The following is a 288,358-nucleotide window of genomic DNA, read 5'->3' as shown; positions in this document are numbered from 1 at the left end:
TTCCCTAGCTTTCCATCCTCTCTGCGTACATCTAATCTGTCCAGCTTGCAGACAGATGAGACACCGTTTGGTATACACTGTGATCACGGGGCCCGGGCTGAGGCGCTTTCTGCTGGGAACCAGCCGCTGCCTCCAATAGCCAAACTGTGATAAGTGCTATCCGCTCCCACTGCCCCTGGCCAGCAGATTTTTATAGCAGATGTTGTTTCTTCCTACAGTGAAAAGGAGAAAAAAAAGTATTCTTTTAGGACAGAGGTCTTAAACAGTTTTAGATGCTTTTAGTGTTCACTTCAACTAAAAAGCAAGAACCCTGCAGGCAGTTGGTAGGAAGTGTTCAAGAGCTGGTAATGCTGGCATGATTCATACTGGTGTCAGCTCGTTTAAATTAAATTCCACGGGGATTTATCCAGCAAAGGCTCTGAACAAGTTTTAGACAGCATCCTCCACCCCCACACCTCTCACTTCACAGCATCTTAAATTAATACAGTGCAGAAAGGCCAGGACTGTACTATGACAAAGGGTTGGCCAAGAGAGGAGCTTTCGGGGCTCTCAAACGGAGGGAAGGGTCCCTGTTTCCCACCATGAGCACAGGGATTCAACAGCCATACCCAGGGGAAAGAGAAAAGCAGTTTTCCTGCTGAAGTAACACAAGTCATCATTGTCAATGGGGGTTACTGTGTCTTGAGGTGGAGTTGGGGTCCCACATGGGGACTCAGCCCTGGGGGGTTACATGACTTACCATAGCTGAGCTCAAAGGGTGTCCCTTTCCTTTGGCAGGGCTGCAGCCAGCAGCAGCGTTTCCCTCATCTCAGAAGGCTATGGCTGGCCCCACCAGCACTGCACAAGTGGATCACTCCTGGGGCTCTTGCAAACCAGCAGTATATTGCGTTTCCAGGCTGGCCAAAGCCTCGGAGCAGGGTCAAGGCTCCCTTGCTAGCCTCCCAGGGCCCCTCCTGCTGCTTTTTCCCCATGGCACAGGCTGTTACGATGGGCTGATGGATTTTCCCACCATTTGAGTACATTTTCCTCCTGATTTACCCTACTTGGACAGGAGGATAATCCACACCACCAAAGAGCCAGGCCAGTTCCTTGTCTCAAAGGTCCTCCAACCTGCATGGATCAGCCAGGGCTCAGTTCCCTTGATGTCCTTCCTCTGCACAGAGAAGGTAGATGGATTTCCAAGAGGAACAAATAGCCCTTCTTCTCCTTATAATGCCTCCCACCAGGACCATGCAATGGAGCTATCAGCACAGGTGATCTGCAGATGTCAAGCTCATTAAAATCATAAGAGTTTGACTAATTTGCACCAGCTGGGCATCAGGCCCTTGGTTTTCACTCCAGTTTTGATTAGCCACCACTGACCTAGAGGCTGGTTAACAGAGTAAGGACCCCAGGCTGAGCCCACCGGCACCCACGGCAGTTGTCTCTATAACTATTTTCCTTTGTAAAAAAATTTCTCAGAACTCTTCTCACACTGGTGGAAAAATCATATATTGGCTGAGAAATAAACTGAAAAGGATCCGAGTCTCATCCTCTCTGCTGCATTTTAATGTCATCCCAAAGGAAGCGGTGCTGCCTTGGCCACTTGCAGCAAAGGAAAGAAAACTCACCGAGTTTATTGGCTACTTTTATTGGTTTGTCTGTGCCACGTTTCGCAGGCAGCTGTGCCAAGAAAACACCGCGGCTTTCCAGAGACGAGGCCTCAGAGAGGCAGAAGTAAGCCCAGGAGAAGAGTGAAAAGCTGGAAAGAGGAACCTTGTAAATTTGGTACCAGCAAGGATGGAGGGGTGCCAAAGCTGACCGAAATCTGCCATGAAACGAATCAGATCTCAGCCTTCCCTTCCCTGCGCAGAAGTCACGACGCCCACAGCTGGGAGAGCGGCCAGTGTTATTTTTGGGCGAGATTTATGCAAGTTCCAAGCAGAGTCTCAGCGAAAAGGAAGCGAGGGGGAGAGATGGAGGTTTCTTTTTAACAGAGATGTTGGGAGGACATAGGAGTCATGAGCAAAGAGTTAGAGCACCTACTCTGGGGTTGAATACCTCTGGGTTGGACAGACCAGGGACAGACCACTGCAGCCCAAACACGGCTGTCCCCCAATAGCTCCTGAGCTGCAGTGACAAATCTGAGGAACAGCTAAACCAGGCTCCACACCAGACATGTCCTCAGGTCCTGCCCCTGCCCTGGGTCCCATTGGATGCGCTGGGTGCAGGATTGCAAGGCCACGGTCCTAAATTGCAAATACAATTTAGCTGAGCAGAGGAAGAGGCAGGATTGCTTTGGCCGCTTCCTAAAAGGCTAATCTCCATGGCCCCGCTGTGGGATGGGGGAGAGCAAGGGACACAGGGAAGCACAGGACCTTTAACTCCATTTTCATTTGGGAGGGAGGTGTTGATGTTTTAAATGCCATGAATGATAGATAATTGGCAGTGTCTTGGCTTCATGAAGTCACTGAAAAGCAAAAAAAAAACCCTGTTTCGACGCCTGTGGTAACAATCCAGTATTGGGTTATAAGTGACTCAGGCAAGGACTGTGCGATGGCAGGGCACGCTCGGAGCCAGGAAGCGTGCCTGCGGGCCAGCACGCTCAACAGGGTGTTTCGCAAGGATCAGCTGGACACCGTCCTACCCTCGCGCTGCCGGTGAAGTCATTGTGGCTTTGTGCCCCCCTCCTTGTCCCACTCCCGAGAGGATGGGGTAGAGCAGCTGTAGCTTAGCGCGTCAGGCAGAAAGTCATCATCTTGCCTGTTGCCTCTCTGGGGCCCCGATATCACAGGCACTTGGAGGAGAGGTTTGCTCGCCCGGGCTGAGCTCTTCACCTCTTGCCTTGTGCCAAGTACACACAGAGTTGAGCAGGGGAGCCAAGCTGAGAGCAGTTCCTTGCTGGAGGATTTTGCTTGTGGATGAACGTGTGCAAGCGGGTCCTTCTGGCTGCTGATCACCCCCGTGTAGGAAAACCAGAGGTACCACAGCTCTGGAACGCACTGTGAGGGTGGAATGTCTTACGATAAGAAGGAAGCACTTTTTACTACCTGGTTGTTCCCCGCGCTTTACATCACCTCTTAAAAAGATGAGTGGACCAGCTCCTGTTCCCTGGAAATCATTACTGGAGTCCATGTGGGTATGCATACCTCTGCATCTATGTGGCCCTGCACTTCTAAACTGCCTCACGCAGACACTCAGGTACTCTGAAACCATCCCGTGGAAAGAGACCAACAGTTTTGGAGGCAGGCTCTGTCCACTGATCCTAACACCTGGACCAGCAGGATGGCAGCCCAGCATGGTGTAGGTTCACTGACATCAATAAGCTGGGGCTGCTGTTGACCCTGTTGTTGCAGCGCTGGACCCAAAGGCCCTGTGTAGCCCATGCACCCCATCCATCATCAGCTTGGGCCCACCCACACAACACCACGGCTAGAAGATCCCAAGGAAATGCAGTCCCTACATGGGGAGGTGCTGGGCACCGCAGGAGTCTGGTGGTCCCTTCTGGGAGCAGGACATGCAGGGTCACAGCAAAAGCCCCAAGAACTTCAGACCCTGGGGATTATGGAGGGATCTGTATGTTGTTTTGCCAATATACCCTAATTTTCTCTTTCTCTGGCTAACTCTAATCTCAGGCACACTCAGATAAACCTCAAGACATTACACTGAAAGAAACAGCCATCTCAAAGCACATGTGTGGCCTTATCTTCTCCATGCATTCATTTGAATAAATCTGTTCCAATGGTACTTTACATAAACACGTTGAAGGACAAACTGGCTCACCTCTAGGGAGTTTGTGTTATCAATGAAGTCTATAGGAGGCTTTTAACTGACTCACAAGGGCACCAGCGTTGCCCTTAGGAAAAGGCACTGAAAGTTGAAACCCCAGGATGCTATTCCACTCGCACTCTACCAAACCATCCCTCCTCCTGTGCTCAGTTTTCCTATTCATAAAACTCGAGTAATTAATACTGAGTAACTGCTGAGGGATTTTACAAGTCTCGCTGAAAGATCTGTTATTTACTGAGATGGGGAAGTTTAACTTGGAGAACATCACGTGAAAGCCATTGTGAGTGCAAAGCTTTAAGAACATTTTTATCAAACTGAAACGAAATGGTTTGTGGCAATAAGGAAGTTATCTTCAGGAAAAACCACCAAATTGAAGTTATTCCTAAGTATTAGCCGGAGCAGATATATTGTTGTTTTAGTACAGAGATGTGTATGAACAAAGACCAAAACTCAACCACGTATCCATATATCAGTAAGAACGAATATCTTTGCTAGGGAACTCATGATGGAATTTTGGAAAGAAAAGCATTTTGAGGAAAACCATCCCAAAAATGTACTTCTAAGGTTTTTTTTCTTCATCCAAAATAAGGTTCTGATTTTTACCAACAACAATAATGTTAAAAAAGATCTGGATTAACTCGAAAGCTATTTCACTTTCACTCCATTTCTTTTGCCCCTCCACAGGGAAATCCTCAGTGCACAGTTTCCAAATGTTAATGAACAACAGTCCTTTCTCTGTACCTTTTAGGGCCTGATTCACCATGATCATCCATAAATATTACTTTAAAAACTTTCCTGGGGAACTCCCGGGGGCTGTGAGAGCAGCCGATGTCAGGAAATGTCAGATATTTCTCCCTCTCCTCCCTGAGATGCTGGTAGCGTGGTTGGAAAAGAACAGATGCGTTAAATGCTCGGAGATTTACAGCACCCCCCCCCCCCCCCCACGGGAACCATAAAACGACAATTTGTTCAATTTCAAAAGCAGACCTCTGCCCGTTGCAGGACCTTTCATCACTGTTTATAAAGCTGGGCTTAAAAAGCCCAGGATCTTTTATGATAAAATGGACACAAAGTTCATTTTTCAGCCATTGCAATGCCTAAAAGATGGAGATGTGTGCAGCCAGAGGCGGGAAGGAGGCAGCCACTTGCCAGCCGGATCCTGCCCTGGGCTTGCTCCTGTCTCTCTTTGGCATGGAGGTATCCCATAGTGGGAGGTTTAAGGTAACGGGGCCAGGAGGGGTTGGAAACCCTGGTTTAGCAGACTGAATGCCATACAAGGTCTGCTCCCAGATTCTCTGTGTGAACCTCAGGTGACCACCGATGGACCTTGTACCTGTTCCCAACCTCCAGTGGGCACTGGGAGGATAAAAATATACTCATGACCGAGAAACGGTTTGGTGTCACGACATGACAGCATCAGTCCAGTCTATCAAAACCTGGCCTTGACGATGGTGTTTGCACAAACACCAGAAGACCAAAATCACCGTCTTGCCTCTTGTTCTTGACCTAGTTCCCCCATCACCTCTGCATCTGAGATCAGCCTTCAGGTAGCCAGGATGCAACGCCTCTTTCAAGAGCCTGACACATCACCAGCCACAGAGCAGAAGGAGATTTTGGCATTTGACTCAGATGGTTTCTTCACCTCCACAAAGTGTTTAGTTTTGGCCTCAGACTCAAGGTGGCCCCAAACTGAAGCACTGGATCACCCCACCTCCCTACCACAGACCTGTGATCTCCGCAGTGTTGATTTGGCTCCAAACGCTGGGCTGGGTCCTCCTCTGCTGTCCCAGCCCTGGAAACCAAGTGAGGAGTGAAGCAACATTACCCACGTAATGGTTGAATAAGAGCAGAGTTCTGCATTTATTGCTTAAGTAGTCTGAAGTGATTGTAATGCAGCCAGATTTATTTCTTATATACAGTGGTGGACTTATTAAACTTCCAAAGGAGCTCTTTAAGCTGTCATTTGGGGTTTAATTGCTGAATATAACTACCTGCTTCTAAAAGGCTGCCGTGAAACAGCCCTCCTTCCATGCACTGACTTCTGCTCAGAAGAAGATCCCCCAAAGCACAAAGGGTTAAAGCTTTGGCCTGCCTAGTCCAGTCCACCCCTCCTCCCCCAGTTTGCAAATAGTAGAAAGGAAAGGATTAGAGAGGAGAGATTTATGGACTAGCCCATCACAGAGCCTCAGTTCGCACTTTGATGATGGGGGAACAGCCCCGCTCTAACAAAGGGGTTGTAAAGCATGCCCACCAGTAAACTATCTATTGGGGGGAGCCAAATCCCTCCTTGGATTATTAAGGGCTCTGTGAGTCCTTGGAAGGAAAGGCTGCACCTTTTTTATTGCTGCATTATTAATAAAGAGCTGGTGAAATACTTACTGCTGCTCCGTAAATCTTCCAAGGGCAGGAGTAGGTTGCACAGACATTTGGGCTGGAAGGAAATGGAGGGGCCATGGGGCTTGACCTACATCCCCCGTCCCGACCGTGGCGAGTGTCTCTGGAGCGGGGATGCGGCAGGAGCCCAGCTCTGCTCCCAGCGTGCTGCGGTGCGCACATGCCTGCGGGGAGAGGAGGTCCATGCCCTGAAGTCCTCCGAGATGTCCTCTGGCTGCTCCATCCCCAAGGTGCTGCAGCAGAAGCCGTGCAGGGAGAGGTCTCCAGCCTCGAGTCACAGCTGGGCTGGGTGGGATGGCCCCACGTCGCTGTTCCCACCAGCCCAGGGGTCTTTGAATCTGTCCCAAGGGCTGGGGAGCAACAGGGGCTGTGGGGACGGATTCTGGAGGTGCGAAACTGCCTTGCCAAGGTCCCACAAGAAAACAATACTGTAATTCATAGCTATAACTTTCATCTAATTCCGCGCAACTCTTCTTTGAACACCTTCAGATGTAGTAACTCCTTAGGCTTGCTATAGCTCACCCAACAAGGAAGGACTGAATGACCTTTTAAAACATCTTTTCACTCTTTTTTTTTTTTTTTTTTAGCAGGGGAGGAAGGAATTAATGGAAAAACAAAAGTACTACATTTAAAGTGAGAGATGACAAAAAAAAAGTCTGCTGGCCCTACCCAGCCAACAAACAGCTGGTGGTGAACACGAGCTCAAACCAAACTATCATCCATCAGATTTGGATTTGCAGGGGAGGCTGAGAGGAGGGAATAGCTCACACTTTTGCACAGATACTTTGCTCACATCATGAGACTGTTCCAGACCAGAGACCCAGGACCTGTGTCCCATGCAATGAAATGCATTCGCTTTCCCACGTATTATGTCCTATTCTGAAACAGCCATGAAAACCCTGCTCGCTCGAAGGCAACCACAGCAGCGGAGAGAGGACATCACCCATCCCCTTGCTCTGTCCAGGGCTCAGCTTCCCCCACGTTAGCACCTGTTTGGAACAAGCATCCCCCAAAAAGCCCAGAGTGCTGAGACCCGGAGGAGCTGGCTGCGCTTTAGAAAAAGCGAAAATAAACAAACCCTCATGACTACCAACAAAATCCAACCTACGACAACAAAAAAAAGGTTTCCTTCCTAATTTCAGCTTCTGGTCATAAAATTTTACTTTCATGTAACAGCATGAAATCTGCACAACCGGAGCAGGGGTTTTTAATAAAAGGCAGAGTTGATGTAATATCCAAGCCAAGGTGTTTTTATAAGCCAGAAGAAGAGAGACAGAAACACAGAAGGAAAATAATTTTCTTGAATTCCTTCCAGAAAGGAATTTTATTTAGATTTCCTTTAACCATGCTGAAATTCTCCTTCCTCTTGCTGCATGGGTTTTCCCCCTTTAAAGCTGTCCCCCTTAACTTGTGCATTAATGCTAGCAAACCCAAGTCACTCATTTCTTTTTGCATCTCAGCCTGAATGCATTTAAAATGTTTGTACGCTGAGGAACAGAGCAATTTTCAGCATGCATTGGGCTCCACCTTGCACCAAAGCCTGAACCACTGTAGACCCCGGCCTTGGAGGAAGGTGCCAAGTGTCTTGCAGCCAGGGTAATGCTCCTCTTCCAACACCCGCAAGGATGGAGGGAAAGCGCTTCCCCGTGTCCCAAACTGTGAGGTTTGAGAAGAGAATAATGTCTGCTAAAGGGCCAGAAACAGCTCTCAGCTCAGTGAAAAATGACTTCCAAACGCCCCCTGCTCTGGGGATTTTATAAGGGAAGATGGATCTTTCTATCTGTTTTCCTTTCTTCTTCATTTTTCAACTCTTGACCTACACTGTGAACAGAAACCTCCCGGGTGTGAGCCTTCGGCAGAGGAAATGCTTCCTCCAGTTCATTTGTCTTTGGTGGTCTGTGCAGCTGAAGAGATGCATGTGGCCGAACCGATGCTGTTCCCAAGCCTGCCCACCCTGCCTCCTCTGCTCCAGGTGCCGAAGGGTTGGTTGTGCAGCTCCATTAGCAGGCATAGTACCAGCCATCCCTCACCTGGCCCTTTCCAACTAGGAAAACAAGAATCAGAGCAGCCTTGGCCCCACTTTTGGGCAGACACGCAGCCCAAGACAAAGAGAGGCTGATCTATTTAAACAAATAAGAGGTTTTGGTATTTACCTGGGCATGAAGGACCAGATCTTAGAGCTGGGAAGGGTATTTTTGGGCACTGCCTCCCAGACACTGTGGATCCAGGGAGAGCTGCTCTGGTTAACTCATGCAGCCACCCTGGTTCAAACATCCCTTCTCTCAGGTCAGAGCATGACACAAGTCACAAATTTCGGACACAGATTTCAAATGCCTTAAAACCCGTGATTCCCAACTCAAGGTTCAAGGGCAACATATTGCCACAAGATGTTCTTGCTTCCAGCATCACTCGTGGTCATTGAAAACCACCACGGCAATACGCTCAACAGGGAAAGGATGGTGTCGTTTCCAGCACCCTGTTTGGGAGATAATCCAAGCTGGATGATTGGGAACCAGTGCCTAAAGGTTTCTGGATGAAGAAATTTCTGCTTAGCACATTATATATCATTAGGGTGGAAGTAACTAAAATGGGAGGATCTGTATAATTCAGACCTATGGGAGGTTCTTTGTTGCATCTTAGACAGCCCCAAACACACATTGCCCTGGATGTTGTTCACCTCCATGTACAGAGAAAGGTGGGAGCAGGAGGGAAGGGGAAGAAGGAGTGAAAAGGGGTGTGCCCAGGTCCCCTCCCCAACCTTTCCCCTCTCTTGGTTTGAAGGTGGGGCCCTTATTTTTTTACTGTTTTTCAGAGTGTCTCAAGCATGAGCACGGATGGGGACTTCTCCCTGGTGTCCGGCAGAGCCATTCTGTGCAGGCAGCCCAGGTGTTTCTCATGGCAAACGGGCAGCGATTGATCTCCAGGAAAGCGATTTATCAGCAGCTGGTAGCCTGTGGAGCTGAAACCGCAGCTGCACTTGTTCCTGGGCCATGCTGCAGACCTAATGGCATAAACAGCAGGGAGCACAGATGTGAGCAACACAGCCACTGACAGCAAGACAGACAATACCTTGGGACAGGGCTGATGTGCCTTTGGGTGTCTGGTACACATACAGCATGACTTCCAAGCTGAATGTGGAGAGGAGGATGCTGGGGGCAGCAGTTCCCATCCTCACCCCAAATTACCTTCATGGGAAGATGGAGGTGAGGCTGGACCACATCCTTCAAGTCTGGCACTTGGGCCAGCAGCTCTTGTCCCTCCTCAACTGGAAGATACGCAGAAATGTCCTTGCAAGGTTTTCTCCTTTATGACAGTTGCTGAGAGGTTGCATGAGATGGGGGCTTAGCTAAGCCCACAACATGGGCTTTCCACAGCCAAGGAAAAGGAGGCTTCAGATGCAGATTTAGGGAGGGAGAGAGGCAGAATCTGAAGACCCTGTTAGATTTCAGTGCCATGGCTTCTATCTTGGACTTTGCTGTATATTTAAGAAGCAGGAGATTTTAGTCCCAAGTTTACAAGCTGGGCCTGTCTCCTTAGAAAAATAAAATTCAAGAAAAGAATTTTTATAGGACAATTTGTTGCTCTCCATGAAGGCTTGAGAAAGCCAAACGGCACGGCCTGCAGGGCTGCAGCTCTGGTGTGGAAATGGATACACAAGTGTCCTGCCTGCCCTCTCCCTCTTTCAGCAAGAAGTTTCCCTTTGGTTTACAGCAGCCCATGCTCCAGGGGAAAAAACAACAACTGCCGCTGTTATTCTTTATGAAGGCAGCAAGAGGGCTGAATAAAAGAGGCTGCATCCAAAGCACAATATGAGATGAAAAAGACGTCCAAGCTCCATGGCGCTAGATAAAACAAAGCACACACAAAAAGAATCAAATGCTGAAATATGTATTTCTTGTGGGTATGAATAGAACTGTCTATGTTTGCCTTGGAGACAGGGGGAAGGAGGCCAAACGGTTTAATCTCAGCAGGTATTGCTTTTCAGTACAGAGACATCGAGCAATTTAAAGACCTCCTGCCAGGCCATTTCAGCAGTCGCATAGCCCTGCTCTCTCCGAGCTGCTTGGTGCTGGCTCGTGGAAAGGTCACCTCCACTCTGCAGCCCACGGACAGGTAGATGCTTGCACACCTCTTGCCCTAGCACAGATGTTAGCAATAAGAAAAGCCCAACAAGTTCAAGGTAGCAAATCAGCCATCTCCCTGAGCTTTATCCAGCCTCTGCCCCTCTCTCCTCAGCCTGGCTCCCATCACTGGGCCATGCCAGACCATCTGGTGTGTCCTCACTTCTCTGAACCTGGGGACTTTGAACCCGAGGGCAGGCAAGCGGGATATGTTCTGGTGGGCTGTAAAGCACCGGAGCTGGAGAGCGAATAGCCGTCATCACTGGAACACACTGATCTGTCAAGGTGTCCCGTAAGGACATGCAGGAACCAAGATCCACAGATTTATGTCTTCATGAAGCCACAAAACAAACACAAAAAGAGCTGGGTTTTCACTCATGATAAAAGTTGATGTGGACATGATAAAAAAGATTAAATCCTCCCATTAAAAAAAAAAAAAAATCACTTCTTTTCAAAAGTATTTCCAGGTTTGGAAATCGAGTGATGCTACTGCCATCCTGTTTTCTTCCTCTGAACGACCTCGCCCACTGCCGTGCCAGGGCTGTGCATGAGCCCGTTTCCCTTCCAGTCTCTGATCTTGCCCCAGTACTTGCCACGCACACAGGCCTGTGCCAGAGCATCCGGCACCAGCAGGTGCTCGAGCAGTTTGCAGGCAGGTGCATGCCATGCCAGCACGGCCACGAAATCATGTGGTGCTCTCGTCTGCTGAAAAGGCAGGAGGGACCCATCTGGCATGGTGCGATGAGCGGGTCCGGAGGAGCAGGGCCAGGTCCCAGAGGCGATGAGTGAGCGCAGCCAATCGTTCAAAGAGGTGAAGGCAGAAGGTCTCCAGGTGTGAGGGTCAGGGAGCAGGTGCCCTGCAAATGTTTTCCACATATTTACCTGGAAACCGTGATGAGCTCATCTGAGAAGAGCCCCGCAGATACCAAGCATACCCAGCCGCTCGCCGGCAGGTTCGGCACATCAGTAATTCTGATATGCTGCGCCCTCGCAGAAAATGCATGGTTGGATCAGTTCACCATCATTTGTATCTGCTTCCCTCACCCCAGACTGCGTTACCATCTCCCCTGTCTCTGAGCAGCCCATCCACGTGCAGAAATTTGGTGCCTGACAGTGATGGAGAGCAGAAGCATTTGATGAATGATGTTAAGCACGGGAGGAGGTGGGAGATATTTCGTAGCTAATCTGTTCCTCCTGAGCGAGGCTAGACCTGCTCCAGTGTCTCCCCTCTGGTGGTTTGGGCCAACCTGTTACCCAGCCTTGTTGCTGTTCATCTCTGTTGAGAAGCCAGGTGGTCTGAGGAGCACCCCGATCCTTCCCGGGCATGTTGCCTCCAGTACCACCCACCGGTTCCCTCATGCTCTGAGGCTGAAAATACGGTTTTAATAATGTGTCCATAAATCATCCTGTCCATAGCAGCTGACACAAGCAGTGGTGCTGGGAACAGGCCCAAACTTCCCAGGTGCAGAAAAGCCTACACAGTCAACCCCAGTGCTGGTGCTGCAAATGGTGGCCCCCATCAGCCCATGGCATGAAGGTGGCCACCAACGAGACCCAAGGGCAGCAGTCACCACCAAGTGAAACCCACCCTCCAGGGAAGCAAGGGTGGAATTCAGGGCCCTGTAAAGAGGTATCTGGTGCCATGTGAGATACTCTGGGGTTTCAGGGCAAACCATGGGGCTGCCAGGACCTACAGGACACCTGAGCCTGCTGGAAGAGCAGCTGGAGGCCAGCTGGGGTCCTGAAGGGCACCTAAATGGCACCAGGCTCCTACCTGCAGGTGCCCAAGATCTTGACATAGGACCTGGGTCTTGGCTGTGGCATCAGCTATTAATACCACACAGCGATCACCCTGCAGTGAATCCACCTGTGCATCCTCAGCCATCAGCAGAGCTGTTCTCACAGGTGTCCGGGAAGGGTCAGCGCTGTTATAATCCCTCTTCTGCAGCTGAGGAACTGGCATACCTAGAGATGCAGTAACCTGGCCATCTTCCTGGGGGTCTGGGCTGTCTGCGCTCTGCACCTTGGACACATCTCTCTGTTCACAAGACCACGGGGACCACCCTGCTTTCTCAGCCCTGCTCACCTCAGCAGCAGCGAGAGCCATAGCAGAGATGCTGGTTAGCAGAGATGGCACGTGGTACCTGTGGTGGCAGCAGAAATCACTTAAGGCTGCCTAAAAAGAAATGTCATGTCAAAACGACTGCATCAACGTGCATTTTTTACAGCCCTCCCTAGATTTTTGTCACGGATTTCCCCAATGGAGTCACGCTGGCCTCTGACAGATACAGGATATGTCTCATGACAGATTGGTTGTTTTAAAGGTATCCTGTTCTCCAGCTCTAATAATTTGGGAAGCTCATTTGCAGCCTTGAAAGCTGTTAGCCAGCAATTCTCTAGGTCTGCACAGAGTTTGCAGCCTGTCGGGCTCCCCTGTCCCTGAGCATCCATCACTCTCACACTTCACTCCTGCACCGACACTGAAATAACAAGCGAGATCCTGCACTGACGCAAAGCAACTACCCCCAGCTGTACATCAGGATGGTTCCCCAGCAAATAAACTGGCTGGGATGACTTTTTTCCTGATCTCACGATGGATGATTCCAGATTTTGAGCATGGGTTGGGTTCAGAGCAAGGGCTGCTATGAAGAGCAACACCCCATTGCTGCTCCCCAGACTTTCCCATTCACCCTGTTCTTTCCATCACTTCCTTGCACCCAGCAGCGACGAGATTTTCTAGCAAGAAAAGTAAAAAAAAAAAAAAAAAAAAAATTGCAGAAAAGACATATACCTGTGCCACAGCTTTGGAGCACGTACAGACATTTGAAGGGAAGAAAACATTCCCAGATTGAAGGCTTTGACTTTTCCGAGCCTGTTTCTTTGTCTCTGGCATTGAGAGGAGTGACGGGAAAAGCAGCTGGCCAGGCGCGGGGTCTTCGCAGCGGGACTTCGCCCGATATCAAGGCAACAAGAGGGGTTTTCACCTGATGCTGGAAACAATGCCATCCATAGAAGCCCGCATTGTTACCTTGACATTTGGAAGCAATTACCTGCATGTTATGTAAAACTTTTATTAAACGACTGGAGAAATTCGGTAATGTGTTAATCATTGGTTGAATGACATCTGCTTAATACCAGAGATTTTTGAACTGCAGGAGAAGGGTTCAGCAGTTCAGAATGATTACCAAAACATATTGCTCCTTTTTTCGTTCTCCTACGTGTTAATTTTTCAGATTTATTATCTTAGGCTCCTGCGTCTAGTATTTTCACTACATGTCAACATCTGTTATATCTCTGCATTTCGCAGCTCTTTAGTCTTTGCCCCATGAAGCCTTAGGCACTCGGATGAGAGACGCAGCCAGCACTAACCCAGGGCTTATGCAATTTTCCAAACTAATCCAAAGGACAATTACCAGGGAAATTTGGCTCACGGAGGCATTTCTGGCATCAAAAAAGGGATCGGTAGATGGACTCAAATGCAAAGAAACCAGGCAGGTTTAGAGACAAACTTGGCTGTCAGGACAAGACTTGGAAAGTCTGGGGTGCTGCAAGTCTGATGCTCTTTGAGAAACATGGGGTGGGTGGAAATGTGTCATGGAAAGACGCTCGCTTTGTTCCCTCTCCTTTTATTTGCTCATGCAGACCAGGAGTCACCCCGTTCATTTGGCAAGCCATAAAATCCTCTGGGGATGCTCATCCTTTTGAAATGCAGAGTAAGGGAAGAAGGGATGTTCTGCACGAGCCATTGTGGCCAAGGGGCTCTGCTAGCGCGTGTGGTGCAGACACGTCCCCGGAGATCTGGGACCTGGGCACTGCCCATAATAAACTCAGCCTGTTAGGGCTAGGATTCATCCTGCTTTCTCTTTTTTTTGGGAAGGGGGAAGGGTGAGGCTTACAAACACAGTGCCAACATTTCTCTGCTGGTAAAATCTTTGCCCTCGCCTCCCACTCCTGCCTCCCCTGGGACTGCTTTTGCTGTCAGACACATGAGAAAGTCCCTGTCGAAGCAGAGGTCTGTGGCGATGGGGCAGGCAGGAGCCCCGCTGCCCACCACCTTGCAAAGGCAGCCCTTACCCCGTGGGAAACCAGCCGCCAGCTCCTCCATGGGGCATCTCCAGCAGGGGCAAGCTGGGGTCCTGTTAGCTCCTGCGGACAACGCGCTGAGCGGCCTCAGCCTGGGGCCGGAGGGAAGAAACATCCTCGGAGTGCTGGGATTCCTCCCGGCTCCACAGGGGGACATTCCCGCACTCTCCCAGTGACAGAGGCTCCCGTATGGGTACTCCCTTTGCTGAGTAAAAGTAGTGGCCCCAAGCGGCAGCGCATTAATGGCCCTACATCCCGGGAACCAGCACCCGGTATAGCCGGATGCGTCCACAAACAGACAGCTGCCTGACAGCCAGCAAAACCTCTCCTAAAGCCATTAGGAGAAATACAGAGCGTCTCGCCAGGCTTGTATTGGGCTTAAATTATGCACTGGCCCTTCACGACAAATTTCATCCTGTATGTATTAAATATCTGGACAGGTTAGCCCAGAGCAGCTCAGCGCAGGACAGCCGAGCACGGGCGGTCGCTGCAGGACGGGTTTGGGGGCGGTGGGAAGCAAAGCGCAGCCGCCCCTCTCGGGGGGCAGAGCCGTGATAGAGAAAGTTCACCCTAACATGACTTAATAGACAATCTTTTTGCAGGTAATTTCCATGCACTGCTCTGGATCATGTTCCAGAAGAAACTCACATTATATATGAGCCAAACGCTTTCTACTCCCAACCGTCAAGCCACGTTTCTAATTTATGCTTTTTTTATTATTTTGTTCCCTCACCCGTGATCTGGCCCCCCTCCCCAATAAAAATTACAGCTTCCATTTATCATTTTTTCTGAGGGTTGCTATAAATTCTGCTGTGCCTCGTCTCTCCTGCTTAATGTAATGCAAACTTTCCGTCCGCCTCCCTTTGTAGGTTGTGTTATTTCTGTAACCTTACACATCTCCTTTCCGCATCCTCTTTTGGGGGGGGAGGCAAAAATAAAAAATAAAATAACCCCCAAATCTTTAAAGGCCATCTCCAAAACCACAGAATGGCTGGTATTACATGCAAATAAAACTTGTGGTTTTTAATGGGGGAACTTCCAGCTTTTTTTTTTTTTTTTTTTTTTTTTTTTAATAAAATGCTTTCAGTAATTAGCAACAGCTTGGAAAGGCAGGCAGTGACACTTGCTGCCCTCTGAGCCCGCAGGGCCAGGGGGTCACTTCAGGAGGGCTCCTGCCCATTTTGCTCATGAGCCGTTTTGCAGATTTAACTTGCAGAGGGTTTGCATCGGATTTTGGGAAGCACATGGAGAAATCAGTATCCGATGCTCTGCTTCCCATCGCTGCAGTGCCATGAGCCTGAGAACACTTACTCCTTCTAAACTCCCGCCTCGAGTAATTAAAAGAAATCATAAAAATGTGGGAATGGCGGTATTTCCCCCAGGCTTGCGGTCCGGTATCCGTCCTCTGACAGTGGCCAGCGCGCTTCAGAGGGAAGCGGAGACGACCCCCTGCCTGGGGCTGTTCTGGGATGAGCTTCTCCACGGGGAGCTTCTGCCTCCCTTCGAGCAGAGCCTGGCTCCAGTTTATGCTGAGAGCTGGCCAGGAGCCCTTCCCGCTCTCCGAAAACTGCTGATGGAAACAAAAGATTTTTCCTGCTTGTTGAGATTTCTTGCATTTTGTCAAAAAATCCTCCTTCTTCTGCATCTTGGAGCACAACTTTTCAAAAGTCTTTCCATGAACAGAAGAAAAAGGTCAAATATAGAGCAGTCAGTACCCGGCACGGGAGTTTTCAGGCCTGGTTTTGAGGAGGAAAACAAGGAATTTTTGCAGAAGTTCATGGCAAGCTTCTTCCAGGCCTGGGCACAAGGAAAGAAGAAGATTAACACTGACATGAAAATGTAACCAATGGACAAGACTTTTTGGGAGACTTTACTTTAGTCTTCCTTTTTAAATCCAGCACTTAAAGATGCTGCTCTTTACTTAAACATGATTTTAAAGCGCTAAGCTCTGGCAGTAGTTCTCCTACTGCACAAATGTGTGACCTTGGATGACACCAATCTGCCAAAAAAGAAGGAAAAAAAAGGTGTTGCTGATATTTATTTGTTTTATGTTCCGATTCCTCATTCATCATCAGGTAAATTTGCTCTTGGCAGCACCAGCAACTTCCTCAAACGCAGCCAAGGTGACCACTAAAATTAGCATCAAATCCCAATAACGCTTTACATCATGTACACGTTATTTTTCACTGGACATAAATTGTGAGGTGTTTCGCTTTTGTTTTGAATCCCCAGGGGACCAGGTCATTGCTCCGGGCATTGGTCCATGCCGGGGACAGAACCGGCCGATGCAACTGACTCCAAATGTGGAAGTTAAATTTTTTGTTTCACTGGAGAAATTTTCTCAGTCCTTGCCAAGATGAATTACTAAAACGTCTGAAGAAACAGCACTGACTGAGACCTCAGACAGTAAAACACAATTTTCATCCTCTCTCATAAATTTTTTGCTTAATGAAAAGTCCTCAAGGAGCACATTTCTCTGTCAGAGCCAAGAAAAATAAACGTGTGCGTGGTTAAACAGCGCCGATAGCCGTGAACGCTAATGACCCTGCCTGTGTCCTGGTGTTATTAAACATCTGCATCTACATCGCTCCTGGAGACCTCCCCGCCTCCGTCAGCCCCAGGTAGGAGAGCAGAGGGATGCTCTGGCAAAGGGAGTTACTTTTTGCATCATGCTCGTGCCATGCTGGGAGCGTTCAGTCCCCGCTTCCAGACTGCTTTAATAGAGAGCTAGGCAGAAAACGCAGACTTTTCCTCAGCGGAATATAATGTTGTTTGGCTGAGGTTATTGTGAAAGCCCCGCAGTGAGAAGAATGGCGCAGACTGAGGTGGCCATGAGTGCCAGGCGGTCCTGGATGGATGGCCATGTCCCTTCTCATCCCCAGGCAAGATTTTGAGCTAGAGAAGTGAAGCAAGGCAGGTAGTGCTACTGGGAGGTGTAATTAAATGCTCGTAAAGTTGTAGCATTGTCTGGGGATGCTCACAGTTCACCAGGCCAGTGTCCTAGTAGCCATCTCTCAGTTTGGAGAGACTGAGGGTGAGGGCAGGTAATGGGGCACCCCATAGTGCTCGAGCCCAAAGAAGGCGGGTCATGACTTGCTCCATGACTGTGCAGGCTGCAATACACCACAGACCTCGTCCACCTCATCCTCCTTGTCCTCCAAGGAAGCTGCAGGCATGAGTGGGGAAAAAACCCATCAGCAATGGGAAGATGGAAATTCCCCACAGGGGTGGCCAGCAGGGATAACACCTGAGACTGACACTCCCCAACATCTCCAGGCATCACCCAGAACGATGTATGATCCCCATCCTTCCTGAGTCATGGTGGGACCTGCTGGGCAAGACCAGAAACCTTGGGGTGTCGTGCCCAGGGAAATGAAGTCCAAGATGGGGCAGGATCACTACCTACAAACACTGATGAGCAGGAAAGAGCTGGTTAAACTTGTGTTGGCATGAGAAGAGAGGAGGAAAACACTGCCCATGAATATGCTTAGGATGGAAAACAGAAGAGCATTTCTAATCATCTACAGAGAGGCCTCCTGAGAGAGCTGGAAAGAGCAGAAACCTTAATGGAATTTAAAATGTGCCTTGATTGATTTGTGAAGAGGATCATGGCAAAGGTCTGATGTGAGGAGCCACCCAGCCACACCGCCTGTGCTGCCCCATACCTCTTGTGTGCCAGCTGGCAGCCCTCCTCCTCTCCGCACCCACCACCAGCACCCCATGGGCAGGACAGGCTCTTCTCAGCTCTTACCACATCAGGTTCAGACCAGCCAAATGTGTCCCGGTGGCTTCCTGGATGCTTCTTCACCTGTGAACCTGTCCCTGGCCACCTCTCCTTGTCCTGCCACCCTGAAACCAGCCTGGCAGGAGCAGCCCCGGGTGCCCGTTGCAGTCTCAGGGATTGCTGAAGGTCCTTACCTGCATGAGGGCTGGTGGGACCCAATACCCTGAGGACAGAGGTGGGGAGACAGGAGCCATGTCCTCATTGCTGGTGGAGCTGGATGTTGGCATCTGAAGAAGACATCTCCCACCTGTCCAGAGCACTTGACCTCCATGTGGGCTGAGCCTCGTCTCCACTAGTATCACCGTGTGGCATTTCAGTGCTTTGCTGATGATGTCCCTGTCCGTGAAGACTACCTTCCCTCTCCCTGAAAAGCAAAGGAGGGAGGATAGGGGACAGTAGCACCAAAGTGTCAGAAGCAACTGGAGGGGCTGTGTCGGTGGCCAGGAACGCCCATGGTGCCAGCCTTGCCCGTGGTGCCAGCCTGCTCTGCAATGCCCTGCCTGCACCCCAGGACAGCCCCACACAGAAGCGTTCCTGAATGAGAAACAGCCCTGAGCACCCAGAGCAGCCCCCAAACGTGAGAGCCCATCACCGGGGCTGGGGGTCCCCAGTGGGTGCCTTTAGCTGGGCAGAAACACCGGTGCCGGCTGCAGCGGGGTCAGGATTGCACCCAGCAGCGAGAGGAAGAAATAAAAACTTAAGTGTGATGCTAAGGATCCTTATTTTTTCCAAAAGAATGAAAGCCCAGACAGCAGGTGAGGGTGCTGCCAGCCGGGGCGTGTGGGCAGGGGTCTGCCATGCACATGGCCCTGCCCGTTAAACTGGCGATTTCATGGTGCTAAAGGGGGCAGGGGGCCGGGGGGGGGCCCGGGCTGCGCTAGAGGGCACTGTCGCCTGCGGATCATGATAGGGGGGACATGGAAGATTTTTAAAGATGCGTGATAGCCCTCCTCTGCATCGCTGCCCTTTGCTGGAGTGAGCAACTGGGCCGCTGTTTTAAAAAAAAAAAAAAAAAATATATTCCATCTGCTAAGTCTGCAGAGAGATGCTGCGTGAGAACTGCTGGGTACAACATTCAAACCTTTGCTCTCTGAATATTGCAATACGTTTTTTCACGTGTTTCAACCCAGAGACACTCGGCCTTGTGCCAGGTCTGAATGTAGCCAGGGAATTTCCTGGGTGGGAGATGGTCAGACCTTTGGAGGGTGCAGCAGACCTGTGTGTCTTCCTCTGGATTTCTCCTTCACAGGTGGGATTTTGTTTGGGATTTTGCATCAGAGCGACAAGCAGCAGCCCTAGGAGGGGAGGAAGGCAGCACAGGGGCTGCTTGCAGAAAAGCAGCGGAGCGTGTGCTCACAGGCAAAAATACGCTTGTTAAAGAAATTAAATGAGCAAAAAAAGGAAGCCTTGCCCCTGCAATGCATCTTTCCCTGGGGCAGGGTGCGGAGGCTGCTTCAGCAAGTGCCGTGGTGCGGAGGGAGCAGCCGGGACCGGACGGGAGCAGCTCCAATTTCCACGGATGAAGCTGCGGGGGATGCGGAGGCAGAACACAAATTCCCCAGCTGGAGTTTGGCCAGGACCCCAGGGCTCGCACTCCCGGCTCCGGCTGCAAGTGCCACAAGACTCCTAACCACGAGGTGGTCAGGATTTGGGTTTTACATCATACCTATTTGTAAAGGAAAAGATTAAAGGCCTTGCGGACTCTTACGAAATCCCTGGTAGCAGCAGTTCTGGTGAGTGGAGTCAAATCAATTCCAGACTGAGACCTTCCATTCGTGGCAACCATTTAGGGAAAAAAAGGGAGAATATTTCATTTGCCACCCTGAAACAGTGATTTCTGAGTTCCCAGTGGTGTTGGTGAGAGCTGGAGAGGGGTCTGCAGGCTAAGACACATTTCTGAGTGGCCTCGCTCATGGCTTTCACACCTATCCACAGTAGTGGACATAAAGGCCAAAGGGACAGAAAAAATCCTGTTTTGCATCACGTAGACATCCTGCCTCACCTGAGCTGCACCTCCGGAGCGTGGGGCCACCGGGAATAGCTATAGCTCTGGCTGGTCCGGATCCGAGGTCGCCCCGGAGAGCTGGCAGTGCGGGCGAGGACCTGCTCCCACGTGAACACAGTGGCAGAGCATCCACTGGGAGACCACTGCTGTCTGGAGACTGCACATCCTCACAGCTGAAGCCAAACCCAAACTTCCCAGTGTTTGTCCTGATTAAATGACCTGGCGGGAAATAAACTTCCCAGCCACCTTGAGATGCCTTCAGAAAATGCTTTATTCAAGGGGAGATGATTTTAACAGGAAGGGCTGAGGAGCACAGGCAGAAGAAGGTGCGAGCTCTCCTTGGAAGCCATGTGCTCCTGTTGCTGGTTTGAGACCCAGCAAAATCGGGAGAAATAGCTTTATGAGGAGGGGACAAGCAAAGGCATTAACTCCTCATGCCCCTGGCAGCCTGGGGCACCTCTCCATCCCCAGCGAGCAGATATTATCTACTAGAGATTTATTTCCAGTCTTCTTTTCAAGACATGATGTCAGGATTATAATAACCTGACTAAGGCAAGCCCTGGATGGAATTACTATTGTGTTTATCAATTTCCTTTTTCTTTTCTTTTCTTGTCTTGATTAATCATGGAACTGCGCGATGGAAAAGTCCTGTTAGACCAACCTGCCTCCTGGCCAAGGCAGGACTGATCCCTACATCCACTGTCTTCTGTTTCATCCAGTCTATTTTTAAAAAGTCCCTAGTGACAAGACTTCTTGAATCACAGCAGCGAGAAATGGAAAAGACCTATTAGATCATGCAGTCTGTCTCCTGGCCAGTGCAGGCTGTTCCCTGCAGCCCAGTTTTTAGTGGTTTAGCTTCCACCTTTCTTTCCCTCGGGAGATTATCCTGCTGGCTAACAGATCTCACACTCAGGTTTGCTTGATGTCATGTGGAAAGCAAAAATGTCCGGCACCGGCTTCAGCTGACTGAAAGCACTTTAAGTCTGGTCTGCGGGATGGGAACAGGGTGAGCGATGGGGCACGGCCCTGCTCGGACCCCTGCGATGCTCCCCCGGGCAGGGGTACACGGGACCCGCGCTGCCCACGCTGCTGCCGCAGGCGCTGCTGCACCACGAGTCCGGACATTGCTCATCTCGGCTGCTGGGAAAGGACCTATCCTGCTCCAAACCCCTCGTGTTTCCCTGTGCTGATGCCGTGCCAGCTCTGGGGCTTATGAACAAGATGGACAGACCAACCTCGGACAGGCTAATTAATTAGCTCTGCATCATCACTGTTAATAATTGGTTTTTAGGCAGAAATGGCACACATCTGCCTGCAAGTATCCCCACAGCCTGCCTGCAGCACATGAGTGCTTGCTGCCTCCTGCACACCCGCACGGTGTGCAAAACCCCATGCAAAATCCCCCAACCTGCTGTGCTTCCCCCAGCACGATCCCTCGGCACCGTGGAGGGAGCTCGGATGGGTTCTCGGGGCTCATATGGGTGCTGGGGGCTCCCATGGGTGCTGGGTGCCCGTGACCTGCCAGGGAGCAGCACAGCCAATGTGCCCAAGCCACGAGGTGCCCTTGATCCCTTGCGGCGCATGGTTTTCAGCTCTACCCCAGCCTTATCTGCCTCAAGTAATCAAAAATAATTGGTTGCTCCCCAGTGGACTGATCTAATAGCAGTACGAATAAAGTTATTTTGAACAGTTGTTCATGAGTTCATCTCCTGGAAAGCCTCAGCCCCAGCTGTTGCTGTGCTTTTGATTAAAAAAAAAAATAATATATTAAACTCAAACTGGGGATTATCAGGGCTAAGCACGTCTCAGCCCTCCCTCCTCCCCGTGTCAGGTGCCCGGCCGGGCTATAAACCGCTCTTTGTGTGCGGCTCCCTCGCCCTTTTCTCTCTGAATTGGCACCAGCGCCATGCGATTTGGCAGCTCTCCGCGGCGCGCCGAAAGCGGGATGCTGGCAGCGCCGGCGCGGCTCACGGGTGCCCGGGGCCTGGCTGGCAGGCAGCGGCGGCAGCAGGTTTAGCATGCAAATCGTCACCAAGGCCTCCGGCCAACTCCATTTGTTAATGGTCAAGCAATGGGGAGCTGTTTCGGGAGAAGCAAATTGAATTAGGCACGAGCGGGGAAAGGGAGGGTGGGAGTGGGGATGGGGAGAAACCGTGCGGGTCTCTGACCGCCCTCCAGTTCGGTGAAGTGCAGAGGTTGGGGTGGTGAGGAGGGTGCTTGGGGACAGCGTGGTGGTGGGGAACCTGCAGCACGTATGAGCACAAGCTTGGCCCCGTGCAAGCCTGGGGCGGTGGTGGGGGTGTCCTCTGCGGCACAGCCGAGCCTCCAACGCTGCACCCATCCACCTGCCTGCAGGCAGCTTGTGGAGAAGCCAGGCAGCAGGATTTTCCCTGCAACCACTGACCCACAGCCCATCCCTCCAAAGCAGTAACAACCACTTGTGCTCCGGGGACAGGCTCTGAGCCGAAAGCTGACCACGGGGCAGGGATGTGCAGGCCGCACGGGGCGCTTGGAGACCCTCGCATGACATATTCCTGGGGTCTGCGGGCAAGCACGGAGCCCAGCTCCTCCTCTCACCCAGCTCCACCATATGGTTTGCTGCTCCGTGGCTGCTTGCCACCACAGACGGTGAATCAGCTTTGTCGCTCCAGCAGCACAACCTTTGCAGGCTCGAGGCTTTGTTTTTAAAGCATCCTGGTCTCTGCCCTAATCCCTCGGAGAAGGCGGGAGAGCACAGGACGGAAACGTCCACCTTTTTCCCCTCCGCAGCGGCGGCTGTGGGGCCCCGCCGCTGGGACGAGCCCATAGCCAAGCATGCGGCGAGAGCCAGGGCTCAGGCTCTGAAAAGTCAGCGCCGGAGCAGTTTGTCTCGCTCCTCTGCCTGCCAGAGCAGAGAGGAGTTCAGCTCCCACCTCCTGCTCCAGGGTTTGGCCAGGACAACCTGTGCTCTGGCAGCAGCGGGTTTAGGATGGGTGGGAGACGGTGCCATGAACCCTCCTAACATCCCTCTGCCCAGGACAGCTGGCAGGGTGGGGGGACAGCGGTGCTGCAGCCTCCCCCCTGCCATCGACATCTGGGTGCACTGAGTCTGGTCCCAGCCTCTCTCTCCAGCACCAGAATCCAGCTGGACACACGTCCCAGCAGCTGGACAGACACCGATGCCGGCACAGTGGGGATGCACAGGCCGGGAAAGGTGGCGGGTCACCCCCTTCCCACATCAGTGTGGACTTTGCTGGGCTGAAGCTGCCTGTGAAACCCCACGCTGAGACCCCTCTGGAAGGGATGGATTCGCAGCTTGGACATTTTGAGAAATTCTTGCTGAGGCAGAACAATTAGAGAGGCAGTATGGACTGGACATTCGGAGATGTTCTTGCTGAGACAGGATAATTAGAGAGAGGATACGGACCATAAAGAAGAGTTTCACACTTAACTTTCCTTGTCCAGTCAATTAGGTAATAACAGAGTTATTCCACACCTCCGCCTAAGGAGGTCCCTCCTCCTTCTGAATAAAGATAATTTTAAAAGCAGACTGATGAACTCACACCAATAATTGTCCTAAGGTTGGGAAAACTTGGGAGCAATGTGGTGAAGAAGGGACAATCAGATCAAAAGGCAGAAAAAAATGCTCGATAGTACCAAACCCTGAATACGCTTGAGGCTGAACATGCATATTATCTTAAAGCTAAGCTATACGGTTGCCCATAAGGAGGTATGCAGTTGGACTAATAGTCATCACTATACCTATTGAATTAAGATATTAATTCACAGTGTCTGAGTCTCCTCTAATTCTCCTCCCTGCTTTGAAAAGAAAGACACTGTACCCAAAGCAGTGCAGGTTTCTAGAAGCAAATTTCACACAGCATCCCCACTCTCCTGGCTTTCTCGCCATGGCTCTTATTTTCCTTTTCAGCATCAGCATCTAAACATCTGGGTCGTGGTGGAGCTTAGAGCTGGAAGCGACACAATATAGTGAGAAAGGATGTTTTTGTGCTATTTCCAACCTTCCCAGAACAGAGAACTTCAGAAACCCCTTTACAAAGGCTGCTTTCTTCCTCTACGCTACTTTGAAAAGATGGGTGAAATCCTCAGTTATCTGCCTATACCAGGGTTGTACAAGACAGAGACGATCAAAAGGAGGGGGAAGGGGACGACGAAAAACACGGCCAAGTGGTTTTTTGTTTTTTTGTTTGTTTGTTTTAGCTTCTTTTGGTTAAAACTGCAGTTTTGGAGCAACTCCAGCCTCCTCTGTACTTGGGGAGGATGGGAGATCTGAATGATTTACTGAAGATCCCCACTGACATTTTAATTCTGTTTTTTCCCCCATATCAATTTCCCCAAATTTCAGTTTCTTGCTGAAATGTTGAATCAGAGAAAAGTTTGGGGGTGTTTAAAGAAGCTTCACTCTTCAGTGCACCCCGGGCTCAGCTCGCCAGCAATGCTGGTTGGAAAAACCGGTCCCTCCAAGCATCCCTTCCCACCAGCCTAAAGCTCTTGGTGGGCTCGGTGGGTGCCAAGGCTGGGTCAGGAACGGGAGCAAGGAGTTGTCCTGATTTCCACCCTCCATCCAGAAAGGCTTGTGACAGAGATTAAGGGTCATGACTACGGTTTCCTCAAACTCCGCACCCAAGGGTGAGGGTGATGCTTAGCTCAGTCCCACTTCTCCCACCCATTTGGGTGCTCCCGTGGGTGTTGCACCTGCGGGACAGACCCAACACTGACACCGAAAATGATGTGGGTCCTGCTGCTCTCCTCTTGTCCCCTCCTGGGATGAGAGGTTATTCTGGCTCCATATGAGCTCAGTTTTGAGCTTGTTCAGGAGGGGGCTGCCAGATGGAGCAGGGCTGCCAAGCCCGATGCAATGCGGTTGTTTCGGGAGGTGGAGTCTGTCTGCAGAGCGCTGGCCTGCGAGATGCATTGGCTGGTGCTCAACTATGTCCCTGTGATCTTGACCGAAGGAAGCCCGATGTTTTACCCCCTTCCACAGATCCTCACGGCTAATCCCCAGCTGCCTGAGGGCAGACCTCCATTTTCCAGCTAGCCTCCAATTTAGGAACTGGATCCTCTTTGCCTCCCCCCAGCCCGCTAGCAAACACTTGTGCAAAGCAGCTTGTGCCCAAAGGCAAAGCCCCTGACCTGCTCTCTTCCCCCATTTTTGCTCCCGCGTTGCACACAGGAGCCAGTGTAGAGCTGATCAGCAAAGTCCTGCTCTGCCTTCCTCCTCCCAGCGCTCATCCATCCTCATGGGGCTCCGGCTCGCTCCCTCGGTCCTTGGAGGCTGAGCTCCGCGTGCCCCCGCAGCCTTGGGAGAGCTCCCAGCTGCAGCCCCTATGCTCCTTCTCCCACCTCTGTCTCTCTTTTGGGGTAAAATCTCCTGTCAGGAATGCTTGGAAATGCCAAGTTTTATTGCCATACAAAGCTGCATCCCACAGCTGCTTAAAGCATCATCCGAACAGCATGAGCAGTGCTAAGGAAATACAGACCACACGGATAAAGCCACCCTGGCTGAGCTTCGTACTGTTCAGAGCATCCTCACAGTGGTACCCCTGCATGTAGAGCTGGCCAAGCATCTCCATTGCACCCCAGCCCCTGCCATAGCTGCGCAACAGTCCCTGAGGGCGCAGGAGCCCCGGCACATCCCTGGAGCGGCACAGCACAGCGGCTCGGTGAACCCGCGCGGGGCTGTTTTGACCCACTTTCACAGAAGACAGCACTGCACACATCTCCCTGCCCTGGGCAGAGTGGCCGCGCGGTCTCTGCCCGCAGCAACACCGGGTACCAAACCCGGCAGGGCATGGAGAAGGGGAGCGCACCCCAGCCCACCCCGCGGCTGCCTCCGCAAACAGCGCTGCCATCTCCCAGGTACTGGAAAATTGGGCGACGTCACTTTTGCAGCACAGCCCCTTTTGCAGGCAGCCTGAGAGTCAGAAGAACATATTTTATCATATACATAATCACAAAGAAAAAACCCCTCGTCTTCTAGATTCCCAGACAGTACACTCAGCATCCTCATGCTACTGATGTAATCCTGGAGAAAGGTCCCCTGGGCCCAGCCTCGCTAAGCCGAAGCTGCACCGAGCCCTCGGCTTCAGGCCCTCGCCTGCGCACGGAGGTGGGCCTCTCTCCCTGCAGCCCTTCGGTGCTGCACTGCTGGGGTACCCCGGGCATGTTTTATGGACCTGTTTATACACTTGCTGAGTGTCTAAGTTCACTCTGCACCCACGGGGAACATTAATAGCTCAGTAAAGCTCTTTGCTAATACTATTCTTGCTGTCCTTTATGTTCAGCTGCAGTAAAAATTAGCCAGAAATAAAACTGACATAATAATAAACAGGAATAAAACCAACACAGCAGATTCCTTAGGTAACTCTGCATAAGCAGGTACCCACCTTCAACCCTGAAGACTTTACCATTAACTAAAAGCAACTGCAAGGCAAACCCTGAGCTGAAGTACAACAAGTGAAACGCAAGATAAGTCGGTGGCCTTATGCCAGGGTGCATATTTGACCCAAATTGCTTAAACTACAGCTGGTTGAGTGATTCACTGTGTCCAGCTCCATCAATGAGCCTGGCCTGGCTCTCTGTTTGTGACTTGTCTCCGGAGAGACGGAGGGTTTCTTTGTTTTGTTTGTATGAACGCCTTGGTTATTCAGGGAACCATGACACACGCTGTGGGAACATTGGCTGGCTGCTGCTGGAGAAGATGCACATGGTGGATCCATATTTGGACCTGGCTTCTCGGCTCCCCTGGGACCCCTCCTGTTCTTGTTTGACCTTAGGAGCATCACTCGTGTCTTGGTTTGACCCATAACTCTGTCCTACTCCCTGGCACAAGAAGGGCTATGACCAAGAGAGGTCTATGTGATGCATGGGCTGTGTAGATGGAGGAGTATGTAAGGACTTGGCTGGATCCCAAGCATCCCTCTAGCCCAATGTCTGGTCTTTGATGGATGGATATCACTGGAATACCAGGAGGGAACAGACATGGTCAGAGACACCCGAAGCTGGAGAACACCTCTGTGTGTTTAACAGCCCTTGGTGCTTGCTCTCCCTTCAACTCCTTGTGACCACCTTGAAGGAGGTGGGTGGCACACAGTGGGGCCCCTGGTCTACCCATGGGCAGGTGGACTAGGGGCACAGAAGGGGCTCTGCACCCGAAAACATGCACCCTAAGGCAGGTTAGCCCCATAGGGACTCAGGCAAAGGAGAAGTGCTGGGAATCTTCCCCCACACCATGTCCCCCCACTGCACGGTGCCTCCTTCGACCCTGCCCGGTCATGCCATCTTTAAGCCACTTGAGTTGGAGAGGGGAATATTAAATAAACAGAGCCAGGCCCTCAGCTGCCCAGCTGCGATGTTCCCTCTGCACTAAAGAGAAACATGCCCCAAATACTTAAAATACAAAAATATCGACCTGGGATCATTTTTTTTTCTTTTTGAGCCAATTTGTGGGAAAAAAAATATGCCTGACTTTAGGAGCAGTTGGAGGAAGGAGATGAAAACAATTAGATACCATCTGAGCAGCCGTTTCGTGCCCTTCCAGGCTGAAATTGGCTCCTTTCTCCCAATGAACTTTCCATAACATGGAGTACTGCCTTCAAGGGTTTTAGAAATACCAAACACAAATATATTCAGAGCTGCTGGAGGTTCCCTGTGTCAGTAACGCCATCCCCGGGCTGTGGGATTCTTGCCCCCCACACCACAAAATGTCCTTAGTGACAGATTTACACCAGGACCATCTGCAGTCCCTCCTGGGGGTAAGGCGCAGACCGAGGCATCCTTGCTCCTTCTCCTTCCAAGCATGTTTTCCAACAGAAAAACACCTTTTTCCTCAAAATGGGAATTTCCTCAGGAAGCAGCCAACGTCAGTGAAACTCTTCCTTTCTGCTTTGCCATTCAAACCACCTAAAAACGCACGTTTAATTTTCGTGGCCAGTAAAAACAGAAGCCAACCCAGCATCCCTGCTGCAACGTTGGCCACGGTGGGAAAGCTTCATCCACCCCACAGACTCCTGCGCCTGCTGCTGCAGAGCCGCCCCGATGGCTTTGAAGCCATTTGGGCTTTGCCGTGACTGTGGACATCAGGGTTAAGTCCTAACAGGTGGGGATGGAGGGGAGACCCAAGACGCTCACCCCATCCAAGCGTGGCCAGAGCAAGCTTTTAGGACTCATAGGTGGGGCTTATGGCTGAGGGTGGAGCAGAGAAGCTGATGGGGAGGTGGGCATGGTGGTGAGCCTCAGCATCCAGCCCATCCGACCCCATGGGAGGACCAGCCCGACTCCAACTCCACCTAATTTTTTGGGGACACACACACACACACACACAAACCCTCCACCACTTTCGAGATGGGCTCGGCCTTGCCCCTGGCAGAGCATAGCCGCCTTCCAGCCGCTGGGGCAGCAGATGGCAAATTGACATGAAAAAATGCTGAAAATGAAAATGCAGCAAAATGCTACACAGTTGCCTGTCCCTTTCGATTCAGTTTTTGGTCAACTAAATTGTTATTGAATAAGGCAAGCTGCGTCAAAAATGTACTTTAATGAAGTGCAGCAGGGGCTCTGGCATTATTTCCCAAGCTCCACTAAGATTTTAATCCCCTGGCTCTCTGAGCCACTGCGCGACATATGCTTTAAAGAGGATATTTTTTGCTCCCTGGTATTTCACGCATGTTATATTTTAAAGACTGCTGCCAGGTTAGTTTAGGCCCAAAACGTTGGTGTCACTCGGGGGATGGAGGAGGGGGGAGGTACTTCACCAAAGTGATTAAAAATAACCCCAGAGAAACCTCGGAGGAGGGCGACCCGCCACCGCCGCGTGGCACACAGCCTGAGTCCCCTCATGTCCCCATCAGCAAGTCTGGAGGTGTCAAAAAAAATTTGGGAGGGGTATGTAAATGTCAGGGAGGCGATGGGCATCGTCCACAACCAGCCTCACCCTCCAGCCCAGCGCTGATCTGGCCACTGAGGATAATCCCAGGGGACTCCTCAGGCACCAAGAACGGACTTTGCTAATTAGTCCTGGCTTATCTCAAGCAAACTTTCTGCTCTGTTTGGTTAAGATCGGCCTGGAGTGACTAATATCTGCAGCAGCGAGGAAAAGCCCTCCTGGCATCTCTCTTCTTGCCTGGGAGAGCCTCGCTCAGGGAGATATTAAAGGCTTTTGTTTCCAGGAGCTGTCAAACCCCTCACCTTTCACAAGCACTAAAACGGCCAAGGGAAAAAATATATGCGAGTGGAATAATAATTTTTAACTCATAAATTTGAGCTCGTAAATCAAGGATTGATGGAGCAGTGGTTGTAATGTCTCGTGAGTTAACATTCGAGGTTTTTTTCACCTGAGGAAAAGGAAAAAAATACCCAAGTCTCTGCCCTTCCACTCCAGAGATTGCTATAAATCACCTTAATGTTACACTCTTGCTCTTAAATAGACCAAAAGCATGAGCGTGGGGAACAGATAGCAAAACTGGGTAATTTTAAAAGTACAGTACAGGGAAGAAAGCTTTTTTTAAAAAAAAAAAAAACCAAAACCAACAGACCCAAACCATTCCCTCTCTGCTCTTAAAAGCAGAGGGCAAATCCTGCACTCCAAGAAACACACCCCTGGGGACTGAAGCCAAGTCTTGGTCCTGGTCCTGCCATGGTGCTGAGCTCAGCGAGGGCACGGGGACACCTTGGCCACCGCTGGCAAACTGCGGAATGGCCCTGTCTGTCTCCATGGGTTTGAATTTCAAATTGAGGAAAACAAGAGAAAATAGAGGTGCAAGGAGAGAGGTGTCACCCATGTGTGTAAGGGAGGGATGGAAAGGGATGGGTGTGGTATTCGGGTTGAATGGAGAATCCGGCCACCCGAGGTCCCCATCTGTCCTCTGCTGAGCTGGGGACATCACCGCAACATGTGCCGTGATGGCAGACGGAGCCACCCATGTGCATCGCAGCTGCCCACCATGAGCCACGCTCTACTGTCACCGCGAAAGGGAGAGCAGCACTGAACAGTGCATACCCAAACTGGGGGCACCCTACCCAAACTGGGGGACCCCACGGACCCCAACTGGAGATGTAGCAGCTGCACAAGATGGGAGGCAACAGAAGAGGAGCCCACAACCAGCCACCCCGCAGAGGGGACATCTGCAGAGCCGGGGCCATCACCCACCTGCTAATGAAGTCCCACCACCCTAGCTCCTCTCCTGGGAGGGCTATGGGGGGAAGTAGGGAACATGATGGGAAAAGACGGAGTGGGAAAAAAGTGTACAGTCGGGCACTGGGCTGTGTCCACATGCAGATTCTGGCTCTCCCAAAGTTAAAAATGTCATGTCCGTCCCCCCCCCCCCCCCCCCCAGATTTCCTATGATTTTATCTGTTTTGGAGAAGAAGGATAAAGCTCAGCAGATCTGAACCTAGTGTCCCAAATGCTGAAGGTGCTTTGACCCTCACCCAGAGGTCCTCCCACCTCCATCACTGCTGTGCCCAGTCCAGCCAAGAGCAGATCCCCACTGCTCCCACCTAGGGCTCTGCAGGGGCTGCAGCCACCGGCTCGCAGGACTCCAACCCCCAAGGCCCAAAGGGTTGCTGCCACCCACCACCCCCAGGTCCATCCCCAAACCAGCAGTGAGGAGCAAGGAGCTGGCATGGAAGATGCCAAATGGACCAGATGTCGGGTCGTGGAAGCTGCGGCCGCGTGGCCAGCAGAGTGTCGGGAGGAGGAGGAGGAAGGCATTGGCATGCGGAGCACAAGTGCGTGCGTGGCACTCTCCTCTGCCTAATCCAGTGGGTTCAAAGCAGCCGGGTGGTGCCGGGCGCAGCTGCGGCGTCTGAGCTCCAACAGGTGATGGCTCAGCTGTCCCCCTCCCCAAGGGGCTGTTAACTCTGGAGGGGGGCTGGCGCGGAGACCAGCAGGTCCCCAGTGCTGCAGCCGGCTCCATCCTGCCCTCAGGAAACTGCCCACACCTCCTTCGACGGCTATGCGCAGCTTCGTATGGCTCCCTCCCCTCTGCCCAGCGGGCCAGCACATCACACTGGGAGGGGGCACGACTGCTGGGAGGCATTAATTGTGCAAAATCCTCCTAAAAAGTGGTCTGACTTGCTGGGAAAGGCAGGACCGACCTGTTCTGCATGGTGCTGGTGGCATGCTCCAGCACTGAGACCCTGCACGCAGCACGTGGGTTGTTTGCCCTGTGCTGGCACCCGGTCCCCTGTCAGCACATGGTCCCCCTCCAGCACCCAGTCCTCTGCCGATGCAGCCGGGGACAGGATGGAGGAGCAGGGAGGGCAGCCGGGGGACGCGGGTGGGGGGCAGCCCTTCCCACTCCCAGCCCTGGGCGAATTCCCGTGGTAAGGGCTATGCTATGGGAAGCATTGAACAGCCCCTTGCTGGGAAATATTTTATCACATCACTTTTGAAAACCTGTTTGCAAACAGCATCCTTCAGTGCAACCGCCCTGGTCCCAGTGCATCCAGCAGCAGGACCAGGAGAGGCCTTTTGCGAAAATCCAGCCAAGCCTCTGTGCATCCAGTAAAGCTGGAGGGATTTTTATTTCTGTTCCCGACTGTCTGGTTCCTCTCTGGAGTCTGCACCAGCAGAAGAGACCACCTGCCACCAGCCGAGTCAAAACGCAGTGACGAGCAGGGGAGCATGCCAGAAACACTTGCGCCTGCCCAGGGCATCCTGGCCAAAATCCGCGTCTATAGCGGCCGGCGGTCACCGCCGGGCTCGGGCGGGGACAGTGGCACAGGCAGAGAGGGTCTGTATCTGTACTTGACCTCACAAGAACTGCAGCATCCCACAGTGAACCCATTCTCACGGCGAAGGGATGCCCACATTTCCCTCATTTGTAGAAGAAAATAACAAAGCATGACCTGAAATATTTGCCCACCAGCTGCAGCTAGGCACGACTGGTCAGATAAACAGCTCGCTCACCTCCTGCACCCAAGAAATATCGATTAAAATACTAAAAAGTACCCCAAGCCATCGATTTCCCGTGGGCGGCCAGGCAGGTGCGGGGCGCAGGTCCGTGCACCCCCCTGGCCCCACAGAGCCACCGGCATTGCCAACAACCCGCTCGAGCCCTCATTAAGTCACTCGAGCCGCCATCGTCTGAGCAGCACCATTATTCACGCAGGCTCCAGACCCCGTTCCCCACTGTTAATTTCTACTTATCTGCATATTTTATTGAAAATTAAAATCCTTTTGCATTTTTCCCAGGGCTCGGTCGTGAACAATCTTTTCTCGCAGCCCTACTTGACTCCAATTAGTTGGGATAACAAAGCTGCTGCTGTTGGAGGATTATTGACAAATGCTCGAGGAAAAAAAATGGCAAGAGAATAGTCTATTAAAATGACAGCTTTTTAAGCCTGGAAACAAAACCGCCTGGCAATTAATAGGGCTGAGGAGGCATGGAAAATACCAATTCTTAGTTTTTTGATGGCATTTCAATTGATTAGCCCGCTCGAGCCATTACTTTGTGTCTTGCTTCTCGTTAACTGATGGGTCACCATCAGCCTCCCTCGCTGAATGCAACGCCACTGCATCCATGACCCCTCGGGGACCGCAGGGACATCGGCACCAGCCATGGCTCCGCGACAGGAGCTTGGGGAAGCCAGGAGCATGGCAATACACCCCTTACAGGAGAGGCAGCCCCTGCCCTGCCTGCCCGTGGGGACGCTGCCCGTTTCCCAGGCCTTGTGCTTGTGCTGAGCTGCCCGTAGATACAGTTCCCATGGGCGCCCGTCGGCGCCAGCACAGAGCTCCTGCCTCTAAAAACCTGCTCGATGCAGCTGCAACTATGGCACAAAAGGACTGAGAAGCATTGAGAGCAGCACAACTCATTCACTGATAACTCGTTAATGGCGTTTCATATTTTTTCCCTGGCATTTTTTTTTTTTTTAAATAAAAGAATAGGAGGGTAAAAATGAAGCATACTTGATAAAGGGCAGTAAGTGTTATCCCTAAAAAAAAAAATAAAATAGAAACCTCACAGAGCTTTTTTTCTTTCATAGGTGCCTCGGACAGCTGGCTCTTTAAATATTAATCAGGGGCTCATTGATATGCAAATATGGTAAGAGGGAATAATGCTCCCGCAGCTGCGCAGCCCCCAGCAGCCCCGGCCGAGTGTTGGCCTCCTCTCCACCATGAATGGAAATATCTGAGGACACAGGTGCAGGGAGCCGACCGCGAGCAAGATCCTGCTTAATAAGGTAATTTGTGAGCGATGCTCTATAGAGATGAACTGGAGCAATCTTTTACCACTTGACAGTATCTGACCACTAAACAAGGTGTTAATCTTATAATTGTGGTGTTGACTGTTCCCTAGCACAGCGTTCCTGGCCTTTTGCCCTGACACTTGGCCAGTTAAAATCAACTTAACTGACAGGTCGGATGCGCGCCAACCGATCGGCAATAAATTATTTATTGTTCTATTTCCAGAATAACAAGTAAACAGGAAAGATGGGGCATCCCACAGAGAGAAAACCAGTTTGGATACACATCGTTGGACCAAGTCGTGTTGCTCTGCGTGGGCACCCCTGTCCCTTGTCCCCCGACCCCCGCGGGGCTGTGCCGAGCGGCCGCACTCCCCGGCTCTCACCTCTTTATGCTGGGAAGGTGACCACATCCCATCTTGCAGAAGCAAAGCCATCTCTACTGATGGGTCTGGTGGTGGCATCTGTGTCCAGGGACCTGCAGGTGGGGTTTCGGGGTGGTTACCCCCTGTTCCTCATGCAGCTCCTGATACCCACTCTCCTCTTTGGTGAACTGGGGGCAAAGAAGAGAGATGAGAGGCAACGTCAGAGCCTGCTGTGGACATCACCATTGGGCATCTGCCGGCTCCCTCTGCTAGACCGAGTGATGACTGGGGAGGTCAACCAGGTTGGGGGCGGCGAACATGAGCTCCCCAGCCCGGGGACCTCGGCTCATCACCATGTCCTCGCTCCCAGGCCAGCTGTGCTGCTGTGGGCCCACAGTGGGGACCTTCAGCTGCTGCAGGAATCAACTGGGAAAGTGGGTCAGAGCCATCAGCAGCATTTCACATAACCAGAGCCACTGGAGTTGGACACACATAAGCACCTGTAGGGCTCAATTCACACATTTTGCTCTCTCTGGTCATTTGCTGTTAGCATAGATGGGTCTACAGACCAGGGAAAGACAGTGAGGGAGAGCCTTGGTGAGGGCACCAAGAAAGGTGCCCTCCATCACCACCCAACATAACCCAGTGTGCTGCATTTCTGACTTAAATGCTCATACCCCCTTGCCATCCTTCTTGGGAAGGGACACCTGTGTTCATTCCTCCCGCTGACGGGCAGGACCAGCTCGATGGAGGCGCATTGGGGCTGCTCCGTCCCACATGGGACACAACAGATGCATCCTGCCCTTCTATAACAGCAAGAGGAAACAAGCTCCGAGGCTGTGGATACAACACCCGCTGTCGCAGAGTATTTTTAAGATTTGCCTCCTCTGGTTGCTGTCCTCCTTTTCCCTGCCAAGCTTCCTTGCCCGCACTCCTGGTGATGAATGACCTCATCCGGGTACCACCGGTACCAGGCGCACGCAGCTGCGAGGCTTTTTTCCTGGGCGGGCGCTGCAGATGGCTGCTCCGCCGCTGAGCCCACAGCTGCACGCTCCCCGCTTGCCCCTCTGCAGCCGGTGCACACCCGCCCCACAAAGGGACAGAAAATGCAATTAATGAGAGAAAAGGAGCAAGCGGGAAGGGATGCTGGGATGTCTCAAGGAGCCGACCCTGCCACCCACGGCTCGCCCTGTGACCAGCACGTCTGGCTTCACCGCAGCTGACTCTGGCTTCGGCAAGTCTCTGGCCAGGCGAGTGCTCGGATCGGCAGAGGGGTCTCAGGGCAAGGTTTTTCCATGTGGTGTGGTTATTCCCAAAGGAGCTGAAGGCCTTCGTGGAGACAGGGAGAAGCACAACTTCTCATCCTTGTCTTCTGACTCAACCTCCAACTTTCCTGGTGTTGGTTCTTGGCCTCGAGGTCCCGCTCAAGGGGCAAAGCTCGGCTCCTGCTGCGCTCCTTTGCAGGCAGGGCTGGATGTGGCTGCTACAACCTTTGTACGTATGTGGGTGCTGCAACCATTGTAGGTACAGGCAGCATCTCCCCTCCGTTTGGGGACAGACAAGATCATCTCAGAGACTGAAGTCATATAAATTCAATCACCTTTGAATTTGTTTAAAGTTTTGCAAAACCTTCTTAGCTCGTATAAAGTTACTTTATTCCAGGAGATAAGAACAATTCTGCCCAGCCTTATAGATTGGCCCGTTTGTTTCCAGAGCTTATTTATCTCCCTTAGAATCTCAGCACTTGCATTATTATTAATTATTAATAATTAATGATTAATGATTAACAATAAATTACTACTAATAATTATTGTCATTTTATATACAAGGGATTTGCCTCTTTCAACACTTTATTGGGAGCAAAACAGGATCTGTAACCTGGAGATCCCACTTTCCCACTTAGACCCCACTTTCCATCACTTCACGGCAGCAGTTGGCTCTTGAATTTGGCCCAGGAGACAAAGACTAATTTGCCAATTAAATGTACCAGCCCTGGGGCAGCACCCAGGGTTGCTCATGCCGCACTGGTAGGGTTAACACACCCGGCACAAGAACCGTCTTGCCTTACATCGGCTGCCAGAGCTCACCCCGCAGATACAACTCTGATCCCTCCTATTTCTCGACACTTTCTTAAAAGCATAAAACCTTTATCCAAGTTGACAAGCAGCAGGGCTATGCCATGGTCCTCATCTGAAATAAACCCAAAAGGGCCGAACCCCACGAACCCAGAGCTGCTCTGGGAGGATGGAGTTTGCACTGCAGGAGGAGGATGCGGCTGTGCCGACACCAACCGCTCCTCCGGCCGTGCTGGGACCGTGTGCCGGCATTGCAGACAGCTGCCACAGAGGTATCTTTTTACCCTGGATCTTGTTAATGAACAAAAGCTTAGGAGAGTGTGGGCGGCTGGGCTAGACGGAGAATAAACAGGGGATTAGCGGCGCGTAGCCCCCGAGTGAGGATCAGGCTCTTTTTTCCCCTGCACTTGAAACCCAATTCCTCGCCGTGGCAGTGGCCGGTCCTGCAGCAGCCGGGAGCATTTTTTCCCCTCCCAGCGCCGCAGCCATCCATCACTAGCTGGGCAAAATCAGCTTTTGCAAGAGCTTTTATGCCGGCTGGGCAGCTAACCCTTGGACTTCTATTTTTTGTTCTAATTTTTTGTGAATGTGGAAAACAAGAGGCCAGGCGATGCTTTAGCTGTGGCACATCTCTGCCCCAGCCTGCCTGCATCGAGCGGGGAGCAAACACCTCTCTGGCCAAGCTGGGATAAACTCTCCAACGTTCCTCAAACAAACCCACACAAGGCAATCTGCCTGCAGCCATGGCATGGCCTGGTGGTATATGACCTGCGAAAAGGGAAAAAAAACAAAGGGAAAACCAAATTCCCCATCTCACCCACCCACGCACGTACACAGGGAGCTGCAAGGCGAGGGCACAGAGCAATAAACAGCTCATTCCCGGCCCAGCCGGCACGGGCTGAGAGGCGCTGCCAGCCTGGCGGTGATGTACATTGTGCGTGCACTTTATATGCACGCCATAAAAATAATGCTTTATGAAGGATATATAAGCATCCAGGCCAGGCAGGGCCAGGGAGGGGCAGGCAGCTGGGAACTTGGCTGGAAGCAGCGCAGGCAGCGGGACCTGGCCAGGCGAACTGGCACAGCATGATCCAGCAAAGGGGATGCTGGTGGCTGCTGTCCCTGTGGCATGACGTCCTCGTGCCACCTCTGAAGTAACCCCAGGCCCAGAGCGCCTGCAGGATGGCTCAGTTTTTGCTTTTTTTGCTTGTAAATCTCTCCCTTTTAAGCAGGAAAGGGAGCGAGTGTGCAGGCAGAGCAGCCCTTCCCAGGGAGCTGCTCCGTCTCAAAATGGATGTTTGCTCTGGATGGGAGCAGTGAGCAGCCAATGCTTCTTGTGGAGTGGAAATGACTTAAAAATCCACTCAAAAGCATCATGCTTCCCCTTCAGAAATAGCTCCAAACAGAAATTGCTTGGAACAATTTTTCCCCTTGTAAAACCAAACATTTCATCTTAATACAAGGGGGTAAAAAAGCACGATAATTCATTTGACCTTTCCTCCCTGGAAAACGATCTGGTGAATGCCCCATTCTGCAGAAACACATAGGCAAAACCAGAGTGACCCATCCTGCTGCTCATCCCCCGGCTCGCCTGCAGGGTTTCTGGAGCTGCTGCATCCCCGGAGCAGCCCACGAGCGCTGGGCAGGCTGGGTGGGATGCTCAGGTCGCTCCTTCCCAAGGAGCCATCCCCCGGCGTGTACTCCCTATTTTTGGCCCCAAATGAGTAAGGCTTTGCACTAGACTAACACTTAATAAATGTTTGCATGAATTAGCAGAATGTGACATTGTGCAGCCCAATTCCTGACCGCAAGCTGCCAGCCCAGGCCGGGGCCGGCACTGCAGATGTGTGTTCCTGGAAAATGGAAGGCCATATGGCAAATATTGGAAAAAAACCTCTAATATGTACACCCCTAAATGCTTTTTCAGCTGATCAGATTTTACTTGGTTAATCAAAGTTTGTGTGATAAGCAGCAGAGCCCTGGTGCTCCAAAATACCCAGGTGCCGATGTTTGGTCCCATCCCTCTCTCCTCCCCTGATCGAATCTCTCCTTACCCCAAACACATGCACCGGCGCGGGTAAGGGTGCTCTGAGCCGAGGCTGCACCAAGTAACCAACCAAGCTCCCCTGGCCTCTTTTGCAGGGACAAAATGATGCTCCTCAAAGTAAGGATCCAAAAATTGCCCATTCAGCCCTAATCGCAGTGTGCCTCCGTGTTTGTCGGCCGAATGCTAGGATTTCCTCCTCTGTAAAGCTGCAAAAATATCCAGTCCAGGTCACTCCATGCTCTATAATGAGCAATTATTCCTTTCTAAAGTAAAATGAAATAAGAACCATTCCCATAATCACCTACTGGATTTTATCAGCATGTTTGGGTTACGCTTTTGCCCCTTTGGCTAATGCCTAATTGATTCTTTAATCTCTACAACTTTTTTATTGACTGATACAAGAGCTATTTAGCCCATCAGCGGCAGGAAAGCAGCCTGCAAACCCTCCGAGACCCACGACACGGTGCTAGGATGACCTCATCTGAAGCCAATGCTTTATTTGATAATCTATCACTTATTTATTATTCTAACTAACCGCTTGCAGGTGGTGTGATTTTAGTATAATTGTCCCAGCAAAAGGCACGCACAGGGAAAAGCTCAGCAATGTGCAATCTTATCCAGAGCTGCTACCGCGGAGGAAGCAGGCTCCCAGCCTGTGCTGGAGGAAACGGGGGAAAACCTGGCGTTTCGGTGACATGAAGGGCATGGCAAAATCCCGCCAACTGCAGAAAACTGAAGGCAGGGGCTCGTCCTGACTGCTGGCTTGCTGGGGGAAGAAGGAGGCAGAGCAGGATAGCAAATCCCGATGCCATCGGGGGGGACACACGTGGTGCCCAGCATCATGGCTGGGGCACAACTCACAGAGGAACGATTCAGTGCTGCAGCTCAGCTCCCTCCTCCTCACCTGCCTGCGTGCAAACCCTGAGCAAACTGAGGATTTTAGGCAGTGAAAGGGTACCAGGATGTGGACATCCCCTGCAAAGCCTTGCACCAGGCTGGCATGGTCCTTGTCCCGCAGTGGGTCAGCAGCCTGGGGGATTGCCTACCAGAGCAGCACGGACAGCACATGGACTCCAGAAGGTTCAGGCTGGCACATCCAATGTAAAATCCTGCATAAATAAAGAACACAGGTTTAGGGTTTATTTCTGGACGTCTCTGTATTGTTTTTTTCCTAACACAGGCCTGGGGCGGGTTCTCGGCCCTTTGCCATCCCACCTGCAGCAATGGGGCGAGGTGGGATGGATGCCCCAGGGAGGTGCCTTCAGCTCAGCGCCGGGAGCCTGAAGCCACACCATGCCACAGAGCTGCCGCTCCTGCCCAAAGGACAGAGCCGACAAGGACGGCTCCACCACTGCCGAGGCGGCTACCAGGAACCATCGCTGGGAGCAGAGGAGGTGCCCTTCCGCATTATCTGCCCCCTCATCGTCTGCCCGAGCTCCTTCAACCAAGCCAACAGCCTCAGCAAAAGAGGAAAATGGCATTTTGAGTGGCAAGACCCTGTTGCGGTTTCAGCTTTAACCCTGGCTGGGGAAAAAAAAAAAAAGCAGGGGTTTGGGAGAATCATTTTTTTCATTAAAATAAAAATCGATCCATAATGAAAATAGACTTCTAACGGGAAAAGTTTAGTGCAAATGGAAGCTTTTAAAGATTCTTTTGACTGACAATAACCTGAAGACCCTCCAGGAACTCCAGCCCAGAATAATCAGATTAAATGAAAACTAATATACGATCCTGAAATTCATCCCATGCTGGTCTAAACTTATAGCAGCTGGGTAATTTAGCCTACAGGTTTCTGCCTCATGCCCAGCAGTTCACACTGAATTGTTTAGCCAAACTTAATCTACTGGGAAGGAAAACAGCTCTTTCCTTTAATATGTGTTAAAGTAAAGCCAGCTTCTAAAAGCAGCTGGGAGCAGGGAAGGTATACAAATACATGTATTTTCTACAGGAATTCCCAGACTGAAGGTTGGCTACTTTAAAACAAATAACTACAATTTATAAATGATCCAGGAATAAGGAAACCTCTGGGCTGGTGCATTGTAGCTGCTAGTACAGATAATACCAGGACCATCTCGTGAGCCCTGCACAAAGCCCTCGCACAGGCACAAGCACACGTTCTCCGGCAGCTCCTCACCACTGACCCCACTGCAGGGGTCACGGTCCCAAAACACGAATCAAATACATGCTTTTACCCAGAGAAAGGCTTGAAAATATGACCTGGGTGGAACTCAGAAAAATCAAATGGAAGGAATGACTTTTCCCCCAAATCTTAGCATTTTTATACCAACCCTAGAGGGTTTTTTTAAAGGAGGGCTCTCAGTTCGAGGGGGTTTGGTGAGGGGCAGATGTCCTCCCAGGGCCTAGTGACCAGTGTGATGATGATGGAGCTGGGAACCTCTCTGTGTTCCTGCAGCAGAAATAAACCCCGATGGGAAAACAGAACTTCCAAATATAAATTCATCATTAAAGATTTTCCAGCTGAATCTTAAATTCCTGTGGGAGAGTAAACATGGTGCACACTGACACACAGCACAGGTTTCCATCTTATGGCCAGAAGACAGCTCTCCTGGAGGGCTTGGAGACAGGTAGATGATCTATAAAACCTTGAAAGCCCTTGCAACTTTATATTTAATGAGGTTTGAGCCAAAGCCTCACAAGGTAATAAAGCAACCGAAAAAGTCAGCCCCTCTGGGGACCCCTGGATGGTCCGATCCAGCCTCCCATACCACCTTCCCCTTGACACGGGTATCGGCCCTTCCAGCCACAGGGTCTTCCCTGTGTACGAGAGATGAGCTAAAACCCATCTGCCCGTACATATTCACTTTGTGTTTCCCAGCAGCAACAACAGGAATAGACATTTATATGTGGTATAAAAAAAAAAAAGCCCAGGGAGGCTTCCTTTCTTCCGGGGAAGAGCAGCCCAGATGAGCATGGCCAAGGCTGCAGGATCCAACCCTGCCGTAGCCAGCGGCCAACGTGCAGAAACACAAACCCAGCTGTGCTTGCTAGGGGGTCTCATGCTTTCAAAAGGCTGTAATCTTGGCAAAAAGGAAAAAAAGTCGGTCCAATCCAGCAGCCCGGACCTCCGGCGGGCTGGAATCACTGGGCTGGTACCTGCCGCAGTGCTGGTCACCCCCATGACTCGCCTTGGGGAGCCCCGGCTTTGGATGCGTGGCAGAGCGGGTGCTCCTGGAGGCCCAGCAGCGAGTCAGAGGGCTGCAGAACTAAAAAAAGCCTGCGATGACATCAGGAAAAGCAAGGAAACTTCTACAGCAACACAAAACAAAGCTGAACAGGATGACCTGCCCCAGGGGATCGTCCTTGGGAACTCACAGTAGCTCCTGGCTGCATTGGGATGTGGTGTTTGGATGCATAGAAAGTTGAACCTGTTGTGTTTGGTCATCCACGAAGAGGAACTCAGCTGCGAGCAGGGCAGGACCCAGGGCACAAGGGGCAGCGCCAGCAGGTGCAGTGTGGTCCCCCGTCCAGCACATCCCCACCACGTGCAGGGACAGGGGCTTGGCCTTCAGCGCAAGTTAAACATGAGCATCCTCGAGCCTGTGATTCCTCTCCCCAGGAGGATACGTAGGGTCCCCTCCAGCCTTCCCTCCCTACACACAGTGTGGCAGCAGGGACCCTCCTAAACCCACATCACCCATGGAGGAAGCTCTGGGTACACGAGTCATCCTCCCCAACCCTCCCGAAGATGTTCGCACACCTCCCGGAGGCCCCATGGCTCACGTCCATCTTCAGACAAACAGCCCCAGTGCTGGGCCAAGCCAGCCAGCAGGGAGTGGGGGGCACCTTTCCAAGCGGGAGGGTTCGAGGGTTCCTGCAGCGGGCCATCGCCGAGCGAGTACTGAATACAGCGGCACACTCGGGTTTCAGCGGGGAGGAAGGCAGCATGCCCCAAGCCCTGGCCGTCCCCAGCAAACATGTGCAGAACGCATTTGGAGGGGCCGCATGATGCCACTGTACTCCGTGCAAACACCAAAGCATCCTCCGGTGGGGCTCCCCGCAGCCCCTCTCCCCGCTGGCATCACCTATTCCCCGCAGGGGCCCTGCCCAGGAGTGGGGGAGGAAAGGTGTCAATTAATTTGTGGGCACACAGGGGCCTCTCCCAGCTATTTTGCCCCGCCCCCCCCCCCCCCCATGATTTTGTGGGTGATGCACTCGAGGTGCCGTGGAGCACCCAGTGCTGCAGCAGAGCCACCGACGGCCATGCAGACGGACAGGGGAGCACAGCTTTTGGAAGATGCATCCATAATACCCCAAAGGTCAATAACTTTCATCTAGGAAAAGAAAATAAAAAATAAAGCTGCTTATTTTTGATCCGACAGTGTCACCCGAGATGCCCCCGGCCGCGATGGAAGCCTGAGTTGCCCAGGGCTGACGTGGGGCAAGCAGCCTGGCCATGTCCTCCCCTTCTCGGCACCAGTGGCTCTGGGACCTATTTGGACCCCAAGAAGAAACTGTAGGAGGGAGTGGGATTAGATCAGGCTCCAGATCAGGGGATGAGCTGGGAAAATACAGCCAAGATAAGAGAGTTGTCACGGGGGGGTTCAGCTGATCGTTGTTTTGACTGATGGACCCTGTGACTGAGAGCCGGTGGAATTCATGTCGGGACCCTAATCCTCTCTGCCAGGTGCTTGGTGGGTGTCCGCATCCCCTTTTCAAAGACATCTGAGGAAGAGGAGCTTGGCAGGAGCAGACCTCAGACAGAGTTATCTTTCAAATGGATTTATGGTGCGCTGACTTGGGAACGCCACAAAATTTTAGTTCCAGTGCGTAGCTCAGGGGAAAAAAAAAATCTCTCCAAGAAAACCTCTAGTCAACAGATAACACAATATGGTTCAGATTTCCTCGCCCCCTCTAAATAATTGTTTCTTTTCTTTTTCAAAATTTTGTCCCAGGGAAACGTTTCTAATTTAATCCCCTGCATGCACCTTCCTCACTGCCTTTGAATGTGTATTATCTTCCAGCCAGTCCTCCGGAGTGGACCAAGAATTTTTGATTTAAAAAAAAAAAGAGAAAAGAAAAAAAAGCTTAACAAGCACAATGCACAGCAAACAGGAATGGAAATGCTGGTCTGGGTTCCATTATCCCTGACCCAGAGGTTGGAAACCAAAAGAAATTAATTAAATTGGGGAGGGGGGAGGCCAGCACCATTTGCTGCCGGTGACCAGCCTGCAAGGGATGCCTGGGGGATGTCTGTCACCCGTCACCATGCAGGGGGGCACCCTCACCCTTGTGCTGTTACCAAAGCTGCTGGCTCCCCGGCACCCACGGAGACGGACAGGGCTGCCCGCCCGCACCAGCTTGTTCGCATTAGAGCTGAAGGATGGATGGGGACAGGGAGCAGACAGTGCAGCTGGGGGGCAGAGTCGCTTTTAACAGCAACTTAAAATCCCCCAGCTTTGTGTGGAGGATCCTGAGGCAGGGACTCCCAGCAGAGGGATGGGTGCAGCCATGGAGGTGGGATCCGAAATGGGCTTTTTGCTGCGGTGAGCCCTGTCCTGGGAGTGGGGTTGGCCCTGAGCAGGCAGGGACAGCGCTGGTGGCAGGGGACAGCGGGAAGTGGGCTCTGTGGTGGGGTAAGCTCAGCGCGACCATGGCTGTCCCGAGCGCTGGGAAGGTGAAAAGCGCCTTTTCATGGGATGCTCTGTAATCCCATCAAGCCAGAGAGCACACGCATGGCGTGTGCTGCTCTTGGCCAACTCACCTGCTGAAAAAATCCTGAGTGCTGCGGACTGCCCAAGGTGGGATGGGGCCATGGGATGGGGTACAGCCTTGCTCTGTGCATCCAATTCCAGGGCTCAATTTCAGCCATGGGAGAAGAAAATAAAAAAATAAATAAAATCCTTCAAATAATGTCTGGCAAAGAGGTAAGTGCAGGCAGCACCCAAGCTCGCATGGATGGAGATGCTCAGCATGAAGCTGTGCCGTTATCTCCCACGCCCATTGAGACATGAACCCCCACCCGTGAACTATGCCGGGTCTTGACAGACACAACCTGGCCTCCATCCTCCCCATCCAGCCCTCCTCGGCGGGTTGGCCAAGCCAGGAAGGACGATAATGGGAGTGAGATGTGGGATCACGGTGTTTGCCCTTGTCCCTCCATGCAGTAATCGGAACAAAATGTTCTTCCATTGTTTGCAGAAGAGCATTGGTTTCCAACTATGGCAAATATTTAGGAAAACACAATTGAGTCATAAATGTTATTTACAATTTGGAGTGCCCTATATGTTGCTCCAAGCCCTGCAATTAAACTATTTGTCTCGGTTTGAACACAACCGGGTAACATATAGGACTTTCCCAGTCCCCAGCCAAGAGCATTAACGTTTTGCAGAAGCACGGCAGCTCCGAGTGATGGGCTCTGCACCTCTGCTGCCGTCACGACTTTCCCGGGTGCCAAGTGCCAGCCATTGCTCCCTGCCTGCTGGCTCAGCCCTGGCAAAAGTGGGCACCTCCAGGGACCCCGCAGAGCCTCCACGGCCAGTCCCGCAGGACCTCAGACCTTCCCAGCTCCCGGGCAGGAGGCCACCGGAGGGTCCTCTTGCTCCTTCCAGCCATCCTGAGCTGGATCTGCCAGGGATGGAGCAGCTGGGCAGGAAAAGCAATCACAAACCCAGAGGGAGCCCCGTGCAAACACGCCCTCAAATGCACCAGAGAAGGGAAGGGAGAGCTCTGCTCTTGCAGCCCCAGCAGCCCGGGCTCACCGGGATGGTTATCAGACGCTCGGACATGACACCAGGCACTCCCTCAAACGCAAACAAATGCCGCAACACCCAGGACTCACCTTATTTATCGCCCATCACCTTGGCCCCGTGGGAGCTGGAGTGTCCCTGGGGAGCCAGATCAGGGCAGGCACTGGGGGACTGCACCCAGGGCTGGGCAGCCCTCCCAGGGCTGCTGCTGTTTTCCCTTTTTAACACTTTTAGAAAAAACAAAAAATGAGTGAAGCTCCCTCTGGTTATGCAAGAGCTGTTTGCTTTAATCCCCTTCCAGAAATAAACTCTCAGTGGTGCCCATTCGGTACATGCAGTCAAAAATGGGGAAGAAATGTGTGAAATGGCATTTCTGTGCCCACATCCACAGCCCATACTGCCCCGTGCCAGTGCTGGTGCCAGTTACCTGCTGGTTTGCTTTTACCAGTTTGGACCCATTTTTCTTTCAGAACCACATTCGGCTGCTTTTGGCCCATCTCACACGGGAGGGGACGGGCTCAGCCAGACAAGCCCTGGGGACAGGGGCAGAGACGTGGCCACCGCCTCTGCCTCCCACGGTGCCCATCGGTCCCCGCCAGGTTGGTGGCCCCCAGGGAGGGCAGCTCTGCCCTGAGCAATGAGCCGCTTCAGAGCCTGGCACACAGCAATGCTTTTCCCCTGGCATGTGGCTTGGGCTGATTTTGCTCTGGAAGGGTGAAAGCCTTATTGTAAGCTTTCCAGCCACTGGAATTCCTCCCCAGGGGGCCAAGGTGAACGTCACTGCAAAAACCCAGGGGGAAAAGCCTGGCAAGCCCCTTTCTGTGCTTCTCCCTGCCCTCTCCTGCTTGGGTGTGTGGCCGTGCAGCCGGTGGCGCTGGACCGTGCCTGATGCTCAGCTCCTCCTGAACACCGGCCGGTCAGACACCTCTGGCACCAAACTCCGCCAGCTCCCCAAACAGGCGGATTTCAGCCCTGGGGCTGCCGACAAAAAGCACCAGTTATAAAAATCCCAGGTTAAGCAAACAGGAAAGCGCAGCCCCGCGCGTCTGCGCTGCCAGGCCAGGGCCCGTTAAAACAAGAGCTGTTTAAACGTGGTGGGGCTGGCGGCAGACTTGTTGACTCCGGCCGCCTTTCCAACCCGGCTGCTGCTGCCTGGGCGACCCATGAGCATCGGCAGCGATGGGACATGGGATGGGGCAGCCACACAGGGCTGCGCTTGTCCTCGGGGCTGAGTCACAGAGCCCACACGGCAGCTCCAGCAAGGAGCTATTTTGGGTTTCTCAGTAAACCTGCGGCTTTCTGCAGGCAAGGCTGATACAACGGGGTTTTATGCGTTACACAGGTTGCTTTGATCTTTTTTTTTCCCTGCAAGAAGAAATGTGTGCAGCAGAATGTGCTAACAAGCAATCGATTATCATAAACTACCCCAGCCAGTTGCTGGCTGTTCCAGACGCCGTCCGCATTCTTGCTCTCACTTCCCTCCCATCACTGTGACTTGGGCTAACCAAGCAAAACCCATGTGGTGGGACAGGGGAAATTCAGGCTGAGGTCCCAGGGTGTTTTCCCCACCTGGGGGCATTGCCCAGCCCTGGCTTGCTGTGCTGCCCCGGGGACGAACTGCGGGACAGCCGGACCATGCCTGGCAGGCAGGACATGTAGCTCAGCCCAGGCATTAACCTGCGGTGAGAAGGTGGTGACCGGGCCCTTCCCAGGGCGACAGCGAGGGCAGTGTGGGGACAGCTATGTTGGGAATAAAGCAGCTTTGATGGCTCAGTGCTGGCGGCGCACATGGGGATGGGATGGGATGGGATGGGATGGGATGGGATGGGATGGGATGGGATGGGATGCGATGGGATGGAGGAGCGGTGCCCTGTGCTGGGCCAGCATCACCTCTGCTTGAGCTGGCTGCAGAGCAGGACCTGGCTGCTCTGCCTGATGACGGACCCCAGGGAACCCGTGAGCTGCAAGGGGCACTGGCAGAGGCAGGAGACAGCCCCGAAATCTCCCCTTGCGCCTCTGCAGCCATCACACAAGGCAATGGGTTGGGGAAAGCAACACCAACATCTACCCAAAACTAATCGCAGTATTTGTTCACCTTTTTCCCAAATTCTAGAGTTGACGATTTCCGAACGGAGCAGCCTGGCAAAAGAAATCAGTTATCAGGCAAGGCCGTGGCAAGAAGGATGAACAGAAAGAAACAAAAAGATGTGAAAAACGAGACCATGACAGCAGGTGGACAGGTTGGCCGGGAACCTTCTGTAAAATATGTGTAAACAAGGATATGGATAAAAAATACAGAGAGAGGCAAGACATGTAGTTTGTAAGGGAGCTGACTGCTCTCCCTCTTCCCCAGCCGGTCCCTCTTGACCTCGCTTGTCCTCCTCCATCAGTCCCGCACGGGGTACGGCCAATTCCTGTCTTCATAAAACTTCTTCAGGCCCTGGAGGTTGACGGGGGGGAAGTAAGGGCCAATCCTCTTCCGAATCCACCACCTCCCCTCGCTGGCGTGCTTTCCCCCGGGTTGGCTGAATTTGTACTTGAAGTGTTCCCCTCTGATCCACCTGCAGAGAAACAAAGCACAGCCTGCTCAGGAGGGGCTGGCACCGCTGCCGGGCAGAGGTGGAAAGGCGTAGGACCCTATTTACGGTCCCCTGGGAGTGGACTTTTTGAGCCTGTCCATAGCTGGATGGAGAAATCAGCTCGAGGGTGCTCAACCTGGCTGGCTCCCACATCCTGCTGCTCCATCCATCCCTGGGATGCCTACGGCTGGAGGCAGCAATGCAGCCGTCCCTGCTGGAGCGAGGCATCGGGGAGCTCCCAGGCTCCTCTTGATGCAATTTCGGAACAATGCACAAAGCAGAGGAGCTTTAACACCGCCCCTCCGCCATGCACTCCCCACCAACACCGCATGCTCCACACACCTCTCTACAACCAAGTTTGAAAGAATAATAATAAAAGCAGGAATTTTTTTTTTCTTTTCTGAGAGCAACTATGGAATATTTCTGTCTCGGACATTTTTAGGTACAGAGCCCGACTCCCGCCCCAGCTCCCCCAGCATCCCTCTGCCCCAGCCAGCGGCTGCTCCTTCTGCTCCGTAGCTTATTAGTGGGGCTACGAGCGCATCTGTTTTCTGGCCGTCCTGGGAGTTGACAGAAAAGGAGATTTTAAAACAGTGCAGAAAGAAGCATTCATCAGTCTCGCGAAACACATTCGGAGGCTAACCATGCCGCTCAGTTCAGGAGGTTTGGTCCCACTTGATGTAGGGCATGCTGACAAGAGAAGGAGTAACACCCCGGTCCTCCAGCGTTGTGGTCCCTGTTTGCAGAGTGCATCGCCGCATTTGCTGGATAAGTTCATAAAATAACCCACAATATAAAAATGTCAAAGTCATGTCAATGCTCATTTAAACCTGCTTTGCTTCACTACTAAAATACAAACCCTGCTACTGAGCAGGGCACCATGCTCCCGCAGCTGCTCGCTCCCGGGGCTGCACCTCGGGCAGCCATAAAGTTCCTTCCTACTGCTAAAATAATTAGGGACGACTCCTATATATTTGCCATTAGCGCTCACCTTCATAACACCGGCACTCTGACGGGAAGCAGGGGAGATTGCAGACGACGGATAAAACTGTACCCAATTAAAAGGTCTGCTGCAATCACATCTTGGTATCTCTATTTAAATCTTGCTGGGTAACCAGATGAGCAATATAGAAACAATTCTCCTAACAAAACACATTAATGTGGATCTGTTCATCACGCCCATCACTTGCTGCTGACTTGCAGCAACCAACAGTATCATCTGTTTTCTGATTGTCTCCTGGCTGGAATGAAAATAGGACAAATATCTCCATGTTTCCCCCTCTGCTGAGGATGAAGGGGGAATCCAAGGAAACCCAGACTAAAGCATTTGGAGCTGCACTGGGACAGCTCTAATTTAAACTACTGGTAAGGGCTGGGTGCAAAGGGAAGCGTGGGGACGGAGGTGTCACCCGATGCCGCACCATCCCGTGGCAGAGCCTCCTGGGCCGCCCCAGCACCCCACCTCGCTGCCCACTGACGGGGGGCTGCAGGGCAGCAGGATACCAGCCCTTGAATACGGGACGATAAATGGGCAGAGGAGAGGGCAACGCGACAGCCCTGGCCGGGGGCTTGGGGTACACAAACCTGCATCTCATCACCATAAATGCTGCCCTGCAGCTGCTGGCTTCATTACAGTCAGGGCCATTTCTACACCCTCTCTCCCCCCCCTTTTCTGAGGCTGGTAAAAGTCAAACGGGGGCTGAAGTGTTACTCCCACAGTGTTTACTTCACAGGAGCACAAAATTTCCTGTTAATAATTAGAGCATTACTGAACAACAACACTCCCGCGGGTCCAGGTAGCCTGCAGGCTCCTGTCCGGGATGGTTAGAGATTTCCAAGCTGTGCTGCTTGATTGCTTTCTTGAATTCAAAAAACATATCCACCTCACAAAAAAGCTTCAGTGGCTGATTTTATGTCAGTCCTCTCCTGCTTGAAGCCTCCCTCCGCCTGCCACACCGGGGCTTTTGGGGGTTTTTCTTCACTAAGCGACTGCAGAGCACCTACCAAGCTGGCCCTGTCTCCACGTACACCCACGATATGGGTATAACGGGGTGCCTCACACTGAAGGAGCTATCTGCAAACCCCATCTGGCAAACTTCCCATTTTCTAGCGAGGGATGCAGAGTGCAGAGAGCAGTTGACTTATCTGAGCTCCCAGGGCAGACCTAGGAGGCCTCAGGAGATGCCAGGTCTCTGCTCAGACACAGAAGTGCCACCTTCCCAACCTTAAGGACTGTCCTATAACCCCTCTGGAATGGAAATTTCCTTGTCCCTTTCAAATGGGCTTGCCTGCCCAGATTAAATAATATCTATCATCTGATTTGCTATGATTTTTCCCATATGTTGTCTGTCTATTAAAATGTTTGCTATCAAAGGGATCGGCATGTAAAACTAGAACCGTGTGAGCATTAAAGTGACCACATGCAATTGAAGATGCATTTTTGTGGCATAAAGTTTGCCTTTCTATCTGACTATGTTTCAGGCTCTTCTGTTCAGAGCCTAAATCAATCTGAAGCGTCCTCCCAAGCCCCCCGACCTCTAAATTCAGCCACCCTCTTGTCCCAGCCACGGTCACTCTGCTTCCCCCAGCCTGCTCCACCTGAGCCGTGAGCTGGAGTGTTGGGATGCACGGTCCACATCAGGATGGCAAGATCCATGGAGGAGGAACTTGCACAGCTCTGTGGGCTGTGGAGTTTGTAAACTCCATGGAGCTGAGCTCTTCCAGGAGCTGAACCACTCACCCAGTGATGAGCTATAAAGCTCTGGCACACCACAGCCCACGGCTCTTCGCTGTCCTGCACCGCCAGTGCTTCTCTGGGATTGAAGACTTGAAGGTTTCCATTCTGGTCAATGGAGGTACCAAAGAGCCTTTACACAGCTGCAGCAGCCAACATGTGCTGCAGGATGGAGAAACTGCAGCAGGAATACCTCTGAGCATCAAAATACTACGGCAGCATCCAGACCCTGCGCTATCTGTCCTCTCTATCCTTCCCGGGGTTAGGGGCTGTGGGAGGAACACGGAAAACCCGGAACGCGTGGGAATCTTTCCTTGCAAGGCTCATGGATGTAAAAGCTGCGGAGTTTAATACTCACCAGAGCCCCTCATTTCAGGGCTCATAGAGTTTACAAGCTACCCCAGTATTTATAATCTACCTGGGTGCCTCAGTCCTGAAGTTACAGGATTTGAAAACTCCTCCAGCGCTGCCTTGCTGGACCTGCTCCCTCCTCTTGGGATTCGGGGAGCGAACGCGCTCCTGCACTAACAGGGCTGAAGCATTAACACCCTGGAGTCCATCACTTCAGGGCTCACAGAGTTTACAAGCATCACTTGGAGCCCTGGACAACTTGCAACTCAGGCGAGATGCGTGCATGCACAGTTGCCCGCAGACCAAGAAACCAGTACAGGCTACAGATCACCTTATCAGCAATTGCTTGTGTTTTGTGCAGCTTTGGGCTGGTGGAAGGGATCTACAGGTCTCTGAGCGCCCTCTGATGCAGGAGACTTCTGGCATGCGTGAACCTCACTCACTGCTCTGGAGAAATGGGAACATCTTCTGGAAGGTCATGAAGAAGCTATCTGACTTTATCTACATTAAAAGGAGTCTAATGCCACAGGTAGTCATACTCGGAGAAGGATGAGCAAGACCTATGTTTCAGGGGAGACAGAAAGGTCAGGAAGGACAATCCCGGCTGCAAGCAGTTTCCCAGGATTTACTGAGTGAACGCAAACTGGCAGCTCCTCCTGGCTCCCCGGGAAGCACTGGGCACCAGCTACCGCAGCCGGGCGGGGAAACGGCTCGGGAGAAGCATCAGGCTGAAACAGCTGAGTGCAGGTTCGGTCCCTTAGGAGACACATGAGGGCAAAATAATCACTTAGAATCATAGAATTGTTTAGATTGGAAAAGGCCTTTAAGATCATCAAGTCCAACCGTTAACCTAGCACTGCCAAGTCCACCACTAAACCATGTCCCTAAGCACCACATCTACCCGTCTTTTAAACACCTCCAGGGCTGGGGACTCAGCCACTTCCCTGGGCAGCCTGTTCCAGTGCCTGACTACCCTTTCAGTGAAGAAATTTTTCCTACTATCCAATCTAAACCTCCCGTGGCACAACTTGAGAGGCAAGAAACACGATACGGTCAGATAAAGCAAGTCAGACATTTCTGCTCCAGGAGATGGAAAACCCTCTCTGCTGTAACAACAGCAGCGATGGAGGACGAGGGACAGAAGGGCCCCTTTGGCAGCTTCTCCCAAGTCCAACGGCGGTGCCTGGGAGGAGGAGCAAAATAGCTGCGTAGCAGAGCGACAGGGGCTGATCCCGGTGCAGATGGCTGGAAGAGGGAGGACCACCAAGCCGCCCAGAAGGACCTGCCGCCCTGCATGGGGTGCTGGGACCTGCCTGCCACGACCCTTCTGGGCAAGCACCCGCTCTCCATCACCACCCGGATCGGGCAAAGCTACAGCCTTGGGGAGGGCAGAAAGGCTAAAAATAATAAGCATTAGTTTTTAAATCAATATATTCATCCCGCCAGATGCCCAGTAGCAGCTGCGCTGTAGCACTTTTAAGATTCGATCATATATCAGCCTATTATGACATCTTCCAACTGTACGTGTTAAAAATTAGCAGCAATACTGGAGTTGTTGGGATGGAGGGCTAAATCTCCCAGACAGCTGTAATTAGTTCCAGAGGGTGCAGCTGTCTCCCTGCAACAGCTGAGGGGTTCGAGGGAAAAAACCAGAGCCGGTGGTTTCTGTTAGAATTAATGGCCTGACAGGACAAGGCGGGGTGGGAGAGGGAAGAAAGAAACCAAAACACGGGGCGTCTTTTCGATTTGGGGCGCGCTTTTTTTTTGGTGTTTTTTTTTTTTTTTTTTATCTCAAGGTTCCCCACTTCATTGTAAATCAGGGAGCAAGTGGCAGTGGAAAGTACAAATTCATTACAGTAACAGAGCCTCCATCATCGGCGTTCTTGCTTATTCTAGCCCCGTTAGCAGGAGGGATCATAAATTCATCTTGGCCCAAGTTTGCAGAATAAGGGCAGTTTTATGGGTTGTTTTTCAGCACCGCTGACTTCTCTTTCTCCAAGGCTCCTGGAAGGTCTGGCCCTGCAGAGCCGGAGCATCCTCAAAACTCTCTTGTGAGATGGGAAAGTGGGTTTATTCCCCCATGGACAGGTTAGAAAAGGAGGCTCAGATGCTGCATCTATACCAAGGGCAGAGCAAACCTTGGGGGAATGAAACCTGTCTCTCCCTGGGGCTCACAGCACTGGCTGGGATTACTTTTGGCAGGGACAGACCCAGCGTGTGGGTTTCAGTTCAATGTTTCGCAGATGTGATGGGGATGCAGCCGATGCTCCCGATGGAGCCAAGGCAGGAGCTGCCCTTGCCAAGGGAGATGCCTCCCATGGCCATGGGACACGTGGCGCAGTCCAGCCACAATGAAGCTGCCCCACAGCTGCATCTGCCACCGCTACGAGAGGTGGCTGGAAACCACATTTCTCACCCTGGGGGAAATCCTGATGCTTTGAGATGAGCTCTGCCCTCCCTGACAATGCTGAAAGACTGAAGTTGTTTTTACCAAAAGAAAATCCCTTAAACTTTCACTCAGGACAGTTGAATCATTTCACTCTGATAACATCAGACATTATAATTTTGAAGATTTTCTTTTAAAGTATAGTACATAGGGAAAGAAGAAACGAACTGCAATAAAACATTTCACCATGGCGAAACCCAGTGAGAAAGTCAAAAGAACATGTTCATGCTTTTTCACCTCTGAAGATCCTGTCACTTCCCAGGACAGTTTCATTGCTGGCAAAGCCATTTTTCCATGGGAAAACCATATAAAATATTTTACTTCTCCATGCAGAAGACACCAGCACTCGTGGGAGAGGCTTTGGGGACTCTGCAGATTTACATCGCTCCCTTATGCTGTCACGTTGTGTGCACCACACAGATACTTGGAGGGAGACTTGTCCCTGCAGGGAAATGCCTTGGGGTGAGAGAAGGCACTTGGGATTCAGCGAAACCAAGTTCAAACCCTGAAAGACTCACATCCCCATGAAGCATCCCATGCCCATGAGCACCACTCCTGCCTCCTCTATAAAGACTTCTGGGGAGGACCTTGCAGAAAAGAAATGTCATTTCCACCTACATCCCAGTGGTGCCCATATTATCCAATAACCCCACAATCCCTGCTTGCTCTCAGCACCGCTCTCAATAGCTACAGAATTACCTTTACCCCTCTTGGGGCTGTCCAAGGGAGCAGCCCCCAAAGTGGCTTCTACACTGTGCAAATACAACAAAGCCCTTCCCATGGCTTGGGCTGTACATCTCCGCAGGTCCCATGGGAAAGCACCTACACCTTCTGCCACGGTCCATGGTGACTTACACGGCCGGAAAATCCAGTCCAACACGCCCCCAGGTATAAAGCCCAGTAGCTGTGACACAAATGGGAAATAAATGGGCAAGCAAATTAAAAAAAAATACCAAATGCTATATTCTTCTTGTGTTCCTGCAGCCAGGTAGCATCAAATGGGAAGCGCTGCCTCCATAAATAACACCACCGCTACAAATCCAGGTCTTCAGCTACATGTTGGGGCTTTTTCAACAAAGTGCTACTATAATTGGAATAAAAGTCCTTAAGTGAACATGATTTAATATCAGAGACACCGAACACTTCAGTCAAAAAAAAAACCTGATTTTTTTTCCTCATTCTGTAGGCAAAATCTGATTTTTGTTTTCTTTCATTGTTGCAGTCTGTTTCCATGACGGTGTGTTAAACACTTATTAATTTCTCAGCCAAAGCCCTACCGTTCAGATTTATGATGGCTGGTGTTTTATGAACTATCCGCTGCACAATAATATTTTGTAAATCCACATTCCACAAACATCACTGTGCTTGAAGTAAAGCTTCACACTCAGCTAGGCTGGGCGCTCAACAATACCCTCATTTTTAATCAGTCACCTGTTTCTCATTTTAAGTTTATCACACTTGAAAAAATACTATAATTTCTAGAGTTGTAAAGAAACCTACAAACTTTGGTCTCAGAAATTTCATTTCGAAGGCATTAACTCATTTTGAAAGTCCCTTGGCTATTTAAGGTGTAGAGTTTCCATTAACAGAATAAACTCCATGGAGTATGGAGCGTAATGTTCTTAAGGAAAACAGTCCCTTCCCCTAATTATTTAGTCTAGCAGGGAATGAAAATAATTAAGTCTCAAAATTCCCTTTAGAGTGGAGGCGGAGGGGAATATGGTAGGAAAATTAGCTTTTTTTCCACCCGGCTACCGAAGGGAGCTGGGCCGTGCTGGGCACAATCCTTAGCTGGAAGGTGGGAGCGAAGGTGTGTTAAAGGCTTGCAGCAGCCACAGGCGGGCTCTGGCTCATGGGTGAGGGCGCAGGGATGCCCTTCGGAAACCGTCGGAGCTACAGCCACCCTGAATTATTTTTTTCTTTCCAGGTGTTACCACTAAGGCTCAAATTTAAGGCTTTTGTTCACAACTAAAATGAAATTATAACAAAAAGGCAATTGCTGGCTGTAAGTGGCTGGCAGTGCTGAGGATGCCCACATCCAGCGCTCAGTTAAAGACTGCTAAGGGGTCTAAATTTAAAAAAGTAGGTATCCTGCTAACTGCCTCTTCTTACACTTCTTGCACCCAGATCGGAGAGCACAGATCAATCACCCAGGTTCTGGCCATGGTTCTCCCATGGGAACGCACCTGGGGCCGTGCCGTGGGTGCCGAGGGCTCGCCAGCCCTGCTGGGAGCTTCAATGTGCAACAAGGGGATGTTTAAAATTAAACACAGAAATGGCGTTTTTGAAATTTAAAGGAAAAAAACCAAAAACCAAGCAGGTGAGCCCGCCTCAGCAGAAGTAATGCTGGGTGAAAAGCAGCTGATGGAGCCACTGTGCCCATGCCAGCCGCAAGCGCCACGAATGTAAACCCAGCAGAACTGGGATGCGGCACAAAAAACTGAAAAAAAAAAAAAAGGCAAATGATCACTTCAGTTTCCTTACACAGGCAAAGCGCTAACAGCAAACAAGCAGTAACCAAAGAAATGTAAATAGCAACAGGAATCGGTGACTGACGTGAGAGCCCAGTGTAGGATCCAACCCTGACCCCGCCACCCCAGCGTGAACACCCACCCATGCCCCCAGCCCTCACCTTCACACCTGGGTAAAAATCTGGGTGGTGCCAATGTCCCAGGTGTTTGGATTTGGCTTGCTAAAACCCGAAACGTGACCCGCAATCCGGGACCCAGAGTGAAATGGGGTGTTGAATTTTGGTCTGAGCCAAAATGAGCATTTCTAAATTGTTATTTTTATTTTACGCCACCCAAAAATACACTAGACCCATGAAAAACTTTTAAAGGAAAGCTAATGCCAGAGCAAAAGCAGCTGACACATAAAACCAGTGCTGGATCCTGATCTTTTCCTACTATAAACTAGCTGCTAAAGAGTGAAAACAGAGTCTGTGCTTTGGTTAAACCAAGGTAACGCATGAATCAAGACCCTGTTCAACAAGATCTATAGCACCGTGTGTTCAACACAGCATCCCATGCTGCTGTGTAATTACTTATTGGACCTGCTTGTATTCCTCTGTACACTCTGCAATCATTATCCTGTAAAAACTAACAAAGATAAAGATTTGGTTTTGGTTTTGCTTTAAATTCCTGAACATTTCGCTTCCTCACCTGTTACAGAATAAAATAAAAAAAAATATTCACCACCTGGAGCAACGTAGTGTTATCCCAGCCACATCCCACTTCATTAGTTTCATTTTAAAATGAGTTCCTGTGTTCACCTACTTTATTTTAATTTTTTTTAACACCACTGATGCCAGAAAGCATAGAAGAGATGCAGCCCATCTATGGCAAAGTCTTGGAAGGCAAGACGTGATATAAATCTTCTTGATTTTTAATCTGTTACGATGTCTTGTTTTCAGCCTCAGTCGCGGCGAGTACCAGGAGCAACGTTTATGGCACTGGGGGACACATGGTAATAAACAGCTCTGGGATTATCAAATGCTTCTGTCACTCTGTGAACTGTGAGAGCCGTTTATTGCCAGCAGCCACCAGATGGTCATTGCTTCTGGCTGCTGGCACCAGGGGACACCTAATTCAAACTGGTGACTTGGTGTCTAAAGGTCCCAGGTTCTGCTAAAAACCCCTGGGGTCAGCCAGTACTCAGGACTGACTGACTTTCTTCTAGCTTTTTTTTTTTTTAATTAGAAAAAAGCAATGCAAGGGAATGCCCCACAATGAACGCCGCTCGGTGAATTTATGGCACTGAGCCGCAGGGACATAAGCAAAGTTTTGTGAGACTCGGTTGGTAAAGCCATCTGAGATGGAGCCGATGCAATGCAGGTTCTCTGGTCGCTCTTCCAGCTCAGCCCTGCAAATGATGCCCCAACACCATCTCCCCGACAAGCTCCTGCCAGATCTCGGTGGGTGAGCCCTCTCACTGGGCTGAATTTCTGCCTGCAGTGAGCTCCGGTGTTCATTAGCATCCTAATGAGGTGCCCACCGCCTTTGCCATGTGAGTGGTTATGCAGGCGCTGGGGCTGCACCGTGCCCCCTCCCTGGCCATCCTAAAGGTGCCACCTCCATGGGGTCTTCTGAGCAGCCCCCAAAAAGGAGGTGGCAGGGAGCAGTGGGGAGGTGCCGCTCGCTGTCACAAGCCACAGACCCTACTTTGGCTGATAAATGCACATGCAGTCAAACAAAGGTCCATAAAAACAAAGAGAAAACATCACCAAAATGGGAACACAACCCATAGCAAGGAGGTTTCATGCACAATGGCGTGCTCCTCTCAACATCACCGAGCCATACCAGCTGATAGCACAACATCAGCGCACTGCTCCTAGCGTGGAAAGCCAACCCTAGCACAGCTAATCAGAGCTAAAACCCCTCCATACGCATTATTAAAGCTGTACCTGTCTGTGGCAAGGGCTGTGCTGGTCTAGCCCAGCATGCCTTTTGTAGCAATAATTAATAGAGGTCCCCGAGAGCCCTCCTGGACCGGAGCCAAAGTGTAATTATCTGTGTGTAACAGATCTGCTGCTTGTGTAACCCAACAAACGGTGACACCACCCTATAATGCACCCTGAGCTATAAACCATCGTTTATGGGAACTCCGGTGTGGCTCTGAGTCTCTGGTCTATGGGCAGGATCCTGCCCCGCGCACCGGGAGCGCCCGCTGGTTCACTTTGTGATGCTGCATGGATGGGAAAATGGGTTGTCAAATGAGAATATGTGCAAAAACCCCCAAATAATTGTTCTTACAGCAGTCTTGGCTCCTGTACTTGGAGGGATTATGTCCCATCAACCTGTACCGATGCTCTGATAAGGTGCACTACGAGACAGGGCTAGATGCCTGGGGAACCCCAGAAATGTGGTTATTAGAAATACTCAAATACGATGGTGGGAAACTCACTCAGTGGTTGTATTCCAAGCTGTGCTTTTGCTCTGTTTTTTTGCAGACTATATACAGACATACATTCAGCTCAGCGTATAAACCATCTTGGGTTTATACATTTATACCATCTTGGGATGTGTAAACCATCTCAGAGGAAGCGCTTTGGTAAAAGGTGGAAGTTCTTAGTGTCTTAGCTAGAAAAGGAGTCTCTCCTCAGAAGGTTTGGGGGTTGTACTGTGCTAAAGCTGAAAAACATCAGCTGGGTTGAAGAGGAAGTTCATTTCACATGGTGCTGTGAACCTTCATCCTTGTTTGCAGTGCATCGTAAGAGCCTCAAATGGAAAATATTAGCAAGAGCATAATATTACTTGAGTTGATCCAAAATTCCCTTAAAATGTTTTCTCAGCTAAAAATAACTTCATCAACAAAATAGACACTTTTGTGAAAAATTTCCTTTTGTAGAAGTCTTCATCTGTGCCTTTCACTTGCTGATGTTTGTTTTGTCTCTTCATTGAAAATGCAAACACTTCCAAGACAAGTGTCCACAAAAACAATCATTTTTGCAGGACTGTTTTGTCTTTGAAATACCTCAGTAGGCCAGTAGAAATGGTGGTTTTGATCTGAGCTCACAAAGTGATCATGGCAAAAAATCTAAAGCTGACGGGCAGGAAACCACTTCAGTGGTCACGATTGCTGTCCAAGAGAAGCAATGCTGAGCCCTTCATTGACGTGCCTGGGAATGGGCTCAATCAAAGGGTCCTTATGTCCCCACCAGGAAGGCATTAAACACCAGCTCTTCATGGTGTCCTCATATTAAACCCACCCTATTTAAAGACCACCTGGGTACCATCAAACACAAAACCCAATCCATCAGCAGAAACCACGTTTGCACATCCAAGATAGGAACAACACGGAACCTGGGTACTTCCAGCTCCCTCAGCAAAACTCAAAGCTTACCGTGGGGGTGCTCTGCCCGCAAATGGGTTCGTTGCCATCAAGGACAAGGTTGCCTCTTCCTGGGCCAGCAGCTTCCCAGCCAAATGGATTATCCATTCATTCTGCTCATAGGTCTTGGGGAAGGAATAAGAAATACAAATGTTAGGCACTGCCGGGCTTTGCCATGTAACATTATTAGCATTAAAGACTTCTGCGTGGTCTCTGGGGAGGGATTAAAACCAATTCGGGTAGCAAATGATGTATTTCCTGGTGTTGCAGGGAACAGATCCCATGGGATCCAACACCTTGAGGTCCAGACAGAGACCCTCCAGCATCTGCTGGGAGCAGAGAGCGCTTCGCTGAGCTTGGTTCATCTGGAAATCATTCCCAAGGGTATGGACACAACTGAGGGTATGCAAATCGCAAAGGTTTAATGAGTTGTTCGTTAGCTGAGCTGGGATGGCTACATGCACTCTGCCAGCCTGCCCCAACTGCAAAGTAGCATCCTCCCTCTCAAGCATCCCCAAAGACGTTCACATCACAGCTAAGTGGGGTGAAGAGCATGCCCTCAGCCAGCAGCCACAGCTGAGCTGATGATCAGAGACTAGACAACGGTCAGGGATGCATCTCCACCTTCACCCAGCCCAGACAGTGACCTCTGCTCAAGGCGTGATGCCTGAGGGGGCATTTCTGCCAGCCCTGCATCCCTGCCGAGCCCACTGCACTGCTATGTCTCAATGCCAGGGAGAAGCCTACGACTGGTGCTACCAGGAAAGCCCAGCGCCTCACCAGTCCAGGAGATATGTAGCACACACACACAGCCTTTCCCTGGGGACGGGACACCCACCACCCCTGGTTCTCCCCAACGCCCATCAGCTACGGCTCCTCCTCCACCTTGGATCACAAATCTCTTTTTGACTTTACATGTATCTATCATAGCTAGAGGTGTTCTTGCCTATTCTGCCCCCCGAACACTTGATTTTAATCATTTCTTTCAGCAGCAACCTCCACAGAGGAACAGTAATGGCACATTTTGAAATGATGATCCATCCATCATTTTAGAATAGGTTGCTATCCCTTGTTGTGTTATCAGAGAGAAAGCACAAGTGACTTCTCTATTCCTGATTCCTTTCTCTTGCATCTTCTTTATTTCCTTGCAGCTGATCTGTCCTCTTTACGTCCCGCGCCTGTGCCATACCCTTCATCATGCAGCCACTGAAAGGGAGCAGACCAGCTCACGGGAGCCACAGTCCAAGCTGCAGCGGCAGAACTTGACTCTGCATTTACCTCCCTCCAGGAATCCATGCATCTCGTGCTCTTCGCCGGGATTCTTGCTGAGGCTCCATAAAAACATTTCCCCTTCTGGTGATTTTCTGTGCCTTATACTTCCATTAAGTTTTTTTTTTCCCCTCCTTTTTTAATGTGTACCTAAATGGATTTTTTAATGCAAGCAGTAGGGGACACTGTGGGAAAGCGAAACCCGGCAGCTGTACCTGCAGGACTGTGACTAATGCAGAACATCAAGGCAAAGTTACTCTGCAAATCTTTTCTAATGGTAAAGTTTGTTATTTCCGTTGCTAAGGGAAACAGAGGAGAGAAATGAGATGGAAAACACCAAACACTGATGGAAAGGCCTATCAAGCAGCAGATCTACCTTGCAGGGTTTCTGACCCATGCTCATCACAGTTTAGAGGAAAACCACAGATATTTAAGCCAACAACTTTTTAAAAAAGATTACTCTCCCCATCCACCCGCTTCCATCCTCCCTCACTGCGAGGCTCATTCCATCTGCTGTCCTGGCTGCACCACCAACACGGATGGGTGGTGGATCCAGGGATGTTTCCCACCGCCAGCCCCGTGCCATGCTCTGCCCTCCCCAAAGCCCCATTTAACCTCTGGTGCACTCCTTTCTCTACCGACTCCCTGTGCCATCCCCTGTCTCCCATCTCCTCGTCCCCTTCCTGGCACAGAGGAGGTGGTGGCAGCTCTCAAGGTGGGACAGAGCAACCTCAGCCCCCGCGGGACTGAGGCCACCATGGCTCTGCTGCAGCCATCTGGGAGGGGAGCTGCAGTGAGCCCTGAAGCTTTGCGGCACATGAGACATTAAACACAAACCTTGCAAGTCTCACAATAACCCTGCCAGGACAGCCAGGGCTGCAGGAAAAGCCAGCAGCATCCCTGCCAAGGGCTTGACCGCATTGAGTTTCACGGGACGACTTGTGCCAAGACTCCCAGCCATGCCGAGCGACTCTGTGCCCCTCAACGGCTCGGTGATGCCAGAGATGCTTGGCTCAGGCCAGGCTCTGGGAGGGTGGGTGCCACATTGGGACCTGCAGCCTCGGGCATCCTTGGCTGTGAGCAGGGACCTCCCGAGAGGTGGGACAGCAATTGCAGACAATCAGATATCACAAGTCAGACCTTCAGCATCCTGTGCTTCCCTGGAGACCCCTTTTTAAAGTCCTCTGTATGATTTTAAGTGCTATTTCTAGGAGGGCCTGGGAGGTGTGAGAGTTCCTGTGTGCAAGTTAGGGAGAAGCTGGAGAAGAACAGAAACAGAAATCACCAGACTCCCAGAGCTAGAGCTTTATGGAGGATCCCAAATCTTCAAAGCCTGATTCAAAACCATGAGGCTCTGTAATGGTGGAATCAGCTCCCTGGCTCACATGGTCTCCAAATTGTTAATTAGCAGCTCCATGTGCACGAGAGTTGGGACTTCTGGTTTGTAAAGTGTTTTTCTTTTAAAATTTACAACATGTCTGGCCCCAGCAAAGTCTGCGGTGAGAAATTTCCACCCGGTGCAGCCCCCCCTACTCCTCCCAGCACGAAGGCTTAGATATCGCACACTGCCGATGCTGGGAGCACGCAGGAGCCGAGCTGCACTAACGACTCCGCTGTTTAACTCATTACTCTGTAAAGTGATATGGTGGCAAAGGGAGGGAAAAAAAGAGTCCAGGAGATCTGGGCTGCGTCCAGGGAAGCGTCACACCACAGGGTGGGAAGGTGACAGTTCCTCTGTCTGTGGCTCCAGTGAGACCCAGACCCAAACACTGTTTGCAGAGCTGTGACAGCCAGGATGGGAAGCATTTGCCTGGCATTGTGCTCCGCTTTTGCCAGCTCTGAGTGTGCAAAACTTGTCAGAGCTTGAACCACCCAGTGGATTAATAAAAAAGCCAGGACAGATGCACACATTGCTTTAAGGTGGGCATGCATGCACGTATCAGGTTCATCTTTAGGTTTTGGATCTTCACCGAGCACAAAGACAGGCAGCTGGGGACTGACCCTGCACCAGCGATGCAGGTCCCCAGGCTGCTCTGCTTCGCTGCACCTCTGTCAAGATACGGGCAGGGGCTGAGACTCCCACACCTGCCTCCTGTCCTCCAAAAGCTGGGGCTGCCGCTCCCCTCATGCCACGCAGGGCCTATACCATAACCGTGCTGGGATTGCCGGGGAACCAGTGACCCGCACAGCCTGCTGCTACAAGTTGCTGGTTGGAGCATGCCGAAACGTGCCCCGAGCTGCACAACTCACTGTCGGACCCTGAACAGAGCATGCCTGGGGAGACGCAGCCCACCAGGGATGTGGACATGACTCTCCTTTATCTTTTAAGAGTTTTCTTTCTGTTTTAGCACAGAAAGAAACTAAGGAACCTAAACGCACAAAAAAACCATCATCAACCCAACTAAAATGCCTGAGAAGGGCAGCTCGGGCAGAGGTTAAGGTTCCCAAAGCAACGCTACCTTCACCACAAAGCTGAAGCCTTTCTGTGTTCACAGACAGTCCGTGCAGAACCATGGAAACACAGCAGACACAGCTCTCCGGCAAGCCAGATCATCTTTAACTGTCCTTACAGCTGGTACCAGCACTCAAGACCTCCAAATATCAGGTTTTAGGTATAACACAGTGGACTAACAAAGAGGACCGGGGTCTAGGTGTTAAGACCCCATGAGCTTCTATTTCCTGACAGGCTTCAGCCCCGTCCGGTGCTTGGGTAGCGGCTTCCCCCGGCTTTCTGTGCCAGTCTCGCTGCGTACGCTGCTTTGGGACGGGGGTTTGCTCCTTCTCCCCACCCGCACGTGGCCCAACATGAGAAGCCAAGCATCGCTGCATGCCCCAGGGTACCAGCACCTCCCGGGAGCAACGCTGCCCTGAGACTTCTCTTCAACTGTTTATATTCTCTGACCTCTCCACTTACACGCTTTACCAGTGTATAAACATGGTGCTTTCACCTTGAATACATTAACTTGTATACAGAAGTATTTAATAACTCTACAGAATTTAAAACCAAATCACCGCTAAGTCAGGCACCAGCAAGGAGCTGGGGGCAAACCAGACGCAGTAGCAACGGAACTCTGCAGAGATAACAAAGTAGAAGAGAATATAATCATCTCAAAAAATACATATAAAAACCACCCGGCACTACAGGGAACATGTTCCCAACTGAAATAATAATAATAAGAACCCTTTTCCTCTAGCTTTAATTGGTCATTTAATGAAAAAGGACTGCGGATTAGTGTGGCATTTTATTGAATCTCGGTCCTGGCACAGGCACACGGGAGGAGGTAAGTATGAGATGCACATGTGGAAACAGCTGGAAACTTGGCACGGGAGCCCGGCATTATTATTTCACATGGTCGGGAGCCCTGCATGGTTTCACATCGGCGTCGGTGTGCGAGGGTGGATGACACGGGGTAGGGGAGGTTTACATTTCCCGCGCTATGTCGTAAGGGGCATTTTTTGCGTCACAGCCTACCCACTTTGGGGATGTAAAGCGGTAACTCCACTGTCCTGGATGTTTTCACCCAATATTCACATTGCTGTTTACACTGCTGTTTCCACTTCTGTAGCTGAGCGCCTTTAACTGTTGCTGTTTAGGGAACTTGAGCTATCAGCTGGAGAAATAACCCATCTCCCACAGAAAAGACGGCATAACTAATGCGATCCTTTGCTTTTTTAATAATATTCCAGCTCACCGCCATTTGCTACCATCCTGCTACCCAAGTGACTTAACCAAGGAAGGTCAAAGGCTACGTCAGGTCACATCACTTCTCATTATCTCCAATAACCACATCCCCTTCTTTCTATTAGTTTCCCAAAGAGGCAAGCCGTTTCTCCACAGGTCTGGCTCAACGTATAGTATTTCAGCAGAGGCAGTTTCTCAAGCTTTACTAAAAGCCATCCCTTAAACTGTCCTATTAGAAAATGCTTGGGAAAGCAGCAGGTCCCTGGAGGAGGCCGGTGCAGCGCAGAGCGTGGCAGGTCCGGGCCGAGGAATAAAAGGCGGAGTGAGACTTTGCGAACTGGCTCTTAGATCTTGCCTACATGGGGAAATCGCACACCTGGCATAGCTCCTGTATCACCTCTGTATTTGGAAAGAAAAGTCACTTTGTTCCAGAATAGAGTCTAGACAGGGAGATACAATATGCCACTGTAGACAATAATCATTCCCTGCATAGACAAGGTCTTACTCTCTATTTATACAGTCCGCAGAACGATAGGCTATCGGTCTTGTTTGGGTTTCTGGGCACTTCCATCACAATATTACTACTGGAGGTGAGTCTGCCTGTGATCCAGCCTGCAGTTTGTCTAAATGCAGCTTAGGGGTTTGAAATTATTCATATTCACAGGGAGACAGGTAGTCACAGTTAAAAGAAGAAAATAGAATTCTTACATGCTGAACATGGACCAAAATGTATGAATGCTGCAATGGAAAATGGAAGTGAATCGAGGCCTGTATTTTTAGAAGGGGGAAGAAAGGAAATGTAAAAGGCTGTGCTTAGTACACTGCGCATGAGGTTTAGGTTTTATTACATTACGCATACCTCCTCCTCCATTCTGTTCCCTTGCAGCTTTTTCCTGTAAGCACCTTCTGGCTGGAAGACCGAGATAACAGAGGCTTGAATAAAATATTTTACAAAAATATTAATCTGCCTTCTCTATAAATAGGGTTAGTTTTTCTCAGCTCTTCCAGTTTGTGTGCGATAACATGAAGTCTCCGTCACGACTCCCTGTTACCACCCAGGGGAGATCCTTAGAGCATCAATCCCATTGCTGAAGTTTCTCTCTTCTCTTAGGAAGGCAGCTGAAGTTTATAAACTTACATATCCTATCTGGAAAACAGACATTGCTTCTCAGTGCATCGCAAATGCTGTGCTGCGGCGGGTTTGGTGACAATTTGCAGAGCCCTGTAGGATGCAGCAACACGGGCCATTGGTCTGAGCAGTTTCTGTGCCAGTCCTGACATTCAGAGACTTTTGAAGTAGCTTCAAGGTACAATGCAACAAGACACTGGGCTTTAAAAAACAATATGAAGATGGCATTAGCTTTCTTATTTTCTGAGTAGTTATTATTTGGTAAGCACCAAGAGCGTGCCTTCACGTTGGCCAAGTGCAGTCCCCAAATAGAATAAATAACCTTCATGCCATAGTAAAGAGGGGAAAAGCCTTCCCTTTGATTCTTCTTTATTCAGAGCACTGAAGGCTTTCCACTGCTGCCGACTGGTGAAGAACAAATCTTTGGTACGATAAACAACTGGCTTTTGTAAAGTCCAAGACATCCTGCTACCGGGAAAAGTGACCAACTTGAAGCCCCAAAACTATGAGCAGTATTTTGTTTTCTGGTTGCTGTTTATTAATGATGCTGAATCCACCCACAGCCTGCCAAAAATTGCAACGCTTTTTGTATCAGCGGCACAGCATAGCTCAGTTCTGGGTTGTGATGGCTGGGCTCCTTCTACAAATGCCCACCATAAATGAGAAGTCAAATAATTACAGGTGCGTTGCCATCGGTAGCTGGAGGACAGACAAAGCTTTAACAATTTGTCTCCAGCTTCTATAAAACAGGATGTCTTTGCACTAACACAATAAAGTGTCAAAGGGTGAAAGTTTTTCCTAATGCTTAACCTGAATTTTCCTCAGATGAAATCATATTCTGCCATTTCATCCATTATTTCTTCCCTTCTCCACAGGGACATGGAAAACAGATTGCTGCTTTTCCCTTTGCAGTAGGCTTTCACCTATTCCAAACCTGTTTTGACACTGGGATGTCCATGCAGATTTGTTAGCTCTGCTGCTGTGGGAGAAGGTTTCCGCACCTCTGCTCTTTCTGCGGGTCCCTCTTCTGCACCCTTGCCAGGCAGCTACATCCTTCCCGAACTGGGTGCTCGGCTGAGCGTAGTGGGAGGGTGACACCATGCACGCCGAATGCCTGCTCGCCTCTCATGGTATCATGTTTGCCTTTTCACAATGCCTTTTCATAAGTGTGCTCATCTTGTGATGCACACTCAGCCCAAGAGGCTCCCCCGGAGCGCGATGCTCTGCTCCATCCTGTCCTGGGGCAGGTGACGGGTCCTGCCTGCGTGCAGCACCGCGCACGCCTCTCCTGTCTGCTCAGACCAAAACCAGCAAGATCGCTGGGCTTTTAGACCTTGTCCTCTGTTGTGGTCAGAGCTTGGTGGCACCTGCAAATGCAATGAGCACATCGTGCCATCCTCTTCAGTTAGCAATAGCTCCTCTTAAAAATGTGCATATGCATTAAGTTGGCTCAGACCTTGGTTTAAATTGCTTCGATGGAGGTAGGTCATTGGGAGGGACCAACTTCAGCAACAAGCACCTGAAAGTCAGTTCCTCACTGACAGATACATTACTTTTGGTGAGAGTACCCCAGCCCACTTTGCATGCAGGTGGCCAGGATTTCAGCTGGGCGATGGAGTGAAGGGGATCCCATCCGAGGTGGTTCCTGAGAAACAACTGAAAAGGGTTGCACAGATTTGTGCATGCTGCTACCGGTTCGTGTGAGTTTTTCCCCTTCTGCAGACGGGAAGAAGCAATGCAGGCATGTTTCTGGACGGGTTATGTCCCTGCCAGAACTAAATGAAGGGCTTCAATTCAGAGCTACAGCACCCTCGGGATGTCGAGACATACAAAACAAAGAGGGGATTTAGAAAACAAGTGAAAAGGCATATTATATTTAGATAATAAAATTAACATCACGAAAATTGTTTCCTGGAAAATAATGCCATGTTACATTACATATAATTATGGCACTACTGGAACGGTAATTAAGAGGCAGTCAACTAATAAATTGCAATTCAGAGGTGGAGCAGCACTGCGGCTCCTCCCGTTCCTGCGCCAGGGCCGTGCCGGCAGCTCCCCCGCCACGCCGGCCCGCGCCAGCCAAAGGCCTGGCTCTCCCATGCTCTGGCTCTTCAAAGCGAATCCTGCAGCTATAGCCAAGGTGGAAAGTTTCGCAGGAAACCCTGAGTGGAGGAAGGCGTCATATGTCAAGCGGTGATGAGGTGCAAAGAGGAACCTGTCACGAGCAGCACAAAGGGATGGTAAATATCTTCCCCCCAAGTCCCCGGCTTTTCTGCAGCCTGTCAGAGCTGGATATGTCAGCTCCTTACCTGGCCACCACCAATGAACTGCAAAACCAGCCCTGCGACCGCCTGCTCGTGAAGCGATGGGGCAGACGGTGAGCAGTGGCGTAGAAAAAATTCAGAACTTTTAAAAACAAATTAAATCTAATCCAGAGGCTGAAGTAACTTGGTTTTATGGACTCTGTAAACTACTGTATGGGGTTTGCAAAACTTGCCTGGCTTCACAAATTTCTTCTGGGGTTTTGACTTCGGGTTTCTCATCTTTTCTGCAGCTCTGTGTGACTCAATTCTAAACAACACGTAAATGACGGCAACTTCTCCTGGCTGTGGCAGCGCGGGGACGACAGCAGGATAGCCAGCTTTCCCAGGGATGACAGCTGGCACCAAATATACACCTCACAGTTTTCAAACAAACATTTGGCCACTCCAAATAGGATTTACTTTCATGCTTAAGCAGGTATTAAATGCCTGAACATCCAGCTTTGAAAATGCTTGCTGCTGTGCCTAGGCTACCTGCCTCCCTATTGTTTTCAACAAGAGTCATCCCTACTTTTCAGAAGGTTTTTTTTTCTCCTTTCTGCACCTTTTGTTAATACCTCTTCTAAGCAGGATCTGAAATTGCTTCATGGAGACCTGCACGCATCCGGGGGGCCACAGGAAAGTCCCCAGCAGCAGGAGGGAAGGAAGGAGCACTGCAGTGGGCACGGGATGCACACGCTGGGATGGCCGGGAAGGGCCAACAGACCCATTTCCAGCCAGTGCCACCATAGCAGGGAGGTGATGGACATGCTCCAGGGCTGATGCATGCCTCTGGCACGCTCCCACCCAAGCGGGAGGCGAGCACCCTCCTCCTGCCGGTGCATGAGACCCACGACACTAACTGCTGTTAATCAGCTGGTGTGGACAGACACCTTGGCAGGCACACACTCCAGTAGCCCCCTGCGCCCAGGCTAACAGAAACACCTGGGGGAACCTTTCAGTGAATTAAACACTAATAATAAAGATGCAAAGAGGCCCTGCTATTTCCTCTTCCTCCTCCTCCCCAGGCTGTCCCGTACATCCTGGTCACTCAGCGCCCAGCTCAGCTCTGTGGGGAGATGGTGCTGGGGTGTGATGGTGTCTCCCAGCACCGGCACAGCCCGCACTCGCCTGTGATGCATCAGTATTTACGTCCTCCTGTCCTCCTTTGGTTTTAAACCTGAGATCACTTTGTATTTTAAAGCCTTCGGGACATTCTTGCCTTGGAAACAAACAGCCTTTCTCTCATCTCAGAAACAACCCTTGCTTGGGTGAGCTGGATTTCTCCTCCACTGCTGGAGCCCTCCCAAAATACAGACAGATTTAAACCAACAGCTCCCATTCAACCTTCTGCACCTTTATGTAATGCTGGGCACCGTTGCTGGCTTGAGTTTGAACCTTCATCTTGCTGAGGGATAAGCATACCTAATGCAGATTAAATGAAATTCCAGCACACAAAAACTAGTGGGGTAAATATAAAACCATAGCCAAAGAGCGATGGTTATGTCATCGCTGAGGAATCCAAAAGGCGCCTAAATGAAAATACCACAAAGAAAGCAAACAGAGAAGTTTGGGGCAGGGGGAGAGCAGCGAGGGAAGAGGATACGCCGGGAGAGGATACAGGAACAAAGAGAAAAGCCTGTAATAATCTGAGATGGGTTTGCCTCATGCCACTGTTGTAAGCCCCAGTTTTGTAAAACCCAGTCCAAGTTCTCATGCTCACACGAGTAAGATTTTGCACAATGGGCTAAAATATACACAAGAATTAATTGTACAAGTTTCCCTCCCTCTTCTCTTTTTTAATTTATGGCTGTCACCTGTTTGCTGATACCACGTGGGGAAAATATTTTGAGGGACCCTAGATCCATACGTAGGCAGGTGGGCAGTGGAAGCAACTGCCGGTGTCCCCAACAGGGATGTGGGTTCAAGCTGGCTCGCGGAGCAGGCAGCTGGGGATTCTGCCAGACCTGGCGAGTCCCAGACACCCTGCGAGGCAGCTTCTGCCCCGCCATGCCACTGCTTCATGAGGCAGGTGCAGTCCAGGGGCTTTCTCAATGTCTTTAACTCTTGTTATTGCTGAGAAACAATTAAAAAGCTTCACATAAAATTTCCAAGAGTTTCATTACACTAGTAGCAGACATCCTTTAGGAATAGAACCTGTTTTTTTTTTAACATAACTGACTTAGCCGGGGCTTCAAATATTCCCCCAGCCGCCCAACACACAATAAATTCATATAAATTGCTTTTCCTGGTCAAGGGACACCCAAGTCTCAGAACACCCAAAGGCACGTACCTGGAAGGCAGCGAACCACATAAGCCAGTCCAGGCGGTAGTGGTAGGGGGTGATAAAGCATGGCCTCCTCTTCAAGTCCCCAGGCTTGCATTTGAAGTCATACTCCTCCCAGACAGCAGCAGGGTCATTGGGATCCAGGCTGGATGTCCCCTGAAGGACAACTTCTGTTCTCTCCTTGGTAATGCTGTGGGACACAACATGAAATTGTTTTTTGTCTCAAGGCATGTAAAATGCTAGTTCATGAGAGTCAACATGGCAACATGAGTCAATGGCCTCATGGTACAGTTGGATCCTGATGGGTCAAGCTACAGAGAACCTGTCTATCCAGCAGACTTTTCTCTCTCCAGCAGCAAAGTAGATGGAAAACTTCAACTTCCATGCCCTCCCACACTCCCCCCTATCACACTGCAGTCGTGCCAGTCCAAGGCGGGACTATGGCCCAAAAAGATGATTCCAACTGAAATTGATGGGTCTGTCTTTCTAGATTAGAGCCTAACACTTGTCCAAGACATTGAGAGAATATAAAGAGTGTCTCCCAAGTCCCACATGAGCATCTTCAGCCTGCACCAACTTCTCTTTGTCCCATGTTTCTGAAGAAAATCTTTGTTTCTGTTATTCTGATGACTCCCATGATACAAAAGCTCTCTGACTACAAGCTCCTGATGATATGAGAAAACAGAGATGAAAGATTGTCACAAAACATAGCTCCATCTCCAGGTTTTTAGCACGTGCCACGTGCAAAAGATACAGGCTTGTAACTGGCACATGTGGCTGCCCTAACGGCATGGCCACTAGCGATATCTGCAGGGAAAGCTTCACAGGCCATTGCGCACAGAAATCCTGCCTCTGCGTTTTGAAGGTCTGGCCCTGACACCTCCAGCTGCCAGATCAGCAGAGCAGCGTCCAGCTGGGACCACTCCAGCGTCCCCTTTGCGAGCCTGGTTCTCCCCGCAGTGCCACTGGCCACAGGGTGCTGAGCTCCGGCTCGAACCCTGGCCATGGCAAAGAGCAGGACATGCTCACAATGAGCCCAGGTTAACTGCTTGAGCCTTGGGGAGGTGGTTGGCCCCATATGGAGCACCTCCCAGGAGCTGACTCTTGGGGCACCATTAACAGCTGTCTCTATGCGCCCAAACATTTCACCATCCCAGCTGGAAGACAGGTCTCATGGAGCTATTACTCAGCAAGAGGAGGAGGAGGAGGTAACGTGTGAGCCAATGCAAACTGAGCCAAGAAAAGCAGAAAATGAAAACAAAAAAGCCCCCCATACCCAGATGATGTACAGAAACTTGGTTAAAAAGCACCCCAGCCTTACGGCAGGTCATGTGTATTCCCTTTGCTGCTTGGCTGGACTCTCTGCACAGCAAGGTGGTAGAGCAGTGGGGATAGCAAACTCTCCAGGCCACGGAAAGCCCATGTGAGAGCACCATCATCAAGTTCTCAATGACCTGTCAGTGACGCTGGCCTACACTGGAGAGCTGTTTTCCATAACGAACACATAACTGCGTAATTCTGCCTATCAAAGTTGTCCAGCTCCCAACACCCTTTTAATTTCTTACTACTTTGGTTCCTCCTCCTCCAATCCAAGAAACTGAAAGTTTGGAAACACACAGCCTCCACCTTCTCCCCTGATGGCTTCCAGTGATAGATGCTTACAACCCAAGGAATGCTGTATGTCTCCGCTTATAATTGTTACCTACATTTAATAGATTTCTGGATTCTCCAGCCAAGTTCCATATTATACGCTGGGCTGAGTTATGAGCCGTGGCCAGCTGCCCAATGGTTAGAAACACACTGTAAATCAGGGACACCAAATTACTAATAAAAGTATGTTCCTACTGTGTGATTCAAAATATGTCAAGTTTCACATAATCGTATATTCATTATAAGCTGCAATCCTCTTTTTATTGGTTTACATAGGCTGGAATTACAAACATATTACAGCAGCATTTCATCACATGCTCTTTAGGTTCTGGTAACTGTTGAAACAGAAACCATACACTGAAGAAGAAAAAGAACAACAACCCAAAGAAAACAATCTCCCGTAGCTTCACCACTCCAGCCTTCAAAGAAGTTCAGGGGTTATTTCTCCCTCTCTCAAAAAAAGAAGAAACTTCAGCATTTTCCACAACTAGTATTGACATTTTTAATCATGTTTTTTCCTAACTTTTTTCTTTCCACAGAAATTTCTGCTATTTGAAAAACTGGGGAAAACATCATATTAATTTGATGTGCTCCAGGTGTCCTCTGCATCTCCAGTGCTCACAGTGAGACCTGTTCCTCCCCTTCACCATCCGCTCAGCCAGCCCGCTCAACAGCCAACCTGCTTCACCTTTTATAAAACCTATTTAATTACTGTTTGCTTCCCCTGTGGGACTTTGTCCAGAGCCCACTAACGCAAGAGCTGCCCATCCCACCCCTTAGCTCAGACCAGGGAACACCCCATGGCCACCATGGTGAGGCAGTGGCAAAGCCAGAGGTCCACGCAGAGGAGACTGGCCCTGTTGTTGCCCCTGGGGCAAGCTGTTCTGATGAAGCTCTGTTTTTCAGCATTTTCTCAGTTGGAAGAAGCTGGGAGGGACAGCACACAAGAACGGTTACAGTGAGCCCAACCGTGGCTCACCTAAGCCTGGTGACCTGTCCCCAGAAAATCCAGACTCAGATGCTTAAAAAACAGCCTGGTTAGAAACGCAGCTGGAGATGCTTCCCTTGTCCAGTCCCACCTTGCAGCCGAAAGCGGGATTTCCTGAGCTGAAGGCAGCAGCCAGACTGCTGCTGGGTCTGTCCTCTCAATCTGTCTTGTTCTTTTTTGAGGCCATTTATATTTTCGTCTCCACAGTTTCCTGTAGCAATGAATTCCCCAAGTCACTCATTGGAAAAAAGCACTTCCTTTTGTTGGCCTAAAATCTGCTACCCAATAGCTTATGTGAATATTTACATGAGGAAGAGCAAATGCGCGCAGGGGAAGAGAAGTGCACCATAAATATAGCAGGCTGGTGATGGTGAAGACTATCCACTGGATGAACTCTTTTATGAATATTTTCATCCTGCTAGTACATTTGCTACACCAATATAATGAGCTAACTAAAAGTGGCTCAAAGAAAATAAATTATAATTCATTGGGTAAGAAACCTGCTTCTTTTCTCCTTCTTTCTCATAAACAAATATTCCAAGTCTCCTGGCTACTGGAAGGATTTCTAGGATTTCTGTTTAGGTTTAAGACACACAGACTGGCTATCAGACTATACTGAACAGAGGAGCAGAGCTATACAATGTGCCATTAAAATACATGTACCTCCCGAAAGCTCCATAGGTGTTCACTATTCTGAGAGGGTTGAACGAGGTGTTCATGACTTGTCTGGAGTTGAGCAGGTTTAGGACAACTGGGATGCTGAGATAAGCAATCAGGAGGCCAAAGGAGATGTTCACCACTTTGCGGACATAGTAGCCTGTTCGGGACACAAAAGCAGACCAGAAGAAGGTGATTTCACTGCTGGCGGTGGGCTCTGCTCCCCCCGCTCCCCTGCCCGACCCCCCTGCGGCGGCCGGGACCCTGCCCGGGTGCTCACAGCTGCTCTCGAGCTGGGACTGACAAACACTCCGCCGCAATCAACTCGACCTTGCCAAGGGCCATACGCTATCGCTCCAGAGATCTGCCTTTCTCTAAATAGTCTGAGAAAGGGCTAAAAAGAAAAATGTCTAAAATGTAAGATTAATCATTGCTTTAATACAGGGGAAAAAACACAGCTGGCACTTGCACCTTGCTCAAAATTGCCCTCCTGGTTTGTACACCGTGCGTGGAGTGCCTCCAGCTCCCCGTGGCTCTGTTCCTGCCCGTGGCTGCCTCCTCCCTGTTGCCCCAAGCTCCCGCCACCCAGACTTATTTCTTCCATTTTCCTCCCTCTTGCTCACTAGCTCCATTCAAACCTCATTCTCCTTTTGCAAAATCTCTATTGCTTATCATTTATGTATGAGACGTGTGCTGCTTCACCAGCGCTTTGGCATTCAGTTTGCAGGAGCAGCACAGGGCTGTGCTGGATTTCAGTCTAAGGAGACACCTACTGCAATCAAACAAATAAGCAGATGTGACCTCTAAGGGGTTCCTACCCTTATGGCCGTTTTAAATTTATTTAACATTAACAGCCAAAGGATTAGATTCAAAGCAATTGCATGTAACTTTCCCCTTATCTCTGCAGGAGAGGGATGTTTATTTGAAACTCTCTCAGAAGCTATTAATAATTGTTTAGTCTGAGAACATTTCTGGAGAATCATTTGATTTGGGAAGGAGCTCGCTGAGATGCCTCACCTCGCCCCCTGCACTGCTGCAAGCAGTATGAGTCTGTTGGGTATTTTTTTGTCTTTTAGATAAGCTAAACTTCCTAGCCTGTAATTAAAGATCAGGTACAGACACAGAGCCCTCCACCACACAGGCAGCAGCAGCTCCTCAGGTCACAGTTTATGGCCATGCAGGGACTGCTCATCCTTCAGCAGGTGGTGATTGCCATCATGCCCTTGGAGTCACAGCTACTCAGTCATAGAGAAAAAAGGTTTAATACAGGGAAAAAAAAAACCAAAACCATGGCAAGGATGGAGCAAGACTTGGGGAAGGAGCATGGGACACGAGCCAATGGGATCTGGATCGAGCAGGCAGGAGCTGGGCACTAGCAATGGGAATTTGAGGTCTCAGTAGGAATTACACACACATACTTCAGGGATGTGGCCAGAGCCTTGTAAAATCAGGTCATGAGTGGGGCATGGCTGGGTACCCTCCTGTCTTCTGCTCTGGTGACCCAGGGGTGAGGGCTCCTCTAAGCCTCTTGCCACACAGCCTATCAGTGCCAGCTCAACAGCCTCTGCTTTGTTAGCAGAAAAAATATGCAGAAATCCAAATTCACACGGAATATTACAGATACTCTACCCTTTATTTATAGATTACCTCTTTTTAAGATCCCAGAAGAGGGACACATCTACACTCCAGAGCTGTAGTACGTATGGATGGTTCTCCTTGCTTGGGCACCCTGGCTCAGTAAGGTTTGCTGGAGAACATCACAGAAAAGGAGCAAGCTCCTCAAAAAAAGGATCTACCTCTCCCTCGCAGTGACTCACTGAGTGACATAGAAAAGAGGTGCCCTTTGGCTTCTCCTCCAGAAAGGAAGGTGCACATTGAGTGTCATTTGGGACTGGATGCAAAAATACATTGGTAGGAAAGCTCTAGGCTCTCACAGCCTCTAAAGCAAAGCTACCGGAGGGGAAAACCTGTTAAAGATTTCTTCCAGCAAAATATGTAAGACAGGAGACACAGAAAGTTTAATGAAACTGCATTAGCCTTGCTGGAACTAACGCTTCTGGTTAATAAGCTGTGTTTCTTGGTAGATGAAAAAGGACTGGAGACAGATGCTGTATCTTGTTGACATTTTTCACTCTTCTGACAGATGTTTAGTATATTTAAAAATGAGCATCTGTGATTGTTGTTGATATTATAGGCAATTTGTTGCTTATATGCGGTTTATAAAAATGCTACAAACACAACTCTACATCTGTTACGCAGCCCCATGAAAAATATGCCAGTGTTGCTTGTGCAGGCGATCTTCTGGAACAGGGCTGCTTGAAAATTCCCTTCAGAAGGAAACATCAGCCACATTGATCCCTTTTGTTCAGTTACAAATCCCTTTGTATTTGCTTTTCCATATTCATGGTATGAACATGAGTTCACCTCCTCCCTGCTTTGGGGAACTCGCTCCCTGCCATGACAGTGCCCATGCTGCCAGTGGTGGCCATGAGCATCTGCTCCCCTTGCCCTCTCCAAGCAGGATGTTGAACAGGGAACGGCCACTTTACCAGCAGCCAGGTCGCCTTCCCAGCTAGAGAGTTGTTGGACCCACAACGGATCAACAATCAATTTGGTTCTTTCTGGAAGACCAAGCTCATGTCCAGTTACTTAACCAGAGAAGCAGCGCAGTGCTAGCGCAGCTCTAGCCCCCATGGGCATGAAGGGCAGGAGGGCAGATGGGTCACAGGGCCACTGTGCCATGGGGGAGAGAGGACTGCAAACATGAGAGCTGCTTCTGCACCCAACTTCTAACACTAATTTCTTGCCCCAAAACGCACTGGGTGTTTCATCCTTGACTTTAAACAGTCCAAATGAAAAAGGTAAAAAAGAAATCACAGTATAAACTGTGCAATTTCACATTGCGTATTTAGGGTTGGTGTCTGCTGCTGATTGGGGTGAGAGCACGGAGGACTGACTCTCAGGCACAGCGGGGTCAGAGCTGCAGCCGCCCAAACTCACTGCGGACGCCAGCGCTGCATGGAGGACGTGCCCTCTAGCAGCAATGCCCCCATGGCAATGCCCCCGCAGGCGCTTGTGAACCAGCCACTGGCTTCACGCTCATCCTCCACAGCACAAGGTCCAGGCACCCTCCAACCCACAGAGAGTCATCTCCCTGCCCACCCATGGTTGCTCCAGAAGGAGACGACAGCTTTTGAGAGCACCAAACACACCTCTGTGCAACTTTTTCCCCTCTCTGGGAATAACTCACCGTATCGCAGGGGAAGCTGCTCCCCAGCTGCCTCTTTGAGCTGCATCTGCGCCACCCGCTCTTTCACCCCTCCTCGCTTGGAGCTGAAGAGGAACCCCAGGCTGATGTCGTCGAAGCAGGCGATGCTGGGCACGATGGTTAGCCAGTTGAGGAAACTCAGGTTTCCACTTATGATCAGAAGCACCTAAAGGGGAAGGAAGGCAGCAGAGGGTGTTGCATCTTCTTAAATGACAACAAAAAAGTATGATGAAGGAAACACCGGATGGCATTTTAGCACCCCAGCACATACTTCGCTGATTTTCCATGATTGCAACAGTGATGGCAAACCTCTCCCTCCCTACCCAGGCTAGAGCCCAAATGTACCCCACTGGCTTGCAATGCGAGCTCTGCCCTTGCTTTCAGCAGGAGGAAGATCAGCCAGGGTATAGTGTGACTTGATTTCCATAGCGCTCCCGGTGACGGCGCAGTGGTTTGGCCCCAGGGGAATCGTCTGCTTCCTGCTTATGCCGATGTATCTGTGACAGTCACATTCCTGAAACCCTTCAGGAAGAAATATTGGACCTTCTAATTAAAGAGCAACATTAAATATAGAAGCGTGTGTCTTTTTTAAGAGGCATTTTTTTTAATTTTAGCTTTTATTGGCCATTTAGGAGAATGTCTTGCATGTGTAAGGCAGAGAAAGTGGAAAAATCTGCAAGCCTTCAGAGGAGTCTCCGTAAATATTTGTACACATTGGGAAGAGCTTTTTGTAGGCACGTGTTATTTTTTGTTTTGCTCTTATGGTGACTTGAAAAATATGAGGAACTTTCTTGCAGTTCTCCAGCAAGTCCTAATGAGCATCAGGTGGTTGTGGTTGGGCACTGCCCCTTTAGCCTTGGTCATGAATCACATCTTCACAGCACATGGCTTCATTTTGCAGCTGTTAAGACGTCACTTCCTCGCCATGTTCATACGTCAGCCATGGGGAAGGTACAGGTACACCCCTGCTCAAGGTACACGCCAAGCCTGCGCGAGAGCTTTTCATTAGAGCTTCATATAAATCTGAATGCACAGAGCAATTTCTGCATCCTCACAAGCATTGGTTCTAATTTCTATTTTTCCAGCCTAAATTTATTAAAGCCCAGCCTATACTTACTCTTTTTTTCTAAGCCAGTATTTTACCTGTTCATAGACCCCCCTGTTTTATCTGTACCGTCACATCCCTTCTCCTCCTTTATACTTTCAGGCAAGCCAAACCGCTCTGGTCTCCTCTCCCAGAGGACTTCCTTGCCTGCTTATCCCAGCAGCCATGCCCTCAACCCGAACAAGGTTCAATCAATCTTTCAGGGTGCTGACAAGGACTGTATGGAGGATATCAGATGGGTCTCACCAGGAACTTGTACAGCGATGCTACCATTTCTCAGGCTCAACCAGACCTACCCCTCCCGCTGTGTTGTAATGCTGCATTTATCTTCGCCACTGGGGTGTCACGTTAGTGCTTGCCAGCCCGTGCACACAAGTCCCCCTACACATAAGCAATTTACAAATACGTAGTTCCCAGCATCACACAGATGTCTCTGCTCTTAACGCATGGTGCATCATCCTGCATGTCACACAGCCTAATTTCATCCCATCTGCTCATTAACCTTTGGAAAGCAGGAGGCTGGGCTGCACTGACACCACCAAGGATGCTGAGAACTGACAGACTCAAAAATTCATTGCTTTGCTTTCATATACAATGTGGTTTTTAACCAAAAGCAGCCGAAGCATTTAATTGCTCCATGTTTCATCTGAGATGGGACTGCTGCCAGCTCAACCTTGCTGACACCAAGACTTGCACCAGATGCAGAACGGACGTTGTGAACTTGCTGCAGTGCCAGCAAAACGATGTGTCAAACAAAGCCAACCCCAGGGCAGTGGCTGTGAAGACACACCTGGGTTTCCCTGGGGCTGCCCAGCCATCGCAGTGGTCCCAAAGGAATGTGTTAGGAGTGATTTAGCATGTTAGCATAAAACAATATATGGGAATCCATGCACACAAAGACAAGAAGAGAAAAGCAGCTGATGCCTGTTCGGGACTATTTGAGTTGTGGGGCTGATTTGGATTCTTGTCCCATTAGTCACATTACTTACGGTTTAGCCCTAATTAACTAGCTGTTCTTCACACATGTTAAAACAAAAGAGAGGGAAAAAAGGAAGAAAGTAGTCTCACCATCTTATCCATAAAAAATGAAGGTTATAAAGCTGACTTAATGTATTACACGTTGAAAAACAATGCCCTGATGTAACAGAGTCATTTATTTTTCAGCCTTCAGACCAGCTAATGAGAACTTCCCCCACCTTCCAGCTGGGTTGAAAGCTGTAGCCTTGATTGGCACCACTATTATTTTATTTAAAGAACACTCCTCCATTCACACAGCTGAACTTTATCCTCCCGTGAACTGTTTACTCACAATTTTTAGCACATGTGCCAAGGAAGACTTTCAAGACAGTGCAAGACCAAACATGCAAACCCACGACACCCCGATCATCCCACCACAGACGGAGGAGCTGAAGTGTGGACCACACTCCTGCCAAATTCACCTCAGCCTCCTCCCTGGCCCCCCACTGGTCTCCTTTCAGTGAACAAGTGACGAAGCTTTCAAAAACCCTGAGGAGATGCAGAAGCTGAAGGACTGACCACAGACCCAAGAGGCACAGCTCAAGTTCTCCGTTGGTCCTCCAGCCCACGTTGCACCTGAAGACAACGGGTCTCTGGAGGAAACCCAGCTGCCTTCGAGAGCCAACTCAAGTCAAACACAAGAAGAATCCTTGGGAGCTGGAGACCATCACAAACTTCCCACTTGCACGGCAAAGCACACTTTTGGGTCTGTCTTCTCCAACAGACACAAAAACTCCACAATGAACACCAAAAAGCTACATCCCAAGCAAAGACAAAATCTTAGGGCATTACCTGGGGGTTTGTTATTAGGATTTTGTTATACTCGTGTAACACGAGGAGGCTCCAATTGCAACGTGGACCTGTTTAGCTTGGACTAGCCAAAACAGATGGTAAGAGGACAGTTCCTGTCCTGAAAAAAATAAATCTAAACATACCGGACAAAGTTAGATCAAAATTAGGATATATTACAGCTGTGTTACAGGCAGAGAGCAGAAGAATTTTGGCACCTAATTCTTATTTCAGCAACGCTCTCTGGGGATATCACCTTAAAGAAACTCACTCAGGATCACATAAGGAGTCTTGCAGCAGAACCTGAAATAGGGCCCAAATCTCCCAATTACAAATTCAATGTCTTAATTACAAGTCCTCCTCAGAATAGCTGCATGCTCAAATGCTGGTCCCCGGAGTTTCCCTATGGTTTATCCCAGAGTGCCCCCATCCAGTGTGCCCTCTCCTTCCCTGAAACAGGCTCACTGTGGTGCTTGCTCTCCCGCTCGAAAAGAAGAGGTGGTCTCCCAAAATACTATTCCACAATGCAAACACCAATAACACATGCACAATTTCAGTCTGAGGACTTTCAGCCAGTGTTCTGTTAAAAAGATGCATGTTTTCTCATTAAAAATGACAACAAATAAATGTTAAACCCTTGTCATTTCATATTTTATATGATTGGCACCATTTTTTAAATACGGTGATTTGCAAGTTACAATTTTCAAAACCCCAGCAGGACTCTTCAGTAACAGAGCCACATAATCGTAAAAAAATGAGAGATCTGACCAATTACAGTAAGTAACAAAAGTCCTAACTAAAATTTAATTACTTATTTATCCTGAGTTGGATAATTATCCAGAACTATGAGGGGAAAAAAGTATTTCAATCTGAATTACATACATGTGTTAGGTCCTTGAATACAGCATGTTATACTCGAGGTTTGGTGCTCCCCCTTTGACCCGAATGTGATTTAGTTCAATGCATATTAATCAGCCTGTATTCATTAACACACTTCTCACTTAGCTACTTTGTTAGGAAACTCTGATCCTTTTCTGTTGTGATTTGCCTCGTGCAATTGCAGTAACATTCTCTGCACTTTGCCACTTTTGCCGAGGCTCATTTTACAGCTTTGTACGGAGCGACTGGGTGGTCCAGGGGAGTTTTTTTTTTAGTAGTGATTCACCTCTCTCTATTGCTTGGAAGTCAGAAGCAAGATATCTTATTTCCACCAGCCCTTAAAAATCAGGGGATTCAAAAATAATACAAGTTTGGCGTTTTCTGGTCTGTGGGTGGAATCACGAACCTGACACATTTTTAACTTCAGTTATTCCGACCGAGTCTCGATGCTCGCGCCAGCCGCTGTGACTGCTGCCCGGGCACCGGCAGCGGATTCAAACATGGGTTAATATTATACCCTGCCCGAGGGGGGCTGAGCACTGTGAACCCCTCAGCTTTGCAAAAATAAACCTCAAAGGAACTCCCACTTCAAAGTCAATTAACAGGAAAACAGATAATTTTTCAAACATGCCAATGGGTGGCTGTCCTAGCAAACAGTTTTGTGGCCATTTTTGCATGAGATACATGTTATTTGATCGACATGTCCAGCCAGCTTTAAGGGTGAAGCTCTGTCAGCTGAGTAACTGGTGTCTTCTGCAGCGCTGATCCTACGAGCACAGCATCCCCCGGGGTTAGCAGATCCTTTGCGATTCAAACTAGTATTTGCCTTGGCAGGCAGCGCACATTTACCTAAATCCTTTTCTGCATGAAACCTCCTAAGCCTCCGTGTCCTGCTCTCCCTGCCCTGGCAAAGCGGAGCTGCGCTGGTTCCTGGCGGGAAGTTTAATTTAAGCTGAATTTCTCAGGGCAGTGAGGGCAGAGATTTCTGATCACCGTGTCCTCACCTCCTGCCCAGGGAACTGAAGGGGTGCACGCCTGATGCTGGTGCTGGTGATTTGGGGTAAGCCACCAAACTTCCCAAGGTCTTATTTCACCCATGTGCAAAGCAGGTGGGTGGGTGCTGGACCTCCTCTGCACCCACGTTTTGGGGGCAAGGACACCAAACCCCTCCAGCAGCTGGTGCTGCTGGTCTGGCAGAGCACAGAGAGCATCGCTGCTCCTTCTCCATCAGCTGCACGAAGAAGGAACGTTTGTTGCATGCATCTCACAGTAATTTCAGCCTTTGCACCATGCCAGGCTTGGCCCGTCTGTGCTTCTACCACAATCACAACCCAACCCTATCTCCATATCACCACCCTCCGGACCTCTGCTGCAGTGGATGGGCTGTGCCCTCCCTCCCTTGGTCTTGATTTGTGTTTACTGAGTGTCTTTCTCTTGCTGGACAATATTTAAATGCACAATTATAACAAACAGATGGTATCAACCCCTGTGGTGATTTTTAAAAATTTTTTATTAAAGCACAGTATTAATCATGGTAATTGGGTAGGAACTTTAAGGTTATAAAACTACAGCATGTCTAATGAGCGAGCTCCTTATAGGAGGAACTGAGGTTTTTAATCTAATAATGTCAGTTTTATGGATTATGACTGGAGTTTTATGAAGTGTGATATGAAATACTGTGGATTCATGGCTCTCACTGGATTAATTTGGAAAAGTAGTTTTCCTGGTTCTAGGCCCAAAAACAATTATTCCTTACATTTCTGTCCCCTGCACTGTTACCAAACCCCTCTGTCAGAAAATGGGCACCTACACCCATAACTTTTTTACAGGTTAGACTTCTTTGTTTGACTGGTTTTTACTTTTTTAAAATCACAGATTGTTATAAACATACAGTTGGTAGGAGAAGCTCATATTCTGTGTAGCAGACTGTATATTTGTCCAGAAGGAACAACAACGGGCTGTAAACTCTTAAACACGGTTGAGGGCTGGCTGGAGCTTGCAGGCTCCGCCCGAGCACGGGGACACGGTCACCACGCAGCAGCGGAGCTTCCTGATATTAAGCCGTTGGCACAGAAGAGCCAAAATTGGGGTGCCCAGAACTATAATTTATTTAAAGAGAAAAACATAGGAGCAGAGGCCTGGAAGAGACCTCAAGAAGCCATCCCATCTTTCCTGCTGCCGCAAGGTAGAGTCGTCTCTACCTGCACTGTAGTGTGTTTGTCTAAACTCTTCCTAGAAGCCTTGTTGAGAGATGGAGCCAGGTCCCTGGCCTTCCCAGGCTACCTGCTCCACTGCTTTGCTATCTTTAAATTATTCCTAATATCTAGCCTGACTCTTCCTTGACAATATTTAATCCCATGACTCCTTCTCTGCTCACTGGCATCAAAGACTGTTCTCTTCTGTCTGCAATAGCCTTTCATATAGGTGAAAACTGTTCTTTGTCCACTGCCTCTTCCCTCCCACTAATGTTCTTGTTTGGATTAAATGATCCCAGTTGGTCCAACCCCGCCTTATAAATCCAGTCTCTAGATCTCTGCTTATTCTCACTGTCCTCTGGATTTTCTCCAGCTGGGACATATCTTTCCTGAAGGGAATGCCCAAAGCTGAGCCACAGCTTTTAGCTCTAGCCTTACCAGCAGCAGAGAGCAGGAAGGATTTATATACTTGGGGCACAAAGAATTTATATATTCCAGTATGACATTTGCCCTTTCTGCAACAGTGCAGCCCTGCCGACTTGATCACGTTGCCAAGATTATTCTGAATACTCATCATGTGCGCCAATACCCTCTACCTGAGTGTGGTCTGCTAATATTAGACATCATTAATGAAAACCCTGAATATCCCTGGGGAAGCCCCCTTGATAAATTCTTCCCTCTGACAGTGAGCCATTGATAACTGCTGAATAGACTTTCCAACCCGTTTTGTCTGCCGGACAGTATTTCCTACTTCTTACAGACCCCATTTTCTTGGGTTGTTTATGACATTTTATGTGAAACAGTTTCAAAAGCCTCAGTAAAAGCATATATTGTTTATCCTCTATTCATGTGCCGTGTTTTGTCAATGAAGGAAAGAAGACTGCTTTTACATGGTCTGCTCTCGGCAAAACCACGACGGCTTTAGTTATCGCCCTTGTTTTTCGGAGGTATTTAGAAATGGCCTGTTTCATCATTTTTTTCCCCCAGTATTTTTCCAGTAATGGCTCTGTAATGTTCTGGCTCTTCCTTTTTTCTCTCTTTGGAGGATAGGTATTTTATTAGCTCTTCTCCATTCTTTCATTACTTCACCTATGTTCTATGAATTCTCAAAGATCATCACTAATGCTGACAGGATTTCAACAACCAGCTCTTTAACAGCCCTAGGATAGATTTCCTGAGGCTCAGATGATTTGAAAAGATCTAACTTAGCTAAGTACTCTCAGCTCTCCCCTGCTTGTGGTTGAGGTCATCCTGCTTTGTTACTGGTATTAATTATACCAACAGCCCCGTGAGATGTGACTTTTTAGTGATGACTGTTACAAAAAAGGCACTAATCATTTCAAGATAAAACACAGACCAAATTTATCAATTAAAAAAATAGGATGCAGGAAAAACAAAAGTAAACCTCCTTCCTTGCACACAAAATCAACAACTGCTTACTCGCTCTGTGCTAGTGAAAGCTGGAGAAAAAAAAGCCCAGCTCATCTGTGCGCTGTCAAAACTGCAGTACCTGGATCCCACATGGATCTTCTCATCGCAGATCCCCAGAGCCACACGCATCAGCTCAGCTGATCGGGACAGCAAAGACCCCCTCCTCCTGATGGACCTGCTGCTGGATCTCCAGAACTTGAGAACGCCCCTCAATGGACTTTGCACGTCACCAAGGAAAGAGGAAATCAGTCTTTTAAGCTGGATTTTATGGATCCTTATGAAGGAGCAGATGTGAGGAGGAGCCCATGTCAGCACCCAAGAACATGTGTGCCTTGCTCTCTGGAGCTACCAGGGAAAGTGGTGGCATTCAGCACCAGCAGGACCATCTGGTCCCCATCCCTTTCCATCCCACATGTGACAACAGTCCCACTCCACAGCCACATGGGGCTAATGGCAAGGGTCCCAGCTGAGAGAAGTGCCTGCACCAGACTTATCTCCCATGGTTGAGCAAAGGCACTACGGGCTGCTCAGCTCCCCTTGGGAACCAGAGAGAAGTGGGAGTTTGGAAATGACCCAACCAGGCCATGCCTTTGAGCAGAGAGGGACAAATCCTGGTGGTACGGGCAACACCAAGGGAAAGGCAGATTTGCCATCACCCACCTCAATCTGTTTGCCCAGTCCCCCAGTATCCCTCCTTGCTCCTCTGCCAGCTTGCTCTCTTTCTGTTTTTCCTCTGGGCACCCAGCAGCCAGGCTGGGTGAAAGGTGGATGGTGGCACGCTGGTGCCACTAGAATTGAGAGCACAAGTGCTACCGGCTGTGCTGGGGACACTTCATTGCCCACAGTCTCTGTGCCATCTGTGCCTGGGATGGATCTTTAGAAAGAAAATACCAGCATTCTCTGAACATGCATACATTGCTTTGGTTTTGGTTAAGCGGTTAACTCCGTTCTTCTGAAACCTGCAGCCCCGCGGCCAAAGAATCTCCTACTCTTAGGACAAGCTGAAACTCATAACATCAAAAGTTGGTCCTTCCTGTAAGAGATAGGAAGGACAAGCCTCAAAAGCCAAATTTGATTTTAATGTGCCTCCAGTTACTTGCGTACCATGAAAACATAGCCTCCCACAAAGAAAACCAGGCTATCATTCCCCCATCTGGTTTCAGTTTGAAAAATACTTATATATGTAGTTTTTCCCAAAAGTTATTGTAGGCACGGGCAAAAAATTCCCGTTAAATGACAACAGCAAGAACATTTAATTTTCCTCTATTATTAATTTAATCTCTTGTTAACTTCTTAATTCAATATTTGCATGAGGATTTAATCTCTGCTTTGCAGAGCTATTTAGTACAACAAAATACATAGGAAAACAATTATCTCTGTCCACTTGTTCTGTTTTAGACAGCAGATAGAACGGTTTTGTGAATCCCACAGAAATTCAGAAAGCTATTGGAAGTACCAGGAGAAAAATGAGCAAAGTCAGTTGTGCCAGTAAGATGAGAAAGAACGTGGCTTGACTTCGGTTTACTTTCGGACATGCAGTCAATTAGGTGATCTCAACTTAATTCATGTTGCAAAACGCAGCCCACGAGATAAAGCAAACTCCCTTTCTCCATCCCTTACCTGCTGTGGGAACACCCGGATGCTCCTCAGAGACCTCAGCCCTGAGTTTCCAAAAGGGGTGGAAGCACCTACCCAGCTCACTGGGAGTATCATGGAGTCAGGAAATAGCCCAAATTTGGTATCCAAACCATGATTTCATAGGCGAGGGCTGAGTATTTCCTTCCCACAAGATGATAGGAGAGAACCCGCATATTATTACCACATTTAATACAGAAATAAGAAAATAATAAACCTTGAGTTGCCCCTTGCGCAGCTGCACACACACGCTGTGCACCTCTAGTTAGCGGGGGGTCACTTGGACATGACCAAAGATACGCAAATTATTCATTTAGAGCCAGAGGAATTAGCTAGAATTCAAAGCATTTTATAATTCACATGCTATATACAGATTTTTGTTTGCCTGAGTAGCTATGGCTGAGGGCTTGAAGAACTGTGTTGAAAAAGACCCATATTTATCCCTAAAAAGCAGAATTCAGTATTTAAAATATTTATAAATACTTGTATAGTTAGAGACTCCCCTGAACTTATAAATGTAGAATGGAAATATTGAGGAATAAAATAACTATTGGGGAATAAAATAACTATAGATGCATAAATGCAATCGTGCAGCAATCTTAACTAAAATTTGTCCTTGAATTGGGTCAGATTCTGACATATTACAAATTGCACTGTAAGGCTTCTGCAATCCCTGGTCTAAGTACCTGGTCTAAAGTTACAAACAGAACTGTGCTAAAGCAATAGGGAACCAAAACCTTTCCATTCCTGTTATATACCCGACATTTGTTCTTGATCTAAATGTGAAGCAATATAAATGTCTCACTCCATACTCATTTTTAATTTGTAGCTATATGAACCACCTACTGTAGTTCCCACAGATTATGGGATTTGACTGCGGAGTGTTTCTATGGATAAGCACAACTTCCAGATTTTCAATGGAAAAAATTTTGAAGAGAAGCAAGAGAGTGCAAGTAGAGTGATTATGGTTTTATATATATATAAAAAAAAACAAATCTCACGCTTCAGCACTCCACCTGACTTCCAGTGATGAGTGGTCAGGAGAAGTACGGACGGATGGTGGCTCAGTGCAGGCTGCCCCTTCTGAAACACCCAGGACTGGAGTTGGGATACTGGCACGAGAGACAAGTCCAGTGTCAAAAGGGTTAAACTTAGTTTCTTTTATTTATCATGTAGCCCAAGACGCTGTAGTAAGTATTCCTATTCCAGGGAATTTTATACATTTAACTTGATTACCAAAGTATTGTGTGTGAATTTAGGATCGGTTGCTTGCTTTGGGTCTGAAACCCAACCGGACTCCTCCTGCCCTGCTCCTGCAGAGCTGAGATATGTCTCTGAATTACTGACTTTGACACATTTATTCTGCTCTGAAGCTTTGTTATGTAAAATAGCTCTTGGTGTTGCTTGATCCGTTGATTCTTTTGCTAGAGGCTACAGTGTTCCACATTAATATATTACAGGCTAAATAACTGCTGAAGGACTGTTTATGTAAGTGTTGGACCAATATAAAATGAAAAGAATAATTTTACAGAAGGAAGGAATTTTTTGCTACTCTGCTCTGAATTATCAACATCTTTCCATCCCTGACGGTAAAGTTACTTCCTAAAGGGGGAAGCTGTCACGAAGACACTTAACAGCAAAAACCTTTCAACACCTTCTATATTTTTTTACTAAAGACCAAAGAGCATTTTCATGGACCAGCAAATCTCAACGAGCTTTTCAGCAGCATCCTACATTAGAGGACCAATTTCAGATAATTTATTCCTGATTTTACTCCAGTTTGCTTCAAAAAGTTGACTTTAGTGGCAGACCTCCTAGATTAGGATGCTGTTTAAGGGGAGGAAGGCAAGTCCAGGTAAGACCAAGTCCTCCAAGTTTGGGATAGAGAGTTTCTCCATGGAGAACATGTCAGCACATGAAAAGAGGGCGCCAAAAGAGCAAGGGAGATCCTTTCTACAGACCCTCAGCTTTTGAGCTCGTACAGGGATAACTCAGAAACAATTCTAGCTGCTAACCCAAACCAGCTCTGCAGGCAGGTAATACCCACGAGGCACTGACATAAAACACTAACCATTAGCAGAAGACTTGGCAGGTCACCTCTAGAACTACTGTCACTGTCAGGAGGAGGTGGAGCAGGAAGAGGCAGAGCTATGAGAGCAAACTACCTTGTTGGTTTATACCAGCATGAGACCAGGATCTGGCCCTGATTCAGTCCTGAATAAACCGTATTAGTGTGTAATTATGGGGCCTTGCGCGGACTTTGAAACAGGACATAAAACCAAGTTCCTGATTACTTGTGGTCATAAAAGAGACCATGGAATTTTCTACGAAGCCAGGAGAAGCAGGATGCAGAAGATCTCAACCCAAACTCCGAGTCAGGTTGTTAAAACCAGGGCACCGCAGCTCTTCCCGGCATCCCTGCAGGACCCTGCGGCCCTGGCAGCCGCTCCCTCCGGCACACAGCCGAGGAGTGGTGACGTCCCACCGCCGGCACAAAGCTCCAAACGTGCTGTTTCCAAAATGCTCTAGGATCCATCCACAGGACAGGAGTGCTGTGGAAAACCAGAGCATTGTTCCACCAGAGCACGCCTGGGTTTCTTCACTCGGCGCGAGAGCAGCACTCGTTCCGATTAGCTCATTTCATCAATAAAGTCAAACAGCACATTAAAAAATTTCTACATCTATTAACGGTCCAAGCGTTTCACTAACCAGCTCCATCTTGCTCATTAAAAATACTTTTATAGCAAATGTAGAGTTCAAGTCCAGCAGAAGTGCTCTGCTTCAGTGGTATCTCCAGACGGGTTATGTTGGAAAGAGCCCCACGCCATGTGCTCCGGAGGGACGTCAGGCTCTGCCCTCCATCTGCCTCCTCCACGGGGAGAGCAGGTTGGAAAGGAGCTTTTGCAATCGTAGTTTGCGGATTTATCAAAATATTACATGGGCCAGACCCAGCTCTGAGCACTTTCCCTGGGAATCCTGTTCCCATGGAGGATGCTTGAAGACCATCATTCTGGTTTGTGGGACACCATCAAATCTGAGCTTACAGAAATGACTCACAAGTGGAATTGCTATCCTGTGCCTGTTATTTTCTTCTTGTAGTAACAGCAACAGGGTCAGGCTATGGATTCCTCAAGCATCCGGTCTCTCCCCATGCACAGCCCCAAACCACAGACTGCCCCCAGCTCCCAACCCCTGCGGCCGCGGGGAGACGCGTGTGCTGGGTGGCTTGCACGTCAACATGAAGCAGCTATGAAGCCAGGTCTGTCACCAGTGGAGACAGTCAGACACAAGATAAGGCAGATCAATGGCAAATAAACTAAAAGCAGTTACCTGACTGTAAAAAATGATAAATTGTTTTTCTTCTTGTTAGCATGGCAGTAAGGTCTTAGAGTGCAACGGCAGCAGTGTTTAATGATGAGCTCTTGCCTGTTTTGGTTAACAACCAGCAGTGGGTTTGTAATATCAAAACCAACTTTCTTACTGAAAAGTGATTGAAGAACGCACCCGTGAAAACTTGCTTCACAGCTTCCTTTCAAGCCGGTTTCAAATTTGAGCTAGACACCTAGTAAATAGCATTACAGCTTTAAAAAAATAATCCTAAATATAACCATGTCTTTTGGACAGCACTAGCTGGACTGGGCAATACTTGCCTAGACAAGCTGTTCTGGGAGCATTTTGCTGCAGGTTTTTATTTTTCCTCTCAGCTGAGGTCTGCTACACACTCGGATATTAAGACATCATAAGAAAAATTCCAACATGGCAATTAATCATTAACTGTCATAGTTTTCCATAAGGTGCAAATTTAAGGTTATAAAACTGTCAAAAACCTAAACAGTTACACGGGCTGCTTGTGCTGTTGGCTGGATGCGCTTCTGGAAGCGGATGCAGACAAATACCTGCGGTGCTGTGGGCTGCAGCGCCTCGGGAGCAGCCGGGGCGTCGTGCACCCACGGCAGAGGCCGTCCCCGTGGGAAACCGCGTGGCTGCCGAGAGGCGGTCGTGGCATGGTCCTGAGTTCCTCAGGCAGCCGGACCTCCAGCCCGGCAAAACCACTCGGGGTGGTTGTTATTCATAATGCAAGGTTTGGTAGGAGCCTGCTGGACATCTTGTCCACAGCCTGTGAGTCACACTGAAGGTGCCTTTGGGGAGCCATGTAGCACATGGTTCATCTTCTAGTGGATAGGAAACAAGGAGGGAATGTCAGGCAGATGAATTAAGATGATGCGAGGATGTGGGAAGCCCTCAACAGAGGAAATACTGCTCTTATGTTGATAGATTATACATCCCCTTGAATGAGAGGACCTTAGGTCCATATTCCTCAGGAATATGGGACTAAGGAAAGTCACTTCCACATGGTGGTGTTTTGAATTCAATTGTGTGCCAAAAAAGAAAAAAAAAGTAGAAGGTCACTTACTCAAGTGGCAAAATTATGGCCCTTTAGCTTTATACAGTAGCAGGGATCAAGAGCGCCTCACTAGGCATCCCTGGCACCTTGGTCTTTCCCAAAAGGTACATGGGTTTCTGGCATGACAGGTTTCAGAGGACTGAGACCAGCGTACAGCTCCACGGGGCCTTTCCCACCAGCTTCCACAGGACTGAGACACTGCAAGGACAAACCAGTGGTTTGACTCATGAGTTGGTCAAACCACAGGTGCCATTTCATTTGCCATTTCTGCTTCAGAACAAGCATTATCTCCTAATATTAACACACAGGAAGAGAAGTATTCAGCGAAAGCATTTTTCACCTGGGTAGAAATAATCCTTGTTTGAGGTCTATCCTATTTTAATTGCAATCTGGAATAGGCTGTCAATAGGCATAAATCAGTAACTCGCTCACCAATTACATGGCAAAGCACAGAAGTCCACTGTAATAAATGCTAGATGATTTTGAATTATCAATAATAAAGCACAACAGTATTAAGACTAAAAAGTGAAAGCCCTTTTTCTAGAATATCCTTTTCTCTACTAGTTAGGACATTCTTCACTGAGAGGCGCGTGGCTTCAAAATTCCCTCTGCAAGAAATGATGTGAATTAAACCCTGCCCTCTCAAATCCTGTATCAGTCTGAAGTCACATGGAACTGTTTATATTCCTTGATTGAAGGAATGCTAAAATTCTTCTGGCGAAAATACTTCAATTCCCTTTTCACATACAGTTATTGCAGGCCCCTTTGAAATTCACTTTTTCTACAATATTTAGACATATCTAACAATCACCAAAATAACAGCAAACCCCATTAGAGAAGGAGAGCACATCAGAAAAAAACTATTCTGATTGCAAACTTTTTGCCTAGTATCTGTCCAGGTCTTGGTAAAATTTGGATTAAATTGGTATTAAAGACAGAGTATGGGGAAAACAATGGTCTTTCTTTGGAACAAATTTAGATGGGCAGGCTGAGTACCTCAAATCTCAGACAGCCCTGGCATAGGGAAATGGGATCTGTGTTACGAATCCCTTTGAAAACAATTCAAATCCAAGGTTTTGGTTCAACCAATTGTGGAGACATAGCAGCCAGCTACAAAAACTGGATTGGGACTCCGCTCCCCAAATCCACTGGTATTTCAATCCCAACACAGATTCGAACTCATCTTTTCCTTTTAAAGTTAAAAGGAAAGGACATGACCACATCCGCAGGCATAAGGAAAACACAAGGAAAAAGTAAAAGGATGTCACATCTGATCAGCTTGACACTATGGTGGAAAACATTGGTGGCTTCTATGATTTATATCTTTCTGCAGCTACTTTCTTTGCCTCATTAAAGCACATAATTTCAGTAACTCTAAGCTCTTAGCAACATCTGCAGTAAAATATTTAACTTGGGTTGGCTACTCAGTGTCACTGAAAGCCAAGGCTGGGCGTATTTCAAAATCCAGGATGACCTGGATTTTTCCACCAAACCAACCTCTCGCAGCACGTTTGGAGCTAATACATGTACGGGCGCAGACCTGAGCTGTCGGCCATGGGCTTCTGCAAGCTCAGGAGAAATAGAAAACAGTTGTGGCGTGAAAACGCACCGAGAAAAAATAATCCGGTGCCTTATTTGGGGCTGGTTACCATTTGACTTTAATAAAGAAAGCCTGCAAAAGCCTCAGGGATAAAAAATGAAGTACTGAATGTAAAAAATTTTAGTAGAAATGCTATTTTTAATAAAAAAAAAAAAAGAGGAGAAACCTGAGGAAAGTGCAGAACAGTTACCATGCCTTAGCATCTCCATCAGTGAAGAGTCTTTGCAGCAGGCAGCAAAGCACCGACTGCTCCCCGCTGCACTTACCCTAAGCTGTTCCCTCCACTGTATTAGCAAATGGGTTGAAAATTGTGACCAATATATAATGTAACCGGCCAACTCGCTGACAATGTTGCACTGCATATTTAAAATATTAAATGCCCAACCGGTGGACATAAAGCCTTTGTTAAATTTTCCGAGGCCAAAAGAAGAAGAAGGAAAAAAAGGCATTTTACTTAGATCCCAGCTGGTAGCTTAGCAATACCCAAGCTGTCAGTGGCGGGGACTTAAGTAAATAGCAAATGAAATGTACATTGGGCAAAACCAGATATGCTTAAGAAAACACAAAACGTGTTAAAGAACACATTTTTATGCTGCCATCTGCAGCAATTTCTTTTCAGTGTTGGGGCGCCTTGCTTGTAATTTAGGTTACAATAGGAACGAGGTGTAAATTATGAAATGATCAAAAAATGAGAACTTGCAGCTCTTTCCCTCCCCTCCCTGAGCAGTTCCTTCTACATGGGACCAAATCATGCCTGAGGACGGCTGGTGGGATGAAGCCAGGGAGGGATGTGCAGAACCCAGGAGGACCAGGATGCTCCGTGTTGCTCCAGCCTTGCCGGGGGAGCTTTTATTTTATCTGTGCATTCGTGTGCACATTTATTTGCCTGTAGGAAACTGAAATAAACGGCCAATACAGGAACTGATTGTGTCCGTTTACTACTACATCGTAATGCAAACATTTAAAAGAAGCTAAAGCCCTGCATTTAGGTTTGCAGAGGAAGACAGAAAAGATGCTCTGAAGGGATATATGCAAAAGAATAAACTTCGTGCAATTTATCTAATAGGTAGCTGTCTGCACACATGGCATATTACGGTTTCAAAAGCGGCCTAAGGAGCCTGTCTCCTACGGGGAGCTTTGAAGATTTCAACCGTAAAGAGGTTAGTGCAATGGGTATTTCCTGGTAGTATCATACTACTTTTCCCAGCACAGATTTGGCCTGTGTCAGATGGGATCACATGAAATGTAGATCCCGGAGGATGCTGGAGAGGAAGCAGAAAATGCCACCCACTTTCAAGGTCACAGCTGCAAGGAGATCCCTGCTCATGCTGCTGCACTGATCGCTTACATATGAGATGAACCTTGGAAGAGGAATGAAAATATATGTATATCAGAATATTCTGGGATGAGCTGACACCAGACAGCCTTACTGCTGGTGGAGTAACACTGCAATGAGCCCTTGCATTGACAAGAACCGAATGGCAGCTGCACTTTTATCAAGAAGAGGTGCACTCTTGGAAAAAAGCTGCATGAGGCTTGAGGTTTTCCAGCTCAAAATAATCTCTAGCAGAGGATGAAATACAGCTGCCTGTCTGTGAGTAAGTTCCTACACTCCAAAGCGAGCGTGTGACTCATTCAACAAAAACCAAGTGCATCAACATCAGCCATGGGGCTGATTTGAAAAGGTTACTCATTATTCATCAGCAAATTAGATTTGTCAACAGAGGGAGAGAGCGAAAATTCAGTATTGCCTGGTTCTGTGATTCAAACAGCCTCATCTAGCAAAGTGGAATAATGAGCTCTTCTGAGCCAGGTGACAGCTAGCATGACATTAAGAAAGAAGAGGGGGAACAAGACACAGAGCAGGACAGCCCAGAACTTGCTTGGCACTGGCTGGTGCTGCTGCAGCGGTATTTGAAATGGCAATGATCAGAAGGAGCAGGGATCTGAAGACCCGGGGGGGGTGCTGCACGCCAGCACGGAGCTGGGAAAAGATGCAGAGAGCTCGGAAAAGATGCAGAGAGCTTTCCTGGTCCAGTTTTACTGCACCATCAACATGGTGATTAATGCTTTGGCAATACAGCTGCTTGCGAATGGCCAGTGCCAGGTTAGAGCAGCACAGGACCATGAGTGGGAGAAAAGGCACTTTGTGAGCCAAGAGCAGGGCAGCAGCGCTGCTCACATGTGCAGGAGGGCTCCAGCATGGAGAGAATCTGGTCCACATCCCTGGAAGGTCCTGGCTTGGGTGGGCATCTACATCCTGGACCTTCATGCTATGGACTTCAGTCCAACATTGTTTTGGATAGTTTTAGTTTGGCTTTGTAGCTTAATTTCTTCTGACAGTGAGAAGGAACCCTTAAGGTTTCTGTAAACCAGCATGTTTACAAGTGAGTGCCAAACAGAGAGCCGGGTCCAATGTGGCCTGCAAGCAGCCAGCCCCACCGCTGCAAAATTACACGATGGAGCACAGGACGTGCCACAAGGCATTAATCTCCCAACGCACAATTTTAGCCTTGAAATCTCTGCGTGACAGATACATGAGCAGCTCAGACATGACTGAGGGAAGTTTAACGAAGCAGCAAATTACAGCTCTTCCCAGGATTTTCTACCCGACATACCACATAGGTATTTCCCAGTACTCGCTCATCGGCAATTGTGGTCAGAGCAGCTCCTTTCTGGCGTCTTGTGGTGGCACCACTGCTGTCATGGTGCTGGTGGTCGTGGGTCCCTGGGCCACATCAGGGCACTGTCACCAGAAAACAGATGAGCGGTGCCAGCCCAACACAACAAAAGGTATTTGCATGGACCCAGCGAGTTCCAAAGGAGCCCTCTGGTACCTCCTCAGAGGTGTCCTGTGGGTGAGCCTGGTCCTGAAGACCCTCAGGGTTCCCTGTTTTGACCTTGCCCTGGACAAGGAATAGTCGTTAGCCTGTGAGCTCATGAGTGATCATGATCAAATCATGAACATCTGGGACTTCTCTAATGCTCTGCTTTCAGGATCTCCACGTGCTTCCCAAACTCAGGAGAGGACAGATGGCAAGACAGAGGCAAGAAGAGCAGCAGCGTGACACAGCACCTATGGAGACAGGAGCAGGGAGCAGAGCCCACCTGAGACACACCTCAGGGGATGCGCCCAGCCAGTCCTCTGCAGCGACCTCAGCTTTGGAAGACAGTTAAGCTTTGGCTTAAGGAACATCAGATCCATTCCTGACCTGATCCATTCACAGAAATCCCTCCGTATCCCCAAACACAATTACTTTCCCCAGCTTATTGATATTTTAAATAAAAGTACAGATTATTTTGGCTGTCATGGACGGGATGGAGGTTTGCACTCAGTTAGACACTGCACCAGTACTGCACGGGAGGAAAAGCACCATGAAGAGAGAAGCAGCAGAACCACCACATACATCCCTGAAGCATCCTCCGACCAGGGCATCTCCACGGGAGCACGGCCGAGAGCACTGACTGCCCAAGCAGCCAAGGAAAACCACTGCAAGGACTCTTATCACAGTAGTGGATGTGTGTGGAGCATTTCATTTGGCACTCTTTGGAGCTCTCATAATCTTTTCCTTTATGATTAATATTAAACAAGTCATATTCCTTATGGAATTTCCTAACTCTGTTTATATTTTTCTCTACATCATAGTTAATATTTTAAGATCGTCGCTCACTTTTTTCTCTTTTATTTCACATTCATATGTTTTTCCTCATTTTATAAATTAGGTTTCTTGTTTAGTAGTCATGACAACATCTGACCGTGGTGGTTACACCACAGCCTGGGGCTTTTTTTTTCTTTTCTCCCCCAAGCTGTCTTAGAAAAAATATCCTTTAAATAAATAGAAGCATAAAATGAAAGGGGCAAGTTTGGTACTGACTCCTCCTCCTTTCCCTCCAATGACCCACTTCAACAAGACTTCCCAGCATGGTGGGTGAGGACTCATTTGGCTTTAATCCTGCAAAGTCTTATCCACTTAGTTAACTTCAATGGGAATACTCAGAGCACATCAAGTGAAACACATATGTAAGTCTTTAAAACCTTGAGGCCTATGCCTGAAAGGCAGAAAGCAAAAAGCTGGAGTTGCATTTTCCTTCTGGGCGTTGATCTTTGCACAACAACTAAAGGGTTGCGGTGTTATAGGGGTGAGCACAGAGATGTGCCGCTCCCCGGGGGTGAGGATGGGGCAATTTCCATGAGACGCTGTAGTTCAACATTATCTTCTAAACAGGGACCACATGGACCACCATCGGACTGGCGACCGCAGCTCCTGCACAGCCACCTGATGGCTTTTGCAGCTCTCTCTTGCTCCGGACTCTCCACAAAACCCAGCGGCTGGAGGCAGCAGGACCCGCTTGCTTCCACCTCTGCACTCTGCCTTTCAATTAGCAGGACGTAGTGATTAAAGCCTGCTTGTTTATCAGGGCAACCTGGAGATCAGGCAAAGGAATTTCAAAGCAAAGGGGCATCATACCAACAAATGCATTTTTGTGACCTAGGGAATACTAGGGAATAGCTTCTTTTTTTTTTTTTTTTAAAATGAACATTATATTTCAGTCTTTTAGGATGTTGGTAACCAGTAGCTTAGAAGGAATTTAGGCTTTTGAAAAAACAGGAGTGTATTTTATTTTATACTTCTCCCACGAGCACAGTAAATGGCAATGGGTTACGGATCTGTGTTTACCCATGGCAAGAGATAACTAAAATTCCATGGTGTGTTTTACATACTGAACATAAAATACCAATTATATAGACGGCTAGCCACACTGAAAGCAACGTTGAATCAAGAGGAGGCAACGAGGAAGGGAAAAGGCCGGGAATTTAACAAAGGCAGATGAACCTTTAATACGGCAGAACCTCTGGGAGCCCTGAGACACTGAGTCCAGATGTTCGGAGGTTGATGTAACCTGACTCCAAGAAGGAAGAGGATGTATTTCTTAAAATTCCCTGTTGTGCTTTAATTTACTGCAGTCTTGCAGAGGACGCATGTGGTGATCACAGGTGGAGTTTCAGATTGACCATAAACATGAAGTTGGGGGCAAAAGACTCGAGCCGTTTCAGGTTTGGCTGCCAAGTCAGTTGAGGTACAGATTTCCATGAAAACATCTCCCTTCCCTTCCCCTACGCTCCGGTAATCAGTAATGGGGGCCAGAGGAAAACCCTCCAGCAGAGATACTGCAGGCACCAACAACCCTTTTTACTGACAGCAACTGGGACCAGAAGCAGGGAACAGCCTGAATGGAGGCTCTCCAGCTGATGACCACTTCTTCGCTAGGTGGAGAAGGGGAAGGGGGAAGGAACAGAGGATGGATGGCAACATTTTGAAGCTCCATTTCTTACTTGCAGTCACATTTCTTCTAAAAAGCCCCAGGAAAATTATCTCTGTACTTCTTTAGGACCCCACTGTCTGCCCCTGAACACACTGCAGGGAGGAAAGAAAAATATTGGCCCCGTAGTGTCTCTGGCACCATCCCATCTGCCCACTGAATCACAGAGATGGAGTTGATTTGGATGCATTGCGTTTCAGAGTGCCCCCTCCCCCAGATCCTGACCCTTTTACCTTGGCTTAGCTCCCTCTGAGGTTTCTGGCCCACAGTAATGATCAGCGTTTGATTAGGAGAACTGGCAGATTTGCCGCTGTTGCTACAGAGGGATTTGCATGAGGAATAGAATTGGTTTTCAAGGGTTGGCTATGGAATAAATGACATTATTGATGCAATAAAAGCAATCCCCATCCCTTTCCCATTCTCCACTACTGCCATACTAATTCCCAACCTCGATCCAAACAAACAATACAGTATGATTTGTTTTTCCAGACAAAATTTTTAAATTTATGTTGACTATGCTCTGAGTTTTCTACTGCCCCTGTATTTCTGCATCTCTCCACAGCACCTAGCAGCAGGAGCTGGCAGGAGCTCTAAAGTAGACCATGATGTGATGGTTGACTGGTGGATGAGAAATGATTGCCCTTCCTTCTCTACCAGTCTGTTTTGTGCTATAGGAATGCAGAGTTCAGCAAATCCCTCTTTCCCTAACTTCTTACTTTGGTCAGGAAGAATGACCTGAGCTTTCATAATTTAACCTCTTCCAAAATCCACTGTCTCCTCAAGGATGGAGGATACAGACAAAGGAGATACAGAGGAAAACTCTCACTTTGAATGCTAACTAGCCTCAGGACTCCTGGCACAGGGCAGCACAGACACAAGCATCCAGGCAAGTATTCACAAAAGGCTTTGGAAATCAGTTAAAAATATTTCCTGCAGAGGAATTGGTTAAGGTAAGGATGAAAATAAATTCATCAATCTCTTGTTACCAGAAAAAAGATGAGCTTCACAAAGAAACATCCAGTACAGTTATTAGAGTGAGCTGTGCCTCCCAGGCACTACCTAACACTTCAGGCATTGGAAAACCCAGGCAGATGAGAACTGCTGTGCTTCTGCACCCCAGGGGGATGCAGAGGGGAATATCTGAGTACATGGATGTTGGGTCACTTCCATTTCTGTGGCTCACGACCTGAAACAGGCACAGATGAACAGGAAACGCATTGCTACAAAGCACTGGGGGGGAGCGTTTCACAAAGACCATTTGGTGCGGGGGGTTTTGGTTCCTCATTTGATCTGCTCGTTTTCATGGCTTCAGTTCAGCGGACTCAGGCACTCTTCTGACTCTCAGAGCAGACCTGGGGCTTTCACACCTTCAAAGAGGAAAAACAAAGCTCTGCTGCATCCTGGGGGAGAAAGGTTAACGGAGCACATGCAGCCGTGAATGCGACTTCACGCCCACCTTGAGCTGATGGTGCCGAGCTGGCCAGAACAGCTATAGTTTGGGCTGTTGGCACAAACTCAACACAGAACATTACCCAAAAGCTACAGAAACCAGCCAAGATGACACAGGGGCACTCCAGAAGCAAGAGGGGCAGCCAAGCAGCAACCCGCCATTGCAAGGACATGGGTTCCTCTGAAATACCTGACTCTCTTGTCCTCTCTGCTTGCTTGCTCTCAAGGTGCAAGAAATCAATCCATGTGCCTTACCAACTCTGCCATGCCACACAGGCCATAATCTGATACTAAACATTCCCAGACTGCTCTAAGGATTTACTGCTTATTTTGTGAGCATTTCTGCTAGACTTTCTCCATGCTCCCATGGCACTGCCTTGTATACATGATCTGTGCAATTAGGAGAGACCCGTGCCATGCACACGTAGATGTTTCCTCTAACACCAGCATGAGTTCAGTAACAACATGTTTCATAGAAGGGACCCAGCTTTTCAAGCTTTTAGAGGGTTCGGATCCTTGCATCTTTATTAGCTGAATGAATCAGCCGCATGGCTACCAGAAAGCCTCTGGGATTTTCTCTTTCATCTCTCCTCTCACCAGCACAAGTCACAAGAAGTGCCGATGTGATGAGTAGGGAACATTGTTTTACGCACTTGCTTTCTCAGCCTTTGCAAAACTGGCACTGATCTAGGGTTTCTCAGTGCTTGCAAGTTTTTCTAATTAAAGTAGGGTGTAAATTTAAAGTGCCATATCTCTTCCTGAATGGCTCCACATATGGACACCAAGCCAGACCAAACCTATGTTGTTCCTGTTTAGCTTAACCCATCTTCAAAGGGGGCTGCATATGTGTGAAATGAGCAGTTAAATCAAGAACACCTCCCGTGGACAGACAAACTGCCAGTGTGCTCCTGGCAGAGATGAAACTAAAATGTGCAAGAGTCTCTCAGAGGAAAGCAAGAGAGGTGAGACCTCGTGCTACAAACACTGGCCTGGAACAAGGTATTTTGGGGCTTGAGGCTCAGCTGATCTCAGCCACCGACTCAGTTTATGGCAGCAAGAAAAATCCATTACTCTCTGCAATATGCCAACATTACCCCAAGGAAAGGAAAGGTGAGACTTGGGGTTTGCAAACAATTCTCCAGGCGAGGATCCCTGCTGACCATCGTGCAGTGTCTCCATCCAACGCGTGGGTTGGTGCACACCCCGGGAAGAGCTGGGCACCGCTGCCTGCGTCCAAGTGCAACATCACTCGGCCAGTGCGGCAAACAAACCACAGCTGCTCGAAGAGCATCTTGCACTAATTGGCGATTTCTCTGAGTCACTGGCTCCAAGAAACCCCAGTTTTTATAGGAAGATGAAAGTAATGAGTGACACAGGTTTCCTGCAATTTCTAGCTGTTGCATCACCAAAGAGATAATGTCTTTGGTGGTGCCTGGGGAATCAGACAATACAGCTGTGTAAACTGCGTGTGGGCTAAAGTATCTCAGGGCCGCATCCTCATCCCAACACTTCCAAATCAAAATAAAACCTCTCTGGAGGCAGCATCATTACAGAGAAACATTAAACCCAGCAACTTGGCCCAGAACAAGCAAATGAGTTATTTTCATCAAAGCAGGACACTGCAAAATCCATCTTCACCTCTATCCCTAAGCAGCCTGGACACCAAGTTCCACGGCTTTGTCTTTACTCTGAAATTACATGGGATTCATTTTAATGGCTTTAGGTAAAGCTATCCAATCTTTGTGCAAGGGATACTGGTAAAACTTGCACCTCTGATCTGTGGGTAGTTTAACAGGTGTACATCCAGCTGATGTGAGGTGTACTTAAATCCAACTATACGCACGCATAAAAGATGCGCTAATTTAACTTGGCAGAAAATCATTTATTGAAATACGCAAATTAATAAAAAACATGAGTTGACCACCTGGGAGGACAGAAGGTGTCATCTGGGCACACATGTACATCTCGATGGACTTACCTGTTACCCTGATTGCACCAGATGAAGATCTGGCCCAGGAGCTGGTATCTGCAGCTCAGGTCTTTGCCCATCAGGTCCCAGACAGCTGACACATGCACCATAGTGATGCAGACAGCCTGCACCAGCCTTCACCCCCAGCACACCCCTCCCTGTGGGCACAGCAGCCGAGGAAGACTCCTGCTGCTCCTGCTGCTGAGGAAGATGCGTAGAGCTACGTCTCTGCAGGGAAATTTGGACGTGGCTAAAGGCAGAGTCAACAGAGTCAGATTTTCAACACATGGAGGGGACAGCTTGTTCAGAGGAGCTCTGACCCACTGGGCTCCGTGGCTTTGCTAACCTGAACCCAGCACCCAAGGTAAGAGCGTAACTTAATCTGCTCTGACAGCCAGTCCTATCAGAGGAAAGACTAAAGAGCAGTAATGGTAGAAAGCCGCCTTTTCAGCCAGGAGAGCTCACTGTAGCTGTTAACTGCAGCAAAATCCTCTCCTCACCCCCAAGAACACCATACCTAAGGCAACAGCCCGCTCTCAGCCCCTTCCACTCCTCAAATGGGCACGTTCTGTCTTCACACGTCTATATCTGACAGTATTAAATGATTCTCTTCATAATACATGTATTATAAATTCCCTTTAAAAAAAGTTCATAGTCTGCCATCTGTTTCCAGTTAGGCTGTTCTGATTTCTTCTTTTTTGAAATGGAATATAAAACATTATTTAAAGGTCCCATAATCTAGATGGTGGGAGGAAAGAAACCAAAATCCAAATACCACCACCACTGTCACCCTGCTGAAAAGCAAAGACTTGGTGAGAGCCAAGGGCTGGGAAGACACAATGCGACCAGTTCAGATCAGGAACAAGGTACAGAAAATGTGATTAAACTTGGAAGAACTTTACCATCACTTCAAGCCATTACACTGAAACTGGATAAATCTACAGCTTAAAGACATTTGACACGTATTAGTGGGTGAGTCCTTTGGCTTGGGCAACACTAATGGATCGTAATGGTTTTCGTTAGCTTTAGTAGCTACACCTAAACATAAATAAATAATCAGCACTGGAAATATCGTAACAGTGCATGTTCAAGATCACGTCATTGACTTCAGTAACATCTCTGGTTTATAGCTGGTCTGGCTCTTATTAGACATAATGTTTTATACATACACTTACACATCCATGCAATCACATGTGCAACACATACTTTATCTCCCATCCTTGTTTGGACCCAAATACTGCAGCATAGCACTGAGCGAATCACATCTGGAAAGTGCAGATGTTTTGAAGCTATTGCAGCCTCGCCAACTCATATCGTTTCACTGACAACATCGTCATAATTGATTTTTCTCTTCAAGCCCAAGCACCTGGAAATTCTGCTAAAGGACTGCAGACACAAAGGTTCTGGATTGCAGAGAAATCTCAAAAATCAAATGCAAAATTAAAACAGGGAAAAAAAAAACACCAACCCTGCCCCAGAGCCCTAGGAGCCTAAGTACTCCACAGCTTCTTCCCTTGGCAAAGGAAAGACCACATGTGGTGGATGTCAGCCATGTCATTTAATACGGCTCTGGAAGGTGTTCATGTAGTGCGAAGAGGAGAGCGGTGTAAAGCCTACACAGAGCAGCACAGAAAATGAGACCTGAGAGTACCCTGGAAGGCTGTAGCGCGGAAGAAACGCCAAGGGCAGCCATAATTGGTTGCATTTTCATTATCCTTAAGCAAATCTTGCAATTTGGGGATCTAACTTGTGATCTTTGAACGTCAGTGCTTAGCAATATGCCCAAGGACACGGGGCCACTGGAGCCTACCTGGTCCCTGGGTCTTCCTGGCTTGGCCATGCTGGTTACTGTGGCACAGAGATGATATGGCACCAAAATGTGTCACCGCTGCTGGGACAGCGCGACACGCGTGGCACCTTCCACCACAAACCTGAAACTCAGCTGGAACTCGTCCCTCTGGCATGGCCGCATGCTCCCTCCCCTCCCTGCCACCACATCCTTTTGCCATATGAGCAAATATATGCTGCTCCAAAACAAAACAGTGCTCTTGGATGGCCAAACTCACTCAAGCTCTTCCTGGCCTCAAAACCAAGAGCCCCAGTCAACAGTGAAAATTAATACGGACCTTCCTGCTGCGTTTTTATAGCCACGGCAGCAGTCTGCATCCTGGGGGCCTCCCATGCAAATCTGATTTCATAGCTGGGCGTAAAATCTCACTCCCGGGTTTAATAAGCAAAACCACTATCAGTAGCAAAGGTGAGACGACAGACATCCCGGCCCGGGACATCTTAACAAGATGCTTCCAAGACACACTGAACCCTCCTCCATGGAAAATCAGCACATTTCAAGCCTGACAACCAAACGCAGAGGCATAAAAAATCAAAGGCCGACAGTATCCCAAATAACCACATTTTATTTTAATTTAAAAAAACCCAACAACCCGCAAACCCAAGGCTGTGGGATCCCTCCAAAGTTTCTCTCCGCGTGCCAGCAGGATGACTGATGGTAAATCACACCAGCTCCAGGGCTCTGTCGCACACTGCTGCCAGGCGGCTCCGCCTGTTGGAGTCACTGACAGTCCCCTTTCCAATTAATCAAGTTCCCATACTGATTAACAGCATGATTCATGTCTCTCGTTAGGCGCATTCTGTAACAAACAAGGCTGTATTTCAAGGCCGCTGGCTTAATGGTTAAAATAAATACCTTCCAAATTTCTATTTTCAAGTAGCTGAACCTTTTCCACCTTTACAACTAATTCAGACTTCCTTCAAATTATTTTTCTAAGTAATATAACAATTTGTTTTTCATTAGAGCTTGTCAAAGCCGGACTTTGGTTTATTTTGAGAGAAACCAGCACTCTCCAGAAACTGTTTAGTACAATTTGAATGACGCCCAAAGGGGTTATTGCAGCCACAATCAAAATAGAGTTTACAGCACTGGCTAGGGGTGACACTTTATTTAATGATTTAAAAAAAAAAAGAAAAGACACCCCCCCCCCCCAGCCCCCTGAATCAGAAGCTAATTAAATGCACTCCTATGGCTAACAGTAAGTGTTTCTAAGTCACTCTGACTACTGCAGAATGCAAGAACTTAACTTGTTGCTAACTAATACCAGACACCATTATATGAGCAGCGTTATTTACTGATTTGGGGTGGTATGTGCTGGTATTCTTGTGTCTGGCACGGCAGCCTCGCCTCGCAACAGATATTATCAAGCTGGATGTGAAATCAAATACAGGAGTGATTAAATAGTTTGGGTTCTGCCTGCTTAAGCTGGATATTTTTTTGGGGGGGTATAGTTTGGCATTTAATTTAAGGTGGCTTAAATGTAACAGAAAATCTACCCTGTAACTCCTTTGATTTCACATTTCTTTTGTTTTGCTGTCGAGAAAAGCCGAGCTGGAGCCACGCCAGGTCTGAACGCAGGAGGCTGGAGGACGAGCGAGGGGCAGGAGGACCCCGGCCGCCCCTCGCCCATGGGACCGGGACGGGTGCGCAAGGCTGGCCCGAGCGACCCGGAGGCGGCAGCAATGATGATTAATCTCCATAATCCCAGTCCAGCGCTTCAAGGTTCCCAAACTACCTTTTAAAACACTCTCCCTGCATCCTCCGTCTCAGACTCGAGTCCAAAGCAGATTTTTAAACAATTGAGCTGCAAAATTATTTTCCATCAGACCATTCCTCCCCTAGCAGCAAACTCATGTTCTGCTGTTAATTTTCCTGGGATGTTCTCCGTTTGTTGTTTTTTTCTAAACCACAACAAAATCAACAAAATTTGGACTTTTCTGAAGGCTGAATTTCCTCTTTGTTTTCACAGTGGAAAGGCTGCACTGCTGCCCAGCCCGAGCAGCGAACACCCACTCGCTCGCACCCTCCCAGGGATGCTGCTGCCAGTGACGCTGGTCCGGGGGGACCACACTCCCTGCATCCAACCTCGCGGGGCATCTCCCAAGTGAAATCAGAGGCTGGCCTGAGGATATCACCTGGAGGAATATCATCTGCAGTCTCTTTTATGCTCTTAACTCAAGGGTACTCACGGTGCCCATCTCTACCGGAGTAGTGGAGAATGGATGCCTGAATTTTCTGGCTGCTGCCTCCCAGCAGCCCTGGGGTGGCTCCTATGGTGAATCGGGCAGTGGCTTTATTCTCATGCACACCGTGTTCATAAGGTAACAACACTACTCTGCATCAATACAGAACAGCAACTACTTAAGCAGTGCAAATGGCCTATAGGTGCATAATTAACACACAAACGAAGGGCCTGATTCCTCTGTCACAAGCCTGGGACTTGTGTAACCCTGATAATCCTCCTGGAGACACATCTGATTTACACCAGCGTAAGAAAAAGAACAAAACTGAGCTCGTATCTGACAAGTGAAAACAAACACTGGATTCAGACACTTTCTGCAGGGAAGGGGGGAGCTGTTTAAATTTTGTTCCTTCTCTCTGGGCTGCTGCTGTGACCTCTGCTACCTCCTAAGTCAGCAACACAATATGTTGCAGCTGTGGCACTGCAACAGCATGATTTAATTTGCGTGTGTGTGGCTAGAAAGGGCAGTTCATCCCTCCAACGTCTTGTGGCATGGCAGAAGCAGCAGTGGTGGAAGCGGGGGGCTTGGTCCTCCCCTCCCAAAAGAGAGGGGGGAAAACCCCTGCTTCGCCTCCCATGCGCAACCTTGGAGAGGAGATGGGAAAAGGATCAACTAGAGGAAAATGTCTGTTTCCATCAAAATTTTCAGGAGGTTGGGGTTTGCCCAAGCCAAGGTAAAAAAAGGGCAGAAAAGATTTATCTATTCAACAACTGGTTTCTGCTTTAAAAAAAAAAAAAAAAAAAAAAAAAAGGAAATCTCCTGCATGTTTCCAGCTCCAGGGAGTGCAGGGGCTGCGTGTCTTCGGTGCAGTGCCTGGCTGGGCAAGGGTAGTGCTCAAAGCTTGTTTTCCAAGGGAAAAGAGCCGGAGGTTTCTTCTGCAGGAGGTTTCTGCCGCAGCCTCCCCACCCCGGGGGCTCCCTCTCAGCGGGTCCTTCCCCCTGGCCCTCCACCAGCTCATAAAGCTGCTGCGTTCCCGCGCAGCTCCTTGGCCAGACCCCGAGAGCTGTCTCGGGAGCTTTCTTTGTCAGCGCTCTTGAGTTTGAGGGGGTTTTGGCTGCGGAGGTTTTATCTTTGCCTTCCGCAAGGCTGGAATTCAGCTTCACTCTTGGCATTGTCATCCCTCTGTTTTATATATGGCTCCTGCTGAAAAACATCCTGGGACAGCCCGAATTTCAGCCCACGGCCAAACCTCCGCAGGAGGAGGACCAGTGGCAGTGAAGAACTGGCAACCCCAAGGCTTTGCTGCTCTGGCTCCTTCGGGGAACTGCTGTCCTGACGTGTGACGCTGCGGGCTGAGCTCATTCCGGCACAAATGTCCCAGGTCTGGGAGCTCCCCAGCAACAAGGGTGCTCCGTTCAGGGGGATGTGCCAGGAGTTTTCAGGGGCCATGGAAAAGAGTCAGACTCCTCAAATTCATTCAAATCCAAAGGGATCTGAAGGCCTAAAACTCTCCCTGCATCCTACAAACCCCAAACTGTGCCTATATGTCTATGACTCAGAACAGTGCTGTGGAAGCAAAGGAATGACCCTGCCATTCCAACAGTGCTAGCTTTATACTTTCCATTTACTATTTTATTTATTTCTGGATTTTACCTTTGTGATACTGAAGCTCCTTCCCATCTGGCACAGCCGAAACCACTTCCCGGCTGTAAGAAACCTCAGCCCCCTCCCGCCCGGGCGCTGCAGCCTCCTTGCCGTGCTCTCTAACCCAGCACTACCTGCCAGCTCGTAGGGGCAAGGTGGCTTTTTCCTGGCTTTTTGGCTTTCCTCTCGCTTCCCCTCATCAACTCGTTTGCCAAGCAGTGTAATTTTACTGCCTGGCTTAAGGAGCCAAGAAATACGTTTGCTGGTGTAAGCTGTGCATTAGACATCGTGAAAAACATGCAGCCTCAGGGTTTTAGGAGCCAGCTCCAGAGAACAGCGAAACACCCACAGAGCAGCAAGGCCGTGGGTTTGCACCCTCTCTGGTTTCACTCACAGACGCTGGTAGTTGGCTCTCTCTGGCCACGGGTGGTTGAACGCAGGGACGGACCTATGGGTGCACAAAGGTGACCGTGTGTGCACAGCGGATAGAAGTGTCAGCGAGGAGAAAGGGGAGATGACACAAAGCTCTCACAGGTGGTGTGGTGGGAAGGGGTCCTATGCCACCGACGTGTGGGCAGGGGAAAGGTCTTGCCTTCCCTACGCAGCACTTTCATCCTCCCTCCCCCTTAAAACCACAAGCTCCTTAGGGCACGGGCAGGCTCTGGCTTGATGCTTCTACAGAACCAAGAATAACAGGGTCCAGACCTCATATGTGGTCTCCAAGACCCTCCGAGACCTCTTCTTCCACCTCCAGATACTAACAAGCACATTTTGGACTTGATTTCTCCTGAACCTTGGGGTGCTTCAGATCTACATGTATATTTTTGAGGCTCAGACCCCGACACTACCACAAAATCAGCCAATTGGTACCATCAGAATCAAAATGAAAGAATCATTTGTCAAAGTGATTTGTTAAACTTTGGCCACTGCGACCATCTGTAGCTGGATTTCCATCCCGTTAAGTGAATATCACATGCAATTGCTACCATCAAGAAACACCCAGTGAAAACAACCCTATTCTTATGAATTAGAGAAGGTGTCCAAAACCCCAATGCCAGCACTGGAAGGTTAATCCTAATGAGGGGATGCAAATGTCCCTGCTCCAGACATTAGCATCTTGGCGAACACGGTCGTACCTCTACATAGCTGCTACAAAATGCACCTGTACTCCCCAGGAAGGACAATAATAAACAGTACCAAAAAGCTTTGAATATTTAGCAAACTCTCAAAAACTCTAAGGACTCTCAGTTATATATGAGCAAATGGCAAACTCCACCTCAGGTTTATTTGGAGGTTTCTGCAGCTCAGACTGGCCATTTCTCACCAGCCTGTTTTTACAGGGCTGGAGCGCAGAGCTGAGCAGGGAAGGAGCTGAGTTACAAGTCTCTCCTCCAGCTTTATTCCTGGCAGAGACAATTTGCAGCAGTGTTGCTCGGCACATCAAGTCTGGCACCTGCTTACAATAAATCTCTAATGATGTTAAAAAGTTAAACGCCCATTTAGTTTAATTTCTGTTTTAGATTTGGATTTCTACGTACTGTAAGCACTAGAAAGAATGTTTTTTTGAAACAAAGCTGCATATTTACCTTGGAGATCCTCTATAAATGGCTGCCCTTCATCTAAGATTTCTTTCTAAATGCAAAAGGATGCTCTCAGCACAGTCTAAAGGGGAGGCTTTGCCACCATCACCTGCTAATGCTTTCATGCCGGCTGAGATCTTTCAAGCAGGCTCCCTTGCAGGTGAGATGGGTTGATGCACTACTTTGGGTCTCAGAAACTCAAGGGGTTTGAATCCCAGCAGACACTACAGGGAGAAAAAAGCCTCATGGGGTGATGTCAGCCTGTGCAGACAGGAGTTTGGGTGTCTTTGCTTTTGGGACATGCGTGATGGCACAAAGCAAGATGGGCAGAGTCAAACTGTTTAGTCCCACTGAGCATGAACCTCCCTGTTGGTTGCACTGGCTGTATGGCTGAGAATGGCTCCTCAACCTTGGAGGTGCCATGTCCCAGAGCTTCACCTCCACGGCCATCTCTTCAGTGCACAGAGTCTCCTTGAGATTGGGGTTTCACGCAACAATTAACGACAAGGTCAGTGCGGCCCATTCAAACCTCTCTCTCGGGAGCAGGGAGTCACTGGTGCAGAGGACATGCACCTGCTCTCACTGTCCCTGGTGTGCATGAGACAGGCAGCCCGGTGGGACCCCCGTGCCACACTGTGGGGACGGTCCCCAGCCCTGAGCCCCTGGCTGGGACCGCGAGCAGCTGTGCTGGTGGCTGGGGAGCTCTTCCGCAGCCTGTCTGGGGGACAAGCAGCTGATGGGGCCTGGCTGTAAAATCTTGGATGACATTTTCTCCCCACTCACCTTTGATCCTGGTAAACGTGCTCTGGGTGCTACAGTCTGATTGAGAATCTCTCTGTGTGCAGATGTCCTGCAAAAACTACACCCACAGCTGTAAATCACAAAGCCCTCCCCAATCTGGTGGTTAGTGACAATGAATAATGATTTTTCTAATGGGAACTGGCCAGCATTCAACTCACTCCTTGATTATTTTTTTTTAAGCAAAGACTATTTATATTGAGAGACTTATAATAAGTAAGACTCTTCGATTTATTTGAGATCAAAAAGCAGCCAAAAGGGAAGATTTCTGGAAGCTCAAGCTATGGGGACCCATATGAGAGCAGGCAAACCCCAAACCGAGATCACAGCAACATCAATGCCCACGAAGCACCAAAACCGTGGGGTGTCCCGGCTCCTCGGGCTCCCTGCTTTGGGTCTTGTGAGGACACAGGTGGGCGGGCGAGCACGGGAAGGAGACGGTGCAGAGACGTGCCTATGCACTGTGTTTCAGTCGGCATCACCCAAATCTCCTACACAGTAGGTGGCCCAGCATGGTCCGGCACACCAGGACCAGCACAGTCTGCCTATGGCACCACCAGCACAACCCCACGGGAATCCAGTGGGGGACAGACATCCATCCCCCCAGTGTGCTGCCAAGCCCCTCCTCTCTGACGTTTCCAAACTCACTAAGCCTTTTTCCTTACAAATGTGAACTAGGCAAGAAGAATAAGTTCACACTGGGAAAAAAAAAAAAGACTTTTTTCTTTAAAGCGCAACTTTTTTGGGTTACTGACAAAGCAATATTCTCCAGGCCAGTTGGAATCTGGAAAAATACACTTACTCAACCTAGCCACCATGACTCCAATAACAATTATAAAATGTCCAATAAAACTTGCATGTAATGTCAATTCAAATCTTGAAAAGCAGAATTAAGTGGTATATCAACATTAAACTTTATTGCTTCCTTTGCAGAGCAGAAGTATTGTCAATAAAAGTCATTCTGAATGAAGAAAAGGGTAGTAAATATTAAATAAACAGGTTTTTGTTGAAACACTATAAATGCACCAGAGCTGCATTTTACACTGGGACCCTTTTTTCCTTTGCAGACTCCCCTCATGATAGAAATAAGTCAGTAATTGCAAACTATCAATAAAGCGCCAATTAAAGGGTGGTTAGATGCACGCATTTACAATATGTCATTATGAGCCTTTATTGTATGTAGTTGGCTTTTTCAGATCCCACTGGCTCCGTCTGAAGTCCCCCAGCACACAAACAGTCATGCTGCTCGTTAGGGGCCCTTGGAGGAGCCGTGAGGGCGCTGGAGGCTGTGCGCCAGCCAGAGAGCCCTGGCTGGGGACTTGGGACACATCCCCTGCGTGTCCCCGCCTGGCCCCTGCCTGGGGGCACGGCAAGGACGGAGAAACTCAGAGCTGAGAAGGGGATGACAGAGGAGCGTTTGGTCAGGCTTTTCAGTCATGGAAGTTGCTTCTGGCAGAGGTGTGAAGACCGAGCATCGTTGTCTCAGTCCCTTACGCTATTATTTTTCTGCCAATGCAGAAGCAAGCAGAGCACGACAGCTCTACCCAGAGACTGGGCAGCTGTGCCAAACCTGGAATTTGGCAATGTGGCTTTGTTTTCTGAGAGGCCACTCACTGTGGTGTGTCCTGCTCCTTTCTGGGTCCACCCGCCTTAGAAAGAGACATCACCATCCTCCCTACACTGCCTTACATGCAGTAATGTAAGTAATGCATGCATGCCTTACATGCAGTAATGTAATGCACTGCCTTACATTTCCACTCATAATTCCTGCTTGCTAATCCATGCTCCATCATGTCTCAACACCCACCTCCTTCTGCAATGAGCAGCTGACAGAGACGGGATGTTTTGCTTTGTCTATGAGACAAAAGAGCAGGTTTTTTTAGGGTTGGACTGAATATAATCCTCCCAGTGACACTGAAAACCTCAGGTGCGATGCGTGTCACAAACACAACTGGCACCTCATGGAGAAATGCCCTGAGACCTCTTTGGGTCAAGACCTCTTCTGCCCCGCTGCTGGGACCTCCAGCTGCCTGAGAAGATCAATCCCAACAAAACCAAACCTGACACCAAAAGGTGTGCCAAGCGACCAGAGGTACAAGCTGTATGTTCAGTGGTATCCAGACACAACGGGATGTGTTTCAGGAGCAGGAGAAAGAGCAGGCATCTGCAAGGGCACAAATCCTGCGGCCTTTATGTCAGCCCTTTAAAATCTGATCACCATTTTCGTGGTTTACCAATACAGTTTATAAGCTGTTCTCCAGTTTAATCATTACATGTATTTACAGGAACCAGTAAGAGCTACCTAGTATGAATTTCATGATGCTGAAATGATATTGAACAAATACTGCAGTCAGCAAGGGCTGAAAGCTGCGCTTCTGCGTTTCAGAGTGGCTGGGGTTTAATGTGCTCTTTGAATTATACGGGAGCAGAGACAAGAGAAATCAGACGTGGTCCTGGAAAGTATATATGCAGAAGCTTCTATCCTCTGACTTTTACACAGATTTAGTTATTTCATGTACAATAAAAAAAAAATAACAAAATCAACTGGAACATGAATGCCATTAATTTTTGAAGAAATTATTTTCACTATGAACCTATGCTCAGTAAATCTGATGGTTGTAAAAAACAGCTCAAACATTTGCAGATATAAAGAACAGCCCTTGAATGCTAAATATAAAAAAAATCCCTTCAAAGGGTGAAAGATGTCTATAAAAATTAACTTTTGGAGAAATTGTAAGTATTCATCCCAGCTGTCCACAGCCACAGGATCAGACCCTTTGCACTAGTCCTGGGCTGACATTTCTCTGCCATCCATATGAATGGAAACCAACCCAGCAGCAAGGGAAACAAACATCCAGCAACACATTAAGAGCAGCCACACCAGCACGAACCACCCGAGAGCCAACAATTAATAGCTGTGAATCATCTTGATTCACTTGAGCCTGAACTCTTGACCTGCCGATTGAGTCAGTTCCTCTGGATGCTGCTCCTGCTCAGAGAAGATGGCCTCCGGCAAACCACACCACTGCCACGATGGCAGCATGACTGCTCCTGGCACGCATGCCCACGTCCTTGCTGCAGGTTATGGGGCTGGCGTTAGGAATGTGTGTCTGCATCTTGGCCATCCAGGTCCCAGCCTGCCCTACAGCCCCCAGCTGCAGGCAGCTGCCGGGCAGCAAGCACAGGCAGCGGGAGAGGCTTTACATGCTTTGAACTCCCCCTGCTCCATTCTGGGCAAAGATGTGACCCTTAGGAAGCAAACCCAGGAGCATCTCACCTGGAAGAGGATCTGCAAGAGGCCATGTACGATGCACATCCGCCGTCCCAGGAAGAGAAAGAATGGCACCACCAGCTCGATGAAGTGATTGACCAGGGTCTCGAACTGATGAAACCACCACGGTGAGCGATGCATGAAGTAGGCGATGGGGTTGGGCACTGGCTGCGTCTGAAAGATGGAAGAAAAAAAGAATCAGTCCCCCTCCAAGGCTCATCATCAGGGGGAGCTACAGAGCTCTTGGCCTTTTTCCTTATTTCTTTCACCAAGTTTGCTCACAGGAGAACTGTCCTTTGCCTCTGGGCACTTACTTCTTTTCAGAGAAAATTACCTCATTCAATTTTTTTCACGCAAACCCAAGGAATTTTTAAACCAATACATCTTCTAAAAAACAAGTTTTAATTTTCTCTTTTTTCATCATAACCAAACCCCACTCATCTTAAATTAAAACCACTATTATTTAATACTGAAATGTTACACATAGCTCAACACCGACGGATGTTAAATTGCTCTGCATGAGTGCTAAAGATCATCAGAGCAACTAAGCAGATACAGAAACTGAGAAAAAGATTTTCTCAGGGTCACACAGTAGGTCAAACAGAGCCAGGAATGGAAACCAGATTTCAAAACCTAGGAGATATTCTTTCAAAATGTTTAAATTTGAAATAAATGTGGTGGTAGAGTTGCTTTCCAAAATTGTAATTTGGGAAAGGAAAGTGTAATTCCTCTAAACATGCTATATTGGTTTAAGGTATTTACATACTGGCCTTGTGACAATATTATTATTCTATCAGCCTGAAATTTTTCGACACTGGGAGATCTTCCATCCAGTACAATAAAGCTGCAAATTTTACAAAGGAAACAAACTCAAATCCTGATATGTTAGTAACTACCACCCTTAGAAATGCTGAAATTTCAGCAAAAAAGAAAGAAGTTCACAATTTATCTTAGCATATCTGACAAGCTCAAATTCCTTAGTATTGTTTCAAAACTGCAACGAAAAACGAGAGGATGAAGATGCAAATTTTAATCGAAGGAGACACAACACATCTTTAAATTATTTGTAGTTAAATCAAAAATACAAACAAAACAGGGAAAATACTGTACTATGCATGGCAACTGAGTGTGCTTCCACTGCCAAATCCCACAACTATTGTAATTCCTTATTAGCAAAGCTGGGATTAATAAAGTTGTTGCTTTATATGGGTTTGAGGCTGCTGTAACCCCTTAGGACAGGAGACCGCATCCTTCCTTCCTCGGACACGGGCTCCGGATGAAGTGGTGTCGGGGTCAAGGAGCTCTGCCAAGTCCAGTCCAGCAAGGGGGTGGGAGGTCAGGGCTCCCCCCTCCCAGGGCAGCAGCAGCAGCCCCAGGTGCCACTGAGGGTCCTTCCCCTCCGCATGGGACCTGTTTTGAGTTAATTTCCTTGTTGGACTGCTCTTGAGCATTCCCAGAACGTCAGGGAGGCTCACAAAGAGATTTTTTTTACCTTGATTCCAAATTGCTGAGAAATGCTTTTATCCTTCCAAAAAGGCAGGTTGCTTTCTTGGCTTCTTCTAATTTTTTTTTTTTTTAAAGTGCATTAACTAAAACCAACCTAGATGAGGTATCAGTCCTACAGGTTGTAACATTTAGCTCTAGATGAGCCAGTTTCCAGCACATAACTGCCTGATTCTAAGACACCAGAGCCGCAGAAAGGCGGCACTCACACTTACCCTCTCTTGGGATGCAGCCACCGCCTGTTTCCCCATCGGCAGTGTGCTGCGGAGGCGCGCCTGGATCTGACGGAGGCAGCACTTACGGCCGGGGACCACGGAGAACAGGCAGTATTACGCATGTAATTACATACCTACTTACGTATGTAATTAAATCTCATAATGTGATGGCACTGAGCAGTTATACATTTGACTGTGGCTTTGCAGGGCTGGGCTGACACTGTTTAATTTTAAAGCAAAGACCATCCTTAGCTATTGAATATGCCATTTGGTTCCCCCTTCCCCTTCATCATGCAGGCTCATGCTGATGCCCTCATCTATCAAGGCCAACCACAGCCAGCAAATTCCACTTGTTGCTTTGGGCTGGGACTCAAGATATCATCCCCCCATTCTGCTGTGCTTAAGGGCAGAAAGATAAAATTCTTGCCTCTAGTCCCACTGCAGTGGGACAAGAAGCAGAAGAAAGTTCTTGGTTTGGGCTCATGTAGCAGCCATGTACGGGCTCACGTGGGAACAGCCCAGGCTGGCAAGCTGGGTCTACCACAGTTTATGCCTTTTAGCAGCAGCCTAATTCTTATCCTGAAGTAGAAATGGGGAAAAAGGAGAAGCGAAGCACAGAAATCCGGCGTGGGTTAATAATTCACTCCCAGGTGCTATGGCATTGCCATCCTTCACCTTATCAGCACTGACACTATCACGGTGTCAGTGGGAGCAATGCTGTGTGACAGGCAAGATAACTCAAATGACAAGCAAGACTGAAAGTCTAAAACAGCGGCAGACACACCACAAATAACACACGGTTCCTCAGCATTTGTTTTGACAGAGGGAAAGAAATGCATTTGATAAGAGCAGTGCTGGCAATGGAGCCTCTGGGGACACTATCAGTAAGGGACCCTTCCTCCCCACCGGTGCAGCCACTTCTCTGGCGTGTAAACCTGAAGTACGTAAAACAAAGCACAGCGATAGAGAAGTGATTCGCATGTATCAGAAATTTGTTAAAAGGCTGCTGGGGGAGGAGAGCACTGTGTGTGTGTGTTCCTCCCAATGCCTTCCAGATGCTGCGAGCATGGGTGTAGCACGGCACAGGTTTCTTGGGGAGAAAGCCGTGTTTACTCAGGAAGGGGTGTTGAGGCAAGAGCAAAGACCCAGAGCAACGTGTGAATCACTGCGGCACTGAACACAGGCACCTGTGATGCTGGAAAGCTTTCTGGTTTCTTTTTGCGCCCCAGTCAACTGCTGCCCAGGGGTGCTGGGGGCACCCGCCACCCCGTCTGGTGGGTCCCGCTGCGCAGCACCCAGCTGGGGCTGGGGGAGAGCACCCAGGGCACATTGCTGGAGTTAGAGAGGATGCTTGCCCAAGACAGGCATGCCTAGTGCTTTTCGACTGCAGCCATTTCCTACGGAAACATCACGGCGATGTTGGAGGCGGTGGTGTCAGAGCGCAGGAGGAGGGAAAAACATTCCAGCATCACTTCACCCGGCTTGTTTCACTGGGGATTTTGAGCTTTACGCTTTGCTTCGTGGCTGCTTCGCAAGGAGAAGCATTCTAGGAAGCAGCCAGGAGTTCCTCTACATTGAGAACTGTGAACTCCTGACACACACACACAGAAGAACGCAGCTCCAAGTCAGATGCAACTAAATAAACAAGCCCAAGGCAGACGTACGGTGAGAGGAACAGAGCCGAGCCCTTGTCTCCAACAAGCCCTGTTTCTGGATACCTCTGTGAAACATAAAATGTTTTTAAATAAAAAAACGATTAGCAAAAACCGGCTTTATGTGTCAGCACAAGGTGCAATATAATAAACCTTCTGCCTCCCTCACACCTTCAGGAGCCGGAGAAAAACAGCGCTGCAAATGCGTTTTGAAATCAGATTGGGGAAAATTAATTCCATAATTCACGGGGCAGATTTGTAACGTGTGACTGCGGGGCGACACTCGGCGGGGGCTGCTGAATGAATTCTGGGTCGCCAGCTAAGGCATGTTCTCTGGCTTGTATCTACCACGTTTTATGAGGGCTGGTAACAGATTCTAAAAATATGCACAATAAACTGTTTTTTCTCCCTAAGGGGTCTACGGTTTAATTATGTTCTTAGTGAGAACCATTAAAGTGCTAAGTACCTGAAGACTCCTAATTTACTAAACTATACGCTACTAAAACCCAACAGAAGGCTATTATACACCAGAGTAAATGCTCTTCTCTGGGACTGTAAATGCACATGGTCTCTCCTCTCAGCCTCCTTATTGGTATGGCATTACATAAACTCCGACAGAGTATTTAATCCCAGTGTTAGATACCCCAACTCAGCCTAGGGAAATCTCCAGGCTCTCCTACATGTGTGCATGAAAACAAGTCCCACATTGTCCTCGAACAACCCACTGCTCAGACAGGGCTGGGGATGTTATTCTTATAGCATGAGTGGCACAACTCCCATGCAAGTAACCGTGCAGCATGGGAGTGTGAAGTTGGAGGGTAGGGAAGACCCTGTCCTCTCATGACCACAAACGAGGAGGAGCCCAGAGATATATCAAATAAGTTTTATCCTTTGCAATGATGGGTTTTTACCTTCCTCCACGCCACAGTAAACTGCAGCATGGCTTCAGGAGCCTCTGTTGTATCTGCTCGCTCGTCTGAGCACCTCAACAGCTCAAACTCACAAAGCATCTTTCAAAAAACAGTAGCAAGTTATGAATGAATCAGTTTCAAACAGGTGAACAAAAAATCCATTATTCTACCTGTTTGTATAAGGTAAACTCAGATTATCTATTGATTCAGATAACCAAAAGTATACTTGGCATTAATATTAAAGCAACACTAAGGACAGCCTTTCAAAACATCACCCTGGGTACCTATCACAGAAATCTGGCCTGGTGAAAAACAAAGCAAGCCATAAATATTCCTATACACTCTAAATACTATCATTTCTTTTCCCATTGAAAGGCACCTCTTTAACCAAAATATTCAAATCTGAGTGCACTTAATGGCAGAAAAATCTTGAAAAACAGAAGGAAATGGAACAACAGCAAATATGAATAAATGATGAGAGGAAACAACTCTTTGGTCAAAAGAAATAGGATTAACTTGGCACAACGGACACTTCAGTAACGGCTTGTGAGCACCGGATGCTCCAACAGTCAAAACAGAGAGAAGCCTTTGGCACAAGCAGAAAGGTGTGAAGAAGAGCAGTACCCTGGAAAACCAGGCTGAGCAGTATTATTGAATGTTTTCCTGAGCATTTGTGGAAGGTACAGATGAACTGTAAAGCACAGTTGTCCAGCTTCCCAAGGCACTGAGGCATGAAATCATCTTCTCAGCTTCAAAGAAAAGCTCTCAGTTCTCTTGTACTTTGGACCAAAAAATAAAAAGGATTCTCCATCACAGAGCATAATTTGATCAACATGATCCAACAGGCTGTTTCTCTGCCAGTCTATTCTGCTTCAGATCTTGACCCTTCCTCCTTACGCATCTGCAGATCAAAGCTCCACTTTCCCAAGCCCAAGCAGAAACGGCTTCCCAGCCCCGCGCAGAAGAGCAAGAGGCAGCAAGCAGAAAGGAGATAAACTGGGTCACTTGCAGATGCTGGGAAGTGTGGGAAGATGCATGTCTTGACTGAAGTCAGACCGTCTTGTGCTGTACAGTAACCAACGACCCCTGCAAAACACCCTTCTTCATAACAGGGGGAGATTTTGTAGAGCTGCTGCTTCCTCGTCGGTGAGGCTTTGTGGTAGGCGCTCTAATGTGCAGCAACCTTGATTGATGAACAACGTAGCGATTTCGCACAAAGGTACACATGTAGGCAAGGGTTTTGAAAGGAAATTGAGCAGTGAACTGCTCAGTCTCTTGTGTAAATCCCAGCAGTACTTTGTGCCATGTATATTTTATACATACATTCATGTGCACAAGGCTCCATGTGCATGCTACTAACATACTTGCACACACAACAGCTAACCAGTTAAAAATAGGCCCTTTGAAACTTTCCAATTACTAATACGATTCCAATCAAAATAAAATCATAAGAAAAAATTAAAAAGTTGTAGCTGTCTTAAAATGCACAGAGATCTAATGTCTGTGTGGGTCACAAGGGGTCGGCTCTTCAGTAACGCAATATCAAAATAATTAAGTCTCGATAGATCTATTAAAAAGAAAAGTTACCTATATGTTCTTGCTGGGCAGAGCTTCCCTTGTCCAGTCAATAGTAATATTCAGTTCATAGAAAAACATACTGGAATCTGCCTGCTTTAAGACAGCAAGCCAAGCCAAGGAGATGTGTGTTTGACTCGGTGCCAGCACGACCATAAAATGTTGGCAATTTAGTAGAGACGTAGTGCCGCGCCACTCTCCCAAAGGACCTAAATAAACTTCAGATGTAGAACATATATTTTTACTTTTTATATATATAAATCTGCTGTTTCATTTTTAACTCCTTTCCCCAGCCGTCCCTCCGTCTAAGGTTTTTCAAAGCTGAAACAGGTCCCTACTTCTCCCGGCTGAGTGAAGCCTCAGCAATGAAAAGTTAAAAGCATGAAAAATCAGAGAAATGATTCACGTCTGGGCGTTGGGTTTCTTGGGGAATGATGGCTGCACATGCGGCTACAGATGCCGGAGAGGAAAGGGTCTTGGGAGAAAATTCTGCTGTGCAATTTCATGCCTCGGCATTATAAAATATCCCGAGGAGTTTTTTTTTTTTTCCTGTTCACAAAGTTGCATTTGCAAAGTCACCAGCGTAGGTGAAACCTTCCTGCCACATCCGTGACATTTAGCTACAAAGCCAAACTTTGCTCATGATGAGTCAGCCCTGACTTACACCAGCATGAGCGAGGATGTGCTTTACCAGGGGTACACTGAAATGACGGATTTTTGAATTCCAACAAGTTGGGTGGGGGCAGAAGGATCTACAGCGGCACTGTTTGCTTTTCCAGACTGCACCCTACCTCCTGGTCAGACCTATCCTTCTCCAATAATAAAGACCACATTTCCACGGCCCACAGCATACCTGTTTATTGACACTATTCCTCCATAGCGTGCCTCCGAGCTGCTTGCTGTATATAGAGTTAATTGTGGATGTATTACAGATTCACCTATTTATTCTGTACATTCTTGGAGGGGTCCAGAGCTAAAATTACACAAGGAACTGCTGAACTGTTCAGGCTATTTATTTGTTCAAAATCCCTTTAAAATAATTAGTGGGGCCTGGAACAGACATCTTGGCTCTGGCGGGGCCAGAAGAAGATGGTGCAACCAACTGCAGGTCATTACTGCCTTTGGGGAGAAGGCTTGTTTACTAAGAGCACCAGAGATGGGTCATGTTTGGTTTAGGGAGTGGACCAGGCTCGAAGGTACATCTGTAAGAAACATGAACTAAGAGCAATACATACTTACTAAGAAAGTCCCATCCCAAAAGCAACAGGGCTGAGACAGGGGAGCTGCAGCAATCCTTCTCCAGCGACCACCATGGTTTGATATTGAGTTGCCATCAGATGGTGCTTTCCTGGTGCATCTCTTATGCCAAGGTTTTCCGACACAGAAATGCGCTCCCTAGCCCAGTGCTCTCTGATGGAGCTCACCTTCCCCAGCGGATTGTGAGGCAGGTCACTCACCAATATTTTAAATTGCCATTTAAGAGCATATTGCAAATGTGATCCTTTAATTGGTCACTGTTATGGCTCTCTATTAGAGCAGACAAGTTTTTCCACACAAGGTAAGCCCTTGCGAAAGCACTGAAAATGTTTAAAAACAACCCAGTCCTGATATATTTATTATATATTTCTATATATATAAATAATTTCATGAAAAGGAACGTACTGAGTGGAAACTCCATTTAAAATGTGATCCCAGATGGTGGCAAAGCTCTAAAATTGCAAGGCAACATGTAAAGAAAGATTAACGACCTCAAACAGGCACAAATTTATGAGGTGAAAGCCCCTGTAATCCTAGAGAAAAATGATACCAAACGTTAGACTAGACAGCTAGAAAATACCTCTGCTTAGTTCATGTGGCCTCTGCCATTTTACATTTTCTTTTAATACACATTACTTTTGGGTTCATGTAGTCTTTTCTCCTGCAGGCCAGAGGTATCACTTTGGTACATGAGCGTGCTGATGAATTTGCCAGCTCCCACCAGGTACCCCCTTACGAGCAACTGGTAAATCAGATAACATGCAACAGCTATGCTGCCACATCCCGGGAATAAGCAGCTGAAACGAGAGAAAACGGAGCCAGGACGTCACGCCAAGCATTTATCATTACTGCAAGACCCAAAGCTCCACCATCAAGTGGACTGAGATGACAGTGCTCAACATTTCCAACAGTAAAGCTCATGTGGTTCCTTATTCTGCCCGAGTACAAAACGTTTCAAAGGAAAGGATGTCAACATTTCATCCCAAAGAGCATGAGTCACCCCAGAGACCAGCATCTCCCATGCTCTTAACTCTATCTAGGACCAGATGGGATGTCTGGGTCCCACAGCTCATTTCCCCGAGATCTCTGGCACCCCAAAGATGCCCTTGATAATCCTGTCCTGTTCATCCCTCTGATGATTCCCCTCTGTGACCTCTGCAAGGTTGCTTGTGTGGTCCTCTCTGGACCATTTTACTACAAAAATTTTCTGTGAGAATTTTCAATGAACTAGGATTTTCTGACCTTTCCAGCAGAGCTCCTGGCATGCTCTAGTTGATAACACAGCCATGGAATGACATCAAAATTAGTGTGTTTTTAAACCAGTGCAAACAAAAGGATATTCAGTCAACACCACACAGCAAGACAGCACAGAGCCAGCACTGCTGTCATGCAGGGCTGCTTTGCTGAGCTCACCGTTTCAAACCATGGTTATTCTCTGGTTTACTGTAGCCCTTGGATGTAGTAGATGAGCAGGGAGCTTTGGATGCAGCACTGGGATGCCTCCTGCTACGGGAAATGGCCGACCATAACCTGTGGGTACAACAGGGACAAGGACACACACAACAAAAGCTACCCCAGGACTCCTGACCGCTGCTTTGCAAATCAAGGTCTCCGTTTTCCACCAGAAGTTGCAGAGCCCTGGGCTGTGATGGTGTTCTGCGGCCAACAGATAGAGCCATAACTACCAGAGGGTCAGGAAAGTGTTTAAAATTCAATTAAGTACTAAAAATACAAATCACAGGCTGCCCTAAGCAGCTGAAGCTGAACCTACAGCATAGAAGATGATCAGAAGAGGAGGAGGAAAAACTATCTGCCATGTTAAAAAAGAAGACAAGCTTCCATTCAATTCGGAAAAAGTCCGTATCCCCACAGCACAGCCTGCTCTCCCTGCTGAGGATCTACAGGCAAATCGTCTTCTGTGTTTCTTGGTGCAACTCTGCTATCTCCAGTTGAGAACAAGTGCAGTCAGGGGAGATACCCTGCTGAGAAGCATGTTCCTCTGCCACCCCTGCGAGCACCCGGGATGCCTGCGGGGACTGTGGCAGCTGCTAGGTTATTTTCAGCCTCTCTACTCTCATCCGAAAGGTGACAGTGCTCCCCTTGTCCCAGCGTGGGAGGCTGCGAGGTTTTCTGCAGCAGGGAAAGCCCTGGATACAGAGGCATGGGATAATGGAGCTGGCAGGGTCATGCCATCCTCGTGGATCTGTCCCAAACTGCAAGCTATTTCCAAACCAGCCAGCGCCCATTTTCCATCTACACCAAAGACCCTCATGGTGCAGTGTGGTCCCTTCTCTCTCTCTGGGGATGTGCTTCGAAGGGCAAATCCACTGCTTTAGAGAGAGGGTGGAAGAACACCTTTCCAACTGCTACGCCTGCTCAGGCGGGCCCAGGGACCCTGGGCTTTAACCTACCATTCACGACTCTAAAAATGTACCATGGCTGCTCTCCCAAAGGCCCTCATTACTTCACTTTTTTTCCTTATTAAAAGTCCAGTGCTAAAACCAGGATCGTATCTCCTTCAGAGGGCTTTTTTTACTTTTTTTTGGTGTGCGCTCATAAATACAACGTTCAGCACCAGGCCAAGGAACACATGGGCAAAACCCACGGGCAGTGAACGCCAGCAAAGCCCCCGGCTCGTGCCTGTGTTTGGATTAGGCAGTTTCGTGGCCTGGACGTTTACAGTTGGGTTAGGTTTTTTTTTTCTCACAACTTGAGACAAACAGTGGGATCTTTCATAAAACGTGTTCACAAAGGGTAAATTGTGCCATTAGGAACCAACTACCTGGACGGTCATTTGAATTCTCCGAACTGGAACGCCACTGCGCTCCACGCCAAACCCAGCGCCGGGGGCAGGACGGGGAACTCGGCATTCTGGGCTGCCTCATTTAACTCTCCAACTGCCCGAGAGATGGAGTACGCTCAACATCACCTGCCTCAAACACGGGTATTTCAACCAACCAGCTGGTTTGATCAGTCGTTGTAAATGAAACATCTGAGGGGTGGAAGGGGCTGAGGGTAGGGTGTGAAAGGCATCTTGGTGCTGGTTAGCTCTGCGAGTCACCTGAGCTTTACTGAGAAGACTTTGAGCCAAGTCAGAAAAAGGAGGAGAATAATGTAAACTGAAACTTTCATATTAAAATGAAACAAAAGAGTCATCCCAACACTGACCAGGTGTTTTTGCAAGGCTGGAAAGGGTGAAACAAGTTGAAGATGGTCAGCTCCCATCCATCCTCCTTGTTTGTACAAAGAGCTGCCATGTGTTCCCATAACACTGTTAACTGTAACTTAAAACATCCATCCAAAGTAAGAAAAAACCCTGAACTGACTCTTCACTCCATTGGAAAGGTGCAAAAACAGATGGCTCTCATTAGAAATACCTGTTTTGCCTAAGAATCCCAGCACATGGCCTTTGAGAAGACCTGGGCAAGGTTTCTGGGGTGGGTAACATCAGTGAAGTCTGCTCCTCTGTGCTCTAGTCATTGTGGCACCAGATTAATATATTCTTATTTCTTTATTATCTGGTCATTAAGGGCAAGATGAAAATAAAGGTCCTTGGGATTTAAGAAAATACAGGGTGTGGAGCTACTCTGCCCTTCTGTACCGGGTATACCCAAGCACTTCCCAGAGCAGACAGAAGATGTCTGTGCTCCTGTAGACCTCACCTCTTTGCTTTAGACACTGAAAAAGAGATTTCTAACACGTTCTCATCTTGTTTCACATGTTCTTCCAGCCCATTTTTCAGCAGTAATGCCTGACAACTCTGCCATACACATTTTCCAATTTATTGACAGGTCTTGCATGGTTATAATGAAGATGTAAATTTTTTTTAATCTAAAATGGTTATGCCAATTCAATCCAAGTTGAATATATAGCTAAAATAATATGTGGTGTATCTTATCCCTATTCTCGTCTAGAAACTACATTGATATAAATACCAGGATAACTCTGCCCATTCTAGTCCACAGTATTTTACAAATTTAACTATTTCTCTATAGCTGAAGTAGTACAACTCCTGGATACACTGTAAGCAGGCAAAAAGACTTCTCTGTGATACTTGGTCAAAAGGGCCTTTTAAATGGGCATATAAATTACTCCTTGCTTTGACTGGATACTTAGTGATGCTCACGCTAAGGTTGCTTTACTCTGCTAGAGGCACCAGCTCTGCAGGACACGCTGTGGCTGATTCAGGAGAATTCAGGCCTGAACCTCCTGTTCATCTAAGAGCACTTATAGAGCAGGATGGAATAAAAATAATCCTTTTGTTTCCTAGGGAAAAAAAGAAAGAAAAAATCTGCCAAAGCATGAGAGTCTGGAAAGCAGTGAGTGTCACCTCCCTCATTAGCCATTCTCCCCTGCGTGAACAAGAAAGCAGGAAAAAACAGGTAGCTGTCCCAAAGATGTAGCCAAAAGCTTAGCAGAGCTTATTTCTGTTTTAAGCTTTCCCCCTAGTAACAAAGGATGCAGACTGAAAGAATTTAGGACAAGTAAAACAATTCACTAGAAAACTCTTTGCCATGAGGAGCCGATGCACAAACTCTTTCAACAGTTGGATGAATCCAGCAGCCAATTCTGCTCACTCTCGGCAATTAATTGTACCTCTACAGCCATTTAAACAGGCATTGCATCTTCTCGTGTGGAAATCATTCAAATAACTTTTTTTTTTTAAATTAAAGAGTTAAAATAGCGACTTCTTAAAAAGGCATGACAATTTGCTAGGAAGTAATACACACACATAGTGACATAGATAGAAATATTAAATTCTGCTAATGCCAGGAAACAGGTTTGGGCATCTTTGGACATCTGGATACAAAAATGTGCTTGTTATAAATGTCCTCGTCCTGCTCAAGGCCTTCCTTGGGTAAAAATAATAATTACCTGTATTTTTAAGGACAATTTAGGAATGGAAAGTTCTACAGTACATTCTTAATAACTCTGGTGGTTTACCTTCCAGCACAAAAACGTGAATGGATTTTAAGCAGCACGTGCTGGAGTAGCTTGTTAACAGAGAGGGACTTTAGGTTGCCTGCAGGGTTGGGTGAAGTCTCTCCTACCAGCACCAACCAACACACATCTGAATGCTCAAATCATTTTGCCTTGAGGTCTGTCAAGCATTGCACTTGTGTAATTGCCTTGCTTGTTTTGTAAGTGTTGCTTGTTTCCATGCTCTTCTAAAAAAAATAAATAAATACTGTAGACAGATAAATTCCACCCAATAAATGTGTCGCTCCGCTATCCCCGTGGACATAATAATGCCCTCACACTTGCCCCAAGTTGGAGAGCTTGCAAATCATCGTTATAAATAAGACTGCCAACCTAAGCCAAATGTCTCATTTTTAATAAAGCCTTTTACCTCCTTTCCTAATGCCAAATAACATCCTGGAGCAGGAGCTCAGAGTTCGAGCAACCCAGGGATGGCAGCCCCCTTCCTCTGGTTCTGCCTGCCCGCTCGGTGCTGCGGTGCCCGTGCCGGCCTCTCCCTGTGCCACCATGGGGCTCACACCGTCGTGTTTACCCGGGGCAGGTTTTGGGGCTGGATTTCTCGCATATTCCCCTACCGCTGGCACCAGCCTGTCACCCCCTGGGAGAGGCACACGCCTGCCCCAAACACTGCGCCCATTGATGCTGCGGGGCTGGGGCGATGCCGGGGCGGCGGAGGGGGGTGTATGTGTGTGTTTGCCTGATGAAGTTAGGTTCTCGCTGGGTATTTAATATTCCCCGTCATGCAGGCCTGTTTCTCCTTGAGCCTGCCTGTCAGTTAAGCTCGGGGATGTTTATTTTAACGGCCACTTGTGGTCAAGGCTGGTGCCAGTTGTACGGCATCGGTTACGCAGATTTAACACTGGGGACTCGGCCCCCGGCTCCCAGAGCACGGAAGGCAGCCAGGGCCGCCCTGGCCTAATGTGAAACAACTGAACTCTTCCAGCAGTCCCCACTCCAGCTTTAACCCTTGCCGGGCAGGAGCCGGGCTGCCTCCGCAGCGCCGTCTCACCCGCAGCACAGCCCTCCCGGCAGCTGCAGATGTTGTCCCCGTGTCCGTCCCCCTGGGCCTCGTCCTCCCTCCTGCTCCCCAAACCCCCCCGGCAGCAAAAAGTCTTGTTGGGGTGATGATCTGAAAGCTGCAAGAAGAAACAGAAAATGTATTCAGTTGCTTAAGGAAGCAGCTTTTTGGGGGAAGGAGAGGATTTTTATTGCTCTTATGGATTTATCATTACCCCAAGGGCACAGCAAACTTCTGCTGGGAGTGATGCCCTGGGGCGAGTGTGGGACGCTCTGCACCTCCACTTGGTGAAGTCCCGGCCACCGACATGTCCCCTGCAGCTACAACCCGGTGACACAAAGCCAAGCCATTCCAGCTCATATCCTCCTCCCTACAACAGGAGCCTGGCTTCAGTGCACCCTTCCTCCCCCAAACCAAGTCTCATGGAGAGCGAACATGCATCGCAACATGAGCCCTTGCCACTACGCAAGAGCTGAGAGGATGCTAAAATGTTAAATAAACTGCGGCCTGCAGCAAAATTATGCATAATTTTTGATTGTCTGGACAGTCTCCAAGATGCTAATCAGCCCCAGATTAAGTCATCAACCAAACTGATGAGCAATCACATTTTGTCAGTACAGCTGGACATCATTACCTGGGAGCTGATCTTTCACCAGAGAGGGAAAGCAGCTTTTTGCCATTGATCAAACTGGAAGAGAGGAAAGTGGGAGAACTACAGAGGATCTGCACTGAGTTGCCGCGGTCTCTACACACCGGCAGCTCCACCTCTCTGCCCTACATGCGCTCACAAAAATTGCCTCTTACCATCCCAATGTTACAACCACCGCCTTTTGCCAGGCCACCGCCACCATGCTGGTCCTGATCCATCAGCAAACGACTGCTCCCGGTCTCAAGCAAGCACGTGTTGAAGTGTTTTGCTGAATTACTACATGTGTCAAGAGGCAGATATGTTTTCCATGGAGAAACATCAGCCTGTGGAAGTGTTTTAGCTGGATGATCACAGATACTGTTAGTAACTATGCGGGACAATAATTAACAGAAACCCAGTGATGGTGAAGTACAGAGAAAATCTAAGCACCGCAATGCTCAAATCCCAAGTTCATTTGTTGAGAATTTGTTAATGGGAACAGATTCAAGACTCGTTCACAACATAACCCCGCTGGGTTCACAGAGTTCTAACTGAGATCAGAGACCTTCTCTAGGAGTTGAAACCTGCCCAGTAAATAATTTAAAACCAGAGTCGTCAAGATGTCTAATAAGGAGATACAAAATATAGCTGGAAGAATCAGTACAAAACACTCAACCTGAATTTCTTGCTCTAAAAAGAATGAAATACAAAAAAAAATATGAATGCCGGCAATATTAATGAAGAGAAAGATTTCTTCATATATTTTAATATAGTTTAAGAGGAAATAAAGTAACTAGAGTCACTATCAGAAAATTTACTCTTTTTACAGATCTTAGACACAGATAACACAGCACCATGCATCCAAATAATTCCTTCCCTGTGGTTTTCTCATCTGCGTCAGTTTTTCCATAGCCAATGCACCCCGCGCTTTATTAGGGCGTATTGAGATACGAGAGGGTTCTACTCTTCCAGCTCTCCCCAGTGCCAGCGGACATCTGGCTGCCACACGGGAGCCAGCGCTCAGCTGCCCCATGTCCTCCCTCTATGACACATCGATAGATTTTAAGTGATGATCCTAATAGAAAGACTAAGGGGTGAGAACATAATTCACCATGTACAGCTGAAACTCTCCCATGCGTTATATATGTGACTGTAATGCCCGAGTGAAACCTCCTCTGCTAACTTTACATACAAGGAGGAGTTTCTCCTCCCAGCAAGTGAGAGCGCCCGCCTGACGCAGAGCAGCAATTCTTTTGCTCCTTTAGCTGAACCTGGGCCGAGCGCCTTCCTCAGACCTCACTACGTGTAATGAACAGGCCATTTCTAATCCCTACATTTTCATCCCACTGCATTTGCAATGTCTTTATCAGCTTCTGGAAGCAGATACAAAATTATATATAAATATGAGCACATAAATCAAAATAAAGCCCTATAAAAAAGACCAGCTATACCATCTCACCCAACAAACCCTCCTCCTGCCCTTCCCATGTCCTTTTACTTAAACAAGAGATAAAGCGCTGTTACAGCCCAACAAATTTATTCCATTTTGCCATTAATCTTGTAAATAAAACGGACATATAGAGCACTCGCTGCGATGTCAGCATCCTAAGTTTCTACAACAACCTAAGAATTGCCTAAATAAGAGAAAAAATTCCAGTGCATCCCCAGCTTGCTGAGGCCATGTGTGAGCAGGGCTTGGACCGGGTGATGTCTGAGCTCTCACCCAACCTCTACTGCTCTGCTCTGCTGCAAGCAGCCTGCTCCTATTCAATAATCTGGTAAAACCCATTTTCAGCCCAGCCTGGCTCCTCCTCTTCCTCCCGCCTGCTCTGACACAGAGCGCGCCATCCCCTCGGCCACACGTGTCGGGCAGAAACAGGCAAATTCTGCGTCCTGAGTCCAGGAGAGGTTTGGCTCTGTCGGGAGCTCCCCTGCCAAGACGATGGGTTGCCTGGACGTCCACACCGGCAAAGGCAACCGGAGTCTGTGCAGACGCACAGGGAAAGGGGACAACGACATTTAAGTCTCAGCGAAGCCACAGTTTCAGCCCAGCAGGACAACTGCCTGCAGCCTCTTTTTAATTCATTCCTCTTAAAAAAAAAAAAAAAAAAAAAGAAAAAAAGAGAAGAAACTATCCATTTCAGAGCAGGTAAGCAAGGTGACGGAGATGAAACAAGAATGCTTTATAATAAAACGTTGGGAATATGAAGGCAAAGCTGCATTGTGTTAAAATTCAAGACTAATTTAAAGTCTTGTTCCTTAGTGCAAAAGCTGGAAACACGCCCAGGTGAACGGAGGCGGGAAAAAATAATAACCAGGCCAATTGTATATTTCTCCTAGAAATTCCATGTCAGAACGTACCTCGCGACTCACACTCGCAGGCTCCAATTTCAATAAATCAACACAGCGTGCAGGGTAACAGTAGCACAAGTCTTTCTCTCTTTCCATAATACACCCAGGTAAAATCACCATGAAGCGAAGAACAAAATGCCCATTCTTTCTGGTGCTTGGCAAGGGAACAAATTACTTTCTGCACCTCTCTGTGTTGAAGGACTAGTTATTAAATACAGTCTAAGCTGCCTTTCCAGCTGTACTTAAATCAAGGGCAAAATAAAGCAAACGCGACTGTCCACAAGAAATTCAGAGAGCAAAAGAGCAATGTTAAGATGAGGCCACCCCCACGCATGTCTCTGCCTACCCAAGTATTTAAATAATTCAGATTTGTAAGGCAGAGCAAAGCCGTACAGCTCTGTTACACAGAGCCACTGCCCATAATTGCACAGACCTGTGCAACGTGCCACAATTTTTGCCAGTAATTTATGGATTATTCCAACTGTCTAAGCCCAGTCCTGAGCATCCCACTGCCAAGAAAGAGCAAACAAGAAGGTGAGAGTGAGCTCAGAGCTGTCCCATTTGCTCATCCCAAACACGTTTGCACAAAAAACCTGGTATTTTTGTTTGGATAGCAGCTTGTCCATGTCTGGGACCCAGTTATGCTGAATGCTGTGGAAATACCAAGGAAGTGAGAGATCAGAGCAGAAAGCCTAATAGACACGGCATAACTTAAGGGAGGAAAGAAGTACAAAAAAAGTGACGTGGCTAAAATGCTGTATTAAATCAATGCTATATTAAATCAATGCCATCGGCCAGGACAGAAGAGGGGTCTCCCCGTCCCTTGGTCCCCCCACCTACATCGCCTCCCCTGTAATGACATTTCATGCCACTTCTGCTACAAATCACTTTACATTTCCTTTATAATCCGTCTCCTTTGCGAGGCATAACTTCCTTACTGGACGGCACCAGGAGCTGAAACGTGAGGCAGGCGTTATCTCGGAGGATGGAGGGCAGTGCCCCGAGCTCCTGCCAGCTGCCAGAAGGGAAGAGCCAGGGTTTGTAGTCAGCCTTTTCTTTTCTAACTCAGTGCCAAGAAGGGGGATAGCTGGTGGGAGCAGAAAATGTCTATAGAGACTTTTAAAACACCAGATTTCTTCCCTCCCCGCCCCCTGAACTTTTCATTTTCAGTAAGTCTCTTGGCACATGGGCTTTTGGAAAGAACAGAAAAAATCCTTATCTAGAGAAACGTGGTTTATTACAATCACAACGAGCATGTGCAAGTGGTCAGTGGGTCCAACCCCCTGAACCGCCTCTGGAAACCTCTCCTGAAAGCCACGTACCAGTGGAAGCAGTGGAAGATGTCCCACAGCCAGTGACCCTGTGTGCTACAGAAACCCAGCAGGGAAAAGCAAAGACTTTAGGATCAGACTCTACCATAAAAAGAGCAGTCAAATGAAATAAAGCCACAGGCTCGTCCTTTTGGGGGGCAACAGAAAGCAGCATACCATGCATAGGTAATTTGGATTTTCCATTACATTCTTCAGCATTTCTGCACAGAAGCAAACTTTCCCCGAATAACCCCTCAACTATTTGTTGTTATTAAATTACATCTTTAGCTTGCCACATAAAACACCTTTGAGACTTTGTGCCTTCCATAAAATATTTAAAAAGTAAGCTTCTCGCCCACACAAGCAGCTCAGTGCCTTAAAAGTATGCACCAACCCAAAAAGAAAAGAGTTGCTAGAACCTATGTATTAGTGATTAACATGTTTCCAAGTCGATGCACTAATTAAAATAAAATTTACAAATAAGTAAGCCAGGAAGTAAAACTCTCTAACAGCACTTGCCATTAAAACATCTATAGTTCACCATAGCCAGCAATTTCCTCCTATATTTAGGGAAAAAAATAGTTATGAACTGCTAACCATTGCTTCACGTTAAGCTGGTACCCACTGTTAATAACCTCTCATTCCCAGGGATCAGGAACAAACTAGCAAACATGGGAAGAGCGGACAAATCTGGGAAGCACTGAGAGCCCCTCAGGTCAGATGGACTGGAGAATCCGCGGCATCTCTCCGGCTGGAGGAAATGCTACAGAAAAATGTGGACAGGGATAATTTTAATCAGACTTATAAACTGGGACCACTTCAGTTCAATAATGACGGTGCTTTACAATCTGTCATCATCTTTTTGCAGACGCGCCTGGGCTGTGAACTCAGCCGGGCTTATGTCACCCCAGCCCCTCTCCCTCGTCCCCCTGACAATCCCTCCCCTCCGCACTGAACCGTTTTTTCCACTTCCTCGTCTCACTGCCAGCATATGTATCAAAACTACCCAAATAATTTTCTCCATACAAACATTACTGTGGTTGATCTTATAGAACTTAATTATTTGAAGGCAATCCCACGTGAATAAAGAAATAAACCAGAATTTTCCAGTTAAAAAATAATAAGAAAAGACTCGATAGCCTAATACCAGAGCAGAAGTTCTCAATATGTAGCACACATGAAACCAATTTCTGACGTTCCCTACCAACAAAGCAGTAGATGCTGCATGAACGCACTCTTCTGCTCCTCAGCTGAGGCAGCACCAGCTTTGGTCCACTGCAGCAGCTTTTTTGCACACACACAAGCAGTTACAATGCACAACGCAGCTTCACGTGCAAAGCTGATGTTCACATAGACAGATACACATTTTAAACTTGACAAAGCGTCTGCACAGGGTCTTGATCCTGTGGACCAAAGTACAGTAGTGTCCTGCAGTTGCACACGCATTTGCTCACGTCTTTTTGGAAGTCTGCATCTTTCCCAGATGCTACAGCGGATACCTGGAACAGGCAGGGCAGCAACCCAGTCCTGCATTCATTATAAAGCGTGAGCTCAAGGGCTAAAGTAATTCTACATAAACTTCTTATCCAACAGTACCTCTTGACTTAAAAGGGACTGAACTCCAAAAACGTGATTCCCACACGCCATTCACCTGCAGCATGTCTACACATCCAGCTGGTCCCTAAGGCAACGCAACTGGGAGGCAGGGAGAAAAACCTATGCACAGAAGTACGATTTTATAAGCCTACGTTTCACAGAATGAAAAGGAAAACGCTGCCACATTTAGATGGAGGAGGTCAAGAGCTTTGAATGTAAATAAATTTCTCATTCTTCCCCATGAGGACAGAGACCTCAGCAAGCCACTGGCACAGCACTCACACGGTAGATATAATCATCCTTCTTCCTTACTTGGGGAAAGCAGGTCTTCAGGAATCTAGGAAAGTGAGACCAACTACCAAAGAGATTTGCAGTGGTTCAGAAGAATGGAAGTTAAGTCACTGCAAAGGGAACTCAGGGGCAGCCTGGTTATAAAATCCACATTTGTATGAATTTGTTTTTAGCACTTTGGTTTCTACAGCCAGCAAACACTTTGAAAGTGTCTCATTAAAAATTCACTGTCCTCCTCTCATACGCTTTGAACGGAAAAGCAAAGAGCAACCAACTTTCCAAACTATTTTAAGACTTGGATCAATTAATAAATATAGATAAACAAGCCCAGGAAAGGTGAGGAGTGGCAGCAAATCAACGCCTGAAGGACTCCTTTCCCGAGCTCCCCGGATCAGTCACAAAGCAGCTAACATGTGAATGTGAAAATTATGCTTTTGTTCTTATTTTGGTTATGTTTAAAGAGAATTCTTAAATTATTAGGGACCTCTTTGTTCAGATGGTGCCAATAGGTGTCAGCTTGCAGCACGGAGACCAGGAGCCTTTCGCAGGTATGTGCCTACGGCAGCCACCGCTTTCCTCAATGGGTCAATGTTTTCTGCTCGCCCCAACATCGTGCCTGCTGTGAGCGGCACGGCGTGTTGTTGGAAGGAACTGGATCCCTCCCCTCCTCCCACCTTGGAACAGCTTTAACGAGGAGTGCGGTTCCCGGTGGATATGGAAAAACTAACACCGGCGGCTGCTGCTGCTGGGAGGAAAACAGACTCCTTGCAAAAAAAAAAAAATCAGGCGGCTATAAGGAGATGCAAGTGGTGATGCAGATAGGAGGGGCTTTGTACCCAGCCCTTGGTGAGGACCTGCACGTACCATCACCCCATCTTCTGCAACCACGTTGGTACAATTTATGTGATGTCATACAACCGTGTCACCATGTTGTGTGAGTCTGTGTGCTGCTGGAGACTCCTACTGTTACCCCTGTGACTGTCCACAGCACCCCATCAGGGATCAGCTTCCTGGTAACAGCATTTCTTCCTCAAAATTAATCATTTTAAAATAAACTTGCTGGCCCAATAAACAGCCCATTCGTAGTATCAAAATGGAAAAGACTCCAGAGGTGGGATGGAGTTGAGAAATGTCCTGTGTTTCCTGGCACTTTCTGAATCAACAATTTCATATTTGCCTCAGGACAGTCATGGCTATTTGCTGCCTTGTTTGCAAAGGTACCGTGCCTGGAGCAGAAAAGAAAATTTTGGGATGGGAGATAATGAAATACACAAGTCAACAACAGAAATACCTGGCTGTGATCTTGGCTACTTGCAGATATCTCAAATGCCTTCTAAGTCTGGTTTTGCAGTGGACTAGACTCAACCCAAAAAAGTCTCTTATTCAATTGCCAAGGGCCAGTGGAAGGTGACAATAATCATGTTGCTCAAGGTCAGAGAGGAAAGGGGCTCCAGAGGTCCCAGGAGAGCCAGCAGAACCTGCAAACCACTGCATGAGGGAATCCACTCTCGGGGCTGAGCGCTTGGCTGGAAAGGGGACAAAGAAACAGCATTCACCATCCTGATGAAGTCGTGCATGTGGCAGTCTGAGGGCAGATACTCCAGCAGAAATAAAAGTACCAGTGCAGACTCATTCCTGCTTTCAACCAGCAAGTTGGTTATTACTCACTGTTCAAAGGGAAGAGGGGAAAAGGTGTCCAGAGACATGCTGGACCGTGCAGCGTTTGCAATGAGGTGACAAAAACTCAAATGAAAGTATATCCAAACCCTCTTGTGGGGTTGTCCTGAATGTTTTGCCTGCAGCAGTTGGGCGGCCCATTTGAGAAAGGAGAAATCAGGACAATTCCCCTCATTAGTACTACACTGGGTGCCAGGAGAAGAGGACCTGTGGCTCTGCAGGTTTGAGAACCCTCTTGCAGAGGGCACTGTGATAACGTGAACCCCAGCCAGCCTCCAAGGACCTCCAGAGACCAAGGACCTCCAGAGACCAAGAACACCCATTCTGGCTGGACCAGGGAAGAAGAAGGGTGATGGACACCCACTTTAGAAGAAGAGAAGGAACTGAAAGGGCAGGGAACCCAGCTGGAAGAGCTCTGGCCCAGTAAGAAGAGTAGGCAGATAGGGTGACTCTCCTAAGAAGCACTGCTATATTTTAAGTCTGGCTGCAGCGGGATGAAGAGGCTGGAAGAGTCTCCTGTTTGGTCTGAGCAAGGTCTGTACTACATGGTTAAGTGGGATAATATAAGAGGGGCACCGTGAGCTGGGTGGAAATGGGCTGAGAGCAATGGGAAGCACAGGAGGTGGTCTGGCCCAAGCCAAGGGGAGCAGGAGGTAACCTGGTCCTGGGTATTGGGCCAGGGGGTCAGAATGGGATTCACAGGTGAGCCGATGTGGCGCAGCGGGACAGGGGATCAGATCCAGCTCTAGGAGAAGGAACTGAGGACCAAGAAAGCAGAGGGTTTCCCAAAGCCAGCTGGACGCAGATCAGAGACAAGGCAGGCCTCAATGGCAGTCCAGTTCCTCTGGTGCAAATCTCCCACCTCATGGATGCGATCCAGGTCCTGCAGAGCTAATGAAGCAATAACTTTTTCCAAAAACAAGAAACGTTGAGAACACCGGTGTACAGGGCTGCTGAAGAGCAAGGAGAGAGGCAACTGCTTGCAGAAAACGGCATCTCCTCTGTAACGTTTGCTCTGTCCAACAGCAATATCTGAATTTCATCTGTCACGGCTTCTCCGTAAAAAAAATTACAACGTCAAAGTCCAAAATATAAAAACCTGCTGAGCAGTCTGGGCATAAACATCCTTGAAATGCCTGTGCCCCCAGCCTCCTGCTACAGCGTCTCGGAGTCCCTGCAAGCAAGAGGATTCTGCTCTTCATTTCAAAAGGTTTTCAACCTTTTCTTATCCTTCAGTTATGCTGCATATCAGCCACCCCTCACCACAGGGTAGGATATCTCCTACTTAAATGGAAAACAATAACTACTGAACAGGAGGAGGAACTACTGAAAGAAATTGAGAATAACTATGATTAAAAAAAAGTGCATGAATACAAATGAAATTTCCATAGATGTTCATAGGAAGAAACCTAACATCCAAATTCTAGAGTACATTATATTAATGTATTGTTGTATTAATGCATTATTTTTATTAAAGCAATATGAATCTATTAGCTTATTATGGAGGAAAAAGGCAAGACTTGTACATCGGTGAAAACACTCTTCCATATGGGACATTTCTGCTCCCCGCTCCCATGGGAGCCCTTCTCCCACCATGGTGGGAGTGAGCAACCCACCCACGTCCACTGCCACCCCGAGAAACCACGCTGCGATCCAGCCTGAGACCTGGCACGCAACATTGGGGAAAGTGGGGGAAAAGAGGGTGCCGGGGCACAAAACCTGCAACAGATAGGGACAGCTGATGAATGCTGGTTTAATGCTTTAATTTTAGGGTCTTCATGGTGAGAAAAATATGTTGCACAGGATTTTGCAGTTAGGACAAACCGTGAGGTCGTTCCACGGCGTGAGTACAACAGGCGGCAGCGATGTGTGCGGTGAGGCTTTCTGAGTGCAGGCAGAGGAGGAAAAGCAGGGTGAGAGGAGAGGCTGGAGCGAGGGAGGAGGGTTTGGGGAGCCGTCGGGGCTGGGGTCCCGCGGGGCTGGGGGAGCCGGCGTTCCCGCAGAGGGCAGCATCGCCCCTGCGCAGCCGGGAGGGCAGCCAGCCAGGCTCCTGGCTCCGTGTTTTTGCAGCCCAAAACAATGCGTTAGGTGGGCAAGATTTGTCATACTCCAGCAGCAATTCTGAATAAAGTAAACTACAGGCAAACGCAGCAAAAAAACACTACGATTAAAAAAACCCACACACATTCTCCCCCCCCCCCCCGAGAAACAAGTTCAAGATCGTAATCACACCCCTTGGCACAAAATTCATCTGGAGGATGAATTCTGTGGGGATGGCACTGGTGTTAGGCGGGTTTCAGATGTTTGTGTTTCAAGGGGGGCTCAGCTGCATCCCCCAACACTTCAGATGAGGAGGCAGACTCAGGCAGAGATACCCCACATCTGAACAGCCTCTGGGACTAGTTACTTGTCACGGTCAGTGGAGAGGATAGTGCACAATGCATGGGATCTGCTGGCTTGTATTCAAGTAAAAAATATCAGACAACTATTGTATGTGACATTATACCAAAATACATTTTTCTAATATCCCTGGTGTAAAATTCTTGACCATAAATTTTAGACAGAAATCATCACAGTGCTGTTAACTCTGAATTCTAAAAATGACATCTTTTTTTTTATTATTATTTTTTATAAAACTTCCTGCTATGTTTTACTTGGGGAATTTTTCAGATTCACTAGGAACTTGCAAAAAGAGAGAATTACTCATGGATCATGCCCATGAACAAAATACAGACCAGTGTACAAGTAGTGATAACTCACTTACTGGCAAACTCCTAGTTGTCGGGGAAAGGGTTAATTCTAGCAACATTGGAGCTTTATTGTGTGCACAGCCAGAATTAGCTTACACTACAAAATGAAACACCGTGAAACCTGTACTGCATTAAGGTTAGTGGAACTACATAATAATTTATGAACTGGACTATGGTTTACACCACAGACAAACAATCGCTAAGCAGGAGGTCTTAGGAAGCCGAAGGTTAAAGGTGATTGCGTATTACCTGAACTTCCCTTCAATAACTCAACACATGACTATTAGCCTGGTTTATCTGGCTCTATTAAGAAGAGCCGATGAAAACTTTTAATCTGCTTCCAAATGGCTCCAGGCACTGGGTAGATATTACCTTGTTTTGTTGGGAGCACTGAAATAAAACAAAAACTGGGGAGCTCCGTTCCCCAGCCCTCATTAGGACTTTAAGAGCTGTGCCCTCATAGCGGACGCCTCGCTAAGGGCGATACAGCCCTGCCCGCAGCCCCTGCCTGCACCTCTGCCCCTGCGCAGGCAGCGCTTCGCTGAGCACACCCGGCAGGCACCCTCCCACGGACGTACCTGCACTCCAGGTCAAACTGAGCAAAATCGGCGTTTGGCACCAGGAGCCCTTCTGCTCTGGGAACATTTCACAGCTTTAATTGCACCATCAGTTTATTATGCTTATAAATGTTATTTCAAGTGGTTTCCCTCCTTATGTTACCTGTCCTGCCACCGGACATCTCTGATCACACACCGCACCCCAAGGAGCCCTTGGTAAGATGCTCCTAGAAGGAAACCTCAATCACAAATTACCACCAACTTACTATGAGTGACAAATTACCCTGTACCCTAAATCAGGATGACCAATTTCTGCATGCTCTGCGATGCCCTTACCACCACCTGAATGCGAGCTCTGCTCCAAGCAGCACTTGCTCTAAGGAACCCCAAGAGCTGCCTCCACAGCCCTCTCCTGCTCACAGAGCATCCCGTGCTGCATACGGGTCCCAGGGCTGCCCCTCGTCCCCCTTCTTCACCGCTCTCGGGACACTGGAAGCCAGCACGAACACTGAGCAAATTCAAGACGCTTTGCCCCAAAATAGCATGACTTTGGCTGACAATAAAGAATGACCTTACGGTCGTGCCAACAAAGTTTCCGAAAATAATCCTTTCATGGGTTTTATGTGATACCAGCTGTAAGCATTTCAAAGCACTAGCATTAACAGGCGGGTTTTCCCCCCTGCTCCTTTTCAGCTTGGCAATACTACAATTAAACAATAGGTTTCATTTCTTGAGTAAAAGCTGTGTTACACGGCTACTGCTTTATTGTTTTGCATCTTTGTTTTACTATAGTGCCTATAGGGCTGAAACAAAGACAGGGGCCTGCCCCAAAGAGTTAACACTCCTAATTAGCCTTAATTAAGGTAGCAGGTCCCTATAGCTCCAGCCCCAATGACTGCTGTTTCTCTTACAGGGACACATCCAAAAGGCAGTGCAGGCCCTACAAGAGTCTCATCCACTTCTGCAGGCTGAGAGTCAGGGTCTGGAGACCTCCTGGCTATTGCTGCTCCTGAGACACGCCAGTGGCAGAAACCCTGAGAGGGACCAGGCTTGGGAAGGACCCCGGTGCTGCAGCTGGCCCTTGCTGTCTCGCCTGCAGGGACCACGCCAGGGGAGCACAGCAGGGCAGCAGAGGCACGCTGGACCCTGCAGCCAGCACATGCTTCCCACAGCAGAGGCAATTGCAATTAATTGCCCAAGTCAAATATGCCGTGGCTCCAAAAGTGCGTCCGTACAGCACCACCATGCCTGCCTGTGGCTTCTGCCGGTGCGGTACGGCTGGGGAGAAGGGAAATGATGTTGCATGTTTGCTACAAAATGGAGTGGGGTGGGAAGATGCAGGCATGTGCGTGTTATGGGGGGCCTGTTTTTTTACCTCTGTGCGGCACAGCGAAGCCAAGTTTGCAGACCTGTGAGATGTTTCAGATGATCTTTAAGGTGGGTAGCATTGTACTGGAGGTAGGAGACAAGGAATGATCTGGAGAATCTAACTGAGTGGCAAGCATCACCCTGGGGAGAAGAGAAAGGGATCTCACAAACTCATTGTAACTCAGGCTTCATGTGGCGATCCATCAACCCTATGGTCTTGTCTTACCCAAAAGCTGTCTCCACTTCTCATTTCTTCAGAAGCCACAGCAATGCCTGTCTCTCCTCTGGCAGCACAGCCATTTAATTCAGCATGTTTTAAACAGGACTTGCTGCATCTCTCCAAAGTGCCCCATCTCCCTGCTCCGGGACATCGCAGTGCACCACTTTTAAACAAACAAGGATGGAATTAACCCAATGCATCACCATGCCCTGTAGCTCCAGCTACTTTGTGTGCATGCGTGTGTGTGTATTACAAGAAAATAAACAGAACTAAATTGGAAATCCTGGAAATGGATTATTTATTTATTTGCGCTGCAAGCACAGTCAGAGGCATCTACTGCCTTAAAGCCTCTACAAACTGAAGCAACTGTTTAAGAAGAACAAATTTGGGATGTTTAAGTAACTTCTAACAGAAATAAACAGTGTGGGTCCAAAGCAGAGTAAAAATATTGAGCAATCACCAAAATCTGTCAAATCAAACGTAACAAATGAAAGGCCTTCAAGATAGTGACTGCACATTCTCAGGGTTGCTTGGGCTACACTTCAGCTCAGCAGATTATTTACCTTTCCAGCCAAATCCATCATCCCCCTGACATTCCCAGCAAACACAAACAAGGAAACTCAGCTTTGTTGCTGAGTTTTAGGGAGCGCAATAACAAACCCGTCTTGCTTCAGAGGGCAATGGATAAGTCTGCACTTTACCTGCTCCGGCCCTGCACTGGTAGCCTCTCTGCACGTGACACTTTCTAAACAGCTCCGGAAAACGTGAATCAAGACACTAAGGACAAAATACTTTGTTAGCCTGCAGTTGCACCTGACATAATACAGCCTTTCCTTGTCCCCAGGACAGTAAATACCCTTTGATCACGGCAGTTGCCCCACCGGGACAGACACCTGCCAGTGCCTGGGGCCTCGGCACCCCAGCGAGCAGGGGGAGATGCAGGACGGGACCACCGGCAAACCCTCTGGGCTCTCCAATTCCACTGAGGTTTTCTGGAACAGGATGGCACGGACAGGGCAGAAACAACAGGAGAAGGAGTTATTTTCTTCACCCCCCTTCGCTCGGTGCAGCTGAGCACACCCCCCTGCCCCATCCCAGACAGAAGAGGTACAGCACTAACATCACCTTCCTGTTGAAACTGCAGGACACCAACTAAATATGGATTAATCCATGCTACTAGTTAGCACAAGTCTAGTAATAACTTTATTTGCTTGGTTTCCAGGCAAGGAAGATGAGGACAAGGGGCTCAGCTGTCTGCAGCCCCAGAGGACCTGCACCTCAGATGACCACGATGATCCCAGGGATGTGCAGCTTCCATGGCTTAGGGGGTCTCGGGTCCCCTCCATGCCCACTGCTGGCACCACTGAACCCCTTGGTGACCACAGAGGAGGTACCGGGTGCCGGCAGATGGGAAGGCAATGAGGGAAAGGGCCAGAGCACCCCATATTTCTAAGGGCGCAGACCACAGAAGCTCTAAAATACAAACCTTCGTGCTTAAAACAGACATAAGCCCAAAGGGCACATGTATTTTTAATTTAATAACTAGCCTCACAGGTATAAACAAGGTGGAAAAGGCAAGGCTGGTCTTCAGCTGCTTTTCCTTACAAACAAGTCTGTAAGGCTCAAAACATCCTCCCATCCTGTGCTGTTGACAAAATATTATTTATACTTATTTGTGTGTGTGTGCATTGGAGCTCAGTGGAAGAGCAGAGGGTTTTGGGGGAGCAGCAGACAGAGCACCACACCCGAGAGCAGACTGTCCATCAGCCCCACGCGGGGTGACGGAGACTGTCCTGCAAAAAGCACCCACGCTCTGAGCAGGGAGAGGAATCTCCTGGCAGGACAGACGTCTGCAGCACGGACACACACACATTGCTGATGTCGGCCCCAAACACACACGGCTGAAGAAGGCCATCACCTTAAAGAAAAATGAGAACAAGCTCTCAGCTTGAAGGAGAGGAACCCAGCGCCCTCCGGGGATTGGGCTAATTTGGCAGGGAGGTACCCGGGTACAGCAATGACAGGAGCCCTAACAGAGATTCATTTCCCAGGACTTTTGGGCCATTTTCATTTGTTCCACATGGAAAAATCAGTTAAAGCAGCTTGACTGGTTCAGAAGCACTCGTGCTCTCTCCTGATGATACAAAAAATCCAAGCTTTTAAGCAAGAGAACAATCACATTCCCTTGTCCTCCAGCTGTGTGTTTGACAACAAAACCAGGAAATACTCAGTGATTAAAATAATGGATTCCTCTTCCAAAACACGAGATAACCAAGGCGTAGGGGAGATGTATTCACAGCCAGGCAGGCACACGCTCCTCTGCCTGCTCCCCAAAAGCAGCACTGAGCCCAAGGAGCACGCTCCTGCCCTGGTCTCGCAGACATCGAGGGTCTGACACCAAGTCCTGGTGCCTCCCTTGTACGTGTGGCCCTTCGTCTTGTCCTGAAATAAGCAAGTGGTATTACTGCGACACATGCAGATTGCTGCCCACCAGACTGATAGGTATATTCTTCATTTTGCCTGTCCGTCTGTCTTCTCTTGTCCACCTGCTCATCATTTACTCCGCCAACCCTTTACTCCCTACCTGAACAGCACTGCGTGCAACCGCATCCGAACACGAAGCCAAGGCTCCGCAGCACTTTCCCGCACTAGGAATCTCAAGAAATAATATCCTCCTGCCACAGATCTGAAACCCTCGCCTGCAAAGCTGTGGGACCACCTAGGGTCTGCTCCTGCCACCGAGCCGCTGCGCCAGGCATCGCGAAGGGTTTGCTGCGGCTTTTAGCTTCAGCCAAGAAAGAAACCCACACCACAGTGCCCGAGGAGAGGAAGGAAAGAGAGAGAAAGGAGGAAAGGCAAGTTACGGATTTCACACCTGGAATATGTTTAGGAAATGTAGTTAAAACAACTCTTGATCCCCGTTACTAAACTGATACAGTAGTTTGAAAATCTTGCCTCTCTTCCTCCACACTCTACTCTCTCACAGCAATTTTCAAGGCAAAGCAGCAACGAAGAGCAGCAGCACAAGCGTGGTCTGGGAGTGTTAAAGCAGCCGGGACGGATCCTGCCCAGGCACTGGCAATGAGGCAGCTCCAGCAAGGCCATCTCAGCCCTTCAGTCCTGTCCACTCGGGAAAAGCCCCAGAGATCTCACTGGGAAAGTAGGGACAAGGCAGCTGCAGCACAGCGAAAACCACACAGCAAGGAAACAGGGCAGATGGCAAAAAAACAAAAAGAGAACAAGGAAAGAGAAAGAAATAACACACACCTACAAGTTCAGAACTGCTGCAAAGCAAGCCAACAGAGGAGGGAAAAAGATAAGCGTGGGGCTGTGAATTATTAATTACATTGAAAACAGAGGATTTATAAATAAAAAGAATATGGGGAAATATACATTTTACTAGTTGGAAGGCTTTTTCCTTAGCTTTACGTGGATATAGTTTAAAAATGCAAGGAAAACAGAGTGGCAGAGCAAGCCAGTACAGCAAGATGAGGGTGCAAGAGTTAAAGCATCAGAGAGCAGCAACTGAGCTCCGGGTGCCAGGCACAGAGACAAGGAGAAGATGGGGAAACGGGTGCCTGGTGACCAGAGGAGAAAGGATCCTATTTTCCTTCCAATATCCCTAAAAATAGAAACCAAACTGCAAGTGAAGGACTGCAGAAAGCCATTCTTCCACAACTCCGGCAAATTTAGTAGCATGACTGCTAGTTTATACTGATGGAAGAAGAGGAACAGCCGGGAGAAATGGGAGCAAAAGCATGTGCTCAGTAGGAATAAAAGCACACGGGGATGAGGGTGCAATTGAAGTAGCTCACAGTTTATCTACAAATCAATGCAAGGGACATTCTGCCCCTTCCGCAGACCTACGCGTGGTCTCAGCTCCCATGTTTCTGGGCGAAGACACCAGGACCGGGTCTGGGCTTCATGGGGGGAGCGGCCCACACACCCAGCATGTCAATACAGGGTTGTGGAAAGCAAAATCCACTTAAGAAAAAGTAAAAAATAAAGCAAAACCCTCTACCCCAACTGTAAACTTTACAGACAGGAACAGGAACTAGAAGTTGACCAATTTCTGTTAGATTCTGAGGTTTTAAATCCTCTGGGACATAAACCCAGCCCCACCTCTCTCTCTTTAAAGCCACATGTAATCTTTAAGCAGGTAAGAAAATAAAAGCTCAATTAGAGCTACTGTAACTCCACAATTGTTTAGACATAATTGTCTAAATAAAATAAAGGGCTTAATTAGCAGTATCATCAAAATGAAAGGCATATTTGAATAAACATGCTGCTGCTTCAGTCAAAAGCAATTAATGTTTTACTTGATAAGAGCAATCCCAGCTGGGTGCAGATGTTTTTAATAATGCAAATATTTTTCCTACTTATAATAATTAAAACCACTTTTTTTTTCTTTTTAAGAAATTCTGCAAAGACTGGTGCTGAGAACAATCAGTATCTCACATTCACCCCCAAGAATCGTATCAGCCCTGATAAGGAGATTTTAGACAGCAAGTGAACTTTCCTTACATCTACTCCTATCCATGCTGAAGACTTAAAAGAAATATTTCTGCGTCCCACTTTACTGAAATAAATAAACCTGGCACCGTGAGACCACATACCGCAAAGCCATGTCCCATTCTGTGTCCCTAAACTCTTTAAATAGCAGTGGAAATGGAGTTTGTGCATCCTAGTTTTGTTCATTAAGATCTGGAATTCTGTTTTTTTAACCTACTACACGTCAAGAACTGAAGGCAGCTCTGAGGTAAAATAAAAATAATATTAAAATGAAATAAAATAAAAGCATATTCCAGCTCAGCTGTCCCCTCCACGTAGACTGCCCAGGGCTAGGACAGAGCTCTTTAGAGTAGACCTACATAGTAACAACATAAAACCAAAATATATACAAACCGAGACAGGCACCCATCTGCTTAAGTGAGAGAAGGAAGTTACAGATCACAAATCACATAGATGTATGGTGAAAATTAAACACGTTTTCCCGAATCCAGGAACTGGAGCTGTGAAACTGCTCAATGTCAGATAAAACAGAAGAGTCAAATTAAGTAATTTCTCACCCATTAATAGATGCAGCCATCAAAAAGTTACAGGAGACAGACTACGCCGGTCTCCTTATTAAAGTCTGAGAGCCAAAAGCACGATTTCCTGATCCTACGTGTTAATGAAAAATGAGTGGAATTTATGGGTACTTTTGAATTTAATTAAAGCAGGGTCTCGGTGCTCTTAATTTTGTTCTTCGCACTGTGGGCTGGTGTGGCATGGGAAACCGAGGCCTGATCCAAACCCCGCTGCAGCCTGGGCGCTGCCTTTCCACCAGCCCGGGCTCTGCTCTTAGGAGCTTTGCCTTTGGTCTCACAGCGAGGAGGTAACCACCTGGAAGGGGGACCAGCCAGCCCCTGCTCACCCCACGACCTCCCCGAGCCGAGCCAGAAACAACCCCCTAGCATTCGTTCAAAACTGAAAAAAAGATGACTACAAGTTTGAGACATACAGGGGAAAGCAAAGGTACGGACAACATGTTTCACTGCCTGCAGCGTCCGCTCCCCAGCCCTCAGTGCAGGGACCTGGGAAGCCACCCAGTCCCATCTAGCTCAGCTTCACCCCACCATCAGAGGTATGTACTCGTACGTGAGATCTTTCCTGTCCCCACTGTTTCTTTTTTCCTCTGGTTCATGAAACTTCTGCATCAAAACTGGAGCAATGCAGGCATCAAAATGAAAGTGTCCATCTGTCATCCCCACGCTAATATTGTTTGCAGCTCGGCTCTTGGAATTTAATGTCTGCAGTAATGAAGGAAACTGCTGGGAAAGCTTTCAAGAATTCCCTAAACAGTGTGTTAATGAATCCTTCTCTACAGAAGTGCATTAGAAAGGGTCACTCTGCAAACCAGGAACCATGCATTAAACAATGTCACTATTAGGCATAAACAGAATCGAGTGGCATTTACTTTTTATTTGGCCTCCCACGTTTCACATCTGCCTGCGCTGACACTGCTTGCGGGCTTTGTGACTTGGAGCAACCACACACAGAAACGCTGACCGAGGACGTTCCAGGCCCTAGTACCCACCGGCCACCGCGTCAAGCCCTGCGGATCTCCCCACTGAAGCAGAGCTTTCCCCTGCCCTGCACACCAGAGGCATGACTGCAGCCTCTATAGACACAAGCGTCAAGCAAAACTTCCAGAAAGCACCAGATCAAAGCAGTAGCTGACTCTCAATGGCGCAAGGGAAAGGGTAAAAAGATAAAATCACTGTAAAAACCCATCCCCTTTTGCAGCATTGATTGGGACAGCTGGCAACCCTGCAGTGCATGAGTATATCAAGAGAAGAATGTAAAAGAGCACATTTCCCAATATAGTCATGTGTTTACTAAGAAGAAAAAATCTGCTTCAATTCATAAATTGTGAATGTATCTTTTATGACTACCTTTATATAGGGGATGAGGCCTGTGACCAAATATTTTATAGGTGTTACAAAGGGATGAGTGACCTCCTTGCTTTTCAAAACTACAGACGCAACTGAACTTTATTACTTAAAGTTTGCAGAAATAAGGAAATGCATCTGTCCCTGGGACGTTACAACCAACAACTGCTACGGCCCTAACATTTTACCTGTCCTGCAGGCACTGAATAGACCTTCAAAACGTGTGGCTCATTAATTTTTAATTGTGACAGTCTCTCTTGTTTCTGATAATATGTACAAATCTGAACTCCCATTCTACCACCAGCACAGGAACACTGCAGTGTTTCACAGGGCAAACACTTCTCAAATGCTGTTTACATTCGATTTTATCAGTCCTATGTAATAAAAAAATCACCTGGCACATGGTTGAATAGGTGCAGCTGAGCAGCCCAATCAGCATAACCTCAGTGCACATGCAGTGGGCCCAAAAAAAAAAAGAAAGAAAAGAAAAGCAGCTACTCTCTGAAGTCAAATGGCAAAATGCCCATTTCGTGTCGAATGCCAATGCAAAATACTTGCCGATTCCTCCAGCAGTTTATTATTAGTGATGAAGTCCCCCAAGGTCTCTCCAAAGTCATTTTTCTGCTACTAGGCTCAGTCCAGCAGAAAACAATAGAGATTTTGCAGCTCAGATGACATGCTAAGATGAATAACAGGAAGGTGAATAAGAACGGTGCTCACAACAGGCTCTGAAAAACAATTCCAATTACACAATCCCCTCTTCGAAAAGTTGTATTTTCGCCTAATGTGAAGCGACTGTGGAAAACTCTTGTGACCATGAACAAACACGACTGCTGACCAGGCTGCAGGCAGGCTGGAAGCCCGGAGCCGCCTGGCATTAAGCTGTCGGACTGTCCGTCTGCTCTGCTCGCATTTGGCTTTGCTAGGAAGGAAAGGTCACCACCACACCATGTACAGAGGTCTTCGATGTACAGCTACCTGTACTTACTCATCTCACTTCCCCTCTCTACAAGGTACCTCTGTGCTGTCATGAGTTTGTATTGCAACAGAGATGGGTCGCCCAGAACAGGTTGAGGTTTGCACAGGGAGCAAAATGAAGAACACTGCATTTAGACCAGTGACTTTCAGCTAAAAATATTTCATTTAAAAGATGGTAAATAAACCATGCAAGATCATTTCTGAGGAATGGACCTTCAGAGAGTCCAACCTGGATCTCCCTGGTGCTGCGTGTCTCCCGCTCCTGCTCCCCGGCTGCCCATCTCAGCTCTTGCATGTACGGGAGAATGGGGTTCCCAAAGCCAATTCCCCACCACAGGAGAACCTCAGGTAACTGGAACCGACCTCAGGTGCACTGCGGCTATGGAGCAACTTGGTGTGTTGGTACCATCAGATAAAACACGGGGCAGCTGAAACATCATTTCAAATCAAGGACGCTCCTTTGATGCCATGACAGAATACTGTGAACGATTCTCTCCTAACCTGTATTCCAAACCCTTGCTCAACATCCTCCAAGGAAAATAGGATGAGACAGTACTGCCGCACCTCATTACCAAACATTAACATCTCTGCTGGGGATAGAACAAGCATGAGCCCAAAATTACCAACAGTACCTCCAGACACCAAACTTTTCACTTCAGAAGGAGAAAATACAAAGGTAACCAGACAGGCATCAAAAAGCATTTCAGGCCATTTAGTAGCCCAAAATCTTTCATTGAGAAGTATGACTATCTTGTTTGCTTTTGGAAAAAGGGTCGTGCCATGCTGAAGAAACCGTCAATGTGGGTTGCTTGAATATTACAAAGCTTTCATTTGAGGTCTGGCTTTTATTTAAACTGCAAAGCTCAGGGGATTCTCCAGGACCACAGAAAAGTATTTTGAGAAAGTACATTGAAGTCATGCTGCTGAAAAAGCAGGGAACCGTACTTCGGGCCAGAGCCCAGACTTTCAGAGAGCGCAGACAAGAGCTGAACTGTAATCCAGCAGCGCTTGTCAGCGTTGGCCAGCAACTTCACCTGGACTCTCTAGGTGTTTGCTCCAGTTTAATGGCTAACTTCATGGCACTGACATCGTTCACTCTTTTAACAGGGCTCTTTCCAAAGCAATTACTCATTTATAAGGGCTATAACATTTTATACCGTACGTTTTGGTGTGGTACCCAGCAGAGCCTACTCCTGGCAGGATGCCTGCTCGCGTTCGGCAGGAAGGCTCTGAAGATAGGGTCTGAGGGGGCTGCAGCGAGGGTCTGCTGACATCCCTGCAGATCTTCTCTCTGCTGAGCTCCAGGGTAACTCTCATCGCTGCTTAACTTTTAGTTCTCCCACTGCATGTCTTCAAAATGGGATGAGACTTAAACTTTTTTCACTGTGGGCTATCGCATGCCTATTCATACAATTAGGTCCTTAACGAATTCTTTCAGGTCAGAGGCATGGGTCTGCACCACTCAACAACAGACTGTGCTGAAACTTACGGAGGAAAAAAAAGGCAAGTATGGCAAAAATCCAAGTATGAAGCATTTCACTTGAAATAAGAATATAAATGGAAGCAATCTGTACCTGATGACATTGGGTTTCAGCCATATCTATTAATATTAATGGGAACTGCACGATCTAACATTATTAGGGGAAGATTAAGGAAGGACTCGCATAGCTGTAACACAAAAATGATGTTCTGAGATGGGTTTGATGAAGTTCCAAACCGACTGACTTCTCTCTCTATTTGCTGTCCTGCAGACATCCCGAAATGTGTGCGTTCCCACCACGTGAGCCATGTCCCACCTTCCCTGCATGCAGTTACTGTGGGGCTCAGCTGAGGACAGTGGTTTGAAAACATTTCATCCTACAGAGCAACAGGCTGTGGCATATATAAACCCACTTATTTAATACACTCTGGATGGGCTTTGCCACTTGTTGGAAATCAAAGGAAAGAATATAAAGGTAAAAGTAGATAAATCATCCTGCAACTTGATTTAATTCTGGTTGTGACTATGGCAGTTCACATCAGTTTACGAATCCCCACTCTTCGGTCGATCCATCTGCACACGCTGCTCTGGCTGCTAATCAGGTCAGTGCTCCCTCCTCTCTCTTCCCTTCTGCCCAAAATTGCATTTAAAACACAAATAATAATAATAAAACATAATAAAAATGTCACTAGACAAAGAAAATAAACCATAACTACAAAACTGCTCGCTGATATTTTGTACAAACTCCTATAAAATTAACTTTTACAACTTTTACTGGCAACTTCAACCTTGGTCGAAATTATTCTCTGATTAGTGTGCCCATATATCTCAGGGCAGCCAGTGACCCTCATCCAATTACGTTAAGAAACAGTTTGCACACATCCAGGCTTCACAATTAAAACCGGAGTAACATACACCCCACTCCCAGGGCAGAAATGTCTCCCCTATGATTTCTGATGTATGATTTGGAACGTGGTAGAAAAGATTTGCTCTTTTAATCCACCCACTAAAATCAATCATGCACAAACTTTAACAGTCGGGGAGGGTGTCGTGAAGGGTTTTTTGTTGTTTTTTTTTTTTTTTTTTTAAACACACACACACACAAAAACAAATAAAAAAACTCAGCGTGCACATTGCTGGCTTTAATTTCCTTGAGTAAATAGTGTGTCGCAGCCATGTTGTTGAGGGCTGGGGAAGAGGACGCATACCTGAAATTTAGGCTCATTACTGCTCTATGAAATATGTCTCCAATGTCAGCCCTGGCTCGGCTGGCTGTTGGATTTAAACATGAATTACTCCAGTTACTCTATCAAAAGTGTCAGTACACAAGTGGCTGTGGAGTTTAATTAGCCTGGCCTGCTTGCAACAACATTGCATTGAACAGTAAAATAAGATTATACTCATGCTGAGCAGATTTAGCTTAAACAGCCCCAAAAGTATTAAAAGGGTAGTAGGGTGAGGACTGATTGTAAGTTTACAACTGGAACAGATTATAGTCAGGTTCCCAGATTGCACTGGTAGGCTGGCTGCAGGGGAATGGGTTTTCACTGGATTTACCCCTCTTTAAGGTTACCTACATTACCATAGCAGCAGCTGCAGGAGCTCCTTATGCAGCAGAGGACGTTTCTGACAGCACGTACCTGCTGGAAAGAGGGTGCCCGCTCCTAAAGGATGCTCAGCTATCGGGAATGCTCTGCTCAACGCCTTCCCTTACAGGGAACAAAGACAACCTGGGCCGGTGTGGCTGTGCCTGCAGAACAGTGTCCCCTGTTATTATATTGGTCTAATTCTCATCTTTGAGCGATCAGTGACAGCTTGGTGGAACAGCTGGTGGATTAGTTTCCCTGACACTTCCCATCCTGATTTATTTCAGGGCTGATGGACACATTCCTCATCTGCCAGCAGCTCCACTCCTCAGCTGCGGATCCCCACACAAAAGGGGGTGTTGGGTGGGGAAGCTCGTGCATGCACGGCGAGGGCAGAATGCAGTCCTGTATGATCAGGAAGCACAAATTAACGTAAAATATAGAAGGGCCTTGAATCTGTTGTTGATTAATTAAATATTTAAAATTATAATTTTAAAATATAAATTGTAATATAAATTATATAAAATATAATTATATAAAATACAATTGAATTTTCAAGGTTAATAGCTATTGTCTGTAGACTTGAATTTGCTATGCAGGAGTCACTGGAAAAAAATTGAAGAGACTGAATAGAATAAAGACAGAAAACCTCAACACTAGAAAAATCCAGACTTGCTCCTGCCAGTACTCTCGAAAGCCATAGCTCAGTCAACAGACAAAGAGCAAAACAGCGTTGATCATCACAAAGACAGGATGGAACTGGCTACAAAAAGCAAATCTAAAGAGAAACCGGTAAGCCCCAAATTAAGAGGCACAGCAGAGGAGGACAAGCAGCACATCACTTAAAATGTGACAGTCACAGCGGTCAAAGCAACAGAGAGGTGTCAGAGGAGCAGCGTCGGACCCTGGAAAAGGATCAGCTGCATCTACCAGCCCGCAGAGGCCTGAAAATCCATGGCATCAGCTCAGACGTTAAAAATCAAACAACCGGGATAACACTACTACTACTGTGGATTTTAGAGGCATTAAGGGAAACGTGAGGGAGCTGAAGAGGAAGCGACACTGAAAAGAGATGTTAGGAAATCTTCCCATCCAAAGAATTTGAAAAGACAGGCAGGGAAAGGGGAAGAGAAGTGTGAAAACAAGAGAGGGAGGAAAAGGCCCTGTGATGCCCTCAGGTATTTCATGTGCAGATCCTGCCCAGGCAGCCTTCGGCCGTGATGCACAAAGGGGTCCTTCTTCAGAGGAGAGAGAAAGCCATGCAGAACATTCACCATAGCTAATTAATTTAGGACCCTCAATTACAAGTGGGATCTTGTGACACTGCTTTATTTGTAGCCTTTTTCTTTTTTTTTTTTTTAATAAACAAAAAGCAGATAAGAAGCATGACACCTTTAATGGCTTTACAGTGGCTTTCCTGCCAGCGCCGCATGCCTTGGGGACCTGCCAGAGAGCGTCCCATGTGGAAAGCCTTGTCCCTGCCTTTGAGAGTCCCCATATCCACGGCTCGCCTTTAATCGAATCATCACTGTACCAGCTCGCTACCCAAGAATACCCTCTAGAAAAGCACTAAAAATGGAATTACTTCAAATATCAAAAGGCAGACAATCTCCCGTTTCATTTTAAAACATGACTTGCTTTCTTGGTCTTTGCATTTGGGCAGGAGATACCCAGCGTTACTGGACAAAAACCAGAGGAACAAACAATGCTGTGTTTTTTTTAAAACTGCAAAGGGAAAACGCTGTTGTTTATATGCCACAATACGGACAGATTTACACGCTAACAGCCACATTAAAATAATACAGCTCTGGCACAAACTCACAAAAAGCGACGCAATTCAGAGTTGCCTGCAAATGTGTCGATGGGGAGCTGGGGACCTTCACACCAGAGCCAAACTCACTGAAGGCAAATGCTACAAAATCTTGATAACCTTCGGGGCGAAGCCCTTTGGGGCAAGCCCAAACTGCTCCCCCCTCCTCCCCCTGCAAATCAGAAGAAACCCTGCCGTTCTCGCAGACACTCGTGCCCATAAAAGCAGCCCCTCCACATGTGCAGTTAACCACATGTCTACAGGGAATAATGTGATCATTCTTCCACCCACCTCAACCCTCCTACAAGATAGCCCAGGGCACTATCCTTCCACAGAAACTGCACAATTTTAGTTTAAAGGAACAAAGGACATTCTTTGAGCGAGTAGACTGGAAGTAAGCATTTAAAGCCAAGAGTTTTACCCCACAGCGTTAATATCAAGGGGGTAACTCCATGGAGCAGCATATCATAAAGACCATGATCAACCATATTCACTAATATGGAGCATGTTCATGGTTTGGCAGTCGTCAGACCAGAACCCGTCTCTAACAAATTAACTTTTGCAGTTTGGGAGCTACACTGGCCACCCCCAGGGAAGGCAAACCCATCATCCGTGCCCGGCTCCATGCTGTGATCCAAAAGTCAAGGGAAGAGGGAACTGTTTGCCTTCACCTAACTGTGCTTGAGTCCCTGCAGAGATACTCCCCCTCTCAAACACAGAGGACAGCAATACAAGCTAATTTTGCAGTATGCACGTAAACCTGTTTGAAAAGATTTGCACCTCGCATCTCACACTCAATCCAGAAACTCATGCCAAGCAGAAAACGAACATGAAGCCTCCAAAGAAACTTAGAACAAAAGTATCTAGCTTTCCACAAGCCCTTGGTTTAGCACAACAAAACAAGCCAATGGAGGCCTTACTTTCTCAATAACGAAGGTTTGGGATGCTCCAGTACTACAGGGAAGCACTAGATGGCACTCCTAGAGACAGCCTAAGCCAGCGGCTCTACAACCTGTGAAGCAGCCTGATCTCTGGACCCGGGCCATGGTCTGATCCAGGAGGTAGCTTCTGGGTGCATCTGCTGAAAGCTTCAACATTATTAGCTTCCTTCCCAGTTATTTCTCCTGGGATGCAGATCTTCTGCATGCAGCAAACAGTGCCAAAAGCCATGAGAGCTGTGCCATCAGGAGGTGAAGCTCCAAAGCCTGGTTTCCTACAGATCTGCCTCCGTGCATCCTCCTCTTCCACCACATCCCATTTCAATGTTTTTCACCCACCACATTTCCCATGACATCAATGCCATGGTACCTCAGGGTTCCCCAGGCTTCAGCCATGCCCACACCACCCTCTAAACCCTCTTCCCCTTCCACCTATGTGCCAGGTTTTCCTTCTCCAGCAACACCGACTGTATTTTGTTTCAATCATACATTAAATGATCCTGAGCTGGTGGATGCCTTTATGCACACGTGTCCATAAAACTCCTATCTTGAACTGTCAAAACTCTCACACATGGAAGTATTTATTACACCAGAGCCCCACAGACACTTATGAAACTCCGATCATTAGTAAAGCTGGAGGACTGCATCCCTACTGCAGAGCAGATTAGGTGCTCATCTAATAATCACAAGACTAAGCGCTGCATCGGTGGCTCCAAATTACTTACTTTCAATAAAGATAAGTCTTGGATCCTTACTGAATAAACAGATACCTCTGCAGGCCTAACCCAGCATTTTGAAAGATTAGTGACTCATGACGTCTTGGTTGAGTCTGGCTTTCTGACCAAAGGCTGCTTTAAATGAAAAATTAAAAAGGAGGAATCTTTCCTGCCATGCAACTAAACGTAAAGCACATTCTTGAGCAAACTTCAAAAGTTTTAACCATCCACTAAACTTGGGCAGCTTGGGTACAGAGTAACTTAAATTTGGCAAAACATAAGCTGTGCTTGGAACCCAAAATCCACACTGTACAGCCAAAGGAATGCTGGGCCTCAGAGAGATGGTTCACTCTTCAGAAGAAGATAAAGTATTAAATTTCTGCTAAATCTCAAGCAACAAAATTAAATTCAAACTTTGAGGGAAGGGAATGAAAAGGCCAATGCATAATTGTTTCGTAAAATTTGTGTTTAATTTACTTGAGACGGGCCATTTTATAGTTTATCAAAAACAGCTGGTGTCATAGACATACATTCATGGTCCTGTAACATGGATACAATTTATCCCATGAAATCTGTAAATGAAACAAGACAAAGCTCTCAATATCTTTTATAATAAATTCTTTCAACAGGTAGAACCAAATCCTGAAGCAAGCTTTCTTAATGGACTACAATAAAAAAACAGTAATCCAACAGTTGGGCTCTCTCAGAAGCCATAAAACCATTAAAATATACAATGCTAAATGGTGAGTTAATTACTACCCACTGACATCTGACTGAGTCTCCCTGGACACACTGACGGCCAGCACGCTGCACGCTCAGGACCAAGACGAACATATGCACACTGCAAGGAATTCTTCCCAAGATGCTTTTACGAGAGCGTTTTTTGGCTAAAAATCAGATATTCCCATGGCACCTGGCTGTCACCTTTCTGGCATGTACTCACACAGCACACATCAGACACGTATGATCTTTTGGTTCCACGACGAAACCCATGTCCTGTTTTTGATGGTGCTTACTCTTTTCTAAGCCATTTTACAAACTGCAGAACAGAAGTGCAAGGTCTGGCATTACCTTCAGCAGGCTGGGCTTGAATCTACTGGCTGACAAAGGGGGGATCATCTTCAAGAAACAGGGGCTTAGAAAGTGGCAACTAGATACACGGACAACTCCTCTTGGAGCCACAGGCAAAGGAAGGCCAGTGGAAGTCCCCCTAAGAACAACCATGTCAAGTCCGATGGTCTACTGAAATCCAAAGCTGGTAATTATTTTCGAGCTCTGTGTACCCATCTGGCTTCAGACAGAGTCTTTCTCTCCCTGCCTCCCCAACTGACTACATAGGCTACCACACCCTCGATGGCTTCTGGTCTTTGGTCATCATGTGGATGACCTTCCAGAATTACTCCCTGCATCTGGGTCTCTGAGTCCAGGCAGAGCCCCCTCAAAACCCGTGAAAATCCATGTTTGCACTGGGCAAACCAGGTACAGAGTAAGGGCATAGGCCTGGGATTGTCTAAGAGGAATGGGAGAAGATCTAAGAAGTCAACTCGCATTGCACGGTATCAGGTGCTGAAATCTCCACACCTTCAGCAATGCACGCCCAGATCTGCTCTAGCTATTCTTTGGGATCAAAGGCAGCGGTTATGTTAACAACAGGAGAAACAAACTTCAAGTCATCATTTCAACCACTGTTCCAGGGTAAAAATCATGTCCTAGTTTTTTTGTGGCCTTCAGTCCTATACTCCAGCAGCAATGTCTGATGGCAGAGGAGAGATTATACAAATTTACAGCTGCTTTACCTCTAAATACAACTTCTGGAAGAAAAGACGGGGGGGTGTAACTTGGCCATTCATCCCAGAGGGACCCTAAACCCAGCTCTGGTGCACACGCATGCAATACCCATAAAACCAGCATGTTGTGGAGCCTCCTTAAACCAAACATGAAAACACCTATTCAGGGTCCATGAGGGTTCATTTTTCCCAGTGTGAAAAGTCCTGCAAGAGAAGTCAGGGCTTGCTACTGTGCAGAGGTTTGCATGCACCAGAGCCATGTGAACACCAGGCCACGGAAGGCATCTCCAATGGGCTCCAAAAACGAGGCGGACTAAAAATCTGAATGAAAAGGCATCACGGGTATGGCTATACAGTGCTTTTATGTCATGCAGTTCTGGGAATGCCAAAGCACGTCCTACACAGAGCTCCCCTGCCACTGAGATGCAAGGATGGGCTCTATCAGTCTGCAGCCATTGGAGAGGATGTGACCGAAAAAGCAGCAAAAGGTGCAGTACGTTGGGCACCACGTAGGACAACTTAGCGGAAGGCAAAACCTAATGTTCCGCATGAAGATCTGGTTAAATGATGGATGCTAACAAAAAAATGAAGCGATTTCACCCAGTTTTGGCCATCACCTTTAGCCACAGCATTAGACCAGCACCTTAGCAGCACTAAAAAAGCCCAAATCTGGTACAAAGATGCAAGTTAAGCTCAGCATCAAGAGACTCCATGGAGTAGGAGCTGGAGGAGTCCAGCCAGCCTTGGGAGGAGGGCAGAGCTGTTTGCAGGCACGATACAGCCTAAGGGCAGCAACGACCCGCCTGACCCCGCTGCCCCCTCTCAGCAAGCCAGGACCACAGGATCCAACCTCCCCAGACCACAAAGGGCTGCTACAGAGTCCCTATGGAAAACAACAATGCAGCCAACACCCTGCACTTTAATCATCTAATGTATTTCTACATTTCCAGTATTTAAGGAGTTGTTTGTGTCCTATTTTATTGCAATGTTCTCATTGCTCATCAACCCCCTAAATGTGAAATACACCCACAAAATCCCATCTTGCATCCTCACCGTCTGCAGCATCACCTCCCAATTTATAACCATGCACGCTGTAACAGACAGTTCTTTGTTCTTCCACGGAGGAGAGCGTGTAACTTATCCTAACCTAAAGGGAACTATTTCTTTAGTGTACAGTGTAAATTGAACTAAAGTGCCAAAGAAACAGTAAGAAATTCCTGAGTGCTCTCCTAAAAACCCCCAGCCAAAACGGCTCCCGTATAGGTGACATATAAGATTTCGTAGAAGAGGAAACATTAGAAATCTAGGAGAAGTCAGTAACATCTTAACTAGCAAATTAAACCCATACCACGCTTGATGTAGAGGCAACCCTGCTAAAAGCCCGTATTATTGCCCAAAGAAAGTACTCTCAGAGGGAGATAGGCTGAAAGGTCTCAAGCCTGGCACGAGCTCCTCTGAGATTTGCTGGAGGCAAATCACATAGAATGAAACATGGACTCATCCTTGTCAGACAAAATAGGAAAGAGTGCCAAGCAAGGAGTAAATACCCGCTCCTGCGCTTCAGCTTCTCCCTCCTGCCCTTCGAGCCTTGCAGGGTCCCACTCCTGCCTCCTGACCCTCCGTGCTGGGTTACTCTTCGCTTAGTCTAGCTAGGAAGAAGAGTAAGACCCAATAATTCATATGGGGTACAGATATGAAGACACTAAACAGGATAAAGCCATGGTTAAAATCCTCAAAAGCACCCAAGCTGCTTAACTGCCACCTCTAGAAGATCTTTAACTTCAGAAGTAAAAAAAAAAAAAAAAAAAAGCAACAACCCCCCTGTACTGATTTTTTACGGTCCTTCTGACAGCACCTTTTCCTTTTACCTACAGCTGTCCCACAAACAAGAAAACATATCAACTACAAATCTCAGAAGTAGTTTCTAGTTGAGAAAGTTTTGCATTTAATTACATGACACAACACACATGGCTTTCACTGCTGTGCAGCATCGCACTCCATCATCCCCGGGGAACTCCCCTCCACCCTCACCCACCAGCTTGATAAACTCATTACAGTAACGAGGAAAGTGATGGGCTTGATGTTAATCATACTGCTGAGACTTATAGGAGTAATAAAACAATAGAAAGCAAATCTCCAATATTTAAGCAGCTAACCGGCCATGTTTGTTAACTACTGCTGGCCTTTACATCCCCCCAAGGTAATCAGCTAATGCTTGTCTGCTGGTAGCACAGTCGGGTCATGTGTGTTGCTGCTGCATATTTGGCACGGATAACTGCAAAAGGGAGTTATAAAAAAGCACTGTTAGATCCTGCTCGTGGTTAGGAAAATGTACAGCAGGAGCAACCTGATGAAAATTGCACACAGACATACACAGAGGAATACTAATGATCAAACATTTTGCAGAAGTAAAATGCATTAATGGAGAAAAACTGCTTTTTAAAGATGTATTTCTGGTTGCATTTCTTACAAAACTTCTAAAGGAAATTCTCAATGATGACAAATTCACAGACCATGGTGAAATTCAGACTAGTGGCTTAAAGAATTAAAGGATTCCCCTTTTAAAACTTTGCGTGTGCAGGTTTCTGGGAAACAAAGGAATCAACCTGCTGGAAATGCTCAGCACCTCTTACAAGCAACATCCCAGCAGGATCTGGCCAAGAAGCAGTGAGCTCCCCAACCCCTCACAACTGCCCCTAGCCCTGCAAGGCCACTGCGTGGGGACCGCTGGCAGAAGGAAAACACGTTTAGCAGAAGAGCATCCTTTTAGGAGCCCTGACATGGGAAGGGTCAGCTGCCTCCCCTTGGAGGGTTCCAGGTGTTGATCCTCCCCTGGCACCCTCAGGCTCTCTGACAATCTCTGTGGGACCTTCCCAGACATCCTCTGGTAGAATCAAGGTTGGGACAAAAACTGCTGGAAGAAGTTTCCCTAATGACAGTACCCAAACCCAAGGTCAGCACACAAGACGAGGGGTGCAGGAATTCGGAGGGGCACCCTCACGTGAACTTTAATCTCAGCAAGTTACAAAAGAGAGTTCTCTCTATATAATAAAACCAAAGTTCAATTAGGAAAGTCAGGTTTGACAGGCTTTGAGAAAACTACCCTTTGATAACTACATGCAACATTATCCTTTCACTTCTTCTGGCAAAGAAAAGAGGTTACTGCAGTTTTCTTTGGCTCCTGCTCTCTCCTGTCAATCCCTTTGTGCACTCAGATAGTTCAGGTTCAATGTTCAAAAGGAGGAACAGGCTGTGAAATGTCCATCAGCTCTGTTTACCAACAGAACGGGTGAGCAGGGGCAAAGGGAGACGGCTCTCTGAGCTGGCAAGTAATGGTTAGAGATCTCAGGATCTGCTCATGGGGCTCTCTTTTTGTAGTTGCTGGAAATACACTTTATGGTGATTTGCAACAACTTAAAGTGTGGCAGCGATACTAAAAAATCATTAATGAACAGCATAATGAGTCAAGAAACATTCCCAGCCTGTTCTTGGTCATGTTGGGTTTCAACATCTGTGCCGGTGTTCCTAGTTATTTGGCTGAGAGTAGAGCAGGACAGCGTTTCACATCATCTGCCAAACTTGGTATGGAAAGGCTGCTAAAATTGCAATTAACTCCTTGAATTAAAATATTTCACTTATTTGCCTCGGGGCCAAGGGTAACACATTCAAGCAGATTTCCATTGTGGGCTGCTTGCAAACTGTTAATTGCCACTATTGCCTTGAGGACTTACCAATTCTAGCTCATTTCACACAGAGCGTGGGCCACCTCCTGCGTGGGATACTATTTCTACTCCTTAGACAGATGACAGGAAATTTTATCAAACAGATGAAGACTGTTGCAAGGCCCTTAAGCTACCAACAAACCTACATGTTCTTTGCGGCAAGCGATGCAGTTAGATTAGTGGGTATTAAAGCCAACTCACATTTTATATTTCAATAAATGCTCTTTAACAGTATTATTTGCAGAGCAGAATTTGCTTAGCTCCAGCAGTTGTGGGTTAATGTCTCCCCACGCTCTCCTCCACATAAGCGGGGATGGCCTGACACCCAAAAGTTAAGAAAGCAGTATTACTCCTAAGGGGAAACGTGGGTGAAAAAGAGTTGTTGGTCCCAACTCACCAAGGCAGCCAACTGCTTTGAGTGCCGAGCCTGGGGGGAGAGTGGAACCAGCAGCAGGACTCCAGATGTTAGTAGGTTCCTTGAGGAAGGTGAGTTCATTGAATGTGGCTCTAAGAAGAAGAAAAACACCTTCTCCTTGCTTGTCCCACAGAGCTTTTGTTCAGTGCCCTCAGCAGCTGACGGGAAACCCTAGCACGCAGCCCAGGCACAGCTTCGTAACTTCACTCACTGTCCACGGCTGCAGGGGAAAGGTGGGCATTCATTCACCTCAGGCTGGGATTATTAAACCGATGTATTGATTGCAGAGACCGACAAGCTTGTGTTACATTCAAATGGATCCAACATGACAGTTCGAAATTCAATATTGTCTCAGTCTAATTGGACAGGATCCAGTTCAATTCTGTCAAATGTCTTGATTAATGCTAAAGCAATAAAACCCCTTTTAGCCATCGAGACGGCCAGGCTGAAAGGGAAGAGGAAGAATATGATCCTTGGAAAATATAGATAAGTGAATTCATGAATATGAGTAAGATAAATGCCATTTTTAATACAAATATTTCCATAATGCTTGCAAGAGCAACAATTCACAATCCCTACTGTTCCGTGTAAATTGGTCAAGAGGTAAAAGCTTCTCCTGAGCACCTTGAGCAGTCAAAGCTTTTACCCTGGAATGTGGTATGACAGCACAGTTATGAAAAAGTTTTATTTCTTTGACAGACTAGAAAACTTGGTTAGAAAATTGCTTAACTAGAAATCCCATGAAGTGGAAGAAATGGGTCTGAACTGCAGATGGGAACACTTCTAAGTCTGGGAAGAGAAACCAGTGCCACGCATCTGACTCCACACAGGAATTTCATAGCTTAAATAAAATTAAATAATAGGAAGAGTTGTTCTGTTTTGTTTCAAACTGGCGGGAAAAAGATCCATACTGCTTTTATCTAAATTTTATCACAGAAGTGGCTATTTTTTGTCGCAGCACAAATAGCATTGTACAGGAGATGATGGGATGGTTCTGTACGAAAAAGAAAAGGGCAGCAACTTTAATGCTTGAAAACATTGATCCTTCCACAATGTTAACAGAACCAAAACCCAGTGGTTTTACTGATCTGTTGAGTTTTTAGGGTTGAAAGAGCTAATCCACATTGAGATACCCTCCCAGTTTTTATGTATAATACATACCAAAAAAGATAAGCAAATTATGTTACATTATATATAATTACAGAAGCTCCTAATTACATATCACAATTTCTAGGCAGTCTAGCAAATGCCATGCTTTCCAGAACGGCAATTCCTGAAGTGAATAGTAAATCAGCTTTTGCTTGCCACTGATTTGAAACTTTAACCTATAAATTAAATTAATAAGAGACAAAGGCTTCTTTTGTGCATTTGCAAGCCTGTAGGATTTTACAAATAATAGGACTGGAAAGTGATTTATATTCCAAGATTAAAGGTCAGTTTGGCGCACACGACTTTGGAGCAAAACACCACAGCAGAGACTTACTATTAACTCATTCATGTACTATCCTAACGCTGTATTTGTCTTTTTACAGAATTACGAGGCTTGCTATGAGCACTAGTGTAAACATTGCAAGACAGAAAAAAACGGCATTGAAGAAATACATGGAATTCTTCCAGATCTATGGAAGGGAGGCAAATATGTATGGGAATTGTATGGGGCCATCAGACCCCTGATTACCTAAATGACATTACCTGTGTGCTGTAATTCCAATCATGTATATGTTCAACACAGAAAGTTTGAAAACACAGAGAATTGCATGGAAACAGCATAAATTAAATATAAATAGAAGTTATGCAAATAATTCAGATTTTTATCAGCAAATGGAAGGGTTCTACTATTTATGAAATTCTGGCAATGGCTGGTCCTTCTCCTGGACAGACCAAAATTTCTGTGGAAATAAAACTTGGAGCTGAATTTAACACTTTTGATGCGTGCAATAATTCATATAGCGTTAACCTGAGAGCTGGAATAGCTCCTTATGGTTATTCCTGTAAGAAAATGCTAGTAAGAGACCAGAGGAGGAGAGATGCGCACACACACCCACCATTGGGAATGCAGCTCCTTCAGTAGAACTTTTTTGTGTGTCTGCTATTTTGTAGGCAACAAATTCAATATTTTACTTATTAAATTAGGACAGACTATTACGTGAAAATTCATTAAACAATTTAACACATTTAATAGTCAAAGAAAGAGATGAAACAGTAGCATGTTTTCATAATCTGATGAAAATGTAATCTGATCTCCAAAGAAGAAAGCACCAGCTTGTAAACCAACACCCTATTTGTTTAAACTCTATCTGCAATTAAAAGCATGTAGTTATTTTGCTTTCCCTGGAAAAGCAGATGGCAAGGATGCAGGCTGGTTTTTGGATAATTTAATTGTACGTTGGAGCTCTGCATACACCATTTTGCAGCTGATACTATGTGAAATCGCAGTGTTCAAGTTTCAGTTTCGCTTAGGTTTCTGGACCGTTGAGAGCAAACATTATGGGAAAAAGAAGAGCACTAAATTTTGGCAGACACCAACAGTTTGCATAATCCCAAAGGTCTCCGAAGCAACGCAACTGGAATGATGGTTAATCCCCCACAAACACTCGGGAAGGTGGGAATGGATGAGAAGACCAACTCTTCCTAGACGGCAGCTGGCATATTGCTATGTCGGAGACCAGAAGAGACAGTATTTAATGTCCGTGCATGCCACAAAGGATGATAAAAAAATTATTATACTTATTGCGACTAGTTTTGACCATTCGGAGTATGCAGGGGTGGGTGCACCTGTGCGAGCGCTCTGGGCAAGGTCCGAACAAGTCCCAAGCTGGGTGTTGAGGCTGGCCCATCACAGCAGAGGGTCCTGGGCCAGGCAGCCAGTCCTGCCTGGTGGACGTGATTGTGGAGCCTGGAGGACCAAGATGCCATGGTAGAAATAGAGGAGTTGTTGACACCACACTGGGGAGGCCAACTGAGCAATTCTTGTCCATAAAGCAAGAGAGATAACAGACGTTACTTGGAAAGACTGGAAAGCTCTTAAATTTTTTCCTACCATTTTCCCCTCTTGTTTCTGTCTTCCAGATAGCACTGAAATTTGTCATCTTTCTTCTCTTTGCAGATTTCTTAAAACACACCATTAACTAGCTCATAAATCCACAATTTAAATAATTATCAGAGCATTGCCTCTGTTATCTTCAAAGCTGACAAACCCCCTGGGTCCTGAACGTTTCATGAACAGCAGATTATTCCCCACAGCCCCTAGTACGAAGAGGGAAGCAATGGGCTCCATCATTCCTGTCCGCTGGAGAAGCTGGGCAGCAGGATAAAAGCCACGTACAGGGTCAGAGCACGGAGAGCTGATTAAGTGGCTTCGAAGTGGGTTGTAAGGATTAATCTGATTAGGATTGAAAAAGACCAAATGGGTGGAGGGGGGAGGAAGAGAAAAGAGGAGAATATTTAAGGCAAGTGATGAGGGTCCTGGGTGGTCTGTAAACGAGTTTGAAACAGTGGGAGAGTGTAACGAAGAGATGAAATCCAATAGTTGTACAGGAAGCTTTCACCAGGCTTAAAACAAATCCTTAAGAAAAACAGAAAAGAATCCAGGAAGAGGAATTGTATTACTGCTGAAAACGGTATTGGCATATTCCCAATGCATTTATAGCGTGTGACTGACAGTTCTGCTGCTGATCCCGGCAGTGGGGAGGGATAATGTCTTCCTACGCTTCAAAAGCCTCAAAAGGCTCACAACAGAAAGTTCCCAGGGGGGCATTCCCACTAAACTTTTGCTAGTTTATCCTATTTTGTTTTAATATTGCTGGAAATCAAGGGAAAGCCAGGGCAATCGGTGGGAAGTGGTGGGTGACTCAAGTGGCAGGTGCCACTAACCTGCCTGGCTTATACCAAAGTGAGAATCACAAAGGTTGCTCATTTTATTTTTGATTGTTTTAATACAGTTACTTTTGGTGAAGAAATGCACAGAGGAAAGCAGTTCTTGAACTGCACCGAAGAGATAAATAAAATCCCGTGGCGAAACTGGTGCTCTGCCGCCCATGGTAGCTGGTGTCTGGGAGGGATCACTTACTGCATGCTTATCCCATCCCTCCAACTCCTCCCATTAGTTTCCTTTTAAAGCTGTTCTGAACATTTCTCTCTCAGCACCTGCTTACATCCAATTTACTTCAGTAGTATGTGGTTTCCTGAGCCTGGGCCAAAGATGCTGGGTCTGCTTTATGATGCTGATTTGCAGCTCTACCTTTTATTTTGATAGTTCTCTGACCAGACGCTCCTTCCCCTTCTCCTAAATTCACTGCCAGGATCCTGGTCCTGATGAAGACGATAGCTGAACTGATGCTGACTTTGGGGTGGTTGGGAATCCACTTACCATTCGTCTGTCATGTTTGCTGCTCAGTGTAATACAAGCCAGACTCCTGGACCAAACACTGGCTGACAGTAAACCTACGCTCTCACGCGTGCATGACTCTGGAAAGCAGCTTCCTTGCCTGCTCTGCTTGGAATAAAATATCACCTACCATGTCGCTGCAAGTAGGAGAAATCTGCTTTTGTTCTGCTTAAGGTCCAACGTTATTAATCACCCTAGTCTTCTGGAGCATCCTTTGACTGCAGAAGACCTGTATTCCTTTCCACTTTTTAAAGCGCAGCATGACTGGGCATAAATGTCAGTATTTATCATTGTGTCTTCTAAAATTGCAACTCCACAAGGACGGTTACACTTCTGAAAATTTACTGCTTCGCAGCTTTTGAGCGCTCAGACCTCATTTTCAGAAGCACTGATCATCTGCAGCAGAACGTACTGCCAGCACCCAGACTCTGGAAAACTGTGCCTCCTTCCGAGAAGTGCTCAGCTGGAAGTTACATAGTCACTGAATCTCTGCTTGTGCTTCTGCCAGTAAACCCGACCTGTGCAAACCTAGCAATACTTATCTTCCCAAGCCGACCACAAATTCCGCCTTTAAAAACATTTGCTCTCTCTCTTTTTAAATGATGTGCACATTCAACTCTTATTAGAACAACAGAGCCCAGCCCAAAGTTGGGAATAACAAACATTTCTAGCAAATTGCATTCAAAGACATCTCGCATCCAAGATAGAGCACCTGGGATTCATCTGAAAACCCATCTCAGATAGAGACCTTCTTGCAGCAGCCTGATACAAAATCCAGATACAGCGTAATAAGCTTTTGATGTCGTGTTGACATTTATCTGCCAATATTATTGCTTCATGCACTTACCTTATGATGGATCTTGTTACTTAATTGATCACAGGCAAGGTCAGGAATTGGCCCTTCTTCCAGTGCTAGCACTGACATGACGCAAGTCACCAAAAACCAGAAGAAAGCACCTAATCCTCAGCTTCAAATCCACACTAAGCAGCCCTTCGATATGTGTGAATGAGGACAACTGGTTTTTCAATTATACCTCCGAAAAGGTCATTTTTGAAAACTTATGAACAAATGGGGAAAAAAAAAAAAAGCTGAACACAAGCATGCTCTTCCTTTTGGTATCAGTCACCTTAACTCAAAGAACAGTTTGCTTTTACAACAGATGAAAACAAACTGCATTTATAATCCACCATGGGCAGAACTGCAATTCCTCTGCCTTGCTCTCTTTATGGAGGACTCAGCAGCTTTGGCTTCTATGGGGCAAATTGTCCAGTGAGGGCAGAGATAGATCACAACTCGCTTCACTCATATTTTTAAAAAAACACAGCTTTCAGAGTACAAATTTTACTGTCTCAAGTAACAACAGGCTGTGAGCAGCTCCAGAAACGCACAGCACATCTATCAAATCCCATGGTCACTTCTTAAAACCCTCCCAGATGCTGAGGGCAGGCAGTCACCCTGGGCTCCCAGCCATGTGTCCTGCAGCATTGAGCTCACCCCAGGCCCTGCAAGCACGGACTGCTGCACTTCCACACCCTTTTCAAATGCTTTTGGAAAAATCTGTAAAATTTCCCTATGTCAAGGCTGCATCTTGTCCCTTCTCCAAGCCTCAACCAATTCTGCAGCAAGCCTCATCTGATAACACATGCGCCAGGACTTGGAAGCAGCCCTGACCTCAGTAACTCAACTGCTGCGACCTGGCACCTCCTGTCCCAAGGGGAACCAGCAAAATCCATCAGCAAAACTGTGCCAGTTCAGGCCCTGCACAAAGGAAGGAGCAGAGATGCAAATTATTCTGCATTCAATGAAACAAAATCAGACCTTTTCATACCAGCAAGGGGGAAAGGTGCCAACCAACTGGCTCAGCCGCACTGTGCCAGAAACACCAAGGTGGGGTCTTTGGTTTCCCTTTGGGGGCTGTTGTAAGGGGAAGATCTGTGCTTCCCCCAGAAGACAACAGTTTTGGAAAGCCCGCCTGTCAAACCTGAGCTCCCATAGCCAGGCCAGACCTGGGAGTTCCACAGTAAAGCCACAGCTTGGGAATACATTTTGTTGGCCTTAATAATTCATTACTGTGACCATCAGTCCTGCCAGGATTCACCTTTATTGTCTTCAGAATGCAGAAAATTCTGTAAAGGGCCAAGGACTGTAAACTTAGGATGCTACATAAATATTTTATACGGTTATTAAAAAGATCTCCAAAATACTTTGCATGGTTACTTCTTTTAAATATTCTTGCTTTCTGTTTAATTCAGCACCGTTTCCCTCATATTAATTTGTAACTTTAAAACATACATTTTGAGTGTGAGATCTGAGTACCTGCTTCCCTGTTAGGAATATTTTTGCTTCCAGCAATGCAAACTGTTGGAATAAAGCCCATCCTGAGACATCAGGGATCATGAAAGCAGATCATTTTCTGATTTATCAAAATGAATTGCTAGATATTATTTACTTTTTGTTCCATAATAGGTTGGAAAAAGCTAGATGAAAAGTCTAACAAAGTCTAATACAGTGAAGAGAAGGGAGAAAAGAAATCAAGAGGCAGTTAAAGAGCAGTTAGAGCTTCCTTCTCATCCTTATCAGCACAGCTATCAGTCAGCAAGCCCATAATTAGGTACAAAAGACATTGTGCTCTGGAGAGCTTCTCCAGGAACTGGAGAGCTGCTGTACGCCAGAAGCGGAGCGCTGATTGACAGCCTCTATTTAAGAAAAACAGTTACAGAATAATTAGTGACAATTTGTACAAATCAGAAGAAGTGACCTTTGTGGCTGCGCAGCATCTTACGTAAAGAACAAAGCTTTTCTCAGCAGCACTGACAAATTCAGAACTAAAATGTGACTCAGTTATTAAGTAGAGGTTGGTTCAGCAAAGTCCTTCAGACTTTCCTGCTTCGTGGCAAGCGACCCATCCTGAGCACCCACAGATAACTCCACAGCAGGGAAGCAAATCCCAGGTCTTACTTCCAATGCTGACAAAGACTTTGTTGCTTCGAGAGCGGGTTTTTGTTTTCCTTTCCCTTTATCCCTCTGCCTCATCTTTGTCTCAGTAGTAAGTTTGCCTTCCTAGCCTGACTTTCTGCAGCAAAGGATGTAAATCATTGAGAAACTCTTGGATAAAAGGCATTCCCTTCAAAACATCACTTAAAAAAAAAAATCTTAAAATTAAACATATAAAATACAAGTTGTTCCAGTAGTGAGCAGAAGGGCCACAGGTTCCTTGCCTGGCACATGCCATGGCTCGCAGCTCTGCTGAGCTTCACCCAGCACTGGCCCAGCCGAGGACAGGCCACCGGGACACGAGGGACCCCCTGAACGTGTTTAACAGCTCCTGCGCAGTTTCAGTGCAAAACTGGCAGAGGAGGATGCTCAGCGGGGCTCCCCTCCACACGCTCGCCTGCCTGAGCAGCTGCTTCAGCAGCTGCTCCTACCAGTTGGTGGCTGAATTTTACAAGATATCTGTCTGTAATTAAAAAGCAACAATACTTTGGCAGCCATTATAAAAATGCATCACTGGATTGCATCTCACAGGGAGTACTTCTGCACTGGAATGAGGGGAGACGCAATAGATGTGACCATGTAGGACTTTCCCATTCCTAAACCCCAAAGATTATCTGCTTAACTATTCTGCCAAGACCACCACCAGCATCCAAAAGCACAAGCTCCATTTGGACTGGTTGCAAGTCAGAAAAGCTCATCTCCTGCCTGTGCCACTCAAACCTGGCCTGTGCCAAGACATATGGTCACAAGGTGCTCTGCAGTGTAAGTGCGAAGGTTGGAGAGCTGCAGGTTTGGTGGGCAGATTTTAAAATATGGGTCTTGCACAAGAGGATTTGCTTCATTTGGAGCATGTTAAGACATTGTGCTTATGCCAGCTATGCAGCACACCCAGAATTAGCAAAGCTCGGGCCAGATAAAGTTTGGCACAGGAGGGAGTGGTAAGAGGCCCCTGGGGAGCAGGTTGGTGCTCCCCGATCCCACGCCTGGCTTGTAGTCCTGGTACCTACTAACAGTGATTAGAAAGCTGCTCCAGCTCATGCCAGGGCAGTCCCCTACAAGCTGTGCAAGCTCCAGAAATGGCTTCAAGTGGCTCAAAACCTTCTGTAGCAAACTTTTTCCCTGGTCCATCTGGGAGCCTGGCTACGGGAGGGAGCTGTTGTACTCTGCAGGGGGGGAAGGAGGCCCTCTGGAGCAGGCAGGGACAGGCAGGGGCAGGGGGACACGCTCAGCCACGTCCCCTCGCTCACACAAGCAGGGAACCAAGGCTGCCTCTGTCTTGCCCAACGGGCAGGATGCCGCTGAATGCTGTGGGATCCATGCCATGCACTCCAGTGGAAGCAGAAATCTAGCTCCAGTCTGCAAACCGCTGCACACATATTTGTAAACCATTGTGTACACAGTAGATAAATGCTTAATAATCATGATGACAAACAGACCTAAAACCCAGAAGCAGCTTCCCTCTGCATTAACTGCATCAGGAACAGGTTCCACTGAGCAAAAGCCTCCCTTTTACTGGGACTTCTTATAGGGAAAAAAGCCATCTAACCACAGCTGGCAGTGAAACGATGGCAAACCCAATAAATGATAAACAAAGCCCATGGCATCTCAGACCTCAGGACTTCACCTGCCAGTTACCACCCATGCACATCCATTTTCACATGCTAACATAGACACTGCTGCACGTGAAGCTCCGGGGCACAACAGGCATCAGGAGCCCTGACCTGCGTGCACACCAGGGTGCAAACGTATGCACCTACCTCAGAGCCTCTGGCCACGTTAGCAAAGAAACTAATGCAGAAGAAGGTTAAATTCCCTGTTTACCATGTCTTGCCAAGCTGGGATTAGGGTTTGGGACTCCTGGCACCCAGAGCTGTGGCCAAGTGTTTCCACTCCCACCCCTCATCCCAGCCTCCAGACAGTTTCCATGTGCCAGGCTGTGTATGGCGGTGTAGCAAAGTCTTCTCATCTCCATCAGTATCTGCCTTTCTCTTCCACGCTTACTGGAGCCCATCTATTCCTCAGGGATCAGAGAAGCGTTAGGCTGGTAGGAAAATACCTTTCCTATGTAAACCATGCGTTCTGCCATTTCCCTCTCCAAATTACACAGCGTCACAGATCGTAAGCCCTCTAAACAGAGAGTCTTCAGTTGAGGAACAGGTCTCCATAAAGGCTGGAATTAAGGGCCTTCACATTAGAAAGGAAAGAAGGAAGAAAAATATGCTCCATTTAATTACCCAAGCCATAATAACATTTTACTTTTTTATACACGATTCCTGACAAAAGTGGAAATGTTATTTTCCACGAGCATAGCTGCTGGTTCTACTACAAATAAATAGTCCAGGGCGCGCTCACCACGCGAGAGATGGAAGCCATGTGTTTTCATTAATTCTCTTGGCAGAGAAGCCCATGTAGATTTTGGACTGCAGTTCAGGACTGGAACAGGAGAGCTGGGGTGGCCAACATACATCACAGCAGACTACATTTGGCCCAGGTCCACTTACGAGTTGGTCCAATACCCAGTTTTATCATCCTAATTACGAGCAGATTCCCAGCTCCCTCCCTCCCTCGCAGAGGTATCTTCAGCTTCACCCTTTTCTCCTTCCCTCTGGCTGGTTGAAATCAGCAGGTGAATTGCAGTCCTTTGTCTGTTATCACTCGTAGACAAAGTCTAAAGGCCTCTTTCATTTTCCTTTTATTGCAGCTTCTTTTGTGTGGATTAAAATAATTGATATTGATAATGTGATCTGCCCCCTGCCCCTGTTCCCAATTACTTGCACAGGCTGGGGATCTTGCATTATGGATATGACAGGAATGGTCTTAATTAGCCTTCTGGGCTACAGAACTGATTCTGGTTTTGATTTGAAATATTTGGGATTACGCAGGCTGACTGTTGTGGGCTGGGGTCACCAGCGGAGCCGGCCGGGGGATTCTGGGGGGCTCGCTTTGAGTTGGCTTTTCTCTGACTGCTGCCAGGTGCCTGGCAGCACGCAGAGCAGAGCCCTCACGCTGCTAGGCAAAAATGAAGGACAATTTACCACAGCTGCCTTGTGTTCAGGATTAAGAACAACAGCACTGAAGGGTCTTTGCATCCAAAGTTTTACTCAGAATGAAGCAGGACACTGATGGTCCAACAAGAGCTAACTGAGCAACAGCCTTCATAAAAGGTCACCCTTGCATTCAGTGGGTGAAACTCCATTAAAAGTAAATGATAAATAACAAAAATGAACGATTAAAGCTGAAAAGTCAGACACAGCTTTCTTGACCTGCAAAATTCCATTTCAAAACATGCAGACAGTTAACTCAGTCACAGGAGTGAAAAATAAAGGTGTCAGCGCCTGGGAAATTGATAGATTTTTTCCTTATTTTGGGGAGAGAAATCCCAGTCCTGTAACAGGACTAGTAACATAGTCCCTGGCACTCACATGCAATTCTCTTCACACAAGGGTGGAAAGACAGAGGTCCTGTACGAGCATCCCCGTTTCCACTGCTCAGCATGCCTACCCCGTAAAAAGTAATTCATAGGCAACACCTTGGAACACGTTCTGCAGGTCAGAGAAGTCAGGCTCTGCCAGCTTTAATTGGAAGGGGGAAATGGTTTCCAGACGTGATGAAGGTCCGCGGAGAATGTCACCCCAAAGGTACATCTCCAGGGACTGACACTCAGGCTGTAAATAGCTGTGTGGCTGATGCACGAAGAGGTACCCGAGTCTTACCAACACGGGATGAGTGCAGCACCAGGCTGAGACTTTGCAGCCTCGTGCTAACAGATGCGGCGCGCTCACCCGCTCGTTACATGTACATGGGCTACAGATCAGGAGCGTTACAACGTAGTGTGCCATTGTCAGTGGCTGCAATGTTAATCTGGAGGAGGGAATATTGCTTCAGTACTGTTTCCTTCGTTAAACCAGGGCTACTTGGCCAGTGGAGTGTCACCGAATGCAACAATTTCTTTCTTTTTTAACACTGTTTATATAAAATGCAAGTGCAAAAATATAGGTAAAAAGAGAGGGGAAGCTGAGCTCCCTTTCTCTGTAATCAAAGAGGAGACAACACTCAGAGCCAGAATACAAACCACAGTTTATAATCAGAATGCAATGCAGTCACTGAAACAGATGTCAAAAAGATAAAACCGTATAATTCTGAATTGTGAACGATTAGTGCTCTGCATCTTGGAGAGCACTGAGATGCTCTATTTCTGTCTACATATGTCTGCATTTTGGAAGCGTAAGCAGAAAGCATTCAGCACAATGCTAAGCAAAACTCCTTTCTGTTCCTCTCCTGTAACATTTTTACAGAGGGAGTTCTCAGTGAGGCTCAGGTTTGCTCCTGAATCAGTCCGTGATGGTGAGGGGAGGGAAGGAGCAAAATTGGTCTTTTAGGACTGTGGTTGGGAAAAATAGCATCACCAAGCTGGCACAGGGACATTCACTGCATTGCCAGAGACAGAAGGCTACGATTAAGAAAGAAAACATGGAGAGCTGCCTGGCAGAAGAGAAAAGGTTAGAGAAAATTTTTCTACCAAAGTAAAAGCAGACAAGAGAAATTAGTCTTTATGTGCAGATCGCTCACCTCGTAGTGATAATCCATGCAAGTTAACTCTCTCCAGCAGCGATCTCCTCGAATTTTAATCAGCCCCTGGGGGGGTAAAAAAAAGACAAAAAATACCGTCAAAATTATTTTATTTTACCTTATCTTGTATGTCAAGGTATTATCTCAAGATGCCAAATACTCTGGTTAAACCACAGGGAGAGCTTGTAACGGCAGGGAAGCACAGAGGCTGGAACGACCCTCTGGAGACCCATGGAACATCTGCACCCTAGGCCCAGTCATTGTCCCCAAGGGAACATAACACAATGAGAGCTCCAACATGACTCCTTCCACTCCTTCCATGACTCCGTTTACTGAAAATTTGACACAAAATCCTTGTGGAATATGGCACATCACTTAAAGGGTGCTGGAAGATGCCTTACCCACACATGAGCCTTTTCAGAGCAGCTATGAGCAGCCCAGGGCTCCCAGCATCAGCTTCCAGCATTGCTGGGTACGAGGCAGGGAGGCGCAGAGCATCGAGATGCAATAGCAAAAACCAGGCTCTGCCACTGGGACATCTCTGTATAACTGACTGAAAAGTTACCTGCAGAGCTAAACACAGCTGTGTTCACAATTTTAAAATCCAGACCCAATTGTCTCCCTCTTGCAAAGCCACCTCTGCTGCCCACAGAAAGGGAAATAGTGACACAGACTGGGGTGGGGACCCCGCTGCCTCACCAGCCCTGAGCTGGATACAGAGATGCAATCAAAGTAATTAGAGAAACAAAAGAGGAGAAGGGGAAGGAAGCTGACAGATCTAAACACAGATGAATGCGCTAATGACAGGTCTGCTCCACCTGAGGTTAGAGGTTGGCAATGAAATAAGCAGGTATCAGAGGTTGCTGTGCAGTGATATTTCAGGGCAACAAGAAGGTGAAATTTCCAAATCAGTGGGTCCATTCCAGGGCTGGCAGTAATATTGGGATTAAATTTCTTTGCCTCAGTGATGAAGAGTAGAAAGGAATCAGTCGTCCACAGCAGGAAAGACACCTGGCCAGGGATGAGCCTGCTAGCAGGAAGCCTTGCAATCAAGCCATGCCAGCCTGAAGGTATGCCGGTTCAGCCTGACGGCTTTGATGTATGGCGGAAAGGTCCCTGATTAGGATCACGATATCCCAAATTGAGGAAAGCTTCACTAGTCAAAAGGTTGAATCAGCTCTATCATCTGCATACAATTAGGGGGTATTTGCCTACCTCTGACATTGCCCCTAATTATAATGTCCCTGCCTTCCTTAGTAGAAAAATACAGGCAGTTTCTATAAGGACCCATTGCCAGCTACACCAGGAGCATCCTGAAGCTTCTTTACATCTGCAGTAGTGAAAGTTTTCAAGAAGAGACCAGTGACCTTTCAGTGCTAAAATCTGAGAGCTCAGGGGAGGAGGAGATTCCAGCACTATGGCACATCCTGGCCTATTGGTTTCATCCAAATTGCTAAAAAAATCTTCACTTCCAGCATTAAACAAAGTTTAGCAGGTTTGGGGCTGAAGTAATATTCCAAATTCTAGTTAAAGACCCCCCAAAACTGTCCAGACCTCATAAGTAAATATCTAGAAATAGGCAGTTCCCAAGGCTGTATACGGGCTGCATGATGTCTGAGAGCCCAGGGCTGTTGGCCGTGGAAAAGAGAGGACAAAGCAGAGTCTAGTAACTCCTGACTGATACACAAGGGGTCAACTGGGAAGGATTATTGACCGCTTCTCCTGATACAAGACGTAAAGGCAATCTGATGGAAGGATCGAGTAGCTGGTTTAGAAACAAACAAAAGACATTCTTTTCCACACAGCAAATCATGTACTTTATGGGAGTCAAAAGTACAAATGTGTTCAAAAGGAATTAGACACATTGCCAGAGAACAGGCTCGGGGTAACTTCTGAACAGCACCTCCTCCCCGAAAAGTCCCTAAACCACTTGACTGCCAGGAGCTGAGAGGAGCTGCCCCAGATCACTTCATGTTTTATATTCCTCCCCACGCACCTATTAATGGCTGCTATTAGATACAATATAAGAGGTTAGTTGGACCTTGGGCTTAACCCAACATAGACTTTCTTAAGCAAACAAAGATCCACAAAAATAGTTACAAGCTTATTGGGCAGGTAAACTAATAGGAAATAGGCACCTTTGTTGGTCTGAGCCTTATACCAGTTGATGTTTAGACATGTATGTCTTTGTGAATAGGGGTGACCCCAGTAGCCTTCAACAGGGCTATTTACAGCCTTAAATTGTACCTGTTATCAGGCACATTGCTGAGTTCAAGCAGATTTAACCCATCTGCTGTTCCAAATTATTTTTCCTTTTTTTTTCCTAGTCATAAAAAAAATGAAATATTTTTCATGCCAATGCTAACTTGAAGAGGACGGTAAACAGAAACTATTACACATTTTCAAAATCCGTGAATCCAGGCAATTTACATCCTGTAATTTTTAGCCAAGAATGAACCAGAAGAACCTGGAAGAGTTAAGGCAGTAAAAGCCCAAAATCTTCATGGCACATCTCATGGAGTGGGATGAAAGCCAGTCCCCCCTGGCAGGGCCATTTGTACACAATACCATCCCGTGGCCAACCAAGAAAATGCCAGCTAGATAGCATGCTCCCTACAAGCTCCCAGGATCTACTATCAGCCACAGGAAAAGCATCACCTCACAGAGGCAAATGCTAGAGATGCAACAGAGCAAATCAACGCCATCGTAACCAGTGAGGATGAACAAGGAGATATAGTAAAGGGTAATCATTATTTTACGGAGGAGATTGATAAGGAAGATAGCAATAAGGCAAGGTTTCTGTGGTGTCTGACATGACTCTGCACGATATGGGAAGGAGGAAGGGTACCAAAGCAGCGCAGTGCATGCTCCATCCCTGGAGGGTGGGCAGTCTGTGGGATGCTGGTACCCAGTACATCCCTGCCGGCCTTCAGACCTGTAAAACTCCATAACAGCTACACTGAAGCCTAAGCACTGGCCCTCCCAGCAGCCTCTGGAGGAAAGAGGCACCTTCAAACCTCACGCATGCTGCCGTCTTACGCAGGTTGCAATGGCTGGGGGTGGCTCCATGCACAGCTGAGATGGGCCCACGCCAGGAGCTCAGACCTGGAAATATCCTGGCCCGGGTGGTCTGCATCTCAGCATCATCATGAAAGGGACAGCCCCCCCCCCGCCCCCCCCGCCCCCCCCCCCCCCCAAAAACCAAAACCCAAGCAGAGCTGGTCCATAAAGGCGCAGATAAAAGCATGACAGATGCAAAGTGACATCATACAAGACTCGTGGGATGGGAAAGCAGAACGGTAGATACCGGTGGCTGCTCTGCAGTTTTACTCTCTAGTGAGTTATTCAGCAGATCCTGTCACTCTCTTCTCCATCACTCTGCGAGGGCTGGAGCACGGGAGGCAGGGACAAGACAGACCCGCTGCCAACAGTCAAGGCTTCATCTCCCCCTCCCGAATCATCCGCAGATCGCTCTGCCCCTCAAACCTTTTCTAAAATTACAGGATATGTTGATAGCATCTCACAGGATGTGCTGCAGCCAGCAGCCCTGTCAGTGGCAGGACAGATGCTAAGAAAGGCTCTGTGCAAAAATGCTGGAATATTAAAAAAGGACAGCTATCTTGATGACCTTCCCTCCTACCTTGCCCAAGCTGTTATCAAGCTCTATTATTCAGCAGGGATAATTAAAACAAGTATATGATAGAAAAGCACATACTGAAAATCAAAATCTTTCCTGCAATGAGTCACTAAGGGAGTTAATCACATTTTGTTTACTATAAAGCTTTCAAACAAGAAAGTCACTTAAAGCTCTTAATATCAAATCTGTTTTGCAGCACAGAAAACTCCCACTCTCATAATTACGGGGCGTTTCAAGTCTTCTTTACCCTGCTGCTGTCTTCAAGTCCACTTCCACTCCCACACTGGCATGGGAGTTTTCCAGTTTTCAAATGAAGTTGGACCAAGAAACACGAGCATGCATGCATGAAAATCTACATGCTCTGTAGCTTCGTCTCCACTGAGGAGGACCACAAAAGGAGAATGAGACATGGAGGCTCACTAACTAATCCTGCTGTGAAGACTTGTGGATCCCTGGGTATGGACACACCCAGGATGAGCTCTGACATACCCTACTGCTCCATGCTCGGATGGACTCTGGTTTTTTACATGCTCTCCCCTAACTACTTGGCTTCTGCTGGCATTTTTGGAAGTCAGCTCCTGTTCTCTTGAAGATGCAAACTTAGTTTGAGAAACAGTATCTGTGTCCAAGTGAGCACAGGAGGATAGAAGGAGGAAGGGAGGAAACGGGGATCCCCACATCTGCTGGAGTTTGACATTCACTGGATTTCTTTCAGTCTGCTAACAATTCCCAATCCATTTTCAAGATTTCTCTGTGAGTATTGAACTGGCCTGGACTCCACAGCTGCAGCAGATTATGCTGCCATACCACAGATCAAAGCATAGGGAAAAATCCCCAGCCCCTGCTTGCAGACAAGCAGAGGCTAGTGCCTCTCTGATGTACCCCAACTGTCCTCTCTTTGGATGTGGAGAGGACCTGCGAGGGACCAGAAGGAAAAGGAGCCAGAGGCAATGCGCTTGGGAAAACCCCATGAGACTCCAGCAGACCTGGAAGATCCTGCTCTCATTTGGACATAAGCTACAAACACCTTGCAAGGAGTATTTTGGGGGGAAATATTAAGCAAAGTTTAAAAGGTGAACGATATAGACAAATCAAATGGAAAACAAGAAAAGGAAAGAACTCATTTAGCAGCACTTTGGAGAGCAGGGCTCACAACCTTGAAATCACATTTCTAACTGCTTCCTTCCTGCAGCGCGTGGCAGTCAGGTCTCATAGCTCCTGCTACCTTCTGGGAGCATTGCTTGAGCAGAAGGAAAGGAGAGAAAGGAAACACCCGCCTTCAGGCTCTAATGCAGCAAGGCACTCGGGTTTAAGTATATGATTGCAACCAAGCTCCACAGATCAGCCCTTGGTGGGACAAATTTAAGAACAAACCTGATGTTTTGCTGCATTAAGGCTGTGTTGGAGGCAATGCCTGACTGTCAGGAAGACCAGGATGGAAATGTTTTAACAAAGGATTTTTCCATTACTGGGGTGTGTGTGTGTGGCATTTTTTGAGAGTAGGATCTGCCTGATACCTTCAAAGTCCAAGAACATATAAAGGCATTTAGACTGTTCAGTAGCTTCCAGGTGGCAGCTATGGGCAGCTGATACCACAAACCTGCTGTACCAGCCTCCAGCTTAAGCGCTCTTTCTCTTACATGTTTAAGTTTCTAGTTTTGTAAAGAATAACTTCAAGGCTCAGGAAGCAAACAAAACAAGACAACACTTGCAGAGCCCTCTTCATATTTTCCAGTGTTTGGTGTACTCCATGCCAAGCCTGGTCCCCTTCCATCCCTCCCAACTTTAATTTCTCCCTGTGGTGTTCAAGCACCTTCAGGTACCATGTGGTTTTTGATACAACATCAAAATTGATCTGTTAGCTCAGTGCTAATTAATGCTGTCAGAAGTTGGCCATGCTTACAGGCAGGCAATAAGCAGAAAAGTACTTCCAAGGGCAGCTGCTATTAACTCCTGAGAAACTGCTGCTGTATGTGGGGCAGGGTCTTGCCAGACCCTGTTTACTGAGGAGCTGAGCTCTTTCCTGAGTTCCAGTTGCTGAGTGATAAAAAATGACAGGTAAGTGTTTACCCACTGTAATTCACTTTGAAGACCGGACCACACCTCAACGTACTAAACCATCCCAGCTTTTATGGCCCTTTTGAAACATCCCGAAGATGTCAGTACAATAAGACACCATCATAAAGAAGAGGAAAGCCTTTCTCATCCCGCTTTCAGCTCCTTGTCCAACACAACCATCTCCCTAACTTTTTATTAAACCTGCGAAGTTGGGCTGCCTGCACAGCAGGGGCTACGTGCCAGCTGGTAACGTCATTACTCCTGGTTATCTTACGACACACTGACCACTTTTCACAAGTCTGAAATACCAAAGAAAACCTCCAGATCCCAGGCAATTTGAAACAGCACCTACTATTCGCACAGCGATAGCGTCGAGGAGTTAGTGTCACCAAACAGGACCCTGTTGGGCGGGATGCCGCACAAACACAGAACGAAGCTGTGAGCCCCGTGGGTACCTTGCACCAGCCAGGAGCACCCGGTCCTGCGGCATGCGGCTTCCTCTGTCAATTCCAGTCACCGCTATTATAAAAAGTCATTGTTCTCATTCATACATGTTTTCATATTATTCCGGCTTGGCATAATGCTCCTAATATTGTCACGTGGTGATGCAATCATTTGGGAAACATGGAAAAGATGTGCTACAGGAAGCTCAGTGCACTAACTTGTTTCTTGTTTTCTAAATTCCAGAACTACTTGAAAAGGTTTTTTTCCTTTTTTTAAGTTGACAAATTTAGGAAGTTTCTTCCTAGTTCTAAGCTAGCAGGGCATTAGCTAAAAACTTGAATCCTGCATTTATTTTGACATAAGGATAGGAGACCAATGGGCAGGAGACAGGGATTTTTGAAAACATTTTTTAATTCTTCACTTTTTATGATCTGCTCTAATTGTTAGATAAAACTAAAAAGTGTGAGTATGTGTTGGGGAGGGATAGGGAAACGGCTTTTAAAGTTGATTTTCTTTTCCCAATGATAAAGGCAAATGCATGCTCATATGCTTACAACCCCAGGAAAAAACCAAGCACCCCCAGAAATGCCGTCTCTGTTTGCACATTGGGGGTGGGTGAAGGGACTTTCAAAGCCTTGCGTATCAGAAGGGAAAGGTATTCAGCAATACAAATTAAATATAAGCTAAAGGGAAGGAAACAGGTGGCTAAGTGAACTAGCAATTGCCCTTTCACCTCCATGGCCTTGCTTTGAATCCAGCTCTAACCAGAATTATTAAATTCATACTGATGGGATGCTGGCTACAAAGACACCGGGGTTTGATCATTTTGGCCGAGCTTGTGGCAGCCAGAACGTGCACACAAGCCCCTTCCAGTAATAAGGAAGCCTGGCCTGGGGAAGGGGAAAGTTGAGATCTTTGTCATATTAATTTACAGCTGACTGCAGCTCCAGGCCATTCTGCACACTCAGAAATCTCCTCGCGCTGCTGTCCGCATGAGAACTATAAAATGTTAACCCTGGATTGAATTAGCATCCAGAATGAAATATGTGCTCAATACCTTCTCCCTTACTAAGTTTGCTCCCTTTAGGGCACGGCTGAGGAGTGCAGGGGAGGATGGAGATGCAGCACCTGCTTGTACTTCGAAAACACCAACCTCCAGGGCTCCCAGGCTCTCACAATTAAGGTGCATTAAATTCACCAGTATTTTTCACAGGGGAAGGAAAATTACATTTAGGACCTTTTTTTTTTAATGGTGTTCAATGAAATGCCTGGTTTTAATCACCAGAGCCACTCTGCCATCCTCGCTCAGCCCCCGTGCACTTTCCATCCACCAGCCCCGCTCTGTGTCCATGCATTCACGATCACGTATAAACGGCATTTCCCAAGCTCAGTCAACGTGCGCCTTGGATACACCACAGGTGTCACGGGTGACTTTTGTTACTGTACTTATATTTTATTTGTTGGCTTTAGATAAGATATTGGCTATGTGGAACAAGACCCCATTTTGCCTCCAGCATCATCACTAGCTTTGATAGCTTACTACAGTGTTAAAGGAAAGATGACAACGCAGTCACTTCAGCAGATCCACAAGAAAACCAGAGGAAAAAAAAAATATTTCCCAGCAAATTCTTAGCAAAACCCACGCTGCAAAAATTCATCCTCCTGCCTGCCTGCTGCAGGACTTGACCCAGCCAGCAAGGCACCGAACCAGTCCTGTTTATAAAACTCAGTAAGCCTGCTGAAAACTAGCTATTTATGATTAATAAATTCTCTTTCAAATGCAGTAGATTGTTGAATACATTCACAAAGTTTGCCAACTGGCGGCCAGGGGACTTTGAGGGTGGAAATCAAAATCACCCCTTCACTCCCACTGAATCAATTCCAGTCTCATTTGATTGAGTAACCTCACATGCCCCCTTTCTTTCCCCATCACTGAGAGAGTATCCAACAAAAGGGATTTCAGGGGAAATTAAGCCATAGAGAGGAAGTTCACCAACAGCTTTTGATTTCTGCATTTCATGAGTTTGATTAAATCGTGGCAGAAATGACAAACCTAAGGCCACGGCATGCAGCAGCACAGGTAACAGAACACAGGACTGGAAGGCAGAACTGAAGAGGGATGCGAGCTGCGTGACTGCCAGCAGCATCCTCTGAAGACACCTCACTGGTTTTAGGGTAGCGAAATCTGAATTTGCACTGTGGCACGTTGGGGATTGCCTTCTCAAATCACAGAGAGGATGAACGTGTGAAGAGAACGCGTCCTCGCTTTTCTACTGCATTTTTTTGGTGAGAGGAGCACATCTGGACGCTGCTTTTTATTGTATCGTCCCTAGCTCCTGCCACTAGGATTAAGCAAAACACTGAGTTGTGAGGACTGCCTGGTCCCTCCTACCACTGGCAGAGGCTTTGTAAGGGGAACCACTCCCTGGACCCCCAGGTCCTGCCCCAGGCCTTCTGGATCTGCAGAAGGCTCAGAGCGTGGGAACTGTGTGGGTCTGTCCTGGAAGAGGTGGAGAGGATTCCTTCCACCGTCTCCACATCACAGCCAACATGGACAATGAGAATCACAAAAATGCATCTCCAGTCTCCCTCCTCTGAGGGTCCTCTAGCCGCCTGCCCACTGCACAACCCAAGGCTGTCGTCCCACCTGGATGCAGCTCAGCCACCCCAACGGAGACGAGGGGGAGCATCCTCCACGGAAGGTTCATGCGGGTCTAACTGGCACCTCCAGCTCTCCCAGATCTCCTGCTAAGCTCTCACCCCATCTCTGCCCCACGCAGATGGGTGCTGACCACAGTCTTTGACCTCCAGCTTTACTTTAGACCTCTCTTTTTCTCCTGCGTTCACTCTGCTTTCAATTGCCTTTCTAATTAGCTGATCCCCTTCTAATTAAACCTGCCTATGCCCAAACAAAATCCATGACATTGCCCTTGTTCCCTCTCCTCCATCAACTCTACCAGCCCCACTTCCGTCCCTGACCCTCCTCCAAAAGATCAAGCCCAGGCACAAGTATCAGTTCAAGAGCCACCACGGATGCACCCTTACAGGCAACTCCGTATGGATTTTACACTTCGCATAAAGAGCAAAACTACTAAGAACATAAAACTGCTTCCTTATTTACTTGATGCCAGCTAACATGATTCACGGACCCAGGAGTGATCCATCACCCGTCGCTGCAGAGTGGAGCAGCGTCTTGCTCTGCACGTCCCTGAGCCGTGCAGCTCCCGCTCCGACGCCGCTCGAAGGGAGGGAAGCGGCTGAACTCCGACACGCCAAATCCTTCCTTTTCATCTTACGCAGATTGCTCTGCCCAACTGTACCCCTTTCAGGCTGCTGTACTTTGGTGATTCAAAATGAAAAAAAGCCTAAATAATTAAAATGTCATTCAAGCTCTAAGCCGATATGAGTCACTGTTACAAAAAAATATCTTAAAAATTCTTTCAGGAGTGGGGGATAATTATATTCCTCCCTATCTATTGATTTTTCTCTACAATGCAGATGTCAGATTTTCCACGGTTTTTTTCTTTTTCCTTTTTTTTTTTCCCTGGAGTGAGTGTCAAGGAGGAACAAAGCACTCTTTGAGACTTTTTCAGCCCAAAATTAATTCTGAAAAAAATGGTACAGACAGGCCAATAGCACGGGAAGCCGAGAAAAAGCCTGGTGACTCAAGCTATGTCTGCAAAACCCCTATTGATACCGGCTCTGGAGAGAAGGGCGGGGTACGGGGCACCAGCATTATAAATTTAGAGTCAATTTAAAGACCTTTCTGTGTCTTCACAATACAAAAGATGGGCAAAAAAGAAAAAAAAATATCAACAAAGGGCAATCCTAAATTCTAGATTTTAATTTTTCTCATAATATGAATATGAAACACTCCCAGAGAAAATCCTAAATGGTGCCTTGCACTTCACACACTCAGCCACCCTCCAGGCTCTGCTACCCTCAGAAAAAGTGGTTTCAACACCTTTTGAAAGCCAAATACATACAAGTGTATTTTAAAGACAAAAGCAGTTGTAATTTAGACCCCAAGGTCATGGAAGAGGAAGGAGCACTACAAAGTTAAAATTTAAAAAAAAAAAAAAAAAAAATTGTTTAAGGACTATAGGACAGCGCTGTAAGGGGACAGCCAGCTATGCTCCTCCTCAATCACGCCAGACCCCGGCACCTGAAGAACTCAAATCCAAGGGACCTGACGCGATGCCATTAGACCACGACAGAAATACTAAAGCCCTTTGAGTTTTCCTGCTGTTATGCACCAGGTTGCCCAGCCTGGTCGCTGCCTGCCTGCTCCAGCTTTCTTCTGCATTTGAAAGGAAAAATCTTGAAAAATTTCTGGATTTTATTTCAACCTCAATAATGACTATCATGCTCAAATGCTGCTTTCACCAGGGGAAAGATGCTTGATGGGTGTGACACTACAGCAGCAATACACAGCAGTGGCACAATCCTCCTGCTGGACATGTAAAATCACCTCTGAACTCCACGACATGGTTTTATGACTTTTTTTTCCAATATACCTCGTAACGGACACAACATTTAATTTCCAAGACCAGCAAGGGCTCTAGCTTTTTCAAAATTCAATAAATTTTCTATGGTCCTTTTATGCCTCAAGGCTCATGTTATGGCTCTGGAAATTGTTTGCATACTTTTAAATATTTGCATAATTTATGAGCCCAAATCTTCAACTGCAGAGTGCTCTGGTGCAGGGCTTGCCACGAACCGTGCTGGCGGCAGAGGCGGGATTTGGGCCAGACCTATGCAGACCCTCTGCGTGAAGCCCCATCTCCCACCTGCAGGCCCTGCTGGAGGGTTCAAGCTCTGCGGCGCAGGAAGGATGATCTGCATCGCGTGTGCTGCTAAGGGGTGTTTTGTTCCTTTCCTTCAGAAACGCCACACAGGGAAGATGTGACACAGATACGTTTTAGGCTTTTTGGAAACTTTTTCTACAACTCTGACAGTAGCAAACTAAAGGCTTTAAGAAGAGCTGTACCTGATGTTCATACAAACCTCTCATTACATGAACAGCTGGTAATGCAAATCTCTCCTGCTTCTTCCATGCAGAGAGAGAGAAATAACAGGCTAGAATACCTCTTCCTTTGCCAGAGAATGACAAGCTTATGCTCATCAGATGACACTGCTGTTTAAATAGCTTTATTCTGTACCGTGCGCATCAGTTCAAAGCCCACAGTCAGCCCTATTCAGGTCCAAGCTTGCACCAAGATGACGGCACTTCCCCATCATCTGGAGAACATCAGTTCTGGTCCAACATTGGCAGGTTATACGACTAGGCTCCAGATTCTCTGGAACAACCCACCTTCAGGTGAATAAACCCCACCTGCCTGGTACCCTCCCACACAGGCAGGGACAGGCTCCAACATGGCCCCAGGACCATAAGCCCACAGGACAGGTCCCGTTCACAGAGGAGGTGAACGTTCAGATTCTGCTGCAACGGGTGCAGGTTGGTCCAGCGCAAAAGCTACATTGGAGTCACCATGAAAGGCAACTGCAACGCACCTCAACTCGACAGACTGGAAAACACTTTTCTGCAAGAGAAGTCACTGGTGTTGATTTTTGTTTTCTTTTATTTGTTGCTGGTTTTTCCCTCAGCTACCAGAAAGACTCTTTGAGAAGCCACCATGACTGCACCAGCATCTGATTGACTTTGAAGACGCGCTGCAAGGAGTGGGTGAAAGGGATTTTGAAAAGTACTTGGCATTAGCGGCTCCCTGCCTTTTACAGCCACCGAAGGAACAACAAGTCTTCCTGCCAAGGGCTATTACTAGACAAATGGAGAGAGATCAGAGGCACAAAGGAGGTTGCTAAGGAGTCAAGTGTGGGATCCCTGCAGAGAGGAGGAGGGCTGCAGCTGGGACGGCAAAGGTCAGAACATTGCAGACATCATTTTCCAAAAATTCCCATGAAGCCCCGGCGCGGGAGTCGGGAGCCTGGCCCCGCCGTGCTCGCCTATGAATAATGAGAAAGCCATAAAAGAAAGCTCCCTTTCTTCCCTCCTACCCACGCTAATGTAATAAAACAAATTAGAATAATTATTCTCAATTTCAGAGCCATAATGCCCAGGATCAGGGCACGCTTGTCACTGAAATGACAACTACATCCGTTTGATTCTTCTGCTTCTTTTTTTTTTTATATTTACAGAGATCGCCTAAATTCCAACTTTTATTTCATTACATCTAATGCAATTTTACTACAGGCATCCAGATTCTGCTTGCTTCAAAGTCTTCATTATTTTTGCCAGAAAGTTCATCTCCCTTATTAGCTAATCACATCCCCACCCTTTCCAGTAACCTTTAAAATGCCACCCACGTTATGACACTTTTAACAGAATCCAAGCAAAAACAAAACAAGAAAAATGAAGAGTTTAACATGAACCACTAGTTTCTAAAATAATTCGCTGCAGTTGGTTAAAAGAAACATTTTTTTCTAATAGTAAAGAAAATTAAAAATAATTCTAAAAGAGATTAAATATCCAATGATATACAAATAACCTGGAAATAATTGATCCTTTCTCTGTGAAAACACATCTCTGTGTGAAAGATGGACAACACTGACTAGGAAACAATGATGAGAATTTAATGGAAGAATTTATTGCTAATTATTACAAATCTTTTTGCACTATTTCTTTCCCAAGACTACCACTTCAAATGATCTTTTTTTCTCCTGTAAAAGGGGAAACATATCTTTTGTGTAGACTTGAAACGTCAGAGGATTTAAATTATTTTCTAAGTCTCTGCCTGCCAAAAAATGCTCCAGGATTCCTCTGTTCTGCAGCAGCTTCTTCTGAGGATGTACTTGAACAGCTCGGAGAGGCAGAGCTCAGACTTGGGGCGATTCAGTTTGTAGTTACATTCGAAAGAGAAATCCGGAAAGTGGAAAAAAAACCAAAGAGAAATTTTGTTTACAGAAAGTAAACCAAGGGGAGGGACCGCCAAATCACAAATCACAACTTGAAAAGATGCACTTAGGTTTCCCTAAATTCCCCGTGTGCCCCTCAGGACCTTCCACATGATGTACCCTGTGTAAAGAAGAGCTGGGGGAGCGACTCCCTGGGAAGGCCTCTCAAATACATGAAGATAAGGGGGAGAAGAAAACCCCTTCCCTGACTGACCCCGTCCCCGGCTCCTGGTGTGCCACCAGCCTGGTGAGCGGGGAGCAGCCCCTGCAACAGTTTTAAGGACATTGCACAAGGAAGATGTCAAGGACACTGCACACACAGCAGAGTATTATAATATTAATGTATAAAAATACATACTATAAATATTATTATTATATTATTACATAACACAAATATTAAAGGGCCTAATTCTTTGGGCAAGCATGAGGCTTTGGCCCCGGCCAGGGAGCAGAGCCTGCAGGGCACGGACCCATCTGCACACAGACCCCGTGGAGTCCTCCCAACCCCAACACCTGCATCAGCCAGTGATAGATTGGCAGCTTTAAATCTGAATTTCCTTGCTTTGGGCACTTTTAAATTAAAGTGGTAATGTGCTTTAAATCCTGTTTCCCTGTTTTTTCACTATACTCTTCAATCCTTTCGTCCAGAAACTAATCAAGATGTCTCAGACTCACTTATACTCTCTGCTCCAGCCACCTTCCCTGGTAACTTATTCCATATGTCTGTGATCCTTTGCGAGACACAGCTCCACCTTAGTTCCCTATTTACTTCCAGTTTCCCAACGTGCTGTTACAACCCCGGCACTTGAATCCCCTCCACCTCCTTGTTGCATCTCCAGTAGTGATAATTATTTGTACAGAACATCACATCATCAAGCTGGCAAGCCTTACCTACCTAGTCCTTTGACTAATGTACACATCTCAGAAGCGCTGCCTGCTCTCTGCTATCGGGGCGTTGCAAACCCATCCTGATGCAAAATAAAGTGCTTATTGGAAACCCCTGAGAAATGACCACCTCTCTGTTAACAGTCCAAACAAGCCATGTTGCACGTGTACAGCCTCACTTGTATATATGGGTCTATGCTGCCATGAAACAGGGACACAGCAGGCTTGCAGGAACAAGAGAGTGCGAATCTCGAGGCGTTTAACCTCGTCGATCACCGTTTCTGACAAATATTCCCACTGACACCTCCCTCGTTCAGAGCATGTGTTGGGATGGGATCCATGTTACCAGCACAACAACCACCAGCCCTCAGCTGCGTGTAATAGAGGGAACTGCCAGGCAAAGATAAACAAAGCAAAAAAAACAAACAAAGATAAAGGTGCGAAGGGAAGAGGCACGGGAGACAGCTTTAAATGGAGATGATGAAAAGCACATAAATTGAAGCACACCATCACTGTTGCATGCTTCCAGAGGGACCACTAACACCCAACAGCACTGCGGCCATGTGCAAGCAGCACTCGCATTTGCTCTGGTGCAAGAAAACTGAGTTTCAGCTCTTACTTCTTGTTGGCCTCGAGTCCAACCTGACCTAAATGCATTTCACGTGCCTCATGTTTTACAGGAGGAACACCAGCTGTAAATGGATAATGACATTTTCATGCTGCTTTTAGTGCCAGCCCTCCAAGTGCCAGCTGCACAGTTGCAGCCACACAGAGCTGCAGTAAAACAGCAGCAGCTCACACTTCCAGGCAGGGCTCCCTCGCACAACTTGCTCCGCTAACTTCATCTGGCGCAGCAATACAGGCTGTGCACAGCTGATACATGCTCGTTAAAAACCTTCACACATACTTCGAATATCTCCAAACCTCAAATAACACGGAGCAGGAGAGACAGCACACGTGCAAACACTATCATGCATCCCCATAAAAGCCACTCATGTCTCCTCTACTCAAAGCTGCCCACTATTTAATGCTCTCCCGTTAAGCCAAAGATGTAATGATGCAAGGACAGATCTTGGCACAGAGCTGGGCAGGCCTGAACCCGGCTGTGCATGATTTTGGCAGCACCAGGCTCGACAAACCTGCCCAAGCAGGAAGGGGCCCCGGCACCTCGCTGGGATTGGCACAGCATCCTTTGCTGGACGGGGCTCCCACATCCTTGCTCCTGTTCTGCCCGTGCTCATCCCAGTTTTCCCCCCAGCCCCTGGCTCAGTTTGGGACCTGTTTCCCCATCCCAGTCCCTAAATCCTATTTTCTGTTCCCAGCAGTAGGGCAGTTTTTATATGGGGGACTTGCTGCTTGCTTTGCTTTTTGACCTGATAAGTCCTTGACCTGCCCCATCATTACCTCCATACTTCACCAGCCAGTTGGAAGAGGCAACACATGCTGAGAGTTAGCCCTGAACTCATTACGCGCCCTGTTTATATCTGCTTTATCAACAGACAGATGTGCTGATAGGAGGGAACAGCACTGCATTTAACTGCTTCTTGTCAAAAGACCCCCCTGGTGTGAGACTTGGAGGAGCTGTGTGTAACAACCAGAGGCAACCCTCGGGAACAATCTGTGAGGGAATCATAAAAGTCATGTCTATGGTCAAAACCATCGGCCTTTGCAAGTCAAAATTCAGCTCGATGCACGCTGAGATGCAGCCTGAGCTCCTCTGCAGCACAGTGTGGCACCACACCACAAGCCGGACAGGCGGTCTTAGCTCATGCACCGCAGGAAAACCCCAGGGCAGAGAAATCAGGAGATGCCCCCAACACCCAGCACTGCTACCCCTTACCCACCGAGTATGGCTGCAGGGGGCTCAAACATGAACCTTGTCTAGGGTTCTTCCCAAAATCTAATTAAATCACGTTCCTGTACTCCTATCCCTTTACATGTGTTTTTTCAGTTACTAAGTTTTATCAGTGTTACTATAGTTACGCACACAGGTGTTGACGAAAATAAAATTCTCACATTTCTGAACAAGTAGGCACGCAATGTTTCTTAGACACTCACCTAATGAAGAAACAGAAACTGTATTTTATGGTTTACGTATGCAATCACTAACGACTTTCAGGATCCAAAGAGCTACTAGGAAGTTTCAGCGACACGATGTTAGCAATTCATCAGCTCACGGCTACTCCCCAGCCTGCCCCCAACACAAGTGGGGCAGGTATTTGGATTCCCCCAGCACATGGTTTTCGCCTGCAGCAGGTAATTACACAGAATATATGAACTCGACAAAGTTGTCATCTACTTTCAAGTCTTTTGCAAAAAAAGAACGGGACTAACATTTGCTGAATGGGGTATTAGCCACAAATTGTATTTTCTGATAATAGAGAGCTCACAAGCAATGCTGCTATCACAAAAAAACACCCAAAAGCAAAACAAACTTGCCCATCTCAGAGGCGCACAGCCTCACCTAATGCAGCATATGATCGTAGCCCTGGAAATTAAACCAGAAGCTCCCCGCAACAGCTCGGACAGAGCACAAAGCCCAGACAGCACAAACGTGACTTGGCTTTGAAAAGCCAAAAGATGCAGGGAAGATGGTGCTCCACCAAACCGGGAAAGCACGGCTACCCCTCCAACAAGTCCCAGTACTGGGGATCAGGCAATTATAAAAATCTGCAGTTTGACTAAATGGCTGCCAGGAGCTGAGAGCCCTTCAGGACCCCCAGCCTGCAGTGAGAGGCTGAGAGAAGAGCCTGACCCAGGCTGGGGAGCTGAGCCAGCAGCACGCAGACAGCCCCACCGTCCTCAAACCCATCAAACGCACCAAGTCCAACAACAGCTCTACAGGGAATGGAGCACCTGGAAAACAAACTCTGCCTGCTGAAAAATATATATATACTTGAGAGAGGGCCGAGGCTTTGAGAGCACAGCATTGTGCCTTCGATGTCTCCCCAGGGAGTTGCAGATGTCAAAACACCTAATTACCACCAGGCAACACTGCCGAGCAAAGCACCTTACTGACAGCGTGGGGGGCTGCTACTTTCAGCAAGTCACCATGGTTTGGTTAACGTCCTTGGTTAACACCTGACGGGCTGAGTACATCCCTTTGCTTACCTGCCTCTTGATTCTTGTGGAAACACGAAACAAGGCTTTGCACCTTCCAAGCTTCAAGGAATGAGAGTGACAGAGAGTCGCAAGCAAGATGACGAAGACATCAAGTCACCGAGCAGTTCTGAGGCAAATCAGCCCCATAAAGGTCTGTTTGCATCACTTATTTCCTAACAAGCTGCTCGCTCACACAAAGGGACCGCTATTCTGTTGCCTCTGCATGTTCCTAAGAAGCATCCATCTTTACATCCTGCACTAATGGATTATTAAGAACATCAAACATATAGATTGAATCACATAATTACGCCTTTTAAAAAGTCAGCAATATTTGAGATCAGCCCAGCACTTGCTGCCAATCAAACCCCAGAAGCAGAGCCTGCCTGTGCTCCTCGTCTCTTGCAAGTACGCAGCCAGGATTATTTTACTTCTCATATGCCATATCTCCCCTAAGAAAGCCCAGCCAGCCCCGACAGAGGGCATGCACAATAAAGCAAGATCTGGACATGATCTTTGGGGAGGAGGATTAGCCAGGAAACAGCAAGGCTCCCTTACACCAGTCCAGAGCTGGACGACAGCGCTCACACGCTTCAGCAGCAAACACCTGGTTAAGAAAGCAGAAAACAGCACTGTGCTGGGGATGCCACTGAGTGTCAGGAGCAACAGTCACCTCCTAAGCAGGAGAGAGATTAACAGGGAGGCACAAAAGAAAAGGCAGCAGCAAAGCAAGGGAGCAGGCACAGAGCATTTGTGAGCTCCATGAGCTGCTCAGCTGTCTTCCACCAGCTCTGTGGGTTTCTGTGGTTTACGTGGTAGAAAGTACAAAGACATATCGCTGCTCCAATGCTCCTTAACTAGGAGGTTGTAAACAAGCGTGTGGGGTGATAGGGTACGGGAAGCTTTTGAGAGAATGGTTAATGTGCTCTGGGGAGATAGATGGCAACAATCATGCCCATTCAGGTTAGGAAATAATGTCCTTTAGGTCCAGCCTCCTTTCTTTACAGTCAGGTTTGTTTTGTATTCAGCAGCTTACTGGGCTTGATCTTCTGTTCCTTCACAGGCTGATACAAGAGGGGCTGCAACGGGCATTGCCACAACAGCATTTCTTTTGGTAGGAATTCCTAGTGCTTCAGTGCAAAGTCTCTGGTTGCTAGAGCTCCCCATGGAAAAAGTTCCCAAATATGATACGCTGAATGGAAAAAAAGGGGGCTAACAAGTGAAATCGACCCCCACGTACTGTTCATGATACAGGAACTGACTGCAGAAAACAGGAGACCTATGGGATAAGAACTTGAAGTCTTCACTGGGAGCCATCACATTGCAAAAGAGAGACAAGCTTGCCCATCCAAGGTGTTTCAAACTCGCACATGGAACTGCTCACCTAACATCCAGCACAAGGTGAGAAAAACCAAACTGACCTGAGGGAATGCCGTTTGCTTGGAGGATGGCATTTTACATGGAAAGCCTTACCCCAACCAGCTAGAAGAGTCCCCAGAGAACTGTGTGGGAAAGTCGAACTTTCTTTCTGCATAAGATATAATCATTGCCAATCCCACCCCTGGGAAAAACTTCCTTCAGTCCACATTTGTGCACATGCTTCAGCTCCTGCCCAGATTAGGGAAGAAATCAAAGATGGCCTGTGAGCAGGTGCACCTGCGCTCCAGGAGGATACTTCGGTTTCACGCATTAAACTCGCTTCCCAGTGCCTGCAAGCATCATTACCCTGGCTGAGAAGGAAACATACACGTGTTTGGGCCCCAAAACATTAAAGATACCATCAATCACCGATTTCCACTTGCTTGTATAGATCCCCATTTAATGACCTTTCCATGTTTTCCTCTCCCATGCCTGTTACTTATATATCAGTAACCCAGACAGACAAGGGACTCAAGGGGCAGCATCCCTTCTGCAGAGGGCTCTCCCTAAAATAACGGGAGAGTTATTACTCTCCAGATAAAACCAAGAAGCAGCACAGAGATAACAGTAACAAAGATGTTTGGTGAGCATGGTTTTCCTTTATATCCAACCTGTCCCATAATTCAGAATATATATTACAAATTAGCAGGGACAGAGTAAAGCTCAGTCAGACTCCCGTTTTAAAAAGAAAGCAGGATGCAAACTTGGTGATCATATAACTTGTTAAGAAAATTAGCTATGTTTCCCTACACTTGGTGTCATGGACTGCCAATTCTTTCTATAATTAGCATCATAACTGAGAAGAAGCATTTCAGAAGCTGAGAAGCATCAAGACCACAGCAGTCAGCCTCCATCCATCGGGGACAAAGGGGCTATGCTGACATTTGGTGAAAATGTCATTGGTGATAAATGGCCCAAATAATACATTCACAATGAGGTTCCTGAAAACAAACAAACAAACAAAAAAACCCACCCCAAAAAACCAATGCCCCCCCCCCCCCCCCCAACCACCTCCCCCCAAGCCCTGCAGTCAAAGCGAAGTCTAACTTGCATTTAAGGTAACTTGCATCTTGGACTTCACCAGGTCAGGGGATTAAGAGGTCACCTGATGGGATCTAATCCGGCAATACAAGGAGCACTCTCAGCTCCTCTCGAATCACTGCACAGGGGTCACCCGCAGGGGTCCCCATGGCTGTCGTTAAAGGCCAGCCAGCGCTGTGTTACTGCACTCACAAACCTTTAACAACTTAGACCTTTGCTGCCCTCAAAAATATAATGAAGAAACCACGCCGGACAGCTACTAAAGTACTTATCATTCTGTGCTTAAAGGAGAGGACAGGAAATTTGATTTGTAATAAAACATGGATGGGTATTTCTGGCAGGTTAGCAGCCTTCAACTGTGTTCCCTGAACAGTTGCTTAAAATACTTGAAAACTACTGTAAAAACCATGCCTCGATAGTGGCTGGTGCACTGCTTTCAACTTGTAGAAATCCTTCCTCAGGCAGAGAGCAGCTGCCCTTGGGACTGTGACCTCCCCACACCCATCCCACGGCTTGGGGACACGCGGCTCCAGCCAGCTCGAGGGTAGATGTGACTGGGACCTTCTCCAGCCAACTCTGAAAGATCTCAATTTTAAGCAAGTCACCGTGATGTCCAAACAAGAAATGGGAAAGCATCAAGAACAAAAGACACTTTCCCACGAAAATTTAATACCAAAACCACCCTTAATTTCTCATTCAAAAAAGTTTCAGCAGAACTGTTCTCACTAGACCAACAACATACCCTTCATACCTGTTGGATCAACTGCATGGAGACCCACATCTCATCGCCCGTGACGTTCACGTGGACTGCAAATTATTGTCCCCAAGGAGCTCTGCACAGAGCCAGCAGCAAGTCAACAGGCCATCTCGTGCAGAAGTGACCCTGAGCAGTAAGTCACAGACCCAGCCCTGAGGCTATGAAGACAGTGCCTCTGTGCAGCAAGAGCCCACAGTCGTGCCAGCCCTGAAGCACCCCGACTGTTTCTCCAGGCTATGGAGTCTGAAGCTGCAGCAGAGCCCACGCACAGATTTACAAACTGTCTGTTGGTTTAAGGCAGGCCATTTTTAAGGATTATCTTCCATTATTCTCTCCCAAAACCATACGCTGCACTTCACTTGGCTACCACACTTCCCTTCCAACATCATTTTCCCACCAAGCTCTGGAGACACTCCCATTTTGATTCCTTTCCTATCAGCAGTTTTGCTAAGAACCATTCCAGCTTTTTTTCTAATGGCAATTTCTCACCTGTCCCAGGAAAAGACTCCACGAAACAGATCACAAGACCCTAAATAATTTTGCATTTACCTACCTAACTACAACAGCTTCTTTGCCATGAATGTCCTGACATTGTGTATTCAGCCCAGCATGGAGATCCTTCCATTAACTCCATCTCCCGATCTCATCCTGGGGAGCATCAAACAAGACCCTCTCCCTACAAGAATCAGGCTTTCTAAAAGACTGGATTTCTATCATTTAAAGTAAAGGTGCAATTACAGATGCATCCAGTAGCCTCCATCCCAGGGTATGGCAGGAGCAGTACAGTAGGATGCTAGAACAGTACCATTCACCTGAACTGCAACCGAAAGCTTTACGGCATTTTAAAAGCATTACAAAGGTGACTTTGTCCCATAAACCCTTACTGAATATTTTCAGCCAGCAGTTGCATTAACATTTATGGGGTTATCTACACATGCAGATATTGTATAGGGTCATAGAAAGCTGTGCTGGAGTGGACCTTCAGGAGTCATTTTATCCATCTGTATTGCCCCGCAGCAGGACCAGATCTATTTAATTAATAATGAGCAAGAATTGCAGGAATTAATAATGGGCAAGAATTGCAGCTGTAGGAAACCAAGCAAAATTTGGCAATGCTACACAATAGCTATGGCAAAGAAATAAATGCAACATCAAAGAGTGGGTTTTGAAATACCACTTGCACAACACATACGAAAAAGCAAAATTTTCTGCTCTATCAAGCTGAATTTGCTGAACCATTGCGGGCTGGGAAGCCACCCTTTGATGCGACAAGCATACAGAACACATTTTTCGAGAATATCTACTGTGATAACACATTCTCCATGAACAAAGTTGCCTTGAAAACAGGTAATGCTAAGGTTAACACAAAAAGAGTTTGTCTTTTATTTATTTTATTTTTTTAAGAGCAAGAGGATAATTAAGAGCTTATTGAGCTTGACTACAGATTCAAGGACGTTAAGAGCTGGGATGAGAGGAGGATTTCAGCGCAAATGGACAGAGGAATGTCCCACCTGCCTGCAATCTCTTTCTACAGTGATGATCCTTAGCTTAAAAGTTTTTGGGATATTTTGAAATGTCCGAAATGCAGATGCAGATGATAGGGTAATGCTCCTGCCACACCTTTATTTTAACAAAGATGTGTCAGTTTCTGATGGATTCTTTTACAAGCTACTTGGGAATTTCCACTGGCACTGGGACAGTAATGCAGCAATTGTTCTCTTTGAAAACAAGGAGCAGAGAATGACATTTCAGTAACGCACACACAAAGGAAAAATAACTCAGGGTAAAGCTCCTGGTTCCTGGGAATTACCCCCTGGATTCCCAGCCATCTTATCAAAAAGCCACAATGCCCAAGTCTCAAACTTCACTTTTATTCCTTTTCAAGAGTCAATCACAAGAGCAGCACCAACATATCAACGCAAATATTCTTATTCCTATGTTTGTCCTCCTTAAAATAAACACCAATAATAAGCTGAAAGATTCTGCAAACCAGAGCATGAAGCATTTCCTGCTACATGCTCCTTCCTTGTAACCAGAAAGATTCCTACACCAGAGGACTCCACTGTGTTGGACCAGGGGCAGGTTTTCTGCTAGGATGAGATCCTCCTTTTGCTGTCACCTCAAAAAGACAAAAATGTGAAGTCCCACTTACCGCTCCAAGCATAATCCTGAAAATCAGCCACCGAAAGCCCCAGATGACGATGCTGGAAGGAGGAGTGTGCCGGGGCAGGCGGGACAGGGTCCAGAGCGGGCAGAGGAATATCCCCAGGAACCCTGTTTCCAGGAGCTGCGATTCCCATCCTGCAGTACCAACATGTGAGAAATGAAAAAGAAAATAGTTATTGTACAAGTCCTATAAGTTATCCTTTCACAAATTTTAAACACCCAAGAAGAAAAAAAACAAAACAAAACTGTAATGCTTTTTAAATTTAACTTGGGGGAACTTAGGTACCAACTCTGTCCTAATACACACATCACACACACTGGGAATTCAGATGCTTTAAGCTACTGTGTGAATGATGTGCACCTATGTTTGGCGCACTGGGTTGTGTCGTTTTTCTCCAAGAGCACACACCGACACTATTGTTGTTTACACGGTTATTTTACACAGTGTGAAGCAAGAGAAAAAGTAAGAATTTTTATGAAGCAAAGGAAAATGTGATTTAACTGCCCTGGGAATTGGCAAGGTGACCCAGGCACAGAACTGACGACTGTTGCTACTGATTCCTGCAGATCATGGACTGACCAAGCCATTGCCAACAGTTCCACTGACTTTACTGGATTCGTGCCCAAAAAAGGGGCAGTCTTCATCTTCAAAAGAGGATGATTAAAATCACATTAAGTCTTATTCATCATCAACCTTAACGTGCAATCAGAAGCTTCAAATCTTTAATCATAAAGAAAAATCGTAATGAAAAAAGTCCAAATCATCCATCAAGCCAGTTTTACACATTGCTGGATTTGGCAAAATTACTCTAGATTGAATACTAGAGCTGAGATCAAAGCACAGCCTTGTAACCACACAGCAAACCTGTTACCTGTGATACCGGACGCTTTGGAGAAGACAGACTATAACCTACTTCATGCAAATCTGTATTTTGCATTTTCTTTTTCCAGCACAGCATAGAGTATAAATATTGAAATGATTTTTCAGGAAGAGCCAGAACACAGCAGTTCTGTTTTGACAGGTGAAGTCCAACCTCCACTACGTTTTTAAGTAACAGTATACTGATGCCAAATCCAAATTACTCCAGCTTTGTCCTACCTCCAATTACATTCTCTTATTTTCAAATATTTCTGTGCAATACAACTGCACTCTGAAGCCATTCAAAAAAAAAAAAAAAAAAAAAAAAGACACTAAATGGCACACTAGTGGGGACAATTCCTGAAAACTCAGCAAGCTTGTTGGAAACATTTAAGATGTTGGTATTCCCATCTACATGTCTACATAAATTAAAGCCGATAGTGCCCATGGGTCACTTGTAGCCATGTTCCTTCTCAAGAGTCCCCCAGGCACTTTACTAGTTTTCAAATGGCAGCAACAAAGTTTGGTCCATAACACCTCCTTTCACACAGTCCAAACAGACAGGGAAACACCTACCAAAGGGATTAACTTCTTCCAGCTCTAGTCCGAGACACCCGATGGCACACAAGGTTGAGATTTTTAAAACCGATGATTTGACATTGTCACACAAGCAAAACTACGTTGAATTTGCCTTAAAATATTTGAAGTAGCAGTCATGCAATATCCTTCTTTTTCTTAATATGCACAAGGTCCTTTAAATCAAAATGTAATGTGGGGTTTTTTTCCCCAAAAGATTATTATATGTCAAACAGCTATTAAAAGATTTCCATTCTCCCTCCATACATTCTGTGGTTTCTAGAACAGATATCCCAACTGCCAAAATTAGCACTTCTGAGAGGCGAAGCAAACTATATTGTTATAAAAGCAGCTGCACCAGGAAAGCAATGGCTAATACAAAATGTGAAAGGTTAATTGTTACTAAACCCAGCCACAAATAGCAGTTATGGGTCTAACTGGCACCAAAATGGTAGTATATCTCCTTCATTTCTGCCGGCACAAGAATCCCACTGTTATCAGCGTTTTCATATGTTAATCACTGTGTTCCCCTGCAGACATATAGGATGCACGCTGGATGGCTGAGCAGGAAGGCGTATGCCTCTACATCTCCAAACGGCCTTTAGATCCCTACCTATGCATTTCCCTTCCAGACCAGCATCACCTCTCACTGAGCAGGATACAGTGGCATTTTTTTTAAGTTTTATTTTTCAACTGAACTCCTAGGGAGGTGTTTGCATGCGTGGAGGGAAGGGGCACGAAAGGATCATCCGATCCCACATGACACATTTCTTGTGTGTTAAATATATTATACGAGCATGCATCCGGCGTGCAGGGATGTGTGCATGAGCGTGTGTGTGCCCGAAGCGAAGCCGAAACCTTCCCAGTATGTGCTGGCCTCCAAGGATCATGAGTTCAGCCTGCACCTGTGCTTCTTGTTCCAAAGCCACGGGTTTGAATCCTGGCACCACCACCACCCGGCTGCGAGTCCAACAGCATAATTCGATGCGAACTTTGCCAGCGAGGGGGACAGCTCAGCGCTGTGGCGGGAGGGGAGGACCGAAGTAAACAGTCCTGCCAGCTGTTGGGAGAAACCTCTTAAATTACCCGCTGCTGACAACGGGGGCTGGCAGCGGGTGCAGTTAAGCCGGCACCAAACAGGGTTTAACTGCAAGTGCAGCCAAGGACAAACTACGGTCACAGCACCGTTTCAGAAGTCTCCATCTAAACCTCCTTGGCTTGTGGCTAAATCCTGTCCAACTCCGGCTGCTCTGCACCCATCGATGGCAATGGCAGATTTGCTAGTGCAGATAAAGTGCTGTGCTGTACTGTGCTCTGCTACTGACCTTCATATCAGATCACGGCACGTTCCTGCTAAAAAACAAGTTTAAGATGCAGATATGCATGGAGAGCCTCTGATTTATTAACAACCCTCTTCCTGATGGATTGAGTCTCCACAGCTGGTAATGTGGTCATGCAGATCAATTTTCCATACTAGCACGCATCACCCAAACAGTCACATACCCTGCCCTCGGCAGCAGAAGCTCCTTCTCCAGCCTGTATCCATCTTCCTTCCACCCCAAGTAGCTCCTCACCCTGGATCCTTCCCTGTGGCAGCTCTCCTGCTCCTGACCACTACCAAAATTGTCACCGCTTTCACCTTCGCCATTTGGCATGGACTCATCCTGACTGTAACTTGTTAGTCCTCTTACAGGCTTCATCATGTGCAAAGTACTGGTTGATGCTACTCCATAAGCAATACAAGCACTTGTGATGGTAGGATTATCCGAGATGCTATATACATCATGTTTTCGGCAAAAAATTATACCTAAATCATGAAGACTTTCAAGGACGTGAACACATTGTTCAACACCACAACTGTATCCATGGTACAATGTAAAAGGGGGGGGCTCTGCTCCATCTCACATTCACTTTATTGTAAGTTGATATTAGAGAGCAAGATTACAAGATCCATCAACAGAAACCTTGAGTTTCTAACTGCTGACTTGCAAACAGTTGTTCATGTCTACCCCTTAAAAGCCTCAGACTCAAAATCCCCTGCAATATTAGACAGGTGTGAGGCCATGACCATGTGTCTGCTGAACACTGCCGAAGTTTGAGTGTTGCCACCTTTTAACACCACTTCAGAGGTTCACAAAGCCCAAACACACCATGACAACTACAAGGAATCAACCAAGTCATCACACCTTGGCAGGGAAGACCATAGGAACAACTGGTACTTAGCTGACCCAAGCAGTTAAGTAATAACAGTATTTTTCTCCCTATCCTTATCCTCCTCCTCTTGCTGCCAAGCGGGCAGTATTGACGAGATGTATTTGCTGCTGCAGCAGTGCCAGGCAAAGGAGCCGAACACAACCACACCCTCCATCTCCACCAAACAGACTGGGAACCACATACCGAACCTTCCTCCAAGCCGCAGAAATTCCCACCCTCGACATTTTTTAGAAGAATTCTAGCACAGCACAAACATGGACATGAAGGAAGTCATCTCCGTGACCTGGGCAGACCTGGGCATCGGGAACTTCAGGGGATCCGTGTGGCAGCCACGGAGCATCGCACAAACCGAGAAACTAGCGGCAACATGGGAATCAAAGCACCGGTAACAGAGCAAAGATCTCTTGCCTGTAGCAATGCCAGTTTATCACGTACAGTGACATATCCCAATCCTAGCATTTTTGGAGTGAAACCCATTTTACAAATGGCAGCAAACCCTACGATATTTAGAGGCATCGGGGCTATCCCAGAAAGGCAGCTTCCATTCTCCAAAGTGCCAACCAACACATCCTCATTGCGGGGATAAATCTCGGGGCTCACCTCCACCCCGGTCCCTCCAGCGCTGGCGCACACTGATACTGCTGGGAACGAAAGGGTCACGTTGTTGACCCACCTGCTCCTGTTTTCTTCAGTTGGATCTAGTCAAATTTCAGCAGCTGCAGAGCGGCACAAAGCGCCCCATTGTTATCTCCCGCGCAGCCGGAGAGGGAGCCACGGGGTTTTTTTTTGGGGGGGAGGGGGAAATTGAAATAAAATAAACTGCCAATGGCGGCTGCACTTGCCCCACACGCGTTTCAAATGTTTGTTACATGCTCCGAACTTGATGCGGCAAAATCCGTAGTTTGGCATTTTCTAGAGGTCTCTGCTGGGGCAGTGGAGGAGGAGAAGTGGGGAGGATGTGCCGGGGGGACAGGAAAGACAGGGAAGGGGAGGAAGCAAAAACAAAACCAAAAAAAAAGCTTTCCTGTTTTCCTTTTAGGGTTTTCAAATGTTTTTCTTCTTCAAAATTAGATAAACCCTCCAACAGTTTAAATTTTCAGCTAGGAAATTTAGCTCAACATCAAGTGATCCCTACAGTCAAAAACCATTTACTGCTTGAAAGGGGAACTGTGAAAGCCAGCACCGTGCGGTCTCACCGAGTCCTTCGGCAGAGACCGTACACGTTGGCAGGAACATCTGATGCGCTGTAGAAAACATTACTGGTGCTTAACATGTAAAAAAAATGTCAATTTGGTATGAACAGTGTCCTGAAAAGTCCAATGCAGTCCCATTATGGCTCCCTATAGAGAGTATTATTTCTAATGGAATATAGATTATATAGCATTATATCATTAAGGTTTCCAATTTTCATCTTTATTATTTACTGTCAAATACATGATGAAAAAACCAGCCAATTTATCGCAGCTCATCCACGGCTACAGAGGAAAGCCAGTGCAATCCCTTCCCACCCAGCCCCACATGCTGCACCTTCAGCCTTCCCGCGTCCCAAACCAGTTTTCTGTTTACATGGACAGTCGGGGAGAAAGCAGTGAGGCAGAGAAGGGCAGAAAGCCTTCAGAACTAAATACAAAATAGTCAGGTCCAAAGATAATGAAGTTCCTTATTTTCAATTAATCTATTTTTCTGAGAACAAAATAATCTGGACAAAATTAAATAATTTATTTTTATTAATTCCCCTTCCTAAAATATAGGATAAGGTGAAACAGCAAACCGTCTCTCTTTGTATATACATATCTACACATAAAATTTATAGAGAGCACATTTGCATGGCACAGACAAATGTTTCTACAATGTACACGCATTTTATAGCTCTCTCTGCAGCCAGCACACAGAGGAGCTGGGGAGCGGACAGTGCAGCTGTCTCCCTATGAATATTGTGTGTCAGACACCCCGGCAGCCAAAGCAAGGGAGATACCCAATACGGACTGATTTACACTGGAATTAGATTAACTGCTCCTGAGCCTCTCCTCCCTACCTCTCTGAAATTTAGTCTGATATAATTTAAGCTATAGTGTTAAAACACCTGTTGAAAATAGTATGGGTTACGCTGATGACTACAGGATATTCTGACCAAGGGCTTTAGTTTGCAAATACTCATTGCAACTAACACGTGTGATTCAACTGATGCAAACGGATTCATGTCCAGCAGCGAGCAATACATTGAGCAATTAGGTGTTTACCTGCTAGTGTGCTCCCATGGGCACTGGGCTGCTCTTCGCTTCAGCACCCATCACTCATCCCTATCACCTCCCCCGTTAGGGTCTCCTCTTCTTCACCCTGCCATCCATACTCATTTCCCACTTGCAGAAATGCAGATCAGCTTAGAAAATGCACAGAACTGTACTGATGTATCAATACTTCTTTTAATAAGGACGTATTGCCTTAAAGGAGGACAGTCAAGTCAAACCTAGCCCTCTTTTCCAACTGCGAAAGATAAATCTCAAAAAAAAAAACCAAAAAAACAAACCAACACACGCATGGGAAATAAACTGTTTTGCTTTTTCCTTTTTTTTAAAAAAAACAAAATACTCTGTAAATCATTACAACTTTCATCATTCACAGCAACAGCTTCCTCAAAGGAAAGCAAAGTTCCTAACTATCCTAAAAAGAGCTGCATTGTTTTGAAGTGTCTTGCTAACATGTCCTCTAATAAGTTAAAATACTGTGCCTGCCAGCTAACTACAAATAACTTTTTTATCTCCAGCGTGAAATACTGGCCACACTAAAATCCATGGCAAAATTATCACCAGTTTCAACTGGGTTTGGCTTTCACGGAGGAGTTTCAAATGTCTCAGCTACCACCTGTTGAAACGTCCTGGTTTTTCCTCTCTGCTGAAGACAAGCGCCAGGGGAGCGGGCTCACCGGCCAGCCCTGGCGCAGGGGAAGAGCATCACGGTGCTGAAGATGACACTAAAAACCGAAGCGAGCAGGATCCGTCTGCTGCTGTGCCATTTCAGGCTTAAGGAGAGCAACAGCCAGATGCAAACAGCTTAGTCTACAGAGGAAGGAAACCCTTGGAAAGCAGAGGAAGTTCAGTGAAAAGCTTTAACACGCTGTGCAGAAGTTCACACTGTGATCGGTCGTGCTCTGCACCCCAGAAGCACTGGGCATCGCCAGCAGCTGTCTCCTGTGACATTGCCCCTTTTTGCCTTTTTTCCAGTCATTTTTCCTTTTCCAGAAGGACAGACTCACTCCCCTTGCTCTCTAGCTTTCCAAATATCGGTAAAAAGTTGAGGCACAAAGAGCACATACAAGAAACATTCAAGTTTGTGTCAAGTTTTAAAAGTTTCCCAGGGCTCCTGATGGACAGGATTTCTGGCAATTCCTAATGGAAAGACCAGGTCTCCCCGCAGTCACGCAGTCAGTCTGTAAACACGAAAACCCTGTTAATAATGTCAGAGAGCAGTTCTGAATCTCCTCCATCAACAGGCAGAGCACACATGCAAGGCTTAACTTTGAAATAATTCAGGTCTTCCAATCAGGGGGAAAGCAAAGCCCAGGCACTGGCATTGCACACACCTCAGGAACAGAGCAAAGCTCTCCTTTCAACTGATATAAAGAAGAAAGCTTCAACTTTAAGACTTAAAAATACTGCAGAGCAACAAGAATGCTTCATTTTGAAGACACCCCCAAAAAAACCCCAAAATTCCAAGTGCAACAGATGCTGACCTCAGAAGCACATCTGAACTAGGACAGAGAAAGGAAAGATGCTTAAAAAAGGAAGAAATCGGTCCACCACAGCTCTGAGGAAAAGACAATGAGGAAAGACAATGATTTATTGCTTCTCAATTCAGTGGTGCCTTTCACTTACAGATCCCAGAACAAAGAAACACGTCTCGCAAGCCGCCTGCCCCACGGGGTCTCCAGTCTTTTCAGAGCTATGAAAGCCAAAGCTCAGAGGGCTGAAGGACAGAGTCCCCTTTGGCACCTTGTCCTGGGCAAGAGCAGATAACCCCACTCCTCCACTCCCTCCCCCAGGACATGCTGCTGCTGCGAACACCAAGCCCAAGATATGAAGCAGCTTCCCACAGTCAAGCTCTGCCACATCCATTTTCCTGAAACACCACCTATATTAAACGTTTCAAATTTCTTGTCTGCCAAGGAGATAAGAGACTGGCGATACTTCACATTTCTGTAGCCAACAGAATAGTTCTTCATGTTGTTGGAAGATTTGGAAAAATGTTATCAATAACTTTTGTTCTTAAAGTATAAACCACACAGAAAAAAAAAAATTTAGCATAAAAACTTTTAAAAGCTTCCAAGTGCTCTCCAGGGTAGTCATTAGAAACTACTTAGGTAACAGGAGGGTGATAACAGTGAGTTAATGCAGCGTTAAATTAGCCCTCCTTCCATGCAGAACTTTAAGTGACAGAGGAATCAGTTGGGAGGATTTTTATTTTATTTTTTAAATAATGAAGTTAATGGATTTCCTGTTTTTAGCTCTGTGGGCGGCTGTCATTTTGAGGGATCCGTATATACTGTATTTAATTACTCTGTCTTAAAGTAACGAAAATAATTTCATCTGTGTTCATATGAACTCATGGGCACCAGCATCTCCAAAGCATGGCCATCAAGGCAAGGAGAACATGCAAGCATTTCTGTCTGTCAGTGAGGTGTATGTTGTCTCTGCAGATGTGTAACTACAGCAGCTACTGCTTACTCATTGGACTTCTCAACATCTCAAGCCATCCCTCAAAATCTTCTCATGGCCAACAGCCACAAGACCTGTGCCACAAATCTTGGTGAGCTGAGGAGAATGAGCATCAGGAGTGGTTCACAGCCAAGAGCCGACAGTGGCTTCCCAGGGTTCCCCACTGTCCTCCTGCAAGCACGGCTGAGGTTGGTGCTGGGTCCCAGGGCAACCCAACAGCAGGTTCAACAGCTCCTCCGGACTCACCTTCCACAGCAGGTGATCCACCCCATTTTCCCCATAACAAATTATTAGGAGCAGGGTCAATGATGGCCATCAATAAATCTGGACAAAGATCAGCAGGGCTTAGGCTGGCCACAAAGATGGGGGGAGGAAAAAAAAGCCAGACATCCTGCGACAGTCCACAAATCACATGCAACAGAGAGAACTTCATAAATGAAATAGGAATTGACAGAAGGGACTGACTGTGAAATGAGACGCCGAAGAACAGAGCCGGGAACAGACGCAGAACGAAAAGAGAGGCCAAGCGATGACACCATGACCAGGCAATACGACCCATTTAGTATTGGTGCTACATGTTGCATTAGGGCACAGCAGTGTGTTCCCACTCAATCAATTCTCAGCAGAAGAGAAGAAAGCGGCTTTAAAGGCTTGAAACAAAAAAGCCTGAAGGCAGAGAACAATCCCTGGCTGATGGGAGTCGTCCGGGGGGGGAAGCTTTCCCTGCGAAACCGATAACCTGCCTACTGCGGAGCTCTCTATTTTCCTTTGAAGCAGCTGGCTCTGGTACTGCTGGAAGCAAGTCTTGATGGATCGCTGGTTTTAATCCAATATTGTGATTCCCCTGTTTCCCTGTGTGTTCAGGTATACACTGCACATACCAGCAGAGACCATCTACTGCCAGGTTCCCATGGCACTAGGAAAACAAAAGGGAAAATATGTATCATCAGTAAGGAACTCCAGTTCCTGGGACAAATAATTATAACCTGTAAGGGATTTTCTGTCCAATTATCCTTTCTGTGCCGATCGCTTTGAAGTCCATGATATAACTAAAAGCCAGTTACAGTTTTCTGGTGAGTTTTCTCTCTGGAAACCCACACTGATCAGATGAAAAGAATAAACGATGGCACAGCCAAGTGCACAGAGTCAGGAGGTTTTGGCTTAAAAGAAAACAAGCAAAACCAGAACATACCCAAAGGACAAGAAAGACAAAGACTGAACCGTCACCTACCAAACCAGAACAGTCAGGGTTTGTTCAGGAATTGGTGGTTATTATACATGTTCCTGCTATGTGACTGGAAAAGCCCCAAATCCACCTCATGTAAAAACAACCCATTTGCTCAGCCCGGAGCTGGTCTGTACAGAGCTCTGGGAGCACAGCGCTGTTCTCTGCAGGGAGGCCTACAGAGAAATCCTGCACCGGCATTTGCAGCACCTTCTCTCCGTGAAGCTAACAGTGATTCAGCAACTGAATTCTCTGAAAGCTCCGTTACTGCAATGAATGGTCAATAAAAGCTTCAGGAGGCTGAAGTGGTGGCTCTGAAAGCCTCAATAACAGAGACAAACCTCAGCTCCCAGCCCTCTTTTACAGCAAAACTGATGTTTTCCTCCCAGCATTGATCAAAAGCTGATATGGACCTGATTGGGTCAGAAGTGTAAGTCTACCCAACATGCCCAAGATATACCAGAAGGCCATTGCTGTTGCATACAACGCACCCTCCTGAGCTCAGCTTGCCTCTCCCAGCAGGGCCTACCCCTTGTTAGCACCCCTGGCTACTCTGGGGATGACCCTCTGCTCGGCTTTGGTGGCCGCTGCAGTTTGTGTGGCCACTGTGCCAAGAGAAGAGGCAGGGAGAAAACAAGCAGGAATGAGTAGAAACATTCATTCAGGAAACTTAAGGTCATGCTAGGATCAGCAAGTGGGAACTCTGACACCATCTTGGGGGTAAAACTTCTGGGAAGGTCATCTTGCAACTTGGCCTTGCTACAGGTGGACTCTTTCAGAGATGGAACAGGAGCCTCCAAGCACCTAGGAGAATCAGCATCTTATTCCTACCTGCTGAGCAGTCTGAACCTTGGGAGGGCACTGCAACGAAGGACATGAGGGTCCTTTGACTCAGGCAAAGACACCAAGGGCTTTGGAAGACAGAGCTGAGTTTGAAATACCAAAAAATCCCTTTGGTGCTCATCTCTTCCAGATTACATTCCTTCTTACTGTGCTTTTCCTCCTTACTCTCCACCAAGAAAGTCCTACTATGAAGTAGAAAGCCAGCAATTTCCACCTTCTCAAGCAACCTGTTGAACACATTTTATCTGTTCTTTATGGACAGGACCCCTGCAGTACTGTGCCATGTGCCTGCAGAGCTAAATTGCTAAAAACAGGTGTCTGTTGGGTGTTAAATCTATCTTCAGGCTGCTTTGGCAGCTTAAGAAACCATTAGCAGCTGTTAACGTGGTTAGCATGGCAACGTTGAGCCTAACAGCTCAACCAGCCCGCTTTCTTCACCATTTCAAAACTATCATTCCCCACTTGTACACTTCAAGCAAGAACAAATTAAAACCAATACCATGAAGGCACCTGGCAAGCTATTTTGCTAGCAGACAGAAAGCAAGTCTCGAAATAAAAAGCATATTAGACAAATTTTTCCTGCTGTATCATGTGAGATTCCCATTGCCCTAGAGAGATCACATTTTAGCCTCACGCAAGCACACGTTTCAGCATCAACATTTGCAGATGATGATAAAGGGATGATTCCTTCATTGGGCTTCACCGTCAGTTTGAAGTGAACCTCTCATTTAAAATTTTCTCTGCCTCCCTAATTTTTTCCTGAACATAGTGCCTTTAAAGTACAGCTTGTATACAGAGCAGAGGAAAAAAGGCTGCATACTTCATTAACATCGAGGCAGATATACCCCCCAACGCCCCAACAGCTGCAGGATCACAGGAGCGATAACAAAGGTGTCACCTCAAAGGTGATACGTGAGAAGACCATGAACAGGTTATAGCCAGCTTTTAGGTTGAATGTGAAAGGCCTTCCTCGTGCAGGAGAGGAAATAAAGGTCCTGGTCATAAAAAGGAGTCCCAGCAAGCAGAGCACAGAGAGCACAACTTTGCATATTAGCTAGCATGCACGGCATATTGATTTCCGACAGGCTGTTCTTACCAGTGCATGAGCCAGAGACACCCACCACTCAGCATGACAAACACTCATCCACACGCAGTTACACGCAACCCATCATCAGATGCCTACAGAATGCACACTCCGAACGCCCAGGAGGCATCATCAGCCCTCAGAACCAGGTGTGGAGCAGGAGCCTGGGGAGAGCTGGTGTCTGCACAGCCCGGATCCCACCGACCACGCTCGTCCAAGGGAACGGCAACAGTGCTCGAGCCAACAGCCATCAGGAGGGAGGTGACCACAGGGCCCATTTCCTTCGGCATTGGAGAACTCCAGGAACTACTTTAACCCACACATGGAGCTTTTAGTTACATTCCTGCACCATCTTTTACACTCAAAACCTTTTTAAAAAAGAGCCAAACAAACAAACAAACAAAAAGCGGGATACTATTTATACAAGACCGCATGAGAAAACCACTACAGTACCTATAATATGAATTTTCTGATTCTAAAAGGGAATTGGCTCTGTCTGGTGTGAAGGTTATTTTTCAGGATGACAGTTAGATAAGAAAATTGATATTGCTGTGTCATTTAGGATATCCCCTCTGTCCCAGCAGAAGTAAACAAGACTCTTCATTCAGCTACATCACTCTGAAGTAACTCAACTAACTCTAATGAAGCTTCAGTGATGTAAATCTGCTGTAATTCAGGAATGGTTTCATCTATGCATTTTTCAACATGATGAGCTCAGAAGTGGCCAAAATGACTAATGGGACCTCAACACCCACATCTTTAACCTCCAAGAACAAAGGAAGAAAGAGGGAGCAGGAGGAAGGAAGACCAAACACGGATCTCAGGAAATCAAAAAGCTGCTTTCAAAACCCATCTGATTTTAAAAAGATCTGATGGATACGTAGGCGGAAGCAGCAGTTTTTTGGCAATTACAGGACAAATGCCAAAAAGTCAACTGCGTTAGGAAGTCTTTCTCTCCCTGCACAGCACAAAGACATGAGCAAACACACAAACAGGCAGAAATGCTGGTGGTCAGAGACCTGAACTATGCGCCAAGTCGTCCAAGTCCTGAAAATCTTCCTGTTGATACAAAGAAAGAGATGGTGTAGATCAGCAATCATTTAATTCAGTGCTTCAACAACTAAACTAACATATAACATTGAAAATTATAACCAATAAAAGAAATCAGAAATACTTCGATGTAATTATTTTCAGCAACAGCAAATGGATCTCTAAGTGACCATTGATGATCAGTCTGCAGGAAACATTAAACCTTCAACGCGACTGACCTACCCTGGCGAATCTGCTGCCACATACAAAGGATAATTTACCACATCAGCAGAAACAAAACCCACCCATTGTAGAAGCTGGTGTTCTTCCCGTCATTACTCATTTTGAAAAAAAGTCAAAAGTGTCGTTTGGACACCTTTAAAGCCAATCCATTAATGGATTTCAGAGACAGAGAGGGAAGGAGGACGCAGCCGGCACTGCCCACAGCCAGCACAGGACACAGAGCCGCACTCGGCCACCTTGAACCAAAACCTGCCATTTCCAGCTTAAACAGAGAAAAGCTAATTAAAATGCTGCAGGCCTGATGTCAAGATTTCAAATGATGACCTCTCCACCCCATCCCCCAGAAACAGTTACAATTATTAAGTAGCATGTCAAATCCATAAAATTTTATCTATCTTTTTTTTGCCGTAAGGCAGCCCCAAACATTGCCCTAATTTTGCCTTTTCTCTTCCCTCTACCACAGAAATTCCCCACCATGTTTAAATTGCTCATCAGTCTTCACCAGGATACACTGAGAGGAGAGAGAAATAATTGCAAGAGTCTTAAGATCTCAGGTCATTTCTTTAAGCTCTTTTCTCAGCCTGGCCTAATATTTTACTCCCTCTAGGAAATGCAGACGCAGAGCAGTTATCCATAGCAGCTTCCACCCATGTCAAAAACAAGTACACAGAAGCTCAGCTTACAATCTACAAAATAACAGGATTAAATACCCAATTATAATATGCATTCTAAAATATAAATTTAGACTTTAGCTGACAAAAAAAGGTAAATATAAATCAGGTTTATGGTGAGAAACAGCCATATGTGGCATTAATTAAGTGTTGCTCTTACTAATGTGCCATTCATTGTTTCCTCGCCACATGTATAGATATTACTTGTTGAACTTGAAAATCTCAGACACCGGCAAGAGAGCCGGAGACAGACACCCTTATTAATCTGAACCAGCAGCTGTGAGAATTACTGTGGATTCCATTTTTAGGAATAAGCAAGTTTCAGAGTGGTAAGAAAACAAAAAGATAGAGCGACACAAAGAAGGGCTATTTATTTTGACAGCTGTGGTTTAGTTGTTTTAACTGTTTATGATGGTTCTAAAAGAAACTCTGAAATCCACTTTGTAAAAATAAGGAAACCTCAGTAACAGTGGCCGGGCTGTGAGTCCGGAGAGGAGAGACAGCCGAACCACGCATTTTGGGGTCGAGGACAGCCATGGGGAAAGGGGGGGGACACAGCAAAGGGCTCCAGTGCACCCCCAGGGTGCCTGGCGTGGTTACGGATGCTCCTGGGAGCCGCACGTCCTCCAATGCACAGCCCCTGGCAGGCGTGGGGTCCCTACCACCACCCCGAGCACGACCTGCTGCCCAACCCCAAAGTCCCCCCAGTTTTGTCCGGGTAGGTGTTAGTGCCGGTAACGGGGGCAATGGGGCATCCTGCTCCCGGCCGGTTCCCATTGCTTAAACCCCTACAGGTATCCCCTGTATGGCCTGAGTGAAGCATCCATAGCAATGACCCGGGTTTGCTTTACTGGTTTAGGATAAATATGAACGTGCTTCCCTTCGGCGGAAATTAGACCTAGCAACACAGAGTATTTAGCATTAATATATTCCAAATATTTAACTCCCATTTGCCTGAAGGGCATGATAAATTACCATTTCTAGGTCCTTTATTTCCTGTGCCTGAAAACAGGTCTTACCTTGATGCACCTTGAAAGGATCTTGCCAAAAGCCCAGCAAGGGCAATGGGAGCATGCAGGGAGGCTGTGCCTGGTGTAGGGCTGCTGCGGCCCCCCCAGCCATCAGCCCTCTGCTCCCCCTTAACACCCCCGGCTGCTGCTTCTGCAGAAGGGACACTGGGATGGGGACCACGCATGGCAGGATGGGCTCCAACACAAAGATGCAGCCACAAAGGAAAAACATGAGGGGAGGAGAAGTGAAAAATTTCCAAAACAAAACAAAAATTTATTACTACAGAAGTAACAAGGAAACTTCCAATGTTGAGTTTGTTTCTGCATGAACATGAATTCATCAGTAACCTTTTTTTTTTCTTGAAAACACCGAAACTAGAGGAAAACAGACCACTTTACATGTGTTTTCACATACACTTTCTCATTAGGGCGACCTGTATCTTAGCTCTGATATCCATCACTAGAAGTTCTGCAGATACCCTAGGACTTCATTAAATAAAATTAAGAACCACCAGATCAAGTATGCTCTTAATGACACAGTCACGGTTAACTGGCATGAACTGCACATCTTCTGTGAGAATGATCCCTGTTAATATTGCCTGAAGAAGAACAAGGCTCTCAATTCCTGGAAGTTATGAGCCACCCTATTTTTTGGAAAACACTACACTTTCGTTTTATGGTTGAGAATGCCAGCTGGGATAAATTACTTTTACTTTGCCTAATCTTCCCTAGGACTTGGAAAATAATATATATTTTTCTTTGTTTTCTGGCTGTTTTGCAGAGTTGTTGCCTACTACTGAACAGTCAATATCATTACATGCTAACAAAATGTAAAAATAAAAATATCCCTCCAAAAACACTTTCCTGAAAGGAAACTCCCAGAAGAGCCACACTTGGCTTCGAAGGAGGCAGAATTCAACAAACCTGCAAAAATGGCAACTTAGATATTATTTTATACAGAAATCAAAACCAAAAAGCCATCATTTACACCTTTGGCAAAGGTGGGGCCATGAGTCTGAACACAGACTCGTTGCTCATGTATAAACATGAGCAACACATGATCGGCATCTATTAGGATTTATAATGACCACAGTAGATTAAACGGTGTTGCAGCATTGCTCCTCAACTCCTCCTGAATCACTGCACGCACAATACTATATGCCTTGTGTTTCCTTTTTTCGCACTACTTCGTTAAATCCAGCTAAGCAGAATTATTCAGGCAAGAAACAATTTGTAAACAGTGATAGTAGAGCAAAGTACAATGATTAAAAAAGTCATAACTACCTACCTGGGTAAACAGGTGCGTTTCTTTACTGAGACACTCAGGGAAAGCCAAGCCAAAGGGCTTGCAGACACCATCTATCATAGAATCATAGAATGTCCTGAGTTGGAAGGGACCCACAAGGATCATCGAGTCCAACTCCTGTTCCTGCATAGGACAACCTCAAAATTCACACCATATGTCTGAGGGCGTTGTCCAAATGCTTCTTGAATATTGCCAGGCTTGGCGCCATGACTGCCTCCCTGGGGAGCCTGCTCCAGTGCTCCACCACCCCCTCGGGGCAGAACCTTTTCCTAATGTCCAACCTAAACCTCTCCTGGCATATCTTCCTGCTGTTCCCTCGGGTTCTATCGCTGGTTGCCAGGGAGAAGAGATCAGCACCTGTCCCTCCTCTTCCCCTTGTGAGGAAGTTGTAGACCATGATGAGGGCTCCCCTCGGTCTCATATCCAGGCTGAACAGACCAAGTGACTTCAGCCACTCCTCATACAGCTTCCCCTCTAAACCCTTCACCATCTTCATGGCTCTCCTCTGGATGCTCTCTAGTAGCTTCATATCCTTTTTATACTGTGGGTCCCAAAACTGCACACAGTACTCAAGAAGAGGCCACACCAGTGCAGAGTAGAGATCTAATTGCAAAGGTTGAAGAGCTGCTGTTCACCAGCTTTTGGTAATTCACCTAAACGAGGAGTTTTCCCCTGGTAACTCAGCCCGTCACTAGCCCTAGCACCTGGCAGCCTGAGGACACCACTCAAAGCAGATGGCTCCATCCATCCCTCCCAGCTGGGCTCAGCCCCCGGCATACAGACCCAGCATGGAGGTGCTCCAACTGTGGCACTGCTCACCCATCCCGGGATAAATCCTTCCCCCGACAGAGTTATCAGGGAGTTTCGGTGACAGCCCCATGCTCGGCTCCCTCCCGAGCCCAGGTCCTGGGCATCACTCGCCCCACCAACCGCCGGAGCCTGCAGCGTGGTCCAGGCTATGCCCCGCGGGCAGAGGAGGGTGCCAGGCACACCTGAGCCCTAAAACCGGCAAGTTCGGTGCCTAAAGACGGTGCTGGGCAAACGCTCCATTTTCCCCTTTTGCTTGCACTTTGCATGCATTGCCACAGAAGCAGCTCCTGTGCCGACCTGTCCTCACCTGTCCCCTCAGACGCAGTTTCCAAGCCCAAATTCATCTGGGAGAGGAGCAAATGTTCTTGAGAGACCTGAGCTGTCACGCTCAACTGTCAAGAGAATAATTTGATGGGAGAAGTATCAAGGGAGTGATCAAGAAAATCTTGGAAAGGAAATTAAAACAGATATATGTTCCCAAAATTACAACATCCACTTCAAACTCGTGCTAGCTGAAATCTATATTTACCCAAGGCAAAGTAACTACATAATTGCACTCTGCAGAAATGACTATGCAACACTAAACACGTGCCGCACGCTCTGCGGGAAGTCTCCGGTCTTCCACGATCTGCTTCAGGCTGCGCCATTGCCTCAGTTTACCAGCTCTCCCGTGTCCTTTGGGCTAGGTGGCTTTGCACTGTAATTCAGGTACCACCACACCAGGCACCAAAGTGACGCAGACCTGCTCCTCAGGCACCAGCGGTGGCACCAGCAGTGCTGGCAGGTTTAGAACTGCGGGGCTCTTCATTTCTTGTTTTCTGCCCCATCCATCAAACCAATTTCCCTTGACAGGCAATTAAGTACACTAACTATTTCTGTCCCAGGCTATTGCACCCTCTCCAGCTGCAGGGTCTGGACAACTGTTGCTGCATCTATAGGGCCAGAGAGGATGATGGAGGAATCCTCAAGCTCCTGACACAGCAACGTTATGAAGCAACAAGCTAACATTTTAAGCCTCACAATTCTATTTTTATTCATGTCTACATCCCATAGTCAGTAACAAAACACAGCAATAAAAAGACAACCCTAAATCCAGTCGCGTCTTTCCTCTCCTCTAGCCAGCAGATCATAAAAAACAAAACAAAACAAAATAACAAGAAAACCAAACAAACAAGAAACCCCACCACCACACTCACAGGATGCAATCTTTCATTTTAAATTGTCCAACAGTTTAGCTGGCAAGGCTGTTTTTTCCAGGAATGCATTTTGAAAATTGTTAGCCCCTTCCCTACTTCCTAGAGCATTTAACAACCATTTATCACTTATTGCTTCTGCTACAAAACCAAAACCAATTGAAAATTAATTTTTGGAGATGTTTAAAGCAGGAATTTTGCTCTGTTTGTGACCACAGATATTCAGTATTGATTCCTAAGGATGTAGCAGCATGAAGGCTGCTCACCCAACCTTTGTTGTGAAGAGAAGCCCGGATGACTATGGCTTGGCCATCACTTGCAGGCTGGCTGGCACAGCCCACCAGTGAGGTGTGAAGACCCAGCAGTGCTGAGCAAAGGGTTTGCAGAGCCAGTTTATCAAGCAAAGATGTCCCGATGCTCACGCAACCTCTGGTCACAGTCCTGATTCAGGTCGCCCCAACAAAATAACTCTCTTGCCTCCCCGACAGATCACGCATCATGGCTTTCTGAAGAAAGACACAGGGTTGGGCATCCCAGCAAACATCTACCTACAGCAACTCCAAAGCAACCCCCTTCTCCAGCCCAGCTGCAAATGCCGCAAAGCCTTCCTGGTAAAGAAAGGAGGGGAGAAGAAAAGAAGCATGTTTTCCCACAAATATTACCATTCCCTGAGTTCTGCTGAGAAGCTGCCAGTTGGAAGGATTCAGCGGTTTAATGATAACATAACACAACGTACAGCAAGATTTTCCTTTGCCCCTTGCCGCGAAGCAGCCAGCCATGGTTATGCTGCCGGCAACCTGGGTGGTGGGTTTCTCATGCATGTGACATCAAATTCACTTGTGAGGATATTCTGTAGCATATAATTAGAATTTTTGCTTCTAATTTGAAGAAGCAGCTTTTTATATTTTTATATAAACCGCTGAAATCAACCACATTAAAAAAAAAAAACACACAGGATAGTGACAACTGATATTAAACAGCTATTCACATATGTCCCAATACCACAAGCCTCATACACCCGCTCCACTCTCCCCACTGTAAGAAATCCAAATGACTTCAGTGCATAAAATGAACCATATGAATTAATCACTGGCTTTTCTGTCCTCACTCTATGGCGTTATTAACTCAGGCTGAAAATGCGCGTGCCCCGGAACAAAGAGTGATCCATCAAGGGAGCGTGTAGTTCGTTAAGCATTCAGCAATGTAAAGCCAACCTGGAAATGCAAAATAGCAGGTATCGCTTGGGGAGTTTCCATACAAATGGGTACCAATACCCCAAAGCAGGGGAAAATATCCTACAACTGCTTTAATGCTGAAACTGCAAGTGAATGGAAACACCTCCAAAATAGTCTCTCAAAGAATGCATTCTTTTTATCGATAGAAATAACTACCCAGTCTTTGATGCGAACTTTCAATCATTAATGGGAAACTTGTCAGTAAAGCTGGAGGCTGAAATTCAGTAACTGGAAACATGTGTGAAGGTAGCCTGAACACCAGCACCGCTTACTCCAGTGATTTATCATACACCTGAGCCCGTGGTATGCTCACACCAATAAAGCCCTGGATGGAAGGGAGAAAAAAATGTTTTATTTAAAAATCATTTGAAACCAAAAGCAATTCTAAAGCATCTGCATTATTTGTTAAAATAATTACTCTATAAAATAGACCATTTTTAAATGTTACCATGTACAGTAAACTTTTATACAAATTACTCTTCTCTCTAATAAACGTAGTATTGCTCAGTTGGTCTAGAAAGCCATTTAAAAGAGATCAATAGCTTTTTAGCGTGACACAATGTCCCACTCTAAATGACTACATGGGAGGATAAGTACAAACATCAAAGATAAATTTTTTTTTAAAGTATCTAGAAATGTGGAAATAAAGAGAACTGAGCATAGCAAGCCTCTGGACCGAACGGAGTGAAAAAGTGCTTTGTTTCAAAAGAAGAGCCCAGATCCTCTTCCAACTGATGCATCTGCAGAGAGGGGAGATTGTAGCAATTATCTGGAACTTATGGAGATGCTTGTTGGTCTGCAGAGTTATTTCCACTACAGGAGGCTCCCCAGAGGGTGACCCCACAGAGCAGCATGTGTGACAAAACCATACAGATACCTACAGCTCCCGCTGGCCCCGACTGCACCAGTTCAAGGCAGCGGGTATCAGCAGTCCAGAAGCAGGAGTTATTTTCTGGCAATCATGTCAGCCTTCTAGTTCACAGCAGTTTTATACCTGGTGCTGGTATAAATATAGACTATTTCGCCTTCCATGCGTGCACGGCCAGAGACATAACTGCAAAACTGACCACTTTCTTTCACGGACAACCCAAGCAGGAAAAGAAGCTGCTGGCAACCCAGGATTTAGAAGTGAAATAAAACACTTGAGAAAGACATTCATGTACAGGATAATTTTCCAAAGAGAAAGTGCTGACCCTTAAAGAGTGGCATGTGTCAGGATTTTTTTAATTTAATTTTACTTTAAACTCACAAAGGAGAAGTTCAAAATGCTGTTCATAACCATAAGTTAGAGTTAAAAGGTATTCAATAAAAATGTACATTGATTTCTTCTGGACATAAATCCAAAAGGTAAGATGGTGCAACATCAGTACTTCATATTTAATAATAACAAACAGATGGGAAAATATTATAATAAATTATTCTAACTGTCCAAGCTGTGTGCCAGAAAGTCTTGGCCAAATTCCCCTGCTTAACTATCTATAAACCATTTTCACTGTGCAGATCTGAGAGCTCTCCATAATCCTATAGACTGAAATATATGCATCAAGCGACTTTCTTTTGAAGTAAATAAACAAATAAAATCACCATCTGAGCTACACTGTAGGGCTGCCACAACACTGCAAAACGCGAGCAGGGATTTTGTACGACAAGCCGTGCCGTATCATGACACAGAAGGAGCTGCAGCACTGATCACAAGACACAGCAGCCCACGAGAAACCTCCAAGGATGTGGATTTATCTTTGCTCCGAGGTCTGGTTCACTCCTGTACCTGGGGGTAAGTTTTAAAGCCCAAATGACACTTCAGATTGAACCTCACCCACTCTGCAGCAAGGACACAGGCAAGACAGCTCTTAACATTGAAAGCTCTCCAACTCCCTTCCCAAGGGCTCAACAACCAACACAGCTGCAAATCCTGGAGCCTTTTAGGACAAAGATCTCTGCGCTGTGCCCGCAGATACGCACGAATGTGGAAATCGGCATGGAGCGATGCTGCTCTGTGCCAGCGCCTGCCCCAGGCACAGCCGGGCGACGCCGGGGCCCTGCGGCCACTCCTGGCCCTGGCTCGGTTGCCAGCATTTGGGGCTGCTCAGCACCGGCATCACCTGGGCAATACCCAGACAGGCCCAGGGCACTGGGTTAACCTCCTGCTGAAGCCTCGAGATGAAGGCACGCACATTTCCATGTAAACATCAATTCCTATAGCTGGATTTTCTGAAGCTCAAATTTAAAGAGTTGACTCTAAAGCACCGAACCTTGACTTTAAGCGTTCTCCTCCCCTTCTCCGTGGCCATTAGCTATCAGGCATGTCTGTTTTAAAAGCTGAATAAGCCAGAAGAGGTCATATTAAGAAGTAAGCCATGTAAGTGAGAACATAATATATTTATCGGCTAAATACAGAGGACAAAAAGTGGCTTTTTAAATCTCAGCACAGTGCAGAATAGATGGGAAGAGCTACAGATCTGCGTTATCCCCTTGGACACCTCCCCAGCATCTCCTTCGCCCTTGCTGCCCTTCCCCATCCCTCTGGTAATTTTTCAGTGTCTCCAAGTGGAGCAGCCTGGCGTGCCAGGTCTGTGCCGTGCTCTCCTCCAAGTGAGATACCCAGCACAGATGGGATGACCCAACTGCACTGACACTATTCCAGATTTACACCAGAATTTGGCCCTCATGTTTACCAAACTGCATTAAAAAAAAAAAAAAATCCCAGCAGCATTTGCCCCCATGACAATCGGCAATAACAAATGGCTGTCCCGCAGCTACAGCAGCCCGTCACTCCCATCGCTGACAGCCTTCCTCCTGCAGCTGCGAGGCCGAGCAGAGACATCACACGGGGGAACTGAGCTCTGCCACACGCTCCAGCTCTCTATTCGAAAATAACAGCATTACCTCAGCAATCCGAAACAAGGGACAAGAACGATTTCCCCATCGGTTTCTACTCCTCATCCTTCACCTTTCCCCACTGCTCCTTTCCCCCAGAGGAGCCTTCCTGACGTCTCCTCCCTACCCTGCACCCAGATTGCTCATTGCTTATTTATTGCATAGCTTGTTTATTCCCCCCGTCACTCTTTTTTGGGGGATCATCTTTGCTCTCTCCTTTCACCCCACCCACAGAAAAGTACCACCCTATTTTTGGAGAATTGGAGGATGACTTTTCCCCTCAGTACCACTGCTCAGCTCCCTGGCAGATCTCGACTGCAGTTCAAGCGCAGTCATCCTGCGCTAGCCCCAACCCCTCCCTTGCAGAGGAAAAAAGTCCGTATCTGCCGAAGGCAGGCAGCTGGGTGGTGACAGCAGACCAGGCTGGAGCCACAGGACCTATTCCTGACTTTGCTGTTTCCCACCCATCCCTGGAAGCCGTCCCTGCATGGGCTTCGGCAGGCAGGTCGGAGCCCAGCCTGCCCACGCAGCGAGCCGGCCAGCCCCGAGCCAGCTCCAAGAAGGTTGAGCAATCCTTGTTGAGAGGCTCAGTCTGCACAGCTAAAACCACAGCCCGCCGCTCGGGATTCCTTGTCCTTCCTACTCGCAGAAGCGAAGGGCTCCATCCCGCAGGTCTTCCAGCCAAGCTCAAGGTTAGTTGCTGAACTGGACACAACCCAGCATGGCTCAGACAAACATGAAACAAAACAGAAAATTACCCTGTATCTCATCCCTGAAAAATGTTCATAATAAATGGTAAATCAAGAAGTAACCTCATAAACCTCCACACCTCAGCTACCTGCTCCACTAAAACCCAGAGCTGTTTAGTCCGGTTTTAGTGGTGGTTTAATCACCTAATAGCCTGAAAGCATAGGATAGAAATCAAAATCCCACTACTAAAACACTGTTATTTTAGGCACTGTGCCTTAACCAAGTAGCAGCCTCTCACTCTTACATAGCAGCTTTACATAAAGGTCTGGAAGCACCTTGGGGAAAGCCTTATCCCCATCTAATGTCAAGGGAAACAGGATGTGGAAGACGCGGTTAATGCACACAAGGCAAGCGGGACCACAGCCCCAGGCTCATCTCCCTCCCCACCAATAACACAGCCTGCCCCCTCCCCCCGACAGGTACGTACCCCTGGGGACGGATCACCTCCTTCAGGCATTAAGCCTTCTGCAGAGAGAGGAGAGGAGCCACTTTTGTTCTTTCTGAGAGGATAAGGCACGGCATCGTGCGCCTTCCTCTTCCCCTCCTGGCCAGCACACCTGCGGCTCGCGGGCCAGCACCCTCTCCAGCTTTGCTACCTGCAGTTTTCCTGCCACTCAAGGGTTTTCCTAGAGGGATTATGACTCAGATAATTTTGGCATGCATGCAGGCACCCTCCCCCCATACAAAAGAATACAAAATACAAGAGAGTTGCAATAAAAGCACCAACTGTTCTGAATCAAGGCATGAGAGCCACGATACAGCAGAGATTTCGGCGCTGGAAATTGTGGGGTGGAATTTACTTTGAAATCCTGACACTTATCTCTTTTGACTAACATAAAATATGTACCTTGGCTCACGCTCACTTCCTATATACGACTGGGAAGAGGCTGGCTTAACACTGCGGTTTCACCCAGTTTAGAAACGGAAAAGAAACCCATGAGAAAATTATTTCACTAGCCTAAAAATAAATAAATGAATCAATTTTTTTAAGGGTTTAAGGGAACATGGTGGATGCAATGAGAAGGCGGTCAGAAGTATTTGGCTAGGTAGCATTCTCCTTAAACTGACAACATAAAACTGTAATACTCAAACGCTAGCATGATATTTAAGAAAATAAGGGCAGCCCGCTCAGCAGTGTGCTGAAGCACACGGGGCTCGGTAGGAAGCAGATGCATCAGCTTCGACTTCTGTGCAAAGATGCCACAAATCATATAAAGACACACACGATATTTCAACTCCCAGTTGCCGCAGTAAATTCCTTACAGTCAAACAAGATACTTTGGGGACAGGAAGAAAACTGGCAGCTCCAAGGCCCAAGCTCCCTGATGCGGTGGCTTTGAGACACAACACAATTCAACAGCACAGCACACGCTTTTATCTGCACACCCTCTCTTTTGCTTCAAATTTTGCACATTCGTGCTTGGAATTATTTTACCTGAAATCTGAAGTTCAGACGATGCTCAAGAATGCAGTCAAATCCCATTAAGTTTACAAAGATACAGGTTTTAAATGAGGCTAAGTCATTAAACATTTTCTTCACACAAATCAGTCTGTTTGCTCACATTTAAATCCAGGGAGAGGCAAGGAAATGCAGTATTTCTGGTTGCTACTAAGCCTACAGATTTGATCTTAATTGAGCTTTGAGGTGCTGCACAGTTCCATTTTTTTGCATGCACAAACACACTAATGCAAGCACACTTTTTGCTACGATAAGTGCAATTGCTTTCTAAACTTCTCCATACTAAGTCTCTCTGAACTATGATACACTTTCTTCTAATTTAAAGACGGCAAGACAAAGAGTTGCAACAATTTCAAAAATGTTGACTTCATTTTCCTGATCCAGAAATCTGTTCAAACCGGTGCATTCCCACGAATAATCTCCATTTCAAGGAAATGACATTTTTGGACAAAGGAACTTTAAGAAGAAATCCATAGACGGCTCCATTCATGTGGTCACTCACTTTTGCATCAATTTCTGCAAAGACAGTGAAGAGTGACAGCTTGTTCCCTGCTCCGGGGAGATCAAGGAGTCCAGCACTTAGAGGAAGATCAAACTTGACCTCTGGCGCTCACTCCATTACCCAATGCCAGTACTTCTACCAGTCTTTATATGTGGAGTGAACACAGAAAATGCAATAAACTTCAAAATACAGACTTGTGAAGAAACACAGGCTTCAAAAAGGGACTCTGCCAGCATAAATACATTAACCTCTTTAGCCCTCAGTAGCATCGAACAGTCAAATAAATACCCTTTAAAAGACGACTTAAAAGAAGGGGGAAAAAAAAAACCCAAACCCACATACCACTCCTCCTCCTCCCAGCAAGAAAAAGGAGACAAAAAGAATAGATGAGAGCATGCTAGGATATGTGTCCTGAAACCAGCCCTTTGTTTTATTGGTCAAGTCACTGGATTAATACTGTTTTTTAATGCACAGCCAAAAAAAGTACCAGATACAAATGCACAGCAATACTAAAGTGTTCTTCCTCCTTCCAAAATGCCATTTCCATTGCAATGCTGTTACTGCTCCCTCCACATCTGCATTTCAGCAGTTGGGATTTTTGCACAGAGACATTCAGGGTATGGTGCAGTTCTGCTGATGATTCTCCAGACAAATTGCTTTTTAAATTCTATGACTTATTAAAAAAGACGAAAGATCCAGATCGTTTAACCTGACCCAAACTGCAGTGCATTTCTGTTCATCAAACATTCCTGATGGAAAGCATCCACAATCTATGGACTTCCACTCAAACTTCCACACTCCAGATCAAATCCAGAATAAAAGAAGGATGAAGAATATCCTGATGGAGCTCGATTCCTTAAAAAGGGCCCATACTCTCACTGACCTTCCTCAGAGGTCCGCACACAACTTCCTTTCACTGCCCAGAGATGCCAAGTCCCAAAACCTCAACTCTTTAATTTGTAAGTCTACCATATACCTTGGGAACATCCAACAAGACCCACCATCCCCAAGAACGGTGCTCCGAAACTTTACATTCAGAGCTGTAATCGTCCTCTCTAAATTACTGTTGTAAAACTTTTACGTGATGTATATCAGGTCAGAAAAAGGGCATTTGAATGGTTAACCAGACAGATAAATCAGATGCATGTTAGAAATGACAGTGTGGTTAATGAAAAATAAAAACAGCAGCAGTTCCTTGGATGTCCTTCAGTTTATTATTATTATTATTATTATTATTATTATTATTCAGGGTTTATTCTGCACATCAAGGTTTATTTACCTTCAGAAAAATAGAAAAATAAAAGTAAAACTTGTTCTCCCATACCAGACTTGAACTTTAGATCGAAGCATGCCTGGAAGACAACTCTGCCCATCTCATCCTCCTTCCATCAAAAGCCTGGCGATACCACAATGAATTTAAATAGCACCTTGCTGAGAAGCGTCAGCCTGTTGAAGCCAGCACTGTCATGGAGCTACTCCATTGTTTTCACTGGATTCTCCTCAACTTGTCTTTCTCACTAAAAATCAGAAAAAACTTTACTATCTATCTCCCACTTTTGAGATGTATTATGCTTTTACACTGGCCTTCTGGCTTGCAAGACATATTTGCTAGAACTGACTGCTTTCTAAAAGGTAAAACCAAGTAGATGGACTGTGTTGACCCTTGGCATTCATAACAACTGGCAAATATTGCAGGGACAACAAGGGTGCCATTATTCCCGCTCGGCAGCTCACAGCAGCATGCTCAAGATCCTTCACACACAGTAACATATAGGTGAGCACTATCACCAGAAGGAGGGTACTATTCGGAAGCAGAAAAAACAGCAGTAACCCATAAATGAGGTGAGGACGTAAAATAAAGCTGATGACCTCTGCAATTGCCTAAACACTTAACAAAATCCTGTTTCAAACAGTTGTCTGAGTTTTGTTTTTAAAAATAGAGCAAAAGGAAAAAATAATCGCATAGTACAGTATTTACAGGAATAATCAAGGCTAGCCTTGCTCAAAGATTTTGCTCCAGTTTTGCAGAGCGAAAATTCATGCTTTTGTGCAACTAAATAGGAACAACCAATTGTTGTTGGGAGAAGCAACAACTCCCAACAGTCAGTACAACTGCTGCAACCTCTTGCTAACGCACAACGTGAGCAAGGTCAGAGTGGTCATACCTGCCTGGTTACCTTTCGGAAACCCATCTGTGCTGCAGGACACGGATGGCAGCTCTGCAAATGGAACTCTCAGCCGTGCCACACCTCCCTGTCCCTCCTCACTGCCGAACCGGTCCCGAATCCGAGAACACCCAGCGTTATGGCAGAGCTGGGCAGGTGGAGCTCTGCTTTTCTGAATGATGCACAAAACTGAGGATCTTATTGCTGGGGTTATTAAAATTCCCACGGGCTTTTCTAGAGGACTGGGGAAAGTAATCACCCTCTCCTGGCCACACTCCAACTGGGTAATTACATTTGACCTCCTTAAACCCCCCCAAACGAGCAGACAATATGTGCAGGTTACCCTGTCTCACGCTGTCCACCGCCCCTGTGCCTTATCAGACAGTGCTAAGCCTCAGCCCGAAGTGGTGGCAGCCTTTTGGTGGTAAGCAGCATTTCCCTTGCCTATAGTGAGTTTGAAGCTTTTTTCTTTGGCAAAAGAAATGCCTTCTTTTTCTACACAAACAAGTAGCAATCAGTCCAAGCGGGGATGTTTGGACATAAGTCAAATCCTCCTCAAAAATTTGAGCATGATCAGAGCCAGTGCCTTTGTTCAGATACACCTCTCTATGAAAAGGCTACTACAATTTTTTTTTTTTTTTTTTTTTTTAAAGAAGTGAGCTGGCACTTTTATTAATCCTAGTCTTGTTTTTGCTTTTGCACAGGAAGCCGCAACTGGGAACACTGCACAGTCACAAGTTTAACGGAAAGGCTTAACACAAATCCAACGTAAGCTCAGGATAGCAGATAACGGAGACGCTAATGCAAGATAAGGAGAACAAATGCTGGCTTTATAATGCACACAAGTGAACTCAGTGCCAGTACCAAACTGTTCAGGTAAATCTGTGAATAGGTGCACTCTTACATACTTGTAGCAATTAAAGTTAATCGAACTGCATTGTCTTTCTCCTAGTACAAAGATGCCCAGATTTAAAATAAATACCTGCATATACAAATTGTCTGTTGTTAGAATCTTGTTAAAAGGATAAAAATCTAAGCAGACATTAATACCATTGCAGCAAGCACATTAAATCCTTTCCTTATAAAGGAGGAAAAGCACCCAAAAGGGAAGAATGCATTTCAGGAGAAAATGCGGAGGTTATGAAGCTTTGAATACAATGCCCTCGCTATTTGCACACAGATTTGCAAAAACATAATCTATGATTATAATTGCAAATTGCTACACCTGCTGCAGCCAAACTGGGCATCGCAGCTCGATCTGCCTGATAGCATCCAAGCGCTCGCCAGAGATGCAGAGCTCGCGTGCGAGCCCAACACCAACCGAACAACGGGGCTGCCTGTCACCACTGCTGGCAAAGACAGAGGCTTCTGCATCCTCGTGCAGGCTGTGCCCATTTTTGAAGCACACACTGAACAAAATACCCCGTGATCCACTGCATCCCAAGTCCTGTACGTGACATCTGTGCTACCAGATCTTTAAGACCTCTTTTTTTTTTTTTTGCTGTTATATCTTTAATTCCTGCAGTTTTCTCCCCACAATGCAGGTTTTCAGGCAGACTAGACACATCACTAATGAAAACACACACACACTCATTTTGCATTTCCACCATACCTTTAATGGTGAGCTTCCAAAGGGATGCAGCAATTCAGCTACCTCACAGAGCACAAACAGCACTCACGGCATGTGTGGGCACCCTGCCATACTGCTGTGTCTCCATGACTGCTCACTGTAATGACTTTATAAAGGCTTTTGGCTTTTATGCCATTTATACCAGCTGCAGGAGGGCCAATGACAACAAATTCATAATATGGGGAGAACATCCTTGACCTAGTCTGAAATCAAGGCGCTGACTGCCCATTGACACCTTTTGTGAATTATTTGAACTGAAAGAGTAAACCTACCCATAACTGATGCCTTGCACTGTGCAGCACTGCATTTCTGCTCCACCAAGAGCTAAAACCTTAGTTTAAGCACCACAAACTGAAATAGGAGCTAAGTCTCTTGGCCACACCAACAACATATGCTTGCCTTCTAATTGTGGTCAATGTTTTTCCAAACTATGGAAGAGAAGGATCCAACTTCTCTGCTTTAAAACTAATATTGGAGGAAATGTCATTTAGCTTAACTTTCGCAATGCATTAAGGCAAGAGCCTTAATCAAGGAGAGCTCCACTCTTGCTAGCCGCCCAGTCCAACTCGTCTTTTTCTGAGGAAAATCTCTGCCTGCAAAAAGCATTTTTGTTTGTTTCCTTTTTATTAAGGCTAGGACAAAAGTCAGTCACAAGAGCTGTGGAGAAACAATTTGCTTAGGGAAAGGGTTTCCCAGTTTCTGCAAGACCAGCGTTCCCATTCCACCCACTTACATTCCTGTATTAAGAGAAAATAAAATCACATCCGCAGGCCGGTCATCGGTTACCCAGGTCGACATCCAGGCAACACGGCAAACAGCTGAAAGAAAATTACTTGCATGGAAAGATCTTGTTTGAAGAACTTATGCACTCATTCCAGCACCACCATTTACATCAGTCCTTGTTAAGAAGTATTTTATCCCTTAAAATCATTTGCATAATTGCCGCAATCAAAGGCACTACTTTACAGTAATAACTTTAATGGCAGATTTTTCCTTAAACATTCTTTTTAAAAGGTACCTCCCAAGGTTGGTGCATCCATATGCCAGTAAAAATAAAGACAGGAGGTGACACTCAGGAAACACATGGTGCAGAGAAGGCCCAGTTGCTTTATGTTTTGTGCTTTGTTTATGGAAAATCCCTTTACGATGCTCAAAACGCATCCCAGAACCTAAATCTTTGTCACTTAAACAGCAGGCTAGTCCGTACACTGGCAACTCCTGGGTTTTTTTTCTATTAGTTTTGATATTTACTGTCTGTAATCCTATTATGGGGGAATGTGGCTTCTTTGCAGGCTAAAACAAGGTCTTGTAAGTGAGAGTCCATGTCTCACTCTTCAACTTGTCTTCCCGATCATAGGTTAGCAACGAAAAACATAAAGCCTGACAAGTGCATTCAGTACATACACCAGTGGCTCCCTGGATAATGTATCGTTATTTTGGGGATGTACCATTAACACACGGACAGTCATTTCAGCAGCCAGACAACAAAGAAAACCACCAGCAAAACATTAAATACAGCTTACAAGTTTTGTGTTATTTCATGCCTTCAGTTTAGTAGCTGCAGACATCTACAAACAGGCAAGCTACTGTGACAAAAAAATAAAAATAAAATATATATATATATATATATATACACACACACACACACATATATAAAAGAACTGGAAGTCCCTTCTCCAAAGACCTCGTGGTTTCAGAAGGAGACATCGCAAGAATCCTGGACAAGCAGCTAAGCACATGGATGGGGAAGGAACTGTACGAAGCTGATAGCTGCTCAGCAGTTTTGGGGCATGGCACTTGCTACAGCAATTTTCTTAACAAATAGGAGCTCTGGCCTGCTTTTATCATCTGCATGGAGACATGAACACCAAAACACAAAGATAATGGCTACAGGGCTTCAGTAGCATTGTAAAGTTTAATTTTAAGATGGGAAGAACCACTGGCCCAGTTCTGAACATAAAACGCGGACTTAGAGTAAACAAGCTAAGATCCAATGGGAAGGTAGCAACAGAAGCCAGCTGGGATTTCCACCCTCCAGCTCATGTGTGCTGTCCTGAGGTTTGTGTCCTCTAGATAACACAGCTTCATTTCAAACCCCAGGGTACTCCACCAACGCAGCTGTATCATTGAGTTGATGCTGGGATGCTCCTCATGGGAAGCTTAGCCAGGGCCCCAGGAGCATCATGGCTTTGTCCAAGCGGGCTCCACACCACATCTGCAGGGCAGCTCCTTCCCTGGGCAGCATCAGCCAGACTTTGGGGGAACAATTCCAGTTAATTGAGGTTCTCAAACGAGTCAGGCCTGAACGAAGGCATGTTGCCCTTTAACGCAGGCCTAATTACATTAAAACAAAATGCTTTCGTGAACATGGAGAAAGGCTGGGGAGAGAATCAGACAAGCTATAAATTAAAGCAGAGGATATGAATACCATGCAAGCTGCAGTGTTAGGGTTAACGTGGGTCTGGAAACAGTTTAGTGAAAACCTGGTGTGGCTAGGGGCCAGCTCTGAGTTTAGTTGCTTTGGGCTAATCGTTTCCTTCAGGCAGGCTACTCTAGCATACTAATAGGTTTTAATAAAAACTTCCAATTGGGCCAGTAAACCCCTCATTAAGCTGTTTTTAAAGCATGAATTTAAGAGCGGCGAGGGTAAAAGGTCACAAGGAGTATTTAATTCACAACGGCTGGCAAAAGGTGCTGTTGTGATTGAAAACACCAGAGTTCAAGTGTCCAGGGCCACATAAACATCCGACTCTGTCACTAGACCTGGTTAAGTGACAGCTTGAAAAATAGATTTAATAAGACAGAGAGAAAAGTTTCCCACTCTTACACGAGAAATAGGAACAGCAGATCACAATATTAGCCAGGAACAGGAACAGTCAGTAAGCAGCCCCGTCCCTCCCGTCTCAGCATGGGGGGAGGATGAATAAATAGCAGCCTATGGCCATCTGGGTGTTCAACCCCGCAGTGATTCCCAGGGGCTTGCTGGGACGCTCGCGCCGCAGCTCCGCAGTCTCCTGCTGTGAACAGAACAAAGTTCCTTGGGAATAACATGGGCCCACCCGTCCTCCACATCCTGCTGCCAATGTCTCTCCCACATGCCGTCTGTACAGTGAGCTACCGGAGTAACAAGTGCCAACGGGTGCTTGCATGATACTTATGTGCTGCCATGCGAAAAAGCAAACCTCTGCCAGTGAATTCTCTTGCACTTGGGCAACCTCACACCCACCATGCAGACACCGCAGATGGGACTGCAGGAATTAACGGGTTAGCCCTGGGCACAGTTCAGCCCAGACACATCCCCATCTCAGTACACTTTTAAACTAAGCTTTGGACCCGCATTAGTGAAGTTTGACCTTAGTCTTTTCAACTTACTCTCATTTTCTTCTGTGACTGCAACGCTGTTCGCTAGTATAGTGCAACTAACATGAAAACTTTGCCCCTTCCTTGGAAACGTGCACTCACAAAGGAGAAACATCTCAATCTTGTACAGCAAAAGCCAGAACCCCAGCTGTGCACTCTAACATTTCATTTTATGTCAATGCACATCTAAAATTCAAGGTCCCTGAAGACCTTTTAAAAGAAAATCCTCCTTGGAACAATTTGCATTGAAGTAAAGAGCGAGGATTTAACAAGTAATGGAGAATTACATACACTTGACTCTCAACTTTTTATTCTACTTCTAATCAAAACACACTCATCTTAAATCCTGAGATGATAGATGCAATATAAAATTTGGGGGCAGGCATGGGTACGAACTAAATTATTTGCTTATTCCATGTTTACAGATAGTGGTAAAAAATTAGGACTTTAATTCAACCTTCAGTGATTGTCTTCTCTCCATACCAAAATTAACAAGAAAGTTTACTGTAAGAGGGAAAAAAAAGCTCTCACTTTTAAAATATGCTTCTAATTCTAGCCATACTGTTGGCCTGCAAAGAAAGAAGTGCAGAGGCAAGGCTCTCTGGAACGATCCCCAAGGAAACATTTGCTTTGGCTCCAAACAGGACACTTTTGTGCATCAAGAGTCAAATAAGATCAGCTGCTTCTCAATACTTTCTGTTTAATGATCCCATTGATAGCCCAAAGGTAAACAGACACATTTCTGTCTTTTCTGCATGTTCCTTGCTGGGAATCCAGATTGCTGCTCCAAAAGGTATCCAACAGCTATGGAGGCAACAATCAGAATCTCCCTGGACAGTTGCATCATTGTCCCACACCACACCTGGATTTTTTTACTCTACAGAGAGATGTGCTGTCCATTACAACTCACGCGATCTTTGCAGCCTTTCTGCAGCTCTGCTTAGCTCTCCACTGCTGCCTCATTCAAACAGTATCTCAGGACATACAATGGTCCATCGAACTGTCTTCTGAATATCTGGGGCTACTTAACACAATAACAAGGCAGAACAGAAGAAAGAAGACAAGAAAGCCTGTGAAAAAGCATCATCTTTTTCAAAGCCTCTGTTAGAAGAAAGATAATAAATCACTATATTAAATCAAGCTTCCACTGGAAAAAAAAAAAAAAAAGTCCTTGGGGGTATCTCAGACAGAAGCATCAGCAGGAACTACTGCTCTAGGAGAGCGCACCCTTGCTCAGAAAGGGTCAGAAACAGCAAAGCTGTCAACACCACAAATCTGTTGAAGCAGCTTTGGTCTCATTCTAAGCCAGGAGAAAAGATGTCCTTAATTTTAAAGAAGGATAAAATAACGAGTTGACCTTGCTGGTTCTTTCTAGTCCCAGCACCACAGCTGCAACCTTCAGAGAGAGGGAAACCTGCCATTTCTGGAGCTGAGCCAGGACCAAGGGTGCTGAGAGAGGCCAGCTGGCTCGTGGTAGCACACACAGGTCCCCAAGACACCTAGAAAGGGGCTCGAACAGAGGGCCATGGAGGAAAGCCCTTGGAACAGCAAAGCTCAAGTAAGAGGTCTAGACTGAGGATGAAGTTGCCACAGAAGCTCAGCTCTCCAGGAGCAGCCTGGCTGCTGGCCCTGCAGGTGTGCTCCACCGAGGACAGGCAGCACATCCATCCATCCATCCATCTAGCCCTCCCTCCCGGAGACTCCTAGCAGCCTCAGCTCAGCTAGGAAGAACCAGAGCAATCCAGCGTACTCCAGCCAACAAGCAGTCCCACCAGAGTACAGTCCACGCTCAACAACCAGAGCGCTGCACTGCCAAAAGCAGGGAGGAAAAGGGGCCATCAAGTCGGGTGCTCCCGTCTCCTGGCAGGGAGCCTCGCATACCTGAGCTGTGCCTATCCATGGGGAGGGACCTGATGTAAAACCACCGCACGCTCACTGAAACATGCCATACTACATCTAAGGCCAAATTTATACACGAGTAACAATAAATAAACCCAAGAAGTTATTACAGCTCGGCTAATTTCAGAACAGTGCTAACCCCTAGGCTGGCGCCCGCTCCAGGATTTGCATTGCAGAGCACCTCTTCACCTTTCAAAGATAAATAGTCCAACGAGGCCAGTGCTTTGCACTGTGAAAGCTCTTGAACGACTGTTTCGCAGTTCATTCCCTGAACTGAGGAGTGTTTTTAATAACTGTTACCTGACAGGAGTAAGAGCAAAGAGCAAAACCTGTGGCAATACCAGTTGATCCCATTTGGCCTAACAGCTTGTTGTTATTTCCAGACTGGAGTTCTTTAAAATTCATAGGGACAGCCTGCAGTTTTAATAGAGGCTACCAAAATCCATCCTAAGATGTATCAAAAAAAGCACACTTCCTGGAGAGGAATAGGAAACAGTCAGCATTTACAAAGATCTCTCCAGGAATTTTTTTTTTTTTTTTTTTTTTTTTTTCCCAAGATCTTGCTTTGAAGTAGATGCTACCAAAGAATAAGGCTTCCAGAGCTCAGCAATATTTAATGTACTTCTACAGCAATGGATGACAATGTTGTTGTTTCAGCTATATTATAACAAAAATATTGTGGTTTTCCTGTATTCTAACAAAAGTAGCTCAAGATTTACATCTCATTCATCTTACTCAGAAGTAGCCCTTAAGCCAAAAACAAGGAAGGGAGAGACCCTACTGCGTACAAAGGACTTCAGTAATCCTCATAGGGTGGCTATCCAGTTGGGACATAAAGAAAGGCCAAAGAAAGATAAAACACCACTTGCTAAAAGCAGTTTTTCTACAACCATCAGTGAGAGTGGAAAACACATACAGAAGATGAGTAACTTGAGTTAAAACTAAATATGGGTGTCCTCACTAACCCAACAAAAGTCTGGATTCATATTGCGAATTCCAGCTGGTTAAAATATCTGCATCCAATGTGAAAATATTACCTAAACCACACAGGAGTGGAAACAATTCTCCATACTCCTCTGCTTCTTCACTTGGTGAAGCACCATCTCAATGATCCCACATACACTAAAACAGTTCATTCACTTACAACTGATTAAAACAATCAATTGGTAAACAAGGAGAGAGATGCAATTCTGTGAAGGAAAAGGGGGAGGCATGCTCAGTCATTGCTTTCGCAAGCCTCCATAATACACAGGCAAAGTATTCTTGTGCCTTATATTAGAATAACCACATTTCTATTTGTGACTAGCTAGTGACAACTTGGGAATACGAATCCCCTTTTCATGCACACTATGATGAAGCATCCTTCTCCACCCACCCATCCAGCAGCATGAGCACCTAGCCGAAAGGATGAGAAGACATGGCCAAACAGCCTGTTTTAAGACATTATGCCATGGCACTACTTCCCAGAAAATCAGAAGTACGCTAGCAGTTTTCCTAATGTTTCTACAGAGAGAAACAGGTTTTCTACCAGAGTTTCTAACTTTCTGTTTAGACTCCAGCTGTGGATTGGAGTACTTAATGCTGAAAAAAAACCCCAACCTGTGCGAAGCACGAATCAAACTTCCAGATCTCCAAGGGAGTAATATCTGCACCTCACACCAGTGGAAAAGCAGATGATATGAGTAAGAGGTTCTTGACATTCATACAAATGCCCAGGGGAAAAGGAATTGGAATTAAGGAGAAACATGTTCCCTCCCAGGGGATGTCCTTCAGACCTCCCTTTGCTTGGTTGCCTCAGGCTTACTTAAGTATTCGTCTTTAACGTCACACTCCAAATGATGCTGTTGGTACTTACACAACTCTTCCACCAAGTCTCCTTCAGTCTCAATTTACAGAATTTACATCAGTTTTCCTTTCCTTAAGGGCATACAGGCAGAAAGAAATTCAGTGAAAGGCAGAGAATAGAGACAATCGTCATTTAAATGTCTGACACAGAAAGATAAAGAAAGCAAGCTAGAGTAATGTAAAAGCTACATACCCACAAATGCACCAATAAATTATAACTGCAGATTTTTTCTCATTTTTATTCACTTACCAAAGGAATACCTGCAAAACAAAATGAAGAAAAAGCAAAAAAATTAAAATCTCGGTTGATCAGTTGTAGGAACCTATGTCTCATATTAGTTTTATGTCAAACTTCACACATTTTGAGTTTCAAAACACATCTGTCAAGGAGTATGGAAACATGCCTGAACCATGTAACATGCAACTCAAAGGCACTAAGTGGTAAATTGCTGCTACCTGGAAATGCAAGAAGAGCAAATTCCCTTATTTCTGGGCAAATTAAGCTGTTATTTAGCACTCCAAGCAATTGGCCGCCGTTCTTTCAATGAAGATGCTAAAGCAGCATACCCAAAAGAGACAGCACAGTCACAAATCACAACAGATACTGGGCTTCACAAAGGGCTGCTCCTCACCTTCCCTCTGACTTGAGAAACTCCTCTGAGTGGGCAATCTAGTTGATAGTGCAGCTTAACCAGGTTCCACTGCAAGATTACTTATTTATGGTTTCCAAAGCATACTAAGCACTTCCCAGGCAGAAGGCAACAACTGAAGTTGTGAAAAACCACAAAGCTTAATGCATACTTTTGCACTGATGAAGCCCACACTGCTGAAAAGCAAGAAGTTACTTCTCGCTGGTGATCTGTTCATTGGGTTTTTTTCCCTTTTGAACACAGAAAAGTCTAGCACCATGCCGTCTGCTAGTTGAGTGCTGTGTGCTACACGCTCACCAATCCTCAGTGTCTCAGGAAAAGTGATACACGCTTACTGTATCTTTTTCATGTGAATTTTCTCCACACTCCGGTGCATAATTTAACTTGCTTTTTTAACTGGTCTTCTCATTGAAATTACAGTTAGCCTTAGCTACAAAATAATGATTTTCTGTAAGATTACCAGTTCCAATTAAAAGTAAAACCCAAAGGTTAACAAGTTTTAAGATGCTGTTCTTCAACAGACAGCTTGTGTTTACTCCCATTATAGCTTCAATCCCACATCAGGGATTTATTATTTGTATCTGCAGCATATTGCATTACACTAACCAAAAAAAAGGGGAGAAAAAAAAAAAAAACCAAACCAAAAAGATACCCGTTCTAAAGATTTTCAGAAGGATTTGCTCTTACTGCAAATGTCCCATTCAGGTGTGCAAATTTTATACTCATACACACGTAGTTCGAATGGTTCTAAAATCCATCAATCTAAATATTTTACTACGTATTTAACAACAATTTCATACAGGGCTACTGACATATAGAGAGCAATAACTTTAAAATGCACAATAAGTTTTAACTTTCTTAATAAAAGCAACTCTTTATAAAGATATCTGTCATTAAGAGCAACCTAACTTCGCTATTCTCCACCACAGTTGTGGTGCAGTTAAACATAAAGTTGTACGAATTATTATTTCTTGGCAGAAGTTAAGAACCCCCTGAGGCTCATTTAAAACACACACACAGAGACACACACAAAATGAGGAATTAATAAAATATTGTATTCTTCTGAACCACATTAAGTTTTCTGACGTGTGTCTGTTGCTGATTACATCAATCTAGGCTCCATAACTTGTCATGTGATGACAGGCAAACACTTGTGAATTTATTTCTCTGAAGAAGCCTGCAACACAAATGCCAAGGAAACCAAACCAAATGGCCCACTCCAAATACATAAAAGCAGCAGGGCTTCTTGCAGGGATTTTTTTTTTAATAGGTACAAACAGGCAGGTACCCAGTTCCCGCAGACTTCGGGTTGCAGTTTGGAACCTAATTACCATTTTTCCTTTTCAAGGTCCTCTTCCTTGCTTATATGGAGTAAACAGAAGTGATTATTAAAAAAAATTATTTTTTTTCCTACTGCCTGCCTTGGCTTTTGAAACATTACCGACAGATAATGACAAGTAAAAACATGGATTTGATTTTGCGGGTTTGGGGTTTTTTGGCAAATTTCAACCAAGTGACTTTTGATCTGCACATTGTCAAAACCAGAAATTTTGCAAATTCAAAGTATATTCCATTCGGATTTTCTAAATCAAATTAAAACGTGATGTCATTTCTGTTTTCTGGTTGGAGAAACAATGTAATTAGCCATGACTGGTCATTAGAGGCAAACTTCATGTCACACTTAGACAGACTGTAAGTATCAGCTGGGAATCATAAACATCATCAAATATTTGGGTTAAATTGTTTTCACCACATTGTCATGCTGATTAATTCTAGCTCAAGTATATTCCTGGAAAGCAAAAACTGATAGCAAAATAATAGTTTAAACTACATTAAACTACATAACTCCTGATAAAAATACTTTCTGCCGTCAGTGCCCGTGGTGGCGGCAGCATGGAGCCGAGCTGGGTTTGAAGACACGGCTCTGCAAGAGCTTCCCATGTCTCCAAACCACGCGCGGGCACCACTGAGCAAACGAACAGGGAGCTCGCAAACCAACCCAGCAGAAAACACCGCCTTTTCTGTATAACATCTTTTTTTTCTGCGTGCAAAGCATGCGGGATGATGGTTTCTATTTGCCCAAGGAGGAGGACAAGCAGATCAGCTAGACTTGCCCAACGAATTTACATTCCTTCTCTGCTCACCTACCCCATAGCTACACAGATTATTTACCGTAAGAGTTGTCTGGGACAGGGAGTCCTCTTGTAAGTCTGTACAACATGACAAAATTCTAAATACAGTCTATTAAGAAATAGTATTAGAACATATATGGGAACTCTTATCCTTACATCTATTGACGCTTACTAGGAAAATACATCTGTATTTATAATCCAAAAAAAGAAAAAAAACAGTCCTACCCACCATTCAACATCCCAGCAGTGCTCAATACCACAAGATCCTTCCAACTAAACCGATTTCCACAGGCAGGATAATTCCCTGCTGCATCCCTAATCTGCAGCTGGTGTTAACAGCTTCTCTTGCTGTTCTCCATGGAGAACATCCTCTATGGAAAGTGAACGCAGATGTCAACTTTCATCTCCATTATGAATTGCTCTTATTCTCTGGGCTGTATAACTTGGGATGGGGGAAAAGGTATTTGGGTAGTACAGACACGTTTTCTATTCTCCATCACGATATGGCTCCAAAATCTGCTGTAACAAGGCTTCCACAGCAGCACCTCTGCACAATGGAAACCAGGTAGGAGCTACATGGTGAGGTATTCCTTCCCTGGGAAGGATGGAAATGTAGAAGGATATTAACTACCCTGGTCTTCCCTCCGGTACCCAGCCAGGGAGAGGAGGAAGCAGGGGACCATCTCCTCAGGAGATAGCAGCAGCCTCAGACCACAGCAGGCAAGCAAATGGACACAACTGGCAGAGTGAGGAGTTTCCTTCCAAAATTTCCATAACAGGGAAAGCCAGATGAGCTGCCTGCCATAAATCCACGCATTGCATTAGGGGAGGAAAAAAGGGCTAACCCACGGAAGTATAGAAACTGTGGAAAATCCACCTGCCTCGAGACAGGACTGACTGTGTGAGAATCACCTCAGACGCCTGTCTACGCAGTGATGGAGACTCCAACTCCCTCTCCAGGTATTCAGCCCAGTGTTCTTCCGCATGTACACTTAGAAGGCTTTTCCGTATGTCTAACCTATATCTTCCTTTCCACCACGTAAACCAACAGCTTCCTGTCCTATCCACGTGGAGACAGCGAGCACAGAGAACAGCTAATTGCCACCCTCTCTGCTGCTTTCATGCGCTTGAAGATCTTTGTCTCCTTACCCAATTTTCCTTCCTCTCAACTAATCAAACTCAGCTCCTTCAGCCCGGCGTGGGGCCGTAGCCACTTCCAGCGCAATGTGACAACCAGACACGAGATGCTGGCTGACACCTCCCAGCTCTGAGAAGTGGAAAACCTCATCCATTGCTGTCTTGCACATGATGCTCCTAAAAGTTACTGGTTTACGTGCCTGAAAGCTTGTTTGGTGAACCACAATATACCAACCCAAATAAAGCTGTAAACACTTCAGGACAAAACCCCCATCTTTTCAATGTGTATATATATATATATATGTACAGTACCTGGCACCTGGGGATCCACTTCCTCAGCACATTGCCTCAAAACAAAGAAGCCATTTGGCAAACATCACTTGCAAGAGACCGAGAGTCCATCAAAATGAGATGACAGAATTAGTCTAGTGCACCATTAATTTCAGAACATCATTAACTTAAAAGTGGGGGGGTAAGAAACATTTTTGACAGCTGGTTTCAGTTGCTGCCAAGCCTTTAGTATTGCACAGCGGTCATGGGGGGAGGAAATAAGCTAGAATGGTAGTAAATGAAACCACTCGTCTGGTTTCTGGATTCACTTTATTGTGGTCACAGATCTCTAAAAACTGGGATTCTGCTCTCTGTAATTACAACATCCACATTTAAATAGAAGGAACAGGGATAACATTAAAAAAAAGAGTGCTCGAGGATGAGGTTTACTCCTCAGTTTGCACATAGTGCTGGGAAAGGTGCCTGAGCAGAGCTGGGGCCAGCCAGCAGATGAGGAAGGGGATGGCCACCGCACCCGCGCCCATGCCGCGCAGCCACGGCGCGGTCGGGCACTGCCCCACAGCTCTCCCCGCGGCTGAGCAAGCGGCAGCTCCCAGGTGGCAAGCCATCAAAGCACCACTTTACTTTCGCCTTGCAAGGCAGGGAACCAGGCTTGGTTAAGAGACCAAATGTGAATTACCCAACTAAGCCCCGGCACTCGCCAACTGTTCCGTCCATGCTCATTTCCAAAGCTAAAAATTATTACAAGCCCTGGCTTACACGACTGCAGAATTTGCCAAACTCAAGTGAAGTTTGCTTTGGTTAAATCCTTCCAGTGCCAAAACCAGATGCTGAAATGGCAGCCTCGAGAACCCCTCTCTGAGCTGCTCCTTAAGCCAGACGGCGAGTCTAAGGCAGGAAAGGTGAGAATGGCAGCTGACAGCAGGAAGGCGACTGCAGCAGCACTGCAGCTCCTCTGCCCTGCTTCTCCCTGCCGGAGCTGCGCCAGGCTGCCCAACCTGATGAAACCGCTGCATTCCCTTAGGCAGAAATAAACTTGAAAAGCATGTGCACAGCTAGGGGGAAGAGACAGTGATGGAAAATAAAGGGGTCAGCATCGGCTTGAACATGTTCAAGCCCTAGAACAAGAGGTCAGTCCCACTGCAGTGTTTTAGTGCATGCGCGTGCATGGGAAGGCAGCACAAAATGAATGCTGCAATCCTGCTTTTTCAGGACCAGTAGCAGAAAGGCTTTGTATTTCTGCTGCCAGCACGCTGACAGGTAAAATCCCAGGAAAACTGCATTTCAGTAATTCCATTCCTTGATTAAAAAAAGAATCATTTAATTGCATTAATCTCTCTCCAAAGGTTGGCCCCCCACTGCCAACCATTCTGCAGATTGAGTGCAATTCCCCATTAAATGAAGAAGACTGCAGCAAGGCTATGGTTTCAGTGAAAGCATGGTCATTTCCTCTACACTAAGTTCATAAAGACATGAGTTATTCTAATGCGAGTTTCCACCTACTTTCTACCCCAGACCCTTCCCCCAAGAGAGCCTGCTTGTTTTTGCACTTGCTTGCCTCCCCTTCTCCAGGACAGAGCTGCTGTTTACCCAGACAGACCTGGAACATTTCTCCAGTAACATGTCTCAGCCCTGCAAATAACTCTGGTTGTGGAGTAACCCCAGCCCAATGATGAGCCAGCACCACTGGTAGCGAACACTGTTCTCAAGAATAAATTTCTGGATTAAGACCCTTAGGGGAATTAGTAAACACAGATCCCACCACGGCTTGGACCCTTCCCTAACCCCTGATTGCTTTTCAGCTGTACCAATCACTGTATTAACATTCTTTCCAACCACAGCTGTTTGAGAAGTTAGATGAGTTAAACAACATGAACGTGTGCTGGACCAGACTGGGTGCATGAAGCTATTTGGCAAGTCACAGCCTAAAAAAGAAAAAGAAAAAAAAAACATGAAAAAAATATTATTCATTCTTTTCCTAAATCTTTCAGCTGTGGAATCAATACCCAAGTCTACATACTGGATACAGCTGGCAATTAGATGTGCCAGATAATAAGCAATTAAAAAAAATATTTGTCTCGGGCTCTGGCAAGGGCCTGTGGTACATCAGACATCGCACAGCCATGCCACTAACCGCATAATTTTCTGATAATTTCTTTGCTCTCATTTTCTCATCGGCCATGATTTGCAGAAGTGATTGGAATCTAGAGACAGTTCATGCAAAGGAAACAGTGGGCTGTTATTAACTGTCCATAGAGTATACACAGCTCCCTGTGTGACGGCTTTACCCCATATACCACTCCAATTGCCGCTGATCTTTTAACGTGGTCTTCTCATGAAATCAGGTTGGGGCAGGGGATGCAGGAAGGAGGTGAAAGAACATTGCTACGTGCCTTTTGCTGACATTTGCTGTGCTATCAAAGCATTACGCTCTACAATATTAAGTCATTTTGTCAGGCTTTCCGCAAAGCGATGCAGCAGATACACACCACTGCTTTTCTATGCTTTCCTAATACTAGATACAGGTATGTATCTAAATGTCCTGACATTTAGACAGAAGTGATTACTGGGATTAACATGATAAAAGGTTATGAACCAGGACTCAGAGGGCAATTCCACAGTGCACATTTAACAGACCGAGCACGAGTTGCGGCAGGAGGAGCTGGCTGGCAATGGGATGCTCACGGGAGCAGCACCAGTCAGCACCCGAACACCCGGGGCACACCGCAGTACAGTCTTAACGCTACAGCCCCTGCGCACACCTTAAGGGGACCCTCAGCACAATACTGTTTTCTACTATAAACAAAGACACGACATCTTCTACATACGGTGAATTAACTTTTATAGATCTCTGGCTATCTTACAGCAGATTTAAATTTAAAAAAATTCTCCAAAGGTGCTATTATTAAGTGAAGTGAAGCCAGTAATTACAACAACTCAAAACAATGCATGCAACCAATCAATGCAAAACATTCAAGTTCCTCTTTATTTTCCCTCTTTTTAAACCTATTTAAGTTCCTACAAGCATTCACATTATTCAGATGACATTAATCTTAGAGGCACTCCTTGCTATAAAATCAATAGCCTCAGCAGTAATACTGCAATCTCCATGCTGCAGCTGCTCAAAAAATCCCGGCACACCATTTTACCAAAGCTGCTTCTCTTGCTTTTCATATCACGTTTCAACGGCAAGTTAGACTTGCCACGGGTCAGTTCTTCTCCAGGAATATATTCACGGAAGCAAGCAACGACCAGACCTGGTGCAGCCCGAGACCCCACCGAAGCATCCCTTGACAGCCTTAAGGCTTTTGGCAGCTCCTCTTCTACTGACAGCTCATGCAGATCTTCTCAAATTCATGTCATAGCTGGATCTAGCTTCTTAATCAGGTTCATCTCCGCCTGCCTTTTCAGTCCACTCCACTCTCACAGACTAATACACAGTTTTTGGAGTAGATGTGGGCAGGAGCACACTCAAACCTCCTTGGACGCCCTATGGCAACTCTGTTATTTGCTCTTACTTGCCCCTTTAAAAAATCCAGCCTAAATTAATGGCCTACAGCCCATTGCCACCTGCATTTAACTCAACTGCCTCAACCAAGACAAGTAACCTCACACCACAGAGCACACATTTAGAGGTCCTGGGGACTAAGGAAGGCCAGCCAGCCATGGCATCACCCTCCTCCTTCCCAGTCATGCTGAATGCCAGGCAAGTAGATGGCAAGGGGCTGCCCCCTCTCAAGGACTGCTGCTAAACCAAAAGCCAGCCTAGGGCAGGGAGGGGAAACCTTACACACGGTAGGGGGGGAAACGCTAAATGATTCATTTCTGACATGAGCCATGATTAAATTTTAATCTCTCAAACAAAAATATGGTTCTCATTAGCCTCATTAGTTCCCAGTTGTACTGCAAGGCAACAGTGTCACATGGTATTAATCTTTGTTTTCATTAATATGCCATATCAACCGCTCACGGCTGCTCACAGCATTCTTTGAAACCGATCTGCTCCGTCTCTTCTGTGCGAGTAGGAAGTGCCAAAAAGCAGCTTCCTCGACAGGAAGGATGACCCCCTGAGATCCTCCAACTTTTGGTTTACGTTTCTAGAGATAATCTTTTCTTTCTGGGGAAAGAGGGAGGGGAGTTTGGAGTAAAAGGGATGCGAGGCTGCAATCCACAATAACAAAGAAATTCCTGAGGTTTATTGCCAAGGCCAGGGCCAGATAAAGGAGTAAGATATTCTAAGTTTTCTTGTTGTTGTTGTCATTGGGATATTTTGGAGAGCTAGAAAAATAAAGCCAGGTTGCAAAAGCGTTCTTTGCAAGCGGGTTGTTTGCAAAGCCCCTAGCAAACTTCAAATGACTCCAATTTAGCATACGCATCAAGGCGATATTTCTTAATGTGATTCATCTAAAATCCTAGATACTTTTTTTTTAATACACAAAATTGTAAACTGGATTCAGGCACAACCGTAATTTTTCCTTGCACTTCAAACTTTAATATCTGTAAAGCTGATATCAATTAAGTCTTACAGTCCCTCAGTACAAGCTTGTACTACTTCTAGACAGGCAGATAAAGCAGGATGTAGACCAATGGAAAGACCTTGCCAATGTCACACAGTTAAGTACAGCCCAACACATCCATTCCTGCCTGTACAGTGAGGTCTCGGAGAACTTCCCAAGTGAACCAAGTGTACTGATGAAACCCAGGACACGCAAGTTCCTATTCCCTACTTGCACAGCTCCTGATCTTTCAGTGTTTGTGTGCTCGAGGGCAGTCAAAAAAGTCTTACCGAATTACCCATGCTGCTTAATAAAAGATGCATTAGCTCACATGCACGCATGTGGATACATTCATTCACCCTTGATCTGGCTCCCGTCTGCTGGAAGCTCAAAGAGTGATTCTTCCATCTGTGTTTTGCATGTCAGACTAGTACTCTTCTAAGTCATAAAATGAGTATCTCCGTAAGTGCTGTGCCCTTGTCATAAGAGGGTCACAAACCAGTACACTTAAAAATGGTAATGGTGTTTTGCCAAATCCAGCCCACAATTCACACGCTGGCTGTTCTACAAGCTGCAATAAGAAACTAAGAAGAGATCTGTTTCCAACCTTTACTGGATGGGATGACACTAGACAAAAATCCAAGTGCTTTAGACTGAAAAACCAAAGCTGTAGAATATAAGATGAAAGAAAGTGGAGAAGAGGTCCATTTAATGGCTACTAATGCCCTCCTGGAGAGTGAAAACACAGCCCTGAGCATCTCATCAGCCCCCTAGCATTTAATGGAGTTCAGCCTGAACCAGTCACCAGTTCATCTGCTAGCACGCAGAAGACTGTGATTAAAGTCCTGTATAGGTCAAGTGGTTTTTAATGAGACATATAAACCACAAAACCTCCATGACATACAAGTCTTTCTTCTTTCTCTGTTGTAAATGAACTTCTGAGGACGGTAATTTAATTGCAATTAAATTACATGCCTCGGAGACATGCTTTCATGACCTGCAGTATACCTATCCCTCCAATAAGTCCTAAATATTAAAGTTAAAAGCTATTAATATTATGATCAATCAGCTAAATATGAAAAAACACCAGGCATTTGGGGCCAGAAAGACAGAGGCATGTCTTGCCCTCCATGCTCTAGAAAAGTGCTGCAGCATCTGCAACTTCTTGGAAACCACCTGGGCATGTGGGCACAGCTCAAATGGCACTCGCCTCCAATCTCTGGGGTTCTACAGTAGTGGAGCACTGTTTGGTTTCATATTCCTTGCAGGAAAAACGGTGTGCTGCTTAGTCTTATTTTACCCTAAATACCTGTTAGCAGTAGCTCCACCAACATTTTCCACAAGGGAAGAACACACTGAAAAGAATGCTGTAGCCACCTCATGCTATAACGTTTTATTTATTGGCTTAACCTATTCCCTTGAGCTCTTGTAACTCTACCAGAATCTTAGTCATGAAAGAAAAAAAGGCAATAGGATTTAAAAAACCACAATTCTAGCTTTTGTATCAAATGTCTTACAAACTGTACCATTGAATGCTCTCTAACAGTGTGCAATATGCTTTGTAAAATGAAACAACACAATAACCAAGGGAAAGGAAAGGTTTTCAGATGACATTTGAAAATGTTGGGGGGGTGGTTCGGTGAGGAAACAACAGAAGAAGAAACAGGAGATCAGTGGCAGAGCAGTTTAAAAGTTTGTTTATATAAGAAAATCTAATAGCTCTCTGGAGACACCTTACTGTGGGATAAAAGTGATTTTATTCCAGAATTACAAATTCACTTTAGAAGTGCATTAGCTATTCTGGTTCAAAAAATGATTCAACTTCTGCCGGAACGCCTCTCCCGGAGAGCTTGTCCTAACAAAGGACCTCTACTGCTGATGGTCCGTCTCTGCAGACATATGCCCCAGCAGAAACCGTAAGGGATAAAACCACAAGTGGAGGTTTCATTGGGTCACCTGCAACAACTATTTTTACTTTTAAACAAAGGGGTAGCTTTTCCCATTCTTGCTTAAATGTACAACAATCCATTATATTCATATTCAGGAGGGAGGAAGCGAGGAGAAAGGCAAAGCCATTCGTATTGGACCTGTGGAGCTGCACTGTTCTTCCAGTGACTGAACCTAGACAAGCAGGACTTGCAGTCTGCAAAATGGATGCTGAAGTACGGGGAATTCCCACAAAATCTTTTAAAGCATCTTTACCTTCATTAAATAGCTTCTATTACACTCAAACTGGGACCACTTTTTACTATTATTATTTTACTGAAATTAGGCATAGTCTGCAGAAATAAAAAGAAAAATCAAGGCTAAAATTAAAATAATGATTAAGCACTTCACTCAGCCTATGGGTCAGATTATATATTCTTTTGCACAAGCAGATTTTTGGATTCTTGACAGTCTCCTCCTACTTCAAAAGGAAAAGTTAAATATTGCAGAGGGGCAAAAAAATCCCTTATTTTAAGACAGACGCACTGAGCTTGCGATGCAAGTGCAGCACCCATTATACGCATGCCCCATAACCCAGAGAACACGTCCAGGTTTAGTCTGAGCAGACCCCAAATACCACAGCTGTTTCGGGAACAGAGTGCCCAGATTTACAAAAGCTTCCCTGTGCATTCCACTTTCAAATTTGGCAAAGGCAATCTTGGCCCCACATTTCATAGGTACCAAAATTAATATGCTGTTCTCTGAAAGCTAGCCTAGTTTTGAGACCCACCAAAGTGCATCTTATTGCAGACAGTTTACCTGCGCTTTGGCAGAGCCAACAGTAAACTGGCAAAGTCAAGAATACAGGGGCAGGACAACATCCTGGCCTCAGTTCTCAGGATTTTACGTTGCCAAAGTAATCTTTATCCCGCAAAATCCATCACAAACAGCTCACATCAGCCTGTTCCAAGAGCAGCTTTCTCGAGGGTTATAACACCCTCAAAGACCTTTAGCTGGTCCCTTGCTGTGCTGTCACAGCAGGCTCAGCTGTCCCCAGGCACACAGCGTATTCCCCAGCTCACAGGTGGAGGTCGGCAGTACCAGGGCAGGCAGGCAACATGTCCTGCCTTTCAAAGGAGACGGTTTGCTCTTCTAAAGCTTCCTCTGACTCTGAGCCCAAGCCAGCTGGGCAGCAGTTGAAAGACTTGCTCCTTCAGCAGCACCCGGTATCTGGAGACTCCAGCCCAAAACAAATAGAAACATTTAAAATTAAAATAGAAAAAGAAAAGGCAATAAATGGAATAAATTGTTCCTCACTGGCCTAAAGAAGAGAACTCTATTCGTCCTTATCACCCCGTATCATCCTTGAACTGGCTTCCCAGGCAACTACTGCAAAGGATTTTTCTGGACTGGGTCAGCCCACGGGTCCGTGCCCAGCCCAGCAGTGCTGGCTCGCCGGAGTCCACGCCTGCCGGCTGCAGAGGAACACTATGAAGACTGTACGATAACTACAAAACAACGTGGCCACAGGAGGAATTTCTTCCTCATTTCTGATGCCTCTTTGCTGAGCTATCTCGTAACTCTGATCAGGAATGCCTAACAACGTTGTCCTTTCCCCCTTTATAAGAAGCCACTGTGGTCCTCAACAGATGCTTTGGAGAACAATCAGAACTCAAAGAGAGACAAAACCTCTCAATCTGCTCAAATCTGAGAGTAAGACAAAGTTAATGGACCATCTAACTCCACCTACAAACCAGTGTGAAAAGGGAGTTTTAAAGCCAGCCTTAGTTTTAAGGCCAATGCTGCCACCCACCCACCCACGATCAGCAGCAGAGTTCATGAGATTTCAGGTACTCTCAGCTCACCCCTCATGCCACCAATCCCCTGAAGGATGGTGAGAAATTAGTTAATCCCCCCCTTTGCTCTTTCTCCATGTTTACTTGCACTGTAAGTACCTAGCCACCCACCATCCCCTTCTCCAGGAATTGAACGTCACACTGTATGCACAATAATAATATGGTTTTGACCACCCAGTGACCCATTGCAGAGGATCTAATGAAAAATGTAACCACAGCTGAATGAACTGTACTGCTGGCTTGCTTTGATTCTTTTCCATTACTCCTTTACAAGAAGAACCTAATTTCCTGTTTAATATATTCAATGCCACAATTAAGAAAAGATGAAGTTGAGGCAACACCTCCTATCCCCCCCTCTTTTCTCTCTCACCCCTTCCCCAGAAGAACCTGCCCCATTGCCCTGGTGTGCTATTGCTGTACACCAGGAGTCACCTGGCTGTGCCAGAGTAACTTTTAAATTCCAAATCTGAAGTAGCAAAGGAGGAAAAAAATACAGCCTTATCTCAAATATCAAGAGTCAATTCCTTTCAACCACAGCATCCACCAAAGGCAAACTCTGAGCTCTGCTTGCATTCCTGCTGGCCACCTCATTGTCTTCAGAGCTGCAGAGACCTAACGCTTGCCCGTGAGCTTCTAACCCCCCTCAGGAAGAGGCATTTGGACATGGTCTGCTGGACAGTGGTGGTGGTTCGGTGCAGCAGTGGAAAAAGGCTCCCCTCTCTACCCCCTGCCCTTCGCCTCTCCCTTAAAGACTTGAAAGATGACAAAACAGCCACAGTTGAACAGGCACAACTGGATTTCTTTTGGGAAAAACTCAAGAGTTCTGCAGGACTGTCACCCCTCCAGCACCAGCAGAGAAGACATCACACCTTTGCCTTCAATCTGCCTGTACCAGGAAAAGCAACTGGGAGCAGAGGACCAGCACACACCGCAACCAGACACACAACCCAACGAGACACTGAGAACACATTCCAGCTAGCTTTTTTTTAAATCAAAACTATAATAACATTGTAACACTGCTACAGCAGTGGCACCAGTACACTGAGCACTCCAGAGTGCCTTGTGGGCACTAACGAAGAAAGCCTGTCATGGTAATGTCTTAGTTAGCCCACTACTTCAAGAGCAAGCCAGATCAAACCTTCAGCCTCGGGAGTCACCATAGGTCCAGCTTTCAGCTACACAACGTTTGCAGCTTGAGGGGGAGGTTGTCAGGGGTTTTTTTCCCCCTCACAAACAGAAACACAAAGAGAAAGAAGTCAAGGAACACATCCAGATTTTGCTGCTACAATGACACAGGCTCCTGTATCTCTAGAAATGAGAGCAGGACAGTGCTTGAATTCTTGCACTGTAACATAAAACATCTAGAAAAATAGACAAGCGATTTTGGAGTAACTTGGAAATGAGCAATGAAAAACTATCCACTAAGTTATTTTTCAAATTTTGTGGCTTTCTTTCACAGTCTTAAGTTCACGCTGAGTTAAGAGCTCAGAGAACAGAGCTTTTCAAAAAACTGAAGCTGTTATCCTTCACCCACTTACATACCATCTGGAGTAGGATAGGAATGAATGGGACAGGACAAGATGCGGGGCTGCCCAAGCACATGCAAATCCTTAAAATTAAATTAACTGACTTCATCTATACGGAAGGTGTCCTGTAATGTGCTGTAGAGCCAGGACTTCTCAATGACCAGCTGTATCAGGTTCACAGATCGCGCACCCCTTCATGGCAGGACTTTTTACCTCCCCAAAGTTACCATATCACCTCTGCTACAGGCAGAGAGGTACTTGAAGAGGTCAGCTAATGAAATGTGGTTTCCAAAGGGCCCATCCTCTTAACAAATGTAATTGGTGCCTTGACAACTGTGAGGACCACCTAAAGCCTTTCAGTTTGCACCACAGTCTGTCCCTGCAGCAAGGCGATGTGCAGACATTATTTCTCCTTTACTTTTTCCCCACAGGTTTTATATACTTATCCTGAGTGTTCCAGCTGTCTCCTGGATAGAACTGAAAACTGACAAACCATCTCAAAGGTAATTATTAGGGGAATTCCCTTGCAACAGCCATGAGGGAAAGTACTCCACAGCAGGGACAACGTTCAGCATGGCACATTATGCAGACAGTTTTCCTCTCACAGACGACAACAGAAATCAGAACAGATATCCTGGGTAAGAGAGCGAGCAGGAGCATGCCCATAACTCATTTCTGCCAAATGCTTTCCTTATCTCACATTCCTACATCACTCCTTATCAGATTACCAACCTCGAATGGTAATAGAAAGTCAATGTGTACAATAAACAGCAAGAGATTACAGATAAAAACAAAGCAGAGAGATTATTAACCTACCAGATCTGTCCAACATTGACCAAGGAGAGGTAGAGAACCCACAGGACAGCCATGAGGACCATGTTTGCACATCCCGTTACCAATACAAAGGCTGAAGTTGCCAGGCCAAACAGGGAGAGGTAGTCCAAGATGCTGTCCATGTCAGACCAGTCCAGAAACCAGATGATTGTTGGTGCATAGCTCAGAGCATCCAGGTTTATCTTCCCTTTGAAATACTTTTTGACATTCTGCAGGTAGAGTTTACAAGGGAGCAGCCCCTTCTCCCCTATTAGCTGCTTGTTTTGATGATATGCCACCAGGAAGGCCACAACTAGAGGAAAACAAGGGGGGGGGGAACAACAAAACAGTATTAGAAATCATAGAGGCTGAAGTACCTATTTTGAGTCCAGACTTACAGTAGTATATTCATGCCTTGGGAAGGAATTTATTCACATGTCCTCATCTCCATTAAAATACAACACAGTCATTTCTATTAACCATGATGCAGAAGGCAGAGGAATTCTATAAATACTGTCTCTGCCTTCACACCAGGAAATGGCACAGAGTCTGTTTTGAGACAATTTTCTCCTCAACAGCTGTAAGGGACATGCCACTTGCTTCAGGCAAACTTGACAATGCACTTCTGGGAAAAGCTCCCTGTAACTGAGCGACCTGACCCAGTGTAGAAACAGGAGGCTGAGCCCAGCTCTGTTAGACTCTGTGTGACCCTAGGTTAGTCACATACACTATTCATCTCCTAATGCAGATGAGGAAAACAGCTTAATTGCACTGCAGTGTATAAGTGAAAGTAACGCATTAATTTCAAGACTTTCAGACAGAATTTCCTTTCTACAAGAAGCATTTGGAAAGGAGACACCAAGAAACCCTCAGTTCACACACAGATACTGGGAAGCTCAGCTGAGCAGCAAGAAGAGCACACACAACTCCCTTCAGCTTTGCAGCAGCAAAGACACATCTGTACTTTCTGACCCCTCCTATTTCAGTTTCACAAAACATTTTGCAGTGTAAATAGACAACAGTTGCAGCATGGGTTTTTTTGTTGATGATGATTTACAACCTCTGCTGCTCCGAGTACAAATAACCCACAGCAGACTGATAGCAGATTGTGCCTGGAAGGTTATGCTTTGACTTTAGAGGACAACGTATCTCCACTTTTACATAACGCTATCTGCGCATGTATTAAATATTGCCTTTTTTCCTTATATTGAAAACACTTAATATTTCAAAATATTGTTAATGAGACAGCTTAAACTCATACACACCCTTTAAGAAGCATCTAAAGGACACCTTAATCCTTCTGGCAGTGTAACGGTTAATGGTTATCCATTGCAATTGCGAAAGACAGTAGTTATGCTACGGGTTGACCTTCTGGATCCTCTCACATCCTGGTAGGTTGGAAATACAAAGTCTTAATATTTTCCTGTCCTCTAAATTGCTACTTTTTACATGTCCCTACAGCTCTCTCATTTATAGTGTCTATGCTCTTGCACTGGACAATCTTAGAATAGCCAGATGCTTTTTTTAACAGCACATAAGCAATTTAATTACAGATTATAGACCTAGAATTTGATGTTCTACAGAGAAAGTTGGTCGGCTTCTAGGGATTATCTCATATTTTAGGAATCTCCTCCAGTTACCAATTTGCAGTTCGTAACTGCAGTAATCTCCATGTCTCAAAAAAAAAAGATGAAGGCCAACATTTCCTGATTACGCTCCATACATTTTGCTCCCAGCAGCTAACTTACCCATCTTTCGAACATTATCCAAACACCAGCCACGTCACACGCAGCCTTACCAGCGGTCTTGCAAAAGGCCAATCTGTCTCCCCCCAGTCTTCCTTGGTTAATGATCAAATCTGTTTCCTTCCTTATCTGAATACTGTCATTCTGCAAACAAGAATTCTGGTGTTCATCTGGTTGGTGTCTCTCACTGGGAACACTGGTGGAAAGTCTATGTGAAACTATACCCCGAGCTCAGGCCTGGATTCCCATTTCTTTGAAGTCTGACCAGCAACCCAAAGTCTGCAGCCCCAGGGAATAAAAATAAATGTCCCGTTCCCCCCAGACACACACAAAGGTCTCCAGTGCCTTTCAGTTAATCCACTTAACACTTACTCCATCACTTTGCACACGGAGTGTATTATGTTCTCATTTGAAAAACCACTAAAACTCACAATCCAACGCATATCTGAGGTCACTGGGAGGGTTCCCATTGATTTCAACAGATCCTGAATCACAGTGCTAACACAATAAAGTTGGGGGTTTAATTGGTTGCATCTCTTTCCGTCCATCTTTCACACACAGTGAAGGATTTTACAAACTAATAAAAGACATGCAGAATATTTCACTCAATAATGGACGGGGAGGAACAAGAGAAAAAACTGATCGCAACACTAAAGAATCAGCTTTGGACTGCAAATTAAGTGTTTTATATTTTAGAGTATTCATATTTTTCTACCAACACTCTGTTTGGCACAACTGTATAATCAGAAAGCCTGACACATGAAACAGGCAGAAATATAATGCTTCTGTGCCTCAGACAACTTAATATCTTCATTTTTGGTTTAAAAAAAAAAAAAAAAAAAGAGACCAACTCTGCCTTAAAAATCCATGGCTTGATTTCCCTCGATTAGCACTGCAATTTGCTGCAGTTTTCCAAAAGTGCTAATCAAATTCACCTCTAAATGCTACAGAAATTGCTGCCCCGACCCATAACTGCTAGGCAGTTTTTTTTTTCTAAAAAAATCTAAATTAGACCCCTGCACAGTATGCAAGATAAACAAGGAAAGGGTAAATTAGGAAAAAGAAACTATAGCAATTGCAGAAAAGTACACATTGTATGTACAAAATACTGTACAGCCTTTTTAAGTCTGAAAGCAGCAAAGACTGCATTATAGGTTGGCACGAACTGCGCATCTAAAGATTGCCCAGTTTGGGCTCCAAAGTGGTTTTCTCCCAGAGCACCAATTTCTCACAAGACACTGCACTTCTGATATTTCATATATTATGATTTCACAACTAAATCCCATCGGCAACAGTCCTAATTTGATGAAGAACTCATCTAACCCAAACCAAATCTTGACCGGTCCACCTACATGTCGATCCGTCACCCTCCCAAGCCATCGGGGCCCACGTCCAGCGAGCACCGTTTACTGCTCACATGTGTGCAGCATTTCCTAGATGTGCTGCTCCGTCCCGGATCCAGCTCCCTCTCCTGGACACTCCCCAAGCTGAGCCGCTGTCTCGCACCATGCTCCGTCTCCACTCCTCTCCAGCATCTTTTGGAGCACCTTTGAAGGGCACATCCCTTAGGCAGCACCCACTTCTCAAACCCCACCACCGAATCATCTAGACCTACTCTCCCAAGGCACCAGCTTAGCCTTCGAGAGGCTTCACCCTGTAGGCAGCAGTTCCCATGTTACCAGACACATGCAATAGTTGAAACTAAAGACAGATTCTGCAAAGGATTTCAGCAACACAAGAGATGCACAGATCCAGGAAAAAAAAGGGAAGTTATTTATCAGCTTGTCATTGCTTCCTCTCCCTGAACTCTTGAGAAACTGTATCCTTAAATTGACTATAACACAGACTCTGCTCCCTTCTCCAGGAACCTTCCGTTTGATCTTGGCTTAGTCAGGGGGGGCAAAAAAAAGTCCCTTTTGACCCCAAAGCCTGTCCTTTTCTTCTTCTTCCTTAACCCCTATTCCGAAACTTCTCTCCCTTTGGCCTTATATTTGGGGATTTTCCACTCTCCATCTTCCCACTCCCTCCAGGTAAACATGGTCAAACAAGTTTGCTTCCACCTTGGGCACTGGCTGGCATGCTCGCTGCACTGCCAGGGCATGGGGCAAGGTTAATCACTTCTCCTGTTTGTCCTGTAGCTTCTTCCTGGCAAGAGGGTGGCAGAGCAGTTCCGTTAAATGAACCAGAATTCACTGGTTAGTAAGTCAGCTGATGCTGGGGGGACCCACCTACACAGCATGCAGTGTTCAACCACACCATGGGGTCCAAGGCACTGAGTCTGCTCGAGCAACGGCACTGCATCCACCTCAGTCTCTCCAAACACTCTGTAGAGCTGTGCTCCTGGGTGTCTGCAAGGTTCATGCCAGCCCAGGGATGTTCTCACCTCTGGCAGCAAAGAGGGAAGGCTCCTACCCAAAGGGATGCTGGAATGGCGAAAGAGAGTCTGAGCGGGCAGCTGGCAGCCGCTGAGCACTGCTGTTAGCCAGGCAAGCGGGCAGCATCTCAGTCACCAACAGAGCTGCAAGACTCTGCATCTAACTCAGGAGAAGCCACTCTCCTCCTGAGCAAACTTGACTCCTGGACTTGCAAACTTTGGGCACAACATTCATCAGTGTCTTCTCTCAGCTCAGGGTTTATTTTTTCCGGCAATAACAGCACAAACACTTGCATCCCTATGCACCAGGCAGCTTGCCTCCACCAGCACCCTAGCCACCTCCAGCTCGGGCATAGACCGCACCGAGGAGTCCACAGCGGATTCCCCCAGCATGGAACAAGCTAACACAGGGCCTGATCCAGAGTCCCTCACTCATTCCAGCCTCTTTAGCAGGCCAAACCCCTCAGAATGACTCTTGCTTTCTGGTATCATTTTACAAAACGAGAGCATAACTGAGAAGGGCACTTTTTCAGAGTTCAGGATGCACTTTGCTGACCAGGACGCAGAAGCCAATGTCTTCCCATAGCTACCCTTTCCGGCATCACGGATGGGAACAATGTGAGGCCACAGCTGGGCTCCTAATTCAGACACATCCCCTGCAGACTCCCAGCACAGCTCTGCACACCTCCAAGTCTCCAAACCCAGCATAAAACCCCATCACCTTGCCCATCACCACTGTGGCTGCTCACTGCCTGGACTTTTTACCAATACTTCCTGGATTTGGCGATCTTCAGCCCATGCCAGTCTCCTCTCTTTCCACCTAAAGCACTTTGCCATTCTTCAGACTATTTGCTCGTTTGCAGATTGAAAAAAAACTCAGCCTCAGCGACTCCCATGCTCCCTCCCACTCAGGAAGCAGACAGAGCCTTTGACAGCTCACATGGGAGCATGCTCCTCTACCTGCTGCGAGCTGATCTTTACATAAGTAATACATGTAAATTGTCATCAAGTGCTAATAGACCTTCACTACTTATTCTCACCTCAGAAGGTGCTTTACTGTACTTTTCCATTAACTCCCCCCCCCCCCCCCACCTTCTCCTTCCCCTCCCAGCCTCCTCTCTCCCCCCAAACTGAACGGGTTCCTTGTTCAAACCCACATGCTACCAATAAACACAACCCAAGCATGCAACACAAGAGTCACCCATCTGAAATGATTTGGGCTATCCATATTGCCCTGTCACCTCAGTTCCTTTCTCCCAGTCCAGGCTCAGCCTGTCATGGTAGGAGAATGAGAGAATCCCATTCTTCATGCTCTGTAAAGATTTAAAGATGTGAAATCCAAAACTTTCCGGTCATATGGCTTTCTCTCTCTCCCCATTAAAAGAAGTCTTAACTTTTACTTAAAGCCCAAACCACAAGAAGAAATGAACCAAGAACACAGAGCTTTGCATGAAAACCAAACTACATTTTGCACACACACAAAAAATCTGCCTGGAGCCATATATCAAGTGCACCTTTGACCCAACAAGGCATTCAAAAAAGGCCCTATGCTGGATGCTGGCAAACTGAGGTTGTACTACTGAAAAGAAGAAGGGGGAGAATATGCACGGTCTTTTCATTATTATCAGCGAAATGAATCAAATAAGTTTTCAATTGATAAATTCCCCTGCAAAGTTTTGCAACACAGAAGCAACAACACTGTAGTACTGAGCAAAGAGACACAGTGAAACCAAGCACCCCCCTTTCATTGTACAACCCTACAGCCACAAAAAAACACACAACAAAGTAGTCTGTTCGTAACACTTTTTTGTTTTATTGCCATTCACAGCAAAGCTAAGGACTTTGTGGTGGTTGCTTTGGAGGCTTGTTAGCGCTTATCTCCCCCATTCCTTCTTTGTTTGAAATAATGTGAAAGCAAATAGAAAAGGCTGGGCTGTGGCACTGCTAAAAAGCTTCCCCGTAGGACCCAGATTGTTCAAAACCACACCAGGGGCAGTCCAGCCTGCAGCTGGAGGATGCCCTGAGAAGATCCCTCTGCTCCAGACCAGCTCTGGGCAAAGAGCAGACTGGGAGACAGATTCTCTCCTTCTCGGTTCTTGTTATCATTTCCCTTAAACTATCACTGCCTGCTATGAATTTATCTTCCCACAGTGAAAGTGCTTTGTTCAGGACCAAACGCACTTCTGTCTTGCTTACGCAGCTCTTTCATGCAGAGTTAAACGGGGGGCACGTAGCTTGCTAAGAAGACACAGTGCTAACATACTGCCTTTGTTGTGCAGACTTGCTAACAAGCACCGCACTGAAATAAAACCTTTCAGGGGAGAAAAAGTGTCCGAAGCTGTACTACAATCCTGACTAGGCAAGCTGAAAGCTACTGGGAGCCTTTTAATATAACTGAGGGAAGAGGAGGGGGAAAGCTGGGGAGATGGCAGAGAGAAAGAGAGAGGAGGAAGGACACCGGGGAGAGCCAGGAACCTATAGGAAGACAAACCCCCCTGAGAAGGCTTTAGATTTCAGAATTAGGAAGAAGTAGCATGAACCTCCCATAGCTCTAGCTCTGGGGAAAGAAAATACTACTATTAAACAATACATAAGGAGAAGGAAGATAAACTGGATTTAAATAATAGCTTTTATTTCAAAGCGCTCTACAGAGCCTGGCTGAAATTGGGAAGGGTGGTATCTAATTTCTTGAGCTTCTACATCTGGAATCTGATGATAGTAATCATCCAGAAAGGGCACTTAACAATGATTTAGAAGAAGGGTGAAGGGAGCAAATAATGCACATTTGTTGTCAAGAGCTTTGGGACCAGCTATCTACCTTTAACAGGACTTCCAACAAGACCTCAAAGACCTTCTGTAAACCTTTACGAAATGTCAATTCCTGCCATAAAGAACAAACACACAGTGCAAGACCAGGACGGAAAACCTTCAAATCTCAAAATGGCATTTCTCCAAGACTCCCTGTCCCATGAATTACTGTATTAGAGATTGCAGTTCAATTGGCATGCCAGTACTATACAAAGATGCCTCTACAGAAACAGAGAGAGGGGTCTGGGCAGCAGAGCACAGGGTAAGACCAACACAATTGTTCTCTTCCTCAGTGTTCAGGGCTGGATTCTGTGTTACTTCACACTCTCTTCCTCCGGAAGGATTTTACAACGTTGTCTGCCCACACTTAGTTGGTGGAGAAAAAGGTCTCAGACCTGAAAATGTCTCTGAGGGCTGTCAGTTATAAGAATTTAAGTGTCACCTAATTTACAAGAGCATAGTGCTAGCTACTATTAAAAACAGAAGTGCACAGACAGGCGTTTCATTTACCTTGGTGCTCAGCTGGGAGGACCCCACTGGCACAGCCCTGCTGCAAAGAGCAAACCTCAATGAGCACTTCCAGCTTGGATCCATTTTCCCCTTCCTTCCCATTCCTGCAAGCAGCAGGTGGTTTTGGTCGCTGGCCTCCACGAATCATCAGATCCTTTCCCACCTTCCCATCTCTACCCTGCCTCTCAGACAACAGCTGCTTTGCCAGGGACTTCCCAGGCTCTGTCTGCTTCTGGAAACCCCCTTCAAAAAAAGAAGAGGAGAGCTGTTATAACCAAAGGGGGTGGGGGAGAAGGGAGGGCACACAGAAGGACACTTCACACCTGCCTTGCTCTGCCTGTCCTTCTTCCACAGAAGATCCAAAGGGAAAGCATCTCCCCAGCTCGCATCAGGCAATAAAACAGCCTCTCAAGAGTGGAGTGGGGAGCAGGAAGGAGGTGACAGGCCCCCAGATCATGCTTGGTGATTCTGCCTCTCACCTCAGCATCACCGTACACCCCAAATCATGCTTCTCTCCACAGGGTCCTTCACTCTCCCACCCCTCCCTTTCTGCCTAGGAGAGAGAACAAGCTTTCAGCTCACACAACTGCGCTAACAGGCAGGAGCTGCAATCATCAGGGGGTGATCACTTTCCTGATACTTTAGCACAAGGTGCCCCCAAAGGATTTGTTGCTTAACACAGCAGGAATGAAAGGGTTACATTTAAAAGGGTGAAATGAAAGAAGGGGGAAAAACCCACGACTGAGGAATGTCAAACTGTCACAACGGCATCAACTGCTTCCTCAGCAAGTCTGAGACTCGGCGTGTGCACAATCGCCGTGTCTGGGAAAAAAAATAATCCGTCAGAGTAAATGGTTCCATCTTCAGAAGAAAGCTTGGAAGAGGTGCTTGGTACAGAGGCTTTAAATTGTTTTCTGCTGTTTCTAAACCCAGGCTCTCAGAAGAGATCAAAAGGCAACCCACCTTCCCTTGAGAGCATCCCACCCCAACAGCCGTGTCATGGTTTTGCAGCCTGTGACAGAGGAATCTGCCTCTTCACAATCTCTCCATCTCAGACATGCCAATTAGTTTCCACTCCACAAGTGCTTCGGTTGTAGGCTGTACAGCATCTCCCCCATGTTTGGATCAGAGCTGGAGCCCCAACATCACTGCAAGTGATGGCCCAAGTCAGAATTCAACCTGTCTCAAATCTGGCCCAGGTTTCTGGCTTTGGGTCCCTTGGCTGTTACTCAACCAAAACAAACAGCAGTAATCACTGCTACCTGATCACAATCAAGCTAAAGTTGCATAACGAGCAGGTAAACTTTTCCTTTCTTGCACCTCCTCCATTACAAAGGACAGAGCCATCCTCCTACCCTGTTCCTTCCAGCTCTGGTACCCAAATCCTTTCCTCCTGAGGCGCTCTCTCTCAAAAAGGTTTCCTCACTCCAGACTGTAGAAGCATTTTGGGGTCTCCTCCCCACTTCTGCCACTCCCAGGCGTTCCCTCTCCCCTTTCCTCTTCCAAAAAGTGCCAAATCCAGTTCTTCTCCTTATTTTCTGTCATCCTGCTTTCACTCACCAGTATGCCATCCCAGCTTCATCCTCTGGCTTACAAATACTCACTCTCCCTTTCCGCCTGCAGCCCGTAGCTTTCAATCATTTTCGTGCTGTAACTCACCTGACCCTGAACGGGATATTTGCTCCTCACCTCTTACTGCTCCTGTTGTCCCACATTGGGTCTCCCACTCACCAGAAGGTCCCATACATTTGACTCGCTCTTCGCTCTCCTCTGCCTCACCACCCCCTTACCAACTCCCACCCCTCCAGCCACCGCCTCTCCTTTCCCACCTCCCCACCAGCCCCTTCCCATTGAACACGCCACCAACCTACAGGACAGCATTTGGTCCCAGATGTGGCATATTTATAACCCCAAATCCATGACTGGAAAGCAGCGGCCTCCACCGAATGCACAGCGGAGAACGCTAATCAGTTTTTCATAAGGAAACTGCAAACTGAGCTACGGGAAACTCAGCAGTCTGGATTTACACACGGGGGAATATCGGAATCGCTTTCATTTTGACTGAAAGAGTCATAACCCTGCATTTCACCGAGAGCTGAAACCAAACTAGAAACAGAGCACGTGTCAAAACCATACAAACCTACAACTTCTGCATGGTTTTGATGCAAAATAATCTAAGCAGGCTGGCAGCCTACAAATCCTAACGATTTTGTGGACAAATCTGGGGCAAGTTTAGAATTTGTAACGTAGTGTGTTACATGTCAGTTTAGGTTTCACTGTGAATATTTTTTAAGTGGAGCACTAGTGGGCTCTGAGCATGGCTCTCAGCGTTCCTTGCTAAAGCGAGAGCCAAATGAGCACAGACGAGGTTTGAAACCGATCTCACCATGAACCATTTTAAGGTCATGTCAATTCTAGGTCCTGACTGGTAGTGTTGGCACCCAAGGATGTTGTGTTTCTCTGGTCCCACATAAGATGCTAAAGACCTGCTTCTGTGTAAGATGAGGAGTGTCTCTCTTACACGGTTAGCTCACAACATGTGCCTTGAAGAAAAAGGACTACCAGCTCCGACCAGCTCTGCTGACAGGTATCAGCCTCGTGGTGTGAGCAAACTCTCCTTCCAGCTCCACCACCGCGGGAACCCCGACATCACTCAACACCAGCCCAGCCCTCAGCCGCAGGGTACCCGTCCCACCAGCAAAGCAAGAGCTGAAAATAAGAAGCTCTTCCCATTTCACGTCGCAGTCGTCCCCTCAAGCTTTGCATACACAAACACGTACCCCCAACACCCCAAATTAAGCAGGACTTTGGTAAAAGGCAGACAAGACTCCTCAGTGCAATTGCTGCAACCCTGCCATGACAGGATGGGGCTGGACCCTGCAGCCCCCCGTCCCACAAACAGAAATTGACCACCGAGTCAGTAAGGCGGTCACGGGCCTCCTCTCCCACCACGGTGGGACCTCGCACCGCGGCACCAGCGCGGACCCCACGGGAGGGCGAGCACCCACCGCAGGGGCACCCGGGGGCTCACCCCTTCCCCATGGCAGGGGTCCCGCCTGCCCCACCTGAGGCTTTGCAGTGGGGAAGGCCTTGAGGGACGGGGCAACCCCGGGACTTCACGGGGTTCTGCGTGGCGACGAGCCCGGCCGCCCCCAGCAGCCCGGGGCTCCGCCGGGCCGGGCTGGGCCCCCACCCGCTCCCCGGGCAGCGGAGAGAGAAAGGCGCGGGGCAGCGCCCGGAGACTCACAGTAAAGCAGGGCTATGGATCGCAGCAGCACGATGCGGGTCAGCCAGAAGGTGCCCGGCGGCTTCGGCGGCCCGGCCCCGCTGCCCGCCGGCCCCGCCACAGCCCGCTCCGGGGCCTCGGGGGCGCCGCCGCCCGCCACCACCCGCCTCTGCCTCAGCGCCGGGCTGGGCGCCGCCATGTCGGAGCCCGCAGCGAGCATGCGTGCGGCCCGCCCCTCGCCGCGCCGCGGGCTGCCGCCGGGCCGGGCCGCGCCGGGAGGGCGGCGGTGGCTGAGGCGCGGGGCCGGCGGCTGCCGGGAGGCTGCCGCGGGTCGGCCCGCGGGCGGCCCTGTCACTACAGCGGGGCCCGGGCGGGGGTTTCTGTGGAGAGACGGCGTTTGTACGCCCCGGCCCCAGGGAGCGACCTTTGAAAACCGGCGAGAAAGGGCAAAGTTAAAAAAACAAAACCAAAAACCAAACAACAACAATAAAAAAAAAATCAAAACAAACAAAAAAAAAAACCGGAAAGGAATGGAAGGAGTTGGCTCCAAAAGCCTTCGTCCACCTCCTGCCTGAGGAGGCCAGGGCCCTCTGCGGCACCACAGCCCCCTCAACTCGCCCTGCCACACCCAGGCTCCGTCCCTGAGGGAATATGTTAAATTAAATTCCTCAGGCTTTCAACATTTGCGGCTTCTGATGCTGCCATGATTTCTCCTTCATATAGTCTATAGCCATCAAGCACCTGACCCCGTGTTGAGTTCCTAAATAACTGTTTTTTAGCAAAACCACTTTAATAAAGCAGCCTCAGCAGTCATCGATGAGTTTAGACGTGCGTCATGTATCCCACTTAAGTAAATACCGCCGTGCTAAACCGTTCGATAGTCTCTGAGAAAGTATCTGTTATCAGGTGTAACATTATTCAATGCTTTTCAGACTGTAAACCGGTCCCTTCTAAATGCCTCTTTTGTTTTTCCAGTTTCCCATCACTGCTGCTTGCATTGTTCTCCCTAGAAAAAACCTACATAATGGCACATTGTATAGGGAAAGAAAAATAAGCTATTTGTTAAAGGCCTCTGGTATACTGCAGTTTCGCTCTCCCTTTGGATCAGCCACGAGGTTTGGCTAGATAAATTTAAATAGATGTAAGCTAATGGTTTCCTTTGTGGGGTCTTTATGAAACTTATATAGCAAATTCCACATTAAATGGAAATGTCTGTAAAACAAACTGGATAATTGAGGAAATTACTGAGGAAAAGCGGAGGGTTTAGGCTAAAGATTTAGCAAAAAAAGGACTAATTGGAGTTGAGAAGGGAACACTGAACTGGGTCGGTTTTCACTGCCGAAGATCACTCTGGGATCTGCCAGATGCGCAGGTTAGGACGGCAGCAGGAACAAACACCAAACTCAGCCGACTCGAGCTCGGGGGACATCATGTGTCAGCAGCGCCTTTCAACAATACGAGCTGCAAAGTTTTAAGTCTATTAAATGGCAGAAAAATGTTGCTACTCTAAGGGACCAACCCAACCCTCATAAAAGACAATGGAAGCCTTTCCTTTAGCTTTACTGGAAGATGGATCAAGCTATAAAGGAAAAAGTGCGATAAAACGGTAGATTAGAACGTCAGATGACCCCCTCTCTGTTCCGAGTTCCTGCTGGTACGCAGCTTTGTGTGGACCATCATCTGTGTCGGGTTTTCTGCTCACTTACCTATTTACCGTCAGCTTTTATTTTCATGCGACGATTTTCCCTCGCATTCCCTGTTTTCAAAGTAAGGTATCAGAAAAGAAAACAATGTAAAAACCAAGCAAGTAACGCAAACAAGATATTTAAGAGCGAGGCTCTGAGCCTTAAAGTCTCAAAGGGAAAGCGATTCATAACTGTCAGGCCAGCAGGCAAGTGCTGAGGCATCATTGATGCTGATCTTCATTCAACAAAATGCGCGCCGCCACGTCCCCCCGCCCGACCCTATTTTGCTGTGTTCCAAACAGCTGCAAAAGTGTCAGAGAAACAAGCATTTACTGTCACAGCACCCAGCAGCTGTCCCCACCAGCACCTCAACCCTGCTGTCCCTGGCACCCTAAATTACTCTGTGTTCATTCAGGTCTAGTCTTTCACCCCTCTGGCTGCCAGGAATTGGGTTTAAATAAAACAGTGAAAGTGAATGTGCGCAGAAATAACTATTTTGTAAAGCAGCATTAACATTTGGGGACTCTTCTAAAGAAAACATACATTCAATTATGTATAATGCAGTTATACACAATCCCGCTGAGCATTCAGCTGCATTTGCTAAATGGGAGGTGGGGATCTTGCAAAGAATTTGGGAGCTTCCTTCTACTAGTTAAGATTTTTCCAGCGGTAATATTTTTTCCATTGAAATCCCTGATCCTTCCCTGTGGAAATCTGATCTTTAACTCCAGGGTTAGCAGGATTAAGGCTGAAAAGGATTTTCAGAGGAAGAATTACCTTTTTTTCTCCTGTATTTGTACAGCATCTATAATGAGGGGGTGCTGAGTCAGAAGAGGGATTCCTAAGTAGTACCATAGGACAAACAATTAATAATCACAGTAATCATAATTAATAGAATTATCCTTCTCCATTATTTTGAACAGACACCATCCAGCCTGTGCTATGCAGGAGGAAAGATCTTTTGCCAGTGTCTCACCTGGCCTTTAACGGGTAACGTGTACATCTGTGTTGTTCCTCCTGCAAAAGCAAATTTTGTTTTGTTGCTGGTATCTTAGAATATTTGAACAGAAATAACACACTGACATATCATTTCCTTTCCATTGGTTTTCATCTTTACGCATGCATGTTTTCTGAGACCAAAAGAGAAGGCCGTCCATTTCGCGTTTGTAATCCCTTTCACCTCCAGGTCCTTGACTGGCAGCACCACGGTGTGCGACTTCAGGCTGGGAAAGCTGCAAGATAAAAATGCAGAACAAGCCACTAGTTACCTTTTTCCACTGGGATATTAAAGAATTAATAGTCATAAAAGCACTCATTAGTAAGGGCTGTTTTATTTTATTTTAGCAGAAATTCCACACCAGGCCCAATGTAACATGTAAAGATTTTCATGAAGCCCTCACTGCCTTTGACTCACACTGAAGTCAAAGCTTTCTAAAAATAAATGTTCTTTTTCTCTGATATCTGCTGGCATGATGAAGCCTAGAAGAGGGCTTAGGAATCCCATCCACTCCTCTCCACTTGCATTTCAAGCAGGAGAGAGGTCAGTGGAGTCCTGCCCAGTGCAGGTGTGCAGAGTTTCTTGTATCAACGCCAGGTAAATGTTCATGGGTTGGAAAAGAGCTGCTGGGGGACATGTTCCTCCATTGCTCTCCCTGCAGCTGCCAAACTGTTCCTGTCCAGAAAAAGGAGAGATGCCGGAGCTAAGCACCCCATCAACACAGTAAAAACTAATATTAAACGAATATTTAAGCATCTCCCTTTTCCCCCTGTTCTCAGCAGCCTGCAGCAGCTGTGCAAGGGGTGCAAGTTTGCATCCACTCACAGTGGTGAGAGCCTCAAGTCCCCAGCTCTTCACAATCCACGGAAATGCCTTGAATGATGGGCTTTGGATGAGGCTGTGCAATAAAAACTTGTTCTTGCTGTGGTGGGAGCACACAGTGACTGGAACACAGTAACTTTCATGACAGCACACTAATTTTTCACTCCTGCTGTGCAGGTGACAACAAGAATTTCGAGAGCCCAGCTGAGCACAGTGGTGGGAGCTGTGGAAGTGCCGAGGTCTAAATACCCCAAGTGTTAATTAAAATTTGCAAAAAGGGTCTGTCCCTTTTACTCCTGAATTGTTCAGAGCAGCAAGGCTCATGTGAACAGAAGACAAATTTTGGACCTAAACTGATCTGCAAGCAGCTGAGCAATATAAATTTAGTCTTAAAATTGCATGAGCAGGCACCAGTTGTGTGCTGGAGCCTTCACAAGCACACAGTGTAGGATTGGACCCATCACTACAGTTCCTCTTGAGAGCAAAGCTTTTCAGCTCTTCTGCTGCTACTTTAATTGAAATTAGTTTAAAGTTACCACAGGTTTTTTTTTTTTTTTTGTCTTTTCAGATATCAGGAGCTTTCCTGAAAAGGACTGAGCATTGTTCCACAGCAATCTCTGAGCTGCCACCAAACTGCTGTATCCTCTGGCCAGAGCATTAATCCTGCAGATGTCAGAGGCTTATTTTAACATGACGCATAGGTTACTCTTATCTGATCAGGGGTTGTTTTTTCTTCCCCCATAAGGCTCTTTTTATTTGCTCTTTGAAATTCCCATGTAAAACCTGCTTGCAGTTCAAAGGTAGCCAATTTTTGAAAAATAACTTTAACACTTGATCAGATTAAGCGATAGAGCCCACCTTTGGGCTGGGCCTCTACCCAGACAGGGAAGGAGTGCAGTACGCATGCACGTTGCAGAACATAGCCCATCATGTGCAGCGGTTCCCACATGCTCTCATGCTCTGGAAATGCCTTCCCTGTCTTCCACTGAAGATGAAATTTCTCCTCCCTGATGTTAGCGGGGCTCCGACTGCTCTGAAGCCAATGCACATACACGCTTACTTCTGCATAACGAATAGGTATGGCAGAGAGGAGCCGGGACAGGAGGTCAAGCCATCTCCATCCCATGGGGATTCTGAGGGTTCCCAGGTGACAAGTGACAACGTGATGGAGCCAAGCATGCAGACCTTGTATTTAGTGCCTGATCCCCAGCAACGCTGGTGTGAGCTGGCCAGGAACTTTACTGGAGACTGTGTCAGACTTTAAAGAAGATGAAGCAATGTTACCAATATTGACAGGCAGCTGGCGGACCTCTGCTGTGCCCACTCTCTGTCAGGAACAGCCAGCTCTGTTCCACTAAATCCTCTCTAAATGTATTCCACTTGGGTGCAATTTTTAAGGCTCCATTGGCCAACGGGAATCTTAGTTCTTCCCTCCCAGATCTGCACCCTTTTCCTGGAAATCCCAGTGTCAGGGCCTGCCCTGCAGCTCCATCATTTGCCCATCCCTGTGCAAACATCGCTGGTACTTTGTCGTACAAAATTTCAACATGAGACCCCGTAAGACAAACGATGCCACTTGAACCCACTTGTTGTCCCACCGTAATCTCATTCCGTTTCATGGATGAGTGAACTTCTCAGGAAACGGGAGCTATTGAAGTTTCCCAGGTGCTCCAGCTCCCTCCTCTCCCTGTGTCATCTCAGCTCCTCGCAGTCTTGCCCAGCTCGGATCGGTCTGCGAGGCAGGACAACGCTGCTCCCTCTGCCAGCTTGGCTGAGAACTGATGCTCGGAGACGTGAGATGGTTTGTACAAGATCACAAAACCAGATGTGAAGCAGGACACATACCCTGCTCTGCTTCCAGACACTACCTCTTCCCAGTGCCCGTCTGTGGAGTAAGAAGCAGCAGCTACCAAAAGTTGTCCTCCTCCTTCTACCTGCATTGGACAAAGAGTGCGGGCTGGGAAATGCAATTCCCTGCCTCGGGCAGAGCTGGGAAGCCATGAAAGACAGCAGCATGCAAGGGGGAAGAACACCAATGCCTCTAATTCCTGCTGTCCTTGGGGGCTTCTTTTGCAGGAATTTGACTTGTAGTGGAAGGCAGGGATCAGAAAATAGGGGCTCCTGTTTTTATTCCTACCTCTGTGGGCTTGCCCCAAAGCTCCGCGTGTCCCACAAATCCCTTCCCAGACTCAGTCATGCAACGAGGTTCAAATCTTCCGAGGAAGGTACTCCGCAGGAGAGACTGGCTTTGAAAAGATGGACTAAAAATAGTGATTATTGCTTTGACTCAGCCACCTCTAAAACAGATTAAATACAATTTACCTGACTCATGGAATTTCAGTAAGGTAAACTTATCAAAGAGTTATGAGAACCCAAAGAGACAGGCATGATAGAAATGTATGTTAATTATATGTCACATGAGGGGAAAAAAAAAATTTTTGCCAAGCGTCCAACAGCACTGCAAAGCCACCGGTCCGAAGCCCAGGGAAACAGAAACTCTTCCACAATCTCATTAAGCTGTACATTGGGCCCTGGAAGAGACGTTCAATTAATCCTCACTTGCAAATTCAACACATATAGTATGCCTTGAGCCTTAAAGACAATATTTTTTAAAAAACACTTTGTAAAATTGTATTTAAAAAAAGCTTTGTCCAAAGGTAACTCACTTTATGACTCTGCAAACTGAAAGCTGAAATTCTGAGAAATTACTAATAAGGAAATGAGAGAATTTTTAAATAAAATAAAATCCTGCTTTGCAATTTAACAGAATATGTTCATTTTCACATGGAAGGCATACAGATATTCAGGCACATTTAAACAGTGTTACATTTAAATTCAAAGCATATACTTTATTTCAAGGTGATTATACATCACATTAATTAAACAAAATGCTCTCAAAAACACCACGTTCCTGTTACTTTTTAAATGCTGGAATACTTGAAGCACTCGCACGATTTCTATTTTTTTTCCTGCGAATCTTGTACTTGACGCTGTTTTTCCGGGGGTAGCGGGGCTGGGGGGGAAGCAGCGGATAAAACTGGAATTTGGGGAGTTGCTTTTTTCCAGTTGCAATTAGAGGGCCGGATTCCACGGATAATTAGAATCAAATGCTCCAAATAAATGCTGCAAAACCCGGGCTCGCTTCGAGCAGGGCAGCCCTTCGGATCGAGCAGGCAGATCGTTTAAAAAGGGGATTTTGCTGAGGGGCCCGAGGCGCGCAGCCCCGCAGCGGGGCCTCCCGCACCCGGAGTTGACAGGGGAGATGTTGCGGGCAAACCCCCTTCCCCCAGACCCAAAGGCTCACCCCGAGGTGCCGCATCCTCCTCCGGACGGTGCAAAGCCCCAGCAGCTCCGGCTCTGCCCTCCCGGGGAGGCTCCCCGGTGCCCGGGGCCGGGGCCGCCGTCGGGGCTGCGGGGAGAGAGGAGAGGAGAGGCGAGACGGGGCGAGGGGAGGCGGAGGGGCTCGTTTCCGTTCTTTCCAGCAATTCGCCGCTTTCCTCCGTTATTTGCCCGTTGGAGAGAGCGGGGAGAAACGATGCGCTCGGGGATGCGGGGAGCGGACGGCGGCCCGGGGGCACCGGGGCTCAGCTGCCGGAGGGCCGCAGCAGCTGCGGAGGCACACGGGCACCTCCGGCCCCGCTTGCAACCGGGAGGCACCGGTGCTTCTGCCACGCACCGACCTCCCCAGAACGGAGGCTCGGAACGGGGGCTTAAAAAGTAACCAGCTGTCCGCAGGGCACGGAGCGGCCGGTGCGTCCCACCGGACCGGAGCCCCGAGAGGCGGCTGCGGCTGCTGCCGCCCCGTCCCGGCGCCACTCCACACCTCTTCACCGCGGCGGCCCCGTCCCGCGGGGCTTGGAAAAGGGCTCAGCAACCCGCCGCTGAGCCCCGGGCCGCCCCGTACCCGCTCCCCGGTGCCCTCCCCCAAGAGGGGGGTGCCCTCCGCACGCCAGGGGTATAAAACACATCCCCCCCTTTGGGGAGGGGTCCCCACCAGTACCGCGGTGCGGTGAAGCGCTCGGACAATTTGCAGCGGCAAAAACGGGGGGGGGGGGGAGCGGAAAGCCCACACATGCCCAAAGAGGGCCCGTTCCGCGGCCGAGCCGCCTCCAGCCGCCCCGCGGAGCAGCGGGACCTCTCGGGGGCAGCGGGACCCCCCGGCCGCACCACGCCGGGCGAGCGGAGCGCCGGGAGTGCGGCGGGCGGGCGGCGCAGGCCCCGCCGGCGGGGCGCCCCGCCCCTTATGCAAATGCCCCTCCCGGCCCACCAATGGGGAGCGGCGCCGGAGGAGGGACCGCCTGCCCGCCCCTTAAAGTAACTTGTTGCCAGGGGCCGAGGTTCGCACTGGACGTGGAGCGCGCGGCGGGGCGGGCGCGGAGCGGCGCGGAGCGGGGCGCCGGGACGGCAGCAGGACTGGTTCTGGTTGTTTTCTGTTCTTTTCGGCTGATTTTTGCGCCTTTGAGTATTTTTTTTATTCTTCTAGATTTTTTTTTTTTTTAATCTTTTCTCGCTCTTCGGGCGCCCGCGGAGGGGTGTGCGGTCCCCCGCCGCTCCGCCCGGGCACATCTTCGCCCTCGGGGCGGCTCTGCCCCGCGCCCCCGTTCTCCCACCCGCTCCTTCCCGCGCCCACCAATGCTCAACATGACCGAGGAGCACGACAAAGCGCTGGAGGCTCCGTGCAGCCCCGCCGGCACCACCAGCTCCATGTCCCACGTGGACTCGGACTCCGACTCGCCGCTGTCCCCCGCCGGCTCCGAGGGTCTGGGCTGCGCCCCCGCGCCCGCCCCGCGCCCGCCCGGCGCCGCTCCGCTGGGCGCTAAGGTGGACGCGGCCGAGGTGGACGAGCGCTTCCCCGCCTGCATCCGCGACGCCGTCTCGCAGGTGCTGAAGGGCTACGACTGGAGCCTGGTGCCCATGCCCGTCCGCGGCAACGGATCGCTCAAGGCCAAGCCGCACGTCAAGCGGCCCATGAACGCCTTCATGGTGTGGGCGCAGGCCGCCCGCAGGAAGCTGGCCGACCAGTACCCGCATCTGCACAACGCCGAGCTCAGCAAGACCCTGGGCAAGCTCTGGCGGTGAGTCCCGGGCCGCGCATCCCCCCCTCCCCGGGGGAACCGCGCACAGACCCCCCCTCGCCGCGGGGCTGGACCGGCGGGACCCCCGTGGGCTGCCCGGGGAGGCGACGGGGGCTTTGCCTCGGGGCGCACGGCTGGATTCCCCCTCCCACCGCTTTTTAAAATCTTTTTTCTTTTTTTTAATTTTTTTTTTTTGTCCGTCTGTGCCCGCGGGGGATTCTCGAAGCGTTTCAAACTGAAGTGCAAAAATCCCCCAGAGCGGTCGGCGAGCTGCAAAGGACACGCCGGTCCCTGCTCCGAAAAAGCCCCCGCGCAGGGGCCTGGGCACCCGCGGCCGCCGCGGGCTCGGCCGGGGCGCTGCCGGCGGGTCCTGCCCCAGCGCTGTGTCACGCGTGGATTTTCCCTCTTCCATCACTGCGATGCAGTGCGGCCTGGGCCCTTTCCTCTCCTGGCCAGGGTTTCCCGTGTCCCTGGCCCCAAGAGACTGAGACTTTTTTAATTGCTTCTTTTACAATGTTTTTTTCTAAAAGTTTTTTTCCTTGGGTTGCTTGCTTGTCACTTAACAAACTATAAAACCAAGCAAGCCAATTTTTAGCAGTTATTTTAATCTGCTTTCTAATTTCCCTTCTTATCTGCATGTCTGCATGCTCAGCACTGCCCACCGATGCAAACTTTTTTTGCGGGGCGGCATCTGAGTGTGTTCTGCTTTCCAGGGCTCTGCAACAAGCCACGTTTTACCGCGCGGTATGTTCGGTCATGTCTGGCTGTACCAAACTTGCATCTTTCCTGCCTGTTTGGGCCAGCGATGTTCCCGCTGTGGTTTGAGACTCTCCAAGAGTTTGCGAAGAGAGGTCTGGGCGGGGGAGAGTTTTGAAAGAAATAATCCCATCGCTGTTGCCTTCGTGGTTTCTTTGTAAGCTCCAAACAAAGCTGGAAATGGGCAGCGTTGTTTGTTGCAGTGAGGGGGTGGCATTTGGAGGACAAACATAAGAATAATATTTGGCAAAGGCATTTAAAATGGGGCAGGGGGATTTTGTTTTGCCCGGTTATTGGTATCCATAGTGGTCGGATTTTTTTGCGCCTCTATAGTTGGTATTTTAATACAGTTCTGCGACATAGTTTAGCTCTTTTTTGCCACAGCAAATTCATTTTGTAATTAACTTTCTGGTTGCTCAGATCAGTGTATGGGAAGTGGGGGTGCGAGTCTGACAATAGGCTGAAAACTTATAAGGAAAAGACATTAATTTTGGATTTTTTTTCTCCCTCTTCCTTATTTAAAAAAAAAAAAAAATCCATCCCAAACCAGTTTGTTAAGCGAAAATGAGAAACGTCCTTTTGTGGAAGAAGCTGAGCGGCTGAGGGTCCAGCACAAAAAGGATCACCCGGATTATAAATACCAGCCACGGAGGAGGAAAAGCGTAAAAGCCGGGCAGAGCGATTCTGACTCCGGAGCTGAGCTCAGCCACCACGCGGGCACGCAGATCTACAAAGCCGACAGCGGGCTGGGAGGCATGGCCGATTCCCACCATCACGGCGATCACACAGGTAAAGGGCTCCGGTGGGCAAAAAAACTCTGCAGGTCCTGGGCGCATTGGTTTGGGACATGAACCCGCTGATGGGCATGGGCTCATCTGCTCCCCAGATGAATATAGGTGGGATTGGGGCTATCCAAAAGCTGGAGTCGTTGCCCCAAGAGCTGTGGTTTTGCATCAGGTTGTGAACGTGGCCACGGTTTTCCTTACTAAATGCTTATATAGCTGACTGTGTGATAGGAAATCCCCAAAGCGCAGGGATCCTGGTTTCCCAGCTGGCTTGCGAGCGGGGAGAATTAATTGCAAGCTAATAAGGGTTAATAATCCACTGGCCATGCAAAGGGTGCCTGGGGGAGCAGGTCCTGGAGACGCGGCTTCCCCCCGAAGCTCCCCGCTTCTCAGCGGCGCTACGAATTGGCAGAAGGCGCGTGTTGACAGATTCCAGGAGGATTGCGAACGTCCTGCAGCTTCAGACGCGTCTGCGCTCTCACCCAGCCTGGCTGGGGATCCCAGCCCCAGCCCGCTCTGCCGGGATGGCTTCTCTGCCTTCAGGAGAGCTGGGCTGGCTTCAGGCTGCCCGTGGGGAGAGGCTGAGCGGGTCCCTCCGAATCCACCCCCTGGTTCTGCTTCCCAGGCGAGGGGGCATTTGTGTAGCCAGGGGTGTCCTGCCATGTCCCAGAGTGACCCTGATGGGCACAGCGCGCTCCCCGGCTTCTCCTCCCCACTGCGAGCCATCACCCATGCGAGGGGTTTACCCCAGCTGAGGACATGGTCCCTGGCATGGTCACAGGGGGACATCAGCTACCTCCAACATCGAACCATAGATTTAAATCCCCCTTCCCCTCTTGCAATAAGAAGGGGGAGAAATGTGCTTTTTTTTTTTTTTTTTTTTTTTAATCCTCCTTGAAGGAGTCTGTTATTTTGTTGGTGCTCTTGTTAAAGCCTTGCTGTTGCTTTATCCCCAGGCCAGACCCATGGGCCACCCACCCCACCCACCACCCCCAAAACCGACCTCCACCACGGCAGCAAGCAGGAGCTGAAGCACGAGGGCCGCCGCCTCGTGGAGAGCGGCCGCCAGAACATCGACTTCAGCAACGTGGACATCTCGGAACTGAGCAGCGAGGTCATCAACAACATGGAGACCTTCGACGTGCACGAGTTCGACCAGTACCTGCCGCTCAATGGCCACGCCGCCATGCCAGCCGACCATGGCCCCAATGCCGCTGCCGGCTCCTATGGCGCATCCTATTCCCACTCGGCCACGGGCACCGGTGGGACCAACCAAGTCTGGACTCACAAAAGCCCGGCCTCGGCATCACCGTCGTCCGCCGACTCAGGCCAGCAAAGGCCGCACATCAAAACGGAGCAGCTGAGCCCCAGCCACTACAGCGACCAGTCCCACGGCTCCCCCGCGCACTCCGACTACGGCTCCTACAGCGCCCAGGCTTGTGCCACCACCGCCTCCACCGCCACAGCTGCTGCCTCCTTCTCCAGCTCCCAGTGCGACTACACGGACCTCCAGAGCTCCAACTACTACAACCCCTACCCCGGCTACCCCTCCAGCATTTACCAGTATCCCTATTTCCACTCCTCCCGCCGTCCCTACGCGACACCCATCCTCAATGGCTTGTCCATCCCACCGGCCCACAGCCCCACTGCTAACTGGGACCAGCCGGTCTATACGACCCTGACGAGGCCTTAAAGGATGCGCAGAGCCCCCAAGGGCTTCCCTGACATATGCACTAATGAAGGAATGAAGACGAAGAGTGTGGAGTGCCGTGATAGTTTCCGAAGTGCCTCCTGAGCCACTGGGAACTCTGCTCGTTGCGATTGGATGTCCCCTTGCTTCAAAACTCTCCAAAAGGACAGAGCTCTATTTTTCTTTAATTAATACAATTTAAAAAAATAAAAAAATAATAAAAAAAAAAGGACCGTTAATTCCTTTTGAATAAATGAAGGACAAAACCATTCAACTCCTCTGTGAGGACTGAACTGAACTTACTCGTCGTGGAAGTTGACAAGTGCAAAAGTGGAGCAGGGGGGTGGGAAGGGGGGAAAGAAAAAAAAAAAAAAAAGGTGTTTGAGACTTTAAGGGTCTGTTGCAATGTGAGGAACGGACCAACCTTGAGGGCAAGAACTCACTCGGACCAACGTGGATGAAACCCGAAAACCCGGCTATTCCATGGAACAATCTTGTGGGAACAAACAAGTCTGGTGGGACCAACCAATTAAATGTCTGAAGTGTTTGTTTTTTTAGTCAAGAGTTCTTCTAAGCAAGGTTTGGCTGTAATTAACATTTTGTTTTGTTTTTGGAAGCTTAAAGTGTTTTGTTTTGTTTTTTTTTAATCTGTTAAATATGTATTTATGTTCTGTATTATTTTGTCTTTTAATTAATGAAGTAATTTTGTGCAAAAAGTAGAATTTTAAAAGATTTTTAAAGATGGGGTCGGGAGGGAGCATAAAAATAGTGGAGATGATACAATAAAATGGTGTTATGAGTCTATAGTTTTTTTTTTTGTTGGTTTTTGGGTTTTTTTCGTTTTGAACCGCTGCAGCAGTCGTGTTTGAGAGAGGTTTGAGACTGAAGGAATCTGCCCATCGCAAACCTGATCACCAACAGGAAACTCAAACGGGAATGTAAAATGACAAGGGGGGGAAAAGTTAATAATGAAATTGGGAGGCTAAAACGATTGTGAAAAGGAGCAGGTGGTTTTTCTTGCTACCTGCTTTCAGGCGTTAAAATTGGATTTTAAGGCATTGCGGAGTCTTTGTATGCTTTCAGAACCAGGACTACTTTATAGGAAGATGTAATTTAATGAGAAATTATCAACTTCTGATTTAATTTTGGCTTCTAGGGACCAGATATCATCCATCAAGCTGTGAAACTAAAATCTTCTCCACTAAAAAAAATTTTTAGGTACTTAGTTTTAGACTAATATTTCATTGATATATTTCTACTTCTTCCATTGTATGCTGAGCATATAATAACCATCTATTTTATGGTAACTTGTGCCTTTAAAAACTTTGTAAATCTAAAAACACATTTCAGAGGTTATCATCTTTTTACCTTTTCTACGTTTCCTACTCTTTTTCTAAAAATATTTTTTGCATATTTCCTTTTGGGGACGTGGGGGTGGGGCAAAATACAGAAAACTCATTTTTATGCAATCTATTTTTCTGTATAAAGTTTGAAAGACTTTGGCTGTTACTTATCTGTTCTCTTCACTAGCTTCTGACTAAGCAATGCTAACTTTTGTACAGATCAATTTGATAAAATTAAAAATTGCTTTTTATCAAGTACGTGTTACGTTTTCTTTCTGCTTGAGCCTATTTCTGTGCTGAAAAGAAATGTGGAGAACAGCTTAGAGAGAGACAGGATATTCAGAATAAAATATTTTGACCAATGTTTTCTCTGTTTTCCTAATATGTTGGTTTGTTTTTTGTTTGTTTTTTTTTTCCTTGCTCCCTTTCCCTGTACTTAAATGGTGTCTTACTATCTTACTAGGAGAATTTTTTAAATTTCTTTTTTTTTTTTTTTTTTTTCTCCTTCCTTGAGAAGTATATTTCCATGCCTGTAATCGCAAGGATTTCATAGGATTTCATTGAGACTGCTCACATGAGTTAAGGGTTTGCAAGGTCAGACTGCATGGTTTTAGACCAAGTTCATTTTATTCTGTACAGCACGTAGGAATTTTACAGTAACAAATTCTGTTTTCTGGTTGGCGAGCCCTTGTAAATACCTCTTAATTATGATAGCAACAAAATTATATGTTGCATGTAGTGGTTGGTTTGGTTTTTGTTTTTTTTAAATGCAGTCATTAAAATAGTTACGTTTGTGACTTTTTTTTTTTTTATTATTATTTTTTGCTTGTATAAACTAAGTTGCAGTTTGGTTTCACCGGTTCAGACAAACCGGTGCAAGATTTTCAGGCTGGGCCCTAATTGGGAGGAAAGGGTTGGGATTAGGGAAATTCTGTTGCCCCTGCCTGAGAAACGCACTCAGGACTTGGTTGCAGTGCAGCACTGTGGAAAATGTTTTAACATGGGGGAAAATAAATGTGATGACAATTAATGAAGCTCAAGAACATTAACAAAGTCTGAACAACAGAGTCCCAAAGCAAATTTGCTGTTTGCAGTATCTGCCAAGAGCTATCTTGCCAGAGTGTCTGTAACGGGACACCATTTTCTCTGCACTCATTTACAAAACTGCTGGCAAAATGACTTTATTACACTATAAGCCAAAGCTGCAGAATAACTTGCAGAGGCGACTTTCTGTCCTCCTTTCTCCTCCCTTCAGTTACAATGCAAGTTTCAAGTCTTACCCTAACTCATGCTTGAAAAATAGATGCATTTTGGCTTCTCCTGTTCTGCATGCTGAGGTAGGGCTTTCCCTCCAAAGTCACACGCTTTGGGAAAAAAGAAGAAAAAAGGTGAGATGAGAATATAAGTGCTTATCTTTCTTTACTTTCTTCTTGATATTTAGTAGCAAAGCTTACAGTGACTTCAGTGATATCTGGATTAATCTTTAAAACAGAGTTAAAATATCTGTATGCAATGGTATTATAAATCACCCAAATTACTGAAATTAAAAATTGCACCAAAGTGTCTCTGGCTCATGGGAGAGTGCGATGGGGGTCTGTGCACCCAGCAGGATGGGCCCCTGTTGCAGGCTGGGGGAACATTACCAAGCTCTTCCCTTTTTCCTTGTTCTTCTTCTCCCAGTGTATTGTACCGGCTGTGGCTTCCTAGCACGGGGTGACATCCAGTGAGTGCAACGTCCTTGCACAGCCGGGAGCTGCAGGGTGTTTGTGCAGAGACGTGCTCTCTTCCTGCGGGTGCTGCGGGAGCCCTGGGTGTCCATGGGGTCCCCGGACCAGGCTGCTGACTGCACCAAGGAAACACACATACAAAATGTGCAGATTTTAAATCCATTCACTTTCAGCCGTACTAACTTGCTACTCGTTTTTGCTTTCTACAAGCTTTGCAAAATCAAGTTAGCTTTTACTAACATTTGCAGAAACAAAATGCTATAGATCATCATGCTGTTCAGTAGGTGCAAGTGATAATGTGAGCGTTGGAGACCCCTCTGCAGCTCCCGTAAGCAGCTCCCGTTTGAATAGCTAATGCTGAATAGTGACATTCAACTTTTTTTTATTGCCCTCAGAGTCAGGGATACTGACCGCACATTTGCTGTTGAGTAAAATTCAAAGACATTACAAAATGGATGTTCAAGAAGGTGGTAGGCAGGTAAAATTCACTGGCCTGAATGATCCCAGTGACTCAGGCTTTAGGGTGAGCTAGGAATTTTGAAGAGCACCAGAAGTTCATTCCCCACGCCTAGATTTACACTTAAACATATGAGTCTCCCATTTCATTTCCCCAGGAGAAAACCACTGATCGGGGGCACAGTTTATATTCAGAGAACAGCATTTTGATTGGAAATTAATGCTGTTTCTATAAATGCATTTTCATGCATTGTCCTTTTCTTCCATTTTATGTGCAAATATCGTCTACAGAAAGAGAAGTGATTTTCCATGAGCCGAGCGTCTTCCTGATGTGAATGGCAGCATTGTGTGTCCTGAGCTCGGCTCTGATGGCTCTTGTGTTGGCGTGAATCTGGAATGTCTCTGCAGAAGTCAATGAGATCAGGTGAAACCAAGACCGGCTTTTGACCCCTGGCTGTCAACAAAAAAGGGTTCTCAAGATAATTGCAGGAATACACAAGTGATAAAAGTTCCTCTTTTTTATTTTTGGTGCAGAGAATAATGAATGTTGCTATTTATCTGAATTGCTCAGAAAGTACTGTTTAGTAAGAAAGAGGAAATTAATTTTATAGACCGTATCCACATTCCTTCTGCATGGTGGAAAAAGTCCCTTCCCATCCTCCTTATTATAATTTTTCCTGGAGTGATATCAACTTTTGTTACACATTTTTTACAGTTGGGTATTAGGTTTATGGCAAATAAATTCTTAAATGGCATTTCTATGACAGTGTTCAGCTTTAATAAACTTCTGCATGGGTATATCCCTGCTCCCTGTCTATGGATTGACCTCCTTGGGATGTCTGGCTTTTCCAGCTAGGCTCACCGGACCCAACCTGCAGCTCTGCTCTGCTGCAAGACATGGGGCCACAAGAGTGGGGGTATGGAACAGCCCTGCCAGGCAAGCTTCCCAGCCCTTACCACACAGGACTGCTCCCCGCAGGATCCCCAGGGATCTGAATGCAGGGATTTGGCCATCCTCACATGCTGCTCCTGGAAGCAGCAGCCTGTGCTCACCCGGCATCTCCAGCCTAATGCTCGATGAGATGAGAAGAGGCGTGTGGCCACCCCCTCCCCTGCCCTGTTTATCCTCCCATTGCCAAGGCCAGATGCTTGCAGCCCCTGGCTACACATTGCCTGTGATCTGGAGGCAAAAAAAAAAAAACCCACCAAAAAAAACCCCTAGAGACACGATTGCCATTTAGAGTATGTGGTGTTTAATCACCAGGAGGGCAGCAAAAGTTGTTTTCAGGTGAGCGGGCAGATGCTGTGGCCAGTGACCCAGGCAGGGCAGAGCTACGCTGCCGTGCAAAGCCGGAGAGATTTTGGGAGCAAGAGCACCGGCGTGCAAGCCCTTGAGAAGGCTTGGTGGCCATGGGAGCTGCTGGGACAGGGCTGGGCGAGCTGAGGAGGTGCTGTGGTGAACACAGCGTGGAACAGCCCTGGTTCCCTGGGAGCCTGGATTAACCCGACCCTTGGGGAAGGCTTTAAGTAGACTTCAGTATTGCCCTATTTTTAGTTTTTGAGAGCATGAGGTTGGGTCCCATTGATTTAGGGCTCTTTTAAGTCTGAAAGCAAATTTGTAAGTGTGAATTCACCAAGAAGGACTCCAAACTCCCTTTCTGGGGGTTGGGAGTGAAAGCAGGGAGTTTCACATCAACTCCTGACCACTCCATAAGCGATGCACGGAGGAACCCCAGCTCCCAAGAGAGACAATGTCCTGTACCTCACCACTGCCCTGCTCTCCCTTGGAGACCCTGCAGAGGCTCCATGAGGGTTTTGGGGAGTTCATCACACAGCACCCTAATTAAGGAAAGGAGGGGAGCTGCACAGGACCGTGGGAGCCAGGGAGACCTGCCCAGCCCCAATCCCATCTCCTCTGCCACCACCCGGCTGAGCTGGGGTGCTGTCATTTTAAGTTCACTTTGTATGTGTTATACGCAGGAATTAAGGATGGCACCAAGTGGCAAAGGATGAGGCCTGGGGAGGGGAAGCCATTTCCCAGATGAGTCAGCAGGAGCTAAAAATAGTCACCCGGAGCCCAAACCACTGAAAATGGTGCTTATTACAAGTTGCTTCATTCTTCTGCCACCCTGCAACCTCAGCCCGCGCCAGAGCCGCAGAGGTTGCAGGGCAATCCCTGCCGGCATGGTGTGATGTGATGCAGGGGCTTCTCCCTGATGACAGGCACGGGTTTTGGGGAATGACAGCCCTTCACTCAGCCCAGGAAGCTCGTAGTGGGTCTCAGGCCACAGGGTTTCTGTTGCGGAGTCGAGGAGCTTCCCACTGTATTTGCAGAGAAGTGCAGATTTCAGTAGTGGGGTTGTGGCCGGAGCGGTGGCTGGTTTTGTGGCCTGGCTAGAAAGTGAGTTTATTTTTTTACAGAACCTTGCTGCACAAGGAGGGGAACAGCAGGCAACGTCTTTCCATAAAACCACGCAGTCTGCACTGAAAAAAAACAGTTTCAATAGGGCTCAGAAAACAAACCTACCTCCAGCTTCTGCTGCAGCCTGCCAGCGGTGCTGCCTGCAGGAGAGTCACTGTGGTGGGACAGGAGTCACCGGTGGGGTGGCTGTTGCCACTAGCCTGGGGGCTCTTGCTCAGAAATGGCTTGGCACTTGGATAAACATGGTGGGTGCTGCCGAAAGTGGGGCTCTGCCCTCCCTGTGCTTGAAAGAGCCGCTGGTGTTCCTGCTGACCCCTATTAAGCCGCTCCCATATGGCCGCGGAGCTCAGCCATGCACAGTGTGTCACTGGCTTAACTAGAGTGTTGGTTTTGACCTGATTTAGTGAAGCCCGTGCAAAAAAAAAGCCAGTTGGACACACTTATTCAGGTTTAAAAGCCGGCTTCTTTCAGTTTATCTTAAACCAATTAGGAATGAAAAACAAGCCACTCCTAATCCAAAATAAGAGGGTGTCCCTCCCTGCCTCCGCCACCCACTCCCGGGGCTGTGTTGGTTTAGGGAAAGCGATGCAAAGCTGCCGGCGCGGGTCGGAAAGCGCTGCCCGGGCGAGGGCAATGGCACCCGCACACCCGTCCCGCCACAGCTCCGCAGCCCGGTCGCTCTCGCAGCCGCGCTGGCATCGGCTCCTGCTCCCCGTATTTGTTTGTGGATGTGTGCGCAGGCAATATTGTGACTGTCAGAGACGTGATATTAAAACATTTACCCAAAATACCTCTGCCTGCCTTTCTCCTCCCCTCACTCGTCCCCCTCCTCCTCTTTTTTTTTTTTTTTTGTGCATGTGTCTAAATTCCCAATGTGGTGATGGAGGTCTTCACCCAGGAAAGGGTTAAGCATTTTGAAAGGTTTTGTTTGAGGTAGAGTGAATTTTAACCACCACACACATAACGAATGCGAAACAGCCTGAATTGCTGGTGAAGAGCCAAGAGCACAAGAGAGGAGCTGCTGAATTTTAATGATTCATTATTGCATGGAAGGCCTTTGTCTTCCTTTATCCGGTGCACAATAAAAGAATTAATTGGACAGAAAATGGCAGGGCAAAGAACTGACAAGTCATTAAGGGGCTCTGAATGGCTGATTAGGTGCACATTGGGGGTGGAATTTCAACTGCACTGTTTCAGCAAGGGCTCCGGAATAATAATGGCATGGCACAGTTTATATTTTGTATGCAGTACCAGAAAGGCCTTTATGTTGGCATTGTGGTGCTATTTATTATGCTGTCTATTTAGCCATTGTTGGCATTGTGTTTGCAATAAGAATGCACAAACAAAGTTGGGATTTTTTTTTTCCCTAACTTCGCGAAGGCAAAATAATTGGGAATCAGAATCTCGCTCCACGGATAGTTTTATTAATTTTTGTGCGTGTGTCCAGAAATGGCAGTAAATATTTAGACTTGCGAGAAGTAGCTTCATTTAGAAAAAGGAAAAGAACTAATAAACTTCTCCCACTTCCCCCCGGTCCCCAAAGAGCCGCTGTTCAGGGAAGCCTCGTGCAGCTGGTGGAGCCCCCGCGAGCGATGGGGCGCTGACCACTTCCACACCCCGATGCCGGGAGGATGCAGCTCAAGGAAAAGCAGCCAACTGGAATTATTGGTAGCTAGGAAGTTCATTGAACATCTCGCACACGGATCCTTTGAGGCGGCTTCTGCCAAAGTTTCCTTGTTGTTGTTGACGTTAAGCAGTTGCCTGTGAGTTGTAATAAAAACCACACACACAGAAGGGAAAGAAAGAATAAAAAAAAAATTCCCAGCATGTTGGCTAGGTGTGATTTTGATGAGGAATGCATTTTTTTTTAAGAGGATAACACATAGGAATAGCAGTTTACTGTCAGGTCTGTACACAGCTGGTTGCAAGTTTCAGGGGAAAAAAGGGAAACTTTAATGAAGATACGGCTTTTTTTTTCACTGCAAGTGATTCATTACAGCCTAATGAAAATAGAAAGCTGTCACCTTCACATAACCTAGAGATTTTCACACAATAAAGATTACATTTTAAATTTTGCTCAAAAGCTTGCAGAGGATAACTTCATTTCTGACAACCTCTTTCCTGTCCTCAGGATGCCGCCCGACATCGCTGCTGTTTGATAACCGAATGTGCAGATGCCCTCCCCCTCCTGAATCACAAGCAGTGAATGCCCCTCCACCTGCCCGGGTACTGGGGAGCTGCGCTCCTATGTGCTTGCTGCTGGCTGAGGGGCTGCACGGTGCCATGGATGAACTCCGTATTTCCAAGGAATAGAGGAGCGAAAGCCACTGAGTGGTGATGCACCTCGTCCAGCTGCCCCTGCAGCCGGCCTGAAATCTCCTGCTGACTTCTTCTGGGGGAGCTGGGATGGACTGGGATGGACTGGTCCATGGGCAGCATGGAGTTGCCAGCTCTGCCTCTGCATCCCGAGCCATACCCCATCCCTGTCCTTCTCCTTCCACCCCAGGAACCCAGGTCGGGGAGATTTTAGCACCACATGCATCACCGCCGCCCCACTGGGATGAGCTCACACACGCACATCCTTCAGAAAATGACCTCTCCCATCCCAGCTGGAGGAAACAGCAGGGAAAGTTTGATTTTCTCCTCCTCCGCAGTCTTCAGTCCCCAGTTTTCCTGTCCGGGCGGGCTGGGGGCAGAGCGAGTCTCATCCCCCACATGCTGCAGTGCAGAGTGGGCTGGAGCTGCCCACCAGGTGCTGGAGCAAGACCCAGGGAGAGAATGAGGGGTGTCACCCTCCACCAGTGACTTCGAGGTGTCCCCACAAAGCCCTTTGCAGAGGGAGGCCGCAGAGAGAAAGCAGACTCCGCAGCCACCCATTTGCAACAAATCTCTCCAAAACAGCAGCCCAAATTGATATACCCACACGTGCATCCCGTGTCTCTGCTCAGGGCCTGGCCCTTTCTCACGCTTCTTTTTTTTTTTTTTTTTTCCCTGGGTACTATGGGCTAATAATGGGTTAACAATATATATATAAATTTGAAAACGTAAGAGGGGATTTGGGTGTCAGGGAGATGGATGAGCTGCAATCTGAAACTTTTTAGGTAAGAATAAGTGAAAAGGAAAATGGGGTTATTACAAAAAATGCCATTCTCAGTAGAATACAGCCCTTCTGTAATAATATTTTAAGAGGTAGTTAGTGGCACTCTTCATTCGGGAAAGTAAAGGCATGCATGTCAAACAAAAATAAAATAAAATAATAAAAAAAAAGAGGTGGGAAGGTAGCTGGTTCCACTGGAAATTGTAATGTTCCTCCTGAGACTTCAGGTTCTTAACACTGTGAAAGGAGAAAAAAAAAATATACTGCCATTTGCGCTCCTCCGTTCGCGCTGCAGCTGGGAAGGAGGCAAATGGAAAAGCTGTTATTAGTGACGAGGGGTAGGTACATCAGCTGGGGAGCGCCGGTGCCTGCCAAGCTGGGGCACGCCACCACCGCTTGCTCTGCCACTGAAGATGACTCTCGCTGCAATCGTTTTGGCATCTTGGCCCCTGGAGCTGAGCCGTGAGTCACCCACATGCTATTCGAGACCAGCAAGTCACCTCTTCCCATAAACACCCCCTTTTCCTAACAAGGAGGATTTAACGCAATCCCTGATGAGACCCTCTGCAGGTGGGTAGCAACATCCCAGGCTGTTGAGGTCCCCCAGCGCTTGCTCCTGTCCCTCTGAAGCTCTCGCTGCTCCGGGGCCACCTGAACCCCAGAAGGTCTGTTGGCTTTGAGAGCCTCTCCTGGTCACCAGATGGAGACGGGGATAAAGTTGGACCCAAACGGACAAAATTCAGGCAGGAATCCAGATATTCTCAACATTTGGGAGACATCAGATCTGCGGAGGAGGAGCTTGGAGCGATGTCTATCAGAACGAAGTCAGGTGAGAGCTTCAGAGCCAGATTCCGACCATCCCTTAAGAGCTGTGTGTTCAAGCCCTGGAACAGTTGGCTGAAATTCACGCCTGGTGATGGGATACAGAGAAGTTGAAAACATATCTAAAACACTTAACAAAATTCCCAGATGGAAGCAAGTTTATTTTTTTAATGAAAATAACTTAACAAAACATCCGAGTAGTAAATGTTTGTGTTCTATTTCTGGGAATGCAGGAAAGATCCTCTGAAACCCCCCAGAAAAAAGAAATGCTAAAACAATCAGCCCCAAATTACATAGATATTCAGATCTGCTTGGAAGAAAGAGTGAAGATGGAAATATCTGCACGGGAAGAGAGCAAAGGTCTGTCTCAGGAGTATCCTGCAAAGGCACATGTAGGTTTGCCATGCAGGACCAAACAAAAAAACCCTCAAACCAGAGGAGCAAACAGGGCTTGTATAAAATAGCCCTTCCCCTGGCTTCTGCCAGGCTCTGGCAATCAGCAATTGCTTTGAGACACTTGCGTTGCCTCAATGCTATGCCTAGAAGTTGCATATTTTCCATGAATTTGTCTAACCCTCCTTTGAACCCAGCTCTGCTCTTTGCCTCTGCCTGTGGCAGAGCTCTGTGGCTGAACTGTTTGCTCTGAAAAAAAAAAAAAAAGTTGTCTTTCTTTTTATCTAATTTCAGTTTTCTGTTCAATTACTGTATCATGAGACACACCAGGTGATGGCAAGAATAATAACAAGTTGTCTTTCCCCTTCTCCTTTCCCCATTTAGTGCTTCACTGCCTGCACCAAAAGACCTCAGTCTGGGCTGGAAAGAGCCTGCTAGAAGCAAGTAACATATTTCAGCTCCAAACCTAAAATATCCCCTTTGGGCAGAATTTTGTCCCTGTCTCTGACTCCATGTTGAGGCCTGATACACTCCTGGTGCTGCTACTGGTGACGTTTGTCTCATCCCAGTGTGAAAAATGGACTTTAAACATGCTTTAGAAGTCAGGGTTTCCTGGTTTCTGAGCAATAAATCCTGCTTTTTGGGCCATGCCTTCCAAGTGATAAATTTCTAGATCTCTGGGAAGATACACTCTAGGGAAAGCAGACAAAGCAGAAAAAGCTGTAGCATTGCCTGAAATGACATTTATGTCTTGGACGGCAAAGCAGCACAGACAGGACTGTCGTACATGTGCCTGCAGGAAGGAAGGACAGATCCGGTGGAGCAGATGGAGCTTTCTTAGGGAAAGGCAGGCAAGAGCTGGGGCTGGACTGCCACCAGAGACTGGGAACAGGATAGCCAGATCCCAAGCTGGGTGATGTCTCCTCATCCTGCCTGGGCTCGGGACACCCCGGCTCACCTGGGAATTGCCATTTCAGGAGGCTGAGACCTGGGGTGCGGAAGATGCTCCCGCAACCCCTCCCGTGGGGATGGCTTAGCTCCCCCAGTACCCACCCCTGTGGGCTCGCGGGATTTCCTGAGGTTTCAGGGCCACCCAGCCCAAACCCCAGGGTACAGGTTTTGAGCCCTAAATGGCTCAAATGGCATCTTTTGGACTTTCCCTTTTGCCTAATTACAGGGATTTATTTTTATTACCACTACGGGCTTGTTCCAAAACCCAGTCAGCTCAGCAGGCGGCTTTCACGGGCTTTTGGATCAGATCTAGGCACTTGGTGTAGTTTTTCCTATAACAAATTATCCATTATTTGCTGGTTCTCATTTAATTATTAAACAGAAGCTGCAGATATTAAGCTTTCAGGTGCCTTGAAATCAAGGACAGGACTCCCATTGCCTTCAGGAGGTCCCTGGATTCCACTCCGGCTCCTGACACAGTGGTAAGTTCACAAACTGTGAAAAATGGATCCATGTTGTTATGTTACAGGTCCAGTCCACTGCATTTGGAGCCAAATAGTCATAACAGTCAGACGCACTGGGATGGACTTTGGCCAACATTTCTGCAGTCCAGCCACAACTGAGAGCTTAATGCACCTCTGCGTATAACATCTGCTCTACCTTCTTGGGAACAGTACTCGCCGCACCTCTAATCACTTCAAACAGCATTGCTAAACACGGGGATTAGGAAGGATTTGAGGCATCTGTTCCCTTGTGATCTGAGCTTCAGCTCTCTCAGGGTGTTTTATAAAGGTGAGAAACTCTGATGCTTTCACCTTGGTTAAAACCCTTGAATATTCGTGAAGAGTGCAGAAAATGAAGCTATTACTTGTCTTACTATTCTCACAGCAGTTTTTCTAGCTTGAGATATGTACCATGCAGCACCTTGGAGGAGAGCAGGCAGAGGACCCCGCTGGGCATGAAAAGATGTGGTTTAGGAAGCAGAAAAATTTTCATCCCTCTAACACCATTGAGTTTTGCTATGGACTTCATTGGAGAGTGCATGACGCTTGGAAATGGGCTTTGCCTCTACCTTAAGCACTCAAAAAGTTGTTCTTAGTGTGTATCATCCTATACTTATATCATGCCATGGATCACCCAAGCCCAGAAATGCTCTTTTCTCCCCAGCCCTAGAGCAGTGCACATAGGGATGATTTCCCCATAGGTTCCCCTATTGCAATGGAGCGCACGGAGAGAAAAATTCCTACAGCTCTGTCTTCATCGTGAGTTATCTGATGCTGTCTATACTCAGGTGAACTCTGAGTTGAGCTAGACTTGCTGGAGTAGGAGAGGTGGGATGTGAACTGCTGCTGCACAGACTGATGGCAATTGAATGCAATACATTTTCCCACACAGAAAATAAATAAGCAATTTCTGACTGAAGTACTGACTTGCTCTTTCAGTTGAATGCTTGACTATTCTCTGTAGGAAGAAGCGTTCATATACAGAGATTTCAGAAGTAACCAAGTCCTGGAGTAAAATCTTCACCCTCAGGACACCTGTCCCTCCCTTAGAAATGTAATTCAGTGCCATTTCTGTAGGTGTAAAGCTCTATAGCGGCAGTTAATATATGCATACTTCTGGGTTCCCTCATTACCATTTCAGTTGGCTCGTTTACATAATAACACAGAACAGAAGATCATTTGCATAAAATTAAAAAAAAAATCAAATAACTGAATGTTGCTTTTATTTTGAAAGGCGCAGAGAAAGTTATTTATATCCCCAAAAGTACCAAGGAGGCTAATCGGCAGGGAACCGTGCTTTCTGCACAAAATGGGACTTGACCACTTCAATTTATTCATGAAATATTAGCTCACTTAGTGGAAGAGTTTTTTAAGCAGCTGGGTTGGAGCTGACGGGAAATTCCCTCCCAGCTGCAGCGGGATCAGCACGACTCGGAGCCAGACAAAAGTAAATTCCCCCAGCTCCGGTCCGGCACAGCACCTGAAGGGGCTGGGGAATGAGGGCTCCGCTCCTTGGTTACGGTCGGTGTGACAGAAATATGCCATTCTCTTCCAGCACTTCTGCCTAATGGTCATATACCTAATCTGGGGGTTTTACACCTGCCCCCTCCCCAGTGCTGTGACGCTTGGGCACCTTCATCTACAACCAAGAGTTGGAGCAAAACTCCTTGTGGGCTTCCCAGGTTCCCTGTCGTGTCCCAGTTTCTTCTGCTGCTCCAAATTTCCATGGCCAAATATTCCCACATAAGCAGCCCTTGGCCATCCCATCTGACGGGCCAACATTGCTATTGATGTAACAACAGCAAATTGGTTTTGTAGCGAGTGGAGTCACCACCAGCAGAATATACCCTCAGGTTTCAGGCACAGGGAAAGCCGTGTGCTTTCAGCACAGACAGACGCGGTGGTGTGGGTTACGTGGGGGAAATGTGAGACTGAGCAGTAAAACGTGCTAATTTGGTATTCAAGGCGTGTGCTAAATGGCCATATTTGCATGAGAAAGGTTTGTTGGGAGAAATCTTAGGCCAAGTCCTATTTTCATTTATAAGCCTCTAAACATGCAGCATCTTTCCTGACACCAGGAACGTTACTTCAGGTTTGGACAAGGGTTATGAGAGCTGAACCTGGCCCGAGAGTACTCAAAGCCTATGAAGCACCAAGCTCTTTATTACAGCAACTCCTGGCGAAACCATCACCAAAATTAAACTATAACCTCCTGTAACAAGCTGGCCTCTACATTTTTAACAACAGTGCAAATCCTCCTGTAGATTACTGGGGTGAGCAATGCTGCACTTGGCAAGTTCATGCAGTGCAGATGGCCTCAAGGCTGGAAACACAACCCTGAACTACCTCCTCTATCTGTTCTTTGGAGACCGGCTCTGGACTGTGGGAGCACTGGGGCAGAGGGACAATGGGACAATGTTTGTGCTGGGACATCCCTGTCCCACAGCATGATGCTCTGAAACAAAGTCCTAGCGCAAGCATGTGAGCAGCTGCCCTCCACCCCCCCGGTACGCCAAAATGAATATGCATTGTTGGGCATGGGTGTGGTGGGTTTCAGCACACTGAGCCTGCCAGACTTGGACTTCTGCCCCAAATATTCACGTGGCCTTAATAATTTTGTTCCCCTTTTCTCATACTTCTCCATATCCTCACCAGGGCTGTGGTGGCTCCTTTGTGCTGCTGGCAGTGCAAGATTGCCCACGGTGGAGCTCCATGTGCCCACCCCAGTCAGGTGTTTCTGGAGCTGAACGCTTGTTCACAAGGAGCCACGTCCTACTGTTCCATGGAAAATCCCCAAGCAGAACTGGAGTGGGAAGGAAGAGAGGTACTGCACAGTCCCACTGCAGGTTCTTCACCAGGAGCAAGATTTGGGAGGGCAAGATCTCCTCTGCTGAACCCCCCACCCCACAAACCCTGTATGCCCACCAGGAACCTCAGCTCAGAGATCCTTCGCCTTTGTGCTTGGTCCAGAGCCCTGGTGGTAGATCACACTGATGGGTGACACCTTGAAATCCTGCTCCCAGAAGCCTGGAGGAGCACGCACAGGGAAGACAATACACAGCTCTGGGATGGGCTCGATCCTGACATCCTGTCCGTCTCCAGCAGCATGAGCACAATGGCTGTGGTACATCTGCTCCTTCCTCCAGCTATCTGCTCCTCCCATGGGGCAGCAGAAGACTGCAGAGTGAGCTGGGGCTGGGAGCGGGGGCATCTGATAAAAAGGGAGGCGATGCACCCTAAAGTCCTACAAACATTGGTCTTGCAGAGACAATAAGGCCTCAGCTATTTGTGATGTTTCCTTGTGTCCTGTACTGAATAGTCAGAAGGAAAAAGCTTTGACTTCACCAATTGCACTGGGATCCCGGTGAGAGACTCCCGTCAGCACCCAGTGAGGGTGTCCCCTGTGCCGGTATGCGCTGGATGGGTCTATTCCAGGTTCCTCCATCCCAGACACAAATTGAGCTGGGGGGAATCCACAACAGAATTTCACAGCTCACTGTTTTAATAAATGTCTGGAAAACGCAGAGTGAAATTGAGTTAGGACCTTTCCAATACACTAATGTTTTGGAACACATGGATCATGCATATGGGAATAGTCCTGGCCTGGAAAGCATGGGTAAGACCCAAATAGCTCGAAGAGACAGCTCTCTGAGTGCCGCTTGGAAGCTGGATTCAATAATGGGTGATCCCTTGGAGCCGAGGAAACAGGACAACCAGCCTGCTGAGACCCCAGCCTTGCTGTGGAGGATTTCAAGGCCATTGGCGAGTGCTGTTCCATGATACAGGACAGATGCTCTGCCCGCTAATAACGAGAAAAAGAGCTATGAACACTGTTAATTGCCAAAATGTAAACTCGCTTCTGTGGTTTGCAACTCCCTCTTCAGCAGATGCTGCGGATGACACGAACTCTCCTTTGCTTTACACATGCAGCATGGCCACAAAAAGCACAATGATGTGTCTGTAAGGCACCTGGCTCAACCCCCCAAAGCAAAGCAGGGGGAAGCACCTATCCAGGAGTTGGTGTTTTATTGCAGAGAGCTGAAGACCCCGTGTGCTCCCTGGGCTTTGCACTGTGGCCCCAGGGAGGCGTAGCTGGGCGCTGAGCATCGCTCTGTGCGCGCCTGGCTCTGGGAACCCGCTGCTGATTTGCAAGGGAAATCATGGGTAAATAATCCTCATTACCCAGAAAGGCTGCCTGCTTCCAGATCAAGTTCACTTGTTATTCTGGTCAGCCGATAAGCCTCATTTGCATAATTTTTTTCTTTCTTCCACACTCCGGCTTTGCTGTCACAGTTAGAACAGGGTTTTATTACTCCTATTAATATTATTATTCTGTGCGATCATCCTGAATGAAGAGTTCGCAAATGCCTCCATGCTCGCTGGGGACTGCAGGTGCCCATGGGTGGGCTGGGGGCCCTTGGCTTGGGGGGGCTGTGCTTTTGCTCCCCCTCAGTGCTTCCTGCAGCCCCTTGCTCTTGGCTTTGCTGGCTGCGAATGCTGCAGCTCACCGCAGCCACCCTGGCTCTCAGGAGCTGCCCAGGACCATAACCAGGATAACAAACAGGGGAGCAGTTGTTTTTGGAGTTATTCCTAGCTGCTTGACCTACAGAGGATACAAGGAAGGAAAATGCCAGCTGTTGTTGCTGTCTCTGAAGCTGGGTCCTGCCTTGGATGAGAAGGCACCAATGCCTCATCCCCATCCCTGTTGCCGTCCCTATCCCCATGCCCATCCCCATGCCCATCCCCATCCCCATCTCCATCCCTATCCCCATCCCCATCCCCATCCCACTTAGGCAGTGCTTCCCAGTTTGCCCCCACCCTCCCAAGCTGAGGGCTGCAGCATGAGCAGACTGGCAGGGTGCAAGAGGAGGTATGCAGATGAAATGCAAAAGAGAGGGGCACTGATTTGCATCTTTTGCTACATGTAGAGGCTGCTTGGAACTGTACCAGGGCAGGAGGGAATTGTTTTACAGCTCTCTTGGTGGATATCAATGTCTCCGCTGTTGGGCCCACAAGGGATTTCTGGATGTAGAGTCGAAGGACAAGGACCTTAAAGCTTGGTCTTTTCAACTTTTTAAAATCCTGTTCCTGTTTGTGTAAATGCAGCTGCATCTGTTGCAATTAGCTGGCTAAATTTTTTCTATTAATTACACATTGCCTCTGTGAAACTACCTGAATTTTAGCTGATTAACATACTCTTCCCTTTCATTCCAGAGCTCTGTATCCTCTTCAGCTCCTACAAGCTCTGCGGTCCCTCGCCCTGCCGGAGCTGTGCTGGGATAGGAGCTCAGCAGGCCTCCGAAACCTGCTCTCTCATGGTTAATCTGAGCATTTCCAGAGGTGGCTGCATTTTTACTGAGCGTGATGATGTTGCTTTACATAACAGGGAAGAACTTTTCTGCCTGGCCTGTGCCCAAGGTCCCAGCCTGTCATCAGAAAGGTCCCTTCTGCCTGCAAGTCCTCGAGAGGGTGCTGGCTGCTGCCCCTGGGAGGGTCCCTGGGTTTCTGCTGGAACAAGGGGCTCGGGCAGCATTGTGTCAGCCAAACCTGGCACAAGCAGGGCCAGGGAGGCTGTGGTCCCGTTACTCATGTCTCTCTGGCTCCTCCTGAAGGAGACAGCCCCATGTAGCTGCAAAAGCATTGCTCCTTTCCCGCAGAAGGTGCGATCATTTTGGATGGGATGAAAGCAGGGTGCGAAATCTGAAGGGAACACGGCACCAATCCTGCCATCTCTTTGATAGCGTTATCCCTGCCCACTGCAGCTCCATCGGCACAACAGCACCCACCTCCCAGATCAGCCAAAGACGGCACAGCCGCGAGCTGGGGCTCGGAGGGATGCTGGCTGGCAGGGACTGTGCTGCGGCGGTGGAAGGAGCAGCCATGGGCCAAGTTGTAGACACTCTTTTTACAGTACTTCTCCATGTGGGCAGTAAGACCAGAAACTCATCCTTTGAGAGTGGGAGGGAGAGGTGGGCTCTCGCCTGCGGGACACAGCCCTTTTATTTAATTTCCCTGCTCCCAGGGACTTGGATTTTGTACCCTGAGCTTGGATTTTGTATTCTGCTGCCAGTCTCTTGCTCCCAAATCCTGACAGTGGTAATAAATATCCCCCCTGCTTTGCTGTGAAGAGGTTTCCTGCTCAGCCTCAGCCCAGGCTGGGGTGCGGAGCCAGTTTGAAAGGGCGACCCGCTGTGCCGGGTTGCTCCAGGGCCCCTGAGCCCTGGATGCCCTCGCTGTCCCTGCTCCTTGCCAGACCTCTTACAGTAAACCAGACTGGCACAGAGCTGGGAGGTGGCTATTCATTCTCCAGCCAAGGCACAGCCCTTTTTTCTGGGACATATATTTCATGTTGCTTTGTGCTATTTTTCCGTGGGATAAGCTGCTGCAATGGGAAGGCAAGACCATGGCTGTAAGGGGTTAGGCAGCCAGGAGGCAAAAGGGATGGATGCTCAGGAAGGGAGCAGCTCCCAGTGGGCTGAAGTCCCCAAACTTGCACTCAGCTTGGGCTAAAGGCTGGAGTATCAGCCTGGCAAATGCCTGGCAGTGGTACTGTGGTACCCACCTGTGAGGGTGCTGGGAGAAAATTGCTGTGCAGTGATGTGCCCACCAAGGAGCTTAAAGCATGACAGATTTCCTCTGCTTCCTGGGGACAAGGATGACAGACACTTATGTTATTGTCTGCATAGGTTGCCTGAAGTGAATCACATCCTTGGGCTCCAAAATAGCTGTGGAGTTTTCTCCCTGGGGACTTGGTCACCCCAGAGAGGAAACGGGAAAACAACAAGCTAAATATTAAGTATATGCTTTAATGTGAAACCCAAAGACAGCACTCAGGGTAACACATTTCCTCTATATACCCACCTAGCGTGGAATGAATGAAGAAATTATTTCCAGACATCCTCAGCAAACACAAGCCTACTCAGTAGTTAAATTTTCCCCTAAACTCTTTAATTCTTCTGCAATCTAAGGAGATGGGCTTTATGGTTACTTAGTCTGGGTTAAAAGTCTGTGTTTCTCTAGCTGAAGTGGACTTAAATAGTGAATTATTATTAGATAGGCTGTTGACTATTTCAGGGCACCAAACATCGGGACACTACAGGTCACATACCTACAGCACCCTTCCCTCTGAGCACCCCAGAGCTCATTGCCCATGAAGACTACAGTTCAAGCAGGCCTGAAGATCTGCAGATCTTCACTCAGCCCAGCCCTGCAAGTGGTCCCAAGACCGATCTCCTAGTTTCCTATGAGATGCTGCTCATGTCTCTGTTAAGGAAAAGTGCTGAACCCAACCCCTACTAAGCAGCAGGGACTTTGCATGGGAGGAGACAGGACAGATGCAGCGACCAGAGGGGCTGGTCAGGGCCCAGACTCACCAGACTCCAGCAGCTCCAGCTGTGAGGCCCTTTTCTGAAAGCACAAGTCTCCAACAAGGAGGGATATGTGGGCTCTGCCGATATCAGAGGCCTTACAACATTGAAAAGAGATAGTTGAAACTTTTAATTTGAAAATAATGTTGTGGCCAAGGCATAGCCTTCAGAAGATGTGGGGGAAGCTCCCCCCAATACCTGCATCCCTGGCTGGAGGCAGCCACAAGCATGGCTCATGGCTAACACGTCCCCTCTGCCACCACCCCTCGGCAAGGCTGGCTGTCCCTCCTGTTGTACAGCACCGAGTGCTATGTTTTATTTGTGCCGATCCCAGAAACCATTGGTTTGTTGCAGCCTTTCCCTGGGAGAGCATCAGCTCCACGTCCCCGTTTCTCACTGAGAGCATGTGGGGCTGTTAGGGCTTTCCTGAATTCTTCCTTTCTGGAAGACCTTTTTCTCTTAGGTGACATTAACCGAGAGCTCTGTCACTCCACCCCACTTTAATGATTTCCTCTGGAACATTTTGTGTTCAATAAACTAGTGTGTTCCCCATCTGAGGTGAATCTCCTGCAAAGAGAAGAAAAAAAAAACAAGCCAAAAACCCCGTCCTGAGCAGACTGTGTGCTTGTCGCCAGTGCCTGCCACCCTAATTATGCCGTGGAAGAATGTGCACATGGCAGAGGTCCCTGAACATTTCAGGCAGGATATTGCCTGCTCCTGGATGCAGCTTCTTTTGCTGCTGCAATAACATTTGCTATAATAAGCCGCGACTCCGTTTCGGGGAAGGCGTGAGCACGGCGTAGACATTTTGGCCCGGCTGCTCCCCTTGCGCGGAGGTGGCTGGGGGCGGCAGGGGGTCTGCGGACCCATCTTCTTGCAGGCACTGACCCACCATGCTTGGGGGGGCGGGGGCTCTGCACAAGGACACCCCTGCAACGAGGTTGGGTTGGCAGGGAAGAGCAGGGGGATGCTAAGGGGGTGTATTGCTCCCCTGCCTTCCCCCATGGGGTAAATTCAGTCTGGGCAGCCGGGATGGCTCCAGGCGGCTGCTGGGGCTGCAAACCGTCCCCTCAGCCTCCAGCTTCTGTGCCAGAGCCTGGGCAGGCGCCCTGTCCTCCTGGCTGGGCAGCCAGCCCAGCCTCCCCCTCCAGCCTCCTCTGTCCCGCTCCCAGCGGCTGGGCTCCTGCCCAGCTTTGCCTACCTGGGACATGCGCCGGGAGTTGAGCATGGCTGCTGTGCAATGCTCCGTCCTTTGCAAAGCTGCTCCTCTCCCTGCCAGGCTGCCTGGGAGCCTTCTGGGAGCCACCTTGTCCCCATGGCTCCAGTCCCCTGCATGGGCACAGGGAGGGACAAACTATTCAAGAGGGTTTTTTGCTTGGACACTGGATTGCTGGTCTGAGCTGCTTGGGTAGGCTTAGCCCATGCAGGGGAAAACTCATTGGTTTCATAGAGCCAGAGGCTGGGATGGCATTGAAGCCTCTTGTTGGCCATGAGGTACCATCAGGTTATCGCTGTACTGGGCCAGAACGGCAGCCCATGCCCCACATCCATCTGGAAATGCTGAGTCCATCACTTTTCCGTGGGGTCTCTGACAGCAACTAACACTTCTTCCCAGCCCAAATCAGTCCCTATTCCCAAACTGAGTTTTGCCTGGTTTCCATTTCTGGGCTTTGGTTGTCCCATGCTGGACCTTGCTGGGGTTTGCTGGCAAGAGCCTGTTACCACCTCACCTTTTTGTTGTGGGTGGACATTTCTGTCCTGGGTGCCTTTGGTGGTTTTTCCAGGGATAGCTGTTGGCTCTTGGCTGGCCAGGGCAAAATGGGCTGGTCCCTCTCCAGCCTTTAGGGAACAAGGCACTGATTCAGGAGGAAATTTAATGTGTGCTCCTGTTCCATCACACCTTCCCACTCAGTGCCCTACACCCCTCCAGAACATACCCGAAGAGCAAGGAGCCATTTTGGGGATGTGTCTCTGGGACGGCAGTGTCACCCCTGGCTCTCCCGTCCTGGGCGTTTCTCCTTGATCTAACACAAACCCCACAGGCAGATGAGGTCCATCCCCTGGTGTGTGACAAGGTGGCTTTGTGCCAGCCAGGGGGACAGTGCGTGATTGATTTACCCCGAAAATAAGATGAGCAAAAACTGAAGGGGGCTCAGCGCAGGGCTGTGGAAAGGCTCCTGTGGACCCCGCGAGCCTTGGACCAGGCTCTGCTTTCAGGAACCATAAATAGAAGCCGAGTCACTCAAATACCCAGGACCTGTAAGAGCCATTCATAGCTGCAAATTAACAGCTACTGTCAGGCCCATCTGTGCACGCCCCAACCCCGGGTCGGATTCCTGCTCCCTCTGTTTAACCTGATGACCATAATTACACACTCGTTTATACACCCCGCGGCACCTGAATGCTTTACAAGACAAACACCTAATCCCGCGTGGAAATTATAGCCACATAATATCTCTTTTCATTATTTGCTGAGGTGTTGAGTCTGATTACAGCACACACTGTTTGCTTTGTACCAGGGTAAAGCCCCTGTAATTTCTCTGCAAGTCAACATCATTCCAGCGAGGAGGCTGAAAATCTACAGGCTACTGTGCAAACGAGCTAGCAAATATTAATCCACAGTAAATGATCTGGGAGGTGGAGGCAGGGAAGGGGTGAGCAAGGTTATTTATAACCCCCCAGAGATTAATAATGCCAAATTAAAAAAAAAAAAAAAAAAGGAGGATGAGGGGTGTGAAACATTCCTGCTGCCGCTGTCCCTGCTCCCTGGGGGACTGCTGATGGGAGGGGAAATACCCCGATTCAGAAGATGGGTCCTCACTTATCTCCCATGAGCTTTAGAGGACTGACAGAGATGGGTCAAGCTTCTCACTCATCTCACTTTAAGTTGTCCTGACACAGGGCCTGCCACAGGCTTCCCATGAGCCCTGGAGAAAGTCCCTTAATAGTGCTGTGACTCAGTTTCCCCATCTTTAAACACAGAATATCAATGCTTTCTAATTCCCAAGGACAGTGTCCTACATGAACAAGAGGCTTGGATGCTCAGAGCTACGGCAATGGGTGCCACTAGCTGTATTTAAACTAAGGATGTGTGGAAGGTCTTTGTCAGGTGCTGTTTTCCCAAGTGAAGGGGGTGGCTGGCAGCACCCAGTGCCAGAGGGGACCTTCACTGCCCCGGGCTGAGCGCAGACCCTTTACTCTTTATCAAGGAAGCAGCTGTGGGTGAGACCCTTTCATGGTGCCCTTGCAGATCCTGCTGGGAGGGCTGGGAAACCTTGTGGATCTCCTATTATCCCTCCAAAATCCACTTCCCCATCTGCTGCACAGTGAGGATACCACCTCCCCAGTGTCTTGCCCAGGTTCCAGCTTGCCTGTGGTCCTTGGGGTGTTTCCCAGATGGGAGATGTCCTTGTTTCCCACCTTTGCAGACCCCAGAAATGGAGATCTAGAGCTGGAGTCCCCACATCCCCCTGCAGCTCCATGCAAGCTCTGCCCCGAGCAGGGCAGCAGCGGCAGCACCTCGCCATGGCTCTGCAACCCAGCTCAAATGCTTGGTCTCTCCCCAGGAAAAATATCACCTTGGGCTGAGATGCAACAGGAGTGACGTTGTCTGGAAAGAAAGAAGGATTTGCTTTAACCTGCGGCTTGCGGGTTTGCAACCAAAGTATACAGGCGGGCTTCAGGCTAGACTGTACCCTGGACCCCAGCCAGGCGATGGGCCGAATCCTGGTCTGCATGTCGGCCGTGCAAACTCCTGCTCGGCAGTTTCAGAGCAGTTCACTCTGGGTTTCTACCGAGGGAGCAGCAGGGGAGCCGAGGTCAGCCCGCTGCCCTCTGCCCTGCTGCTCAAGCTGGCGTGGAGCAGGAGGGAGCTGACAGCAAAACACGGGCAGCATCCGCGCTCCTGCTGCTCAGCTCTGGTGGTGGCACGAGCAGGGGGTGATGTTATTGAAATCCATGTCAAATGGGTGTTAATGAAGGAAAACCAGGCCTGCGTACTGCATCCCCCTTAAATCTTTGGGAAAACATGTTTGCGTGCTGGAGGGAGGAGGGTAATTATTGTTCCCAGTGGCAGATGGGGGAACGGGGGCGTGGAGGAGCACCGGGGCCCCTGGGGTCACTCCCAGCTGGCGCCGAGGTTGAGCCACTGCTGCCTGCAGAGGGGACCGAGCACCACAGGACCCACACTATCTCACGCACTGGCTCCTGGTGCCTTGGCTCTCTCCAAAACCCTCCAGAGGGATTTTAATTAAATTAAAAAAAGCAAATGCAACTAATGCAACTTGAACCAGGCAGGCTGGACAGGGTACGCCAGGTCGAGCCGCGCCGGCTTTGCCATCTCACCACGCTCTGCCTCCTGCGGCCACCACGGGCACACGCATGTGCACACGCATGTGCACACACATGTGCATGCATGGCCCCACGCGTGCTCCCTGTGCCTGTACGGAGGGATGGGGTCCGTGCTGGGCCGAGACTCGGCCTCCCGGAGATGGAGAGGCAGCGAGCTGTTTCTCCAGCGCTCAAGTTTTTCTTTCAGACTCCGAGATGCCTTGCCAAGTGTTATAAAAATATATCAGTGTGAGCCAAAACATTTAGCACTCCACTTATTACTTTAAGGTTATAGGTTAAACAAATTCCTTCTCAGAATTTACTGTGTTCATTTTAGCTTCACAACACAGCCCTGCTAGCGGTAGATATATTTCACACTGTAATACCTCCCTTATGTATTGGAGGGGGGGAAAGGAGAAGAGGGAAGTAGCTTTCTAAATTTTTATGTGAACAAAAGCTACTATATAAACTAGCTGAAAACAAGTCCTTTGCAAGAGATAGTTTGTAAAACTTATTTTCCAGTAACCAATAAACCAAGAATGAAAGGTAAAGTTTGTTTTTACCTTACCTAATAATTTTATTTTTTTCTGAGTTTTGCGGTTTTTATACAATAAAGCCTAAAAAGAAAATAAAGAGCTGAGTTCACACCTTGGGCAAGCAGGTGCAATTGTTCCAGTGAAAGTGCACCTCTGTGAGCCAGGCTTAAACCCCTCTTAGGTGGGGCATGAATTCAGACAACAAGGGTCTGCTGGTGTTATTTTACATTCAGCTCTAGGCTGGGAAAAAAGGATGGTTTGGAGAATGAGGACTTCTGGTTTGCAGTCCTTGCTTTGCCACCGGGCTCCCTCCAGCCCAGTGCAATATAAACTCTGCCTTTTCTCATCTGCTCAATGATCTACATAAACTAACTCCATCTTCTCAGTCTACTTGTGCGTCCCTGTTGCTGGTACCTCATGTCACCTCCACTCTGCCCTGTTCAAGTCACCTCCCCACCTTCAGTCTCTATAGCGGGGCTGATGCTTTCATCCAGCACTGGAGGGGTTAATTCATGTCTGGAGAAAACCTTCCAAGACAGGAGGGATGCAAAGCTGAGTCGAGGGCAATGCTGAGCACGGTGACTACATGAGATGCCACAGTTACACTGTATGATGCCATTCCGGTCGGTGTTGTGGGGAAATGCTGGAAGCAGCTCCAGGATGCCAGAGATGGAGCCAGGATGGAGC

At 47.3% G+C, this 288,358-nt stretch overlaps 2 protein-coding genes and 1 long non-coding RNA gene across 3 annotated transcripts; 1 reads left to right on the top strand and 2 right to left on the bottom strand.

Moving 5' to 3' along the window:
- Nucleotides 1-16,058: 16,058 nt before the first annotated feature.
- LOC309590671 lies at nucleotides 16,059-33,844 on the bottom strand. The gene is made up of 3 exons (XR_014228190.1): nucleotides 33,733-33,844; nucleotides 18,285-18,514; nucleotides 16,059-16,163 (listed from the first exon to the last, which is right to left on the bottom strand). It is a non-coding gene; the product is annotated as an uncharacterized lncRNA (long non-coding RNA).
- Nucleotides 33,845-46,457: 12,613 nt separating this feature from the next.
- On the bottom strand, nucleotides 46,458-252,135 carry LMF1 (lipase maturation factor 1; the record flags this gene model as incomplete). Its single annotated transcript, XM_082312524.1, has 11 exons — nucleotides 46,458-47,101; nucleotides 58,492-58,604; nucleotides 69,156-69,339; nucleotides 72,451-72,604; nucleotides 75,695-75,878; nucleotides 110,840-111,007; nucleotides 168,511-168,576; nucleotides 190,915-191,063; nucleotides 226,676-226,686; nucleotides 241,256-241,565; nucleotides 251,937-252,135. The coding sequence occupies 11 exons, from the start codon at nucleotides 252,133-252,135 to the stop codon at nucleotides 46,927-46,929; spliced, it is 1,713 nt and encodes a 570-aa protein (XP_082168650.1). The 3' UTR covers nucleotides 46,458-46,926.
- Nucleotides 252,136-259,838: 7,703 nt separating this feature from the next.
- Nucleotides 259,839-263,877, top strand: SOX8 (SRY-box transcription factor 8). The gene is made up of 3 exons (XM_082312537.1): nucleotides 259,839-260,494; nucleotides 261,801-262,039; nucleotides 262,992-263,877. The coding sequence occupies exons 1-3, from the start codon at nucleotides 260,052-260,054 to the stop codon at nucleotides 263,726-263,728; spliced, it is 1,419 nt and encodes a 472-aa protein (XP_082168663.1). The 5' UTR covers nucleotides 259,839-260,051; the 3' UTR covers nucleotides 263,729-263,877.
- Nucleotides 263,878-288,358: the final 24,481 nt, after the last annotated feature.

Source organism: Platalea leucorodia (assembly GCF_965183815.1).
Source record: "Platalea leucorodia genome assembly, chromosome: 5".
NCBI classification, from domain to species: Eukaryota; Metazoa; Chordata; class Aves; order Pelecaniformes; family Threskiornithidae; genus Platalea; species Platalea leucorodia.
Note: the sequence above shows the minus strand (reverse complement) of the source record. Positions and strands in the feature narration are given on the sequence as shown.

Coding starts and splice junctions, on each gene's coding strand:
- SOX8 (XM_082312537.1), top strand. CDS start 260,052: ATGCTCAACATGACCGAGGAGCACGACAAAGCGCTGGAGGCTCCGTGC. Junction 260,495..261,800: donor ACCCTGGGCAAGCTCTGGCG/GTGAGTCCCGGG, acceptor ATCCCAAACCAG/TTTGTTAAGCGAAAATGAGA. Junction 262,040..262,991: donor CCATCACGGCGATCACACAG/GTAAAGGGCTCC, acceptor CTTTATCCCCAG/GCCAGACCCATGGGCCACCC.